We start from the raw sequence: 288358 nt of genomic DNA, 5'->3' as shown, positions 1-288358 counted from the left end.
AGGCCGATGGGGAGACCGAGTCACAGCCCTCAAGGGGGAGGCCCAGTGTCCGAGGGGAGACTGCACGGTCACACCCCCACGGCTCCCTTTAGACCGTTGCACGGGGGGGGGGGGGGGGGGGTGAGGCCGGCCTCGAGACCTTTAACACTAATTGTGAGTTTCTGCCGCTTTAAACTATTATTCAGCTTCACGACTTTTAAGTTTTAACGTCCCACATGTTTATCTTAGAACCTTAAATTTTACTGGTTGGAATACTGGTGGTGTGTACTGATGTTTAAAGTGTTCATATCACTCTCTATTTTTAATGTCCATAATTTTTTTGTTTAAACAGCATTTATACACCGCATTATGAATCACAGAATCCTAATGCGCATAGGCACTATAAACAAAAAAATTAAATACATTTTTAATTTTAAACAAAATCAATTTGGGGGCAGAAGTTTGAACGCATGGAAGACTTACTGCTTAATATAGTAGCGAATCAGTGTTGGAGCCAGTACCTCCCCGTCAGTGACTGAGACGCAACACTTTAGTCCGAGGGATTAATGAACACGGGGTGTCCGTGTTGAGATCCACCGGTCATCTGGGTCGCGAGAAAATAGTTTTAAAAAACTGATTAAGCCTTTGTCCAGCTTGGATTTCAAAAAGGCTACCATTTTGAACCTGTTTGTTAAACAAGTCCTGAACTAACAGATACCGAGACAGTTGAAATGCCAACTTTTTTAAGGAGTGTAGGGAAGGTAGCTTGGTGACATTAATGTTTCAAAAATATATGTGGCAGCCATCTTGGAATGCGCTGAAATCCAGAGCAACCAGGAAGAATAATCCCTGGTAAGATTGAATACATAATCTTTAGAAGCTTTACGGTGGTAAAGCTCCTTATATTTAAACATTTTGGGACAAAAAGTGTTTTTCAATAACCGCATGTACTTCGAAGTGAAATGTCTCTCAAATAAAGCTGATGCACTTAAAACCATTGGACCCTTTCGGTAAAGAGTATTGTCCAAGGCCCACACTTCGTGTATCACAACTTCTATATCAAATAACAAACCTGTGAAAACTTAGGCTCAATCGGTCATCGGAGTCGGGAGAAAATAACGGGTAAACCCTCCCTTGTATCCGCGCGTTTCGCCGTGTCATGACATGTGTTTAAGATAAATCCGTAATTCTCGCTATCGAGAATTGATATTATTTTACTGTTTTCTCAAAAAGTAAAGCATTTCATGGAATAATATTTCAAGAGAAGTCTTTCACCATTACCTTCTGTAAACCCTGTAAGTTATTTGTAAATCTGTGAACTTTTTACTCTGTACCGAAAAGGTATGTTTTTATTGCCAGTAATTTTCACAGTCACTACTAAACCTATACCTACAGCTGTTTTGACCAAATTATACCTGTTGGTGCAAACTTTCAATTCATTATAAAACTCTCCTATGATTCTTTACATTTTTCCGATAAATTAATCATTTTGGTTTAATTCACAAACTTTGGCCATCTGTTTTGCACTAATGGCTTTCCATTGTTTTCCAAATCTTGGTTTGCAAAGCTCGGGCTGTGTTGTTTCTGCATAAAGTATGTTCATCAGGTGCGAATTTCATGGCTCTGCTTACCGTAAGCACAGAATCGGCGCTTACGGAAGAAGGGAATTTTCTGTGCTTAAGTCAAGCGCATTTCACGGATTAGCGGCCAATTTTGGCTTCTGCGCGTGCGTACTCCACATTATTTTGCATTTTACGCTTACAAAGCGCACATATTCGGCGCTTGGGCGTAAGCGGGAAATCATGATCGCAAGCGCAGAATTCGGCGGTAAGAGCCATTAAAATTGGGCCCCATTTTAATTAGTAGTTCCGATGTTAGAGGGCGGTATCATCATGTTGATGTGCCGCAAGTGCTTGGTCATCATAAGTTCCATCTGTCTTTAGCTTTTTTAGGGATCCACTTTGCATCGTGGACCCCGGGACTGAATATTATTTCAGTTAAACTTATCCATGTTATACCTTTTCACAGTGTTGTTTCTGTTGAAAAATTAATCCTCATTAACATTTTGCAAGGGGGTATTTTTGGTACGTAGCTGAAGTCATAGTGCCAAAGTAGTTTGCAAAAATGGGACGTGAATTAAACGTTTCAAATTAATTATTCACACAACAAAGTGACGTAGACCTAAAATGATTTGCATCAAACGGAATAATTAGTTTAAAACGTTTATTTCACGTCCGATTTGTGCAAACTACTTGCCCACCATGACTCCAACTACGTATTCAAAATACCACCTTGCCAAATTTCGATTAAGTCCAGATGAGTATCACCAAACTACCGATATATTCAGATCCGAGGGCCACGAAGCACAAAGTGGTTCTCTAAAGAAGCTAAAGACAGATTAAAACAACAAGAACCAACTCTAGCCGAATGAAGAATTTTCTCTTGTTCAAACCAATTATGGGACATACTTGATTCAATGGAACAGAATTCCACTGGACACACTGATATCAACGGATAAATGCAGGGACTAAAAGCTACCGTAGGTCTGCGTTTGTTATGAATGGTCTGATGTCACATCGGACGACAATTTAAAGCACAGAATGATATGCAAAGCTTTATTTCGGTCGTCTGCATGCTGCATTGTTTTATAATGCATGTGCATGTATTGGAATTTGACTGCTCCGTATGAAATGAATAAGGAATCAATGGATAAAGGGAATCAACTAGTGGTTAAACCCGCGCCGATAATTACCGAGACGAAGTCGAGGTAAATTATTCGTCTCGGTAAATTATGAAGAACACACTTCGATTTCCATTCACAAATACCTTTTTATGCAAAAATTATAATTGTTCAATGATTTTTTTCAATACAACACCCCTCCAGCTATGAAATGGTTAGGCCCTCGGGTAAACAACTCCTTTTAAGGAGATGCTGTGCGCGTCGCGTGATGGTGCACAACTGTCGACCAATAGGAATGAAGGTGCAAGCTCGTGTGTCACGCCCATGTTTCAACACTTTTTACTGGTGTCTTTATCCTTGCGGTCGAAGTATATATTACAATTAAAAAACAGCAAACTCATGATAGTAACTTTGTTTCACACTTTTAATTATAGATAAGTATTTGGGAAAGTAATTTTGGAGCGACCCGTATATGCATGCTGCATTAAAAGATGGCAGGTAAAAACTGTGGAAGGCCGCGGTTGAGGGAGGGGCATCGTGCCTTCAGATTTGATGAGGTTAACCCCCATAAAAAGCCATTACTTGTATGTGTAGCCTATACTGTAAGTTCCAAATAAACAAATTACCATCCCAGTTCATTGTTTGATCGCTTATTACTCATGATTTGACAGGCATTTTGTGGCGAACATTCGGAATCGTAATCTTCAGTGAATACCATGTTTAAAGGCATGGACACTGTTGGTAATTACTAAAAACAGTTGTTAGCATAAAAACTTACTTGGTAACCAGCAATGGAGAGCTGTTGATAGTATAACAAAAATATGGTACTGAAATGTTTAAATTTGATTTCGAGACCTCAGAATTAGATTTTGAAGTCCCGAAATGAAGCATCTGAAAGCACACAAAATTTCGTGAGACAATATTATGTTTTTTTTCTTCTTCAATTAATATCTCGCAACTTCGAGGACCTATTGAGTTGAAACTTTCACAGGTTTGTTATTTGTGCATAATGTTGAGATACACCAAGTGAGAAGACTGGCCTTTGACAATTACCAGAGCTGTCCAGTGTCCTTAAAAGCGAAGAGTAGTTCCGTTAGACCCACCGGGTCGAAACGAAACAACTCATTTCCCACGCCTTACACCATACTAGTATTGCCGCACGGTTATTTTTTGTAGGAACAGTGTTGATTCTTACACTAACAGTAAATACCGCCCTCTCTGACAAGAATGACTAGTGCCGTTACGTTTTAACTTCTCGATAAAAGCTATGATGTGTGTAGTAAAATACATTCATAAATACCTCAGACAGTCTCGCTATTCCTATTGGTGGAGAGCGCGTCACGTGGGTGTGTATAAACCATAGAGCTATATATGTATAAACCTTTGTTTATGACCGGTAAAAAGTGTTTATTCATGCACGTGACACGCGACCTTGCACCTGTTCTTATAAGACAGTTTCTTCATTCCTATTGGTCGAGAGCAACGGCTGAAACAGTGTTTGTGCCACATCACGCGATACGCGCGACGCCCACAGCATTCCCTTATAAGGAGTTGTTTACCCGAGGGCGGCTGAGGGCTTTACCATTTCATAGCTGGAGGGGTGTTGTGTTGAAAGAAATCATTGAACAATTATATTTTTTGCATTTATTTTACTTTTTGACCAAAAAGTGATGATGTTTTTGACCGAAAAGGTATTTATGAATGGGAATCAAAGTGTGTTGAATCGGATTTCAACTAGTGGTTTGAACCCGCCGAGGCCTGTACCTTTATAATTTACCTCGACTTCGTCTCGGTAAAAATATGAAGAACCAGGCGTCGTTTAAACCACTAGTTGAAAACCTCTTCACCACACATTGATTCGCTTAGTTAGCCTACATCCCATACAGAGACGAATACTTAGATACAATTTTTGTTCTGCCAGTAGGCTTCTTGATATTGCAAACTATTATCTATAAAGAACCAGACTGTAAAGAACACAGGATTACAACTTGTTCGATATGATTTTGTTGAGTTCTCAGCACATTGCAATAAAAAGTATTTAAATTTTTTTTTTTTTAAATACGTAATTTTCTATCGGGCACTTTCTTATGACAGTTCTAATTTTCTAAATTAATTAAGATCACATTAGCATGCTCATGATGAAACAGAACCAATAAGGCGTCGAATAGATCAAACTGTCTGATGGCAGAACAACTATTGAAACAAATGCTTGAACCGAACGAACGAACGGACGAACGATTGAAGTAATATAATTAAACAACAATAACAAAATGTTATGGTATTTAAACTTACAAAACATAAAAGGGACCAATCAGTTGATTCTACTAAAGGGACACAATTTCTCTTGAAGAATGTAATTTAAACTGCAATGAAAAAGGTCAAGTAAATTGATATTTGAAATAACTGCCTTCTCACCGATAAAGAAACCTAATAACACCTTTAAATAAGCCATTATATTTAATTAGCGGGGTAACAATTTTGCATGAAAAAACCCTCATGGGCGTATATTAAAGCCTACTCAAATTGACTATAATTTCTTTATTTTACTTGAGCAGACCATGTCTTCTTGCAGCATGCAAATTTCGGAAATTTTGTCGCGCAAAAGGTGAACGCGCCTGCGCCTTGGGCCTTTGTGTTTTTTACAAGATGGCGTCATCATGCTTTAATTGAAAAGGTAAGAATTTGTTTTTAAAACACAATTTTATGTATAATTATCAGTCAGAACCACGTAAAGAGATGTTAAACTTAATCGTTTGTTATTCAAGTTTTACCTAGTCCATATTTTGGCGGTCCAAGTTGGCTCTGAAAACCAAAAGAATTGCCATTTGCAAGACCGACAGCGCGAGCATGGCCTAAATTTATTTTTATACAATAATAATACTAATAGCGTGCCATGATGTTGTGTATATTGATAAAACTGAAAAGGTGGGTAAGCCATGCGGGTAATAAAACTTTAACAGAAACCCAGTGTAAAATAGCTATCACTAGTATTAGGGATGGCAACCAGAATTTCAATGTTTGTTCTATAGCTTTGAAATGTGGCTAGTATGAAAGAATTCAGTAAATGGAGTTATTTGGTGGTTGTTTGAAGAAAATCGGTCAAGGGGTTCCAGAGTTGTGGTTATTTAGTGTCAAGTTCAGAGTCGTGGTCGTTGCCTAGCAACTAAAGTAAACAACAAACAAACAAATAACAATTTTAATAAAATCCTAATTAACAAATTAGACTTTTTAGTTACACAAAACTGAAATATTCTGGTTCCAGGCAAAAAGTGTTATGAGAACTGAAGAAAAAAACCAATTTGATTGCGTGGATTTTGAATTAACAGACCTCAAAAATGGACTCAAAGTCCCCAGGGATTACTCAAAGTGCATATCTTGATCTTTCGTATAAACAAATAAACAATGAATAAACAACAGTTCTCAGAAGAGCATATCTCAAAAAGTAATTGACTGGCCACCTTCATTTTTGGACTAGGGGTAGAAAAGTGGGATGCATTTGAGGTTACTTAATGACAACTAAAAATTCCCATGAACTTAATTATTGTTATTTTTGAAAATATGCAAATTAGGCCTAATTACCCGTGTAATCTGACTCCCCGCTGAGATAAACAAACAGCGAATATACCTTGCATTTTCAAAAGTGCATATCTCTAAAAGGAAATCTCTAACCAGCTTCATATTTGGACAAGGGATAGAAAAGGGAGATGCCATTAAGGTTTTTAAACAACAATAACAAAATTCCCTTATCTAAATAATTTTTTTTCTTGTTCAAAATATGCAAATCATGCTAATTATCTGTATTTTGACACCTGCCAGATATAATGAATTAACTCGTGTTTTCAAAAGCGCATAGCTCAAAAAGTAAATATCTGATCACCTTCATTTTTGGACAAGGATTAGAAAAGTAAGATGCCTTTAAGGTTATTAAACAACAAAAACATAATTCTCATTATCTTAATTATTGTTATTTTTCAAAATATGCAAATTGAGCCTAATTGCCCGTAATTTGACACCTGCTGTGTAAAACTAATAAATAATGTCGCATTTTCAAAAGTGCATATCTCAAAAAGTAAACATCTCACCCCCTTCATTTTTGGACAAGGAATAGAAAAGTGAGATGCCTTCAAGGTTATTGCACAGCAAGAACAAAATTCCCATAACCCCAACTATTGTTGTTTTTCAAAATTTGCAAATTATGCCTAATTGTTTGAAATTTGACACCTGCATGTCTAGATAAACTATGAAGCAATGATGCAACCTTTGGGAAAATATGTAGTAAATTTTAAGATCTTAATGAAATAAAAGTGAAATAAATTCAAAGACTGAACTAGTTTCTGCACATTCAACTTTTTCTTCATCTCACACTGTAACTTAGCTACTGCTACACCTACACTCACTTTACACCTACATTGAAGTTCTCTCCTCAGATTCTTTTCTTTCAACTGATATTCTCTCTTTGTCTTACATTTCTCCCGCTCTACCTTTTCCTTCATCCTTACATCAGCTTCCGCCAAACGACGCTCAATTTCTCTGAACCTCTTCAATCTCTTTCTACTCTTTGTTCTTACCTTCTCCATGATGACGCTTGAGTGTTTCTCTCTTCTCTTCATCATCTTTACTTGCATACGTGTCACTTTCTTTTCTGCTTTCAACTTTTCTACTTCCATTACAAGCTCATCTACTCTCTTTTTCTCAACCTCTGATTTCTCCACCAACATCTTCTTTTCCTCACTGACTTCATGAATTGCATCTTTGAGGGCCAAATTTTCCTCACACTTTCTTTCAAACTCTTGAACTTTCATTCTCAGTTTCTGAACTTCATCCCTTTCCCTCATCTCACTTGAAGTACTGGCTTCATCAACATTTCCTTCTACATTCTCAGTATGCTCACTCTCACAAAAGCACATCTCCATCAAGTTCACAAACCGTTCCTTACTTGCCTTATCCTTGTAACTACGTTTCCATGCAGCAATCATGCGTAACACCTTGCACTCAAACGCTTTCCCACTTTTCTCATACACAAAATACTTACACACGATCTCTCTCATTTTCTCAAACACATCTTTCCGAGAACTCACCTTCCTCTCCTCAGCCATCAGTTCATTCCACAAACCAAACACAAATCCATTTCTCAAACTCTCCAATCCTCTTTTCACAATTACAACCTCATCTACTTCACCAGCTTTCATACGGTTCAAATCACTCACACCAATGCTCACCTCATCACAAAAGTACTGCAAACTAGCCATTAGTAATTATCACAAAGGTAACACAACAGAACTTCTCAATAGGAATGCTCAAAAATGATAACACCTGTTAGTATGTGCCGAGTAATATTAAAATGAACAATAACAATAAAAGTTATCAAAAAGTCAATATTTAATTGTCAAAACTGCCAAATAAAAAAGCTAAGTAACACACCTAGACTAGAGTAAATGTTAAGTTGAACAATACTTAAATACTTAACTGAGTAGGACTAAATGTTAAATTAACTTCTCAAAAGTCAAATATTTAATTGTGAAAAATGTCAAGAAGAGGTAAATAACACAACAAAGTTAATGTTAAATTCAACTTCTCAAAAGGTCAATATTTAAAATAATGTGAAAATTTCAAAAACACAGCTATATCAACATCATACATGAACACAACAGAGTAAATGTTAAAATGAACAACTTCTCAAAATGTAAAAAATGTCAAACAACAAAGATAAATAACAGAGTAAATGTTTAATTGAAAGATAACAATAAAACTTAATAATATTTAGTCAAAAATCAAGTAACAAAGCTAAGTTGCAGAATAAAATGTGTGAAATTGGAGATTAGAAAGTTTGCAATTTAAACTGCTGAATATGGATCACCGAAATCCGAAGAAAAAAAAACAATTTTGACGGACGAAAAACAAGTTCAATTTCTTTTTTACGAAAATAATGTGAATATTCTTTGTCAACAAACAAAAGTTCTCTCTAAAAAGTTCAAATTTCCCGCAAATATTCTGCACTTTGATCAATAAACACTTGCAATTCTCAATACACGTCCGCTCTTCACGAATGAATAATGGAGTGTAAACAAATATAAGACCCACGCGGCGCAGTAACTGCCATTTTGCAGCTTCATTGCGCAAGTCTGGTTTCGGCGCGATGACGTCACCATGTACACTGCGCTGTAGTGGGATTTATGAATGACTCTTTACGAGAGGTCAAAACTAGACATCTAGCTCTGTACACAACCTTGCAACCGAATAGCTACAGATTCTTGAGCGACCCCTCATGGAAAAGGCGCTGTAGCTGAAAACCGCCTCGTTCCTCAACTTAGCTACGGCCACCATTTTGTAGAATAGAACACGGTCTTTCGTTTGGTATGCGTCGCGATGGTGAGCTAAGTCGCGATCGTTAAAATCCCCTTCAACAAACATTTTAACATTGTTTCAATAGTTTAAGATTAATTATGGCAAAGTGGACTTAGCCATAATTAAAAAGCCTAACATCTAAGCTTCATTTTAAGGGGTATTTCGATATTTTTGGACGTATTTACGGCCGTACGACAGCCCAAAGAAAAACTTCATCACGCATGGCAATTCAGGGACAAGAAATGAACTGCGCGCTGACGGGGTGCGAATTAACGAAAAGTACGGATTTTTTCTTCTCTTTTCTCGGAAAGTAAATTTCTAATTATTCTAACATTTTGTCAAGTACTAGAAAACGAATTTCTCAAAAGTTTTACATTATTAACATACTTTTATTCTACACCATTTCGTAAAAAAAAATTTTTGGAACTGAAATATGACACCGTCGCAAATTAAAACTTCGTCAAATTGTTCGCCAGTCACGTGACCGGGCGACGTCCCTACTAGTATCAAAGGAGGTTGGTCATGGGTGGGCACGGGGGGCACCTCTCCCCCGTCCCTTCATGCCCCGCCCCTTTATGCCCCGCCCCTTTCATCCCCCCGCCCCTTTCATCCCCCCACCCCTTCACTCCCTGCCACTTTCATCCCCAACCCTTTCATCATCCCCAGCCCTTTCATCCCCAGCCCCTTTTCATTCATCCCTGACCACTTAATTTTCATGCCCCCGGCCCCTTCATGCCCTCTCCCCTTCATGCCCCTTCTTCATGCCTGTTCATGTCCCCGGCCACTTCATGCCCTCACCCACTCAACACCACCCCTGGATGCCCCATCCCTTGTTATTAGTTTATCACTCCCTGTGTACATATATCCAACCCCTTATCATTGAGATGATAATTTACTGTCTCAATGTTTTACTTGCGTCTTCTGAATTTCATTCTGCTGTCCTCTCAGATTCACAAATTTTGATTTGTTGGTTTTAAGTTCTCAATTTGTTCCACTTCTAATCCATCAGGGTTAACAAAATAGTATTTACCTTTGCCCAATTTCATGAGCTGCTTAAACACAAAATTTTGCTTAAGCAAAAAAAATCCATGCGTAGTAAAACCAGATTACCGGCCAAGACTCCACTCGATTGTTATGCTAAGTAAACAAAAGCTATTATATCAGTCACAAGCAATGTATATGGCATGAAATTTGGCCGTAACATGTGTAAAATAAATAAGCTATATTCTGGCTTAAAGGCAGTGGACACTATTGGTAAATACTCAAAATAATTATTAGCATAAAACCTTACTTGGTAATGAGTAATAGGGAGAGGTTGGTAGTATAAAACATTGTAAGATACGACTCCCTCTGAAGTGATGTAGTTTTTGAGAAAGAAGTAATTTTCCACGAATTTGATTTCGAGACCTCAGATTTAGAATTTGAGGCCTCGAAATCAGGCATCTGAAAGCCCACAACTTCTTGTGACAAGGGTGTTTTTTTCTTTCATTATTATCTTGCAACTTCAATGACCAATTGAGCTCAAATTTTCACAGGTTTGTTATTTTATGCATTTGTTGAGATACACCAAGTGAGAAGACTGGTCTTTGACAATTATCAATATTGTACGGTGTCTTTAAGCAAAATTTTGTTTAGTTGGTTGTGCATAACCATTGTGTCAACTATATTACTATATAAAAAAAGTTTGAGACTATTAAAGGCAGTGGACACTATTGGTAATCACTCAAAATAATTATTAGCATAAAACCTTTCTTGGTGACCAGTAATGGGGAGAGGTTGATGGTATAAAACATCGTGAGAAATGGCTCCCTCTGAAGTGCCATAGTTTTCGAAAGAGAATTAATTTTCCACGAATTTGATTTTGAGACCTCAAGTTTAGAACTTGAGGTCTCGAAATCAACTATCTAAACGCACACAACTTCGTGTGACAAGGGTATTTTTGCTTTCATTATTATCTCGGAAGTTCGATGACCGATTGACCTCAAATTTTCACAGGTTAATTTAATGCATATGTTGAGATTAGTGCTGGGCAAATAGTGAAATTTTGTTATTCGGATACCGCTGGCCAACTATCCGAAATTAACCGGATATTCGAATAGTTTTTCCACCTTGGTCCTCCTATTAAAAAACAAATTTAAAAAAAATTGCCGCTAGAGGGCGCTGTTCGTTTGTGAATGGGATCTTATGGGCGGATTGATATTAGTTTTAGACAGTGTCACTCGGTTCATTCATAAAAATGACCGGATCTAATTTAAAGATGACGATTTGCTTTTTCTTCTGATCGTGATTGACTCTACGTGAAGGAAAACTTTTGTAATCTTTGCACAAAATACGTCGGAAATGTCATTGTGTTAACTCTTCACGGAGGTGAGCATAGTTAAATACTATAGAAGTTTCATAAGGATTCAGACAAAACATTCATATCAGTTGTCGCCCGACGCCCGCGGATATTCGGATATTAAAGAATATCCGGTTACTTGGTTGTAATTACAGAACTATCCGGTTTATAAATAGGTATTCGCGCCCTATGCGGATATCTGGTTAAGAAAAAAAAAGCATTTGCGGTTACGGATAGGAAAACCTATTCGCCATTAACCGGATATTCGAATGATTCGCCTAGGCCTAGTTGAGATACAACAAGTGAAAAGACTGGTCTTTGACAATTACCAATAGTGTCCAGTGTCTTTAAGCAAAATTTTGCTTGGTTGGTTGTCCATATCCATGTGTCAACTATATTACTATATAAAAAAAGTTTGAGATTATTAAGCCCGTTTGACTTTAGCCTACTTTCATCACATACTTATATCTGAGACTTGCTCTTACTCCTCAATGCATCTTCTTCAGCTGCATTGATTTGACCATAGATTTAACATGCAACAATACACAATTTTCAACACATTAGCTTGAGTCAAACTTTGTCATCTATGGTGGTCAGCACTGTCAAATCATTTTAGTTAATTGAACTTCGTCTTTGGATTATTTGATTGCAGTGAGCCTGATGAGCCATTGGAACAGAACCTCTTCACTACTCTTACTCAATGATGGTCATTCATTCAGTTAATGCGGAGCATCGGATGATGATGGCCCTCCAAACACCTTGGTCCTCCATTGCTGTATGAAGCTTGTTACAGTAGCCTGGATATTCTGCAACAGCCCTGGATGATGAGTGTGCAGTTCTTGTGATAATGGGCGAGTTGAAATGAGCAGGAAACCAGGACAGTGAGCAATTTCATCATCGGAATGTACGCCCTGTACGATGACATTAAAGACCTCTTCAGCCTAAATCTCAAAAGGGTAAGTTTACATTGTTCAGTTTTCTCCACAGTGATAACACAGTTGGGATCTAGTATTGGAAACTATATCTTAGAAAGAACTGAAGAAGTCAGAAAAGCATACATTTTAAACTGAGGGCACTCCATTTATTGGTATAAAACATGATTTTCAAGTGAAAGATATCAATTGAATCCAGTGATTGTACGAGTTCAGATCATCATAGCACAATTCTATATTGCTGGTGTTTGGGTAGGATAAAGTACATATTGTACATTGCAAATAAAACCAAAATACATTATTGCATTCTAGGAAAAGTACTAATATGTGCAAGCCTTTATTGGTCACTGAAAATCTGAATCTGAAAAAAGATCAAGAATGGTTTGAAGATTTTAAGTACTACAATCCAAACAAGCCATATTATGTTAGTGAGCATTAATATCTCTTGTTCATATAATGGTTGACATTCATTTTGTATTGTATTCACATATGGTGTTTTGCTCATATTATGTAGTCATTATAAAACCAATCAGACTACAACTGTGAATATGCACTCTACTTTAAAGGACTCCTTAGCCCATCGCTAAAAGAGATTACCAAAATGTGTTCCACTTTATGTCTAAATAACTTGATTATTATTGCAGCTATCTTTCTACCATAATGGGTGAGTTTTTACAAGTAACGAGTGTACATTGTCCAGTATAGTGAACAAAATATGTTAGCATAGGAAAACTGTCCTTGCAGTTGAATCAAAAGCGGTGTCTATTTTGTAAATTCTATGCTGACAAGGCAACCCTTTATAATTTTGGTCGATAGGCAGAATAATGTGTCTATAACTGATTTTAAGAGTGGTCTAAGTTAGTTTGAGTCTACTGCTAAGTTACATTAGTCATGTAGCACCACTTAGGAAAGCATACCAAAAAGCTGAAGTACAATACACATGGATTAATACAGATGGAAAATCTTGGTATCATAGATCTATGTTGAGGCAGACCATTTGAAGTTATGCAATAACAAAATAAGTACAAACTAATGCCTTTGCTACATGTACGTATTCAGTATGAGCCCACTGAGAATTACAGTAAGCTATTTTAAGTGTGGCAAAGATTTTGTTTTGTTGGAATTAAGGATGGATTTAATTTTTTTAGCTCACAATGCATCAAGTACCCACTCAATAGAAATGGTGTCAGTTAAAGTCATGTTATTATTTTTTTTACATGTAGAAGCTATAAATGAATAGAAATTGCAGGAATGGTGAAACTTTGGGGAAAATTACAAAGCTTGAATTTGGTGGTTCATGGTTCAGAATCTTTACTACACCAGAACTCTTTTAACTAGACCATAATCTAAACAAGTAAAAGGTTTTTAACCTAGTTTAAAATGCATTCAAGTGAACTGTTTTTAGTTGAGAAGCTGTAAAACATGTAATGGATGATTTACTTTCGAAGTAACATAGTTTTTGAGAAAGAGGTAATTTCTCACTAAAATAATAGAAGACTTCTAGCTAGAAAGCACTCAAATTCGTCCAACAAGGGTGTTTTTTCTTTCATCATTTTCTCTCAACTTATATAAACCAGACTATACGTTGTAAACCATACCACTGGACATGTCTGTTCCAATATTTACTGGCCCCTCACAGGCACTACTGGCCTGGGGCCTGTGGGCTAGTGTAAAATTGGCCAATTTCATTTGAACCAGAACCAATCGACTTGAAAAATGTTCATTCAGAGAATAGCATTTTGTTGGATCCGACATATCAATGTTGCTTTATTTGATTTCAGCATTTGAAATAAGCATACTATGAAAGCAAACAAAGATTCGTTCTTCTTCTTATTATTGGTTTTTTTTTTTTTTTAGAAAGTGATAAAAAACAAATTGTCACATGTCTTCACCTCTTTTCACGAGTAGGCAATTCTTGAAAAAAAATACCTTTGGGCAAATTGATGTTTTTACTAATTCGCGATGTTATCATTTTCCACAAGTTTCAAGTGAAAAAGTATGATAGTTTATACAATTACACTGATTATCACAAAGACAGTTTTACCGAAATTACAATTTTTTGCATTTCATGAAGAGCCACATTTGCCGGTTTTCACAATTAAATACAATGTGCAAAAGTGGAATACTCTGTGCTTTGAGTTTTCAGGAAGAGACACTTTCTCTGACCTAGATAAATTTATGTTTATAATGCATCGGCTTATTATACATACAGTGCTGCACACAGACCTCGTTTGCACAGTTTTCACAAAGAGGCACTTGTGGTAATTGGTTAATTTATTATTAAGTTAATATTAAGAATAGCAAATGCTTGGTAAAATGTCAAAGTGTAAACCTTTTGGCAAACAGTTTTCAAAAATAATTATTTCAAAATGTTTTCTCCTTCCATGAACATTGGGCTGGGCTGCAGGGGGTGGAATCGTACTTTTTAAAAAGCAAGAAATACCAATTATTTTATTTGATAACTAGTTAGGTACATGTCTTGACACCACACATTGTCTTCAATCTATCATCATCATCTCGACTCTCTGTAGTAGTTAACACATCAGTGGCATTTGTCTAAGAGATCACTCGCTAACTGAGTTCATTTGCAATAGCCAGTGATACAAATCACCTGATGCCGTCCCTTCTATTGTACACCAGCTACAGACCCATGTCCTCGCTAGATCTATCTTCTCATATTGGATCTTGCTGGAGCACAACTCAAGTCCCCATGTCTGAAATTCATAGATGTCTTAAATTTTATTCTTTTTATGGGAACACTAAGTTCTTTCCAACCTAAAGTAAAACAAATAATCATGACCTCCTTAAAATGACACAGCCATTGATCCATCTGACACAGTGGTGTTCCATTTGAAACTAAGTTGCATGCCATTTTACACACAGCTGTCTATCCATTTGAGAAGATGAAGAACATAGTCATGTGACACTGAACAGCGAACAGACAATTTGGTATTGTCCTTAAAGTAGTTATCAACATGATCAAATGGTCAGCGAATGATTGGAAGACAAATTTTCTATAACTGTGCACATTGAATTATGTATGTAATATGACTTTTCAAAACACTGAAGAGATGCAAGAACAGCAGCTTCTCTGAAAATATCTTCCTTAAATCTTCTGAAAATTTCTTCATTAATTCAACCTTCATCGCCACCTGTACTTCTTTCTTCTAGATATTGTGCGTGTGGAACGGTTAGGCACAACTTTGCCCTCAACCGTCACCACCACCAATACTTATTTATTCTAGATTTCATAGAATGGTGAGGAACTACTTTGCCTTCAACCATCACTACCACCAATACTTATTCATGCTAGATCTCATAGAATGGTGAGGCACTTCTTTGCCCTCAACCATCCCCACCACCAATACTTATTCATTCTACATCTCATAGAATGGTGAGGCACTTCTTTGCCCTCAACCATCACCACCACCAATACTTATTCATTCTATATCTCATAGAATGGTGAGGCACTTCTTTGCCCTCAACCATCACCACCACCAATACTTATTCATTCTACATCTCATAGATTGGTGAGGCACTACTTTGCCCTCAACCGTCACCACCACCAATACTTATTCATTCTATATCTCATAGAATGGTGAGGAACTTCTTTGCCCTCAACCATCACCACCACCAATACTTATTCATGCTAGATCTCATAGAATGATGAGGCACTACTTTGCCCTCAACCATCACCACTGCCCTTCCTAGTCCTTCTAGATCTTATAAGTGGTGAGGAACTACTTTGCCTTCACCATCACCACCACCAATACTTATTCATTCTACATCTCATAGAATGCTCAACCATCACCACCACCAATACTTATTCATTCTACATCTCATAGAATGGTGAGGCACTACTTTGCTCTCAACCGTCACCACCACCAATACTTATTCATTCTACATCTCATAGAATGGTGAGGCACCTACCGTCACCACCACCCGTCAAAGTCCTTCTCGATCTCATAGAATGGCGAGGAACTACTTTGCCCTCAACCGTCACCACCACCAATACTTTTTCTAGATTTCATAGAATGGTGAGGCACTACTTTGCCCTAAACCGTCACCACCACCAATACTTTTTCTAGATTTCATAGAATGGTGAGGAACTACTTTGCCTTCAACCGTCACCACAACCAATACTTTTTCATTCTAGATCTCATAGAATGGTGAGGCACTACTTTGCCCTCAACCGTCACCACCACCGAACCTTATTTTAGGTTTCATAGAATGGTGAGGCACTACTTTGCCCTCAACCGTCACCACCACCAAACCTTATTTTAGATTTCATAGAATGGTGAGGCACTACTTTGCCCTCAACCGTCACCACCACCAAACCTTATTTTAGATTTCATAGAATGGTGAGGCACTACTTTGCCCTAAACCGTCACCACCACCAATACTTTTTCTAGATTTCATAGAATGGTGAGGAACTACTTTGCCTTCAACCGTCACCACAACCAATACTTTTTCATTCTAGATCTCATAGAATGGTGAGGCACTACTTTGCCCTCAACCGTCACCACCACCAAACCTTATTTTAGATCTCATAGAATGGTGAGGCACTACTTTGCCCTCAACCGTCACCACCACCAAACCTTATTTTAGATTTCATAGAATGGTGAGGCACTACTTTGCCCTCACCATCACCACCACCAATACCACCAATACTTATTTATTCTACATCTCATAGAATGGTGAGGCACTACTTTGCCCTCAACCGTCACCACCACCAATACTTATTCTAGATTTCATAGAATCGTGAGTCACTACTTTGCCCTCAACCGTCACCACTGCCCTTCCTAATCCTTCTAGATCTTATAGAATGGTGAGGAACTACTTTACCTTCACCATCACCACCACCAATACTTATTCATTCTACATCTCATAGAATGCTCAACCATCACCACCACCAATACTTATTCATTCTACATCTCATAGAATGGTGAGGCACTACTTTGCTCTCAACCGTCACCACCACCAATACTTATTCATTCTACATCTCATAGAATGGTGAGGCACCTACCGTCACCGCCACCCGTCAAAGTCCTTCTCGATCTCATAGAATGGCGAGGAACTACTTTGCCCTCAACCGTCACCACCACCAATACTTTTTCTAGATTTCATAGAATGGTGAGGAACTACTTTGCTTTCAACCGTCACCACAACCAATACTTTTTCATTCTAGATCTCATAGAATGGTGAGGCACTACTTTGCCCTCAACCGTCACCACCACCAAACCTTATTTTAGATTTCATAGAATGGTGAGGCACTACTTTGTCCTCAACCGTCACCACCACCAAACCTTATTTTAGATTTCATAGAATGGTGAGGCACTACTTTGCCCTCAACCGTCACCACCACCAAACCTTATTTTAGATCTCCTAGAATGGTGAGGCACTACTTTGCCCTCAACCGTCACCACCACCAAACCTTATTTTAGATTTCATAGAATGGTGAGGCACTACTTTGCCCTCAACCGTCACCACCACCAAACCTTATTTTAGATCTCCTAGAATGGTGAGGCACTACTTTGCCCTCAACCGTCACCACCACCAAACCTTATTTTAGATTTCATAGAAAGGTGAGGCACTACTTTGCCCCTTAACCGTCACCACCACCAATACTTACTTTAGATTTCATAGAATGGTGAGGCACTACTTTGCCCTCAACCATCACCACCACCAATACCACCAATACTTACTTATTCTACATCTCATAGAATGGTGAGGCACTTGCCCTCAACCGTCACCACCACCTCCAATACTTATTCTAGATCTCATAGAACATGGACATCTTCAAATTCTTGTATGGATCTTATTCAGAAGTTCTCAAGAGCGTTCAGCGGATTTGATCAAAACTAAAACTATATTATGCTTCATCTAAAAAAAAATCTTGTAAGGCTTTTGGTCAAGCACTTACTCCATTTAGCATCCAGCGCCAATCCTTAGATTTGCATTTTCTTTTATACATGTTTCTACATGTTTACATAGTTTTTGACATTGATTTTATTTGTCTAGTCTACAAATATTCAGTCTACCTGTGTTCCAGTAATGTTTTTTTAGAAATATGTTAAGGACATGGTAGTTCTAGTGCATTAATAAAAAGCGTTTCATATCTTCAACTATAAACCTTGTTGCTAAAAGATTAGTATCAGTTGTTATCCAAACTGATTTAAAGGTAGTGGACACTATTGGTAATTACTCAAAATAATTATCAGCATAAAACCTCACTTGGTAACGAGTAATGGGGAGAGGTTGATAGTGTAAAACATTGGGAGAAACAGCTCCCTCTGAAGTGACATAGTTTTCGAGAAAGAAGTAATTTTCCACAAATTTGTTTTCGAGACCTCAAGTTTAGAGTTTGAGGTCTCAAAATCAAGCATCTGAAAGCACACAACTTCGTGGGACAAGGGTGTTTTTTTCTTTCATAGTTATCTCGCAACTCCAACGACCAATCGAGCTCAAATTTTCATAGGTTTGTTATTTTATGAATATGTTGAGATACACAAAGTGAGAAGACTGGTCTTTGACAATTGTTACCAATAGTGTCCACTGGCTTTAAGTTTAAAAGAAACATGAAAAGGCTGAAAAGGATGGTGATCAATTTAATCTTGATTACAGAAGTAAAACAAATACTTAGTAAATGTCCTTTGTGACAAATGTTAGACATTCATTTCAACCTTTGCGTTTTGGGTTTTTTTTTTGAGGGGGGGGGGGGTTAGAGGGTTGTAAGGAATAGTCTCTACCTTAAGCCAATTACTTGCCGTGTCTTTAGTATATTTGTCAATTTTAGTTTATTGTTCATATAGTTTCATGTGGTTTCATTACCCTACCAAAAACTCAGCAGCCACAAGGCTAGTGTTAATGCAGTATCTCTGCTCAAGTTAAATTATGCAGCAAAAGCTACATGAAATGTTATTTTATTCGAAAGGACTATTACCAGCAAACTCATTTCACCATAAATTTCCTATAATTGTTCACTGTTACTGGCTGCATTTTTCCAAGAATCATGACATGCCAACAACGATTCAAGATTTGTTAAAAGGATGGATTTTTCTCTTCTTCTAACCATTGTTAAAGGAAATGCACTCAAACTTAAACAGAGGTGTAACCACACTTTTAAATTGGAGGAAGGGGCTGGTAAGGGATTTTCAAACAAAGCATTATTTTATGCTTGGTTTTATCTCGGGTGGGGCAAGGCCATTGTTACTTGATGTGTATACAAAAACTGAATCAGTAAATTTAGGCTGAGATAAAAAGATAACTAATTTGTGAGTACCAAAACATAAACAAATCAAGAACTTTAAAGCCGAGACGGAACGGTGTTCACTTTTGAAGAAGGATCTGTTGTCAATACTGTATCACTAGATGAACATTTGAAATGACTCACTCAAATAACTGTATTATGGCATCATCTTTCGTGGTGTTAAGACTGCAGACAAGCACTAGTTGTATTTCCAAACGAGATATCCCACTATTAGGTGTGTTTGATATAACACAATTTGATTTGTTTGTGTGATGGCATTCTCCTTACATCATCTAAAAGGAAACGTACACTTTGGGAAATTTTAATTGATATTTAAAATACATTAATCTGCACTTAAAATATCTTTTAGTGTATGCATCTACACAGTGCGTACATGTTACAATTTAGTTCTGTGTGAATGCCATGTTGTTGCCGTCAAGTGAGTTATTCTAAAAGTTGGCGTTAGAAATAACTTTGATGTTTAGGACTAACAGACCTTGTCATACACAAACTGATAGTTTACCCAAAGTGTAAGTTTCCTGTTAGTCATTTCATGGCATGCCTGGTACAGTGTAAACAAACTATTATCAACTATCCATTATAAGACAAAAGCATCTTCAGAAACGTTAACCCATGAGGCAGTAGTTGTATGTACACAAACCATATTAGGATGAAGTTCCTTGCTACAAAAGTAAACTTTTTGTGTGAAAGAACATCGCATCAAAACATTTTATCAACACATGGAGTTGTAAGCGGGCAAAAAGAAATAAACATATGGAGAGAAATGAACATGAGGGAGATAAAAGGAGAGTTTGAGAAACTCGACTACTTGATGAAAGTTGTGTACATTATATGGAGAAGTAAAGGAGCAGGCAGTAACTGGATTTGTTACCTTGCGGCGAAGGTCGTTGGAGAAATGAGTCCAACCCTGACTGTGAATAGTCAAAATAAACAAAGGAGGTACATGTAGTGTACATTATATGGAGAAGTAGAAGGAGCAGGCAATAACTGGATTTGTTACCTTGCGGCGAGGGTCGTTGGAGAAATGAGTCCAACCCTGACTGCGAATAGTCAAAATAAACAAAGGAGGTACATGTACAAAGATTGCCATAGTCTGATTAACTAGACTCATGGATGAAAATAGTTCAGATTGTGAAGAAGATATACTATGTGTGGCAGTAACTGGGTTAGGATTCTTGCGGCGAAGGTTGTAAGAATGATTAATTCGACTTCTGGCTGCAAGTTGTCTAAACAAAATTGAGAAACACAGAAAGGTCACTAACTGGGCTTAGTTTGCCCTGACTGCAAAAGATCTACATGAAAAGGGGATAAGTTTATAGTGTGGAAACTAACTGGACTTGGATTCTTTGGTGGTGGCCATATGAATAATTGGTCCGACCTGCTTCACTCTATGTCTAAAACCTGTATGCGCAGCATTTATCCAGCCTTTGACTTACTGTTTGATGACTAAGTGCCTTAAATGAAATGAATGTACAAGAAAATGGTTTCTAACCAGGCTTGCTATAAAAGTTCGAATAGAGACTTTAGAAATACAGTTTTACTGAAGGAGAGGGGCACATGAAGGTGCTACGTCTAAAATACTCCACTTTTCTCAGACAATTAGGGGGGGGGGAGTTTCAGAGATTTCCAAAGGAATGAATAATTTGAATGCATGGGGGATAACAAATACTAATTTAGTTGTCTTAACTAACTGTTTACACTGTACTGTACATGCCATGAAAAATGTTCTCAATCAAGGGTTATTTTTTTTTTGTATAAATAATTATTAAAGGCCTATTCCAATAATTTTGGAAATACGTTTACATTTTTAACCTAGAAGAACTGCGTGGTTAATGTTCTACATGTCCTTTTTTAAATTGTTAGAAAAATTAAATCTAAACAAATAACGTTAAAAAATAATTCCACATTCTCAAAAAGATAATACAATTAAGTTTCCTGTGTGGAATGTAAAAGTTAACCCACAGCGAATTCCCAAATATGTTTTAGTGCTATCCTGGTCACATGCTGCTTTAGGGACTTTGTAAGGGTAGCGGGTAGCAGGAGCTACTTCAGGATTGACACTCCTGCCCACGCAATGTTACAGGTCCACTTTCCCTCAGTGGTTCCACCTGGTTGGGCCCTTCACCCGGGGTAAAGGGTATGCTGAGAAACTCATGACTGAGCAGTAAAGACTTCATTGCTGTACTTATTGAAAGGCCGATAAACATTTGCTAAATCAAGGAACAGAGACAGCTTGGAGAAAAGGATCAACATTTAACCATTATCTGCTTCGACGACTCAGATGGGATATGGATCAACTTCAAATCAGAAAACTGACTCTACTGCCAATACAGTAACACTCTTACAAGATCAGTTTGTCTAAGTAAAGAAGTGTTCTTATTTACTCGAGAAAGAATTGCCAATGATGCTGCAATATCTACAGGAAGCTCCGATGCAGGGAAAGATGGAGGATTTCCATGTATGTATCCATTGCTAACTGTCGATTGATGCCATCAAGATTGTGACAACATATTCATCAATCCTTTCCTGCACCCAAATAACCAGAGGAGACATTATCGGATGGGATCACAACAAACCATTACCAAACTGTTATCAATAACCACAGCTCTTCAGATTGTAAGACTTGATGATTTCAAGGAGTGGATATACATGTAGAGTCAACCAAATGAAAACAACTGGAATGTAAATGGAGGATTGTTCCACTTCACATCTGAGACTGCATTCCACCGATTCCTAAAGTACATGTAATGTAAACATTATGAAGGCATGTGACCGGATGGCTGTTCATATTTTGTTTTTCCCACTTTATTTCAAACTGTTTGAATTTAAAAAAAATCTTTCTTCTAAAGGGGAAGTACGTAAGCACACAGCATAGTTCAAAATTCTACAAAATAATAAAAATGATTAAAACGGAGAAGTCTTTGATTTTTCCAAATGAAACTTTTTAATAAAAAACCCATCTGGATTAACATCTTGTGCAGAATTTAGGGGAAATACACCCTCTGCAATTTGTAAATCCCCCTTAGAAGAAAAGTGAATTTGTAAGAAGACAATTCATTTTAGACTCTTGTATTGGACTTACAGGTAGACTGAATAATAATGTAGACAGACAAAGTGTATCTTGTATGATTTCTTGTGTTTTTCAATGATAATTTTATCATCCACATCTAATTAGTTTATCTGGATTGGTTCTGTTTGTCTATGGTTTACTTGCACTCCGAAAAATTTGATTTCAAACGGATATCTAAATTAAAGTAATTTGTTTAATCATCTCCATGAATTATATGCATTTAGGAGAGTCGTAACAAAAGTTCAATCTTAAAAAAGGACAATGACCAATAATTAAAAAAACAAGATCATAACAAACATTCCATTCAGACACTGTTATTTTTGCAATCCTTATTTCTGTTGTTAATTTTCTGCGGTGGTTCATTCCTTGCCTTTCATAAAGCCAATAACCAACTTTCTTATCTTAAACATTGACATGGATTTGATTTCCATCCCTTTCAAAATATCCCAGTTTTCTTTTTCTCTTTCAATTTACAAGGTTCCTATTTCATCTGAACTCATTGACTGAATGACCATATTCAATTTCCAGTCCTTTTTTTTTGCATGTTCTTGTGTTCTTCTCTTTCAACTTAAAAGGTTTCTTTCTTTTCTGGACTCACTGACCTCATATGCAAGTTAGTTCTCAAGTCACTGACCGTTGATCATGTTGTATCAGCTTTCACAAAAGCCAAGTGTTTCAAAACCTGTGATTAAGATTTACATTTGACAACATGCTAGCTTTTATAGTGTAAATTAAACTACAAATCTGCAATACATAAGATTTGATGTGGGGTGCAGTTTAACCCTGAAAGCCGAGATTGACCCCCCCACCCCCCCCCCCCCCCCAAAAAAAAAAAAATAATAATAATAATAATAATAATAATAATATTTAAAAAATAGAAAATAGAAAAAGCATGACAGACAACTTATGCCTCATCGGAAGGCACTTTTAATTATATGGCAAGCAATTATTTTTTAGGTCACAAAGTGACCCCAATGCTAGAAAGACTTTTTAGTAGCCTGATGATAGATAGATTACATTATGGTGGCTTTGTGTTGCATTTAATTTTACCAGTTTTGATCGAAAGGTTCTTACATTTTTGATAGAATCACAAAAATGTGCCTACCACTGTCGCCCCAGTCAAAATGCAGTGGTTTAAATAAAGACCTCTCATATGATTCTGTTAATGTTTAGTACAGTTCCATTGACCAACTTATTTCTGTAAACATATTGGCTTATTGCCACAGTAATTTGAAAAAGACATTTGTCTCTTCGTGAAACCTCAGAAGCGAGATGACCCAACTAATAAGAAAGCGGTGCGTTTTTCAAGTGATCACGCGCACGCTCACAATAGTGGCTCCTCCTGAATCTTGAAAACCAAAATTGACGTACATTTACTCTCTTCTGTTGCTCTGTGTTACATATGCACCTTTGGCTCTTCATAAAAAAATAAAAAATGCTATGATTGCGATTAGGGCTCCATCCTGTTTTAATCAATAATGTGTCACTAAAGATTTGTGGCTCTTCATCGAAACGGTGACGATGATGATGTGTGGATACTATTTCTCAAGTCACTGAGATTTCATTAATTCATTCAGTGCAAACAATAAGAAGCAGAGCTTTGATCATGTGTGGATGCAAGTTTGGTTCATTTTAGGATATCCATGTAGAACATTTGAAGATATGCTTATACATGCATTTTATAAACTTTCAATCTCAACATCAAAACGGTTGGCTTTAAATACACCCTTGACTAAGAAACAAAAGTTCAAAATTGTTGACGTCGTGATAGAAATTGTTTTGGGTAAACTTGTTTAGACAGTTCCGTCCATCCTTAATTCCAGTCCACTTATACTCAGCTCCTAAAGATCGAGTTTTCTAGAACATCCAAACCATAATGAACTGCCTCAACTTGGTCAAAGGTTGAATAATCTGGACAATGTATGTTTGTTATGATGTTAGAATTTAGGCTTAGAAAGCTAGCTGTACAATTGAGTGTTACCATTTATTGATTCGAATCGGCCAAGGCAGGGTACAGGAAATACATATTTGAGTTAACCTTTATTTGGATTTTGATCAATACAGTCTATAAACACCATTTGATTGCTGAAAGAGCATCTTGAAAATAACGCCATATATTGTATCAAAGACGTCACGCTTTCATGTAAACGGAAAGGTACAACATTTGTGTCACAACTGACAAAAGATAATTCCTTTTACAAGAGAGAACACAATCTACTGCTGGTGATCTTTGTAACAAACAATGGCTGCTTATAAGTGTTGCATAAAACTTGTAAACTTTGCTCTCAAGTTTGTTGTTTACTTTCTTGTTAAAGTTCATCTTTGAAGCAAGACGACAAAGATAAAAAGAACTGTCGCGACTCGCAACCTGTACCCTGCCTTTCAAAACTTTGATCAACATGAAAGTCTAATTCATTTTTCTTATTTTTGTTTTCATTGAGCTTGTGGTGTAGAGGAGATGGATGTGGATGGAACAAATCTTGATGTCTCAACTCACTTGTCTGGACCTTCAGTGAGGTCTGCAACACAGCCTCCTCTAGTCTACACTAAAACATCAAGGCAACGGGAACTTGATGCAGAATGGTAGTAAACAAATAGCAAATCCATGTCAATGGGAGGAGACTTTTTTGTGACCTCTTTTTTTTTGCACAACTTCAAATGCTATTGTAGTAAGCTCTGTGCAACGGGATTCCTTGTACAAAACAATTAGAGGTTCTTGATTCAATCACAATCACACACTTATAATAGACAGCAACGCTTGAATCAAAGTTTGCCAGCAAGGAATGTTATTGCCTGCATTCTTATTGTCTCTCATACTCTCATTGACATGGATTTGCTTAAAGTTAGTTCTGTTTCTCAGGAAAAATCTTAAAAAAGAAGGGAATTTATGTTGAATCTGAATGCCAGGCACATGGCAGGAAAGGCCTTTGGGTAAAGTAGAATGGTTTTGCCTAAGCTCAGATGCACGGTTAAAACAATATTGAAAGAACCTTCCTGCAAAACACATCATTTTACGAGAAGTTAACTTTTTGATGTTATAATCATGTAACAAATTGCTTAGCCTCTTGCGACAAACGCTTTTAATCTTGTAATTTCTGTTCTGGCCAAACAGAAATTATATACAAAATGGTTTTCCTTTTACTGGAAATGCAATCAGTGTGTAGCAGAGCAAAGGGCATCTGAACAACCAACATTTTAAAGTTGATCATGTGTTGATAGTCCAATGTGAACTTGGTGTAAAAAGGCTTCAATAAGTTTCTCCAATGCCTGGTTATATATCATGTAAAGCCAAAGCGCAGCATTCATTATTATTTCTCACAAAGAAAAAGTTTTAAGTGTCATGACAAGTCCAAGTGTAGACTGTCTTGAAGAAACACGCATCAGTGTGAAGATCTGCTTGTTTGAAATTCAAGGGTAGGAATAACCCTTCAACGACGCATGAAGGATTAAAAACAAATCATTCAGGTACATGTTTATTCATGCTGTCTGATTTTTGCAACAAAGTTTTTAGAAAATTGTCCTTGCATACAATTAGTATGGTCTTAATAGTTTCAATGCATTTACAAAACACTTACTCAGGAATGCAGACATGAATTAAGAATATCTGACCCAGTCAGTTGTTAAACTCGATATTGGTGAAGTGTAGTACAAAGGGCTCTCGATTTCAAAGTAAGGATGCTGTGCTTTGGCTTTATATGAAAATCAAAGTATTAAGAAATGTGTAGGGATTTTAAGATTGATGCTTTTATCAAAATATGAATAATGGTTTGCATGATTGAATATTGAATAGTATGTAAAGCAATGTTAATGTTTGGTATAGAAATGTACACTGGCACATCATATGTAGGCTGATTACCTATAATTACTTGATTCTGATGAGTATGTAAAGATGCGGTCTGGTATAGCAATAACTCAATTACTTTTCAGACACTCTGGGTCATAAGGATTCCAAAAGCACGCTGCAGTTGTGAATGAATTCCAAGTGTTGTGCATTTATACTGTCACCAGCGCATGAACCACAAGAGCATATCAGCTAAAAAGTATGGAACCAAACTTGAAACAGTTGTTCCTAAATCTCAAGCAGGGAGCAACAGTTAGTGCGTCCATTGGATGCAGAGTACCACATCAGTCTAAAACTCAAGTCCAAAGCACTAACAAAAATAAATGTGCACAGATAGAACACACTACAGCTGTGCTGAGTGAAGGACCTGAGGTCATAGTGCATTACAGGACCGGACCACCCTTGCCCAAAACAAGCCTCAACTAGGACATTGTGCTTAGCCAATTGCTTACAATACAAGACGCCATGATGAAGTCCTGCTATCGAACTCTCTACTCTAAGGAGTAAATGCATTCTTCAAAAGATGCATCCCTCTGAATGTCTGTTTGAAGAATTATAAAGATGTTACAAGACAAAGCAGATTGATACAATTTTACTGCAATAGCTCCATTGACTGCAATATTCTTCCTTCCTGTCATTGAGCAAAATCAATGATGACACTGACGCTATCCTAAATAATTGAGTTTTATAAATTGAAGGTACGCACACTTCCAATTCACTATATACCTTTGGTAATTGTCACAAAACAATGCGTATGAAAACTGTTTATGCAAAACAGAAAGAAAGATAAGTCTGGAACCTTGACTTTAAAATATGCAGAGTATCTCATTCATAGTTAACTTTCTAGTTAGACAATCACTGCGGAACCAATGGGGGTGTGTATACCTTTATATAGGCCTATAAGGAATATGATGTGCCAGTGTACATAGTGTTGATAATTTATTAAAAAAGAATTCTATTGTTGTGTTTATTTTGTTGCCTGTTATGTGTTGGGAAGCATCTGCTTTCTATTTCAATCTTGTTGCAGCACTGGACTTTTATCACGCAAACGCCATCTTGTTTTTTACTATTGAATTTTTTTCTTTATTCATGTAAACAAACCGTGGCTAGAAAACAGTCAGCCATTTTAATACTTGTTGGTTGATCTGCCATGAAGGAAACATGAACAATATGCGATAGCATTGAAATGTTGCCTGTGCTGTTACAGCGATATTGCTATCAATACTTACATCTGTGGCAAATCAAAATTATTAGCTGTTTCTAATCACAAATGTGATAGACAGAGCAGAATTGCCCATGGCATGTAAAAACTGCTCTCGCTGTTGATAAAATCAACCTTTTTGAGACCAAGTTGTTTCAAATACAACGCACAATTAAACAGTGTAATCTGTTTGTACACAGATGATGAAATATTGCCACATCAGATCACCTGAGCATTGAACAGAAAGTTCAATATCATACCCAAAAAAATAACAAAGTAATTTTCTTAAGGGCAACGCAACTTCAATACAGATTTGAAGCAGATCGTTACAGTGTTCAATCTATGCACTGATAATGAAACAATGCCAAATCAGTTCACTCGAGCAATGACTTGACAGTTTAATATCAATCAGTCAGTTGTTTCAGTTACGAGGCATCACCATTGTCCCTCCAATGGACACAACATACTGTCCGATATGTTGAGTCAATCGGTTCCATCAGAACCGCACATACTCAAAAAAAGAGATTTTTACCACTCGGTGATATCGCAAGTATCCTTACTTTTCACCAATACCTGTTTGTACACAGATGAGCAAAGAATACATGCCAAGTTAAAGCATCATTTATAGTATAATTTTTGTTACCAAAACAAGTTGCTTTGCTCAACAAGATGGTGTGATAAAAGTCTGAAACACTTCTGGTATATGTGGATGGTAAGTGCAAGGGAAGGTACAATGTGAGCAAACTACGACCAAAAAGGTCACAAAATTTAGTAACCTTAATTAAAGGAAACATTTGCTGCTTAAACTACAAAGAGTTGTTCGACGACATCTTTTTGTGACACATGAAAAACCAGCATGTGTCTTTTCGCACAAAAACTAAAAAATACTAGTTTTTTCATCTCAAAAGTTGTCTAACAGTTTCAACCAAGTTTGTTATGCTTTTTGAGCATTTTGGCGCAAGAAAAACTTGTGCTTTTCATCTCTAAAAGAGTTGCACAGTTTCTACCAAATTTCAAACTGTTTGAGCATTTAAAATGCAAGAAAAACTTGTGTTTTTTATCTCTAAAAGTTGTCTAACAGAAACCTGAAAACTTTTTTCTTTTTTTGTTGTCTGTTGTATTGCATGCATGTTAAAAGATCAGTTTAGAATAAGTCATGTAAATATATTGATTAACAACCCTCATGAATATTCAAACCAGATAATCAATATATAATTTAGCTACATTATTAAATTGTTTTTAAAAGTTTGTTGACCAGCTGACAAAAAATGAGCCATATGCTTTTGCATGTTAACCCCTTATCCTGCCAAGTTTTTTTTGCATGCCGTAAAACTGCCCCAGAAGTGGCATACCCTAAAAGGTGACCCCTCTCCTGTCCCTCCCCATGTTATCGACGTATACTTGGGTGTGATCTCTAGCTTTAATAGAGCTACAGGCTGAATGGCTTCTGACTAGTTTTTGAGAAATGAATATTATAACAAGTCACAAAAACTATTTTAGCATGTAAAACATATTTTCGCGACAATTGTTTGTATTTCATTTCTCTAGAACGACAGCTTCTCAGCAAGTAATATTTTAAGGGAAGCCTTCAATTATCATTATTCAAACTGAAGCGCTGGTTGAGGGAATCACAAAGGTAAATGGGAACCAGTTGAGGTTACAGTGCTCCCTTATTGTACAATTATGAGGGTACCAGGGCCCAATTTCATGGCTCTGCTTACCGTAAGCACAGAATCGGCGCTTACAAAAGCAGGAATTCTGTGCTTAAGGCAAGCGTATTTCACGGGTTAGCGGCGAATTTGAACTTCTGCGCGTGCGTACTTCACGTTATTAGGCATTCTACGCTTACAATGCTAGCGCAGATATTCAGCGCTTGCACGTAAGCGGGGAATCACGGTGTTAAGCGCAGAATTCGGCGGTAATTAAGCAGAGCCATCAAATTGGGCCCAGGTTATCTTTGTGAGCTACTTGGCTACAGATCAACTACTGCACTCTGCACTCGAAATCCTCTGGTTTTGTATATGTACAGCAACAACTTGGCAAAACAAAACAGTATGGCAATCGCTCGTTTAAAATATTTGCCCCTCTGCTTGTGGAGTGGGCTGCCAATAGCTATTTGGTCTGCTAATACCCTGGAATTGATGTTAACCTTGAAATTTAACCCACCTTTTTTTAGAATCACTTTGTTATCAATTAGTTATTGATATTTTTGTTGTTAATAATCAATCTGTATTTCTTAATAACTGATACATTTTTATTGTACAATGCTTATTGATGTCTATGTGACATGAAATAGTTTTTAAGTAATACATATTATTATTATTCTTGTTTAATAATAATAATAAATCACTCTTGTAGAGCGCATTCCGTCAAAGACAGACCCCAATGCGCTGTTTAGGGTCGTGGTGGCAAGGGCTCCATCTACACCTGGGCCTCGGGTAACGGCGGTAATAACGGAGACGACTGCGGAGCGGACGGCTACGTCGGTAGCATCCACACCATCTCAGTTGGTTCCATTAATGACATGGGGGAGTCGGTTTACTTCATGGAGAAGTGCGCCTCAACGATGGCCGTCATTCTAGCTAGCTGTCTGGAGGAATCAGTGACATCAAGGCCAAAGGGGATTACAGTAAACCTCAATATCTGGTGGTAAGTAGACGATGCATTTGCTTCTTGGTATTAATAATAAATAAAAGAAGACTTGCGCATGAAACTAAATACAGAAAAAGGAAAGATTTATCCCCCAAGAATTACATGTAGGTGTGAGAGGGACGACTAATATTGAAGTATTGGATTTAAGTGAAGACATGTAGTGGGCTTGCATTCAACAATTATTAAAGGGAGTGTCTGAAAAGTTGAGACAGTGGGAATGGTCATATTGGATCAGTTAAGTATTCCAGCATGTGCTCGACTACCGTTCTCTTGGAATTTTAACAATACTATGGTGTTGCATTGGTGAATAGTTTTGATTACCATTCTCTTGTTTTGATTTCGTCCATCACAGATCACAACGGACATCCGTGATGGTTGCATTGATAATTTCATCGGGACATCCAGTGCAGCCCCACTAGCAGCAGGTCTCTTTGCACTGGTTCTCCAAGCTAAGTAAGTTGACATCAGATTTTCTTTCAGATATACTCAATGATTACCAAGCTCTGTGGCATGTCGTGGGCCTGAGCCAATACAAGTGCACTGAATTCAGGAAGTTTGAATCCTCTATTTTAATGACGGGTACATGTATAACACAATGGTTTATAGGGAAGGTACACATTTGGTAATTGTCAAAGACCAGTGTTCTCACATGGTGTATCCCATCATAAGCATAAAATAACAAACCTGTGAAAATTTTGGCTCAATCGGTCATCAAAGTTGCGAGAAAATGATGAAAGAAAAAACACCCTTGTTGGACGAATTTGTGTGCTTCAGTTTCAGATAGGAATAAAAGACTTCTTTTCTAGCTAAGAAGTATTTTATTATTTTAGTGAGAAATTACCTCTTTCTCAAAATCTACGTTACTTTAGAGGGAGGCGTTTCCCACAATGTTTTATACTATCAACAGCTCCTCAATGCTCATTGTCAAGTCAGTTTTTAAGTTAATACTTGTTTTGAGTATTAACCAAACGTGTACCTTCCCATTAATAGATGTTAATTTTGCATTGGGAATTATTAAATAAACCCAAAACACTAATTGATGTTTCCCACCAAAGAACATCATTATACCAAAAGAGTTCAGTTCGACATGGCTTTAGGTTTTGGAATGGTCCATTTAACTCAATTAAAACCAATTTTGTAAGATACAAGGAAAACAATAAACATGATAAATGTTAACCCTGGTCCCTGAGCCAGACACTTCACTATAATTACTTCTCTCCACCCAGGTGTAAATGGGTACCTGTTAGGGCAGAGATGGTTCTTGTGATTGATTAAGCCTAGTAGCGCATTGTTGCACAGGCTGCATACTCCCCACCAGGGAGCTGAGATGGTTTAAGGAGTGAGTTAAGGCCCAGTGACCAGGGGTTATAATGTGAAGCGCTTTGGGACGCCCTCCGGGTGTGAAAAGTGCTATATAGCATGTATAAAAACGGGTTATTATTATTATTATTATTATTATTATTATTATTATTATTATTATTATTATTATTATTATTATTATTATTATTATTATTATTATTATTATTATTATTATTATTATTGTTATTATTATTATTATTATTATTATTATTATTATTATTATTATTATTATTATTATTATTATTATTATTATTATTATTATTATTATTATTATTATTATTATTATTATTATTATTTCATTTTATCACAGCATGCAAAAGAAAGATCTCATTTTCCTTTGTGCCGGTAACTCCTCGAGCCGGGCTACGTCCCGTAGCCTAAGATCTCAAGGGTCTTTCTCAGGATCCTCGCTGTTCCCAAAAGCGCTGCCTTCTGTAATAGATCTACCCTCACATTTGTCCCTATTTCATCTAGATGTTTCCCCAGTGCTTTGGGAATGGTGCCAAGTGCTCCAACCACCACGGGGACTACTTTTACCTTTACCTGCCAAATCTTACGAAGTTCCCTGGCCAGGTCCTGGTACTTCTCGATCTTTTCCATCTCCTTCGAAGCTACCCTTATATCACCTGGCACCGCTATGTCAATGAGATGACACATCTTCTTCGTCTTATCTAACAGCACAACATCCGGACGCCTATGTTGTATAACATGATCGGTCTGAATGTTAAAGTCCCATAGGATCTTGACTAACACCAATCAGCACAAATTTTCTATCTGTTCATTTACGAAGAAAGGACAGATGGCAAGTCTACTGCAGTTGAGCTACAGACATTGAGGGCGCTATCTTGTGGAGCCAGAAGTCTTTCCTGGTGTCACATTGGTAACCGCCTCTGTGTATTGATAAAGTATTCACGGATTACTTAATCAGAGTACCAGTCACACTGAGTTGTGGCTCGTTGTTTACTTACAATAATAATGATAGAGATTATTAGGCTTATAAGATATGATTTAAGTGAACTTTTGAACAGATCTATGTTGAAGTAACTCTTATAATAATAATAATAATAATAGGTTCTTATGTAGCGCTTTATCACGTTCTTAGGGACGCATCAAAGCGCTCAGTATTTTGTTCCTGCAAGGTATGTGGAGCTACGTTTTGAAGTATGTGACCTCATCTCTTACATAGCACCATCAATTCCCTTACATAGAACTGTGTAGTGGATTACAAGGTGAAAATTGTCTCAAAGAAAAGAGTGTTTCATGTACCTGGATTTTGTCATTTGTTTAAATTTGATTTGCAATTTTTGTCTTTTTAGGTCTTGGATGAAGACAAAAGTTTTTGTGAAAACTGTGTTATTCGCCATCTTTCTTTAATAGGATACATTGCTCTTAGGAATTAAACTTTGATTTTTTTTTCCTTACCAGGAATTCAAAGTGCACGGATGCAATGGTCGTCTACAAAAAACAGACGGGGGCGATGGACGCAGACGAACTAGTCAAGATTGAAGATACCTCCTCAAGTGAGGATGAAGACCGACCGGCAACGAGTAGAAAGCGGACAGCGGTAAGTTTTGGTTGGAATGAAACAAAATCATGTATCCTATATTTATCCATACAGGACTCCTATATTAAATCTTGAGTGTCGCACATCATAGCAGTAAGTACATGGCATCATAAATTATGACATGTGACACGTGTTCCACCAATCAAATGACAAGGATTGATGACTGTGGTGTCAGGGATGAAAAAATTCAGACTATTATCTGAATTTTGGTTTTTTACCCATACACCAATGTGTGTTAGCACTGTATACTCAGTAGTTTCCCGAATCCTGTGAAAAAATATCACAGGCATATTTACTCATGTGGGATTCAAACCCACGACCCTTGCAATTCTAGAGCAGTGTCTTACCAAGTAGACTACCGAGAATGCCTGGTAGCTACAGGCAGGTCAAATCCTATGTTTACCGCAATGATATAATAGATATTAAATTTGCATCGGGGATAAAAGAATATTAATTTTTTTTTTTACCCATACAGTGTGTATTTTGAATTCCGATGCTTTAAAGGCAGTGGACAATTACCAATAGTGTCAACTGTCTTTAACTATATCATTCTACTTTCTATAGGAGTTTGGTTCACCTCCTGCTAAGCGGATTCGAAGCCTCGCTAGCTACGACACCAAAGCTTGGATCAATCAATGTAAAGAACTTACTCAAATGCTGTGGAATTGTCAAGACTCTGAGCCCTTCCGTTACTCAGTCGATGAAATGCTTTATCCGGTAAGTAATTATTATTTTTATTTTATTGTTTATTATTTTATTTTATTTACCTTTTTACCATGTCAGTTCCCTTGTGGTTTCCATTGATCAATTGATATTATTTGAATTAAAAGATGCATCCACTAAAAAAAGGGGGATCACTGCTGTTTCCCAGGTTGTATTCTTTATCTTTAGTGTGATCTGCATTATGCAGCAGTTGCAGGCTGAATGGATTCAGATTGTACAATCTCGATGGTACACGTGGTCTAGTAGTAAACACATCAGCTCTAGAATTACAAAGGTTATGGGTTGAGATCCCAACCGAGTAATATGTAAGCTTGAGCGGTACCACGATTTTATCGAATATCGCGATACTAATTTGGAAACGATTTCGAAATCGGATCGATTTGGTTTTAATCGAAAAATCGATATATCGCGATATGGATTAAGTATCGCAATATCGCGATGTATTTCCTAGCTGAAACATCTTGCATCCCATAGGTTTGGAGTAAAACCAGAAGAATAGATCATTAGAACACCTCTCTTATGCTTTGACTGTCTCTTCTACAACTTTCACTGGGAGTTTGAAGACGGATAATGTCAAATTTAATTAATCGCGATTATATCGAATATCGCGATATATTGTCCGCGATATAACGTGAATAAAATAAATCAATATCGTGGAAAATTACTTCTTTCTCGACAACTATGTCACTTCAGAGGGAGCTGTCTCTCACAATGTTTTATACTGTCAACCTCTCCCCGTTACTCGTTACCAAGTAAGGTTTTATGCTAAAAATTATTTTGAGTAATTACCAATAGTGTCCACTGCCTTTAAAGTAGAAACCAAACAATTATGGGTCTCTCTTTGTAATCTTATTCCTTGTAGGATTATCGCACCATCATAGACACCCCTATGGACTTGAACACAGTCCGAGAGCAACTTGAAGGAATGATCTACCAAGACCCCATGGAATTCTGTAAAGACGTACGCCTCGTCTTCACCAACTCAAAAAGCTACACCCCAAACAAAAAATCTAAGGTAAATGTTTCCCCTAAAGCTGTTTTGACATGCTACTTAATAAATTGAACTCCTGAGGAGTATGCAGCATAAGGCTCAAAATGGGCGTACTTATTAACAATCAATCACACACACCACGTAGATAAGCAGCAGTACCTGCTGAAACATATGATTGGAACTGCCTCTAGCTATCGGGCAATCTCGGTGGTCTAGTTAGAATGACACTGCTCTAGAATTGCAATGGTCGTGGGTTTGAATCCCACCCGAGTAATATGCCTGTGTTTTTTTTTCACAGAGCTCAAGAAAGTACTGAGTATATACAGTGCTTACACACATCGGTGTATATGGGTAAAAACCAAAATAAATAATGTTATATTAATGTTACCACTCTCGTATGAGCTGTGGTAGTTCTGAGAAAAATCAATGATTAAACATCTTAACTTTTGATCAGTATGCTCCGATCATCTTCAGAAGAAGGCGATTCAAGCATGTTGATGGAGCATACTGATAGAAATGTCTCAGTTGTTATACCATTATTGGTTATCTCAGAACCACCATAGCCCTACATGGTGTTTCCGCAAACCTTACTTGATTGTATCTTCACCATGCAAAATGTTTTAAAATTATTACCGCTAAATAAGTTTAGAAAATCTTTAATAAGTGACCTTACCTTTTCATTCTTTCTAACCATTTCAGATCTATTCCATGACGTTACGTTTATCAGCACTCTTCGAGGAGCAATTCAGACCTATTCTAAGCGACTACAAATCAGCTCTAAAGTATGAGAAGCAAGTCCGTTCAAGACTCAAGAGGTAAACCCTAAAAAACATAAAGGCTTTTACTTAGGTTTGGACACAATATGGGTGCGCCCCCACAGCTACACAGCGCAGGGCATGCTAGCTTTCTAGTCAATCACGCTATTGTGTTTTCCCTGTACAGTTGTTCTCTGACAAAAAGCCAGCATAAGCAGCGATGGTTTTAATAAGTTCTCTACAATGAAGACAAGTGAACTAGATTGTTATATTGGTTTGCACTTGTCCTCTCATAAATTGATGCATGCTGCAATTGTTTGCTGTTGTCGTAAACTTGTATTCCTTTGTTTTGAATCTGCACTTTTGTCTTGATCTTCTACAATAATAACAGAAGTAGCATTATGTTTAAATGATTAGACGTTTTATCCATTGGCATGCCAGTCACTCTGGGTTTGCACTGTTTTCATCATTTATTGATAAATATTTAAGCTTTTCATTTGGGTGTTTTCATTGCTTGATTCTATATGTTTGTATACTATTGATTGTTTTTGTGTCTTAACAAGTCTTTTATGTGTGTCTTGATACTGGCAATGATTATGCTTTTAATTGTTTTTCAGTTTTCAAAAAAATTAATATCCATGACTTTTTACTATTATGTACATTTCCTTTCCAGTTATACATCTGTTGTACTGGAAGCTTTCAGATTGTTTTTATGTGCACACATTCAGGACTCATCTATTTTATATTGCTTGCTGTTTTCTAGTTTGTGTAATAATTGATTTTATTTCTTTATTACTTTTTGTAAAAAACTAGTCCAAAACTAATTGGGTAAAAATGTTATATTTTGGGTTGAACAAAGATTTCCAAAGCATGGCAAACAGGGTTCTCAGTTATTTCTTGAGTCAAAAATTACATTAGGTCTAAATAGCTGTGTTGGCGGTCTCCCTATGTATGTAGACCGCAAACATTAGGTCTAGATAGCTTGGTTGGTAGAGGGCCAGCACGTTAATCGGGAGGTCGCACATTGAAGTCCCGCTCTAGTAAATTCTTCTTTGCTTATTCCAAAATTTAAATAAAACTAGTTTTGACATACTTGCCAAGAAAGTTAGGTTAACACTGATCTAGCGCATTGCTGGCTTGAAATGTTTCTACAATTTTCAATTTTTATTTTAAGTTATGAATATCTTACCTCAATTAATATTTCCAAATGTTATTGAATAGTTCTAATAAGAATTTATTTTTAAGTTTGAGTGGAGGTCAAATAGCGACAGGCATGACATTTTTCCAAATTTTGTTTTGCCCTTGGGAAAATTGTAAAAACTTATCATTAGATAGCCTGAAAAATTCAATTAAAGCCAACACCATGTATGCATGGATGTTAGCCCTTGCACTTTATAATAAATATTCCTACTTTTTTCCGAGGACCAAATATCCAATTTTTAACGAGTTCCTTTTGAAAATTACAGAAATAAAAGCTTGAAATCGCGCAGGAAATCACGTCGCCCATCCACCCAAGCCTCGTCCTCTAACAGCAAAGCCTCGTCATCTCACAGCGAAGAAGACGAGGAGACAGAGATCCCTACTCGTGCGGGGCCATCCAGGGTGGGGCCATCCAGGGCGGGGCCATCCAGGGCAGGGTCATCCAGGGCGGGGTCATCTAGGGCGGGGCCATCCATAGAGAACTCAGCCAGCGTCGCCAGACCTAGTACTAAGACAGTTAAATGCCAAAGAAAGTCCAACCAGTACCAGACTAAGTGCCAAGAACATTCCGTCCAAGAGTAAAAACTCAGGTCAGTATAAGAGAGGTAAAGACACTGGAAGACCAGTCTTCTCACTTGCTGTATCTCAACATATGCATAAAATAAACCTGTGAAAATTTGAGCTCAATTGGTCGTCGAAGTTGCGAGATAATAACGGAAGAAAAAAACACCCTTGTCACAAAAATTTGTGTGCTTTCAGATGCTTGATTTCGAGACCTCAAAATCTAATTCTGAGGCCTCGAAATCAAATTCGTGGAAAATTACTTCTTTCTCGATACTGCTTCACTTCAGAGGGAGCCGTTTCTCACAATGTTTTATATTATCAACCTCTCCCCATTACTCGTTACCAAGTAAGGTTTTATGCTAACAGTTATTTTGAGTAATTACCAATACTGTCCAGTGCCTTTAAGGAGGGACAAGTTGTACAAGATCCCTATGCTTGATATTGACACTTAACCACTGGTCTGAGGCCAGTGTTATTAGCGATGGGCCAGTAAACTCAGGACCAGATTTGACTTGTCTTTTTCGATTTAATAATAATACCTCACGGTGTTGAAAACTTACTTAAGAAATAAAACCAAGATGGCTCAGGTCAAAGGCCCAAGTCTGTCTTTTGTAGATTTGTCTTTGTTCAACCCCAATTGTGTAACAACTTTAACATAAAATATAATGGCACCCCTGAACAAAGATATTGACAAAATAGGGACACCGCCAACATAGGGCTAGACAGCTCAGTTGGTAGAGCGCCGGCATGTTAATCCGTAGGTCGTTGGTTTTAATCCCACTCAAGTAAATTCTTTGTTCAACCCCAAAAATCATAAAATATAATAATGATCAAATGTTGACATTGTTGAGTGACAACTTCAGGTATAATAAAACAAGTAATTGGATAAATTTTGCGAATCCCAGGGTGCATTGTTAAAAGCAGAAATAAACACTCGGCAGTTCATTGATGTCGCCAAGAATGTCTCATTCACAAACCCATCGTTTAAATTCATTTCAGGAAATCAACGACATTTACAAAAAGCGTTGCAGAAAGAGTGAAGAGGCAGACGAAATCCAGCAACACGAGGAAAGATGATTCGGGAGAAGAAAGTGAAGACCAAGACGAGAACAGTGAAGAAGAGGAGGAGGAGGAGGAAGAAGAAAATGAGGAGGATGAGGGGAAGGAAACAGACGTGGAGCAAGAAAAGAAAGATGAAGATGATGAAGATGATGAAGAAAATGAAGAAGAAGAAGAAGAAGAAATTAAACCATTAAGACCAAAACGAAACGGGATGAGAAGAAACGTTGCTACAAGAAATTCTGGTAAGGGAAAGTTAATTATTTGTTTGGGAAGATTGACTAACATGCCTGTGATTTGTTTTCACAGAGTTCGGGAAAGTACTGAGTATACAGTGCTAACATGCATTGGTGTATATGAACAAAATTAATAAGATTGGGCTTAGTGTTCTTCTCTTAGTCTTCAATAAGGAATTCAGGTAAATGGTTATCAAAGGGAAATTAAACCTATGTTTTTTATCCATTACATTGTATTATTTTTCATTTAATTTTTATTGTATCTTTTTCTTGTCCAGCCCTTGACTGCTTCGATTTAAATAATTATCCTCCTCTTTTTCACCAATATGTATTAATGTTGATTGAGTTGATTTGAAAACTGTAAATGTGAATTTGACTCCGCAGGTTCTAACTGGAGCAACGGTCACATGAAGCGGTACTCCAAAAGAAATCAACCAGTAGTAAGCGACAACGAAGAAGATGAAAATGAGGAGGAAGAGGGTTCGGACAGCGAAAATGGCAGCGAGAAGAACTCCGACTCGAGCAACGATTCGTTCTCAGCCACCGAAGACGTCTCAACCTCAGACAATAGCTCCGATGAGAAGTCGAGGGATAGTGACACGGACAATAACATGTCAGACGATGCGCGTAACCATCGAACGCGGTCTGACCGATCAAGAGCGAGGTCCACATCAAAGCGGAAGAACAGGAGGAGTACAACAAGTCCGGAGGCGATAAGTCGAAGATCTAACCGAGTAAACACGAGAACGAGAGGACGCTTCAACTCCAGTGATTCTGAAACGGAGACTGTCGCGGTGACGAGCTCGAGCCGCAAGCCTAAGACTCGTAATCAGGGAAAGCAGACTGTGATTTATAGGGACCTGGACGAGGAGAGCGAGAATCAGTCGTACGACAGCGAGGAGGTCTCAGACGATGCGGAGGAGGATGTCGCGAAGACGGTGTCCAGTCGAGGGAGAGTGCGACGGTTGACTCAACGAGCGAGATTAAGCATTATGGGAGAATAGATCTTCAATCCACACCAAAACAGAACGCTTTGATAATAACCGTCACCCTCTGCGTCACTTCTCACTCCTTCCCGCCCTCACTCAAATGCAGGCCTGTATGCTTCGCTTTTGAAAGGGCACCAAGGCATTTTCACCTTGGTAAAGGGCGCCCTTTGAGGAAATTGTAAATTTCTACTGAAGCAGTTGAAGGGCACCAAGGCATTTTCTCCTTGTTAAAGGGCACCCCGTGAGGAATATGTTAATTTCTACTGGAGCATTTCAAGGGCACCAAGGCAATGACCAGGGGGCATGGAGGCCATCACATTTGGTACCTCCTTGAAGTACCAGGCTTGCAAATGATGTTGATATCTCATGTTGAAACAAAAACTGAGATCCAATATTCAAGTGGGACGGTTTGGCTTAGTGGTATCTTTCCTCCCCTTCCACCTCAAGGACCCTTGTTGGAGTCCCATCGGGGGCACTACCTAGATTGGGTTTCTGTCCCAACGTGACCGCGGAGGTAGAGCAACATTTTGGTCGGGATTGTAGGTCATTATTCAGGTTGGTTCAATTTCAAATATGCGTCCTTAAAAAGGCTATTTTTGGTGATGAAGTGTTTTGCACTGATTTGGCAAATGCAAACCATTTATCAGATACTGAGATAACGTTTCTACTTGAGTACTTTTCCACACAATTCAATGCCGGGTTTCACTCCACGTTTACCGTTGGTTCCCTTTTGGTGCTGACATATTTTCATTTTACTTTTCTAAGTTTCATTCCATAAAAGTGTTTTTTTTTTTTTTCATAAAATTCTTCTGGAGTCTGTGATTTTTCTACGAAGCAGTTTTCCATTTCATTTTGATAGTTAGGAATTGTTGGACATTGAAGTTGCTGGAAATGTCAGTGGGTATGATCTTACTTTTGATAATTGGATGAAATCACGGAATAAAATCTGAATAAATCCCAAAGGAAAGAGAGCCTTCAAAGTTTCTTCAAAGAAGGAAAGCCTTCTCCAAAGGGAGAAATAAGTAGTCCACAATGTGACTCAAACTCAACTCAACCTAAGAGCCCTCTTTTATTGAGACAGTTGGAGAACATTTGTATGGACTTTGGGGCAGATAACAAAATTATAAAAACCAGACACAATTTGTGCTTATCTTGCCATCAGATGACTCAAGTTCCTCAAACCGGGTTACATATCCTGTTTAAAGACACTGGACACTATTGGTAATTGTCAAAGACCATTCTTTTCACTTGGTGTAACTCAACATTATGCATAAAATAAAAAAACCTGTGACAATTTGAGTTCAATTGGTCGTTGAAGTTGCGAGATAACTATAAAAGAAAAAACACCCTTGTCACACGAAGTTGTGTGCTTTCAGATGCTTTATTTGAGACCTCAAATTCTAAACTCAAAATCAAATTCATGGAAAAATACTTCTTTCTCGGAAACTACTTCACTTCAGTGGGAGCCGTTTCTCACAATGTTTTATACTATCAACCTCTCCCATTACTTGTTACCAAGTAAGGTTTTATGCTAATGATTATTTTGAGTAATTACCAACAGTGTCCACTGCCTTTAAAATAACAATAACAAGGGTCAATTCCTTTTGTTGGATAAAAGGCCCAGATAATTGTATGCCAATTTAGCTAAAATAAACAACTTTCATTGAAATTAAAGGCGCTGGACACATTTGGCAATTGTCAAAGATCAGTATTCTCACTTGGTGTATCCCAACATATGCATACAATAAAATAATTGTACAAAGTTTGTCTCAATTGGTCATCGAAGTAGCAAGAAAGTAATAGGAACACCTTTGTTGAACAGACTCGTTGCACAAATGAAATTGTTGCTTTCAGATGTCTGAGGAAGGCTTCATCAGGCCTGAAGTCTTTCTCAGATTCAAATACATAAGTGACAAATAACCTCTTTCTCAAAAACTACTTTACTTCAGATGGAGTCGTTTCTCACAAAGTGTCATACTATCAACATCTATCCATTGCTCATAATCAAATAAGTTTAGCTAATATATAATCTGATTACCAAATGTGTCCAGTGCCTTTAAGCATTCGTTTCCTCAAAGCAAGTCATTGATTCAGGAACTTTCACAAAATGTTTTGTTATCTTTCTTGATACAAAGTTGCCAAAAAAATCAGCATGACTCTGACAATAATCAATATATGACACTGCTCTTACAAACAACAATAACATCTATCGTTTTTCCTTTGTTTAAAGCATGGAGAATGTACTTGACACTATTGGTAATTACTCAACATAATTGTTGGCATACAACTTACTTGGTGTCGAGCAATAGAGAGTTGTTGACAGTATAAAACATTGAGAAACTGCTCCCTCTGAAGTAACGTATTTGAGAAAGAAGTAACATCTCACTAACATATTTGAATTGAATTCGAGACCTCATCTGAGGTCTCAAATTCAAGGCATCTAAAAGTACACAACTTGTGCGACAAGGGTGTTTGTTTCTTCCATTATTCTCTCGCAACTTTGACAACCAATTGAGTCGAAGTTTTCTCAGGTTTGTTATTGTATGCATGTTGAGATACACTAAGTGAGAATACTCAAAGACTTAAGATCATTTAAATTCTAATTGTTTATTGTCTGATAAGCAGCATGGTTTTGTTCCTTACAAATCTTGTGTCACCCAACTTATGAATGTGTATCATTCATGGGCTACAACTTTAGATAAGCGTAGTCCCCCAAGGATTGATGCAGTTTTCTTGGATATGAGCAAAGCCTTTGATCGTATGCCCCACCATATACTTGTTCGTAAACTTGCCAGTAACTTTAACATCCGTGGATCTCTCTGGAGCTGGATAAAAGATTTTCTGGTTGATCGTCAACAAAGAGTCACATTTGTTGGTATGAACTCCTCATGGTCCGTAGTTAGCTCTGGTGTTCCTCAAGTAAGTGTTCTTGGGCCTCTGTTATTCAATTTATTCATCAATGATATATCTTACAACCTCAGTTCTAACTGTGTTCTTTTCGCTGATGATGTATTAATTTATCGTCCAATCCGTTCCTGTTTAGATGTAAGTTCCCTCCAGCATGACCTCGATGAGCTAAGCACTTGGAGTGTTTCCAATGGTATGACGTTCAACCCTACAAAGTCCAAAATCATGCATATTTCCCGTAAACACTCTCTCGACCCCCCTGTTTACACTCTTTCAGGTTTTCCTGTGCAACCCACATCCTCTGTCAAATACCTTGGAGTCACTCTGAATGCTCGGCTTTCTTGGAATAACCATGTAAAAAATGTTGTTTCAAGTGCCAATAGAACATTGGGCCTCATTAAGACCATTGCTTTCAATTCTTCTGTTTCAGCTAAGTTCTGTCTTTATAAATCCCTAGTTCTCCCAATGCCAGCTTGGCTCCCTCATACATCTCTCCAGACTCAGGCCCTCGAACGGGTACAAAAATGTGCTACTCGGTTTATTCTTGGGCAGAGGATGGGTGAGATGTCCTACCCCGATAGACTTAAGTCCCTCAACTGGTCGTCTCTGTCAATTCATCATAATTTTTCTGTTTTGTATTTTATCATTAAGTGTAAGTTTAACCTTATTCACTGCGATGTGGCAGACATCATTTCTGTCAACCATAGATATCCTAATGTTCTCACCTTCAAACACCTGTATGCTAGAACCGATGCTCTGCACTTATCTGCTCCTCATCTTTTTCCCAGACTTTGGTCTAGTTTGCCAGAAAACATTCGTAATTCACTACTGCTCTTGCCCTTCCACAGCTTTCTCAAATCACTTAGATTTTCTGTCTGTCAACCTCATGAATCTACTGAATAGTAGCTTTAGCCCTATCACTTGTGCAATATTTTAAGTCGTTTTAATTTATCTACAAGTTTATGTTTTATTTATTTATTTATTTCCCTTTATTGTTTATCCCTACCCCATCTGTTATTTTTACTTATTTATTTATTTTTAATTTAATTTATTTTTTATTCTTAATATATATTTAGCATTTTCTATTGACTTTTAATTTTCTGCTTTTATTATTGCTTTGTGTACTATATTATGTTAAATCTATATTAATTTTATTGTGTACCCCAAGTGTGGGGCAACAGATCTACGGATCATAGTACGTATTTGCTTTTGTTGTCCCTTGCCCATCTTGGGGTATAATGTTGTCAATGTATTTTGTTTTGTACTGTTATGGCGAATAAAAAATAATAATAATAATATTAACTGGACTTTGACAATTATTGAATGTGTCCAGTGCCTTTAACAAACATGGAGGAAGGAAACTAAATTTATGGAGTTCTGATCGTAGACAAAGGTGTGTGAACAAACTATTTTAGCTTCCCTTTTAAACATCAAGATAATTTAGTATATCAAAAGATCTCTTGAACATTTTCCAACGTGCATTCTTTGTCTCCTGACAAAGGCCACAGAAAATTCTTCCGCAAATCCTCAGTTTTGTTAGTTCAGCTAAAATATTCAAATATCACTTCCTTATTCAAAACTAAAAACACCGTTTCCTCAACTTAAGTAATTGCTCCTGCTTAGGATTTAAAAAGTAATTGGTCTGCACTTCAAGTGAAATAATATGGGTTTTTAGCTGTTCCGACCTACCGTCGGAACAGGTATTGTTTTCGTCGAGATTTTTATTGTTTTTATTATTATTCTTTGTTTCCGCCTAAAACCCCATTGCATTTGTACACGTTTTTTGTTTATTCCTAATCTCCCAAACCACAAGGTCAAAAGAGTTAAATCATATATCAAATTGAAGCTTAGAACTTGAGCTTAATTCTAAATGTCAGAAATGTTAAAATTCTTAATTAATTAACCACGTGACCCTCATTTGCATATTTAATTGGGAAATCTTTGTAGAAGCATTTCTCAAGAAGTTCACGGCAGATTCTTACCCTGTTTGTTGGTATAGACTCCTTGGGGACTGGAGATTAACCGTGACCTCGAGTTGACCTCTACTTCCGGGTTAACCGGAAGTGGGACTATATCTCAAGTACTATACAACCGATTTTAAAACTTTTTTCAGTTTTAGACCCCTTGGGCGTTAAAAAGAAACTTTGAAAAACCGTGACCTCAAGTTGACCTCAACTTCCGGGTCAACCGGAAGTGGGACCATATCTCAAGTACTACATAACTGATTTTCAAACTTTCCTTAGTTTTAGACCCCTTAGGCGTTATAAATAAACTTTGAAAAAACCGTGACCTCAAGTTGACCTCTACTTCCGGTTCAACCGGAAGTGGGACCATATCTCAAGTACTTTACAACCGATTTTCAAACTTTTTTCAGCTTTAGAACCCTTAGGCGGCAAAAATAAACTTTAAAAAACCGTGACCTCAAGTTGACCTCTACTTCCGGGTTGACCAGAAGTGGCACCATAACTTAAGACACTGTTCAACATTTCAAACTTTTTTTCAGTTATAGACTCCTTGGTAATTTTATCACATAATCCGAGCCAAAGAACACGGAACAGCTTTGTGTTTGTTCACAAACACCTAATGTCTAGTTGTTGTATTGTTTTTTAATCCTGATTTGAATTCGAACCATTCATGGAAATTAAAAACACAGACTCAATCACAAATCCTCAATGCAAAATTGTCATTTATCTGTTTTTGTACTGTTGTGCTATTTATCAAAACTCTAAATCACAATCAATTTAATTTATTAAAATTATTTGTCCTTTTACCCTTTAGATAAATCAATCAATGTTTAGTGTTATGCTGACAGGAACTGTAAGACCTTGCCCACTTCTGAAGAGTTGAAGAGAATAATTATACTTTTGAAATAAAGTTGAGATTGGTAATTGATAATTTTGTGTGTTCGTGTCTTTGTGTACTAATTAAGAATAAACTATTGGTAATTACTCAAAATATTTGTTAGCATAACAACTTACTTGGCAACGAGCAATGGAGAGCTATTGGATGTCAATATTTAAACCTTTGAGACTCAGCATAGGGTAGCCACGCCCCTTCAAGGGTTTTGAAAGACCAACCACCAAATGGAGGTTAAAAATGAAATAAAAGGAAATCGTTTAACTTGCCCCATTACTGCATAGGGCGTCAGCAAAGGGTTGCCACGCCCTTTAAACGGTTTTAACAGACCAACCACCAAACAAAGAGGTTAAAAACAAAAAAGGAAATCGTTTAACATGCCCCGAGACTGCAAAAGATTTATTGCCGAGTTGTGGCTGATTTTACCCGAGTGTTTGGAATTAAATTTAAAATAATATACTTAGATTCGAGAAAAAATTATAAAATTTTAATAATAGTATTACACGAAAAAGAAGAAAAAACTGCCACAAATAACGAGTAGGGTTACAAAACTAAACATGAGTTATTTATAATGGAGCACTACATACCGCACGTACATTAGTGGCCAGACAACATGCTGCCTCATTTTGTGCATTGCCCGTTTGCCAAACGCTCACGACTGTATGTTTTTTATTTCACAGTGAAAATAAAACCCATTAAATATAATTCTTTTTAGGAACAATCTGCCAGCGATTAGCGATTGTGTTCAAACACTAATGCATGTTACATGTATGTTGTGCAATGCCCATGGTCTACCTGAACTTCATGTACGTTTTTCGTTAGTAAAGAGAAAATAACATTCATTGAATATAATCACTTTTGCAAAAACTGGACCATGTTATTTTCATTTAAGAGGAGGTCGGAAATATTAATCAGACATAAATATTATTAAATGCAGCGTCCCATTACGGGATAACAATCTTTACAACGAGGGTCCATATTTATAAAGATTAATTTGCTAAACAAAAACTGAGTGGGGCACCAGTCCCTACAATGTAAACTTAATGTAGTTGTGGCTGGTAACCTGTTTCTGTTAAGCAATATATTTCCGTGCTTAGCGAGTTGTTGTGCTTACACAAAACTGTATGAAATTTTTCCCATCAGAACACTTTGGCTCTCCTGGTAAGCGGACGTCGTTGTCATGAGGTAGAAGACAGTAACTTTTATTCTAACATCTGTCCGGCATTTAAATCTATATTTCGTTGTGTGCTGTTTTCATCCATCGTGCAAAGATGTATCCAGTTGTTGTGGTTGTTCTTGTTTTGTGTTCTGGATGCAGAGCGTGTGTCATCACGGGACATCCGGAGGATACCGTAGCCGAGGTAGGAGAGACTGCCACGCTTACGTGTACCACTGACTTTACTATATACGAACATAATAAGTGTTTCCATCATTGGCAAAATGTTTTTAATAACAAATTTAAAGCTTTCTCTACATGTAAGACTGCTACTCCTGGATGTCCAAATAGATTTTCAATTCTGGTCCTGACTGGTCTTTGACGATTACAGACGTTCAGCCAAGTGATATGAGGCGATATCGATGTGGCATTTACCCGTTCTCAAACAAAACACACCCGTGGGCATGTTCTCTCTCTGCAAGCCTCATCATACCATCACTAATCAACATCCGTGTCCAGCCTCCTCCTCCTCCTCCAATAACAACGGGAGATAATGCTATATTTCACTGTAACATTCAGTCACAGCGTAGAGCTCTACCAACCCTCAACGTGAAATGGATTGTGAATAGAACCGACATCGGAACCTTTCATGATCAATCAGTTTACCATTTGGATATTATCCAGTAAATCGTGTTGCGATATCGGCGACTACGCCAACAAAATGAACGCCTCGAATCGAGACTAATTCACATGCACTGCCCTTGTTCACCGGTTTTCATATGCTTGCAATTAAGCTCAAATTAAAGGAATCTTTGGATTTATTACAAGCCAGGTAATTACAACGGGATGCATCGTTGAGTCAGCCATGACCTTTGGAACACAACAAGGCACAAAAGAAGTATTAAAGTCACCAACCTGTTATTTAAAGACACTGGACACTAGTTTGGTAAAATGTCAAAGACCAGTCTTCTCACCTGGTGTATCTGCATATTATGCATAAAATAACAAACCTGTATTATGTTTAACTCAATTGGTCAGCCGAGTTGCGAGATAATAATGAACGAAAAAATGCCCTTGTCACACGAAGTTGTGTGCTTTCAGATGCTTGATTTCGAGACCTCAAATTCTAAATCTGAGGTCTCGAAATCAAATTCGTCGAAAATTACTTCTTTCTCGAAAACTACGTCACTTCAGAGGGTGCTGTTTCTCACGATGTTTTATACTATCAACCTCTCCCCATTACTTGTATTCAAGAAAGTTTTTATGCTTATAACTATTTGAGTAATTACCAATAGTGTCCACTGCCTTTAAGGCAGTGGACACCATTGGTAATTACTCCAAATAATTTTCGTCATAAAACCTTTCTTGATCAGGCAATTACAATTATTTGTGACTGGTATTTCTTCTTATAGCAGTTTGGTAATTATACTCAAAATAATTGTAATCATAAAACCTACTTGTTAAACTGCACAAAACACATGGTAAGTGCGGATTTTTCTTGAGAAAATTTTTATGTCTGGAGAAAGGTAATACGTTTGTTGCTTTGGCTGTTAAAGGCAGTGGACACTATTGGTGATTGTCAAAGACCAGTCTGCTCACTTGGGTGTATCTCAACATTATGCATAAATAATAACAAACCTGTGAAAATTTGAAGTCAATCGGTCATCGAAGTTGCGAGATAATAATGACAGAAAAAACACCCCTGTCACACGCAGTTGTGTGCTTTCAGATGCTTGATTTCAAGAACTCAAGTTCTTTAAATCCGAGGTCTCGAAATCTACTTCGTGGAAAATTACTTCTTTCTTGAAAACTACGTCGTCAGAGGGGAGCCGTTTCTCACAATGTTTTAAGCTATCAACAGCTCCCTATTACTCGTTACCAAGTAAGGTTTTATGTTAATAATTATTTTGAGTATGTACCAATAGTGTCGACTGCCTTTCAAATTTGGGGAAAATTTGCTACACACAATCATGAGTCGGTGAAATTCAAGAGGCGCAGGCAGGATGGAAGTTTGTGACAAAACGTTATTGCTTTATTTTAGGCGTATTTGCAACGGTCTCCTTCACTTGTCTGCTCTCGCCGAATGCCAGTTAAAAGAATTGCAAGCGAATCTAGAATTGGAAACTTCAAACCAAAAAACAATTCGCTAATCCCCCAGCAGCAACTTACTAAAATAACTGTTTTTTATTGTTATGTAAAATTACCCGAGTGGTTAAAAATAACAAAATGCATTTGAGGACACACATGGTAAGACAACTTCAACATAAACATATTTTTCCAGCATTATCATGGTTAAACAAAATCATATAATAATATTATTTCTTTGTTTTTTTTGCATCTTTGTGAGTGACAACTTTTGTAACGGTTCTATAATGATTATTAGTAGTATTTGGAAGGGATTTCTCGGTGTGTGGTTCGTATTTGGGGATATTGTTTGTTTAATTTCATTTGTTTATCCTGTTGCGCTTGGTATTTTCATAGAGTGGTAATTTTAACCAGAATCAAAATCATTTAATCAAAATCATCCAGCAAGTGCATCAATTAACCATCTAATGCAGGCTCATTAACTTTACGCGGGACTCTACATCTGCCGACAGAGGGCGCGATTCCTATTTAAATACTTAGGCCGTGTCCGAAACGACGACTTCGGCTACAGTTACGTCTAGATCAGCGCGTCTACCAGTGTTGAAGAATAGGCAGACGCGCGCGATCTAGCCGTAGCTGTAGCCGAAGTCGCCGTTTCGGACACGGCCATGGTCAGATACCCTAAACCAAATTCAACGCTGAACGTATAGATGAAGTCGAGCTTGATAAATCACGTGTGTCCCATTCAGAAACGCATGCGGTATCAGAATTTCTCAAAAACATGGACGGAGAGGAGTGACTTGCTCCTTCGAGAGAATTTTGCCCGCATTTGGCTCCATTTTACCGTTTCCTGAAAAAGAAACAGTAGTTATGAAGTGCAAGACATGTGCTCACAAAGTAAATGCAAAAAGTAAGTTTGGAATATATATATTTATTGTGGAAACCGGAGCTTGTAAAGTTGTGTGTGATAACCCCCTTGACTTGTGCGTTATTTATAAAAGGAGTAGGCGGGGTCGGGACGTGGTCAAGGAGGCGGTGGGAAGGAGGCTGATGCATGATCGCAACACTCAGACTTTGAATATTAAACACATTAATGCAAATTCAGCTCAATGACTTTGAGTCTGATGATGTAAATGACCTGTGACTGATAATTTGTAGTTGACAAAAAATGTTGACTATTTGTTTTGGATAACTTTCCGTATGGCGCCACCACTTTTTCACTAATTTTTACAAAAAGGGATATATCAATCAGGTAAATTAGATACTATATTATTTTATTTCGAATGAAAAAGTGGTGGCGCCATACGGAATCTTTTCCCTTGTTTTTTAGGATATAAAAATTACATTCCTTTCACAGATTTTCAACAAAATGTAACACTTGTGTAAAGTTGTTTTTATTAATATTATCAGTGATTTTTTTTTCTTTGTATATCACTACCAATTAATAGCACAGACAGCATTTTTTGAATGAATGAAAAGTCACTTATTGTCTTCCTTCTCATTACAGCTGCATTACATACATGGTGTGGTCTATCATTCATACCTGCGTCTCAACTCTCACAAGAATGTTGAAGGTCGTCAGGAGGTCGTCGACCAGAAAGACCTAGGACCACTGGTGAGTGGAACACTGGAGTTTTATCTTACATGTCTTAGGAATTGTCAAAATTGTTTAGGTTTATATCTTGATGTTTACATACAGAAATGTTGGTACATTATTGTTGTTTAGTTGCGCCACCACTTTTTCATTCGATATGAAATAATATAGTATCTTATTTACCTCAATGAGATATCCCTTTTTGTAAAAATGAGTGAAAAAGTGGTGGCGCCATACGGAAAGTTATCCTTTATATTACTCTGAATTTTTAAAATTGGTTTATGAAAAAAAAGATGCACAATAGATGAAATTTATTAGGTGATTTATTGCATATGGTTTCTTTTGAAGAATATAACTCCCAAAATATTTAGGTACACCCTTTTGTTTTTCTTCAGGAAAGACACAAAAACGAATCAGTGTAATGGGTTTGCCACCTGTAGGGGGACCTCTGGTCAATTATGAAATGGTCTGAAAGAAAAAGGCACAATTTCGTTTTGAATAAAAGGTGGTTTATCATTTTGTAAATTTGGAAAAATAGCAACCCCAAAGTTCTTTGTTGGTACTTGTTTATTTTATTTCAGAGGTTTTATCCCTCTGAAAACAGCAAAATTCAGTGATAAAGGTTCGCCAACCATAAGGAAACCTCTGGCCAATGTTTTAACTGTTTTAGTTGAAAAATGTACCACTTTGTTTTAACCCTTTCAATACCATTGTCGAGTTTACTCGACCGCGCAGTGCAAGCGCTTCCTTACCATTGTTCGAGAAAACTCGACCGTGCGTTGTGTAGTCGCTCCGTCCCAATGTCGAGAAAACTCGACAGAAAAAAGCCTTGCCTTTGAGAGATTGTATTTATTTTGTTTGGCGCCCTCTGTTGTTAGGTTTTATATAGACGGGTTGCTTGTTTACCAAGCATTGCAATGGTATGTATTGTATAGGGGGTCGCCATGATTTTCTGAGAAAAGTACGTTTGAAGATTTCACGCTTCTGTTTTTTTGGGACAAAAATCACCATCATGTCTCCTCATTGCACAAAGGTTTTGGCTTATATGTTTGCCTATAGTGACTCTATAAAAAGACTTGGGAAGTTCTGAGAGAGAATCTAGTGAACATTTGGCAGCCAATCGTGGTATTTCGTCACCAAACATGCAGTCAGATGATGACAAAACCGGACTATATAACAACGGTAGCTAACTGGACCGAGCACGTCACCCGTTCAACGCCGTGGGCTTGGGCGTGCATGGCGGGCGGGCCCCGACCGACTCGTGCTGGTCAAAGTGACCGTGGTAGCTGAACACTTTCAAAACAGATTTTTCAGCAAAATAGGTTCCGATTTTGGTACAAATGGAAATAGAAGCTTATAATAAAAACGATTATATTTTCTGAGTAGTTTTTACTTGAGTAACTTTTCTTGAGGAAAATTAGGTTGAAAATCTTGTCGTTTTTCTTGAGACAGAAATCCTGAATAAAAATAGAAGTAATTCGTTTAGCCAGAAATCTTGCAAACAAAATTAAGATAATAATATACAAATTTGACATCGTAGGAAAGGTTATTTCATATGCTACAAATTGCATGCACAAGATTTTCCAAATAATAATGTCTTCCCACAGAAATTCAAGATTGAAAACAGTACACACTGCAAACACTACTGCGTTATATTTTTTAGTGTGAAAAAATACGGTACACAGCATTGTGACCTTTGTCAACAATGCGGTATCCGGTTCGGCGCTTGCAATAAACAATGTGGTATTGAAAGGGTTAAAAGGCTTGGTAATTTGGTAATTTTTGAAAATTACCCTCCCCCTCCCCAAATATTTGGTCAGAAATAGTTTTGTTTTTTTATATTTAACTCGTAAGAAGAGCAACATTCAGTGATATGGGTTCGCCACCCGTAGGGAAACTTCTGGCAAATTTTTTAACTGTGTTTAGTACCACTTCATTTTAAAAGGCGATTTTTTTTTATAATTTGGTAGGTTTAGAAATTACCCTCTTCCCTCCCCAAATATTTGGTTAGAAATATTTGTTTTATTTCAGAAGGTTTATATTTAACCTTTAAGAAGAGCAACAATCAGTGATATGGGTTCGCCTCCCATAGGGAAACCGCTGGTAATTTTTTTAACTGTGTTTAATTGAAAAAAGTACCACTTCATTTTAAACGGTAATTTTTTTTATAATATGGTAATTTGGGAAAATTACCCCCCCCCCCCAAATATTTGGTTAGAAACAGTTTTATATCGGAGGTTTTTTATTTAACTCTTTAGAAGAGCAAACTTAAGTGATATGGGTTCGCCACCCATAGTGAAACCTCTAGCCAATTTTAATGCTGTGTATTAATTAAAAATTTGCCACTTCATATTAGGTGATTTATTTGGCAAGTCTTGAAAAATAAGCCCCACAATATTTGGTTTTATATTTTTAACTCTGAAACCAGAAGAGCAGAAATTCAGTAACAAAGGGTTCGCCACCCGTAAGGACAGCCCTAGCCAATATTTTGGAAAAGTTTGGAAAAAAAGCAAACCTTATATGTTGATGTATCGAAATCTTTACCTCTTATTGATTGATCGCTACTGTGCCAGGGTTTTGCTTCTTTCTGTTTTCTCAGCAAGTAGAACCAGTAGATCTGTTTTGCTGAAACTTTCACAGTTTTACTTCATCTTTCTATGTTTTGTCCATTAATCATTGAGAAACAAAACAAAAAAACTTATGGCCCTACCTTTTAGGCGTATTATCAATGCTTGGTTATTTTTCATCACTTCTTAATTTCATTTTTGTATCTGGTCTGGTTTCAGATTGACAGGGCATGTGCCAAGTGCCGTCACAATGGACTTCATTGCCACACCAGGCAAACACGATCAGCTGATGAAGGACAAACCGTCATCTATTTCTGCCCATCATGCAAGTAAGTTAATCACTACTTAAAGTCACCTGGAAATAGAATTTGTTTTCTTTCAAACATAAGAGTATATGCTTACGAACAATAAAACAATTTTTTTTAGTAATTGTTTATCACGATTTATATGTTTAAAAAATATATAAAGTTGTTTGGATGGCTGACTCCGCCTACCCCTTTTGTGACGTCAATCGAGGCAGACTTTGCCTGCAATGCGTATAGTAAACACACGTGTAAACACAAGTACATGTACGTCCAAGTCAAAAGTTGGTACATTTCAAAAAGTGTTTTTCTGCATTCATCAGCAATACACCTGGTCGGTGTTTTGTTTTGAATCGTACAAACTCACGACTTGGTCCGTAGATGTACTTTGCAATTGTGTTTACTCTACGCATTACAGGCAAAGTCTGCCTCGATTGACGTCACGAACAGCGCCCTCTCGGGTCGGGTCTACTCTTAAATTTGTAAATAACATAAGAACTGATTTTTTAAAACCTTAGTTAACTGTTTATTCACATTCCACTCATCAAAACACATATGTGTGACAAAAGCTTTATTTTGAAAAAATACCACTTCCAGGTGACTTTAAACCTGGTTCATACTTCCTGCAAATGCAAAGTGAATTGTGGCGACCCAGCCTTGTTTAGTTAACGAATGAATGTTTCAAAGAGGTTGAACACAGTTCAACTGTTGCGAGTGATTCATTGCGAGTTTGTGACAACAAAATTTGTTCGCATTTGCAGGAAGTATGAACTGGGCTTTAGGCTTGTAGATCCTTTTAGGTTTATCATACAGTTTCCATAGATTGCACAGGGGTAAGTAGGTACCTGTGAGGGCAGAGATGGTTCTTGTGATTTATTTATCACTACATATTTGGCTGCACAGGCAATTTCTGAGTTGGTTTGATGAATGAAATAAATGGTCCAATGATCAGGGGTAACATTGTTGAAGAGCCACAAGCGTCACTGAATGACGGATTTCAGTGCTACATGCGGATTAGTACAAGCAGAAATTCACTGTTCATATTATGACATGTGTGTAAACCCTTGTCGGAAGTGTCATGGCCGAGCGGTTAAGAGCATCAAGTTCAAACTCTGGTGTTTCTGATCAGCAGAGTGTGGGTTCGAATCCCCAGCCATGACACTTTTGTCCTTAAGCGAGACACTTAACCATTGCTTCGCCCTTCGGATTGGATGTAAAGCCGCAGGTCCCATTTAAAAGAGCGCAGTGCATGCACTTATCGAAAAAGAGAAGGGGTTCGCCCTGGTGTTCCTGGCTTTGGCTGCTGTATGCGCCGTAGCACCATGCCATTACATGGTGTGCTAAGGATTAGGTCTCATAATTTCAAAATCTTCATCCCACTCACCTTGCAGTAAAAATATTTGGCGCTTTGTATCCTTTGGAAAAGGTGCGTTATAAATACGTTTATTATTATAATTTTTAATATTGTTATTATTAAAGCACAATATGGTTACAAGTGCATCCATCAGCAAAACAGAAACCAACAAAACATGCAATTGGATCTTGCGAAGGATCTGCGGTGAACTTTACAAAGAGTTAAGAGTAGTCTTATCTTGTTAGGACAAGTTACTCGTCTAACTTACGACTAGCCTTAAGTTAGGACCAGTCCTAACTCTTTGTGAAATCGACCCCAGGATGGTTAAGTAATTTTTTTATATTTTTTTTTATATTTACAGGCATCAAGAGATTGAGTACTCCTGAAGAGAATCAACATCTTCGGATCAGTCTACACTGAGAGGAACTCAAGGCAAGAGCTCACTGGAACAAGGAGATGAAATCACCACCGGCGACGACGACGACCCGTTGCCACAGAGATGTCTTACTGATGAGGAGGCAATTTTTTGGCTGTGTTTATTCATTGAAAAATGCACCATTACATAAAAGGTGATTTAAAAGTTTTTAAAAACAAGCCCCCAAATATTTGAATATTTTTATATTTTGAACTCTGAAAACAGAAGAGCAAAAATTCAGTGACAAAGGGTTCGCTACCCGTAAGGAAACCCCTGGCCGAATTTTTAACTGTGTTTGATTGAAAATTGCGCCACTTCAAATTGAAAGTTGACATTTGGTAAATTTTGAAAAATAACAGGAGATCCCTCCAAATATTTTGATATACAAATAGGTTCGTTTTATTTCAGAGGTTTTATATTTTACCTGTGAATAAAGAGAGCAAAAATCAGTGACAGTTTGTAAGGAAATCCCTGGCCAATTATTTTTAAATGTTTGGGAAGAAAGCAAACATAGTTTGTTGATGTATCAAAATCTTTACCTTGGATGGATTCATCGCTACTGTGACAGGGTTTGCTACTTTCTGTTTTCCAAGCAAGTAGAACCAATAAACCTATTTTGCTGAAACTTTCACTGTTTTATTTCATCTTTCTAACCATTTGTGAAATCGACCCCAGGATGGTTAGGGTCAAAGGTTCATTTTTTAATGTAAAAGTAATTTTTTTATATTTACAGGCATCAAGAGATTGAGTACTCCTGAAAAGAATCAACATCTTCGGATCAGTCTACACTTATAGATCTCAAGACAAGAGCTCACTGGAACAAGGAGATGAAATCACCACCGGCGACGAGGACAACGATGACGACCTGATGCCACAGAGATGTCTTACTGATGAGGAGGCCGATTTTTGGACTGGTTTATTCATTGAAAAATGCGCCACTTCATATAAGGTGATTTATAAGTTTTGAAAAACAAGCCCCCTACTATTTGGTTTTATATCTTGAACTCTGAAAACAAAAGAGCAAAAATTCAGTGACAAAGGGTTCGCCACCCGTAAGGAAACCCCTGGCCGATTTTTTAACTGTGTGTGATTGAAAATTGCACCACTTCAAATTGAAAGTTGACATTTGGTAAATTTTGAAAAATAACAGGAAACCCCTCCAAATATTTTGATATACAAATAGGTTCGTTTTATTTCAGAGGTTTTATAATTTACCTGTGAAAACAGAGAGCAAAAAACTGTGACAGTCTGTAAGAAAACCCCTGGCCAATTATTTTTTAAATGTTTGGGGAAAAAGCAAACATAGTTTGTTGATGTATCGAAATCTTTACCTTGGATGGATTCATCGCTACTGTGACGGGGTTTTGCTTCTTTCTGTTTTCTAAGCAAGTAGAACCAATTAACCTATTTTGCTGAACTTTTCACTGTTTTATTTCATCTTTCTAACCATTTGTGAAATCGACCCCAGGATGGTTAGGGTCAAAGGTTCATTTTTTAATGTAAAAGTAATTTTTTTATATTTACAGGCATCAAGAGATTGAGTACTCCTGAAGAGAATCAACATCTTCGGATCAGTCTACACTTATAGATCTCAAGACAAGAGCTCACTGGAACAAGGAGATGAAATCACCACCGGCGACGAGGACAACGATGACGACCTGATTCCACAGAGATGTCTTACTGATGAGGAGGCCGATTTTTGGACTGGTTTATTCATTGAAAAATGCGCCACTTCATATAAGGTGATTTATAAGTTTTGAAAAACAAGCCCCCTACTATTTGGTTTTATATCTTGAACTCTGAAAACAAAAGAGCAAAAATTCAGTGACAAAGGGTTCGCCACCCGTAAGGAAACCCCTGGCCGATTTTTTAACTGTGTGTGATTGAAAATTGCACCACTTCAAATTGAAAGTTGACATTTGGTAAATTTTGAAAAATAACAGGAAACCCCTCCAAATATTTTGATATACAAATAGGTTCGTTTTATTTCAGAGGTTTTATATTTTACCTGTGAAAACAGAGAGCAAAAAACAGTGACAGTCTGTAAGAAAACCCCTGGCCAATTATTTTTTAAATGTTTGGGGAAAAAGCAAACATAGTTTGTTGATGTATCGAAATCTTTACCTTGGATGGATTCATCGCTACTGTGACGGGGTTTTGCTTCTTTCTGTTTTCTAAGCAAGTAGAACCAATTAACCTATTTTGCTGAACTTTTCACTGTTTTATTTCATCTTTCTAGCCATTTGTGAAATCGACCCCAGGATGGTTAGGGTCAAAGGTTCATTTTTTAATGTAAAAGTAATTTTTTTATATTTACAGGCATCAAGAGATTGAGTACTCCTGAAGAGAATCAACATCTTCGGATCAGTCTACACTTATAGATCTCAAGACAAGAGCTCACTGGAACAAGGAGATGAAATCACCACCGGCGACGAGGACAACGATGACGACCTGATTCCACAGAGATGTCTTACTGATGAGGAGGCCGATTTTTGGATTGGTTTATTCATTGAAAAATGCGCCACTTCATATAAGGTGATTTATAAGTTTTGAAAAACAAGCCCCCTACTATTTGGTTTTATATCTTGAACTCTGAAAACAGAAGAGCAAAAATTCAGTGACAAAGGGTTCGCCACCCGTAAGGAAACCCCTGGCCGATTTTTTAACTGTGTTTGGTTGAAAATTGCACCACTTCAAATTGAAAGTTGACATTTGGTAAATTTTGAAAAATAACAGGAAACCCCTCCAAATATTTTGATATACAAATAGGTTCGTTTTATTTCAGAGGTTTTATATTTTACCTGTGAAAACAGAGAGCAAAAAACAGTGACAGTCTGTAAGAAAACCCCTGGCCAATTATTTTTTTATAAATGTTTGGGGGAAAAAGCAAACATAGTTTGTTGATGTATCGAAATCTTTACCTTGGATGGATTCATCGCTACTGTGACAGGGTTTTGCTTCTTTCTGTTTTCTAAGCAAGTAGAACCAATTAACCTATTTTGCTGAACTTTTCACTGTTTTATTTCATCTTTCTAACCATTTGTGAAATCGACCCCAGGATGGTTAGGGTCAAAGGTTCATTTTTTAATGTAAAAGTAATTTTTTTATATTTACAGGCATCAAGAGATTGAGTACTCCTGAAGAGAATCAACATCTTCGGATCAGTCTACACTTATAGATCTCAAGACAAGAGCTCACTGGAACAAGGAGATGAAATCACCACCGGCGACGAGGACAACGATGACGACCTGATTCCACAGAGATGTCTTACTGATGAGGAGGCCGATTTTTGGACTGGTTTATTCATTGAAAAATGCGCCACTTCATATAAGGTGATTTATAAGTTTTGAAAAACAAGCCCCCTACTATTTGGTTTTATATTTTGAACTCTGAAAACAGAAGAGCAAAAATTCAGTGACAAAGGGTTCGCCACCCGTAAGGAAACCCCTGGCCGATTTTTTAACTGTGTTTGATTGAAAATTGCACCACTTCAAATTGAAAGTTGACACTTGGTAAATTTTGAAAAATAACAGGAAACCCCTCCAAATATTTTGATATACAAATAGGTTCATTTTATTTCAGAGGTTTTATATTTTACCTGTGAAAACAGAGAGCAAAAAACAGTGACAGTCTGTAAGAAAACCCCTGGCCAATTATTTTTTAAATGTTTGGGGAAAAAGCAAACATAGTTTGTTGATGTATCGAAATCTTTACCTTGGATGGATTCATCGCTACTGTGACGGGGTTTTGCTTCTTTCTGTTTTCTAAGCAAGTAGAACCAATTAACCTATTTTGCTGAACTTTTCACTGTTTTATTTCATCTTTCTAACCATTTGTGAAATCGACCCCAGGATGGTTAGGGTCAAAGGTTCATTTTTTAATGTAAAAGTAATTTTTTTATATTTACAGGCATCAAGAGATTGAGTACTCCTGAAGAGAATCAACATCTTCGGATCAGTCTACACTTATAGATCTCAAGACAAGAGCTCACTGGAACAAGGAGATGAAATCACCACCGGCGACGAGGACAACGATGACGACCTGATTCCACAGAGATGTCTTACTGATGAGGAGGCCGATTTTTGGATTGGTTTATTCATTGAAAAATGCGCCACTTCATATAAGGTGATTTATAAGTTTTGAAAAACAAGCCCCCTACTATTTGGTTTTATATCTTGAACTCTGAAAACAGAAGAGCAAAAATTCAGTGACAAAGGGTTCGCCACCCGTAAGGAAACCCCTGGCCGATTTTTTAACTGTGTTTGGTTGAAAATTGCACCACTTCAAATTGAAAGTTGACATTTGGTAAATTTTGAAAAATAACAGGAAACCCCTCCAAATATTTTGATATACAAATAGGTTCGTTTTATTTTAGAGGTTTTATATTTTACCTGTGAAAACAGAGCAAAAAACAGTGACAGTCTGTAAGAAAACCCCTGGCCAATTATTTTTTTATAAATGTTTGGGGGAAAAAGCAAACATAGTTTGTTGATGTATCGAAATCTTTACCTTGGATGGATTCATCGCTACTGTGAGGGGGTTTTGCTTCTTTCTGTTTTCTAAGCAAGTAGAACCAATTAACCTATTTTGCTGAACTTTTCACTGTTTTATTTCATCTTTCTAACCATTTGTGAAATCGACCCCAGGATGGTTAGGGTCAAAGGTTCATTTTTTAATGTAAAAGTAATTTTTGTATGTTTACAGGCATCAAGAGATTGAGTACTCCTGAAGAGAATCAACATCTTCGGATCAGTCTACACTTATAGATCTCAAGACAAGAGCTCACTGGAACAAGGAGATGAAATCACCACCGGCGACGAGGACAACGATGACGACCTGATTCCACAGAGATGTCTTACTGATGAGGAGGCCGATTTTTGGACTGGTTTATTCATTGAAAAATGCGCCACTTCATATAAGGTGATTTATAAGTTTTGAAAAACAAGCCCCCTACTATTTGGTTTTATATCTTGAACTCTGAAAACAGAAGAGCAAAAATTCAGTGACAAAGGGTTCGCCACCCGTAAGGAAACCCCTGGCCGATTTTTTAACTGTGTTTGATTGAAAATTGCACCACTTCAAATTGAAAGTTGACATTTGGTAAATTTTGAAAAATAACAGGAAACCCCTCCAAATATTTTGATATACAAATAGGTTCGTTTTATTTCAGAGGTTTTATATTTTACCTGTGAAAACAGAGAGCAAAAAACAGTGACAGTCTGTAAGAAAACCCCTGGCCAATTATTTTTTAAATGTTTGGGGAAAAAGCAAACATAGTTTGTTGATGTATCGAAATCTTTACCTTGGATGGATTCATCGCTACTGTGACAGGGGTTTTGCTTCTTTCTGTTTTCTAAGCAAGTAGAACCAATTAACCTATTTTGCTGAACTTTTCACTGTTTTATTTCATCTTTCTAACCATTTGTGAAATCGACCCCAGGATGGTTAGGGTCAAAGGTTCATTTTTTAATGTAAAAGTAATTTTTTTATATTTACAGGCATCAAGAGATTGAGTACTCCTGAAGAGAATCAACATCTTCGGATCAGTCTACACTTATAGATCTCAAGACAAGAGCTCACTGGAACAAGGAGATGAAATCACCACCGGCAACGAGGACAACGATGACGACCTGATTCCACAGAGATGTCTTACTGATGAGGAGGCCGATTTTTGGACTGGTTTATTCATTGAAAAATGCGCCACTTCATATAAGGTGATTTATAAGTTTTGAAAAACAAGCCCCCTACTATTTGGTTTTATATCTTGAACTCTGAAAACAGAAGAGCAAAAATTCAGTGACAAAGGGTTCGCCACCCGTAAGGAAACCCCTGGCCGATTTTTTAACTGTGTTTGATTGAAAATTGCACCACTTCAAATTGAAAGTTGACATTTGGTAAATTTTGAAAAATAACAGGAAACCCCTCCAAATATTTTGATATACAAATAGGTTCGTTTTATTTCAGAGGTTTTATATTTTACCTGTGAAAACAGAGCAAAAAACAGTGACAGTCTGTAAGAAAACCCCTGGCCAATTATTTTTTAAATGTTTGGAGAAAAAGCAAACATAGTTTGTCGATGTATCAAAATCTTTACCTTGGATGGATTCATCGCTACTGTGACGGGGTTTTGCTTCTTTCTGTTTTCTAAGCAAGTAGAACCAATTAACCTATTTTGCTGAACTTTTCACTGTTTTATTTCATCTTTCTAACCATTTGTGAAATCGACCCCAGGATGGTTAGGGTCAAAGGTTCATTTTTTAATGTAAAAGTAATTTTTTTATATTTACAGGCATCAAGAGATTGAGTACTCCTGAAGAGAATCAACATCTTCGGATCAGTCTACACTTATAGATCTCAAGACAAGAGCTCACTGGAACAAGGAGATGAAATCACCACCGGCGACGAGGACAACGATGACGACCTGATTCCACAGAGATGTCTTACTGATGAGGAGGCCGATTTTTGGACTGGTTTATTCATTGAAAAATGCGCCACTTCATATAAGGTGATTTATAAGTTTTGAAAAACAAGCCCCCTACTATTTGGTTTTATATCTTGAACTCTGAAAACAGAAGAGCAAAAATTCAGTGACAAAGGGTTCGCCACCCGTAAGGAAACCCCTGGCCGATTTTTTAACTGTGTTTGATTGAAAATTGCACCACTTCAAATTGAAAGTTGACATTTGGTAAATTTTGAAAAATAACAGGAAACCCCTCCAAATATTTTGATATACAAATAGGTTCGTTTTATTTCAGAGGTTTTATATTTTACCTGTGAAAACAGAGAGCAAAAAACAGTGACAGTCTGTAAGAAAACCCCTGGCCAATTATTTTTTAAATGTTTGGGGAAAAAGCAAACATAGTTTGTTGATGTATCGAAATCTTTACCTTGGATGGATTCATCGCTACTGTGACGGGGTTTTGCTTCTTTCTGTTTTCTAAGCAAGTAGAACCAATTAACCTATTTTGCTGAACTTTTCACTGTTTTATTTCATCTTTCTAACCATTTGTGAAATCGACCCCAGGATGGTTAGGGTCAAAGGTTCATTTTTTAATGTAAAAGTAATTTTTTTATATTTACAGGCATCAAGAGATTGAGTACTCCTGAAGAGAATCAACATCTTCGGATCAGTCTACACTTATAGATCTCAAGACAAGAGCTCACTGGAACAAGGAGATGAAATCACCACCGGCGACGAGGACAACGATGACGACCTGATTCCACAGAGATGTCTTACTGATGAGGCGGCCGATTTTTGGACTGGTTTATTCATTGAAAAATGCGCCACTTCATATAAGGTGATTTATAAGTTTTGAAAAACAAGCCCCCTACTATTTGGTTTTATATCTTGAACTCTGAAAACAGAAGAGCAAAAATTCAGTGACAAAGGGTTCGCCACCCGTAAGGAAACCCCTGGCCGATTTTTTTAACTGTTTGGTTGAAAATTGCACCACTTCAAATTGAAAGTTGACATTTGGTAAATTTTGAAAAATAACAGGAAACCCCTCCAAATATTTTGATATACAAATAGGTTCGTTTTATTTTAGAGGTTTTATATTTTACCTGTGAAAACAGAGCAAAAAACAGTGACAGTCTGTAAGAAAACCCCTGGCCAATTATTTTTTTATAAATGTTTGGGGGAAAAAGCAAACATAGTTTGTTGATGTATCGAAATCTTTACCTTGGATGGATTCATCGCTACTGTGAGGGGGTTTTGCTTCTTTCTGTTTTCTAAGCAAGTAGAACCAATTAACCTATTTTGCTGAACTTTTCACTGTTTTATTTCATCTTTCTAACCATTTGTGAAATCGACCCCAGGATGGTTAGGGTCAAAGGTTCATTTTTTAATGTAAAAGTAATTTTTGTATGTTTACAGGCATCAAGAGATTGAGTACTCCTGAAGAGAATCAACATCTTCGGATCAGTCTACACTTATAGATCTCAAGACAAGAGCTCACTGGAACAAGGAGATGAAATCACCACCGGCGACGAGGACAACGATGACGACCTGATTCCACAGAGATGTCTTACTGATGAGGAGGCCGATTTTTGGACTGGTTTATTTATTGAAAAATGCGCCACTTCATATAAGGTGATTTATAAGTTTTGAAAAACAAGCCCCCTACTATTTGGTTTTATATCTTGAACTCTGAAAACAGAAGAGCAAAAATTCAGTGACAAAGGGTTCGCCACCCGTAAGGAAACCCCTGGCCGATTTTTTAACTGTGTTTGATTGAAAATTGCACCACTTCAAATTGAAAGTTGACATTTGGTAAATTTTGAAAAATAACAGGAAACCCCTCCAAATATTTTGATATACAAATAGGTTCGTTTTATTTCAGAGGTTTTATATTTTACCTGTGAAAACAGAGAGCAAAAAACAGTGACAGTCTGTAAGAAAACCCCTGGCCAATTATTTTTTAAATGTTTGGGGAAAAAGCAAACATAGTTTGTTGATGTATCGAAATCTTTACCTTGGATGGATTCATCGCTACTGTGACGGGGTTTTGCTTCTTTCTGTTTTCTAAGCAAGTAGAACCAATTAACCTATTTTGCTGAACTTTTCACTGTTTTATTTCATCTTTCTAACCATTTGTGAAATCGACCCCAGGATGGTTAGGGTCAAAGGTTCATTTTTTAATGTAAAAGTAATTTTTTTATATTTACAGGCATCAAGAGATTGAGTACTCCTGAAGAGAATCAACATCTTCGGATCAGTCTACACTTATAGATCTCAAGACAAGAGCTCACTGGAACAAGGAGATGAAATCACCACCGGCGACGAGGACAACGATGACGACCTGATGCCACAGAGATGTCTTACTGATGAGGAGGCCGATTTTTGGACTGGTTTATTCATTGAAAAATGTGCCACTTCATATAAGGTGATTTATAAGTTTTGAAAAACAAGCCCCCAACTATTTGGTTTTATATTTGAACTCTGAAAACAGAAGAGCAAAAATTCAGTGACAAAGGGTTCGCCACCCGTAAGGAAACCCCTGGCCGATTTTTTAACTGTGTTTGATTGAAAATTGCACCACTTCAAATTGAAAGTTGACATTTGGTAAATTTTGAAAAATAACAGGAAACCCCTCCAAATATTTTGATATACAAATAGGTTCGTTTTATTTCAGAGGTTTTATATTTTACCTGTGAAAACAGAGAGCAAAAAACAGTGACAGTCTGTAAGAAAACCCCTGGCCCATTATTTTTTAAATGTTTGGGGAAAAAGCAAACATAGTTTGTTGATGTATCGAAATCTTTACCTTGGATGGATTCATCGCTACTGTGAGGGGTTTTGCTTCTTTCTGTTTTCTAAGCAAGTAGAACCAATTAACCTATTTTGCTGAACTTTTCACTGTTTTATTTCATCTTTCTAACCATTTGTGAAATCGACCCCAGGATGGTTAGGGTCAAAGGTTCATTTTTTAATGTAAAAGTAATTTTTGTATGTTTACAGGCATCAAGAGATTGAGTACTCCTGAAGAGAATCAACATCTTCGGATCAGTCTACACTTATAGATCTCAAGACAAGAGCTCACTGGAACAAGGAGATGAAATCACCACCGGCGACGAGGACAACGATGACGACCTGATTCCACAGAGATGTCTTACTGATGAGGAGGCCGATTTTTGGACTGGTTTATTATTGAAAAATGCGCCACTTCATATAAGGTGATTTATAAGTTTTGAAAAACAAGCCCCCTACTATTTGGTTTTATATTTGAACTCTGAAAACAGAAGAGCAAAAATTCAGTGACAAAGGGTTCGCCACCCGTAAGGAAACCCCTGGCCGATTTTTTAACTGTGTTTGATTGAAAATTGCACCACTTCAAATTGAAAGTTGACATTTGGTAAATTTTGAAAAATAACAGGAAACCCCTCCAAATATTTTGATATACAAATAGGTTCGTTTTATTTCAGAGGTTTTATATTTTACCTGTGAAAACAGAGCAAAAAACAGTGACAGTCTGTAAGAAAACCCCTGGCCAATTATTTTTTAAATGTTTGGGGAAAAAGCAAACATAGTTTGTTGATGTATCGAAATCTTTACCTTGGATGGATTCATCGCTACTGTGACAGGGTTTTGCTTCTTTCTGTTTTCTAAGCAAGTAGAACCAATTAACCTATTTTGCTGAACTTTTCACTGTTTTATTTCATCTTTCTAACCATTTGTGAAATCGACCCCAGGATGGTTAGGGTCAAAGGTTCATTTTTTAATGTAAAAGTAATTTTTTTATATTTACAGGCATCAAGAGATTGAGTACTCCTGAAGAGAATCAACATCTTCGGATCAGTCTACACTTATAGATCTCAAGACAAGAGCTCACTGGAACAAGGAGATGAAATCACCACCGGCGACGAGGACAACGATGACGACCTGATTCCACAGAGATGTCTTACTGATGAGGAGGCCGATTTTTGGACTGGTTTATTTATTGAAAAATGCGCCACTTCATATAAGGTGATTTATAAGTTTTGAAAAACAAGCCCCCTACTATTTGGTTTTATATTTTGAACTCTGAAAACAGAAGAGCAAAAATTCAGTGACAAAGGGTTCGCCACCCGTAAGGAAACCCCTGGCCGATTTTTTAACTGTGTTTGATTGAAAATTGCACCACTTCAAATTGAAAGTTGACATTTGGTAAATTTTGAAAAATAACAGGAAACCCCTCCAAATATTTTGATATACAAATAGGTTCGTTTTATTTCAGAGGTTTTATATTTTACCTGTGAAAACAGAGAGCAAAAAACAGTGACAGTCTGTAAGAAAACCCCTGGCCCATTATTTTTTAAATGTTTGGGGAAAAAGCAAACATAGTTTGTTGATGTATCGAAATCTTTACCTTGGATGGATTCATCGCTACTGTGACAGGGTTTTGCTTCTTTCTGTTTTCTAAGCAAGTAGAACCAATTAACCTATTTTGCTGAACTTTTCACTGTTTTATTTCATCTTTCTAACCATTTGTGAAATCGACCCCAGGATGGTTAGGGTCAAAGGTTCATTTTTTAATGTAAAAGTAATTTTTTTATATTTACAGGCATCAAGAGATTGAGTACTCCTGAAGAGAATCAACATCTTCGGATCAGTCTACACTTATAGATCTCAAGACAAGAGCTCACTGGAACAAGGAGATGAAATCACCACCGGCGACAAGGACAACGATGACGACCTGATTCCATAGAGATGTCTTACTGATGAGGAGGCCGATTTTTGGACTGGTTTATTCATTGAAAAATGCGCCACTTCATATAAGGTGATTTATAAGTTTTGAAAAACAAGCCCCCTACTATTTGGTTTTATATCTTGAACTCTGAAAACAGAAGAGCAAAAATTCAGTGACAAAGGGTTCGCCACCCGTAAGGAAACCCCTGGCCGATTTTTTAACTGTGTTTGGTTGAAAATTGCACCACTTCAAATTGAAAGTTGACATTTGGTAAATTTTGAAAAATAGCAGGAAACCCCTCCAAATATTTTGATATACAAATAGGTTCGTTTTATTTTAGAGGTTTTATATTTTACCTGTGAAAACAGAGCAAAAAACAGTGACAGTCTGTAAGAAAACCCCTGGCCAATTATTTTTTTATAAATGTTTGGGGGAAAAAGCAAACATAGTTTGTTGATGTATCAAAATCTTTACCTTGGATGGATTCATCGCTACTGTGAGGGGGTTTTGCTTCTTTCTGTTTTCTAAGCAAGTAGAACCAATTAACCTATTTTGCTGAACTTTTCACTGTTTTATTTCATCTTTCTAACCATTTGTGAAATCGACCCCAGGATGGTTAGGGTCAAAGGTTCATTTTTTAATGTAAAAGTAATTTTTGTATGTTTACAGGCATCAAGAGATTGAGTACTCCTGAAGAGAATCAACATCTTCGGATCAGTCTACACTTATAGATCTCAAGACAAGAGCTCACTGGAACAAGGAGATGAAATCACCACCGGCGACGAGGACAACGATGACGACCTGATTCCACAGAGATGTCTTACTGATGAGGAGGCCGATTTTTGGACTGGTTTATTTATTGAAAAATGCGCCACTTCATATAAGGTGATTTATAAGTTTTGAAAAACAAGCCCCCTACTATTTGGTTTTATATTTTGAACTCTGAAAACAGAAGAGCAAAAATTCAGTGACAAAGGGTTCGCCACCCGTAAGGAAACCCCTGGCCGATTTTTTAACTGTGTTTGATTGAAAATTGCACCACTTCAAATTGAAAGTTGACATTTGGTAAATTTTGAAAAATAACAGGAAACCCCTCCAAATATTTTGATATACAAATAGGTTCGTTTTATTTCAGAGGTTTTATATTTTACCTGTGAAAACAGAGAGCAAAAAACAGTGACAGTCTGTAAGAAAACCCCTGGCCCATTATTTTTTAAATGTTTGGGGAAAAAGCAAACATAGTTTGTTGATGTATCGAAATCTTTACCTTGGATGGATTCATCGCTACTGTGACAGGGTTTTGCTTCTTTCTGTTTTCTAAGCAAGTAGAACCAATTAACCTATTTTGCTGAACTTTTCACTGTTTTATTTCATCTTTCTAACCATTTGTGAAATCGACCCCAGGATGGTTAGGGTCAAAGGTTCATTTTTTAATGTAAAAGTAATTTTTTTATATTTACAGGCATCAAGAGATTGAGTACTCCTGAAGAGAATCAACATCTTCGGATCAGTCTACACTTATAGATCTCAAGACAAGAGCTCACTGGAACAAGGAGATGAAATCACCACCGGCGACGAGGACAACGATGACGACCTGATTCCACAGAGATGTCTTACTGATGAGGCGGCCGATTTTTGGACTGGTTTATTCATTGAAAAATGCGCCACTTCATATAAGGTGATTTATAAGTTTTGAAAAACAAGCCCCCTACTATTTGGTTTTATATTTTGAACTCTGAAAACAGAAGAGCAGAAATTCAGTGACAAAGGGTTCGCCACCCGTAAGGAAACCCCTGGCCGATTTTTTAACTGTGTTTGATTGAAAATTGCACCACTTCAAATTGAAAGTTGACATTTAAATTTTGAAAAATAACGTAAACCCCTCCAAATATTTTGATATACAAATAGGTTCGTTTTATTTCAGAGGTTTTATATTTTACCTGTGAAAACAGAGGAGCAAAAATCAGTGACAAAGGGTTTGTTTCCGTATGGAAACCCTTGGCAAATTCTTTTTTTAAATGTTTGGGGAAAAAAGCAAACATAATTTGTTGATGTATCAAATTCTTTACCTCGGCTGAATTCATCGCTACTGTGGCAGGGTTTGCTTCTTTCTGTTTTCTCAGCAAGTAGAACCAATTAACCTACTTTGCTGAAACTTTCACTGTTTTATTTCATCTTTCTAACCATTTGTGAAATCGACCCCAAGATGGTTAGGGTCAAAGGTTCATTTTTTATGTAAAAGTAATTTTTTTATTTATTTATTTTTTTATTTACAGGCATCAAGAGATTGAGTACTCCTGAAGAGAATCAACATCTTCGGATCGGTCTACACTGAGAGGAACTCGAGGCAAGAGCGCACTGGAACAAGGAGATGAAATCACTACCGACGACAACGACGACCACCACCTGATGCCAGAGAGATGTCTTACTGATGAGGAGGCCGAGCATCCATCCCAGTATGGGTACTTAAATAAGATAAGGATTCTTTATCACTGACAGTGCCATCAGGATTGTCTCAAGAAACAAAATGAGGCTTGACAACAAAATTAAGTCTGGTTCCTATTTGTTAAACTTTGAGCGTTTCGAGCGGGTTTTGATCGGTACACGGGAACCAGACAAAATGGCCGAACTGTGGTAAAGGTGTTTTTAAACTGTCAGTGTTGCTTACATTAGTTTGCGATAACTCGTGCTTTATAGCTTGTTTCAAAAAATGAGTATATGAAATTGAATTGTTTACCATCATCAATTGTTGTTTTGATCGATCCTCCCCTAACCCCTGGGGTGGGTTAATCGATTGAAAGATTGAACAAGAAACTTGAGTGCACACCTTTTATGATAAAAGCCTTCTAGCTCTGGTTAGGATTATGGCATACTTAGTAACTTATGGGTCATGACAAGACTAAAACTCCCTTTCTCCTGAGAGTTGGTCATTGCCATATGTCATCCTCGATACTGTTACTACGACACGCCTGATGCATTACGGAGGCAACGTTGCCACTGGTCATTGCCTGGGTGCCCCTTGAAATGTTCTTGCAATTATTCCATAGAGGTGCCCTTTACCAAGAAAAACCACCTTGGTGCACTTGCCCTGTTTAAATGACTGAGCTGTCCTTTTCTGCTAGGGGTTTGCGTCATAGCAAACTAGGAACCTATCAACGTGTTCTCTAGCAGTGGCTTACTGTTGTACCACTACCATCACACATGACTTTCATCCCTTTCTGCAAGGGATTGGGTCACAGCAAACTTAACCATCACACATGACTTTCATCCCTTTCTGCAAGGGATTGGGTCACAGCAAACTTAGTAACGTTTTACATTATTGGCTTACTGTTGTACCACTACCATCACACATGACTTTCATCCCTTTCTGCTAGGGATTGGGTCACAGCAAACTTAAACAAGTTTTACATTAGTGGCTTACTGTTGTACCACTACCATCACACATGACTTTCATCCCGTTCTGCTAGGGATTGGGTCGCAGCAAACTTAGTAACGTTTTACATTAGTGGCTTACTGTTGTACCACTACCATCACACATGACTTTCATCCCTTTCTGCTAGGGATTGGGTCACAGCAAACTTAAACAAGTTTTACATTGGTGGCTTAATGTTGTACCATTACCATCGTACATGACTTTCATCCCTTTCTGCTAGGGATTGGGTCACAGCAAACTTAGTAACGTTTTACATTAGTGGCTTACTGTTGTACCACTACCATCACACATGACTTTCATCCCTTTCTGCTAGGGATTGGGTCACAGCAAACTTAGTAACGTTTTACATTAGTGGCTTACTGTTGTACCACTACCATCACAAATGACTTTCATCCCTTTCTGCTAGGGATTGGGTCACAGCAAACTTAGTAACGTTTTACATTAGTGGCTTACTGTTGTACCACTACCATCACACATGACTTTCATCCCTTTCTGCTAGGGATTGGGTCACAGCAAACTTAAACAGTTTTACATTAGTGGCTTACTGTTGTACCACTACCATCACACATGACTTTCATCCCTTTCTGCTAGGGATTGGGTCACAGCAAACTTAGTAACGTTTTACATTAGTGGCTTACTGTTGTACCACTACCATCACACATGACTTTCATCCCTTTCTGCTAGGGATTGGGTCACAGCAAACTTAAACAAGTTTTACATTAGTGGCTTACTGTTGTATCACTACCATCACACATGACTTTCATCCCTTTCTGCTAGGGATTGGGTCACAGCAAACTTAGTAACGTTTTACATTAGTGGCTTACTGTTGTACCACTACCATCACACATGACTTGCATCCGTTTCTGCTAGGGATTGTATCGCAGCAAACTTAGTAACGTTTAACATCAGTGGCTTACTGTTGTACCACTACCATCACACGTGACTTTCATCCCTTTCTGCTAGGGATTGTGTCGCAGCAAACTTAGTAACGTTTTATATTAGTGGCTTACTGTTGTACCACTACCATCACACGTGACTTTCATCCCTTTCTGCTAGGGATTGTGTCGCAGCAAACTTAGTAACGTTTTATATTAGTGGCTTACTGTTGTACCACTACCACCACACGTGACTTTCATCCCTTTCTGCTAGGGATTGGGTCATAGCAAACAAAATGTTGAGGTTCATATGTACATACATGACCTTTTCCCCTTCCTACCTGGGGGAAATGATTGGTACTTTCTATTAATCCACCTGCCGTGTGACCACTGACCCTTCCTCTGTGGGGTAAGATTACTGTAAACCTTTGCGGCTGTATGTCAGAAATGGCCACTTGCCATATTACCTGTGCCCCCCCTTCCCACCTGGGCTATTTGTTGCAATAACACAATGATAAATCTTGAATCATGTGTTGTGAATTGTTTCTATAGACCAACAGGCCTGTATGCTTCTTTTTTGAAAAGGCAAGGGCACCAGAGCATTTTCTCCTTGGTAAAACGCACCCTATGAGGAAATTGTAAATCTGTACTGGATCATTTCAAGGGCACCAAGGCAATGACCAGGGGCATCGAGGCTATCGCCTTTGTTGCCTCCGTGAAGTATCAGGCCTGGATTTATTCATGATTGTGCATTTGACTGCATCTGTGATCCAACTTCACAAAAAGAAGAAGACAAATCATTACGTGTAACATTTCGCTTATCATTCTTTGTGTTGGCCACACACGCAAAAATAAATTACTGTCAAAGCTATTCTTAATTTTGGCTTTAAACTTAATTTTGGGACAAGAAATACGACAACGTGAAAAGATTTGTCCTTTATGGTAATTTGGGTCACAACTGCAAAATATTTGTGTATTTTACATAAATTATCTTTATTGAGACATTCCCACGAAATGAGTTCACATTACTTTATATACAAAATGCGTACATTTTTCATATAGAACGCTCGACTTTACTTCCCAAAATACAAAATTCTAAATTCTTATTTTGTTTTTTTACTCTCTTGGCAAATTTTTTTCCCGCTACTACTTTTAAAACTTTGCTCACTTTAAAAACTCTTCTTTTCTAGATTTTTCCCAGAGTTGGAATATCTTAGCAAATTTTACAGAAATTTTTGTTTTCTGTAAAATTTGCTTGTGACTCAAATTGTGGGAGTGTCTCTGGTCCTATATTGATACTTTGATGATTGTGAAGCCAAGTACAACTTGCACTCAATACAATTAATGCAAGCGGAACACATCCTAAAGTTGTATTCTTGGGACCAATCTTCATGACATACAAGTACGCCATCATTTTAACTAAATTTATTCCTTTTTGGCACGACATGTTTGGATAAGTGTGATGCACACCTGTCCAAACTCAAAATGAAATACGAGTACGTCATCAATTTAACCAAATTTATTCATTTTAGGCATGACATGTTTGGACGAGTGTGATTTACACCTGTCCAAATTCAAAATTAAAAAGTACAATATTTTTTACGAAACAGTCACAAACTTCATTTGAAAATGTTTTTTTTTTCTTCTTTGCATTGCTGCGACAGTAATAGTTAACAGTTCTAAATTTTATTGAGTTTTTTTTTGCATCAGCTGATACAAAAAAAATCTAATCTCAGAGATAACTTTATTTCAACTCAAGGATTGTAAATGTTGTACTTGGCTGTTTGTATAATTTGAAAAATGATGTAGTAAATTAATTGGTTACCATTCATTAAATGCTGTAGAAAGCACCACTGAACTGTAGAAGCAGCAGAGTTGTGCAAACGTGTGTGCCGGTCGGTGTGGCTAACTACTATCTGGAAAGTGTGACGACCTAATGATCCAAGAGTTAATGGTTGGGTAAGCATTTTATTAAGTGAAATCTTGTTAATGTGGCGCTGGTATTCTGTCTTACCGGTGTCCTACCTTACATGATTGACAAACTATTTCAACTTTCTCGATCTCCGACAAAAAAACGAAACCTAAGAAAGAAAGGATTTGGTTGCCTGTTGAAGTCTTTGGGGGCCTGTATCAAAAGTGTCAAGGACTGAGGACCATTGCACTTTTTTGCACATTTTTTACCTGATCATTTTGTTATCCTAAGTTGGTACCCGTCTCTCTATACTGTTCCTGTGTAAACGGGTCTACTTTTTGAGCAACTTCTCTACACTGGACATCCTCTTCTGATCTGAGGGAGCCTCTGAACTTGACGGATGACGGAGACTTCTACCCAGATGTTGGTGCGAGGGTCGGAGAAACGAGATTCTGAACATGGCTATTCACATTTCAATCAGGTACTCAGGCTTTTACATTGGTTTCACTTGTGTTAAGAAGTTTTTACTGTATCAAAAGGAGATATCAAAGATGACATTGGGATTGTGTAGGAAGTTAACAGGGTCCTTTATAGAAGAAACATCGTCGCTTAGATAGATGCCGTTGTGCATTAGGTAATTGTAACCGGTTCAATTCTCAGCCACAGTAGGTTGTATGTACACTCCTTCGTCAGTTAGAATAGTGTTTAGATTTTAGATTGAGTTAAAACCCCTGTTGAACTGGTTGACAATATTCAGTCTATGACGTTAACTATTGGTCTGTTTCAGTGACCAATTAACTAGGTTGTCCATTGTACGTTTTGAGTGGTCAGCTTTATGACAGATTCTACAGTAGGTATGTTAACGACAATCAGTTGAGGAAATGATTTACAAAATGATGTTGACCAATAGACATTGCTTTTTTAACAAATACTGCCACTGTGGTGTGCATGATTTGTATACATTTTTCATAAACATAGTAATTTAGCTGCACTAGGTGTTTTCAATCCTTCAGGGTATTAATTATTGATAATTGTAAACAGTTTTTACAACTGGTTAACCCTTTTCCAGCTGAATATGGTGACGACACTCGGGCGGTTTACAAACACTCATAAAATTTGTTCAGCCGCAATGTTTGAATCTTGTTTCTCTAGTTATTTAGGATGTTAAAGTGACAAAGACACTTGGTCATTAATATTTTGACAGGTTCTAAAAAGAGTTGGCAAGTTTAAGATATGTAACCCGTAGAACTGTTGGGAACAAATGCAACCTACTAGTTTTTTGTCAGTACAACAATTGTATTTTATTTTATTTTTAAGATCTCTTTGAAACGAGACAAATTTTGTGCGATGTCCATCAATAATTTAATTCTTTTATGGTTAACATGAGAACGTCTCAACATGTACAACAGCGAAGTGTACAATGTATCAAACTAGGTGTTTATTAGCGTATTAGTGTAGACTTATTCAGTTAAACCTCGGAACAAACATAGTAATTTGTCACATGGCTAGGTAGTTATACGAAGCATAAACACTAGTCCAGTATTAGTGTAGAATTATTAAACAAATAACTAAATTAGTTATTTCTCAATTTGCTTGTTAGATTGATTTTGTTATGAATATTATGCCAAAAAGACACAGCAGGAATAGGGCGATCTTATCGTCACTGATAAAACCTTAATTTTCCGACATCGATGTCGGACTCATTTTTACGCAAAAACATTGTAATTTAAAATTGGTGCGAAAATCACTAGCATGCAGTTGTTGGTTTGCAGGCTTACATGAAGTTAATCAGTAGGAGTAGTTGTTGATCCTAGATGTTCAATACTTTATTGGGACTTCATTAGCAATTTGTAGTTCCGTAGGATTTGAAACTTTGTTGTACTTAAGAGTTTAGAATTTGTTTAGAGATAGGTTAGTTGTTTTTTTCTCAGTCTAGATATCCTCCATAAACCCAATGTCATCTACAATATCTCCTATAATGATACTCAATGCAATGAAGATGCAAATCTGATGTTTGTGTATAACCTCATTTTTGACTTTGAAATTTGACTTCATTTGAACGTGTAATCACACACACTGTTAAAATGTTGCAATGTTTTAACAAATCCAAAACTTATGATTGATTTGAAACAAATTTATGAAAAATTGTAGTACTTCTAATGCAAGTGAAACCAATACATTCCTGAGTATGCTGTTCTGTTTTTTTGTGCTATTCACAAAATTTTTCAAGTTCAGCCGCCATGTTGGAATCTTGTTTCTCTGATCAGCGCATCATCATCTGGGTTGAAGTCTTCGTTATTCTGATGGTACAGGACTCAATCGGTGACGGAGTGGGAGCGTCCTTTTACACTTCAACCAAAATTCAAACTTGAAACTTTACTCCAAGAACTTAGCGACGTGTTTGCCCGAACAGGGGGAGACGTCCGATGGTACACTTGATACAGATTCATCAAACATTTTAACGGGCAACAGAATCCTTTCTGACTTGTGTTTTGGACTTTGAAAAAAAATTATCTTAAGTTTGTTTTTGGCTTCGGACTTTTAAAAAACAATCTTTTTAGTTTGTCAATCATGTAAGGCAGGACATTGGTAAAACAGACTATCAATGAAACATTAACTTGATTTAACTTAATAAAATGCTTTCCTTCCATTAATACTTAGATCATTAAGTCGCTTCACTTTCTAGATAGTAGTTGGCCACACCGACCGGCACACACGTTTGCGCAACTCTGCTGCTTCTACAGTTCAGTGGTGCTTAAAAAAATCAAAAAAATCCCTTAAAAAACGCCTTTTTTATATAGACTAAGTCAGCCAAAAATATTTCTCGTGCCGTTGTACGGTTCGAAATTAACTGCGTAAAAAGTTTGGCCCTACCCCCCCTATTATTAAAATATTGATCAACCAAGTGCACCCCCTATAGGGGTGCAGAAGAGACTGTATCCCAAAGTAATGTACACCAACAATGTAATCAACTAGAAATTTGCACATGACACTTATACAAGACGTCAAATTCAAATTACCATTAGATTATATAGCTAGGTACATCAAAATGGAATACAGCCCCTTATTAAAGGTATCGTCTTATAGCTTGTTGTGACTTTAAATAACAATAAAATGGAGTCCCATTGTGGACTTAGTCATTTTTTGACCAAATCACTAGCCATTGTTTGTACTTAGTAATTTTTTGAGCAGAAACTCATTGTCAATGTTTGGACTTAGTCTTTTTTTGGACTTAGTAATTTTTTTGACAAAAACACTTAGTAATTATTGACTTTCTGTGTCCTATTGTGGACTTAGTCATTTTTTTGACCAAAAAACTAGCCATTGTTTGTACTTAGTAATTTTTTGAGCAGAAACTCTTAGTCAATGTTTGTACTTAGTCTTTTTTTGGACTTAGTCATTTTTTTTACAAAAACACTTGGTAATTATTGACTTTCTGTGTCCTGTTGTGGACTTCAAAAACTTTCCAAGATTGAGATTATAAAGTCACAGAACAAGCTATAAGATGCGGCCTTTACAGAAGATACAACATTGGTAGTTACGCTATTGTGAATGGAACTTATAAATTTATTGCGGGAATTTAGTGAACATGCATTACCTTCAATTTTGGTAAGCATGCAAGTAAACATTCATCTAAATGTCCACTTGATGTAAAAACTGTATTGAGTTAAACAATAAATAAAGAAATGTGTTATGAAAACGCTGCAAGTTTGAGATAACGTTTTTTGTGTCAAAATTTGTGCAGTATATGAATACCAATGTTGTACCTTCTTTATAAGTAAGAAATGCAACCTGTAAACCATAAAGGAGTCAAATTTAATTAGATTTGTTTGAAAAGAAACAAAAAACGCTTTGATTCTGTAAATATTCTGAGTTCTTGTAAGGTGAAGAAAAAGCACAAAAAAATATTTTGCAAGTTTGCAGAAACCAAAAAGTTAATTCATGAAACTAGTTTTTTTGTTAGCCATGTAGACTCCTTTTGGATAAAACAGGTTACATTTCTTCCTTGGTTGATCATTTATATTTCTTAGCTATGGTTGTCATTTGCCAGCTGATATTTCTTCTCGGATATTTTGGGGGTTTAAGTTGAATTTTGAAACTACACATTTTCAATAATTTTAATAAAAAATAGTATGAATTGAAAGCTGTATTTGATTTTACAAATACAATTTTTGAATTGTGGCACTTGACAAGTGCATTACAAAAAAAAAAACATTTTGAAATAATTTCAATGAGGTTTTCAAACAGTAATAATACATCAACTGGCATAATTTCCGACCATCAATTTAAGCAACTATCAAAATGAATAGTAAGGAAGCAATAGGAGTGCCAAAGCACCCACAAAAACAAAATTTGTTTTAATTAAAACATTAAGGAAACATAACATACAACACAGTCATAATCAAGTTCTTGAGGTTGGGGTGGGTGGGGGTAATGTCTAACAGTGTGGATGCACTAATTGAGTGTTATTGTTTTCTTTCTTTGGAAGACATTTAAAGTTTGTTCAAATAAAGTCTTGAAAATTCAAATAAACAATCTAGTCTGGTTTGCTTATTATTTTCTGATGAATCCTAATATTTTGACAATTATTGGTTCTATGAATAGCTTATAACTCTGATGCCTTCTTGGTGTTGATTTAATTTTAATTAAAAATAACTTTTAGAAAATAATTAAGGTTTGGGATAATTTTGGTATTATCAAACAACAGTCTCCTCACTTGGTGTGCCTTAATAAATGCATGAATAACAAACCAATGGAAGTTTTGGCTAAAATGGTCATCAGAGTTGAAAACAAATTATGAAAGAAAACCCAATATTCCATGCAAGAAATTGTGTGCTTTTAGATGCATGAGAAAAGCTTTATGCCTGAAGCCTTCCTCAGAATCAAACTTTTGGGTGTGAAAAAATTTTACCACTTTCCCTAAAACTACATTTTAGTTTAAAAGGTGTTTTTCCAACAACATTTTTGTAATATGACCAGTGCTCTAACGTTTTCATGGTAATTAGTTTTTGGAGTAACTACCATGTATCAGATAAACTGTACTGCTATTTAATAGAATGCTTTATTATCAAACTAATTTTTTTCTCTCAAAATCCTTGGGGGCTGACCTAAATGAAAGTTTGTAATAGAAATTTAACTGATTCTTCGGAGGCCCCACAAAAAAAGAAGTCCTAAATAATTTGGGTCTTAGGAGAAAAAAAAGTATGAGAGAAAGTTTGGCAAATGTGTAAATTATTCTGGCACTACAGCTAGTAATAGAAAATGATACATTTTGGTTGCCTTACAGAATGGTTGAGGCTTTGTACCTCATTGACTGCTGTTGTGGCTGTAAAGACTGCTAAGATGCAGGGAGAGGCAGCATACACTTGATGAAAGGGAAACATCAGATTCCACGAACTCTGAAAAAGAACAAAATTATATTTAGAGTATGGATGTAAATTAGTGTTCATACAAATGAGGGGATATAGAAAGCATAAGGCATTGGGAAAATTACTTCAGGACAGCATGTTCAGGGGCCTTTAAATTGTCTCCACATACACATGACATGTACATAGCCCAGATTGGACTCCTCCGATGCAGGCAACGCGACGGAGTCCAGGGTATAAAGGTCCCGTACCAATGCGAAACATTTTACAGTGGCACTGACTGACGTCCTACCAGGGCTAGACATGTACAGTACTTCATGTCGTCAAATCTAATTCCCAACACACAAGAAAACAATTTGAAGAAAAATATGTGCACCCTGTGATTTTACTCTTTTAGTCTTAAAACTTGCATTGAAGGAGTTGAAGAAACAAAAAACGTATAGTGTAAAGCGTCAGAATTCATCAGCAAAATCGATGTGGGTCTATCCGTCCCTAACAATATTTTCCTCACTTGTATTGAGCGAGAATTCAGTGGTTTAATAAACATTTTAACACAATCTATGTTTCTTCGAATTTGTCTTGGGTATCATAAGCTGACAATGATTTGACTGTTACATATTGCCAAGACAATCTTGTCTTAGAAAACCCCTCAAATTTCCTCTTTTGCATTAACGCATGAATCATTTACCTGATTAAGAAGATTCTATGAACATCCGTGCAGTTCTCATCGTGGAGGTTGTTGAGTTTTGATGTCGGTTTTCGATGTAAATAGTTGCAGAAAATGTGTTTTTTCTCCACACACACGTGGAACACACGATGCCCGCGCTAAGAAAGAAAATGGCCGCGGGGAGTAAAGGGGTTCATCAACCTCGTTCCCAGGGGTGATCGATCTCGTCGCACCATTTTGTCCTTCTCTCGGCCCCATACCCAGCGGCCAGTCTAAAGCAAGGCGCTGGGGACGAGGTAACATTTTTTCCCAGCATGCCTTGCCCGATGTGCATGCGCGTGATGTAGTACAAACGGCATTATTTTATTGGCTGAAATTTGAAAGAATCATAGGGGGTGAGGCCAGCACTTTTCTCAACTTTTGCCTCAGATTTTTTTCAGGTGCAATGTTGTGCTCTTTATGATGCAGTAAGGCTTTTCTGAAGCCTTTGTTATGAAACAGAAACCAATAATAATATTTGAAGCAATAATTAGGAAGTTGTTATTTTTTATTTTTACTTGAAAGTTGGGGTGAAACTTTAAAAACTATAAGGGGTAAAGTCCAGCATTTTTATCATTAAGCCTTATGATTTTTTTCAAGGGAAAAGTTCACAAGGCTATTTTTTTGAGCAAAAAGTTCACAAGGCCTTACGATTTTTTTTGAGCGAAAAGTTCACAAGGCCATTTTTTTTTCGAGCAAAAAGTTAAAAGGCTAAAATAACCTTATGATTTTTTTTGAGCGGAAAGTTCACAAGCCTTGTGATTTTTTTTTAGCAAAAAGTTAAAAGGCTATATGATTTTTTTGGAGCTAAGTTTACAAGGCTTTAGCCCGTGATTTTTTCAGAGCGAAAAGTTCACAAGGCCTTAGGATTTTATGTAGCAAAAAGTTCACAAGGTGGAAGTTGTTGAGTTTTGATGTCGGTTGTCGGTTGTCAGTTTACATGTGATTTTTTTAGAGCGAAAAGTTCACAAGGCCTAATGATATTTCTTGAGCAAAAAGTTAAAAGGCGATAGATATAGCCTTATGATTTTTTTTTCGAGCAAAAAGTTCACAAGGCCTTGTGATTTTTTTCGAGCGAAAAGTTCACAAGGCCTTATGAATTTTGTCGAGTGCTAAGATCACAAGGCCTTATGATTTTGTTTCGAGCGAAAAGTTCACAATTATTTTTTTCGAGCGAAAAGTACACATTGGAGCGAAAAGGCCTTATGATTTTTTTAAAGGCACTGGACACTATTGGTAATTGTCAAAGACTAGCCTTCACAGTTGGTGTGTCTCAACGTATACATAAAATAACAAACCTGTGAAAATTTGAGCTCAATCGGTCGTCGAAGTCGCGAGATAATAATGAAAGAAAAAAACACCCTTGTCACGAAGTTGTGTGCATTTAGATGGTTGATTTCGAGACCTCCAGTTTTAAACTTGAGGTCTCAAAATCAAATTCGTGGAAAATAACTTCTTTCTCGAAAACTATGGCACTTCATAGGGAGCCGTTTCTCACAATGTTTTTAACCATCAACCTCTCCCCATTACTTGTCACCAAGAAAGGTTTTATGCTAATAATTATTTTGAGTGATTACCAATAGTGTCCACTGCCTTTAAAGCAAAAAGTTTAAAGACTCATGATTTTTTCGAGCAAGAAGTTCACTAGGCCTTATGATTTTTTTCGCGCAAAAAGTTCACAAGGCCTTATGATTTTTTTAGAGCGAAAAGTTCACAAGGCTATAGCTTATGACTTTTTAAGAGCAAAAATATTAAAGGGCTATAATAGCCTTATGATTTTTTTCGAGCAAAAAGTCCACAAGGCCTTATGATTTTTTTTTTTCGAGCGAAAAGTTCACAAGGCCTTATGATTTTTTTTAAGCGAAAAGTTCACAAAGCCTTGTGATTTTTTTTCAAGAGAAAAGTTCACAAGGCCTTATGATTTTTTTAGAGCGAAAATTTCACAAGGCTACAATCGCTCACAATTCTTATGATTTTTTTCGAGCAAAAAGTTCACAAGGCCTTAAGATTTTTTTCGAGCAAAAAGCTCACAAGGCCTGGTGATTTTTTTTAGAGCGAAAAGTTCACAAGCGAAAAGTTCACAAGGCTATAGATTTATGATTTTTGTCGAGCGAAAGTTTTTTTCGGGCGAAAAGTTCACAAGGCCTTATGATTTTTTTCGAGCGAAAAGTTTACAAGGCTATATATAACCTTTTGATTTTTTTGAGCGAAAAGTTCACAATGTTAATAATAGCCTGGTGATTTTGTTTAGAGCGAAAGGTTCACAAGCGAAAAGTTATGGATTTTTTTGAGCAAAAAGTTCACAAGGGTTAGTTTGTGACTTTTTTTAGAGCGAAAAGTTCACAAGGCCTTATGTTTCTTTCGAGCAAAAAGTTCACAAGGCCTTAAGATTTTTTTCGAGCGAAAAGCTCACAAGGCCTGGTGATTTTTTTTTCAAGCGAAGAGTTCACAAGGCCTTGTGATTTTTTTAGAGCGAAAGTTCACAAGGCCTTATGATTTAACAAGGTTAAAGTTAACAAGGTTAATAATAGCCCGGTGATTTCGTTTGGAGCGAAAGGTTCACAAGCAAAAAGTTCACAAGGGTAAGGTTACAAGGCTTTAGCCTTGTGATTTTTAAAGAGCGAAAAGTTCACAAGGCCTTATGATTTTTTTTTTGCATAAAGTTTAAAGGCTATATATAGCCTTATGATATTTTTCGAGCAAAAAGTTCACAAGGCCTTATGATTTTTTTCAAACGAAAAGTTAACAAAGCTATAGCCTTATGATTTTTTTAAAGTCCCGTTGGACTGATCGACACGAGAGCTAAGAATCATACCACAACGACGAAGACTGGTGGGCAACGGACTGCCGCATGGCCAGGCCGCAGGATGCTGCCCAGCCACCGGTCACGCCCAACTGGTTTATTGCGTAACAATAATAGACAAATAACAACAATCACAACATTCTTCCACGTTATGTTTTTTTTACTTATTATTTTTAGTTGGCCGAATTATAGTAATTTAGCCTTCGAGAAAGACTCTGCTCTTTTTTGCAAGGCTATATATATATAGCTTTGTTATTTTTTTTGAGCGAAGAGATTACAAGGCCTTATGATTTTTTTAGAGCGAAAAATTTACAAGGCTATAGTCTTGTGATTTTATTTCGAGCGCAAAGTTCACAAGGCTAAGTTATCAAGATAAAACAACAGGACTTTACCCCTTGTTTTTTTTTTTAATGTTTGGCTAAAATTTGATAAAACAACTGGACTTATGACCCCTTGTGATTTGTTTTCCTTCAATTTTTAGCCCAAAATTGATAAATATGTTTGAGATTTTGGCAATTTTTGCCCTCAATAAACATAGACTTACACTTTGGAAAAAAATCTGCCATGGGGGAACCCTTTGTAAATTTCTGAGGTTTTAATAATACAACCTGAAAATTCAGTGTTACTTTTCGACAAGTGTTTTCCTTTATCAAATATTGTCAAATTGTGGCCTCTATTGAGTCCTACTTCTTTGCCTTACTACGGAAGAAAAACAAAGCTTGTGCTATAGAGTCCGCACTAACTACCTTAGCTCCGATCCCTCCATGGTAGACTGGGCCCCTGTCTTATCTGCAAGGATAAAGACAGGTCGCTGCCGCTAGATCCAGTGATTCCCATTGGATACAATTCACATGCAGTGACATAATGTCCAAATAGTCACTGCTCTCAAGTCCGCAATGTAATTTGACTGCGTATCTATATGTGAAACGACAGAGGTCAGAGGTCAACTACATGCCAGTTTTTGGCCGCTCTCTGGTGTTATTCACGAGCCTTGAAGAATGACGTCAGATGATCAGGCTACCTCCACGGCAGAAATCTTCTCCAGTTCTTTGCGGTTCTTGGTTCAATTCCCCAGCCTGCTGCCTTGATCCTTAGATTTCTTGGCCTCTAACGAAGTACTTGCAGACAAACCCTGTCTCATGTTCCACTTTGCAGAATTACTAGGAGGAGCGAACTCCTGCGGCTGTTTTGACGTGTTAAGCGTGTCGTCGCAACTTTCTGTGGACGCAAACTTGCTCTTCTTCTTTGGAGTTTGTCTCATCGATGGCATCATCCAGTTGTACTGCTGTGGAGGAGCAAACTCTTGAGGGCGCTCTTCATGTACTTGCTTCTTCACCCTGTCCCATTGCGACTCTTCTGTTTATAAATAAGAATTGTATACAAATTGTTAGTTTAAATGACAGCTACCTGATTATAAAAGTTTAACAAAGTCTTCAATATCTTCAGTTGACATCAGGGGTGCGTTTTGGCGATTGCAACTGATACCTGATTTGTGTTGCGAGTACTTATGAAGCCATTTTGCTAAAAACAAAAACATGTGCGCACACACGGTGCCAGATTGAACTGAGAAGTCTCCCGATCAATCTACTCCACGGAAGTAGAATTAAGCAAGACAGTTCTCTAAGAACAAACTCTAACCGGCAAGCAGATACACACATGGTGTTACCGCAAACCTATTTGTACTAGTAATTTGCAGCCATTTTAAAGACACTGGACACTATTGATAACTGTCAAAGACTAGTCTTCACAGTTGGTGTATCTCAACATTATAATGCATAAAATAACAAACCTGTGAAAATTTCAGCTCAATCTATCGTCAAAGTTGCGAGATATTAATGAGAGAAAAACACACCCTTGTCGCACCATGGTCACACGAAGTTGTGTGCTTTCAGATGCTTGATTTCGAGACCGCAAATTCTAAATCTGAGGTCCCGAAATCAAACTCGCGGAAAATTACTTCTTTCTCGAAAACTACGTCACTTCAGAGGGAGCTGTTTCTCACAATGTTTTATACTATCAACCTCTCCCCATTACTCGTAATCAAGTAAGGTTTTATGATAGTAATTATTTTGAGTAATTGCCAATAGTGTCCACTGCCTTTAAAAACAAAAACATGTGCGCACACGCGGTGCCAGATTGAACTGCGCATTGATATGTGCTACATTTGGACTAACAATTTGGTTCAGCATGCAACGTGACCAAGAAGACGAGACGTCCCTCCATGCAACGTTCTCAAAACACAGCCCTGGTACAATATTGTTATTGCGGTTGAAAGTCCTTCTGAATCCTTTATTTCAGCAAAGAGGATGTAGAAGGTTTTAGGAAGGTTAGGTTCCAAGGGGCTGTGTTATACTCAACAGGCCTGTAGCTTTAAACGGATTCATGAATTACTGTACATATATGTGACCTGTCACAACGAAATGAGCTATAAGTCGCATTGTGCCATTTCCCATTACAGACGGTCAAAGTCAAATCTTTCTCATTAGATAAGTTAGAACTCTCATGTTTCCACAAGCTCTGTCGACTTGGAGGATTATTGTCACCCCAAGTGTTGTATACCATTGGAAAGCTCTTGATCTGCAGAATTCAGAAATGTGAATAGCTAATTTATTTTAAATTCCGACTTTTAGCTCATTTTGTTGTGACAGGTCACACATGTGCCCTCCCTCGGTATCATATCTAAGGCGAGTACACGCAAACATGCAGGTGAGAGTTCATGATACTATGAACAGCCACAGATCTGCTTTGATCATGAAACAGCCCCTTTAATCACAACAAGACTCTGAAATCCTAACTCTCCACAAGGTTTAGTGCATATTCTTCTTTTACCATGTTTACAAGGTTTATCAACATACAATACATAATAATAATATCGAAGTCTTATATAGTGCACGTATCTACCTAACGAGGTACTCAAGGCGCTGAGTATATACAAACTTTCAGAAAGATAGGCTATTGCAGTGTTGAATGTTGAGACCCAATTAGTTAGCACATTATAAGGGTTTACAAGGTGCTACGGCGCATTAAGCAACCACAGCCAGGAACATCGGGGCGAACCCCTTCTCTTTTTGATAAGTGCACTAGGTTCTTTCACATGCGTTACACAACACATGGGACCAACGGCTTTACGTCCCATCCGAAGGACGAAGCAATGGTTAAGTGTCTTGCTTAAGGACACAAGTGTCACGGCTGGGGATTCGAACCCACACTCTGCTGATCAGAAACACCAGAGTTTGAATTCATTGAATTCGATGACATGGTTTCATCGGAAGAGAGGGGACAGTAGAACAAAGGAACTCAAAACGAGCAATGCTGTCCTCGCACTGGACTCCTTTGTATTTTTACATCCTCACATTTTCTCATGCTCTTATGGAGAGTGTTTAGTTAGAGGGACAAAGGAAAGTCCTCACAAAGATAGCGAAAATTTGATGTATGTTTACAAAAACGTGTTCCCAAATGGATTGTTTTTGGTTTAAGTACCGCAACTTCTCTGTAGAATGACAATACAATCCAAGGGGACGCATGGTAAACTGACCCTGTCAATTTACCGCAACTGTGATGTAAAACTAACAAGCGGAAAGAGGGTGCAGAAGACTTCCGCACAGCCACTGTAACTTATCTAGAAAGTGCAACGGGAACAGCTCCTTGCTGTAAACCTACCGCGACCACGCTGTAAAAAACTTTGCAAACGCTGCGAAATATAAGTCTAGGTGGGAACGCACTGTAGAATTACGCAAAAGCCAGTCACGGTAAATTTCCACGTGACAGCTGAAGGAAAAGTCCAATGGGAACATGGCTTTAATGTACTTGGAGTCTAATACTTTGCTAGAGCCTTCCGCATCAAGAAAACGACACAAACGCCCTAAAAAGAACAAGAAGATGAAGAAGGGTACCCTACCTTTTCCAATATCCCAAGGTCTTGCCGGCGCCGTCTTGCTCAGCCTCTCTGCTAATCTCTTCTCATCCTCCTCCTTCTGTCTCCGTCTCGCTGACTCTGACTCCTCCTTCATCCTCGCATCTTCCTCCTCCTCCTGATGGTCCTTATCGCCCTCCTCCTCAACTATCTCCCCCTTGGCTCGGTTACGCTGCTTCACTTTATCTAGTCGGGCCTTGAGGGTGAGGGCCGCTTTGCGTTTCCCTTTAAGCTGGTCACTCTTTGTTCTCTGACCAAGCGTCTGAAAAAAGAAACGATCGCACAAAACGATATTCCAACTGTATTCTTGAAAAACATCTGTATCAATGTGCATTTGGAACTTTACAGCTTGATTTCTCAAACCAAGGCCAACTGGGTCAATTTCACAAAGGGTTAGGACTATTCCTAACTTAGGACTATAGTCCTAGAAGATATTACAAACTGACGAGTAACTCGTCCTAACTCGAGGTAAGACAAGTCTTAACTCTTTGTGAAATCCACCCTTGGTCCTACCATGGAGGTAGAGGTAGATACGAAAGAGTGGAGTGTCCCCTTAAATTTCATGTATATAAATTAACTCAGAAATGAATACTTTCATCACCTTGTGATGGGTTTAGATCGCATCACAATTTTTATTCCATGAGGGGAGGCTTGTGTCAATCTCACTGAGAGTAGTAGTTTTGAAAAGAACTGGTGGTTGACAATCGTTGAGTTGTCAACCAACGGTTCTTCTCAGAACCAACTCTACTCAAAAAGAGATTCATAAATACCTCAGACAGTTTTGCTATTCCTATTGGTGGAGAGCGCATCACGTGGGTGTGTATAAACCTTTGTTTATGACCGGTAAAAAGTATTAATTCATGGGCGTGACACGCGACCTTGCACCTGTTCTTATAAGGCAGTTTCTTCACTCCTATTGGTAGAGAACAATGGCTGAAACAGATGTGCTACATCACGCGATACGCGCACAACATTCCCTTATAAAGAGTTGTTTACCCGAGGGGGGCGGAGGGCTTTACCATTTCATAGCTAGAGGGGTGTTGTGTTGAAAGAAATCTTTTAAAAATTAAATTTTTGCATTTATTTAACTTTTTGACAAAAAAGTGATGATGTTTTTGACCGAAAAGGTATTTATGAATGGGAATCAAAGTGTGTTGAATAGGTTTTCAACTAGTGGTTTAAACCCGCCGAGGCCTGGTTCTCTATAATTTACCTCGACTTCGTCTCGGTAAAATTATCAAGAACCAAGCCTCGTTGGGATTAAACCACTAGTTGGAAACCTCTTCACCACACATTGATTCCCTTATTTAAACATGGTGCTATCGCAAAACTAACCATGGTACTGGACACTATTGGTAATTGTCAAAGACCCGTCTTCTCACTTGGTGTATACCAACATATGCATAAAATAACAAGTCTGTGAATGTTTGGACTCAATTACTCATCGAAGTTGCAAGAGAAAGGTGTGGGTTCTGAGGTGTTGGTAGTGAGTTGTACTTTGGTATTTTGTTGCTGTAGGTTGTGGGGTTGTCGAGGTGGGTTATGGGTTGTGATATACATGTATGGGTGTCATGGCCGAGCGGATAAGAGCTCTGATGCTTCTGTTCAGCAGAGTGTGGGTCGAATCCCGGTCGTGACACTTGTGTCCCTGAGCAAGACACTTAACTAAAATTGCTTCTCTCCACCCAGGGGTAAATGGGTACCTGTGAGGGCAGAGATGGTTCTTGTGATTGATTTAGCCGAGTAGCGCATATTGATGTTGCACAGGCTGCATACTCCCCACCAGGGAGCTGAGATGGTTTAAGGAGTGATTTAAGGCCCAGTGACCATGGTAATAATGTGAAGCGGTTTGGGATGCCCTCCGAGTGTGAGAAGCGATATATAAAAACGGGTTATTATTATTATTATTATTATTATTATGCGGGTTGTGGGGTGAGGGCTGGTTGTGATGCCTATCCTAGACTGGGGGTCTGTCTTCCAGGTCCATGCCGCTAGATCCAGTGATTCCATTGGATACAATATTGGATAATTGTGCACCCATTATGCCCAAACAGTACACTACTGTCAAGTCCGCAATGGAATTTGACTGCGTATCTCTATGTGAAATTAATGAGTACAAAAGTCAAAACACACGCCAGTTTTTGATGCCGGTCTCTGGTGTTATTTGCGAGCCACGAAGTGTGGCATCAGATGTTCAGGCTTTGCTTATCCAAGTGCTAAACTACAAGTACCGTAAAAACTAGTAAGGTTGCAGAGAAAACATCTCCTTAACTGTTTTCCCATAGTTTTCCTCTGAAGTAACGTAATTTTTGAGAAAGAGGTTATGCAACTGAAAGCACACAAAGTTGTGCAACAAGAGTGTTTTTTCTTTCATTATTTTCTTGTAACTTCGAAGACCAACTGAGCCCAAATTTTCACAGGTTTGTTATTGTATGCAAATGTTGGGATACACCAAGTGAGAATGCTGGTCTTTAAAGGCAGTGGACACTATTGGTGTCAACATAATTGTTAGCATAAAACCTTTCTTGGTGACAAGTAATAGGGAGAGGTTGATGGTATAAATCATTGTGAGAAACGGCACCCTCTGAAGTGCCATATGCTCCGATAGTCTTCAGGAGAAAGCCATCGGTTCTTCTCAGCACTACTCATAAAGAGATATTCACATGGTTTTACCGCAAGCCTCTCTTAGAAATACTTCCACCATGCAAAGTTTCAAATCCTACTTAATACCTACCTCATACAGCCAGATCTTTCCATACCAGCTTGAACAGGTTCTGATGAATACTCTGATAGTTTCTTTGATTGTTAGTCGAAGTCTGCAGAAAAAAGGGAAACAAAGGTCCAATAAAAAAAGCAAGGACCGTCTTGAACTAACTTTGTTTGTAAATATTTATGCTAAGAAAAGTGAACACAGTTGAAGGTCAATATTTAACCTGGGCATTAGTAAATGTTGACTGTGATACCAAAACAGTAAAAATATCAAACTCTCAAGATCGATAACACTAGGACTCAAACCGACTCTCTGCCGATCAGAGACTTTAAAATGGTGTCTTTTTACACGGTCAGTGCCTTGCTATAAAAGAACGTGTCGAGTTTATCACACAGCCAGTACGACCCTGCATGTTTCAAAATGAAGTTTAAGACCTCTTCCCCACTCTTTTGTTTTCCTAAAAAATCATTTTGCTACCACAGCTCCAATCAAATACTTAATTACAACATTAATAAGACAACTAATGGACGCAGGTGTCACTTTTGAGGCGATAGTGGCCGAGTGGTCAAGTGCACTGGACTCAAGCTATGGTGTTTCTGGTTAGCAAGGTGTGGGTACAAGTCCTGGTCATGACATTTCGTTGACCCGGAATCCAGGTTGGTACATGGCAAGTCCTTTTGAATGTTCAAATGTTTTGACCCGGATTCCGTGTCAAAAATGTTCTGACCCGGTGTGGCGGTTTCAGTCTTCCGCCGTGTTCAGTTTTCCGAATGACGTAATGGACATATCAGCAGGTTGTTCGAACGGTTTTAGCTTTCCGGCGTGTTCAGTATTCCAGGTGACCTGTCAGATACCGCCGCGAGTACCCTGGCGAGTACTGTAGTTCTCTCATCAGTGACCCCAAATTGTTTATATTACGATTCTTTTCTGTGTAGTGACATACTCTCTACCCCATCTTAAAATGTATTCATGGGTACAACTTTAGGCAGGTCACACTCTGCTTGCATATAAAAAAACTCATACGATCCACGCGTTTGCCGCTAGTTGTACTCGACTCGTGGACGCCGCCATGACAGCTACTGGAGGGTAATGGACCACTCAATACGGCACTAAAAATGGACTACTTTCGCTTGCTGTGCGCAGGCATCGCATGACATAATGCTACCGTATTTGGTCATTCGGAAAACTGAACACAGCGGAAAGTTGAAATCGCCACACCGGATTCCGGGTCAATTCAAATGTTTTGACCCGTATTCCGTGTCAAACTGTTCTGACCCGGATTCCGGGTCAAGTAAATGACCCGGATTCTGGGTCAATTCAAATGACCCGGATTCCAGGTCAATGCAAATGACCCGGATTCCGGGTCAATTCAAATGACCCGGATTCCGGGTCAATGCAAATGACCCGGATTCCGAGTCAATGCAAATGACCCGGATTCCGGGTCAATTCAAATGACCCGGATTCCGGGTCAATGCAAATGACCCGGATTCCGGGTCAATGCAAATGACCCGGATTCCGGGTAAAATATTTTGACCCGGATTCCGGGTCAATGCAAATGACCCGGATTCCGGGTAAAATATTTTGACCCGGATTCCGGGTCAATGCAAATGACCCGGATTCCGGGTCAATTCAAATGACCCGGATTCCGGGTCAATGCAAATGACCCGGATTCCGGGTCAAAACATTTGAACATTCAAAAGGACCCAGCTTGTACCCACCTTGATTCTGGGTCAATGAAATGTCATGACCTGGACTTGAACCCACAGCTTGCTAACCAGAAACACCAGAGCTTGAGTCTGGTGCACTTGACCACTCGGCCACGATCACATCAAAAGTGACACTTGCGTCTATTAGTTGTCTTATTAATTGTGTAAGTTATTTTTTGATTTTCCTCTTTTACTTTCCTACAAAAAACAGAATGCTAACACACCTCCAATCAAATAGTAAACTACACAATTAATAAGACAACTAATGGACACAGGTGTCACCATTGCGGTGATCGTTCAAGTGCGACGGACTCAAGCTCTGGTGTTTCTGGTCAGCCGGGTGTGGGTACAAGTCCTAATCATGACATTTGTATCTTTAAGTAAGACATTTAACCAGTATTGATTCTTCCTTCGGATTGAACTTCAAGTCGTTGGTCTTGTGTGTTCCTAGTAATGCATGTAAAAGAACCCAGTACACATATCAGTAAGAGAAGGTTATTGGCAATGGTGTCAAGTTTGCCGCAGCAACTTGTAAACTCTTACTAAAGGCACTGGACACTATTGGTAATTACTCAAAATAATTGTAAGCATATCTGATGAATACTCTGATAGTTTTTTTTATTGTTAAGCCGATGTCTGCAGAAAAAAAGGAATCAGCCTCATAAAATCACAAATTACTTCGGGCCCAGACCCTTAGGCGGGCCCAGACCACAGGCCATTAAAGGCTTCGCGTCCCCCTGAAGAGCAGGCTTCATCTTTAGTAGATGTGCCGCACCCACCAACCATCCCCCACCCTCCCCTAAAACTTTTTTTCTTGATCCACCCTTGATGAAGCTGGTGATGATGGGGATAAAATGCCGCCTGAGCATTATAATGCAGAAACAATATGGATATTACGAAGCTACAGTTTATTATTTTTTTTAGGTACATTAACCATGAGAGCAAAAATAGGTGCATCAAAGCTCGAAATAGGCATTAAATTCAAACATCTGAGGGGGGGGGGGGGCACACCACCCCTCAGACTCCCTAGATTACACCAGAGCATCTACGGCCTAAACATTTTCCTAGGGCATAATGCGGGCCCTGGACCCCAAAACATTTTGACCCGGAATCCGAGTCAAAACATTTGAACATTCAAAAGGACCCAGCTTGTACCCACCTGGATTCTGGGTCAATGAAATGTCATGACCTGGACTTGAACCCACACCTTGCTAACCAGAAACACCAGAGCTTGAGTCCGGTGCACTTGACCCGTTCAATAGAAAATAGGACCAGTAGACCCACAGTCAAATAAGTAATCTTATAACATCAAACATAGAAAACCTATTTTTACCTTGAACTTTGAAAATCCAATTGCTTTTAATCAGAAGAAGCATGAGGGTAATTTTGAAAAGATAATTAATTGATTAATTAAAAACTGGATGCACTGCACATGTACAAAATGGCCGCCTGCTGCACTGAGAAAACAATGCAAATTGGGGGTGCTGTTTACTTTTGATTTCTTTTACAAATTAAAAGATTTTTTTATTTTCTATCTGAGCAAATAAAAAAGAATGATTCAGGAAAATTTTAAGCAATGATTTAAGCAGACATTGGAACTATTTACCTATTTAGAATATTTAATAATTATTGATAACCTGGTTCCATTCTACTGCAGTGCATGCCATGGCATAGTCAGTGAGAAGTCAGGGTACCTCTGCATGTCAACACTGCCACACACTGGACATGCTGGAAGGAGCACATGGTTTTTGTTATGACTGGAAGTGAGTAAGCTCAGCTCAACAACAATCCAGTTCTTCAAGGTAAATACTTATTTTATTCATGATTAATGACTAAAACTAAGGTGAGTAATTAAATGACAGTCTTCATTTTGGATGAATTAGATATTCTCATTTGTTTTTGAATATTTTGTTGTTATTAAAAGTAAGTTATTTTTGCTTTGACAGTAGGGGAGGGGCTTGATGAATGTTTAATTTCAATCAATTATGTATTTTGTCATATCTTAATAATGTTTTATGAGAATGAATAAAGTACCACATTTTGTAAGAAAATTGGTTTCATTTTCATAAATAATTATGTTTTATACAAAAAAATATGGCTGTCACTTTGATTAAGTTAGTGTGATCATTTTATAAATGGGAATCCTGCAAGTTTTACAGTTTTTTTGGACACATAATTTTTAGTGTAAGATCAAAAAGCAATTGATGTTTTAGACTTCTTCCAATGTAAGGTGCAGTCATTCTGCAAAATTTTGTCAAGATCAGACCCAAGATTAAAAAAAGACAAGATGGATTCCTTCTTAAGTAAAGAAATTATTATAAAATGTATCCATTTCTCGTTTTGGTAATTCATACACGATTACAAAACTTGATGCACTTATTATTACATGCTAAACACAACATTTTATTGAGAAACAAAAATAATTAAATCAAAAATATTTCTTATTTTAATTTATAAGAATTACTATCAGAATCCAGAGTACACAGCTGAAAACACCTACCAATTTAATTCACACAGTCCAATCTTAAAATTCCCCAAATGAAATATTTTGTGTTAAGTATTGTTTTGGATACCGTTTTTACAAACAAAAGTTTGCAGACAGTTTCATTGATTTGCTGGTGCATACAAACAATGTTTTTGTCATTAATTTTATTTTCTACATTTCTGCACTTTTGCTGCTCGTAAAAGGTCCTGCCTTTCAAGCTATACACATAAAGGTGTTAAATCTTGAACATCAAGGGGCAATTGGTTTTAATCAATTTGCACAATACTCCGCTAAATCAACAAGATCTCCTATGATTAACGAATTTCTACAACCAATGTTACAAAATTCAAATTAATTTTTTATATGTTTGTAATTTATAACAGTGCAAACTATTGTCAATGTTGTTTTTGTTATTTACAGCCATGTACAGTGACAGAAGTCTAACCATGTTCTGCACAATATGATGTCAACCATGGATATGAACAATCTATGCAAGCAGTGATTTACATGTATGTACTGAGGTTTCTAGAAGTATTGAACTGGCTGGCTAGGCCATCTTGTTTGTCGCTCATTCAAATCAACATAATCAAAACGAGGCTTGGAGGCTGAATAGTCTGGTGCCTTTAAGTGACAATGAGTGTTTGTGTATTTATGTTTGCTATTGTAGACGGGGAACATGACAAATTAGCATTGTGACCGCATATATCTGGTCTATAGGATAGAATTTCAACCAGGGGTAAATTTCATAGAGCTGCTTAAGTTAAACAAAATTGCTTAACCGTTTTGCTTTTCCTGTATAGCAAAACCAAGCATGAAACCTGTTACAAACAGTACACATGACATGGTATTTTGGCTGGTAACCTTATTCTAGCAAGGAAGAAGAACTAATTTGTGCCTAGCTACTTTGTTTGTGCTTAACCCTTTAAAGGCAGTGGTATACTATTGGTAATTACTCAAAATAATTATCAGCATAAAACCTCACTTGGTAACGAGTAATGGGGAGAGGTTGATGGTATAAAACATTGTGAGAAACGGCTCCCTCTGAAGTGACGTAGTTTTTGAGAAAGAAGTAATTCAGAGACCGAGACCTCAGATTTGAGGTCTCGAAATCAAGCATCTGAAAGCACACAACTTCTTGTGACAAGGGTGTTTTTTTCTTTCATAGTTATCTTGCAACTCCGACGACCGATCAAGCTCAAATTTTCACAGGTTTGTTATTTTATACATTATTTTGAGATACACCAAGTGAGAAGACTGGTCTGTGACAATAACCAATAGTGTCCAGCATCTTTAAAGATCATAGCAACCACAGGCAGCTTCAGCTCGTACCAAAAATGATAAAAGCAGCAACAAACAATGCTAGATTTGACCTTCTTCTACTCACACAAGAGGGTAATAGAAAAAGCAGGCCGAATGGACATTCCTATGATTCCAAAGTAAACATTGAATATGAAACATTCTAAAAAAAAACCAAGTGTTTCTGTTTATTAATTACCTGACATTTTTCAGGAGAATAACAGGAAAGCTCTATAAAGTTGAGTCATGCTCTTAGTCACTGTACATTTAGCAGCAGATTCATGTTGACTGATCATACTGCTTTTCTGGGTTTTTTTTATCAAACATATTTATGATATTATTTTAAATTTTTCTGTCTGACAAGTCTAAAAAATAAATCAGTTTAGAATTACATTCTCTTTTTAAGTAAACTGTTTGTTTAAAGTTTGAAATAAGATTTGTATTGCTATTAATTGTGTATTCGAAATGGAGTGAAATATTCTCTTGTGCTATTTTCACACATTGCAAGATTCAAGGGGAATTTGTTGACCTTGTTACACATCTAGCTAAAAACGGCCAAGAAATAACAATTTCCTGCAAATATAGCTACCTTGGGAGTAGAGTTAAGCAAGGTTACCCAGGGTTAGTGTATTTTCCCCTGGAAACTTGCATCATTGTCTTATTTTTGCTAGGTCTTGAGACCTCAGCGCGCTATACTTGCAGCAAACAAGACACTTAACCCATAGCAACCTATGTACTATCCCATGACAACCGATGTACTATCACACGGTAACCAGTGTACTATACCCATAGCAACAGCTGAGCTTCTTTGTTCCTTTATGTCTAGGCACAACATTTTAAGAATTGTGTGTTATGAAAGAAATATTGACTGCTTTTACTCATGTATGGAGGACTCCCTCGGAGAGATCCCCTGAGCAGTTAATTTTACCTTCTTTCGCCTTGGCTAAAAAAACGCGCCAAGGATCACCTCAGACGTTTTAACCTCAACACTCTTAGCAGTCAGTATTTGTGTACTATAGACTTCTTAATTGTTTAGAAGCTTTGAAAGACATTAATTTTTCAAATATGAGGCTTAGGCCATGTCCGAAACGATGACTTTGGCTACAGCTACGGCTGGATTGTGCACTTCTGCCTATTCTTCAACACTGAGAGACGGGTTGATCTAGCCATAGCTGAAGCCGAAGTCGCCATTTCAGACACTACCGTAGACTCTGATGATTATGATTATTGTTTTAAAATCTACCCAATATGGTCATTCTGTTACTCCGCAAACCTTTATTGATCTAACTATGGAATTAATTTGAGCAACAATATGGTTATTCTGTTACTCAGCAAACCTTTATTGGTCGAACTATGGAATTAATTTGAGCAACAATATGGTTATTCTGTTACTCCGCAAACCTTTATTGATCTAACTATGGAATTAGTTTGAGCTACAATATGGTTATTCTGTTACTCTGCAAACCTTTATTGGTCTAACTATGGAATTAATTTGAGCAACAAATATGGTTATTCTGTTACTCCGCAAACCTTTATTGATCTAACTATGGAATTAATTTGAGCTACAATATGGTTATTCTGTTACTCCGCAAACCTTTATTGATCTAACTATGGAATTAATTTGAGCTACAATATGGTTATTCTGTTACTCCGCAAACCTTTATTGGTCTAAGTATGGAATGAATTTGAGCAACTGTAAATTGCCTGTGCTTCCCCTCAGTACATTTTAGTGCTTTTTATAGATAAAACAAGTTATTTTCAAATTCTTTTTTTCTACTTTATCTATAAATGGCAACAGGGACAGTGATTGTTTGTATGGGGGTGTCTTTAAATACTTGTTTATGTTGACAGATCACCACACTATTATCTTTGGAATATTTGTTCTGGTGGTATGTTTCAAATAAATTAAAAGTTCTAATCAATATTTTAAAATAATTGCTGATCCTGTAATGTTTTCTTTGATCTGGGCAATTAAATTTGATAACTTTCCGTATGGCGCCACGACTTTTTCACTAATTTTTACAAAAAGGGATATCTCATTTAGGTAAATTAGATACTATATTATTTCATATCAGATGAAAAGTGGTGGCGCCATACGGAAAATTTCCCATTAAATTTGTTGTTTATTCGATCAGTGTGTACTGTTTTTATATGTTTTAATAAATTACTTTTGACAGCTAAAATCAATTACATGTACTGGTTTGTTTATTCAATTCGTCTGATATCCCCCCCAACCCCCCCCCCCCCTACCCCAGCGGTGGTGTTATCTGCCAAATAAAATAAGTTAATCAATAACAATATTTTTAATATTATTATCATTATTAATACAAACACTTAATAAATACTAATTAATAATAAAAAAAATTAAAAAAAATTAAAAAAAACAGTGATTGGAGAATGAATGGTTATTTCCATTTATTCATAAAACTGACAAATTGTCCATTGATATCAAGTTTGGTGCTGTACGCTGTGTGGTACATCTATACGGCCCGTACTACTGTACTTGCATACATTACATGCATGTACACACGAGTGCTGTATTTGTAAGCTTGTTCAAATTGTTTCAAACTAAAAGATCATCACTTCTACGTAATTTACTGATTATAAAATCACCAATATGACCCTTACCTGTTTATGCTTTCATTGCATGGTTCTAAAATACCTTTCACCATCGAAAAACCGAAGAAATTGACAAATCCAAAATTCCGCTGAGAAAATGTTTAAAGTCACACGCTCTTTTGAAATAGACTGGTTAACTCTCACCATTTTCTTACAGACCAGTATCATTTCTGTGCATTTTTACCGAAATTACTTTGGGGTCCATACATTTTTAGTATCGCTGATAGCGCCCTCTATAGAAAGTTAACTTTTCCTCGTAACCCCCCCCCCCCCCCCCCCCCTCCACCAAAACAAAAAATTACAAAACAGTCCAAAGTTACATTTTGGCCCCAAAACGCCGATAATTTCAGGGGCTACCACTGAACGGCTTAACTTTGGTAACCAATCAGTATAAAATAATTTGTATGAATAAAACGGTAATTCAGAAGAATTAACTTTCCTTGTAACCTTCTCCCTCCACAAAACACACCAACCCAAAAGTTACATTAGAACCCAAAAGGGCTGCCGCTGACCGGCAAAACTTTTATTATTATATTCAATCCCTAAATTTTATTCATTTTTGTATAAAAATGAAACGCTGGTGTTTCCATTGGGGCTACCGCTAACCGACTAACTTCTATTTTCAATCCCCGATTATGTTAATTTTGAATTAAACCGCAATGAACAACATGTAACTTTTCCCCGTAACCCCCTCTACAAAACTCAACAAGCCGAAATTAATTTTGGCCCTATATTTCCACAGGGGGGGGGGGGGGGGGGGGGGGGGGGTGTATAGGATTCAGAAATGCGCAACATTACACAGCTGGGTGGCTTGTAACTTTTATAATCAACCCGTAATTAAGGTTCATTTTAATCGTATAGATAGATAAGATAGTAACTTTTCCCTGTAACCCTCTCTAGAAAACAGACCAATCCCAAAGTTTTTTTTCCGCAGGGGTTATGAGATTAAGACATGAAAACTAATATCATTCCTCCACCCATGACCGGATAAAGCCCAACTGGTACTTCCAAAGTTACATAAAGTCCCCCAAACACAGTAATGCCACAGGGTCCATTCGATTTGTTAACCATTAAAGATTTTACCGCTAACCGCCTAAATATTCACATTCAATTGCTATTAATTTGGATAGTTTACACTCAGCAATTCTCATTAACGGTGTGTCCTTCATTTTATTATCACCCGTAAAGCAGCTAAATCTTTACAGCCAATCAATAATTTGAAATACTCAGACACCATTGACACCGCAAACTATTATCGAGAAAGAAAGGTATATTTGTTCTTTGTCTTAGAAGGAAATCTACCTTTTTCTCGTAACCGTCTCCACAGAACCCTATCAATCCCACCTGGGCCCAATTTCATAAAGCTGCTTAGCACACAAATTTGCTTAGCATGAAATTTCTGCCTCAATAAAAACAGGATTACCAACCAAATGTCCACGTGATTTTGGGGATAAGGGAACAACAGCTAAATACCAGTAACAAACAAATGCAACAAATGAAAATCTGGTTGGTAATCTTGTTGTTATCAAGGAAGAAATGTCTAACTAAGCAAATTTTTGTGCTTAGCAGCTCTATGAAATTGGGCCCTGGGCTCTATGAAATTGGGCCCTGGGCCCGATTTCCTAGATTTCCTAGAGCTGCTAAGCACAACAAGTAGCTAAGCATATCAGTATTGTGCTTTATTCAGACTAAGGTTACCAGCCATACTACAATATCACAGGTACCCTGCTCACTTCTGCTTAGAAGAAAATCTATCAGCATTATTCTCTGCTGAAGTAGCTCAATGAAATTAGCCCCTGCAGGATACCGTAAAAAATGTCCCAATCGGCAAATATTTCAAGAAGTACTCCGATTGAGAAAAATTGCGTAAAAGCATGATTTGATACAAGTATGTAATTAAATGCTGGCTTCTGCTTGCCCCCCCCCCCCCCAACAATGAAAATGTCTAGTTACGCCTTTATGTAGTCAATTTGCTATTGTAATATTTTATTATGTAATTTATGTAAAATTGTTGTAATTCAGCCTTTGTGCTGCGAGGACAGTTTTTCAATAAACCATTTTTATCTATCTATCTGTCTATCTGTAATATAGGTTTTCTCGGTCAATTTCGGAAAATGAGCAGCCAATTTAAACATCAAGCTAATCTATTTCGCTCGAAATCGAATGCTACTGAAAAGGGTCATTCGATTTCATTTTATGATTAGTCAAATGTAATGTTGCGTCATTCGATTAAAAAAAAAACAATCATTCAATTTACCAATTCGTCAAAGCAGCATTCAAATTCGCAGACGCTTCTTGAGGCGTGTGTGACACATAAAAAAAAATGTTGATCTAAATTGAACAGAGTGCTAAAGGAACTTGTCTTGACTCAAAACGAAACTGAATGGCCGATTTCTGAATTTGAAACGCAGTAACAACAGGAGAGACAAAACAGCTTTAAATCGAACGCATGAAAACGAAATTGACTGTTAAAATTGCCGAATTTGACCGAGAAAACCTATATAGTATGTGTATATTATACACAATCATCACAATATTGTTATTGTCCCATTTTGCTTTCATTCGCCAGATTATATAAGTAGAAAATAAAATCCAAATTTGCCAACAATTCCGCGGATTCAAAAGTACACTTGATACATCAGAAACACACAAGTACAACATTGGCTTGTTTTTATTCACAGCGTTGTCATTTATTTTCCAATATATATTTCTGTAACCTTATTGCACAAAAAGCTAAGATATTTGATTGAATAATAATAACTCTGATGTATACAAACACAGGTACATGTACCTACGGCACAAACAAAACTATACTTGGCGGGCAGCAGTAAAGCCCCGTAAGCATTATTATTCTATTTCATGAATTACAACCATGCTAATCTGACACTTCTTGGGCATTTTGTTTGTCTAAGAAGTGATGGAAAAGAAACGAAATGGGATTACAACAGAATCCACAAATCCACACATTTTGCCCTCGATGTCCTCTATAAAAAATACTCGTGACCAAAATAGGGTTGTGACCAAGAATAGCTTACAGGTTCCCTGTGGTGTAAACCAAAGAATATCAACATAGATAACCCAATGAACAAGTTGTGAACCTTCTTAATTTAACAATCTAAAATAATGTTTGACCATAAATATTACTACAACCATAGTGTGTAATCCGGACGTACAGAAAGCCCTCCTGCAACTAAAAGAAACCACACATAACTTAAACTGGAATACACAATTTGATTCAGTACAAAGTCAAGTAGGGCCCAACTTCATAAAGCTTGTTAAGCACAAAAACTTGCTAAGATAACAGGTTACCAGCCAACATTCCATAAAGTTTACATTGTTTGGCTGGTAGCCCCACTCATTTTGTGCTTAGCAAAATTTAAACAGCTTTAAATTTGGACCATGCTATTGACACATCTTTTAAAACAGTACAATTATAAACAGAGAATTAACCACCAAAATCCTATAACATCCACATTTGCAACCATCATCAACATTATTTGCTAGTAACATTTTGGGTCTCACACTTTAACTCTGTAACAAGATTGCACTTTTCTAGAGTGACTTTTTACACTTAATGAAAACAAGTGGTGCATCATTATGAAAAATCACTTTTTTGTGCAAAAAGTCAAAGAGATACATGTACCTGATATTTCAAATCGATGGGATGATATTCTAAAAAAACAAAAATGAGAAGAAAAAAAAATGTAAAAAAAGGACAACAGTTGGTGGAAATGGCCAATTACTAATTATGTGTTCATAACCTCAATTCTCAACATCCAGCCTTAGGCTGAAGGTTGTCTCAGATTCATTGGTGTCACTGTTGCTCTCTTTCTTATAATTTATCAAAGTTTATGTTGTGTGTGGCTACAATATACTTTAACTATTTGTCTAAAACCGTCAAAAGTTATTGTAAACCGTTATTTAAAACCGTCAAAAGTAAAACCGTGACCAAATTCAGACAGTAATGACGCTAGCAATAAAACAATCTTGATGTGCAATTGTTAAAATAAGTAATAATGCTAATAAAAGTACTGGATTGATAGTTCCACCATGAAAACAATATAGAATTGTTTCTGTTGCAATTTTTAAGAAAGACCAAATTAAAATGCAAGGCGATGCTGACCGACAACTTAATTGTAATAGTTAAATTAAAATGTAAAAACACTTGGCATCAATATACAAGCAAACACTTTAACTGACCCTCAAAAAGCGTTATTTAATAAAAGCGTTATGAAATAAAAAGTAATTATCAGTAAAATGACATGAGGCAACAATAACAAATTAAAACATGCGGCAGTGGACTATTCATCAGATGTGTGTGCGCACTAAGATAAAATATTATAATCTATCAAGTTAGTTCGGTCTTACTTAAAAGGATCCATAAATAATTTTTTTAAATTGAAACATCAAAGTGCTTAAATGACCACATGCAGCATTAAACAAACAAATAAACTGTAAGCGTTAACTAAAATAAAAACAAGAATAGTTAGTGCCATTATACAAGCTAACACCAGTACCGACTTTAAAGCATTAGTTAATAATGCTAATAATGAATATGGGGTGCAGGTGTATACATAAAAAGAAATTAAAATATTCTGGAAATATTTCGAAACATAATTCAGAAAGTATATGCGGTATTAATTGGAACTATAGTCCAAATATTTGTATATCTTGTTATAATGAGTAGTGTAGATTGCCTTAGCTTTCGATCCAAACTGGACCTTCTTCAGGGCATGCTCAGAGATATCACAATAATGATATAACTTTTTATAACAGTTGTCATGGTAACGAAATAATAGTTTCAGTTTAAAGTTCATTATTATTAATTTTTGGTTTTACCCATATACACCATTATTCTTATGAACTGTTAGTAATCAAACAGTTGCTTGACTGATTAAAGGAACCATCAAATGGATATTTAGGAATGTAATAGAGTTTAATAAAATCAATATTAGTATTCTTTGAGAAACTATAGTAGAACTATTTTAATAGAACTAAAAATTGTACATGGTTGTGTGCCTCTTGTTCTAAGTACTGACTGACACTGGCAGTTCAAATTCCATGTTGTACTTAAACCATTTTCTAGAACCGAGTTATACTTTATAATTGAGACAGTTTGACTATCAACAGAGCAGTCATCAAGTATTTATGAAATATTGATATAGCATACATAACATACTTTGGTGGATATATATAATTACTATAGTACTTGCTGTTGTTCACATCTTGAGTAATAGAACCAATTCCTATTTCACAATATATTTTAACATAATATATTCCTTAGAGTAATTACCTTACCAAGAAAGCGCAGTACATTATGGGTGCGTTCGTTTAGCTTCCCTGGGTCAACCCAGGTCTGCCCCGGTAGGTTTGAATAGCTTTAACGGGGCTGACCCGGGTGAGCCCTCAGTGCCCTGCTTGTGGAGTGGGTCACTTGGGGGTGATCTGAGGTGCATGCCGACACCACGAGAGGACGAGTGGGCACTGCGGGGTCGACCCGGGGAAGCTAAACGAACGCACCCTATGGAAATTGTTAAACTTCAGGAATGTGCTGTACATAGACATGTTAACCTTCACTGTCACTTTCTTTCCAGAGACATAAATTTCAGATAGTTCTTAATAGAGAAAATAATATAAGTTGTACTTTAAGCTAAAGTAACAAAACCATATTCGGATATACTCCTGTCAAAATATTCCAATTGTCGTTGTCTGTTTAGCATTCACTTCAGTAGGGCTATTTAAATCGTGGTATAATTTATTAACAGCTCAATGATTAATAGTAAACTTGCGGATGAGTGTTGGCTCTATAATTGAAACATAATTTGCCAAACTCCAAACTTGTGGTTGTTTAACATTGTTATCAGGCATTATACCTCACAGTTTGGTACCGATGCCTCACAGAGGCAATTGGGCAATTGCCTCCATGCACTTTGTGCATTGCCTTGTTGCCCCTTGAAAAATTCCGGTAGAAATTGACAATCATCTCATACGGGCGCCCACTACCCCAGAAAAATTTAGAACTACTTGATAATCATCAAAACAAAATCTTCGTACAAATCACATCATTACATTTTTGCCAAACACTAAGTTACTCAATCGAGAGGACAGTTTTCGGTGAACTCTTACAAAAAGTTTCAACAATAATTTCATTCATGATATTGTTATACACATTGCATCTCCATTCTGCTATTACAAAGCCAGGGCCCAATTTCATAGAGCTGCTAAGCACAAAAATTTGCTTAGCATGAAATTTCTTTTTTGATAAAAATAGGATTACCAACAAAATTTCTATTTGTTGCATATTGCTTGTTACTAGTAATCAGCTGTTGTTTGCTTATCCTGAAAATCACATGGAAATTCGATTGATAATCCTGTTGTTATTAAGGAAGAAATTTCATGCTAAGCAAATTTTCGTGCTTAGCAGCTATGAAATTGGGCCAAGGATAGCCAGAGCTTTGTAGCTCATTAAACTACCTTCATAGTTCTCACATTTTCCTTGCGATCATATAATTACATCTAATTGTTAGTATTTATTTAATCCATTAAAACCAATGATAGAACTTCCTCTGTCTTCACCTATAAAATGATTTACACTTTTGCTGAACATATTATTGTACACGGAATTCCCAGAGATGACTTGATATCATGATCCAATTGTTGGCCAGGGCCCAATTTCATAGAGCTGCTAAGCACAAAAATTTGCTAAGCATGAAATTTCTTCCATGATAAAAACAGAATAACCAGCCAAATTTCCACGTGATTTTCAGGATAAGCAAACAACAGCTGAATACCAGTAACAAGCAATATGAAACAAATGGAAATTTAGTCGATGATCCTGTTTTTATGAAGGAAGAAATTTCATGCTAAGCAAATTTTGGTGGTTAGCAGCTCTATGAAATTGGGCCCAGATTGTACAAGCAGTTGGCCGTATTGTACTATTCACAAGCCACATAAATGTATGGCTGGCTTGCAGCGTTGGATAAGATGGGCTTTAGTGAATACATATCGATTACAAATGCCCTAACAATTAAAACATACTGGGTATTATCAACACAAATATTTGACAAACCCTTGCGTTAACTCAATCCATCAATATTACATCTCCACTGTTTTCTCTCAGCTCATTCTAAACAGTTGGGACCCAACCCTTTTTAACTCTACACATATCTTATATCGTTGTCCTACTTTCATCTCAAATATTAAACGTGACTTACAAAGTAGCATGCATGAAACTTTATACACAGGTCAAGAGTCGACCTCAGACAAGTCTGCCTGGTATTTATACTGTAGTGTATGAAACAATGACTTTTCATAATAACCGTAGTAAGCAACCACAGCCCAGGATGCCATTAAGACAAAGTCTACATGTATACCATCAAAACAATCTATTTCTGTACATTTGGTGGACGTGAACAAGGAAGGGTCATTGTGTATTTGATATGCGTATGTGCAGTACCATCCACAGTTTGTCCACCAACTCCATACTACATGTATATGTACTCTATTATATATTTCTTTACCATGTTTACATGAGCGAGTGCTGCTAGAGCGGATCCCGGTAACAGCTCCAGCCCTTCTCTGTTCTTGAAATTAGTTGTCTTCAGTTTTACTTTCTTTGTCCTTTTGTTTACCATAAACTTGCACCATCACCTGTAGCCCTAATCTCGCTGCAGGTGTAAGTTCCAAATCAACCCTCAATGGTCTTTAGATAACCCACCCACGCTTAAACGTTGATACTTGCCATTTGGAATATCGTAGCAGGCATTACATGTCATCAAGTGTTTGCCATACTGTGCGACCACTTCTGAATGAAAGCAACATTTCCTAAATGTACTGCTGTGTCATACCCATCTTTATCGTGACACTCAAGTAACTTTTGACAACAATTTCCCTACCCATGCCTATTTTTTTTCTTCTGAATCCAAAGTTTCGTCACTGACTGCATCTGATACTGTGGACAACAAAATAAAACTTAACTTACAAACTTTACCGGACAAAGAAGATCTGCTGAATGGCTTAACTGACTGCGAGGGGTCCATTACAGAAACATCCTGCCTCGTCCATTTACACAGGGCTACCTGTACATTCTACTGCTAGCATCACTTCTCCATCAGGACTAGGTTGCTCTAGCCTGGTTGTTGGGATCACTGATTCATTGCTGAGAGGAACGAGTCCGCTGCGGGGCTGCCCAGGCTAGCCAGAGAAAGAGCTTCCTCGAATCGATTCATAACCCACTGAAGAACAAAATAAAAATAAATATCAAGCAATGACAATGAATGGGGAGATGTCAAAACAAAAACAGATAAAGTTAGCTTTAAAAAAACAAAATAATTTGTTGCTCCTACCTGGCAAGTCTCTTCATCATCACACTTGATCTCTCGATCGATGACTGATGATCCGTCCTGGAATGATAAAAATAAAAGTGGAAATATAATAATAATAATATAATAATAATAGTATCAAAGTCTTGTATAGCGCACGTATCTACCAAACAAGGTACTCAAGGCGCTGAGTATATACAAACTTTCAGAAAGATAGGTTATTGCAGTAATGAATTCTGAGACCCAATTATTTAGCAACTTATAAGGTTTTACAAGGTGCTACGGTGCATTAAGCAGCCACAGCCAGGAACACCGGGGCGAACCCCTTCTCTTTTCTAAATGTGCACTGGGTTCTTTTACATGCATTACACAACACATGGGACCTTCAGGTTAACGTCCCATCTGAAGGACGAAGCAAATGGTGAAGTGTCTTGCTTAAGGACACAAAGTGCCACGGCTGGGGATTCGAACCCACACTCTGCTGATCAGAAACACCAGAGTGTTGTGAGTATACTGTGAGGTTTAGTGTAGCGCCAGTTTTACACTGTGCCAGGATCCAATTTCATGGCTCTCTGGTTAGTGTGGAGTTTTGCGCTTACCAATCCCTGTGAAGCACAACATTCTTTGGGACCTACATGTAAGTGCAGAATTCCAAAACAAGCAAAACCTAACTATGCTTACAAGAACATGGTTAAGCGGTCGAGGTCGAGCAATCTATTTCAAAGGACTCAAGCTCTGGTGTTGTCAGCAGCAGAGTGTTGGTTCGAGTCCCAGTCATGACACTTGTGCCCTTGAGCAAGGCACTGATTCATAATTGCTTTGTATAGTTGGTAAGGTAGTGCATTCTGCTGTACCAGCCAGGCTCCTAGTGGATGATACTCATGCCTACATCCTTCTGGACTGTGAAGGGGGAAACCCTGTATCAGCCCCAGGAGTAGGCGGCACTGTGCCCCTAGTGACAGATGATTTGGCTTGACAGCCCATATGAGGTGAGTGTAGCACCCACCTTGAAGGGGCCGTCTGTGGCCTTGCCAGGTGAGGCAAGATCTCACTAAAACAAGACTTAAAACAATGGTCAGCCTACCTGTATTTTGTAGAGAATCTTGTCTTGTCCGAGGGTAGGGTCTCCAATGACGAGATTGAAAGCATCACACTGTTCCAAGTCCCATCCTCCCCACCATCGACATCTCTCTAACACTAAAATTCTCCTGAAATACATCAATCATAGATCAATCAATCAATCAATCAATCAATCAATCAATCAATCAATCAATCAATCAATACAAATGAGCAAGCAAGTGTCATGATGACTCAATAAAGAATCAAACAAAGTCATGGACTTGAGGAGTTGAACAGTTAATATTTGTTGGAAAAAGATTCAAATTAAATGGGCATTACCAGTACAAAGCTCAACCCTTAAGAGACCATAGTGCCAACAAACTCAAACGCCAAAAGCGGCTGTGATTGGCCGCAAGATTAGACCTTACTTTCATTCACGCATAAATAGGTCAAAGTAAAGCTCATGTCTGGATATGAAATTTTAAAACGTTTCCTAGGTTAACATAGCACCCCAACTTCAAAAATGAAAACAAACTTTCTGATTCATGTTGTTTCTGTTAACATTTGTTACAGACAATGAATTGACTAACGAAATTAACATGAGCAAAGTCTGGTCATTTTGTGATAGTTCAGCCTGGTTCGTACTTCGAATGCGACTGCGATACAAATTTTGACGTCACAGCCTCGTTTTCGCTGCGAATGTTTCAACTCTTCTGAATTATTGCTGCGAATTTGGAAGTATGAACCTGGCTTTATACCGAAATGAGTAGTCTCTAAAGTGTTCAAGAACTTCTATAGACACATGTACCAGAGCCCCTCACTACTACATACTTGTTTGTGAGTAGAACTACATCCGGTGTACTGTCTGAAGTCACCACAGCATGAAAGAAATAGATGTCTGTCTCATACAAGTCACTACGACGAATCTTATGCAGAATGGAATTCCCTTTAGCTTCGTACAAAGAATAAGGCTCCAAGCCCTATAGGAATAAAGAAGAGATAACTTTTATGAAAGAAATAACAGGATTTTGGTTACAATATAAACAAGAACAGTGCGATGACAGACACCAATAGACACTTCCCATGAAATATGTAAATTGCACATAGCGCGTACGCACTAACGTTTTGGTTGGCAAAATGAGGGAACATTGGCTGTTTTCGTACACGGCTAATGGGTGCATGACGCAGATGCGATTGCGCGTCTGCTTAGTGCACAACTCTATGGCGTTTGCCAACCAACAGGGTCTGTACGCATGCATGAATCTAATTAGCATATTTCACGGGAAGGGTCCATTACCTGTTGAGAATAACCTCATCGTTCTTGAGTTAACACTTGGACAATATTTCTATCATTTCAGCCATTACATGACCTGACATTTAACATACATGTAGGGGAGTCCAAAAACAAAAGGCTTCTTGGGGATCCCAAGATCAATCCACACACCAAGTTTTGGAATTGGTATGCCAAGTCATCTCCAATCTTCATTCTTCAATGTTGAAATCCTTATTCAGCTATATATAGCTATACATGTACTTAAGTTGTGGTTTGAACAACATTTCCTTAATTGTTTTAAAGCCATTGGACACTTTCTGAACAGATCAAAAAGTAAAAGTTTACAGATTTACAAATAACTTACAGGGTTTACAGAAGGTAATGGTGAAAGACTTCCCTTGAAATATTGTTTCATGAAAGGCTTTACTTTTTGAGAAAACATTAAAACAATTATCAATTCTCGATATCGAGATTAACAGATTTAGTTTAAACACATGTCATGACACGGCAAAACGTGCGGAAACAATGTTGGGTTTTCCCGATATTTTCTCCCAACTCCGATGACCGATTGAGCCTAAATTTTTACAGGTTGTTGTTTTATATACAAGTTGTGATACACTAAGTGTGGGCCTTTGGACAATACTGTTTAATCAATTCAATTCAATTCAATTGTTTATTGTCACACATATAAATACATATACAGTAAAATTCACTTCGGCTTGCGAGTCTAAAAATATTAAAAATTACAAAAATTACAAAAATTTCAAAAAATACAGAAAACCCTTACAGATGTTGTGCGATTGCTTTAGCCATGCTTTGACAATATTGGTATTTTCAAGTGGCGGGCTGGTTTAAATGTGCTTTGAAGCTAAGGTTATTGATCAAAACCCAATTTCATGGCTTGGCTCACTTTAAACACAGAATTTGCAATTTCAAAAGCAGAAACATCCACGCTTATTGTAAAAAAAGGCTTGGCAAGGAATCAGGGCCCAATTTCATGGCTCTGCTTACCGCCGAATTCTGCGCTTACGATGACAATTCCCCGCTTACTTGCAAGCGCCGAATTTCTGCGCTAGCCTTGTAAGCGTAGAATCCCTAGTAACGCGGAGTACGCACACGCAGAAGCCAAAATTCGCCCCTAGTCCGTGAAATACGCTTGCCGTAAATACATTATTCCCTGCTTCCGTAAGCGCTGATTCTGTGCTTACGGTAAGCAGAGCCATGAAATTGGGCCCTGTTCATTGTGCCTACATGCTACACACTATTTTAATAGTGAGTGACGTACTCTTCACTTTCACAGCTAGCACAGAGTTTTGGTGCTTAGAGGTAAAGGGAGAACGGTGACAGAAAATCGACAGAGAAGAAAATTTGACCCATGGAATGTTCCGTGATGAAAGTCACCACGTTACAAACTCACCACATTAGGGTCGATAAACCTTGGAATCCGCATCCTGATGACGATGTTCTCTCCCATCTCAGTAGCCCTCTCGATCCCATCTAGGATGACAGTCACCCCGTCCACTACACCACCAGTGGGCTTAGTGATGATACCCAGTAGACCCTTGCCGATACCCTTGAAGAACCCCTTCAAGCCCCCTTCATGAGCACCCTTGATTGGGCTCGTAAACACACCGGAGAGACCCATCACAATACCCTGAAAAGACAACCAGAAAACTTGAAACTATACTTGAAGCATGGGTACACAGTGCTAACACACATCGGTGCAAAGGCAGAGCCAAAATTAATATTCTTTATCCCGATGCAATTTTAACATCTATTAAAGTGTTGCGGTACACGCTGCTAAAAGAACTGCCTCTAGCTACTGGTCAATCTCAGTAAACTAGTCAGTAAGACACTGCTCAAGAATTGCAAAGGTGGGTTCGAATCCCACTGGAAGAATATGCCCGTGTTTTTATTGACAGAACTTGTTGGGAAAGTACATATATATACAGTGCTAACACACATCAGTGTAAGGGTAAAACAAAAATTAATATCCTTGAGGCATGTTATCAAAGTGACTTACTTCAACTAAAAATGCTCTTCGTCTTGTGAAAATAGCAACCGGTATTGCAAGGAGTATGATGTGATTTCATTGTAAGCCATGCCCACTGCCAAAACTGGCTCCACTGATTACCAGAAACACACAATAATAATAATAATAATAATAATAATAATAATAATAAAAATAATAATAATAATAATAGTGGCTTTTTATATAGCGCTCAGGTCCATCACGCAGTGACGCTCATGGCGCTTCAACATTATAACCCCTGGTCACTGGGCCTTAAATCATTCCTTAAACCATCTCAGCTCCCTGGGGAGTATACAGCCTGTGCCGCCAAATATGTAGCGCAATCAAGGCTAATCAATCACAAAAACCAACTCTGCCCTCGCAGGTACCCATTTACCCCTGGGTGGAGAGAACCAATTATAGTGAAATGTCTTGCTCAAGGACACAAGTGTCACGACCGGGATTCGAACCACACTCCGCTTAACAGAAGCATCAGAGCTTGAATTCGGTGCTCTTATCCGCTCGGCCACGACACCCCACGACACATATGAGTTGCACTGAGCTAGTTTTTCCATGATGATTTAGACCAATTTAATAGTTTGACTTGGCTTTTACATACAATCTCAGAATTAAAGGTTTCTGTAATAAAGCTTTTAAACGATGAAATGGGTTACCATGACAAATCCTTGGCCTGCATACAGGAAGGACCTCGGTAGGCTGTCTGGATGACGCTGCATTCGCTGTAATCTCCTCTGCAAAGAAAAAAACAACAACGATGTACCTGTCATAAATGATTCTTTACAGACTCATTGAACGTGATCATAATAATAATAATAATAATAATAATAATAATAATAATAATAATAATATCGAAGTCTTATATAGCGCACGTATCTACCAAACAAAGTACTCAAGGCGCTGAGTATATACAAACTTTCAGAAAGATAGGTTATTGCAGTGAGGAATTCTGAGACCCAATTAATTAGCACCTTATAAGGTTTTACAAGGTGCTACAGCGCAGACAGCAGCCACAGCCAGGAACACCGGGGCGAACCCCTTCTCGTTTTGATAAGTGCACTGGGTTATTTTACATGCGTTAAACAACTCGGTACCAATGGCTTTATAGTCCATACGAAGGACGAAGCAAGGGTTTAGTGTCTTGCTTAAGGACATAAGTGTCACGGCTGGGGATTGGAACCCACACTCTGCTGATCAGAAACACCTGAGTTTGAATTCGGTGCTTTGAATCGCTCGGCCGCGACACTTCCACATGTTATTTATTGTTGTTTATTTTACAAAGAAAAAAACACACTGCATTTTGCATCAGAATTTTTACTTCAAGCAGGCTTGAATATTCAATTCTGATTGGTTGATCCACAGCAACAAGAAGTGTGATATTAAACAAATATTGAGTGGCTCAGAGAGGAATGGGAGGAATATTATCGCAAGGTAAAATTTGGACTGTTCCATTTCACTCGGCTTCGCCTCGTGAAATTGAAAAGTCCAAATTTTACCGAGCGATAATATTCCTTCCATTCCACGAATTAAAGCCACTCAATATTTGTTTTATATAACTGACATATAGATCCTTGTCATTTGATGTATTTTAAAAGTATAACATGATGAAAAATCACACAAATTACTGGTTCGGAACCGCCGCTACGCGGCAACAATGCACAAATTTAATATAGCAATCGGACCACAACCTTTTGCACAGGTGCTTCTTTGTTTTAGCAGCGGCGCTGTACAGCTCAAAAACATTGGGAACAAGGATGATCCTAACTGTTGAATGGGAAATGCTATTCCCCATGGGCGAATAGGTCTTTTTGATCGCCGGTGCGGATGGGAGTAATAGTGAATGTCACGTGAAGTAAGTTCCACCAATCAAATGACAAGGATCTGTATGTCAGTTATATAAAAACTTCTATCGCATTCCCAGGTTTAGCAGCTAAGATCGGGGCATTGAGAAAGTTATCTTCGCGCTTTGTGCAATTTATTGCTAACTGATTGTACCTACCCTCTGATAGTCATCATCAAATGATAAGGCAGCAAGGGCTCTGCCCAGAGTGCCTGAGAATCCAGCCAGGGTATCAGCAACACCACCTATAATAAATAAAACAATGAGAACATTGATTTAATACTCCCACCAAATGGCTACACTATCCCAACCTGATTCAATCAATCAATCGACAGGATACCAAAACCAGAATGCTGTTCATGGCAGACAAGAAAGAGCGGATTATTTTCTCACATGATTGCACTGCGAAGTATTTTCTGGTGCCGTTGATCTTCTGTAGATAGAAATATATCATCATCCAATATTTTTGGCTGAGTCGTCATTCAAAACATAACTTAATTCAAATAAATGCAAGTAGACCTGTAACAAATCAAAGACAGTTTTCAAATCCACGAGTCTTTCTGGAGGACAAAAAAAGGAATCTGGGCTAGGGTAATCTTTCCTCACCGTCCACCTCTAAGACTGAGGTTCGTATCTCTCCCAAGGGTACTAAATGGAGCCGGTTTTTAGTCCCTACCCGATTATGTGGGTTTTCCCTGAGATAAGTATCTGGGGTTTCCCTCCCATATATAAAAATGAAACTTCCTTCTTTGTATTCTCTGGTTCTTACAGTGATTAAGTTCACTTTTCTGAGAGTCCTTGACTTTGAGAGTCCTTGACTTCACAATCAAAATAAACGAAGTGATATTAAAAAAGTGACATGACCTGCAGTCATCCAAAGACGTTAGGACGCATTGAACCCATCCTAAGTTACATGTAGGATAAATTACTTGTCCTAAATCCAGATAGGATTAATCCTAGCGTTTCATGAAATCGGCTGCTGATCCCTAACCAAAGCTCTAACACCACCACAACACAACAACCACACTACCCCCAGGTCATAATGAAGGGTTGATTGTTTGACTTACCCACAGTGTGCCCTAGAAGGCTCTGTAATCCCCTAGCCAGGCTCTCAGCAAACTCCCCTGGTCCCCTAACCCACACTCTAACAACACCACAACACAGCAACCACACTACCCCCAGGTCATAATGAAGGGTTGATTGTTTGACTTACCCACAGTGTGCCCTAGAAGGCTCTGTACTCCCCTAGCCAGCCCCTCAGCAAACTCCCCTGGTCCCCTAACCCACACTCTAACAACACCACAACACAGCAACCACACTACCCCCAGGTCATAATGAAGGGTTGATTGTTTGACTTACCCACAGTGTGCCCTAGAAGGCTCTGTACTCCCCTAGCCAGCCCCTCAGCAAACTCCCCTGGTCCCCTAACCCACACTCTAACAACACCACAACACAGCAACCACACTACCCCCAGGTCATAATGAAGGGTTGATTGTTTGACTTACCCACAGTGTGCCCTAGAAGGCTCTGTACTCCCCTAGCCAGCCCCTCAGCAAACTCCCCTGGTCCCTGTATGGCACCCTGGAACAAAAACAAAATCAAGATCATCATTATAACATTCATTTCGAATGAAGCTATATGCAGTCATGCATACTGCTTCTGCGGACGACCAAAAGAGCAGCTGCAAAACATCACCTCCAACCAACTCAAACACAGATATGGAAACTTAGGTCACTGCCTGTTTATCCAATGAAATCACTGGTTCTGTAAAGCCAATACCTGACTTAAAGGCAGTGGACACTATTGGTAATTGTCAAAGACTAGCCTTCACAGTTGGTGTATCTCAACATATGCATAAAATAACTAACCTGTGAAAATTTGAGCTCAATCGGTCATCGAACTTGCGAGATAATAATGAAAGAAAAAACACCCTTGTCACACAAAGTTGTGTGCGTTTAGATGGTTGATTTCGAGACCTCAAGTTCTAAATCTGAGGTCTCAAAATCAAATTCATGGAAAATTACTTCTTTCTCGAAAACTATGGCACTTCAGAGGGAGCCGTTTCTCACAATGTTTTATACCATCAACCTCTCCCCATTACTCGTCACCAAGAAAGGTTTTATGCTAATAATTATGTTGAGTAATTTTCAATAGTGTCCACTGCCTTTAAAGCACAAGGATAAAGACAGGAGGGGACCAGTGTTTCCCCAATTGATCAATCCCACATCCATTGTGTACCTACCAGATAAGGCTCATAGAAGAAGTCACTGATGCCCTCCTTCACATCTCTGAAGAGTCCATAAGGATTGCCCAAGACATCCAGACCCATGATGAAGACATATGCCTGCTTGATACCCTGGGATATATAATGACCTTTGACGTCCTCAAGAAGCTGGTCAGAGGTCAACAGGGTGTTGGTTCTCTCAAAGAAGGCGAGTCTGGTGTAAGAAAGAGTAAAGTTTTCTTTAGGAGCAATGGAACTTCCTGCATGATGGAATAATGATGATTGTTTTGAAACTTGACCTTTTTCATCCTAAATTCTTGCTTTAATGCTTACCTACAGTGTATGGCTTTCTCAAAGTGCTTACATTTTATCGGCAGGTAAGCTCAGTTTGAAACATGGGACCTATTTATAAGAGATGTTATATTTGCAACAGGGATAAAGAATATTAATTTTGTTTTTTTACCCATACAGCGATGTGTGTTAGCACTGTATACTCCTATGAAAAAATATCACAGGCATGTTACTCGGATGGGATTCGAACCCACGACCCTTGCAATTCTAGAGCAGTGTCTTACCAACTAGACTACCGAGGTTGCCCGGTAGCTAGAGGCAGTTAGAATCCTATGTTTTTGCAGCGGGTACCGCAATGATATAACAGATGTTAAATTTGTATCGGGGATAAAGAATAATTTTTTGCTTAATTAAAGCAGCTCCATGAAATTTGACCCAGGACTCAAACCCACTCTCTGGTAATCAGAAACACCAGGTCCCAGTTTCACACAGCTGCTTAAGCAGTTATTATTGCTTAACAATTCTCTGCTAAGCAAAAATGAGCAGGGTACCAGCCACAAATTGTACATGTGACATGGTAGTTTGGCTGGTAACCTGATGCTGGTAAGCATAATTTGATTTTGCTTAGCATCTTTTCGTGCTTAAGCAGCTCTATTAAATTGTGGCTCAGGATTTGAATCTAGTGCTCTTGACCTCTCGGCTATGACACGCCCATTACCATAGCAAGTCAACATGGTCCTGACTTCAAACTTACTTTAATTCAACCTCAGTGACCTCTGTAAGAGTTGATCCCACTGACTCCACAAAGAAGCGTACCAAGTCTTTTTTGAAGCTGGTTGGTCTGTCAGTAACGTGGGGTTCTCCACTCAGCGATAGACTCACTCGGATCTGTAATAAGCGGACATCAATTAATAGAACCAAACAACCACAGATTACAGAATCATAAACATGAGATTTGAAAACTTTGAGTGGTGTAGGAAGTGAAAGACAACCATGGAAAAATCTCTTTCTATAAAAAGTGGTGGTTCTGATGAGTGATAAGATGAACCAGCGGGCCCCATTTCATAGAGCTGCTTAAGCACAAATTGTAGCTAAGCACAAACAAATTATGCTCACCAGAATAAGGTAACCACCCGAGATACAACATCACATGTTCAATGACTGGTACAAGTGGAAAAGTATTAAGCATTTTTTTCTGCTTAAGCAGTTCTATGAAATGAAATTGAGCAGAGATAAATCTTGATAACTGGAAGCAGTGCGCTCTTTTTCTTCTTTCTCTTGAAGATGAAAAGCTATTCCAAGAAGTGGTCCAGGTTGGAGTATTAAAATTGGAGTGAAAGATCCTTCTATTTATTTATAAGTCCTGAGAAAGCATGCCTTTATCTTAAAATTACAGAAGCTGACTTCTACTTTACAGATTTGGGGGGGGGGAGGGGGGGGCTGAACACACAAGAGATGTTTTTAGTATATTTGGTTGTAAAATGAAACACTTACTTTGAGTGGTGACAGGTGGAAATATTCAAAGTACATCGGTGATTTACCGTCAGCAACCACTGATGATGATGCACGCAGTGACCGTTCAATGTAGGCTAGATCAGCTTTCAATGATACAACCTGTGAAGATTATATAAGAGAGAGAACATGCTGATGTGGTAACAATGCAACTCCAAAGAGGTCAACAAATGCTGATTCAAAAGCAGTCACAATCTTCAAGGTGGTCTACAGAATGTAGTTCAAAATTCCGGCTGGCCGTTCCAAGAATATTTGCATGGGTGGGGTCAGGTGTCAAACAATTTCTAAATGGCAGTCTTAGGCTTGTTTGTGTACGAGTCTATGAGAAGTTTTCAGAGAGACAGCAGACCAGTCTATGTTGTACAAACTCCAGTGGGTAAACAACCTTGCTCTTGCCATTCAAACTCCAAATTATGTTTCTCAAGCGCAATCTGTTTGAAGTCAGGGAATGCGCCATATTTTTGGTCACCATGAGGGCGCCCTCAAGAGTATTTTTATCCGGGGGTATATGCGATTTGTCGTGCACAGGTTCAATAGGCGTTCTGTCACTTTTGTTGCACCGTAGTTTTAAGTTGCTTTAGAGGTGGGTTGTATAGGCTCCTTCAAATGTCTTATTGTCCGTGATTGATTAGATGTCTGTGTTGTTAATGTGTTCCGGTCTTTCATATCTGTTTTGGGTAAGAATGAATATACCCCCGGAAGTGATTGAGAGCGCCCTCACGCGGTCAAAAATATGGCCCATTAACTTAAATAATGAGCTGAGTCATTTGAAAAAAGTGAGCTGATTTAGCCAGTTGCTAACTGGCGGTGTAACAAACCGAGGACTTGATGGGTTAAATTGCCATCGTGTTAAAATACTCTTTTTGATCTTGTGACTGTGTATCAATCTTAGTTGCTAAGTTAAGTGTGGTGTCACAATATAATTCACTATGGTAATAAGCTGACAATCTAATAACCTAATGAAATCAATCCCTGGAAATGTACAGAGGTCTTTACTTTTGCATGAAAAAGCTTATTTACCCAAAAATACGAGGGACGAGCTACGCATACATGTAGGTTCTCTTTTTGAGTTCTCATCCAGAAAAAGAAATTCTGTTTTATCGCAAAAAATTATACACGTACATGTACATACATTGTAGTTTGCAATTGACTTCCCTCATTGCACAATGTGAACTGGCGTACATATGTAACTTTGGGCTTTAGAGCTGCTTTAACAGAAAATATTGCTTAAAAAGCTTCTGCTAAGCAAAATACGAGCAGGACACCAGTCACAAATTGTACATAAGAGATGACATTATTGCTGGTAACCACATTTTGGTAACCATAATTTTTTTTGTGCTTAGCGTCTTTTTGTGCTTAAGCAGCTCTATGAAATTGGGCCCTGATGGTCAATCTCTCATGAATTAAAACGTCTATCATGTCTGCAAACCAAGATGTCAATCTCAATCACAAAGTGTACTCGTAATGATCAAGACTGAAGTCCCGTACTGAGTACGATTAGACCCTGTCTGTGACAGAAATGATAATGAACTAGTTCAGACAAAATATAAATAACTGATAATATTGTACTTAGTTTTTAAAGCACAAACTTAAAAAGCCCCCCCCCCCTAATAATGCCATAATCTTACTCTCAGATAGTGAGAAGCGAACTTCGAGTGCAACAGCTGTGCAATTCACAACGGTTCTAGGCTGTGATCATTATTACTTTAGTTTTTTTTAAAGAAAAGTGACAGACATAAGGAGTTCAATAACAATTAATAAAACCAAATCTTAACTTGTGACCCATATCATAGTAGACCAGCCAAACTTTAAAAAGTGCTCTAGAAAAAAAAACCACGGCATAGTTTGTTAATGGCTAGCATCCATGGTAGATGTATGGATCATGGGCTCGGGAAGACGATTAGGGTGGATGCCCAGCTTGATTTTGAATTTTAAGGTCATTTTGGGGTAAAAAGGTCAAAAAAGGTCAAAAATCAATATTTTCAAAATTTATGTCAAATTTATTCACATTTGATAGATCTATCCATGAAATGTGTTTTTAACTTTATGTTGATACTAGAAACCTATGTAATTAACGTATAAACTTTGACCTTGTGCACAAATGTATAGCAAAATGAAGTGTAAAAGTGTGATTATCTTGAAAAGGGTACATTTTGAGTACACCAATTGTTTTTGTACTCCCCATCCTCATTGGTGCATTTATTGGTTTCAAATAACTTTTTTTGAAAGGTAAATATACCCAGGCAGTTTTTGAGAAAAAAAAATAATTCAAATACCACCTTCATGTGGGTCTTACCGACTTATTTTAAGGTCAAAGTTTCAAATAAAGCAAAAAATTAGCATTTTTGAAATTTTCACAAAATTTGATTCCAAGTGATAGATCTATCCATAAAATGTATTTTTACGTTAATGTTGATATGCCAAACGTATGTAATTAACGAATAAACTTTGACCTTGTACACAAACGTATAGCAAAGCAAAACGTGAAAGTGTGATTATCTTGAAAGTGTAAATTTTTAGTATACCAGCTTTTTTTGCACTCAATGGTGCAGTTATGTGTTTCAAACAACTATTTTTTTTGAAAGGTTAATGTACCCAGGCAGTTTTTGAAAAAAGAAATTACTCAAATACCACCTTCGTGTAAGGTCATATTGAGGTCAAAAAGTGCCAAAAATGTCAAAATTTAATTTTTAAAAAAATTTTCACCAAATTTTACCCCAGGCGGCAGATCTATCCATAAAAAATAGTTTCATCATCAAAATGACATGCCAAGTCTGTGAAATTATGAGTTAATCCTTTGTCTTGTACACAACGTATAGGAAAATTAAATCTTCAATTGCAATTTTCTCAAAAAGTGCGTATCTTGAGCAGTGTTTTTGCACTTTCTATCCCAGCAATGCATATAAATGTTTGAAAACAACTTTTTTTTGTGAAAGGTCAATATACCAAGGCAGTTTTAGTTTAAACTAAATTCATATTACACCTTCCTCATTGGTAAATTGAAACAAGAAATGCGTATGCTGATTCATGCAATTAGTTTGATATAGTAGTTGTATAGTTTGACGTGCTCAAAAAATGCATGTTTGTATCAAAGTTATTTCAACACTCCCAATCTTTCCAAGTACATGTATGCAGTTAAATACACAACTTTTATTAGTGAATTAACAAAGTTGAACATTCTTTTTGCAGTAAAATTTTGTTTTTTCCTAGGTAGGCCTATACATTGTAGCTACGATGGGGGGTATGGGGTATCGTGCAGTGGAACATTGTATACTTTCTTATCTGGAGTGCCATTAGTCAAAGCTAACTCCAGAGCTACATGTAACCAGGCACACCAAAACCAATACAGCCTGACATACTTTTATGCCAAGTTTCTTTGATGAAAGAATTCTCACTACTCTTCAGACACTAGCAGACAGCAATGACACTCTCATCACTTTGATCAATCACTTTGTGGACATAACACAGGTCAGAAACATTCCATCATCACAGTTGCCCGGCCACTATACACTTCAGGAAGAAATGAACTTAAACGGGCAAGTCCAAAGTTTGAGATTTAAATCTTTTTCAAGGAAGGACTACGTCTGCTTAAACAAATTCAACAAGCACTCTAGAAATCCAAACTCCCGACTGTGGTCTCATTACATTGTGATGGTGGAGATTGAGATCCAGGACTCGGAAAGACAGATACTTGATCACCAATCTGGAAGCTTTTTCCGTAATGCTGCCGTCCCCATCATCTATGACCACAGTAACTTTGATCGATATGGATGTGTTCATCTGGCAGATATGAAACTCCTCAAGAAGACAGAGATGTTGATGATGTTTAGAAGCTTTCATAACAAACAGTAAGATTTGATGTGTTCCGACTAAACCCAACCTTGGCGAAGAAGATGACACAGACTCTGATATTGTTAGAGAGATACCACTGGTATCTTTGACAACAAAAGACATTGCACCAGTTGCTGTGGTAAAGTGATCTTCTAACAACTCCAAATCATGAAACGCAGTATATAATAACCATCTGGAAGCACCGTCTGCTTCAAGAAACTGATGGTTTTAGTGACGCCCTGAAGAAAACATTGCGCAAAAACTTTCTCTGATCTGTACAATGCAAATGTTTCAAACAAACGAATTATGTACGGTACAAAAGGCTATCAAAACGGACAGAAAGTTACTGCAACAATTGCTCAATGCTGCCACTGGAACCTACAACCTGGTCTTGATCGCTAGATTGGAGAGGGCTCCACCAAGGCAGTGACACAGTCGAAGAGAATGGGAAAGAAAAAGCCAATTCGAAAGTTCATCGATAGACCGGGGTTCCACACCTATACACGTCAGGTATGGGCTATTGAACAAACCTGATCTCAAGTTCTTGTCAGACGTTTTTGTAGAAAGGGCAAGGGTCTACTGGAAAGATGAGGAATAGTACAGGCGGGGGTTCCTTTATGTTACGGAAGCCATGGTCCTTTAGGAGAGATGACGTTTTGAGGACACCTTAGCAGGCTGACACCCGGTTGATGCTCCATGCATAGAGGCAGTCAATGAAGGATAAGAGTGATTTGCAGGTGGAGAAATGTCACATTTGTGTGTTCAAAAGCGTCAGAAACTTGGAAATAAATGCACATTAGTTACCCGATAGGTGCAGTAACTGAGAGACTTGCCAAGCAAGTCTCCGAAAAGCAAAGTTAATATGTGTCAAGGGAATCGGCCGTTAAGGAGAACTTGCTCTCATTGAGCAGTTTGGTAACACTTGTGCACCTTGGTATAAAATCATCAACCTTGTCAGGCTCCAACTCTTTGATAAATAAGGCGAAGAAGTGTCTGGAGATGTTACCGCCAACAAGAGATGCACTGAAACTTCACACAGCATAAACTAGGAATACATGGACGTCTCATCTCTCACACTGACACAGACACACATGAGCTTAAAAGAAAGAGTGGGGTTACCTGGAAGACTACCCCTATCTCAGATGCTTGATTTGAGCTAGTTTTATTAAGGTGCAAATCAAAGGGCACCAAGTCAAACTGTAAAACTATGTCAAACTGTTCTGCGTGAATAGCATACAAGTACCTTTTTGTTTCATTTTACCACATAAGAAAGTCTGATATGATTTTTTTTAATGCCTTGGTATACTGACCTTTCAAAAAAAAAGTTGTTTTCAAACAATTATATGCATTGCTGGGATAGGAAGTGCAAAACACCGTATTGTGCTCAAGATACGCACTTTTTGAGAAAATTGCAATTTAAGATTAAATTTTCCTACACGTTTGTGTACAAGACAAAAGATTACCTCATAATTTCACAGACTTGGCATGAAACTATATTAAATGGATAGATCTGCCGCCTGGGGTAAAATTAGGCGCAGAAAGTCAAAAAAATTAAATTTTGACATTTTTGGCACTTTTTGACCTCAAAATGACCTTACACGAAGGTGGTATTTGATTTTTTTTTTTTTTTTAAACTGCCTGGGTACATTAACCTTTCCCAAAAAATTTGTTTGAAACATATATATGCACCAATGAGCTGGGGAGTGCCAAAAAATGCTGGTATACTAAAAATGTACACTTTTCAAGATAATCACACTTTTACGTTTTGCTTTTGTATACGTTTGTGTACAAGGTCAAAGTTTATCCGTTAATTACATACGTTTGTCATATCAACATGAACGTAAAAATACATGTTATTGATAGATCTATCACTTGGGGTCAAATTTTGTGAAAATTTAAAAAAATGCAAAATTTTTGCCTTATTTGAAATTTTGACCTTAAAATGAGTCGGTAAGACCCCCACATGAAGGTGGTATTTGAATTAATTATTTTTCTCAAAAACTGCCTGGGTATATTTACCTTTCAAAAAAAGTTGTTTGAAACCAATATATGCACCAATGAGGATGGGGAGTGCAAAAACAATTGGTGTACTCAAAATGTACCCTTTTCAAGATAATCACACTTTTACACTTCGTTTTGCTATACATTTGTGCACAAGGTCAAAGTTTATACGTTAATTACATAGGTTTGTAGTATCAACATAAAGTTTAAAATACATTTTATGGATAAATCTATCAAATGTGAATAAATTTGACACAAATTTTGAAAATATTGATTTTTGACCTTTTTTTACCTTTTTACCCCAAAATGACCTTAAAATTCAAAATCAAGCTGGGCATCCACCCTAATCGTCTTCCCGAGCCCATGATCCATACATCTAGCATGGATGCCAGCCATTAACAAACTATGCCGTCCAAAGTGTAATTTCACACTTTGGCTGGCCTACTATCATCAATCTAGTTAGATTGACAGACCTACCAAGAGCTTGTATTTATTCAACCCAGTCAACTTGTGATAAGCTAACAGCTGGCGTCTCATTAAAAAAACTATAAATTCTCATCAAACCCTGTTGAAAATTCATTCCGATTTGACCGAAGCTGAATTTCGACTACTGAACTCAATCGCAGCACCTTGCCTGACAAATAGTAAAAATGGCCGGCCGAGTATCATCCGTGTTCCTCCTCATTGGAGCCTTGTTTTTGGCTGTCTCCGTACAAGGTAAAAAATATCCAGTTGAAATTTAACTTTTATTTCTGCAAAAGTTGCTTTTTATTGGTTTCCAGTTAGTGATACTTAGTGATAAAAAGCTGCGTATAGAATAGAATGAGCTGTTGCAAACAATTTACAAACCAAAAGGACCCATGGTATAAATGCAAAAAATAGTTTCAAGACCTGACGATTCGACCCTAGCAGAGTCTTCCATCTAGCCTTTAAATTATCATATAGGAAAGTTTTTATTTTCAGGATGTATTGCTCACCAATTCTGTCAGTGATTTTCTTGCAATTTTGATGATCAATGAGCACAAATTTTGGACAAATTCTTTATTTCATTCATATGTTGGGATACACCAAGTGGTAATACTAGTCTTTGACCAATTACCAAAGGTGTCTAGCGCAAGAACTCCATTTTCTTGGATGGTAGCCTTGTACTCATTATATAATTTGTCCATTTGTCCTGGCTTTCCAGAGATCTATGGAGGAGAAGCAGGAGGTTTGACTGACCCCATGACAGCCACTCCGAAGATCCAGAGATACATTGACATGGTAAATATTACATGAAAACTCATCCCAGTGTTTCATTGCATTATTAGTTCCTCTCAATGTTTTATCAAATTTGAATTCCTTTATATGTGGTCATCTTTTATAAAATGTATTTCTAGGACGTATTTTATTTTTACCTTTTAATGCTGAAGTGCGTTGACGAGGACCAGCATATAGGTAGATAGCTAGAAATTCAGCTTTGTGCTGCCATTTTTTTTTTTTTTTATAAAAAAATGAATGGATGATTTATAAGGAAAAAAAAAAAACCAAGATATGTTAGCCTGGTAGTTGGAACTACGAAGCAGCAAGGTTCGCTGGCCAAGTGCCAGGTAGTTTGGGACTGCTTGTGCGACACAAAACACAATCGTCCACAGTTTCACATTAAACTTACAAGGTTTAAAAAATAATGATGGTAAAAAGCTTCCCTTAAAATATTACCAGCTGAAGTGTTGTAGTTTTTGAGAAATGAGTAAAACAATTTCAAGAAAACAATTGTTGGTCTCGGTTAGATGAAAATCATTTTTTGAGTGGATTTACGCGACTCTACTGAAACATTGCTCTGTGATTTACACTTTTTTTTCTCAAAAACTTGATGACTAATGAAGCTGAAACTTGAGACATTATTTTGAAATGCGCTATTATTATTATTGTTATTATTAATATTATATTCATAAATACCCCAGACAGTTTCTCTACTCCTATTGGTGGAGAGCGCGTCAGGTGGGTGTGCATAACCCTTTTGTTAATGCACACTGGAGCTCTGTTTATGCACACTGAGCTGCTTCCACGTGTCGGGCGCGCAAGATTATCACGCGGAACGCGCAAATCATACCTATCAGCGCGTAATCTAAGCGCGCGGGCGTACACACAACCCACGCGCCTCAAAAAGATTCTTCACAAAGTTTCGGGAAAAAGAATTTCAAACCTCGAATTTTCACATGTTAAAGTGTGTATAACTGTATTTGTTTACATTTTTTAACAAAAGGGCATTTATGAATGGGAATAAAAGAGTAGTGACTTGTTCTTCAACGTCCGATTAAAACCTTGCAGGGTCGTTGCCGTGCGATAAAGGCCATCGCCTTCGGCTCGAGCATTTATCACATGGCCGCCGACCCTGCCGGCTTTAAACGTATGTTGAAGAACTCATCGCTACCCTTTTATTCCCTCAATAATAAGCATGATTTAAGATAGGCTCAAAACAAAAGTCTGTCCTTCTTTTTTAGGTGAGACCTGACGTGGAGAGTGATGTCAACAGGGTACTCCAAGGGTACAAAGCACTGATCTACAGAACACAGCTGGTCAACGGAATCAACTATTTCATCAAGGTATTTATAAGACATCGCAGAGGGGGTCACTGCCATTTTAAAGCCATTGGACACTTTCGGAATGGAATTTTTTTTTAAGTTCACAGATTAACAAATAACTTACAGGAGTTTACAGAAGGTAATGGTGAAAGACTTCTCTTGAAATATTAGTCCATGAAATGCTTTACTTTTTGAGAAAACATTAAAACAATATCAATTCTCGATATCGAGAATTACAGATTTATTCTAAAACATATGTCATGACAAGGCGAAACATGCAGAAACAAGGGTGGGTTTCCCGTTATTTTCTCCCAACTCCGATGACAAATTGAGCCTAAATTTTCACAGGTTTGTTATTTTATATATAAGTTGTGATACACAAAGTGTGGGCCTTCGACAATACCGAAAGTGTCCAATGGCTTTAAAGGCAGTGGACACTCATGGTAATTATTCAAAATTACTAAAATAATTATTAGCATAAAACCAAGTACTTGGTGACGAGTAATGGGGAGAGGTTGACAGTAAAAAACATTGTGAGAAACGGCTCCCTCTGAAGTGACATAGTTGTCGAGAAAGAAGTAATTTTCCACAAATTTGATTTTGAGCCCTCAAGTTTAGAACTTGAGGTCTTGAAATCAACTATCTAAAAGCACACAACTTCGTGTGACAAGGGTGCTTTTTTCTTTCGTTATTATCTCGCAACTTCGACGACCAATTGAGCTAAAATTGTACAGGTTTTTTATTTTATGCATATATGCTGAGATACACCAAGTGAGAAGACTGGTCTTTGACAATTACCAATAGTGTCCAGTGTCTTTAAAGGCACTGGACACTATTGAAAATTACTCAAAATAATTGTTAGTATAAAGCCTTACTTGGAAATGAGCAATAGACAGCTGTTGATAGTATAGTACATTATGAGGAACGGCTCCCTCTGAAGTAATGTAGTTTTTGAGAAAGAGGTACGTTCTCACTCCAATATTAAAAGCTCTCAGGCTTGCAGCGTTTTATACGGCACACAAACTTGTACAAGGGTGTTTCTTCTTTCATCATTCTCTTGCAACTTCGATGACCAATTGACCCCATACATTCACAGATTTGTTATTTTTTTCATTTTTTTGTACATGTATGGATACACCAGGTGAGGATACAATTACACAATCACACATGTCCAATGCCTTTGACAGATCGCTCTAGGGAGGGTATTCCTTTGGTCAAACATTTAGGACCATAAAAACTTATTTGGTTAGAAGTATTGCAGCTAAGCATTGCCCTCCATTGTTTTATGTGCACACATTAATTTGTCTCATGTAGATACATTTCAGTCATAGGACTAAGTTTTGTTGTGTCTGTTTTTCTTTGTTTTGTTTTTGTTTTGTTTTGTTTGTTGTTGGTTTTTACTGTGCCTTGAACACCCAGCAGGGAGGATACCTGCGCATTACAAGTCTTATTATTATTATTATTATTATTATTAGTCATTCTGTTTCATTTATAGACGTTCAATACTACGCTTTGACCATTCTCTAGTTGAATGTCAATTTCATAGTTTTCACTTGATGAAATTGAATGGTTGACCAGCTCCTGCAGCTGACTTTTACGAAATTAAATGAGTCTTCAGACCTTATGGAAATGAAATCTTAGTCATTTTGACTGGTGAGTTCTAATGCGATAGAGCGATCATTTTCCAACAAAAATGAAATGAGTCAGGTGTTTAAAACTGCATATTGATCTTTGTTGAAATTGGCTGGGAAAACCTACTATTGTTTTAAGATACTACAAAAAAAGGTTTCAATTATGTTTTGATAACCGCATTTCTTTGTTTTTTTTGTGGCAGGTTCGAGATGGTGACACATACATCCACCTTCGTCTTTACAAGTCATTCGGTGGAGCAGTTAGATTCGTTAGCGCTAAGGATGGAATGAGTTACGACGACGAACTCGCTTACTTTTAGAATAACCACTGGGGACATTTGAGTCCAATATACTTTGAGGGAAATGTAATTTCAATTCTCTGGTTCACTGAGTTTGAATGGAAACTTGTTGGTGACTCTTGAATCTACTGAAGTTGTCATTTATGTTCAGAAACCGTTGTGAGTGTATTTCAGAAGCTTTATCAAACCTAATTATCCCCATGATACATTGTAATATCTACATACATTACATGTAACAGTTACCAATAAAACAACAAAACAGTGAAAGGGTTACAAAACACAATGCCACAATAACTTTCAGTATGAATTATAACGAAAAAGAAAAGCAATGAGCCCTATGTTGGTCAATTTAGTCGACGGAACTAGTCTCAACATTGAAAAGCTGTTACCTTTAACAAGAGTTCGGTAGTTATAGTAGTTGCTAAAAATAAAAGGTGAACAATGAAACCCGTATAGACGATAAGCAGTTTCTGTGTGGCTTAATTATAGGTGTTCGTTATTTGTGTTGACTCCTTGCACGGTGCGCGCAGTGCACTTACAATTTTGCTTACCCTGTCCCCCATTATGGAAGTCAAAACGTACAGAAATTGGTCCCCCTAAGTAGTGAAAATGTTAGACGCTCATTTTGCGAAGATACTTTCCTGATACTCGTCTTCAAGGGGTCCGTCTATAAGGAGTTACTCTCTAATATTCCCCAACCCCAGAACTTTCGACTCTATTAAAATGCATATACTATTAACCAGCATGACCTGTGCAAACCACTTTGAACAGATATTCATCAATACCTAAGACAGTTTATCCATTCTGATTGGTCAAGAGGGCATCACGAGGGGTTGTTTGAACGGATGATATAACACCAGTAAAAAGTGTTGAAACATGGGCATGGCACGCGACCTCGCATCTGTGCTTATAAGACAGTTTCTTCATTCCTATTGGTCGAGAGCAACAGCTGAAACAGTTGTGCAACATCACGCGATACAAGCGACGCGCACAGCATCTCCTTATAAGGAGTTGTTTACCCGAGGGCCTTACCATTTCATAGCTGGAGGGGTGATGTGTTAAAAGAAATCATTTAACTATAATTAGTTCATTTATTTTACCTTTTGACCAAAAAGTTTTGGTGTTTTTTGACCGAAAGGGTTTTTATGAATGGGAATCAAAGTGTGTTGAATCGGTTTTCAACTAGTGGTTTAAACCCGCCCAGGCCTGGTTCTTGTTAATTTACCTCGACTTTGTCTCGGTAAAATTATCAAGTGTAGGCCCCGGCGGGGGTTTAAACCACTAGTTGAAAACCTCTTCACCACACATTGATTCCATTATTATGGATTCAGGTGTCTACGTGAGTAGGTATACACATTCAAACCGAGGTAACAATTGAGGACAATAGGGTCCGTGGTTCGGGAAAGGTCCACAGTTGGAAAAGGTGTACAAAACCAATGTGAGCTGTTTCAAAAATAGTAGGGTCTAAACAAAAGAGGGACAATAGGAGGTCCACGGTTGCAGGCATATATACAAGCTTGTAATAATATAATAATTTGGGGGGCTAGTCATCCTCGCAGCTAAGAGCTGAGTTGCGAAGGACGCGGCTACAACGTGTTCGAGAAGCAGGCATGCAAGGGCGCCTTGGGGTTCCCAGCCACATCAACCCATTATGACCACGGAGCACAGCCAAGATCGAAAGTGTTTGATTTTTTCCCGAGGGAGGAAAACCGGATGGTCTGGAAAACCCTCGTGGCAGAGAACAAACGCACAACACAACTCACATGTGGCCCCGACCGGAAAATCGAACCGGGGTCACCTTGGTGAGAGGCGTGCGCTTTACGCACACGCCAACCATGCCACCCTGTGTGTCCTAATGGAAATTCTAGCCGCAAAGTTTTGTTGATGGTTTATGTTGCAATTCACTAACTCTGTGAAGAAATGCTAGTACCTTTGCTTGTTATACAAGTAATCAAATGGGAATGTTTGAAATGATAACAAGAGCAACAATGTGTTATGTGAACAACAATAGATGTTATTGTTACCTCATCCACTTCCTCTTGTACTCCAGTCACGATATCCAGAACTGACAGCAAGAATCCATTGTCGATCTTCACACTTGCCTCTTGAACGAGCACCTTGAAATATCTGCACAAAACATGATAAAGAAAGTGTTATTTCTGATGATAGTAATAGCAGCATACAGAAAGTAAGCTAGTCGAAATGTTGAGACCAACGGGAGACTTTTGGGACGCTTGGTGGCAGCAGACTTACCAGGTAAAATCCATTGTTCTTGGTAATATACGCGCGCTCAGAACTACGAAACAATGGAAATTTACCTGGTAAGTCTGCTGCCACCTAGCGTCCCAAAGTCTCCCATTAAGAACTCACTCCGCGTTGGTGAAGTTAACAAAAAAGTCCTCTCAATCCACTAAAGCAAAAGTATTAGTCGTCCGGGCCGATTTCCTACCTTCCGCCCAGGTAGCAGTTAAAAAGCAGGACAATTCTTTTAAGAACTGAGAAGTCTCCAGAATTCCGAAATCAACCCGCGATCGTAGAATAAATAGCTCGACAAGTTCTGAAAGAGAACTGCACTGGTCTTCTCATCCCCTTTGAAACTACTCACTTGACAGTGTCAACATCATTCTCTGGTACCTGACGTCGAAGGAATGACATCTCAATGAATGGTCGAGGCCCAGTCTTCTTGAGAATATCTTTTGGGATGGGAAGAACGTTTAGAACGGTCGGGAAGTACGCATCAAACAGCTGGTTGTCAATCTATGCATGAAAAACAAAAAATTTGACATGACTTTCAGAGATTTGACAAAAATTCAGACACTGGTTGCTGAGTGGTTTAGAGCATCAAATTCAAGTTCTAGTGGTTAAGTCATCGGGGTGTGGGTTTTTAAAACATGTGTCTTTGAGCAAGATGCTTTACTATTGTTGATCCTCTTTACCTAGGGGTATAAATAGGTAACTGCGAGGTTGATATTGTGGTTGAAAAAGTATTTGGAGCACCATGGCAGCCCAGGGCTGTATACTCCCAAGGAAGCTGAGAAGGATTACAGGAGTGCTATTGGCACAATGACAAGGCGGGCACTAATGTAAAGCATATTGATAAGTTTTGTAAAATGTGCTTTAAAAGAACTAGTAGTATCACAATAACAGACTGATCCCACCAACCACAGAAACTGTCAGTCAAGGGCATAATGCTCTAAATGAACACCAGCTTTCTGTTGCAGGGGAATATGTGCTTCACATTTGAGCGGTCAAACAAATGTGGGTACCAAAATTTGGTAAGAAGAGGTTTAAATGGCATTGGCTCTATTAAAGGGACATGTTGCCTTGGATCGGACGAGTTGGTCTTTGAAAAGCGTTTGTAACCGTTTGCTATAAAATGAATATGGTTAGAAAGATGTTTTTAAAGTAGAATACAATGATCCACACATATTTGCCTCGAAATTGCGTGGTTTTTCCTTTTACTTAGCGAACTAAACACGGTCGGCAATTTACGGGAGTAAAAAATTTGACTCCCATAAATGGCCGACCGTGTTAGTGGATGAGGTAAAAGGAAAACCGCGCAATTTCGAGGCATGTTTATGTAAATCATTGTATTCTACTTTTACAACATCTTTCTACCCAATGCATTTTACAACAAACGGTTACAAACGCTTTTCAAAGACCAACTCGACCGATCCAAGGCAATGTGTCCCTTTAAGAATGAGACAGTTACTTGGCTGACTTAACATATCAGGCCAGGATTCCATAAAAAAAACACTTACTTGTACTTTCTGGACTTTGACATGAAGACCTGTGTGATGATCGGACTGCCTGTAATGAACCCATAGGGCTGGGTTGAACAGACGGCGTAGACGTCCCTCTACTGGCTTACTGATGGTCTTGTTGACTAAATCAGCCTGGATTAGTAAACAAACAACAAACAAATCAATGCAATAACAAGTAAATCAATGCATAAATCAAGGGTTAAAATACTATAAAGTAAAAGTAATAGTAGTGGCTTCTTAAACGGTTATATACAACGTATGAATCCTGAATCCAGTCTGAATCCTGCACCCAAAGCTGAAAGTACTTCGTGTTCATTCTTCCGTGCAGGACTCCTTTCGCCCGCTTTGAACGCCAATACAACATAATGCTGATATCTGTCATTCAGTGACGCTCTAGGCGCTTAGTGGAACTATGTTTGAATTATAAGAACTACTTCTTTCACACAGCACCATGTAAGGGTTTCCAAGGTGCTGTGGCGCAATATGCCGCCAATCAAACCAGGAACAACGAGGCAAACCCCTTCTCTTTTCAATAAGTGCACTGGGTTCATTTTTTTCGTGCTTTACACAACTCACAAGACCAACAGCTTAATGCCCCATTCGAAGGACAAAGTATCATGGTTAAGTGTCTTGCTTAAGGACACAAGTGTTACGACTGGGACTCGAACCCACACAGTGCCAATCAGAAACACCAGAGTTTGAATCCGGTGCTCTTAATCGCTAGGCCATGAGACGTCATTGTTCATCAAGAATACGCCTCTCTTAATATTCATGCATGACGTCATAATTCTTGCCCAAAATGAGGCTAGATGCACAAGTCCGCCACCACTTGCAGTGGCTGCGCCTATAGCCTCAATTTGGGTTATAATTGTGACGTAGTAACTCATGCTCTCAAAACACACTTATTTAAATTCATCTAATTTGTTCAGTTTCTGCTATTTCATTCCACTTTAAATTGTTGTTTCTTTGTTATCGTACACTTCTTGTTGCAGCGCGTAGAAACCTGGTATTAAGCGCTATATAAATGCATATTGTTACTATTATTAGGCATAAATATTAAGAGAGGTGTTTGGAAAGGGCTTACCTCAACAGACTCCTCGATGGTGACTATACTCTGTCCGATCCTGTGTTTATCTTCTAAGATAGAGGAGAGCTCCATGTTGAGAGATTTCCACCTGTCTGGCTTGGTCTCCACCTCCCACTTGGCCGGACGGCAGTACAGACTGACGTACGCTACCTCCTCGTACTGGGTGTTGATTAGAGAGAGACCCACACCCTCCAGGGAGACGAAGAGCTCTAGGCTGGCGAGCTCTGAGATGTTAGCCTGAGGGGGTAAACATCACATAAGTACAGGATAAAAACAAGTCATTTTATGAAACCCTGCTTAATAAAGAATAGTAACATCAGGTAATGAGTTTCAGAGTATAGGAGCAGTGCATGAGAAAGAACGGTCGACAGAAAATCCAGGGTAGTCCGGAATGATTAACGCAGATTGTATAGGCAGATTGGTGGATATGGAGTAACTCAGTGAGCAGAGCCTTATTTTGAAGAGACCAGATGAAATACTTGATAATAAATAATAAGCCAACATTTATAAAGTCAGTGGATGCAAAGCGCTATTATGTATCAAACGTGGGTCAAAAATCTAAATCAAAGACGACTCAAGATAAAAATCACTGTTATTGAAACAAGTGGGTCTTCAGCAATTGATTGAGTGATTCAAGTGAGTTTGCTTTTCTGCAGCTATCACAAAGTAAATTCAACAGGGCCGAGCCTGCATCGGAGAAGGCATGGTCTCCTGCTTTAGTGTTCTATTTGTACATAAATCAGTCTACATTTTGTCTGTCTGTCTGTCTGTACCTGAGATGCAGCTCTAGCTATCCTTGGACTCTGGGTGAACATAAGGACCCTCTGTAGACCGTCCATGTAAGACACCCAGAAGATGGTTGTCTTCTCCTTCTTGTGCATCAATGGATGCTCCATGATGCTGTCCACTGCATCTTCTGTAAAATCCAAATCATGAAATGATGCTGGTAAATCGTTACCTCACATAATCACATCGGGCCCAATTTCATGGGTCTGCTTACAGAAAGCATGAAATCGGTGCTTGCAAAAGCAAGAAATTCTATCTCTCTCCCCCCCCCCCCCCACAAAAAAAGAAGAAAAAAAAGAAAAAGAAAAAAAGAGAAACAATTTGAAAAGCTGCCAGCCTAAGTTCAGCTTGACGAGTGAGAAGATGAAGAGGACAGTTATTTACCTTCATCTGAGCTGTAGACGCTGGCATCATCACCTTCTACGTACAGACCATCTCCTGGCATCATGCTACGCTTGATACTATCCACACTAATTGTAACTTTGCCCCATCCATCCTGAAATCAACAATCAACTAAATATTAACCAGTATCACTAGTCTAGTACTATCCACACTGACTGTAACTTTGCCCCATCCATCCTGAAATCAACAATCAACTAAAACATCAACCAACTTTTTTCTAGTCTAAGCAGTAGGATTTGAAACTGTGCAAGGTGGCAGTATACAGTAGTCAGGTGAAGTTTGCTGTAACACCCTGTGACTCCTGAAGAAGATGATCATTTTATACTGATCGAAACATTGAGTTGTGAACCATCGCTTAACTCTAGAATTAAAACCATTCAAAAAGGATTTACTAATAGGGCCCACTAACCACAAACCTCACCTCTAGCAATGCAAAGGTGAGCAGACTAGCAGAAAGTTTGGTTAACTAGTCTGGGGAGAGAGAACTCATTCCTTCCTTACCCTATCAATGACACACTCAAACGACTTCTTGTTTCTATTGTAGAGATTCCACAGGAAGATTCTTTCTGCTGTGGGGTCATCCCAGGTCAACAGCATCGTCTTGTGAGGTTGCAGGAGTAGTCTACCGCCGATGTTCCTGATGAGAAAAAGTAAACAAGTAATAACAATAATTATCACAAAGAAACAATAGTACTTGGTGTAGAATTATTAAAATGTTCTTTGCTGCATGGCTACACAAAATATTAATAATTAGTGCTAAGGGGTTAATCCTGCACAATAATAAAAATAATAGTAGTCGGTTTTTATACGGCACTTTTCATACCCGAAGGGCTTCTCAAAGCGCTGCAACATCATTACCCCTGTTCACTGGGCCATTTCAACACTCTCGACTCTTGCAGGTTTCTACTTTTACACAGGGGTTAGGAGAAGTAAATCCCCAGAAGATACCTTAATGTGTTCACTATACAGGTAAATAGTTTACAGACGCACAAACTGAAGTCAGATAATATAACCTGTTTTTTAAAAGAATGTCAAGGGATTCACGAAGGCAACTAAGGTGATTGCCTCCATGCCCATGGTCGTTGCCTTGGTGCCATTGAAATGCTCCAATACTAATTAAATTTCCTCATAGGGTGCCCTTAACCAGAGAGAAAATCCCATGGTGCCCTTAGCCTTTCAAAAACGAAACGTACAGGCCTGCATTCGGTTTGTCCCACAACAAAGAGGGACAACGGGGACTGGAATTCACACTCTTTTTTGGTGATTACATCCACCTGTGTTTCGACTTACTTTTGATTGAATCGTAGATTGATGTCGTCACATAGATTGTCTAGTCTGACTGGAGCATGACCCATGGAGTAAGGCATGAAGGTCACTGTGGTGGGTCCCCTCACACCACCCTCGGCTTCAACAGTTAAAGCAGTCTAAAAACAGGAATATATGGAAAACAGGTGTAATGTGACTGACAAGTACAAGATGAATGGTACATTAGCACAATATCATAAAGCTGTTTAGCAAAGAATTCTGCTATGCAAATTCCTTTGCTAAGCAAGAAAGGAGCAGGGCACCAGTCACAGCAGTGTTAAATGTTCTGGTAACCTATTTTTTACTAAGCAAGAGTTCAATGTGCTAAGCAAGGTTTTGTGCCTGAAGGCTTTACGAAATTAGACCCTGGTTTGTTTGTTTTATCCCTCCCAAACCTTGGCTAAAACATGCAGAGCTGATGAAGCAGAAAATAATGATTAACTTTGTTTTGCTTAGCAGAAATGAGCAGGCTACTGCTCACAAGTAACATGGTACATGTGTAGTTTGGCTGGTAAGGTAACCTTATTCTGGTAAGCATAATTTTGTTGTGCTTAGCTACCATTTGTGCTTAAGCAGCTGTACGAAATTGGGCTTTATCAAAGACCTTGAATGATTTGTTGGTGAACTACTTGGCTGTGTCGGAAAACTAGATGCTTTAAATAGCTCAAAGCCGAAACCCAAGTTGCCCAAAAAGATGGCGTACAGTATATCGGAAAAAACTCTCTACACACAGTACTTACCCCTCGTTCCATTCTGAGCACAGTTGAGTGAGTGCTGTCAATGTTGAAATGTCGAGATGATAGTTGGTCTGGTGTCTCAGCTTTCTTACATATCAACTTCATAGTCTCGCTACCGGGCCAAAACGGCAAGACCTGCAGTTCATTCGGGACCCAAGAAAAGAAAACTGAATAGCTGAACAATAGTGTTCCAACACAACTAAAGCATTGAATGGGAGTTGCAAGTGCAGAGCACTGTGAAAATAGATGCAGTTGCTTTATAATAACCTGTACAAGTCTTTACAATCATCTTAACAGTCATTGCCAACCACAGCTACAAGAGCTTCTTCCAAGATCATTCTCTTACGCCGCACCATTTCTTTGGAATAGTCTTCCTGTGCGTACTCGCCAGGCTAGTTCTTACAACTGTTTTAAGTCTCTCTGTTGAAAACTCTTTTGTTTGAAATTGCTTATTTATAATCTGCTTACTCTCACTCATTGTTCACTTAAATTTGAGTGTATTTACAGAAAAACATGAAGGCTCTACACCAAGTTTTTTTTTCTTACCTCGGCTTGTTTGATGTTAACCCAGATACCGGCCCTGACTCCTTCCTCCATGTAGGACAGGACTTGATCAGTTTTATTCCTGATCAGGAAGTAGGGCGTCAACGTGATGATCTTGGTCAGGGTCAGCTTAGACAAAGAGATCTCCAACCAAAACTAAAAACGAATTGAGATCAAATGGTAAATAAACTGATTTGGGCTAACGACCCAGATCAACTGCCACCAGGGGCGCATTGCCACCTACTCCTAGGGCTGAAACAGGGTTACCCCTTCGCTCAGCCCCAGCGGCCAGTCTATCCAGGACCGCTGGGATGGGCTAATCAGCTTGCACAGATTCTTGTTCAGGAAGTACGTCATGCATGCAGTGCATAGAAATATGGTGCAGTGTGAGTGTGATGCATGATGGGACTGCGCATTATCAAACCAATGAGCGTGCATGATACGTTTGCCCATCCCAGCGATTTTGGTTAAAGCAAGGTGCTGGGGACGAGCGAAGGTTACCCCCTTCACAGTCCGTAAGGATGTAGGCATGGGTCTGGTGAACTCAACCGCTTCGTAACACGAGCAACATCACTCTTCATTGTGGAAAGGCACAAGAGGAAACTAAATTGCCAAAGTATGTACATGTATGGGAACATTTGGAGGGGGGCAATCCCTCTGCCACAAATTAGTATTGGGTTTAGTTCCCTTGATGATAGTACATGTACAGCTTACTGCTTACCTGGTAAGTTCGATCGTGGTCTTCATCTTTGCATATGACGACTCCAGAGCTTCCTACAGTATCCAATGAGAATGAGGACGACCACACGGAATCAAAGACTCTCAGCTTGGCCTGAAAGCAAAGAGAAGAAACATGAATAAAGGAAAGACGAATTTCTCTCTCCTTAATAACACTACATTAACCCACAATAGTAACCCACAATACCAATAAATTACTGACATAGCGCATACCACTGAGAGGAGAGGTTCCGTAGAGTCAATCGCGCAAGAGTAAAATGTTTCTGCAATTCGGCACGCCATGGAAAAGTAGATTATTCTGTGGGTCTACTAGATTATGGGCGTCCGCCTAGAGACATATTTTTGTTGCGCTGAGACCGCGCCACTGTTGAGATGCTCAGTCATAGTGCATCAGCGTACATGGCGTAGGGTAAAACCAAATCATACTAACCTTCAATTAGGTTGATTTATAACATCAGCTTAACTGAATTTTGAAGCTGGACATAATAATAATTTGGGGGGCTAATCATCCTTAAGAGCTGAATTGCGAATGACGCGGCTACAATGTGTTCGAGAAGCAGGCATGCAAGGGCGCTCCCTGGTCGGGAATCGAACCGAGGTCACCTTGGTGAGAGGCGAGCGCTTTACGCACAAGCCAACCGTGCCACCCCTATGTGGGAGAAACTGAGCAAACGTATTTACCTTTTTCCTCTTGGTGTTGGTGAAGCTGAAGAGGATTGGCTCACTCAGTGAATGATTGTTGTACACTTTCCTGGATCGAGACGCCTATCCGCAAAAAAACAACAACGATAAACGGTTTAGATTCACCAACTGTGAAGACTAGTCTTTGACAATTACCAATAGTGTCCACTGCCTTTAACTCGGATCACTTAGCAAGAATGAGAACTAAGTTCCCCTTTGTGAGAAAATGCTCTTCTAAATATAACTGACTGATAATTTCCACCACTCTCAGTATGTCTAAATTATCCCCTTCAAACGTAAATGTCCCATACCCTGATCTCAACAGGCAGTTCTGATTTGTTGACAATCCAGTACGGTGAATACAGAAAGATGTCCCAGGTTCCGCCGTCTGTCGTGCTGTGTGCCCACAGGGTCAGGTACTTCTTCTGATCCCCTTCAACATCTTTGGTCTCCATGGCGATGGATTCATGGGCTTTCATCTCCCTGGAGACGAGGAGTTTTCCCTCCCAGTTGGCTGCTAGGTAGTTCTTGACCTGGATGAAAGTACAAGTTGGAAACAAATGGATGAGAAATGGGATTGACACAAGCGGCAATGTAATTTTCTGTGTATAAAAAAAAAAAAAAAAAAAAAAAAAAAGATGCAGCAAATGTTGCTGTCGTTCTTATTTTGATGATCCTCTCCTGTGGCTTTCCAGGTTGTATCCTAAACTTGAGTGTGATCCCTGGCGATACAGCAGTTACAGGCCAAACAGCTTCTGGCAGCCCCAAACAATGGCCTTGTTGGACATGTTGGAATGGAAAGCAATGGCGCCATACATGTATGTTTCCAGAACCCACGAGCATGCATGTGTTTGATAGCTAATAATGACTATTTTATTTTCTAATTTTCAATGTTTCTCTTCATGCTTCTTCTGCCTGTGCTCTGCTTCTCTCTTTTCCCTTCCTTCTTTGCATTTACACCGTTGGTCATTTTGGTAGGTTATAAGCGGTTGGTAACTGCCTAGTGTCTTTTCTGTCATTTCCATTTCATTTACCTGCATTTTCATCTTCTGTGCTTCGCTGAGGTCAGTGGAATAGATGGGCATCTTGTCACCCTTCAACAGAAACTTCAGACCGTTCTCCTGAGAATCAGATATCAGTTACATTAATAAAAAGTAACAAAATCCATAATTTAATTGTGATGTACTTGCGAATACATTACAACTTGGGAAAGAACTGCAGGTCAAATTGTAACTAGATCAACATATTACAAACAGGAAAAAACAAAATAGCAACAATAATAAGCTTTTGTCTGGCACTTCATCTTTGGGCATTTTAAAGGCAGTGGACACTATTGGTAATTACTCAAAATAATTATTAGCATAAAACCTTACTTGGCATCGAGTAATAGAGAGAGGTCGGTAGTATAAAACATTGTGAGAAACGGAGTAGTTTTCGAGAAAGAAGTAATTTTCAACGAATTTGATTTCGAGACCTCAAGTTTAGAATTTGAGGTCTCGAAATCAAGCATCTGAAAGCACACAACTTCGTGTGACAAGGGTGTTTTTTTCTTTCATAGTTATCTCGCAACTCCGACGACCAATCAAGCTAAAGGTTTGTTATTTTATGCATATGATGAGATACACTAAGTGAGAAGACTGGTCTTTGACAATTACCAATAGTGTCAACTGCCTTTAAAGCCCTTATTGTCAGGTTTGCTGTATTAGGATTTTTTTTTACCTCTGCAACCAACTTTCATTGCACCTGCTAATTAGAGGTGCTGTGGCACAATCCGCAGCCGACCATACCAAGTACACCGGAGCAAACGTTCTGTTAACGAAGTGCACTGTGTTCTTGTACGTGCAGTAAAACACAACACAGAGGACTACTGGGCCCAATTTCATGGCTCTGCTTACCGTAAGCACATAATCGGCGCTTACAAAAGCAGGGAATTATGCGCTTACGGCAAGCGTATTTCACGGGTTAGCGGCGAATTTTGGCTTCTGAGCGTGCGTACTCCGCATTACTAGGGATTCTAGGCTTACAAGGCTAGCGCAGAAATTCAGGGCTTGAATGTAAGCGGGGATTTGTGATCGTAAGCGCAGAATTCGGCGGTAAGCAGAGCTATGAAATTGGGCCCTGGTGGGGTTCAAAAACATTGAGCGGGTGGTGAGCAGGAGAGGGTATGTTTATTATCACGTGGCCCAAGATCTTTTGCCCAGGATTGTTGTCTCAGTCAGAGAAAGCTGCATGTTTTTTATTGTGGTTACAATTGAATTGATCTACCACAACCAAACACTAGAGGGCACTGTTCTGCTGCCACATCTGACATGCGCTTACCTTCATAGAGTAGACAACGTCATATGGGAGGTAGTTGTGTATGGTGATTGGAGGGAAGAGGTCAAGAATGTAGGAAGGCACGTCATCGGACGAGGGTTTGAGCCCACTGGCTGGCTGAAGCTCCTTGCGTATAACCTGAAGTATTCAATCAAAGAACGTCATCACTAAAATCTCCTCAATGACAGCACTAAAACAACACAGTGCCTTTAATGTTTTATTTGATTAAAGGAACATTACAGAATTGGTTTTTGCGAACCAAACAGTTGCTGGCAGTGTAAGCACTGTATGTAATCCACCATATACATAAACTGACAAATCTGTAGAAGTTTGAGATCGATCGGCCATCTGGGTCACAAGAGAATAGTGGAAAACCGATTGCAAATTTTACATTGCATCGATGCCAAAATAAAAATGAATAAAACCCTCACTGAGCGATAAACTCCAAACGCGAAGTTTGATTATTTTTTTTCTCATCAGATATGACATTTTAGACAGAAATATTTCAAGGGATGTTTTCAACTATCATCATTATTAGACTGTGAAGTTTTATGTAAATCTGTGATCTTCACTGTTTTTGTTTCTTACCAATTCTGTAACGTTCCTTTAAACATCCAACAGCAAAACTAGCGCCAATATAACAGGATGAACGCGAAACAAGCAGTAATGTTCAGTTTCAGATCAGGGAGGAAAACCCCAAAATTGAAAAAACCCAAACAATCAGGTAGCGACTGAAAACTCAATCCACATGCAAGGCTCCGGTCTGAGGTGGGATTAGAAACGAGGTCCTCAGAGGTGAAAGGCAGCAAAAGAAACCACTGAGCCAACCTGATCTCCAGAAACAGGTAAACACAGTTGTTGTCATTTTGTATAACATCAATCATAAACAATGAACGGTAGCTACCCTTTCTGTTTTGGTTGATATCAGACAATAAGAAGTGTGGATGTTGTGTGGATAATTAGTGTGTGTATTTAGTGGATGTCGTTTTGTATAATATTCCCATTACCTTGAAGTGGAACGGCAGCTCTCCTTTCTGTTTTGACATGCATCTGACAGTAAGCTCGGTTGGGGACATGAGCTCCTGCCACTTGATTGGTTTTTCACTGATGCTATAACTGTGAGAAAGGAAAATGGCAAACAAAATATTAAACAAAATTCCAATTAATAGCAAAAGCCACTTCAACAGAAAATATTTGTGGCGGGAGGAGACTCACCAAGTAAGGCTACTGCTCTCCAATATGTGCACATGCTCAGACCTACATAAACCATTGGACATATCAGCCGATAAATCAGCTGCAACCTAGAGTTGCAAAGTCTCATTGAAATAAAGTGTGAATTCATCAAGGGAATAAAAGGGTTCCAATGAGTTCTTAAACTGCCATTCATAAATACCTCAGACAGTTGCGCTATTCCTATTGGTGGAGAGCGCGTCATGTGGGGGTGTTTAAACCATTGATAATGACCAGTGTTTATAACCGGTTGTCTGCGCTAGTCTTGATGCAAGACGATTCTTGTTACGTGCGATGCAGGCGCTGTCGGTGATTTGGCCGCGCTGTGTGTGAAAGGAAAACCAGCGAATATGCACCAAGACTATACGCGCATGCGCACGAACGGAACCGGAAAACACACGCGTACGGACATCGTACATGTACCACAACATGTATACTGAACATACCATGGAGGTGGAAACATACAGAGCTCAAGCACTCGGAAACGGATAAGTTTTACAGAGTTTCGGTAAAATTATCAAGAACCAGGCCTCGTTGGGATTAAACAACTAGCTGAAAACCTCTTCACTACACATTGATTCCCTTATTTAAAACTGGCAGGGTCGTGGCAGTGTAATAAAAACCCTCGTATTCGGCTCGGGCCTTTATCACACGGCCAAAACCCAGCAAGGTTAAATGAACTCACCAATCCTAAAACCAATACAAATAATTTATAACGCTGATAAAAGTTTACCCTTGATCAGCCGGGCATGCGTAGATTCCAGCGTTGTACGTGACCACCACCGGGACATCAAACGTCTCCTTAGGAGCTACACTACCCATGGAGACGTACTCCTCATGGCCCTGGCCGGGTATGGCAGGACCTCTCAGGGCCTGCAGGTCTAGGGATTTGTAGTACAACTGCATTGTCACTGGACAATTGTTAACAATCTAAAGAAAGAGATGGGAGTATTTGTTTGGTTTGTTTAGACAAATGAGTAGACACATGTGGCATTAAAGATAAATGTTTGTGTTCATTCTTTTAACAAAGTATGCAGCTAACCATCTTATCTTTAGGTTTACACAATTTCAAATACACTGATGCCATTCTGCATATATCTGCTGCACGCGCCAAGCATACGCACACGCATGTCAGACTTTATAGTGTCATACTTTTGTTTGTGCAATGGGTTGTGATTGGTCAATACGCAATGGGGCGGAGCTTAACGGATGGGTCTATTGTCTCTCTTGTTAGTACGTGTATGACCAAACAGTTACATATATCTCCAAGATTGTACAATAGGCTACGTAAGGCTACGATAGAGATTACAAAACTGTTACGAAAGGAAAGCAAAGTTTAGGAGAAGTTAAATTTGAATCAGGATGAAGAAAACTATTTGGTTTTTACCCAGAAGTTGATGTGTGTAAAGCATTTTATATTCAGTATACAATGTACTTGGAAAAACAACTGCCTCTAGCTACCTGGCAATCTTGGTGGTCTAGTGGTTAGCTATCTGGGCTAGAAGGCAAAGGTTGTGGGTTTGAACCAAAGATTGAACCAAATATTGAACCAAAGATTGTGCAAGATGCGGAACTGAAGCTTTATCTATTGGTAAACGTGGAATAAGCATGGGCACCATTTCAGCAAGTGAATGTTTTGTTTTCCCTTGATAGGAATGGTCATGGTCCATCTGCACTGATCTATTGTTGTATTAAAAGAACTACTTGCTGAAATGGCGTCCAGTGGGTTTTCACATTTCAGCCTGAGTTCTGCATCTTGCGCCTTTGGTGCTCTAAAATCTCCGGTTTGAGCCCCTTTGGATTTATACCTCAGAGGATATTTTCATAGGACTTGGAAAAGTAATCAGTGCTTTACACACATTGGGAAAAACAATTAAGGATAAAAACAAAGTTGTTAGAGTAAAAGTTTTACCTGTATCGGTGAGCGCACTTTAATAGATTTTCTGCCGTGGGAAATATCGACTTCCCGTACGACAGTATACTTTTGTCCGCCCTGCAAAATCAAAGCGTCATCTTTAGCAAAACAAATTGCAAGCATGCTAAGATGACAATGTTATATTGTAATATGAAAATAAAATGCAACCAAAATAAACCTGCCATCTTCAAATTTTTGTTTTTAGAAAGAAGCTGAAATTTGGTTGTTCAATAGGAAACAAACTTTATGTTTATTTTAATACGTTACTTTTGAATGCAAGTCGGGAGAATTTTTTCATGTTACTCTATTCTCCAAGGTGTCCCCCCCCCCCCAGGAATGAAGGTCTGCCTTTTCACAGTATGATCTCTTTACCATTAGCTGGAACTGACATCCATCTTCCCCAGCAAATGTGCCTACCCCACGGAAAAGCCACTTCCGCTCCGGGATAAGCGGTGAAACCATGAGGTTTTCTTGAACGTCCAAATTGTAAGTATGGAACTATTAGTGACTGAAAAAGTGTTTTCTCCCCTTTTTGCTTTTGCTTCTCCGTCTTTCAAAAGCAAGCAGTTAGATTTGATGTGGTTTACTGTCCATCAAAATTTGGCTTTAAACAGCGTTCCAGCCTAAATGCACTCATTAGAACATTTTGTCGTACTTTGAAAGATCAGTGAGTAAAGTCTGCTACCATACATGTAAGTAGAAGAGGATTGATGAGTTAATTGAAAAATATCTACTAATAACACACAGCAAGAGCCAGTCATGAATGAATCCACTCTAAGTGGTGTTTGAAGCTTCGCATGGTGTGAAAAAAAAGAAAAAAAGAATTAACTATAATCCATTCTACGTGTATACATTTATGTAGTTCACATTTGAGTGTAAAGTCGGCTATGTTACAAACAATGGTTTTTTGTAAGTTCGATTATAAGACATGTGTGAGTTTCATCAACTTTCTTCAATTTGATTGGTCAATGAACCTCCTGGCTGTGTAGAATATTTAGAGCGCTTAACGCAGCTCAAATTCGTAACCCCAAGTTTCCCGTAAACAAGCAGACAGGGAACTATCCATTAACACAAGCAATTGCCCCAAATGATGTACCTGCCCCCCTTTTCATTCTGTGCAATGTCAGGTTCTGATTAAATTGGCCCAATTTATTATTTGTATTATAAACAACACACCATGTGGTCTGAAATAGACCCTTTGTGGGGAAGTTGTGGCCAAAGTAAAGTTAAAGAAGTCAGTTTTAAAATAATGTTAATGCTCCATGGCAGTCATTGCTTCTAGAATGTTCGTTTTCATTCTCTCAAAACAAAGCAAGAAGTATTAATTTTTAATAGCATAAGGGCCAAAGTTTAACAGTTTTAGCAGAGTATAAAATTAAGTACTGTATATGGATTAAGCATTAGTAAAACCAAGTAATCCAATCAAATAGTTTTCGCTTTTATGCAAATTATTAGAGTTGGAAAGGAAATACACATTTGAAAAACCTCTGTAGCTAACAGAGGGAAAGAATCATTTTGAAACAATATCATATATGCATCCTCACTAGTAGGCTAGTTGCGAGTTAGATCTGAATAATGAGTCGCTTAGTCACAATGAATCCCTAACTTTTGAACTCCTCAGACTATAGAGACAGGAGCTTTGTCAAATTGTTCGGGGCAAGCTTTTGCGTAGCAACCTCCAGATAAGCAAACTCTGATACCATTGTGCCATACACATTCATTTAGAGAGTGCGTTCGATTAGCTTCCCTGTGTTGACCCCACAGGGCTCATTCGTGTGAGCCCCTGACAAGAGCTAATCGAACGATCACTCGCCCTCTCATGGTGACGTCATGCACCTCTGGCCAGCCCCAAGTGACCCGTTCCACAAGCAGGGCAGTTGGGGCTGACCTGAGTGAGCCCCTGGAATATCGTCAAAGCTCTTCAAGCGTACCGGGGGCAGATCGGGTCAGCCTGGGGAAGCTAATCGAACGCACCCTATATTGTCTATAGGTTTTCACCATGTCTTATACACAACTACGCAAAAGCTTGCCCGAATCATATGATATAGCAACTGACTCTATAATCTGATGAATTCAAATTTAAGTGGTAACTTGTGATCAAACGTGGCACTGTACCAGACAATATTCAAATCTAACACACAAATGCCTTATTGAAAATCTATGAAAAGAAGCTTGCCTGTAAAGGTGATAAGAGAAATGGTGTTTGAGCAACCTTAGAAGCAGCAAAATGGGTTATAGGCGTCATGCCCTCCACCTACATGTACATGGGGAGGAAAAAACAAACACCCAAAAGGCAATCATTAGGCATGTACGTAAACCCAGTGCATCTGCACACTTTGAATGCACTGGACACCGTTGGCATTTACTCACAATATTTGTTAGCATAAAAACTAACTTGGTAACGAGCAATGGAGACCTATTGACAGTGTAAAACATTGTGAGCAATGGCTCCCTCTGAAGGAACGTAGTTTTTGAGGAAGAAGTAATTTCTCATTCAAATTTAAAAAAAAAACTCTGTGGACCCCGGTTCGAATCCCACTGCAGACCCAGAGCCTTGCATGTGGATTGGGTTTTCAGTCCATACAGTACCCGATTGCATGGGTTTTCCCCGTTCCTATTCATCAATCTTCATGTAGTTAGTGCTAATTGTGCGTATAAATCTACACAGCAGCCACAATCACTTATCACTGCAGTGTGTTAACACTTAAAGACACTGGACACTATTGGTAATTGTCAAAGAGTAGTCTTCACAGTTGGTGTGTCTCAACATATGCATAAAATAACTTGAGCTCAATCGATTGTCGAAGTTGCGAGATATTAATGAAAGAGAAAAAAAACACCCCTGTTGCACCACGGTCACACGAAGTTGTGTGCTTTCAGATGCTTGATTTTGAGACCTCAAATTCTAAATCTGAGGTCTCAAAATTTAAATTCGTGGAAAATTACTTCTTTCTCAAAAACTATGTCACTTCATCAGAGGGAGCTGTTTCTCACAATGTTTTATACTATCAACCTCTCCCCATCACTCGTAATCAAGAAAGGTTTTTTGATAATAGTTATTTTGAGTAATTACCAATAGTGTCCACTGCCTTTAAGGCCTGATTTAAATTATGACCTAGATCGTTTGTATCTATAATGTTTATGAAATAAAGCATGCAATGTTTGCCAGAAAGGTTGCTGTAAGTGTGCATAGGAGGAGGCAAAGAAAGTCGACACTACATGATGATTAAAAACGAAAAACCGACACACTCATAAAAAAACAAACAAAGGCAGTCCCACAAGCTCACGCTCCGTGGTGCTCCTTTGTTCTGAATTCTTAAGGAAAATTCTCAAATCTTGCAGGTCAAATCTTGCAGCAGCTATGTTATGGGCATTTTTGTACAGGCCCCTCTGTTGCACCCCCTTTTGTATTTGTAAATTTGTGTACAAAAAAATTGGCACATTAATCCGGAGGTAAAGGTTCAATTCACATTCTAGTAAAGATGTTGTTTGCTTCAAGCATGCAACTGCCTGTTGAAAAAAAAAGAGGAAAATTTTCAAAGGCTCAACGCAAGTGCGGAGCGAGGCAGCCGAAACGCCATGGGACATGATACCCACAATGCTACCATATAAAATGTTGAGGTTTATTAAGCTCTTAGGTGCATTGTTAGCATGTACTAGGCTTATTTTACATGATTGTAGTTGTACACTGTTGTTGCCAGGCATACATGTATATTAGGCTAAAATAAAAATAAAATCTTTGGGTTTTCCAGTTTATTGATGACCTCAACTGGATCACCATTATTGAGTCATTCCTTAGCATCTTGGCCTTACCTCAAAGATGAACTGTCCTATTTTGGAGTCTTTGAGTTTGGGTGTAGGTGGTCCGTCGGTGGTATCCGTACTGACTGGTGTCGTTGTGGCTTCAGGCATATCGCTGTATCTAGAAGGTTTGATTGACTTCGCTAGGAGCTCAAAGGGATCATCACTGAGAGGGGGGAGGGGAAGTAAATCAAAGTACACCATTTCAATAATTTTTAAAATTCTTGAAGACTTAAAGACTGTGGACACTATTGGTAATTGCCAAAGACCAGTCTTCTCACTTGGTGTATCTCAATATAGGCATAACATAACAAACATGTGAAAATTTTAGCTTGATTGGTCGTCAGAGTTGCGAGATAACTATGAAAAAAAAAACACCCTTGTCACACGTGTGCTTCAGATGCTTGATTTCGAGACATCAAATTCTAAATCTGAGGTCTCAAAATCAAATTCGTGGAAAATTACTTCTTTCTCGAAAACTACGTCACTTCTGAGGGAGCCATTTCTCAGAATGTATTATACTATCAACCTCTCCCCAGTACTCGTTACCAAGAAAGGTTTTATGCTAATAATTATTTTGAGTAACTACCAATAGTGTCCACTGCCTTTAAAGGATTTGGGTACTTTTTGTAACACAAAACACAATGTCCACAGATTCATGTTAAATTTACACAGTTTGAATATAATGATAGTAGAAAGCGTACCATAAAATATTAGCTGCTGAAGTGCTGTAGTTTTGGGGAAATGAGTAAAACAATGCCATGAAAGTACATTTTTACATGTACATGCTAAAATAATTTTCGTCTCATGATCACTGGGACAAAAATTATTTTCAAGACATTGTTTTACTCATATCTCAAAAAACTACAGCACCTCAGTAAGTAATATTTTCAGGGAAGCTTTCTACCATCATTATCTTCAAACTGTGCAAGTTTAATGTAAAATCTGTGGCCATTGTGTTTTTTTGTCCTACAAAAGTACCCAGACCCTTTAACATATTTAATTGAGTCAATCTCCTTCTTCACTTAACTTGGACTTACAGTTTGATAAAGCTTTACTTTTGATTAGGGACCTTTTCAAAATAAGTCCAGGACAACCAGCGTATAGGACCGTACATAGGACAATTTTTTTTAACCTGCTGTTAATTCACCTTGTTTGAAATTGGCAGGACTGTGTTTTGAGCCATGGCAAGCCAGATTTGCGACAACAACAATGGCAGCCATTCGATCTATCGCAATCCCGGTATGTAATAATAAGTGGCTTCTTAATAGCCCTCATATTTGTCACCCAGTAGCACTTCAACGTTCAGTTCTTTTCCTATTTTATTTTTCATGCAAGTCCCCAGACACACAAGGCCTGAAGGCTACTTCAAGGTGTGGGCTACATGTACATGTACAGTACATCTATTTTTTTCCAGAGGCTGTTGCCCTCTACTCCTAGGGCTGAACAAGGGTTAAGCCCGGTTCATACTTCCTGCGAATGCGAATGCGAAGCGAATTTGACGTCACAACCCTCCTTTCGCAGCGATATTCGCAAGTGAGTTGAACAAAGTTGAACTGCTGCGAATTATTCATTGTGAATTTGTGACGTCATCATTCGTATCGCATTCGCATTCGCAGGAAGTACATGTATGAACCGGGCTTTACCCCTTCTTACAGTCCATACGGAGGTAGGCTTGGGTGTCATCAATCCGAAGCCTGGCCAGTAGAGGTAGAGGGAATAGGCTTGGGTGTCATCAATCCGAAGCCTGGCCAGTAGAGGTAGAGGGAATAGGCTTGGGTGTCATCAATCCGAAGCCTGGCCAGTAGAGGTAGAGGGAATAGGCTTGGGTGTCATCAATCCGAAGCCTGGCCAGTAGAGGTAGAGGGAATAGGCTTGGGTGTCATCAATCCGAAGCCTGGCCAGTAGAGGTAGAGGGAATATATTTGATTTATGAGACCTTCTCCTTTTACATAGCACCATGTAATGGTTTACAATGTGCTATGGCGCAATATGCAGCCAATCAAACCAGAAACACTGGGGCGAACCCCTTCTCTTTATAATAAGTGCACCTAGTTCTTTTACATGCATTACACACAACACACGGGACCATCGGCTTTACATCCCATCCAAAGGACGAAGCATCATGGTTAAGTGTTTGCTTAAGGACACAGGTGTCACGATCGGGACTCGTACCCGCACTCTACTGAGCAGAAACACCAGAGTGCGAGTCTGGTGTCTTAACCTAGGCCCAGACATTCAAATTTAATGGATAACAAAATTAACACATTATTCTCTCTTACCTCTCGTCCAATGTCCCGATTGCCCCTCCAGAATGATCAGGTTGGTCTTCACCGACAGGTTCTAGGGTAACTCCAACAGCATCTGTAGAGCTCTGTCAAACAAAACGGTTTCAATTACTACAAGGAATAGTCATTTTTTATTCAATTGCTTTGTGCGCCATTAGGGGTGGATTTCACAAAGAGTAAAGACTAGTCTTATCTCGAGTTAGGAAGATTAAAGCCCGGTAAAGACTTCCTGCAAATGTGAATGCAAAGCAAATTTTGCAGTTACCTGTAGAGCCCTGTTTTCGCTGTGAATGTTTTGCAAGAGCGAATTATTCGCTTCGAATTTGTGATTTCAAAATTCGTATCGCATTCGCATTCACATGAACCCGGCTTCACTTGTCTTAACTTAGGACTAGCCTTAGGTTTTTAATAACTCCTTTAAATCATAGGACTAGTCCTAAGTTGGAACTATCTTCGTTAAATCGACCCCAGCAAAGAAATCCGTGGCAAGCGGCACCATGATTATGGAAACAAAGAGACTTACTCTATTCAACTCAATCAGACGTTTATTCCATACTGTTGTTGGAAAATAGTACAATATGACAATAGACCCTTCCCATGAAATATGTTGGCAAAATGAGGGAACATCGCGCTGTTTTGTACACGACTAATGGCTGCATGACGCAGACGCGATTGCACGTCTGCTCAGTGCACAACTCTATGGCGTTTGCCAACCAACATGGTCTGTACGCATGCGTGAATGTAATAAGCATATTTCATGGGAAGGGTACATTGACCAATACATAGAAAGCTAACAGAACTTACTATGAGCTCAGCTGGTATGAGCATCTTTGCCTTGAGTCCTGTGGTGTTGATAATCTTCAAGTCGGACATCTCCTGCGCCATGAGTCTTATCTTAGGCTCTGGCTTGGTGGTGAAGGCTCCGGTGAGGTCAGTCAGGACGCTGATGGTGACCGGGGTAGCAGAGATCTCCATACGGTCTACTGAGTTGATGATGACGTAAGTGGCTTGAGATTCAGGTTCTAGAGAGGTCAGGTCCGAGTCTGTTTCATCTACCAGGGAAAAATGGATAGTACAATGTAGTAATTTAGGAGCTGTTGGCCAAATCATATGTTAAAACAACCAGAACATGTCAAAATATTCTCCAAAATATTCTCCGGATGGCTAGTTGAGTGTCGAAAATCACCATTATAGGAATCTTTATTTTTTTGTTTTACCCTTTCACCGATGTTAAACCAAAATTCATAAATACCTCAGACAGTTTCGCTATTCCTATTGGTGGAGAGCGCGTCACGTGGGTGTGTATAAACCTTTGTTTATGACCAGTAAAAAGTGTTGAAACATGGGCGTGACACGCGACCTTGCACCTGTTCTTATAAGACAGTTTCTTCATTCCTATTGGTCGAGAGCAACGGCCGAGACAGTTGTGCCACATCACGCGATATGCGCGACGCAGACAGCATTCCCTTTAAAGGAGTTGTTTACCCGAGGGCCTTGACTGGGCCTTACCATTTCATAGCTGGAGGGGTGTTGTGTTGAAAGAGATCATTGAAAAATTAAAATTGTTGCATTTATTTTACTTTTTGACCATAAGTGTTGATGTTTTTTGACCGAAAAGGTATTTATGAATGGGAATCAAAGTGTGTTGAATCGGTTTTCAACTAGTGGTTTAAACCCGCCGAGGCCTGGTTCTTGTTAATTTACCTCGACTTCGTCTCGGTAAAATTATCAAGAACCAGGCCTCGTTGGGATTAAACCACTAGTTGAAAACCTCTTCACCACACATTGATTCCCTTATTAACATTCTATATCCCCAATGCAAATTTAACATCTATTTTTTAGGAATAGTTTGAAAAAGTGTGCCTGTTCCTGGTGTGTTTGAACATTCCGGTAGGTATTAGCCCCACAATCGCCAGTGATAAGGTAACCAACCACAAAGACCCATCTTTGACTGGTTTTCCTGTTTAACTTTGCTTAGCTGAAAATTACGAAAGTTTTGCGGTATAAAACCATGTCAATATCTATTTTTGAGTAACTATAATAATAACGTCAGGCTATTAACTATTTTTTGCATTTATACTCTCGGTCCATTTGGTTGGTAAGTTGTTTGCAACAGCTAATTCTATTTTCTCAACTATAATAATAATGTATTTTTATAGCGCATTTTCCATATACATGTTCAAATGCGCTTGACAGAGATGTTGTTAACAGAACAGGTGAGTTTCGAGCAGTGTTTTGAACATATTGACAGATTGTTGATTACGAAGAGCTATTGGGAGTTTATTCCACAGTTTGGGAGCGGCAGTAGTGAAGGCTCTATCACCAAGTGTGGGTAGCATCTTGGGAGTAGTATTGGTTCTAAGAAGAACTGTTGGGTAACGACTCATTGTTTTGATCAGTATGCTCTGGTCATCTTCAAGAGATACTGATCTAAACGTTGAGTCATTAACCACTGGTCCTTTTCAGAACCAACACAACTCAAAGAGAGATACATGTATCAACAAGGCGTTCCTGCAAACCACTCCTAGTTATACTTCCACCATGCAAAGCTTCAAATCATGCTTAGCTGAAAATTGTATAGGATTTGAGGCATTGCATGGTGAGGTATCAATGTATATTTGGTTTGCGGTAACACCATGTGTGTATCTACTTGCCAGGTAGAGTTGTTCTTAGAGAACTGTCTTGCTTTATTCTACTGCCGCGGAGTAGATAATGGGAGGTTCGGGAGACATCTCAGTTCTGAAAAGAACTGTCCTGCTTTTTAACTATTACCAGGGCGGATGGTATAGAAAATATACTCGACTACTACTTTAGCTGTACTGCCGCGGAGTCAGTTCTGAATTGGTCTCAACGTTTCGACTAGCTTGCTCTAGTCATCGTCAGGAGAAAATTGTTAGACCAAATTGTTTTGCTCGAGCAGCTCTATAAGCCATTTTGAGATATGGCGGACACAAAACTACAACACTATTTGGTTTGGGCAAATTTGTCTGTTAACACCCAAACCAAACAGTAGACTCCTATCTTGGCCGCAATACCTCAAAAAGGCTTATGCGATTGGGCCCAGCCGATTCAAAAAGTTACCTCTGCTTGCATTGCTACTGCCTGCTACCGAAGAAGCTGCAGTCGGCCGAGCCAAGGAGGCTATTCCACTATCTGTCCTCCCTCCCTCCAGGGAAGAGTTTCTCCTGAGGTCGTTGTCTTTCTTGGCACCTTCCTCCTCCTCGTCGGTGTCGCTGGAGAAGATGTCGTGGAAGAAATCCTTGGCTTTATCAAAGAATCCCTCCGAGTCGCTCTCGTCGATATCTTCCTCTTCTGATTTGGTCTCTGACTGAAATTGTTTCTCGCCTTCCATCGGACTGCCGATGTCTACAACGGAAAATAAAACCACAATCAAAGAATCTGAATTATATAAGCCAGTAAAGCATCCTTATGTAACAGGTGTGATATTTGGTCAATGGGAAAAAAAAGTAGGAAGCTTTGTTTCACCACAAAAGCTGAACTACTAGTTCCTATGGACATGTATGGTGTAAGAATCTATAAACATTTCTGGCTATTTAAAGGCAGTGGACACTATTGGTAATTACTCAAAATAACTATTAACATAAAACCTTTCTTGATTACGAGTAATGGGGAGAGGTTGACAGTATAAAACATTGTGAGAAACAGCTCTCTCTGAAGTGACGTAGTTTTCGAGAAAGAAGTATTTTCCACAAATTTGATTTTGAGACCTCAGATTTAGATTTTGAGGTCTTGAAATCAAGGATCTGAAAGCACACAACTTCGTGTGACCATGGTGTTTTTTCTTTCATATTTCTTTTCTTTCTGGCGAGTCGAGTGTTACCACTTACCACTACTTAGGAAGCTGCTGCTGTAATGTCCGTCCCATTCCAGCTCATTCTCATCCTGAGAGTCACTCTCTGTGTCACTCTCGGTGGCCGGGTACGCCCCGAACGGTTTGATCAGGGGTAGCGCCCCATCAATACTGTCCCGTTGACTGCAGGGGTTGGTGTCATACAGGCTGGTGCAGATGATTGGGTGGCCCTCTGCTCTGGTCACCTGTGGGTGAGAAATAGAGAACCATGTAGAGCAAAGTTTTAAAGGATTTGGGTACTTTTTCAAAATGTCCATAGATTTAAATTAAACTTACAGGGTTTGAAGATAATGATAGTGGAAAGCTTCCCTTTAAATATTACTTACTGAGGTGCTGTAGTTTTTGAGAAATGAGTACAACAATGTCATAAAAATACATTTGTAAATGATTAAAATAATTTTCATGACATTGTTTTCATGACATTGTTTTACTCATTTCCCCAAAACTGCAGCACCTCAGCAAGTTATATTTTCAGGGAAGCTTTCTACTATCATTATCTTCAAACTGTGTAATAATAATAATAATAATAATAATAATACTAATAATAATAACCGTATTTATAACGCGCCTTTTGCCAAAGGATACAAAGCGCCAGGTATTATTACTGCAAGGAGTGGGGTTTTTTTGAGATATAAGACCTAATCCTTAAGCGCCATGTAATGGTTTACAAGGTGCTGTGGCGCAATATGCTGCCAATCCAGCCAGGAACACCGGGGCGAACCCCTTCTCTTTTCGATAAGTGCACTGGGTTCTTTTACATGCGTTTTACACAACACACGGGACCAACGGCTTTACGTCCCATCCGAAGGACGAAGCAATGGTTATGTGTCTGGCTTAAGGACACAAGTGTCACGGCTGGGGAATCGAACCCACACTCTGCTGATCAGAAACACCAGAGTTTGAATTCGGTGCTCTTAACCGCTCGGCCACGACACTCCCAAGTGTAAGTTTAGTGTAAATCTGTGGACATTGTGTTTTTTGTCCTAGAAAAGTTACATAGACCCTTTAAAAAGCTGCTTATTACAGTAGTTATATAAGCAGCCAACACTTTTTAAGACTCTCTGAAATTTCAAGAAGATTAAATGTTTAATACACCAATGATTTTAAGAAATGCAGCAAGACTTGAACCTTCGTCCTCCTCTACCAACTTATCTACCTAGCCCTTACGTTGGTGGTCTCCAGGAAATCATTGTTTGGGGTGCCAGCATAAGCCATACAACCTGTAACTGCCATATAGCCAGAGCTCACACCCAAGTTTACCTGGGAAGCGGCAGGTTAAAGGTCATCTTAAGGGGATGCAACTTTTTTATTTCAAATATCAAGTAATAAACCACGAGGGAAACTGATCGGGTAAGTTTCAAATAAATTTGGGTTGAACAAACAAACAAAATTACTAAAACTGGTTTTGAACCTTAATTGATATTTGAAAATAAAAAATATGTTTCATTTTGTAAAAGATTTCTTTATGTATGGATTCAGATTAATTCAAATTGGATTTAATTTACCTTGACCATGAGTTCCCAGGGCCTGTAGACTTTCTCCTGCTCCATGACTGGCTCAACTAGAGGTTCCCACAAGCTGACTTTCTCATTGTAGACAAGAACCTCTAGAGAAACCTCTGACGTTACCTTCAGCTAGAAACAAATACAAATAGCAACACAAATTCAATAACAAAATCTGCTTTTGCACTCCTTCTCATTAAAGGATTTGGGTACTTTTTCAAAATGTCCATAGATTAACATTACACTTACAGGGTTTGAAGAGAATGATAGGGGAAGGCTTTCCTTCAAATATTACTTACTGAGGTGCAGTAGTTTTTCAGAAATGAGTAAAACAATGTCATGAAAATACATTTGTAAATGCTTAAAATAATTTTGGTCTCACGAGACCAAAATTATTTTCATGACATTACTCATTTCCCAAAACTACAGCACCTCAGACGTAATATTTTCAGGGAAGCTTTCTACTATCATCATCTTCAAACTGTGTGAGTTTAGTGTAAATCTGTGGACATTGTGTTTTTTTGTCCTACAAAAAGTACATACACCCTTTAAAGAGGTGTTAAGAGAAAATTTAACATCTATTAAATCGTGTGGCACCCACTACTACATAATGATTCAAACTGCTTCTAGCCATTGGGCTAGCTCAGTGGTTTAGTGGTATGATATCTATTCTAGAACTGTAAAGGTCGAGGGTTTGAATTCCAAATGAAAAAATATGTGCATGATTTTTTTTCACAAATTTTTTGAAAGTACAGTGCTAACACCAATGTTAATCTTCTTTATCCCCCGATGCAAATATAAATTCTATTCAATGGGAGACTTTTTGGACGCTTGGTGGCAGCAGACTTACCAGGTAAAATCCATTGTTCTCGGAAATGTGCGCATGCTCAGAACTATGTAAACAATGGAAATTGACCTGGTAAGTCTGCTGCCACCTAGTGTTCAAAAGTCCCCCATTCTTGTACTTACACTTTGGTTCCAGTCGCATACGGTAGCCTGGAGTCCACTGCGTACACACAGCATGGCTACATGTTCCTTGATCTCCTCTAGCTCCAACATGATCTGGACTCTAGGCAACTGGATAATCAGCTTCTGCTGGGCGCTGGACGGGTCTGGTGCGGGGGCAAAGTCCACCATGTTCTTCATGCTACCTAGAAAAAAATTGTACACAAGTCTATACAGGTGAACAGAATTGTATATGCCACTACAAGCTTATAAAAAACAAATTGCTCTCAGGAATTCAAAAGCACAACTTTACACAAATGCAAGAAATTTAAAACTGTTTTTCGCTATTATTTTTTGCAGCTATACCTTTTCGTTTGTGGAAGCCATGGGAGAAGATTGGTTTAGGTGTCCACATGTCCTCTGGCTCGTAGTCTATCAGATGACGACTTGCTGTGGGCTTCTGTCGGGGAAACATACAAAAAGACGGGTTGTCAACTAGAGTGAGTAATCTTACTCATGTCTGCCCCCAGTGTCAGTCATCACAGCCCCAGCATGCGAGCAGGGCCCAATTTCATAGAGCTGCTAAGCACAAAAATTTGCTTAGCATGAAATTTCTTCCTTGATAAAAACAGGACTACCAACCAAATTTCCATGTGATACTCAGGATAAGCAAACAACAGCTGAATACCAGTAACAAGCAATATGCAACGAATAGAAATTTGGTTGGTAATCCTGTTTTTTTTTCAAAGAAGAAATTTCATGCTAAGCAAATGTTTGTGCTTAGCAGCTCTATGAAATTGGGCCCAGGTCTCTGATGGATGCCCAGTTGTAATGATGTTATGGCAGGGGACAAGTTGATTTCAACGGGAGTACAAAAACTACAAACTAATACACAGATTTATCATTTATGAAACATTTCAGGCAACCAGAAAAGAAATTTTGTCCTGAAAAACAACTTGGCGTAAAATATTTAAATAGTGCCTACACAAACACGTACACTCCAATTCAGCAGACAACAATGCTGTCTGTGTACACACCGCTCCGCAACAGCCTTTGACGTTAAGAGTGCGAGCGAAAAACACAGCAGCGTTCCTTGTTTTGTGGCTACCATGAGTTGAACCCCCCGGAACACATGGGGAAACAAATCAAATTCACCCAAAATAGTACCTACCTGTCGGACAGAGTTGAGTGCCTCAATGACTCCATGTAGAATGTAAACAATCCTTGGTGAGACATGAAGCTTGACATCCGTCATGTCTACTGCCATCGCTTCCTCTCTGGTAGCACTCACTGATCTTGTAAATGTCAATGCACAAGGATCCAATACCTGCAGATTCAATAGTTCGGTTTAGAACAAGGTAACAAAATAGTGGTGTGTCGTGTCCGAGCGGTTTTAAACACTGGTTTCAAAGCCTGGTGTTTCTGCAGAGCGAGTTTGAGTCCTGGTCTTAACACTTGTGTCCTTGAGCAAGATAATGGATTGGACTTGCCTCCCAGTTAACGGATTTGGGTACTTTTTCAAAATGTCCATAGATTTATATTAAGCTTACAGGGTTTGAGGATAATGAGAGTGGAAAGCTTCCCTTCAAATATTACTTACTGAGCTGCTGTAGTTTTTGAGAAATGAGTAAAACAATGTAACGAACATACGTTTGTAAATGCTTAAAATAATTTTGGTCTCATGAGACCAACATTATTTTCATGACATTGTTCCAAAAACTACAGCACCTCAGCACGTAATATTTTCAGGGAAGCTTTCTACTTTCATTATCTTAATAAATCTTAGTAAATTTGTCTTTGTTGAAACCCGAAACTAAGAACAACAACCGTCCCTTACCCTGTATGCTGTCTGTAGGAGGCGGGAGTACACACCCGAGTAGATCTCAATATCAGTAATATTAGCTACAGCATTCTCTTCAGCTATGTCTGCATGGTAGGCCAACGAAGCACCAAGCTGGAAACAAAACAGACACAGAAGAACCACAAATTAAAGGCAAAGGACACTGTTGGTAACAACTAAAAAACAATTACTAGCATCAAGACTTTCTTGGTAACAAACAATGGAGAGCTGCTGATAGTATGAGAAGTTATTATTATTATTTATTATTGTTATTATTATTTATTATTATTACTATTAATAATAATTTGATCATTAGATTTATCACACAAGCGCGCGTGTTATAACAAATTTATCTTCCAGGCTTACATGCATTGTGCAAAGTTTAAACTTTAAGAACATTGTTTCGCGATGAACAGCATGCACGCGTACAAAGTTTAGAATGTAATTTTGCACTGTCCGTATACGGAGCGTAACGCATTGACACTCACAATATGCACTGTGCAATAAAAAACCTGGAAGTAGCATGTAGGTTTTTATACCACCTATCGAGCATCTGATTGGTGGATTATCGCGTACTGGAAGATAAAAAACATTGTGAGAAACAGCTCCCTCTGATGTAACGTAGCTTTTGAGAAAGAGGTAATTTCTCACTGAAATACAATTTGCTTGAGTCAGCGCATGGAAGACTGAACGAATTGTAATTGTTATTCGTTGTCTCAATGCAAATGCATAGACTCTTTAGGGACCATTGCCTACAATCTCTGATTCTTAAATCCCTCTGCAGTGTCATACTTGTTATCATCTAGTTCTCACCGCAAACCTTTCTATATCACCTGGTTCTTGATGTATTCTTTACCGTAAAGTTCTCTTCAAAATACATATGCTACATGTACCTGTACCTGTTTGCTCAAGGCAGTGGACACTATTGGTGATTACTCAAAATAATTATTAGCATAAAACCTTACTTGGTAACAAGCAATGGGGAGAGAATGATGGTATAAAACATTGTGAGAAACGGCTCCCTCTGAAGTGACATAGTTTTCGAGAAAGAAATAATTTTCCAAGAATTTGATTTCAAGACCTCAGATTTAGAATTTGAGGTCTCTAAATCAAGCATCTGAAAGCGCACAGCTATGTGTGACAAGGGTGTTTTTTCTTTCATTATTATCTCGCAACTTCAATTCAATTCAATTCAATTCAATTCAATTCAATTCAATTCAATTCAATTCAATTCAATTCAATTCAATTCAATTCAATAAAACGTTTATTCCGCACTGTTATAAAAAAAAACAATTGTGAGAATTAAACAGTACATAGAAACAGTACATAGAAACTTTGACGACCAATTGAGCTCAAATTTTCACAGGTTTGTTATTTTATGCATATGTTGAGATACACCAAGTGAGAAGACTGGTCTTTGACAATTACCAATAGTGTCCAGTGTCTTTAATTGTTAAGGTTATTTGTAGATTACCCATTACACATGTATTGTGTTATTTCATATTGTTTGTATAGACGATGTGACCTCTGACGTCACACGAAAACCATAACATGATTCGCGTGCATACCGCCGGGCAAAACCTTTGTGTTTTGGCAGCCAGCTAGAAAGTGTATGCAATCTTACCATGACTACGCATCTTTTTGGCCGGCGAAACATGACGTATACAGTGTTTTTTTCAACAGAGGGCGGTTTGAATGTAATCATAGGTCACATCGTCTATAGCGCACTGAGAGTTCTCCCAGAACTGAAATTCACTCTATAAGAACGTCTTATCATTGTTATTGTCTATGTATTTTAAGAGTTTGATACAGCGTGGGTTAACATACCTTCATTACCAACACCTGGCTGTTCTCACTGGTGGGGTCATCAAACAATACGACCTCGGGCTTCCTGATATAACCTGTGACCCTTAGTGTACCCTTCCTGAGCTCTGGGGGTGTTGAACTTTGACCTGGTACACTTGCAGACCTACATAAGAATAGAAAAGAACACCAGTATAACTGAAAAAAAATCTACCCTGTGGTAGTAGAATATAAAGCAAGACAAGTTCTCACAAGAACATAATCTACCTGGCAAGTAGAAACACATATTGCCACCAAAGAAGCTCAAGCCCCTGTGACAACGGAAGAGAAAACAAAAAGGGGAAGGGACCAAAACGTAAATTATTCAGAGGAGCTAAATGTTCATGACATGAAGTTTGTTTTGAGAGACTTTTTGAATGAGTGATTATTGTTTGAGGTTTTAACACAAAGGGGTACAGTAGCAGATGCCAGAGAAATGCTGCTGAAGCGGAAAATTATGTTAATAAATATCATCCCAATAAACGTTGTACAGGTCGTATGATCTTTCTTTACCTTGATGCCTCTCTGGCGGTGGCCCCTGGGAAGGAGCTTGTTGGTGACATGATCCTAGGCTTAGCCCTGGCACTACTGAAGAAATGCTGGACGGCCAGAAGGTAATGTACAAAGATGTTGATTCTCACACCATCAATGGTGAATTCCACTGTAGAGTCAAGTCACAGGATCAATGCATTATAAATCTCCCAAACAGCTGTTTGTTTCATGTCTGTGTAAACATATACATGCTTTTTACTAATGGCTTCTTATACAGTGCTCATGACAGGCACTTACATGAAGTGACACTCAAGGTGCCTCAACATTTAGTATTCCCTACAAGGTATGTGGGGATTTTGCTTGTATGAGACCTACCCCTTTCATGGTTTACAAGGTGCTGAGGTCCAATATGCAGCCAATCAAACCAGGGCCCAATTTCAAAAAGCTGCTAAGCACAAAAATTTGCTTAGCATGAAATTTCTTCCTCGATAAAATCAGGGATTACCAGCCAAATTTATCAAGGAAGAAATTTCATGCTAAGCAAATTTTTGTGCTTAGCAGCTCTATGAAATTGGGCCCAGGAACACCGGGGCGAACCCCTTCTCTTTTCGATAAGTGCACGAGGTTCTTATACTTGCATTACACAATACACAAGACCAACAGCTTTTACATGTAGGTCCCATCCGAAGGACAAAGCAACTACGGTCTTGCCCAAATGTGGTCTGTTGATTTGAGACTGTGACAACTGGGTGAAACAGGTTTTTTTTTCTTCTAATCCATGAAAGTGTGTTGACAACCACTCCTTTTACAGATGGGCTCAATGTTCCAAATGAAATCAGTACAACACCGATGAAACCAGCCATGTAATAATGAATCATAATCTTACCTTGTTGGTCGCTGAGTTCATTGCGAGAGTACGTGATGGAGATCATTGGGGACTGCTGTGCATCTCCATTGCTTGGCCTCTTGTTTCCTTTCCTTCCAGACTTCAGAAGCATACTGCAAAATAATCGCATACATTGGATAGTCACAAACTACATGTACTCTTCTATTGTCATGGACAGGGGAACTACACAGTAACACAAATGCAATGATTAAACAGCACCCGAAGAAGCTAGAGGAGTCACTGGAGTTCTGTGGAAAACATATTTTCAGCAGCAAATACTTTGCTAATGTATATCATTAATATCAAAAGTCATTGTTCACTGATCTGTTATCAGCATTTTTGGTTCAAGAACTTTTTGATAATTATATTTAGGAAATTTCCATTAAAGAGTATTTCAAAGAGTATCACCCGCTCTAATGAAAAAAGTTCAACTTTTAATGGTAAGGAACCATGATAAAAATTTAAAGCGTTTCTTATAAAACACATACACCCCTAGTCACGCGATATGTTGTCAGGATCCCGAAAATTTTGAGCACTTTATTTCACTGCTACTAATAATTGGCGGACTTTTTTGAGCAATGGCTCAAATGAAAGCTTGTAACTTTCTCGACCCCCATCAAAATACCTATTGAATTTTAAATCAAAATTTTTGGGTCAAATCGGCCAAAAATCTGACGTAGCATCTTTCATCAGTTCATAACCAATTAGTTCCTAGCAGGCAATTTACAGCTTTGGTTTGAGGACATGCAGATATATTTCCACTTTCTTAAAACACATTGCAACTTCACCTTTTAATAGCAAGAGGGCTCTTGGGTCTGATGTCATCCAGTGTGACGCTCAGCATTGAGGCTCGTACCTCCACCGACCCGCCGGTGAACATGGATGCCGACGCTTTCACCTCCTGTAGCTGGAAACTGGACAGACCGAAGCGTAGATCACGTTGGTCTAATCCCTGACCTCCCATTGGCTGTCAAGTAACAACAACGAGTAAAGTAAAGTGTTACTCTTAAGTGTAACTCATATCAAAATATATTTATAAATGTGGAGAATATACATGTACATGTATATGCACTTGATTGGTACATGTAGATGTCACTATGTGGTAGTTTTTCATTGGTTTTAAATCGCTGTTTAAGACCACTTGGTAAACAAGCCTTCGGCGCTCATAGCCACTTGGGTGTTGGCAGGAAAGCTTACGCAGGTGGTAACAAGTAAAACATAATCAATTTGGTATGCGTCACAAGCATCTTGACCCCTGGTGAACTAAAGACACTGAAGACAGTACAAACAAACACCCTAACAAACAAACAGACAGACAGAGAGATAGCAAGCAGAACCGTACCAGCCGTGGCTCGTTAGTGAACAGCGTTATATGAACCCCGTGTAGTACAAACTCAGCATGACAAACAAACAAACAACCCAACAAACAGACAGAGATAGACGAGCAGAACCTTACCAGCCGTGGCTCGCTAGTGAACAGCGTTATATGAACCCCGTGTAGTACAAACTCAGCATGGACGGACACTTTCCTGGTTGCATCTACTACCGTAGTACTCTTGCCCGGCGTTGGGGTCATGGGGTCATCAAAGAACATCTTAGTTCCTGGTGGGAGTGGAGAGTGGACCTCAGCAATAGCGATCCCTGATTCTGAGTTACATAAATGGAGACAAAAGTGTTAAGGGTGTTCAGGATGTTTTATAATAACATAAACCAGTCCTTATTTTAAAGACCCTGGACACTATTGGTAATTGTCAAAGACCAGTCTTCTCACTTGGTGTATCTCATTATATACATAAAATAACAAACCTGTGAAAATTTGAGCTCAATCGGTCGTCGAAGTTGTGAGATAATAATGAAAGAAAAAACACCCTTGTCACACAAAGTTGTGTGCTTTCAAATGCTTGATTTTGAAACCTCAAGTTCTAAATCTGAGGTCTCGATATCAAATTCGTGGAAAATTACTTCTTTCTCAAAAACAACTCCACTCTAGAGGGAGCCATTTCTCACAATGTTTTATACTACCAACCTCTCCCCATTACTCGTTACCAAGTAGGGTTTTGTGCTAATAATTATTTTGAGTAATTACCAATAGTGTCCACTGCCTTTAAGAACCAGAAATATAAGAACACCTCCTTCTAGCTACATGTACATGTACATGTACATGTATATTCTAGCAGTTAGAACGAGGCAATTTACAACATCATTATCCCTGTTCATAAGGTGCAACTAAATCGCTCAGTTACGACACAACAAATTTGTTTATCAGAACATGGAAAAGATTGGTACATTTTCAGGGAACTTTATGCATTTTAAAGTTTTGGTTCTGACTTATCAATGTATCCACGGTATTGCCCCTGTTTATCTTCAAAGCTTAGTTCAGGAGTACAAAACAACCAGAAATCTGCGATCTTCAAAACCAAGTCGTACGGTCCCGCTCTTTCCAATATGCATCAGTTCAGTTATGGAATAGTCTTCCAGAGGTTTTCAAACAGGCTGAGACATCAGAACAATTCAAAACCCGGTTAAAAACACATCTGTTTACTTTGTACAATAATTGTTGATTTCCTTTTACAACACATAGGGACCTCACGGTGATATGCGCTATATAAGAATGGTTTTATTATTATTATTATTATTATTATTTGGCAGCTTTGATGAGGGAGGAATTCCGTAGCAAGGAAAAATACCATCTAGATTGTATGGGAGGTTCATGATTACCTTCTTCAGCCTGATCTGACTGACTGTACAGCAAGTTATCATTGATGACGGCCAGAATCAACATCAGGTCTTGCTCTCCGATATTCACCTACAAGAGAATCAAATCTAAATCATAACCCGTTGTATCGCCTATTGAGGGCGTGCGCGATGCGGGGCAAAGTTCATTGATCATTGAATCTCGATTATTTTATTACAACCGAAGTTCTTAACGACGGAACCGCTAATCACTAATTCATGGAAATGGTTTTGGATGGAAAAAGTATTATTTAGGGCCATAATTTGGGGATAAGATTGTCAAAAAATGTGGGTTTTGATCTTTTTTCCGTTTTGAAAATTGCACACGAAGACCGTCTGATCATGGTCTGATCACCCGCACAAAGCAAAATGTATAACAAATTGTAGTTTTGATTTAGTTTTTAAAATAAGGTTGCTTCAACCGAAATCGATGCCCATCAATAGGTAGGTAGCGTCATCAGGCCCAAGGGTTAATACATTATTTTAAGAAAATGGTTTTCTCAAGCATTTGTTGCTTTCACGTCCGCTGACGTCATATCAAAATGGGCGCCATTTTGATTACGTCATATTGACGGGCGCCATTTTGATTACATCATGCCGCCCTCCTAAAAAAAAAGTCTGTTGAGAACACTGGGAGATCACTAGTTCTTTGGCAACCCCGGTAAAACGAGACAAAAAAAAGAAACACTGACAAGTGATGAATTCTACCTCAATGTGTTCGAGTATAACGCTAATGTCCATGGGTATCGTAGACTCGTGGTGAGGAGGTACAGCCTGCTTGAGGTTCATACGTAAACTCATTGGCTCTATCAACAGACGGTGGGTTCCTAACGTTTGGTTCGGTTGGACAATCCCTCTGTCAAATATAGAAATTAAACATCATTGATAATAGTTCTGTCGGTAGATGAATAATGATTGCATGGTCAGTACTTGGATTTGTTTAATCTGTTTATATCCACCACAACCCATACAGTGCACTCATTTAGTGTCAACCATAATCGCACAAAGCCTGAATTGTAATCATCGCTACAAGCTACGTCATGGAAAGGCTTGCAGTAACACCATGTAATGACTATCTGGGGTGGTTCTGAAAAGAACCGTTAGTTTCAACTCGAAGTTTCAATCAGTATGCTCTGATCGTCTTCTGGAGAAAGAACCACCCCAACTCATAGTCATTGTACATGGTGTTACCGCAAATCTTTCCATATAGTATTTCCACCATGCAAAGTTTCAAATCCTACATCCATGCTATGTCAATGCAGGATAGCTCCTTTAGAGAAGTGGCTATAATAACACATCCTTTTCATCTGACAACTCAAACCTGTTATCTCCATGTAGTTTCTCTTCAAAACAGTGGACTCAAATGGATCATGCACAACCCAGTAGGGCTGCTGACTGCCACAGGGAAATTAACTGCTCATCCATTAATTTTGACGAGCCAAGTTATTCAGTTTATACACACTCGCTCACTGCAAAGGATGTAAACGCTCCGCGTCTTTGCGACCATGTTGCGACAAAACTCGGAAATTCTTGAATGGAGCATAATGTCTTCATGGGGGTGGGGCTTCAAAGAGGGGGGATGGGTATCTCACCTTGATAACTCAATAGAGTTGAGTTGTAATGACATGTGATCAATGAGTCCCTTTGAGTCTGCACCGTCCACATCGATCTCCTCATAGTGATTACTCAGCATTAAGTCACCGAGGTGAGCGACGAGGCAGCTCGTTGATTGAGGGGTCTGAGGAATGAAGATGACCGGGGCTCGGATGTTGATGTACCAACTGATCTTAATGCCGTCCTCACTGAGGTCTTGCATCTGTTGGAAGAGCAGATAGATGAGTAATAAAGACACTGGACACTATTGGTAAGTGGCAAAGACCAGTGTTCTCACTTGGTGTATCTCAACATATGCATAAAATAACAAACCTGTGAAAATTTGAGCTCAATTGGTCATCAAAGTTGCGAGAGAATAATGGAAGAAAAAACACCCTCGTTGCACAAGTTGTGTGCTTTCAGATGCTTGATTTCGAGACCTCAAATTCTAATTCTGAGGTCTCGAAATCAAATTCAAATATTTTAGTGAGAAATTACCTTTTCTCAAAAACTACATTACTTCAGAGGGAGCTGTTTCTCACAATGTTTTATAATATCAACAGCTCTCCATTACTCATTACCAAGTAAGGTTTTATACTAATAATTATTTTGAGTAATTACCAATAGTGTCCAGTGCCCTTTAACACAATAGTTTAACTTATTTATACTATAGATATTGGGGTGTGATTGCACAGAACATAGCGTGTAGTGGCCTGTAGTAGGAATTTTCAAGTTCACAATGAAAGGAATGTTGGTTAATATACAAACCTTTTTCTGCACTGCAACTCTTGAAGTTTCTCTTGCTTGAATAATGCCTTCCTGATTAATAAACGGCTCAAAGAAAGTCTGGAAAGGAAATTGTAAAAGTTATTTATACCTTCAACAAGTTGCAATAGTTCAAATCTATTTGCCAAATATATTATTAAAATAAGCACAACAAATATTAAATCCTAAGGTCGGAAATCCATGTGTCTGTCAAGGGATGTGCCAAATGCGTAAAAATGAAAGGTGAGATGAGTCTTAAGCTGGCCGTTGAACATCGGTAAGTTGTCAATTTCTTAGATTATTTTGTTTAGCTACTTACAGTAATTATCTGAATATAAAATTTAGACACAATCTAAAGTCTTTCAAAGTTTGTACTTACTGTTACATTCTTAATGAACTGCCCCATGAGGACTGCCTGGATTCGGCCTCCTCTGAATCGTACACTGTAGTCAATGTGTACTGGGTCTGGTGCCGGAACATGTCTGGAAGAAGGACCTGTTGGGGACGACGTCACTCCATCCGACTCGGAGAAGCTGCTGGCAGCTTTAGGCGGGCTCTTGCGTTTGGTCTCTGGAACCCTCTTGAAAATTCCAAACTGTATGAAAGCGCAAAAATTACAATTAATTACACGTGAAAATAGTTCATCTGTAAGTAAACCTTCCTACCGTCTGCTTACCAAATACTTAAAAAATATAGTAACTCATTACAGGTAAGCTCCATTAACAAAAGAGGTTGGAATAAAACACTCTTTTCACCTGCACAACTCACACCTTTTATTTCCATGTTATTCCTTTTCCAAACATGCCAAACTTTGACAGAACAAAACAAAAGAAACAGTCAAGACAAGACAAGAGAAAATAATTCCTTCGAGAAAGTCATAACTCAGTTTGGGCAAATTTCCAGAGTGCTCTCAACAAGGATAGTTTTTAGTTTGATTAGACTTTACACTGGCACAAAAATATAAATATACAAATCGATACTTAAAGAAACAAAGAAGAAACAAAGAAAATGTAAGAAGAGGAATAAGTTGGAGAACAAAAACTAACTAGAACATGCACTGCTTACCTTGACATCAAAGGCAGTCTGGTCTTGAAGACAGAGGATCTTGGAATACACACTGCTGTCTACAGGATCCTCGATAGAGAAATCTCGCAATCTGTAATCATACAATTACAAATACTCACATAACCTTTAAAGGCACTGGACACTCTTAATAGTTACTCAAAATGATTGCTAGCACAAAACCTTATTTGGTTACAAGCCATGGAGAGCTGTTGACAGTATAACACATTGTGAGAAACGGCTCCCTCGTAAGTAATGTAGTTTTTGAGAAAGAGGTATTTTCTCACTCAAATAATCTGAAGCCTTTTACTAGGCATCAGAAAGCAGACAAAGTTGTGCAAAAAGGGTGCTTTTTCTTTCACAATATTCTCTTGCAAATATTCTCGTCCCCGCAGCCGGTCAAGCAGCACCTTCATTTGACACTTGTAAATCTTTCCTTAAAACCCATCTGTTTTGTCAATCTGGCTATAGCACTTAGAAACTAATGCATTTAGCGCTCTCTATAAATGTTGCAATTATTTTTAGTATTACTGGACCGCTCAAAATGAAACTAATTTCTCACCTTGCCCTCAGCGTGGTCCTGCTGTGTCTATCATTGACGGACACCTCAAGGTCTCGGACGAACACGTTGGCTAAGAGGTCTGACACATCACAGAATGACAGGCACAGGTAGTCCAGCTTGGCCAACCCAAAGAACTTGGTCGTACCTCTCGGCTCTGGAGATTTAGGAGCTATTGGATGAAGAAGAACACAGGATAAGCACAAATGTGTGTTGGCATGGTGCACGAGCAGTACTTTGCCCGAGTTCTGTATACAAAAAATCACAGGCAAACTTGTGTGGGATTCGAACCCATGACCTGAGCAGTGTCTTACCAAGTAGACCACCGAGATAGCCTGTTACATGTACTGTACATTGTATGTAGATAGAGGCAGTACGAATCCCATATTTTAGCAGTGGGTACTGCAACGCTTTAAAAGATGTTGAACTTGCATCGGGGAAAAAGAATACTGATTTGGTTTTACCGTTACACCAATGTGTGTTAGCACACTCAGTACTTTCCAAAGTTCGGCAAGAAAACAACCCATACTCTGATAGGATTTACACTCACAACCTTTGCAATTCTCGAGCAGATGTCTAACCAACTACCACTGAGGTACATGTAGTAAGATATACATGTACATGCTCCCATTTGCTAGTATTCCCCCCGTGCATATTTGGAACAGCCTCCGAAATTATATTCAAAACGGAAACTTCACCATGCACAACAATCATGTACAAGAGGCAACTGAAGATAGAGCCACCACAATACCTGGACTCGCTGGGAACAAAACAGCAGATTTAGGACGTTGTGAGTCAGCAGGAGCCTCAGATGGGCCGGTTTGTGGAATGTGACTTGAGTCTACAGTAGTACCATCCAGTTGAGTCGTAGTTGGTCTGCCAAGGTCAGAGTTCATGAAGCTGTGTATGAAGTGAATAGTCAGGGCTGTAATTTCATAGAGAATCTGGAAATATTGCTTAAAAAGTGTTTGCTTAGCAGAATTGAGTAGGGTAACAGTTACAAATTGTACTTTGACATGGTAGGTTGGCTGGTAACCTTAGTCTGGTAAGCATCATTTTGTTTTGCTTAGCTACTTTTTGTGTGCTTAAAGGCAGTGAACACTATTGGTAATTACTCAAAATAATTATTAGCATAAAACCTTTCTTGGTGACGAGTAATGGGGAGAGGTTGATGGTATAAAACATTGTGAGAAACAACTCCCTCTGAAGTGCCATAGTTTTCGAGAAAGAAGTAATTTTCCATGAATTTGATTTCGAGACCTCAGATTTAGAACTTGAGGTCTCGAAATCAAGCATCTAAAAGCACACAACTTCGTGTGACAAGGGTGTTTTTTCGTTCATTATTATTCGCAAGTTCGATGACCGATTGAGCTCAAATGTTCACAGGTTTGTTATTTTATGTTTATGTTGAGATACACCAACTGTGAAGGCTAGTCTTTGACAATTACCAATAGTGTACACTGCCTTTAAGTAACTCAATGAACTCGGGCCCATATCTGTTGATCTCTGCCTCTGACGGTTAAAATCAAACAGGTTCATCAAGGTTTTCACACATCAGTGTATACAACTTGTACACAACACAATATTGTAATTTAAAAAGACATTTTAGTGTCCCTGGGTAGAAGGGTGTTTTGAGGTGTGGAAATCTGTAGGGATCAAAGTCAGGTGTGAAGGGAAACCTCACAAATGGGTTGAATGGGTGAGGATGGGTATGAACAGGTTTACAGGTGTGGAAAGAACATTCACAATTAGGTTTCATGGGTAAAGATGGGTCTGCAGCCGAGTGGTTAAGAGCAACAAATTCAAGTTCTGGTGCTAAGTCACCGGAGTCTGGGTTCGAATCTCGGTCATGACACTTGTGTCCTTGAGCAAGATACTTTACTATGATTGCTTCTCTTCACCCAGTGGTATACATGTAAATGGGTACCTGCGAGGGTAGAGGTTGATATTGTGAATGAAAAGCTTTCGGAGCGCCACGGCAGCTCGGGGCTGTATACTCCCTAATGGGAGCTGAGAAAGATTAAAGGGATGTTTATTGGCCCAATGACCAGGGGACTAATGTAAAGCGCATTGATACGGTTTATTGTGAAATGCGCTATATAAATTTCTTTTATTATTTTTACCAAAGGGCTTTTAGGTGTGAAGGGAAATTTCACAATCAGGTTTAGGTGGATGGAGATGGGTACAATACGAGGACCCCTCACCTATCTACTAGCTCTTCTATGAATCCTTTGAGGACCAGGGCAGCCGTCCGATGGAACACCACATTCAGAGCAGTCAGCTTAGCGACTACTGCCTGCTCCATGGCGTTGTAGTACGCCACAAAATCTGGACATTTAATGTCAACCTGATAAAAGACAAAAACAAATTCATAAATACCTCAGACAGTTTCGCTATTCCTATTGGTGGAGAGCGCGTCATGTGGGTGTGTATTAACCTTTGTTTATGACCAGTAAAAAGTGTTAATTCATGGGCGTGACACGCGACCTTGCACCTGTTCTTATAAGGCAGTTTCTTCATTCCTATTGGTCGAGAGCAACGGCTGAAACAGTTGTGCCACATCAGGCGTTACGCGCGAGGGCTTTACCATTTCATAGCTGGAGGGGTGTTGTGTTGAAAGAAATCATTTAACAATTATAATTTTTGCATTTATTTTACTTTTTGACCGAAAAGGTATTTTTGAATGGGAATCAAAGTGTGTTGAATCGGTTTTCAACTAGTGGTGTTTAAACCCGCCGAGGCCTGGTTCTTGATAATTTACCTTGACTTCGTCTTGGTAAAATTATCAAGAACCAGGCCTCGTTGGGATTAAACCACTAGTTGAAAACCTCTTCACCACACATTGATTCCCTTAATCAATCATGGTGTCATCTTTAAAGGATTTGGGTACTTTTTGTTGTAACACAAAACACAATGTCACAGATTTACGTTAAATTTACACCGTTTGAAGATAATGAAAGTAGAAAGCGTTCCTTAAAATATTAGTTGCTAAGGTGCTGCAGTTTTTGAGAAATTAGTAAAACAATGTCATGAAAATACGTTTTTACAGACTGAAATAAATTTCGTCTCACGATCATTGTTTTACTCATTTCTTAAAAAATACAGCACCTCAGCAAGTAATATTTTCATGGAAGCTTTCTACTGTCATTATCTTCAAACTGAGTAAGTTTAATGTAAATCTGTGGACATTGTGTTTTTTGTCCTATAAAAAGTATCCAGACCCTTTAAATGTAAGCTCCTCGACAGTTAAAGAACCTCAAGTTACAGTTGTGCACTTTCATCCTCGCATGTAACAAATTTTTGAAACATTTTTGCACTGAAAGACAACAACTTTGCAACCCTTCATAATTATTTGGATCAGGCAAATGCAAGAAACTGCATCAAGTACCTTTCTGTATAGGATGGAAACCAGGTCTGATTTAGATGCAGAGCTCAAGAGATGTAAGTACGTCCCGTCATGACCTGCAGAAACAAAGACATGTTCAGTTTAAGAGAGACAAAGTACAAATGAGGCATTATACATTGGAGCGCTTTCACGATACACACCCAAGTTTGAGGCACTTTGTGGATTGGGTTTTCAGTCCCTACCTGGGCCCAATTTCATAGAGCTGCTAAGCACAAAAATTTGATAGCATGAAATTTCTTCCTTGATAAAAACAGGATTACCAACAAATTTTCCATTTGCTGCATATTTCTTGTTACTGGTATTCAGCTGTTGTTTGCTTATCCTGAAAATCATGTGGATATTTTGTTGGAAGTCCTGTTTTTATCAAGGAAGAAATTCCAGGCTAAGCAAATTTTTGTGCTTAGCAGCTCTATGAAATTGGGCCCTGGTTGCATGGGTTTCCCACCGACATCTAAAACTGAAACTTCCATAAACCATTTTGAGATACGGCGGACATATTAATACATGTATAACACTATTTGGTTTGGGTTAATTTGTCTGTATACACCACAACCAAAAAGTGCACTCCTAAAGTGGCCACCATACCTCAAACAGGCTAATGTGGTTATTGGCTAGTACAATGATTAAGTTCCGAGAATTCTTGGTCTCTGGGAATCCTTCTTCCCACCCATACACTCTTGTTTTTACTGAGATGAAGAACAAAGAGCCATTCCAAAAATGTAACTCCTTGCCTGGTGCATGTTTCCCTCCATCCTACAATCTAGACTGTCTAAAGAGGAATGTCAATTCCTTCCTTCAGCACCTCTCCGAGTTAAAAGTTTTCTCCTTATAGCCCCTTACCAAGAATGGCTTTTAAACTTGTTTGGGAAGAACTTACATAAAAAAAATTAAAAATGAATGAAATAGAAAGTTTTGTGTCGTGTACTCACCCACATGGAATTTATCAATAATACGGATCCCTCGAAGCCCCAGCTGTACGGCCACACCGTAAGTACTAATAGCCACGTCAGTACACATGGAATCAATTCTTAGCGTCAGGTACTCGGTGTCGCTGGTGTCTTGCGTCTCAGGGGAAGAGGCTTCAAGAGGATTGGGAATTGGGCTGTTCCTGTCTGTCTTAGACACTGACAAGACCATCTGAAATGACAACATTAGAGACATGGCATTAAGAAAAATAAAATTATAATAGATGTAAAATTTGCATCGGGGATAAAGAATATTAATTTTGGTTTTTACCAATACACCGATGTGTGTTAGCACTGTATACGTACTCAGTACTTTCCCCCCCCGAGTCCTGTGAAAAAATATCACAGGCATATTACTCGGGTGGGATTCGAACCCACAACCATCGCAATTCTAGAGCAGTGTCTTACCAACTAAGACTACCGAGATTGCCTGGTAGCTAGAGGCAGTTCGAACCCTATGTTTAGGATTCGAACATCAATGCCAAAGTAATAACTATATGAGTTGAATACAGAGAGCCTATCTTTTAAATTGGTTTGTTTGATGAGAGATTGACTAAGATCACAAGGTCCGACGGCCACCTCAATGTGATTGTTACACTGAACTGTTTTGGGCTGCCGACCCAAATCTGCTGTCACCTGGGACACGTTGCCACCTAATTCTCAAGCTGAAACAGGGTTACCCCCTTCACATTTCGCAAAGATAGAGGCTTGGGTATCATCTACTAGAAGCCTGGCTGGTAAAGCAGAATGCAATACCTTCCCAACTTTTTACGAAGCAGTATTGGTTAAGTGTCTTGCCAAGGGCACAAGTGTCATGATGGAGATTCGAAACCACACTCTGCTTCTGAGAACACCAGGGCCCAATTTCATAGAGCTGCTTAAGCACGAAAATGTGCTAAGCACAAAAAATGATGCTTACCACAAAAAAATTATGCTTACCACAATGAGGTTCCCAGCTAAACTACCATGTCACATGTACCATTAGTGATTGGTATCCTGCTCATTTCTGCTTAGCACACACCATGATGTAGTCTACTACATCAATGAAGAGTCTTACCTCTCTAATGGCAAATCTGATCAGGACGCTGGTCCTGTTGGAATGTGAGTCGTTGTCATCAAAACTGGGTACCGGGCTCTCAGTGGACCATTGCTGAAGGGTGGTATCGGAATGGTCAGAGGCTGAGTAGAAATCATCACTATCTGCAAACCATTAACAAAGAAAATATGAATTGACAATCAGAGGGAGTGGGTTGGTAACCCTAATCAGCCTAACTGGGTACCGGGCTCTCAGTCACCCACTACTGAAGGGTGGCATCGGAATGTTTAGAGGCAGAGTAGATATCGTCACTTTATGCAAACCATGAACCCCCAAAACATGAAATTGTTTCAGAAGGTGACTAACCAAGTCACTGTACCAGACACTACTCATATCTAATTCACAAATAACATATTGCCTCCATGCTTGTTGTTCCTTTTGTGCCCCTTTTGTTACAAAGTATTGCCTTGCCCTGACGAGAACAAAGTTTATGTTAAACCTGCATTGGAGATAAAGAATTTTTTTTGTTTGTGAAAAAAATATAACAGGCATATTACTCAGGTGGGATTCGACCCCACGACCTTTGCAATTCTAGAGCAGATGTCTTACCAACTAGACCAGCGAGATTGCCCGGTAGCTAGAGGCAGTTCGAATCCTATATTTTAGCAGCGGATACCGCAACGATTTTAACGATGTTAAATTTGCATGGGAGATAAAGAATAAAGAATACTTGGCTCTTAGAACTTGAACACACTCCCCCTTACCTGGAAGGCTGGAGTCATCATCAGCAATCTCTACGGTAGTAGCCGGTGGAGCTGAGTCAGCCTGGTCCTCAGTACTACTCATGGCTCTACGCAGTCCCTGCCTGAACACAGCCTTCTTCAGTTTCCTCAGAACAAACATGGTGGTCTCTGTCTTGATGTGTCTGGTATCCTAAAAATGATTCCACAACCAAATTGAGAAATGTTTTAATAATTAACACTTAGCCCAGTAAAGCCTGGTTCATACGTCTTGCGAATGCGAAGTGAATTTTAGTGACGCAATAACCGGTACGGGCTCAACTTCCAATTGTGACGCAAGGGAATTTGCTTTGCACGACTCAGCATTCACAGGAAGTACAAACTGAGATTAAGTAAGGTTTGCGGTGACACCATGTTACATATATCTCTTTTGTGAGTAATGGTTGCTATGAGAAGAGGTTGTTTGTTCTGCTCGACGCTTCGTTAAAGGCAGTGGACACTATTGGTAATTACTCAAAATAATTATTAGCATAAAACCTATCTTGGTTACTAGTAATGGGGAGAGGTTGATAGTATAACACATTGTGAGAAACAGCTCCCTCTGAAGTGACGTAGTTTTTCGGGAAAGAAGTAATTTTCCATGAATTTGATTTCGAGACCTCAAGTTTAGAAATTGAGGTCTCGAAATCAAGCATCTGAAAGCACACAACTTGGTGTAACAAGGTTGGTTATTTTCTTTCATTATTATCTCTCAACTCCGACGACCAATCAAGCTCAAATTTCCAGAGCTTTGTTATTTTATGCATATGTTGAGATACACCAAGTGGGAAGACTGGTCTTTGACAATTACCAATAGTGTCCATTGTCATTAACTGTGCTCGGACTGTCTTTTGGAGAATGCCCACTTCTCACAAGAGATTTTATATGGCGTCACTGCAAACCTTACTTATTTTTTTTCCACCATGCATTCAAGCAGAGTTACAAACTAACCTCTAAGTACATGTGCAAGAGATTTAAAATTAGCATCGGGGATAAAGAATATTAATTATTTAACTAAAGTACATGTACTTTCTTTTTATCTGGTTTACATGTTGCTGATATATTTAGCATATTTTGAGTGTACAGTGTACCATAAACAAACACTTCAAAATTCAAAGTGAAAATAAAATAATAGAGTGACTTTCTTACCATTTCCAGGGAGAAGCCACGTGGGGGACCAGTTTCCGTTACTTTACTACTCGGTAGAGGGAGGTTATGAGCAAACTGGAATAAAAGTTGTATAAATAAAAAACATTTCACTTAAAAGCAACAGGGCAAGGGTCAGTATTGTCATCTGTTTTACCCTTCACACCGATGTGTGATAAGCACTTTCCCCCAGATTCTGTGGGAAAATAATCCACAGGCATACTGCTCCAGTGGGATTCGAACCAACGACCCCCCAATGCACTCATTACAAAAAAACTTCAATTCCTCCAACACTAGTCCACAAGCTACCCTTACAGAGAGCACCGACTTTACAGTGCTGATCACACCTCAGTGTAAGCAGGTTTTTAAATTAAAATTGTCTTTATATGCAATGTACTGTATACTCGTAATAGGCCGAGTGTTTTCCATCCAAAGTCCTGCAGAAAAAAAAATCCGTAGATGCTTCTATAGTGGGATGCACACCCACTACCCCAAATGCAACCATAATAATAATTTGATAAAGATTTGGGAGGCTTTTCATCCTTACTCCCAGCTAAGAACTGAATTGCAAAAGACACGGCTACAACATGTTTGAGAAGCAGGCACGCAAGGGCGCCTTTGGCAGCCAGCCACATCAACCCATTATGACCACGGAGCACAGCCAGAGATCAAAAGTTTTTGATTTCTTTTTCTCAGGGAGGAAAACCGTATGGTCTGGAAAACCCTAGTGGCACAGCAGAGAACCACTGCACAACTCAACTCACTTACACTGTACATGTATGACCCTGGCCAGATATCGAAACAGGGTCACCTTGGTGAGAGGCGAGCGCTTTACTCACAAGCCAAACATGCCCCATTACATCAAATAAATTGACATGGCAATCCTAGAAAAACCAGCCACCTGTTAACGCCCTCACCTTGAGTATTGTGTGTAGCTTCTTCTCTGAGACTTTCAGCTTGAGGGACGGCAGGACGGCCTCAATCTTCTGCCTTCAAGGTTAACAAACGGAAAGAACGAACAAGTTAAAAATTATTTATCAAGTCTTTAAAACTCTCTGATAGTGGAGGGGGGGGGGAGGTGTTGTTGATGTCAGATGGGAATGACTTGTATAAAGAAATTGTTGACTTGTCACCATCTGGATTTCTACATGTATGTACCATGATAATCGGAGCAAAATTTCAGGACTCGGATTACACTTTTGGGCCTATAATCACATAAACATATCATATGCATTTTTAGTGTAAGAGTATTTTGCAGGTACATTACAATAATAAGGATTTTTGTGAAGTCAAAAATTTTTAAGTGCATTTTTCGCTTCACCAACAAACTTAGTTGAATTCCTCGCTTACAAATCTAGCGTAGAATTTGTAGACGAAACAAGTTTTCAGGAGTCGGTACAAAAAACTTACTGAGGCAGGGCCTTGAAGTCAGGCTTGACACTGTTGAAGACATTGAGCTGTAATCCCATACTGGGAATCAGATGGTAGTCAGACTCCTTCAAGGTTATCGCTTCCCGCCAGTCATCACCTTCACTCCAATAAAACACAAAGACATTTATTAGTCAGGAAATGATAATAAGGACCAGCCTACATGTCATTCACACATAACGTCAAAACATTTGGTGCTCAATATCTGGTGTACATGAACATGTACATGTATACCCCCCTAACAGGCATGATATTTGGTAAAAAGTAAGACAATTTTATTGAGTGCAAAGGTTGACTTACGTGGTGCAGTCTTTAAAGGGAAGGTACACGTTTGGTAATTGTCAAAGACCAGTCTTCTCACTTGGTGTACATGTATCCCATCACAATAAAATAACAAGCCTGTAAAAATTTCGGCTCAATTGGTCATCGAAGTTGCGAGATAACGATGAAAGAAAAAACACCCTTGTTGGACGAATTTGTGTGCTTTCAGATAAAAATAAAAGAGAGAAGTCTTTCATTATTTTAGTGAGAAATTACCTCTTTCTCAAAAACTACGTTACTTCAGAGGGAGTCGTTTCCCACAATGTTTTATACTTTCAACACCTCTCCAATGCTCCTTACCAAGTCAGTTTTTAAGTTAATATTTGTTTTGAGTAATTACCAAACATGTACCTTCCCTTTAATAGATTTAAAACAATTCTGATTTTCCGAGGGCAAAAGTTGTTCATTGCGTGGTCATTTGATGGTGTTCATGATAAAGTTGATGACTCCGACGGATCTTCATGATCATTGTTCCCACTTGCTCATACATGTATTTGTCAAATCTCTTACCTGAATGAACGAGAAGAACCTGGATGTCATCCAGACGGACCACAAATTTATCGTACAGTCTAGCTTCGATCTCAGTAGGTGTAGCATCCTAAAAATGGAAAAAATAGAAACGCCAGACACATGATTTTACCATGTAGCGTTTCATGGACTTATAGCCATTGGACCCTTTCGGGTAAACAGTATTGTCCAAGGCCCACACTTCATGTATCATAACTTCTATATCAAATAACAAACCTGTGAAAATTTTGGCTCAATCGGTCATCGGAGTCGCGGGAAAATAACGGGAAAACCCACCCTAGTATCCACGCATTTCGCCGTGTCATGACATGTGTTTAAAATAAATCCGTAATTCTCGCTATCGAGAATTTATATTGTTTTACTGTTTTCTCAAAAAGTGAAGCATGTCATGGAATAATATTTCAAGAGAAGTCTTTCACCAATACCTTCTGTAAACCCTGTAAGTTATTTGTAAATCTGTGAACTTTTTGTTTGTTTACTGTACCGAAAGGGTCCAATGGCTTTAAAGGGTTTCGATACATTTTGTAGATCAAGTTTTGGCCCATGACATGAAACCCTACTCACTGTAAATAAAGCTGTATGTAATGAAATTTTAACTGTAAAAGTTTTCAGCCTTAATAATTGTCAAGTTTTTGAGCAACAGAGTGAAAATCACAGAGCAATGTTTTCAAGAGAGTCACGTAAATCCGTTGTACATGCTCAAACCGTTTTCTTCTCACTGAGACAACAAATATTTGTTGTGAAAATCTTTTACTCATTTCCCCAAAACTACCGCACCTCAGCAAGTAATATTTTAAAGGCAGTGGACACTATTGGTAATCACTCAAAATAATTATTAGCATTAAACCTTTATGAGAAATGGCTCCCTCTGAAGTAATGTAGTTTTCGTGAAAGAAGTAATTTTCCCCGAATTTGATTTCGAGACCTCAGATGTAGAACTTGAGGTCTCAAAATCAAGCAACTGAAAGCACACAAGACAAGGGAATTTTGTTCTTTCATTATTATCTCGCAACTTCGACGACCGATTGAGCTGAAATTTTCACAGGTTTGTTATTTTATGCTGATGTTGAGATACAACAAGCGAGCAGACTGGTCTTTGACAATTACCAATAGTGTCCACTGTCTTTAAGAGAAGCCTTCTAATATCATTATCTTTAAACTGTGTGAGTTAAAGACAATGGACACTATTGCTAATTGTCAAAGACCAGTCTTCTCACTTGGTGTATCTCAACATATGCATAAAATAACCAACTTGAGCTTGATTGGTCGTCGAAGTTGCGAGATAACTATGGAAGAAAAGAACACCCATGTCACACGAAGTTGTGTGCTTTCAGATGCTTGATTTCGAGACCTCAAATTCTAAACTTGAGGTCTCGAAATCAAATTCGTGGAAAATTACTTCTTTCTCGAAAACTGGGTCACTTCAGAGGGAGCCAGTGCTCACAATGTTTTATACATGTACTATCAACCTTTCCCCATTACTGGTTACCAAATGAGGTTTTATGATGATAATTATTTTGAGTAATTACCAATAGTGTCCTCTGCTAATAGTGTCTGTGGATGTGTCCCTTTTGTGTTGTACAAAAGGTACCTGCACCCTCTAACAGAAGTTACACCTCACTGAAACTGCTCCTTACCCCTGGGTTGATGGTCACACCCTCTGGTAGGTTACCCTGCAGGTCACTGTTGACCCTCAGGCTACCGAGGTCAACGACCAGTAGATGACCTCCTTGATCCTGGGCACCATACTCTGGGATGATGATGTTTGGTGACTTCATGTCAATGTCAATCTGGATGGTCTGATAGGTCAACCATAATAATAATAAGAAGAACATATTTATACCGCGCTTCATACTTCGTTTCTAAGCGCTGTGGTGCTGGTGACCTTGAAGACTGGTTAGTAGAACCAGGGCAACAACACCAAAATAAAGAGATACAAATTTACAAAAGATTATGCAAATAACAAAAGCAGAAATAAACATGAGAAAGGTAAACAAATTAACATAAATTACAGAGCTGCAGAGAGCGACTTACTATGTAGATTTGAAAGAGTGAGCCTTCAAAAGTTTTAAATGTTTGTAAGGAAGAAGCATGTTACTCCTCAAACTGCCCGGACGTGGACCCTTATAATGATGTTTTCATATAGAGTTATATAAAGAACAAGCGGGCGCACTGGCCTATATACGCAACCCCGCATGCACGCAGGCGGCCACTTTCGAAGTTGACAAAACAGGCATCACACAGCGTGTGTTTGTGCGGCCGTTTGGCAAGTTGACAAAACAGCATCGCGTATCGTTCAATAAAAACAAACTCTCCAATGTGTGTTTCATATTCAACGCGCGTACAGAACAAACACAAACTCCAATGTGTGTTTCATATTCAACGCGAGTGAATGGCACACGCGTGTCTCCTTGCGGTCCCGTCGCGTTTGTGCAAGAAGCATCACCAGTGCCCCCTCTAGTTCTAATATATAACTCGATCCGTTTCAACAGCTCACCAGTGCTCTTTATCAAGTAAGTGTTATGGTCATTAAAAAAAACAACTCCCTGCCTTAAAGAACTGAAATCAAGAATTGTTTCATTCTACTTTTTCCTAACCTTGTGGTTCTCTATAGCATGTAGGAGTCCAGCTTTACCAGCCTTGGCCAGCTCTTGGAGCTGTGTAGCGGCCACCGTCTTCAAGGCCTGAACGTCTAGGTTTGGTACGGTCAGGAAGGACATCAACTCAGACACAGTGTTCTGAAATCACACGAGAATGAAGACCAAGAGAATGAAAGACAAGTTCCAATTGTTAAAAACCACAAATGCTTGAAAGATATGGTCAAATAACCTTCCCAAAAGGAGTCTGATCAGGCAACTAGACATTTTTCATTTGGTGGGGCAGACACTCTTTTTTTCCCTCTTTGTGCACAAACTTTACCAAAGAAACTGTTCATATGAAGACCTTGGCCTGCACTGATGTTTTGAACAAAATGCATTTTTTTAATAGTTTCAAAATTATGCAATAAGGGTGATTTGATTGCCAGAAAAACAAAACTTTTACACTGTATTTTTTCTTAAATCTCATTCGGGGGGGGGGGGGATCCCCTCTGTCATAATGCCATTAGCAAGCATCCTGGTAGAAAAAAGTATCAAGTTATTGTTTTAAATTCACAGTCATAAATGGGAAAGGCAATATCTCAACGCACAACAACTTTCACTATAATTGCTGGTTGAAGCTGCGCATGTAGGAGTACATGTTTCAAACATTACCTTCCTGTCAAGTGGCATAAAAGTGAGCTCAGACAGAAGGTAAACAAGCGGTGGCTGACTGGAGTTAGCCAGGAATGTGAGTTGGGGGTGGACCTTGGGGTGCTACTTAAACGAACCGACTCTAACACCCAAGATTACCTCATGGTATGTGATATCCACTGGCTCAGTGGTTACAGCCACGGCGGTATCGGCTGAGATCCGTTGGGGATTAACCTCAAAGTCCAGAGTGAAGATCTGTGAGATGGTGTCCGTGCGTAGTTTCTCCGTTGTGATGACGGCTACCAGCTGATCATTGACTCTGGCGGGGCCCTCCACTAGCAGTGAATCTGTACTCATTAACAACCTGGTTGATGTAACAAGAAAAGTATTGTTTAACAAAAAAATGTTACCAGCCAAAATTACATTAAGGGTGCGTTCGATAAGATTCCCTGGGTCGACCTTGCGGTGCTTACTCGGGTGAGCCCCTGACAAGAGCTAATCGAACGATCACACTCAAACTCTCGTGGTGACGGCATGCACCTCAGGTCACCCCCAAGTGACCCACTCCACAAGCAGGGCACTGGGGGCTGACCTAGGTGAGCCCCGTCGAAGCTATTCGAACGTACAGGGGCAGACCGGGGTCAACCCAGGGAAGCTAAACGAACGCACCCTAAGTTTACATTGTGGTGACTGGTGCCCCACTCAATTTATGCTTAGCAAAGAAATTTTATCAAGCAGTATTTGCTGCTGAACAGTTTGATGAAATTGGGCCCTTAAAATGATTAAGTAAATTAGTTCCTGACTTACTGGAAACCTTGTGATCCTGGTCGATGAAGGAATCCTGCCTGGACGTTATGGAATGAAGACTGGAGGACTGTCGACCCGCGGTTCTTCAGCACAACGGAACAGGTGTTCAGTTGGAAGTTGAACTTATTCTGGATGTACTGTAGGAAGGACACAAGCCAATGTAAGTTACACCATTCGTAACAATATGCCTTTACAAAATTTTAACGATAATAATAATTTGTGGGGCTAATCATCCTTACTCGCAGCTAAGAGCTGAATTGGGAAGGACGCGGCTACAACGTGTTCGAGAAGCAGGCTGCCATTCACATCAACCCATTATGACCACGGAGCACAGCCAAAGATCGAAAGTGTTTGAGGGAGGAAAACCGGATGGTCTAGAAAACCCTTGTGGCACAGCAGAGAACCAACGCACAACTCAACTCACATATGGCCCTGACCGGGAATCGAACCGGGGTCACCTTGGTGAGAGGCGAGCGCTTTACGCCCAAGCCAACCATGCCACCCGATGCTTATTTTGTATGTTCTCTGGTAGAATATAGTTTGGTAGCTCTCTTGTCATTTTTATTTAGTTTTATTTTGTGTAATGCCTCTTTTGGGGTCTTTTGCAGCAGTATCATTCGTTACAATTTTTTTATTTTTTATTATTTACTTACAACACAAAAAAACAAATCAACTACATCAAATAAGCATGTACAACTGATTTACATTATTGCTTCATGAAGTAATTTTTTTCACACCTTTTCAACAATTTGAGCATCATATTGAAAGAAAATTGACACAATGAGGGTGTCAGAATATGATCTAAAACCCCCCTTTTTCTATAATAGAAGAGTCTGCAAAACTTGGACTGTTCCATTACCTCAGGGGGTAGAGCACCCGATTGCTCTACTGCCTTCACATCATAACCAATCCCCATCTTCACTTTATTCTGTTCCTCATCCGTCAGTTGCGACCAAATATCTGCAAAAACAAATGGATGCAAATTAACAAAGATTCACTTCAAAGAACTACCATGCACAACAGGGGAAAGTTTCTAACAACCAAAACCAAAGGTACTTTGACATCATGGAGAAGTTCTCTTAGCAAATGGTGGAAGTATGCATCCAACTGTATCGTCCAAGAGCCTAGGTTTTGTAAGCCCAAGAGTGTACTTACATGTAGCACAAAAAATACCGATCAGCAGAAATAGGTTACCAGCCAGAACACCACACAGTTTCCATTGTTGCGATGGATACATTGGTCATTTCTTAACTGAGCCAAGAAAATTGCGAAGCAGAGTTCACTAACACAGCTAGCGCAGAAATTTGGTGCTTGCACAAAGCGGAAATTGGTGATCCTAAGCACAGAATTGGGCGTTAAGCAGGAGCCGTGAAATTAGGCCCCGGTCATCAAGCAGCCCAGAAAACACACAGCTGTATCGCCAATACATGGAGCATCACAGTGTTTATAAAGCATTGGTGCATGGTAAAAAGGTATATATTTTGTTTGTATTTCTGTTATGACTGCTTCACCTTCTTCATTTGTGTCGTCTTCCAATTCATCCTCGGAGTCTGAATCCCATCCCAGCATGCCCCAGAACCAGCTCTTCTCGGAGGCGGCTTTCTCCCTGCGCTTCCTCTCCCTCTCTGGGGCGCCTTTGGCTAACTTTGTGATCAAAGGAAATAAACAAGAACATCTCAATCCAGGAGGACTAATGATAGGGTCGTAGCATGGTTTCTGTCATCGTAAAGCTGATTTATAGAAACAATTATCAAGAAATATTTCAAGAAAGTTTCATATGAATCCAATTGTCCAACTGTCAAGGTATTCTCCAGAAGGAGATCAGAGCATACTGATCGAAACGCCACATTGCAACCAACGGTTCTTTTCGGAACCACCCCAACTCATTTAGAGATCATCATTACACGGTACCGCAAACCTTGCTAAATGTCACGGTATTCTAAAGGTATTGTTTAGCAAGGTGACGCCGGGTACCAAAAGCCTCTTGTGCTGCAGTTTGTGTCGCAATCAGACACAACCCCTCAGAAAACTGAGAACAAAAATCATGCATAGATGTACTGTTTCTCAGATTCAAATATTTGCAATGGTTTGGGTTGAAAATTATTCAAACAAATTAAACTTTGTCACTTTTTATGTGTGGATAACTCCCCCAAATATGGAACAAATGTTTTTCTTTGTATTGTTATTCACTTACTTGAACTTTAACCTTTTCTCGACCAATCACAATGCTGGTTACATCTAGTCTCTCCTCCATAGAGGCGAGCTCTTTGTCGATAGCCGTGGTGTCATCTTTATTTTCAGCCAGTAAGTGTTTCTCCTTGTACTTCTCCATGTACTCTCGATACAGCTGGGTGTGTTTCTCTAGGCTGCTTGTTGACCATGGCCTGATGTGCTCCTGGACGATACAGTTGTACGCATACTTCCACCTTTTCCATGAGAAATTCACAATGAAATAAAAGCACATGTCCGTTCAAGCTTTGTTTTAGCTTTTCAGAAGAAAATTGTTTGCAAAATGCTAGAGTTCAAAATCTGGTTAGAGAATTTTAAAATGTACAAAAAGTCCTGGAAAATGGTTTGCAGGACAGACTTGTACATGTAGGTTCCACCTTATTCTAAACCTGACACCTCCAAGATGTTACAGTTCAGCAGGTTTACAGACTATGTGCATCACCAGAAATACAAAACAACAGGTTTGGACACAATGTGGACTATTTCTTTCTCCCTTTGATGACTGTTTTACTTGAGAATTTGAAGTTTCTGGAATGTTATGAAAAAATCCTGAATTCAGAAATAATGCTGATTAGTCACACACCCCCCAAAAAGGCTATCCATCCGAGTACAATTTCATTGAGATTCTAAAGAAGAAAATATAGCTTAACCACTTTCTGCTAAGCAAAAATGAACATGCTACCAGTCACAGATGATACATATGTAGGGACATATTTTTTAGTCTGGAATCCTTCTTTGGTAAGCATGATTTATTTGTGCGTATTAGCTTCTTCATGTGCTTAAGCAGCTTATATCAGTTGGAGCCAGTATTCACTTACCATTCTTTAGCACTCCTTGATGCAGGAACTGTAGGTCTGAACTTTCGGTAGCGTTGATTGACGCCCATCAGCTTAATAGACTCCACTAGGTCCAAGACGTTCAGGTACTGCTGCCGAGATAAGACCACGCTTAGCGTCTCGGTCAGGACATCTAGTGTGAGCATGGGTGACACGTAGTCTGGCGCCGTGGACTTGTCGAATGCGAGATGCGCAGAGGTGGTGGTGGGACTAACCACTGTTAAGCAAATATTATCAAAGTAAGATACAGAATGGGTAGTAATAATAATAACAATAGTGGCTTCTTGTCGCACCAATATCCGTCACTCAGTGACACTCAAGGTGCTTTAACATTCATTCATAAATACCTCAGACAGTTTCGCTATTCCTATTGGTGGAGAGCGCGTCACGTGGGTGTGTATAAACCTTTGTTTATGACCAGTAAAAAGTGTTGAAACACGGGCGTGATACGCAAGCTTGCACCTGTTCTTATAAGACAGTTTCTTCATTCCTATTGGTCGAGAGCAACGGCCGGGACAGTTGTGCCACATCACGCGATACGCGCGGCGCGCACAGGCCTTATTAAACCACTAGTTGAAAACCTCTTCACCACACATTGATTCCCTTAGTATTTTCCTGTAAGGTATGTGGGACTAGGTTTCATTTATGAGACCTACTCCTTTTACATACATGTAGCCCCATGTAATGGTTTACATGATGCTATGGCACATTATATAGCCAATCAAACCACCAACACCGGGGTGTACCCCTTCTCTTTTCTATAAGGATATGACTGGGTTCTTTTATGTGTGTTACACAACACACAGGACCAGTGGCTTTACGTCCCATCCCAAAGCATCATAGTCAAGTGTCTATGTCATGACTGGGACTCCAGCCCACACTCTGCCAGGATCAGAAACACCAGAATTTGAATCCGGTGCTCTTAACCGCTCGGCCATAACAGATTGTTATTGAACAATTATTGCCTGGTGTGTTTGTAAAGTGATAAACATGAAACGAAGAAGTAACGATAACTAACGCTATCATGATTTGTGCAACTCAAATCATAGACGTTAAACCAATGTTTGTATGAGAGAGATTAGCTGTTGCCAGCTTGGCACTTATATCGCCTGGTGTATGTTGAAGAAGTTTGCAGAGTGCCCCTGACAGGAAGATCAATCAGACAGACAGGCATACAGCCAGACAATGTCATACCAAAGTTTAAGTCCTCTCCGTTTATTTGGTGGCTGGACACAGCGCTTCTCATCTGTTCTTTCCAGGCCTTGGACGATAGGTCTCGTCCCATCAGCTGCTTGCAGTCCGAGTTCCAATACACGGCCAAGTCATTCATTTGTGCCAGCTACATGTATAGAAAATATAAATGAAAATCATTGTTTATATAATTAACCCTTAGACCCATAATAAAAATACTAATAACCAGTTTTTATATAGCACTTTTCACACCAAAGGGCATCTCAAAGCGCTTCCGACATTATTACCCCTGATCACTGGGCCTTATTGATCATTCTTGATCACAGCCTGTGCGACAATTATATGCGCTACTGGGCTAAACCATTCACAAGAACCATCTCTACCCTCACAGGTACCCATTTACCCCTGGGTGGAGAGAAGCAATTATAGTTAAGTGTCTTGCACAGGGACACAAGTGTCACGACTGGGATTCGAACCCACACTCTTATCCACTCGGCCACGACGCCCCACCCAGTATAGACAAGTCTAATTTGGCTGATACATGTATGTGATCTTATTTTGAAACCGGTAGATTAGAGGGAAGTTATACGTTTCGTAATCACTCTCAAAATGAATGGTAATAAAAACATTGTCTAGAAGTACAGCAACTTTCGATAGTATAAAGAATTTTGCAAATCATTGCACTTTGACAGAATGTGGTTATGGAAAAATGCATCAGCTTTAATCACCCAAAACGAAAGGTAACGAAAGGGTAAAGTGAGGAAAATAACTGCTACCGTGCAGCATAATCTCACCTTGCGCATTACAGTGGCGTTGGCATCAGCAGTGGACGGATTCCAAGATTCATCAGTCGTCTGTAAGTTGAGAGAAGAAGAGAAAAGATTAAAAAGACAAGAAGTAAAAGGGGGGGGGGGTCAGAAGGGATTAAAGGTGAAGATCGCAGATTTCTATCTGTTTTCTGAAATAAACTTTGAAGAACAACAACAGCAATGCCACGGATACGCTGATAAGTGAGAACCAAAATCTCCAAATCTATTATGGCCAAAAGATAAATGATTGGCGTCTTAAAAAAGGTTAGACACGGACCTCAGCAAAGAGACGTTTCAGAGTCACTCCAACAGCGAATGGTTGATCAGGACGTGACGTGGAGTCCTCATATCGGATGTGGACATTCCTCACATGGAACTGGGTGAACGAAAAGAGAATAGGACAAAAATTTGAATTTACCCATTCAGTTTCACTTGGTGTTTAAAGACACTGACCACTATGGTAATTGTCAAAGACTAGTCTACTCACTTGGGTATCTCATAACATGTGCATAAAATAACAAATCTGTGAAAATTTTGCCTCAATTTTTCATTAATGTTGCAAGCGAGTAATGAAAGACAAAAATGCCCTTGTTGCATTACTTTGTAAGCTTTCAGATGCATAATGAAAGGCTTCAGCTGAAGTATTTTATTATTCGAGTGAAAAACCTCTTTCTCAAAAACTTTATTACTTCAGTGGGAGTCGTTTCTCACAATGTTTTATACTATCAACAGCTCTCCAATGCTCGTTACCAAGTAAGGTTTTGGGCTAACAAATATTTTGAGTATTACCAATAGTGTCCAGAAAATTACGCCTTTCTCAAAAACTATGTTACTTCAGAGGGAGCCGTCAACAGCTATCAAAAGCTTTCCATTGCACATTACCGATTAAGTTTTGATGCAAATAATTATATTTTGAGTAACTACCAATAGTGTCCAGTGCCATTAACACTTGTTACAAAAATTACAAATTAACAAAACTATAAGCCACTGCTTATTGTCTCTAGGATTTCTTACCTGTATATTATTTATAATAGTTGCTGTCAGGCGTTCAGTGAAGGACAAATCTTCAATCTCTTCTTCTTTACCTAAACAGAAAGAACAATATTTAAATACAAATGGGTATGAAAACATTGTATAACTTTGCAAACATTGGAGAGACTCAGAGCGACTCAGAGCAACTCAGGAGACTCAGGAGAGACTCAGAGCGACTCAGAGCAACTTTGCAAACATAGGAGAGACTCAGAGCGACTCAGAGCAACTCAAGAGACTCAGGAGAGACTCAGAGCGACTCAGAGCAACTTTGCAAACATTGGAGAGACTCAGAGCGACTCAGAGCAACTCAGGAGACTCAGGAGAGACTCAGAGCGACTCAGAGCAACTTTGCAAACATAGGAGAGACTCAGAGCGACTCAGAGCAACTCAGGAGACTCAGGAGAGACTCAGAGCGACTCAGAGCAACTTTGCAAACATTGGAGAGACTCAGAGCGACTCAGAGCAACTCAGGAGACTCAGGAGAGACTCAGAGCGACTCAGAGCAACTTTGCAAACATAGGAGAGACTCAGAGCAACTCAAAGCAACTCAGGAGACTCAGGAGAGACTCAGAGCGACTCAGAGCAACTTTGCAAACATAGGAGAGACTCAGAGCGACTCAAAGCAACTCAGGAGACTCAGGAGAGTCTCAGAGCGACTCAGAGCAACTTTGCAAACATAGGAGAGACTCAGAGCGACTCAGAGCGACTCAGGAGACTCAGGAGAGACTCAGAGCGACTCAGAGCAACTTTGCAAACATAGGAGAGACTCAGAGCGAACACAAATTTATAAGTTGTTATCATTGTCATAATATGACTAAGTTATTTCAGTAGTCTATCTAATGGACCGATCCGGCCTGTCAATCAAATTGTGCGCGTTCACCCATTTGACCAATCACAGCAATGATTGTGGTCGGACAAACTCGGTTATGCGTGCGCGTATATTTGGCATGCGCGGCAGAATCGTGCAGAATGTCATTGGGAGTGCTCGTACACGTGTCTTGCTCACGTGTGCGGTGGGCAGAGCGTAGTGGAAAGCCGGAACGGTCCATTGCATGACTACACTACAGAAACATATTACTGGATTCTACAACAGAAAACTTTATTACATGTACATGTACATGTACATGTTGCCTGCCGCACATTGTAATGTGCCTGCCACTGTAGTCTTCAATCCACTGATGTTTTTGTTAGTTGTTGATGTGGAAGTTTAGCACAGACTTAGCTGGCCGAGTGTTTATTCAATGTTTGCTTCAATAAATCAAGACGCTACGGGGTAGATGTTGGATCAATATATCGTGTTTCTACTGCTTCTTAAACTGTGAGATCAACATACATTTTTACCAGGTCTGGAATTACAAGCAGGATCCGAAGGCTCCGTTGTCCCTGGCTTTGGCTTTGGTGCCCTTCAACTGTTTCAAATTGACTTAAAGATTGATCAATAGAGGTGCCCTTCAATTTGTAAGATGAAAATGGCCTTGACAGTTCAAAACGTTCAAAGATGAAATTTCAGGCCTGCATTTAACAAACTGGACTTGCCACTGTTTGAAATTTTGAAAAATGGGACACATAGCAGATTGGGAGGAGTGCATGAGATTGTCCACTCATTGGCAGGGATGGAATTTTGCAATGGACCGGGGCCAGTGATTTAAAAACCTTTGAGGCAATAAACTCAGGACCAAGCAGGGCCATTTGTCTGGTAATATTTATCAATTTAAAGGCAGTGGACACTATTGGTAATTACTCAAAAATAATTATTAGCATAAAACCTTTCTTGGTGAGGTGTAATGGGGAGAGGTTGATGGTATAAAACATTGAGAGAAACGGCTCCCTCTGAAGTGCCATAGTTTTCGAGAAAGAAGTAATTTTCCACGAATTTGATTTCGAGACCTCAGATTTAGAACTTGAGGTCTCGAAATCAACCATCTCAACGCACACACCTTCGTGTGACACGGGTGTTTTTTTCTTTAATTATTATCTCGCAAATTCGATGACCGATTGAGCTCAAATTTTCACAGGTAGGCTTATGTTATTTTATGCATATGTTGAGAAACACCAACTGTGAAGGCTAGTCTTTGACAATTACCAATAGTGTCCACTGCCTTTAAATCACATCTCTGTTTACATGTAATTATCTGTACAAAACAAATTGTCAAAAGTTGACTTTGAGAATGGTAAAAAGATTTTTGCCAACAAATGCCTCTTGAGGGAAACTGACTAGGTAACATCTTAAACAATTTTAGGTTGCACAAAGAAAAATCCGTCCGGAGGTCTTTGGTTCAAACATTTCCCTAGTCAATGTTTCCTTTCCCCAAATTATTAAAAATAATGGTTGATGTGTGCTTTAATACAATTTTGCAATAGTTGTAATAGTATGTAATGTCCTTTAAAAAAGGGTAACCCTGTTATTCAAGATGTGCATGGAAAGGTAGTACATTTTATCAATATCTCATGCAACCATGCATGGATGGAACAACAATATGGCATCACAAGCATGACAAGGTGCCAGACACTACCTGGATTATTTATACTTGATGATTTTATAAATATGGGGGGTTAAACTTGATTCAAGTCCCTTTCTCGTGTGTGGTCCCTAACACAAATGTACTGCGTTCGACTGCATGCAGCCACAGTACAGAATGCATGTATTTACTATTTATACAATGTATTACTGTAAACAATGGTAAAACATGTACCAGTGTGCTCTCACTGATATTGCAGTAGCCGATAACGTTGGGGAACTCAGAGCGCAAACAAATAGGCAATCCTTGATGAGGCAAGGAAGGGCCTTGCATGGGATTGGGACTTGAGTCAAGTCTACGGGGGTGGGGGGAAGGGTAATACATTATTATCACAGTGACAGGTGAAGTGGCTGAAATATATAAACAAGTGCCCAGGAGCAGTGCTCATGTTGTTGCGTATTAACTCGCATCAGTGACTTAATGGATATATTATGGCATGACCTACTTTGTACACTGCACAATGTCCGTGCATGTGCAGCAGTATGGGAACATTATCATCATCAAAAGGTCGTTGAATGAAGTAATGAGTTTAAAAACATTAACACAAAATCAACAAAAATACGACTAATGTATATTTTACTTAGAAAGTGATTCTTTTTGCTTGACAATTTCTCCGACATGTCTGAAAACCTGATCAATAAACCCCCATTCATAAATACCTCAGACAGTTTCACTTTTACTTGGTAACGAGTTTTTGGGGGAGGTTGATAGTATAAAACATTGTGAGAAACGGCTCCCTCTGCAATGAAGTAGTTTTCGAGAAAGAAGTAATTTTCCACGAATAAGATTTTGAGGTCTTGAAATCAAGCATCTGCAAGCACACAACTTCATTAGACAAGGGTATTTTGTCTCTCGTTGTCATCTTGCAACTTCAACAAACAATTGAGCTCAAATTTTCATAGGTTTGTTATTGTATGCATATGTTGAGATACACTATGTGAGAAGGCTAGTCTTTGACAATTACCAATAGTGTCCAGTGTCTTTAATGTACAGGCCTGTTCTTTAACAATAATAATAACTAGTTCTTATTGTATCACATTTTACAATAACAACCAATGTGTTCTGGTCATGGGCCAAGTAATATTTCTCAAAAACTACAGCATCCTCGGCAAACAATATGTGAAGGAAAGCATCAGGTACAATGTATCTTCAAACCGTAACTCTGTGGGCATTATGTTTTGTGTCGTACAAAAAGTACCTAAACCCAAAACATTAAATGAAAACTATATCAGTGGCCAAGTATGCATGCTTGAGAGTTGACTAGGGATCGTCACTGCTTCAGCTGGTGTCAATGGATCAAGGCTTAGAACTCTACTGGACCAGGAATGGCAAAGTGCTTCGAAGACTCAAGGGGACTTACATGTATCAGGTTTATCTCCAAGAATAATCGCGGAGGCAGAAAATAATATGTTTTCTAATGTGCTTGTGTTGTTGGCTCTCTCACCAACACTGAGGAGGGATCCGGTTTCAAATGAGATCCTTTCACATTGACAGAAATCCTGTTTCCTGTTTGCCGGGAAATGAGGGTCGCATGAATTGTAGGACACGTGAACTTGGAGCATGGTGCACATACATGTATTGCACGTAATCAATTTTAACGAGTGATGGTATTTGAATAGTTCATACAGTGTTAATGGTATTTTTACCCACACACCAGGCTTTGAATTTTGTTCTTGAGAGGGCACAGCACTTCATATAGGAAAAATGTAAATTTGCATTGGAACTTTGCAGAGGGCACCACATACAGTAAAGCATGGGACATCAGGCGTGTGTGCGAGGCATGTGATTCAAGCCAATGCGCAGTAGGGGGTAAAAGCGATTTGTCCTGCGCAGTTTTATTCGGTTGGCCTTTTGTCACTTTTGATGCGCTGTAGTTTTAAGTTGCTTTAATGGCTCCTTTAAAGGTCTTATTGCCTGTGTGGATGTCTGTGGTGTTAAAGTACACCAGTCTTTAATAACTGTTTTGGGTATGAATGAATATACATGTATGTACTCCCGTAAGTGATACAAATATGTTTGAGAGCGCCCTCACGCAGTAAAAAAATACGGCGGATTGCTTGGCAAAACCCATTACAATCTATCCAAGTTCAAGAGAAAAAAAAGAAAACAAATCTTTAGAAATCTCAATCTTTTATCCTCTCTACTTACTCTTTGACTTCTTTCTCTTCTTGGATCGTTCCAGATCCTCCAGGAGTTTCTTCTTGATGGCATTCTGCAGCAGCTTCTCCTGGGCCTCATCGTAGGGTCTGTCATAGATCGGTCCCGCAAGAATCAAGACATCTTCGATGTTCACCTCAAGTGGATCGGAGAACAGGGACGTCCAGGATATGTCTGCGATAACACGCCCTATATACAGTGGGGAAAATGTACCATGATAGATGATTTATAAATATACATGGCCCTTAAAAGAGAGTAGGATAATTTATTGAATACGAACGGGTCAACCTAGAGCAAGTCTGCGTGAGTGACTAGACTTGACCAGAAACTGTGACGTAGCTCTTGGATTAACCATATCGACCATGCTCCAGTATGTCAAGTGCAAGAAATCAGATTAAAGCAGGAAGAGGACAAACCATTTTTCGCTTACCAGAATAAAGGTTACCAGCCAAATTACCATCTCATAGTATAATTGTTCTGCTTAAGTTTTGCTTATTTTTTGCTTCTGCAGAATTTTGCTATTAAGTATAAATTTATTCTTTAAAGCTTGTGCGCAGCTCCATTAAACTTCCATTCAATAAACGTTAATTACTCTTAATTATTAGATTCCAAAAAGGGTAATAAAATTGCTTTCATACAGTTAAAAAAATTGAAACATTTTTTAAAACAATAAAAACAGTACTCAGTTTATACCCGGGCCCTGCCACATTAAGCTTAGCCAACCATGTAGTTTTATGGATGGTTTTTATGATAAGTAAATTGTAATACATGTACAGCGTACAAATTTTAACATAATTTAGGGTTGAACAAAGAAAAAATTGACTAGAGCAGGATTTGAACATGCCAGCGCTACACGTACATGTATTTTGGTGGTCTCCTTATTTTGTCATTAACAATAACTTCACTGGGGGGGGGGAGGGGGGATCCGGAAGGGGTTAAGTAGAGGGGGTGCCAGTCAGAAGCCTTGTGGGTTATTTTCATCTGTATATATTGACTAGAGCGCTAACTTACTCTGCGTTTTGAAGCCACCCTGGGCGCAGACATGTTTGATGATGGAACGATTTTAATTTTAAGAGAACATTGCCGCGATTTTGTTTTACATTCGGCGTGTGCGCTAACATAAGCGACTGCCCATTCGCGTACGTCCGCGCTACGAAAACCATAAGTTCGACTTGGTTGACATACTAAAAAAAGTAAACGCGTCTTTTGAACATGACGCACATGACGCTCGCAGTTTGTTCGCTCAACAGCAGATTGTGCGTTCACATTTGCTGCATTTTTTTGGTTCGATGACACATAGAAAAGAACAAACGCATTATCATGCAAATAGCCGTACAATTGCCGTACAAAATTTCAAGCTTTTGTATTGATTTGTACATAAACATGGATGCGCCCACACGGCTTACAAACCTTAGTGCGTGTATAACGGGGTGTTAGCGCTCTAGTCAATATATATACATGTAGCTCTATGGTTATTTTAAAACTTGATACAGGTTGAAATAGAATGACAAACATGCAGTCAGTAATGTGGCCACTAGTCATGCTCATCAGAGTGGTGGGTTTTGACAAAGTGTCATAGAGTATTGGTCAGAACCCAAAGGAACCAGGCAACCGTAGACACTGAAAAAATCCAAGTACATTTGACTAAACTTACCGATATGACCTGCCTTGAGTTCGATAGGTAGATTGAGCTCATGCTGAGGATTGAAAGAAAGGAGAACTTCCTTAAAATTTACTCAAAATAGTTGTTAGCATTAAAGCCATTGGACACTTTCGGAACAGAAACAAAATTAAAAGTTCACAGATTTACAAATAACTTACAGGGTTTACAGAAAGTGATGGTGAAAGACTTCTCTTGAAATGTTATTCCATGAAATGCTTTACTTTTTGAGAAAAAATTAAAACAATATCAATTCTCGATATCGAGAATTATGGATTTATAGTAAACACATGTCATGACACGGCGAAACGTGCGGAAACAAGGGCGGGTTTTTCCGTTATTTTCTCCCGACTCCGATGACCGATTGAGCCTAAATTTTCACAGGTTTGTTATTTTATATATAAGTTGTGATACACAAAGTGTGGGCCTTGGACAATACTGTTTACCGAAAGTGTCCAATGGCTTTAAAAAGCTGTTGATATGTAGTACAAAACATTGTGAGAAACAGCTCTCTCTGAAGTAACCTAGATTTTGAGAAAGGAGAATTTTTCACACGCCGCCACAAGTAATATGCAAGTATGTCCTCACTCTTTCCTTTACACACAGGGGCTATTGATCCCTTGCACGCACTTCACACGCTGCGACTGTGCCACGTTCACCATTTTGGTTGGCAATAAGGTTTATCGCGATTTAGAAACGCAATGCATTGTGGGAAGGAATATGGGGCGGTTTCTGTGCAGTTTATACGACTCGCGCACGCAACGCCTATACCTTTGTGTGGGTTCAACAGCGCCCTCTCTTGATATTTTGCTATTCTCGATAAACCTTATAGGTTTACGTGTAAACGCTGCGTCGCCTAGAATGCGCACTTTATAAGGCACAAAGACATTGCCCACCAATATGGCGCATGCAAGATTTTCTCTGATGATGACGTCAGGTGAAATGGGTCAATTGGTCCAGTGCCAAACTTGAGCCCGGATGAAAAACAGACCATGACAAAAAAAGACATGTTGCTTTCTGATAAAACCCACTAATGTTTGAAGACTAATCTAATGAAATAAAGCCAGATGGTTCCCCCGTCATTGATTGATCTTCACATTGTATCTAGAAACATAGTTAATCAAATTAATCAAACTATTCATGAATATTTCAAATCCAGGGTGAACAACAAATAATCACTGAGGAGAAAGTTATTGGATAACCTCAAATGTAGCTCATGTATACTTCTTTGCATTCAAAGCACGCAGACATTGTAGTCAAAGATCTGCTTTTTGTAATCCCCAACAACTCGTTAAAAAAAAAACGTCGAGCAAGCTTAATAATTGCTGAGTGGTCTAGTGCCTTGGACCCACCTCTGTTCTTGTCAACAACAGAGTGTGGGTTTTAATCCCGGTCATGGTAGTAGTGCCCTTGAAGAAGGCACTTAACCATAATTGCTCTGTAAAAAGTTGGGAAAGTATGAATGAGGTACATGTAGGAAAGGACCATTATTTTTTCCTTACCAGGGCTTCTGGTTTGAGTTGAAGATCCTGCAGCTCCAAACGTCCTGTAAACAAACAAATTAAAAATAAAGATTGTTAAGCTGACATGGGATAAGTGTTTTAATCGATTTCGTCATTCAAAACCTAACTTAAAAACTCCCCCTGTTTCCAGTTGCCCTTCAAAAATAATTTCTTTAGATTTAAGGGCAGTGTTCGATTAAAGGCACATGTGCACTTAACCCATCATTTTGTTACCAATTCGTTGCCATTTAACTATGTTTATTCTTTATAAAGACAATAAAAGAGTGGTGACGAGGTTTAGAACGAATGTTTAAAACCAACATGGTCATTTGCTGTGTCGCGATCACCATTTCCTTAATGACTGAGCACTGTCTAATTGAGATAAACAAAAGAAAGGGCCGCTTCTTTTATTTTGTTTTTTTTTCGTTTTAAAAATGTTGTCCATGTCCGAGCACCTTGAGTAACTTACACCAATTTGGTGGATATCTGCACTACAAGACTCCACCAAGTTGTGATTATTATTTAAAATGGAAAGTTAATGCATTCTGCTCTATAAATACTAGCCTGGCTCCTAGTGGATCAAACCAGTGCCTAAAATCAGTATGGACTTTGAATGCAAAATGTAGTGGGCAACATGCCCACTGGTGGCAGTTGATTTGGGTCGAAAGCCCAAATCAGTTAAAAGTGAAGCCCTCACATTGGAGTAGCCATCTGGCCTTGTTATATGTTAGGTGATTTCTCTAAATTTTTATTTTACAAAAATTATCATGATTACTAAGGGAATCAATGTGCGGTGAAGAGGTTTTCAACTAGTGGTTAATCCCAACGAGGCCTGGTTCTTGATAATTTTACCGAGACGAAGTCGAGGTAAATTATAAAGAACTGTTTCAGCCATTGCTCTCGACCAATAGGAATGAAGAAACTGTCTTATAAGAACAGGTGCAAGGTCGCGTGTCACGCCCATGAATTATGTAACACTTTTTACTGGTCATAAACAAAGGTTTATACACACCCACGTGACGCGCTCTCTACCATAAGGAATAGAGAAACTGTCTGAGGTATTTATGAATGGTAAGTAATGTGCACTAGATTAATACATGTAGCACTTGACTTTGGGGCTTATGTTAATTTCTACAGAAACATGTCAAGGGGGCACCAAGGCTATGACTCTGAGGGCATTAAGGCAATTGCCTCAGTCGCCTCTGCAAAACATCAGGCCTGCCTGCAGTAGTTGCAAGCCCGAGTAATAGCGGTAGTGTCTTCTGCACATACATGTACATTGTACTATGATATGTACTTGTACTCGCCCTGAATTGATGCCTTTTCATAATATCGTACATCCAGGGTTGTAGAAATCACACTTTGTGATGCGACAACGTGCAAGGCAGACTGATTTCTCATGATATCAAGTCGTCTCCGTCATGCCTTGAATGGACACACAACAATGCTTATGGGAGATAATTCCACTGAGTGCGACAATCAATTAGTGAGAGAGGACAATCTACAATGATTGATGTTTACGTACAATTCAGAAAGAAGCTATTATATTGCAATTTGATCATGGGCTGTTACTACAAAACATATGGCAGGAAGTGCAATCGTTTGTTGAACCAGGGTCCAATTTTGTAGAGCTGCTGTTTTTGCAGACAATAAAGTAGGGCCTAGTGCTTTTAAGATTCTCTGCTAGTGCTAAGCAAGAGAATAATCAGTCACATTGACATGTTTGGCGCACTGTGTGCATTTATGTGACTTAAGTTCGCTGGTATCTTATTCTGGTGTGGTAAGCATATTTTTTCTGTGCCTACTACATGGCTTTGTAGCTCTACTTTTTGACATGTTTGACTGTTAAAAGCAGAATGCAAACACACAAATAGGCCGTATTCAAAATTGCTTACAAAGTGACAAAATAAATATTTTGGAGCTCCTGGTCAATGGAGTTTATTAATCAAGAGTGAAATCCAAAGTAATTGTTTGACAAAAATAAAGGTTGATTTTCTGAGTAAAACATAAATTGAATTACTGTAGTTGATTTTTACATTGTTTTTTTTTAATTTATACGCATTTTCCATTTATTGACCTTTTGATCATTATGATTATGAAACTGATATTGTTGACCTTATCACTCAGCACTGAGCAAACAGACCGACAATTTTGTGAGAAAATTGAAACTGTTTTAAAAATAATATCAAAAATAAAGCCGTCAGCCCGAGGGGTTTGTGTCGTCCTGTGAGATAGCAGATGCATCATGGTTTCATCATTTCACACTCTGAGCACACACCTACAGAGAGCATCCAGGTTTGTCTCATTATGACAACACAGCCTCTGCAGATGGGGGCGGGGGGGGGGTGGTGGTCGGTCTAACCTTAACGCAATTAAGTGGGCATGATAACTTACTGAAAACCTACTATCTTAAAGGTGATACGTTAGGTGTACATGTATCTTCAACAACAAAAAGATATTGGAATCATGAATTTGTTATCCAAATAGATGATGCAAGAGTTAATTTGAGATTCAGGGATATCATGCGACTTGTATCAACCACAACCACCATTCAATGAGATGATTCAAATGACTGATGATGTCTACAAAAGAGTCAAAGAGCCTCAGACTTGCTGTGACAGGCATAAAAGTGCAAGCAGACTTGAAATCTGTCTTTTTACTTTGAAATCTGTCTTTTTACTTTGAAATCTGTCTTTTTACTTTGAAATCTGTCTTTTTACTTTGAAATCTGTCTTTTTACTTTGAAATCTGTCTTTTTACTGAAATGTCATGTAACAATACATTGTGCAGCTCAGTGTGCCAAACGCATAAGACAGATTCCCCCCCCCCCCCCCCCCACCCTACCCCTCCACCCAAGATATACCGTTTTTAATCTGGTACATGTAGATCAAAGATTTGAAAATAGAAAACTCTAGGGTTACTCACAAACTGAACAACCTCAAACAGATAACTTTGTTACATTCGGGATGTTCAAACAATATTACTTGGTTTCTGCCCTTTAAATTAGATGCAAAGTTTAGCTACCAAGCATTAGAAGCATCTTAAAATTATATCAATAAAAAAATGTAATATAATTATAAATAAATAACATTTCTACAGCGCTTTCCACAGGTTAGCACTCCTTACATGAAATTTTGGAGTGTCGAAACAGAATACATCATGGGGGAGATAGAGTATGCCCTTTAAGACACTTACTCCACCAATCAAATGTCAAAGAGGTGTGCCCATATGCATTACTTTGTAACTTCACAATCCAGAGAACAAATGTATGGGAAGTGTACACATTATGTGTAACACCTTACCCAGTCTACATGATCGCATCAATATCTCGGCAGGCACAGCTCTCCACTTGATTAAAGGAAAAACCAAACGTATAGTCATTGTCTTCTATTGATTTGAACCGGTTAAGCAACGCAACCAACCCCCTCAACCCAGTCCCTCACACACCGTGGCCTCAATATTGCTACTGTGTGTGCGTGTGTATTTCTTGCATATTATCAACTGATGCGAAATGGCAGAGAGTAAATTGTATCAAACACTCTACGGAAAAATAGGTCTGTCATTATCGTCTGCTTGAGTGTACTACGTAGATGGTACACTGTTTAACGGGTATTTTCAAGCCAAGGTGGAAATGACTCAATAAAATTAAATTGTGCCTCTTAACACTTTCATTATTCCAAACACTTTACTGTGGAATTGCCTTTTATGGGGATTTTAACTCACATGACTTTCATTATTAAATCTAATGCATGCCAGCTTTTATCATTTTAAAGCCATTGGACACTTTCGGTAAACAGTATTGTCCAAAGGCCCACACTTGGTGTATCACAACTTAAAATAACAAACCTGTGAAAATTTAGGCTCAATCGGTCATCGGAGTCGGGAGAAAATAACGAGAAAACCCACTCTTGTTTTTGCACGTTTCGCCGTATCATGACATGTGTTTACTACATGTATAAATCAAGAATTAATAATGGTTTCAATGTTTTCTCAAAAAGTAAAGCATTTCATGGAATAATATTTCAAGAGAAGTCTTTTACCATTACCTTCTGTAAACCCTGGAAGTTATTTGTAAATCTGTGAACTTTTATTTTTGTTCAGTTCCGAAAGTGTGATAATGGCTTTAAGCATGATTTCGGTACAGTCAGTGTGCATTTTTTAACTTTTTTTTCTGACTAAAGCTAGACCACACCACTCGCATCATCATACAAAGTGCACAGTACATGTACTAACTCATCAAATGGATGGTAAAATCAAAGATCTGCCTGGATGTTCAAAGGAAATATACAAAACATATAAAGATGTTTTGGCTTTGGCGCAATCGCAACAACTTTCTTTACTTGAAAGATGGACCGTTCTTTCCATTCAACGTACAGTGTACACAATGTAATGTATGTAGGCATAAAAAAAACAAGACTACGGACATTAATATGGAATAAAGAAAACGCTAGCGGATTAGTGAAATGACAAACTGTAACTGGTCTTGCTGGCTAGTTGACCGCTAAGAACGCTAAGGGCAAACCCTGTTGTCCCTTTAGGTGTTAGTTCCTTAGTTTGAATGTCAAGTCACCCCCATACTCCCACGCACACGCACACAAACATCAACAGATAATGTCTTGAAAGCTGATGATGCCTGCACATGCAAGCAGATGAACAGAGAGCTGTCTGTATAATCTTACTACAGTCTTTGCTCCATGGTTTTGGGGTCTGCTGACCATGAATGGTCTTGATATCAAGTCTTGAGTTCAAGACTACAGTGAAAGCCGATCGATGATGCCTGCACTATGCAAGCAGATGAAATGAGAGCTGTCTGAACAAACACAGTTTTTGCTCCATGGTTTTTGGGTCTGCTGACCATGAATGGTCTTGATATCAAAGACTTGAATTCAAGACTACACACCTCACTTATGCATCATGAGGTATGTCACAATACCAACCAAAAACAAGGCTATACATGTAGTCTAGGCCAAGCCACTGCAAGTGGTAGTCTGCCCATAGCCTCATTTTGGGTAAGAATTATGAAGTCATGCATGAATATTAAGAGAGGCGTATGCAGTGAAAGTCGATGATGTCTACACTTTGCAAGCAGATGAAAAGAGCTTAAATCATAACACAGTCTTTGCTCCATGGTTTAAGACTTTGGATCTGACCATGGATGGTCTTGTATTCAACATCTTGAATTCAAGACTATACAATAAAAGCCAATGATGCCTGCACTATCCAAGCAGCTATGAAAAGAGAGCTGTCTGTACAATCATAACACAGTCTTTGCTCCATGGTTTGAGACTGTGGGTCTGACCACGGTCTTGAATTCAACGTCTTGAGTTCAAGACTAATGTAGTGAAAGCTGATGATGCCTGCACTATCCAAGCTGTCTGTGCAATCATAACACAGTCTTTGTTCCATGAGTTAACTTATTAAGACCTTGGGTCTGACCATGAATGGTCTGACACGGTTCAACAATTGTAAGCCAACCCCACCACCTGCTCTCACACAGTGTTTCTAATGAAACGACGGCTTCATGGAGTGGCTATGATAGGCCTTGGACATTGCATCCACTAGCCACTAATTACACTTACATGTACACTTTAAATGTGTACAACGGTAATGAATTATAAATTGTGAGTCAATCTATATTTTAACACCGCAATGGCCCAATAAAGGTTACAAACTGTTGACAAAATAATTAGCTTCCAAGCTAATTATTTTGTAGGGCTGAGATTATGGCTACATTGTACAGTGTACAAGGAGAATATTTATGATGAGAAAAATAGATATAGCAGTTGCAAACAATGAAACAAAATAAATAATTTTGGACTGACATTTTCTTGATCTTCTTCGTGAGGTGATGATTTTGGCAAAAAATCAGCGAGGTTGTCAAGGGAGTCGGGGCAGGAGAAAATATTAGAGGGATGGAAGTGTCGTGGCCGAGCGGTTAAGAGCACCGAATTCAAACTCTGGTGTTTCTGATCAGCAGAGTGTGGGTTCGAATCCCTAGCCGTGACACTTGGGTCCTAAAAGCAAGACACTTAACCATTGCTTCATCCTTCGGAACATTAAGCAGTTGGTCCCATGTGTTATGTATCGCATGTAGAAGAACCCAGTGCACTTATCGAAAAGAGAAGACGTTTGCCCCAGTGTTCCTGGTCCGATCGGCAGCAAATTGCGCCATACCTTTTAAATCATGGTACTATCAGAATTAGGTCTCATGATAAATAGAGTCCCACATCTTACAGGAAGTACTGTACGTTTCAGCGCCAGGAGCGTCAGTGAGTGACGGCTCGCTAAGAACATGAAGAAGCCACAATTATTATTATTATGTTTCAGTTTCTAAACTTTCTACCTGTCAAGGGGCACCAAGGCGAATGGAGCTTGGTAATTGCCTCCGTGGAAAGTCAGACATTCTACAAGTACAAGCAAAACTCAGCAATCTAGAAGGGAAGTGCCGGAGTAAAACCTCAAACTTAAAAAGGTCTAGATCTTTAAAATAAAAGTGTTTAACAGTCTTCATTTTTAATTATGTTAGCACTGCATGCATCGATCAATTTTTATACTCATATTTTTTGAAAATAGTACTTGACAATTTGGACAATAAATATTCACATACACACTGACTCAAATACAAAAGCAAGCATTAAAATTACCGCTGAATATGCCGAGGTTGAGGTTATGGCTGTCCAGATTCTGCACATATTTGCCCAGGTACTTGTTCAGTAGACCGGCAACAATGGATTCGAGCACCATCGTTACTACTCGATGTCCTCCGCTCTGTCACAACTCGCTGATATCGGGAATCGTCGTCCTCAACTCTAAAGTGACTCTCTTGTCACACTCCAACGAGGAGCAAGTGCATTGATGACCTACGCAACACTCATCTGCGCTCGGGTTGTGCGTACTCAAGGGGTCCCCAGGTCATCTTCTCTAGGTAAAGGGGGTTCAGAGGTCACAGGGTTAGGGCTTGATCATCCCAGTGTTCTGCCTTCTTCTTTCTGGCCTGTTCAGCATCTGGAAAAGATGAAATGAAATTAAATAGATTAAAGTCTGATGATTGATCGGTGAGCACACATGTTCATGTTTCGGGTTTTGAGTGATGGCAAATTATCACAGTGTTAATTTCATCAATTTATACATTGTACATGTACTATGTGTATCAAGTTCATGATGAATGGCTTGGCACAAGGCATCCATACATACAGATGAGATGGTTGCATGCAAATCGCTCCAAAGGTTTTGCTAATAAGGGAATCAATGTGTGGTGAAGAGGTTTTCAACTCGTGGTTTAATCCCAACGAGGCCTGGTTCTTGATAATTTTACCGAGACGAAGTCGAGGTAAATTACAAAGAACCAGGCCTCGGCAGGTTTAAACCACGAGTTGAAAACCGATTCAACACACTTTGATTCCCATTCATAAATACCTTTTCGGTCAAAAACATCATCACTTTTTGGTCAAAAGTAAAATAAATGCAAAAATTTTAGTTGTTAAATGATTTCTTTCAACACAACACCCCTCCAGCTATGAAATGGTAAAGCCCTCCGCCGCCCTCGGGTTAACAACTCCTTATAAGGGAATGCTGTGCACGTCGCGCGTATCACGTGATGTGGCACAACTGTTTTCAGCCGTTGCTCTCGACCAATAGGAATGAAGAAACTGTCTTATAAGAACAGCTGCAAGGTCGCGTGTCACACCCATGAATTAACACTTTTTACCGGTCATAAACAAAGGTTTATACACACCCACGTGACGCGCTCTCCACCAATAGGAATAGCGAAACTGTCTGAGGTGTTTATGAATAGTGTTTAAAACATTTGTGTCTTTTTTTTCAAATGGACTCGCCTCAGTGCCTGGCATACATACATGTAGATTTTATTATTATTATTATAATTAAAAAGACTTATATAGCGCATTTCCAAAATAGACCAATGCGCTTTACAATAAAAATTGAAATTAAATACAATAGAAAGCAAATTAAATACAATAGAAAGCAAATTTATGCACACACATAAAAATCACAAGAAACAGCACATTAGAAGAATATTAAAAATTTGCAACATATAAAAACTTACGGGAAAAGCTTTGCAAAGTAAAAATAAAATAAACCAGCAACATTAAAATTCTTTTGGAAAGAGGAAAGTTTTTAAAAACTTCTTAAACATTTTTACACTAGGGGCATTACGAAGGTTTACAGGGAGACTGTTCCAAAGTCTGGACCCTGAAACAGAAAAAGACTTGACCCCGAAAGATATTTTGGTTCATGCGTTACCGTTGAGCCGCAATGTGCTTCAATGTGTATGATAGGCCTATGTAGGGCTCAACGAATCATGGAGGAAGGGGAATTAATCAACACACAAAGTAACAATCAATAGTATAGAAAAAGTGCAGTTCTTATAAAGTGGTTAGGGTGGAGCTGTAAATAGGAGCTAAATAACAGACCCTAAATTGGGCTAAACTGGCCAAAAACAAAATGGGCTGTAACCATGGCAACGGGCTAGTATTTAAAATTGAACATGCAATTTTGTTGACTTGCACACCAAGAACCTTCAACCCCCCCCCCCCAAACAAAAATCATAACCAAGAGCACATTATAGTGTACGCATATCAAATATTTACCTGAACTGACTCTGAATTAGTAAAATATAATGATCTACAATACACGCCTCAAAATTTCTTAGTTTTCCTTATACGTCATGAACTACGTACATAATAACGAGGGACGCAATTTTTTTAGTCAATTTTTTGTATAATCTCTTTCCACCTGGAAGTTTGAATATGTGTGAAACCTCGCACACTGTCAATGTAACACAAAAATAATCAGCACTCCTGTGTTAATGATCTCTGACAATTCATGCAATTCAGGCCCTGGGCTGCAGAATGGAAAAAGCCATGAATAATGATGATGGCATGATGGGAAACATTAGAGCTGTAGTCCTCATACATGTACATAAAACCCAGCATTCTTACTTAAAGGAACACGTTGCCTTGGATCGGTCGAGTTGGTCTTTGAAAAGCATTCTGTAACCGTTTGTTGTAAAATGCATATGGGTAGAAAGATCTTGTAAAAGTAGAATACAATGATCTACACAAATATGCCTCGAAAGTGCGTGGTTTTCTTTTTACCTCGTCGACTAATACGGTCGGCCATTTATGGGAGTCAAATTTTTGACTCCCATAAATGGTCGACGGTGTTAGTTCGCGACGTAAAAGGAAAACCGTGCAATTTTGAGTGATACTTGTGTGGATCATTATATTCTACTTTTAAAACATCTTTCTAACCATATGCATTTCATAAAAAGCGTTTTCAAACGCTTTTTATTGACCAACTCGTCCGATCCAAGGCAATGTGTTCCTTTGCCCTCTCTACTGAAGCAAAGCTCAAATATGGCGTTCCTCAGGGCTCCGTCATTGGACCTCAGATGTTCACTTATTACTCCCACACCATTGGTCAACTTATTCGACGTCACTCAATCCAGTACCACATGTATGCTGATGATGTACAGTTGTTCTTAACATTCAACCCCTCCCGCCCTGGAGATGCTGCTTGTGCTTTGTTTCGTTTGTCTCGGTGTGTCAACGAACTTCAATCCTGGTTGGTCACCAATAAGCTCAAGATGAACCCGGATAAGACGGAATTCTTCATTGCAGCCTCTCCCACTCACCTCAAAAATCTGGATTACCTCACCTTTAATCTCAATGGCACTCAAATTCATCCTTCTCCATCTGTCAGAAACTTGGGTGTTGTTTTCGATCGCAACATGTCCATGTCTGCTCACATTACTCAGCTCTGTCGCTCTCTTAACTGGCATATACGCAACCTAAGCCGGATCAGGAGGTTTCTTGATTTCAGCGCCTGCCATAATGCTGTCCGTGCCTTAATTCTGTCCAAGCTGGACTATGGCTGCTGCCTCCTGAATGGTGTTTCACAGAAAGATGTTTCCCGCCTTCAACGGCTCCAAAACCGCTGTGCCAGACTTATCTTTCAGCTGCCCAAATTCACTCACTCATCTCCACTTCTCAAGCAATTACACTGGCTTCCAGTTGCCCAACGCATTCAATTCCGTACAATGGTCCACACATATAAATCCCTCAATCACTGTGCCCCGGATTATCTCTCCTCTCTCCTTTCACTCCAGACATCTTCTTACTCTCTTCGCTCTACTACTGGTAAATCCCTTTCAGTTCACAAAACCCATAAACTTGCAGGTGATAGGGCATTTTCAATTGCTGCTCCCCGACTATGGAATTCTCTACCTACCCTTACCAGAAGCTCCAACAGTGTCCCAGCCTTCAAACGTGCTCTCAAAACCCACCTTTTTGCCTCTTCGTAGCTGGTCATCTTTATCTTTGTTCTGTCTTTTTCCCTCTTCATTCCTTCTCAGCGCCTTGTATCCTTTGGCAATTTGGCGCTTTATAAATACTGTTATTATTTAACCCATGGCTAGCTTAAATTGCTCCATAATTAACCAGTGGTCCGCTCGCCAGATGCCAATTTCAAGACCAGTCATGAATACACTCTGAACAAGTGGTCCGCTGATCACTTGCAGTGTTGAAAATATACCCTTCAAATAAAATTATGGACAAATAAAAAAAAACTGACAGACCAGTGAGAAATGACAAGCTACCTGGTCCTGCTGCTCAGTCACTAAAAAAGTGCAGGTTAACTGGTATTACAGGCAGTGGACACTATTGGTAATTACTCAAAATAATTATTGGCAAAAAGCCTTTCTTGTGGCGAGTAATGGGGAGAGGTTGGTGGTATAACACATTGTGAGAAATGGCTCCCTCTAAAGTGCCATAGTTTTCGAGAAAGAAGTAATTTTCCACGAATTTGATTTGGAGACCTCAGATTTAGAACTTGAGGTCTCGAAATCAACCATCTAAACGCACACAATTTGGTGTTACAAGGGTGTTTTTTCTTTCAGTATTATCTCGCAAGTTCGATAAACGATTGAGCTCAAATTTTCACAGGTTTGTTATTTTATGCACATGTTGAGATACACCAACTGTGAAGGCTAGTCTTTGACAATTACCAATAGTGTCCACTGCCTTTAAACACACTCAATTTAAACCAGACTAACCACTAAACATCTAGTGACTGTCTTGAGCAGTTAGAGCAAGGACATTCTTCACTCATGTAAAGGCCCGGTCTCACTGCAGCGATACAAGAACGATAATGACGCAAAGAGAAGGCATTCTATTGGTTGAATGAGTGTGTGCGTATTCTGAGTGAAGACAGTCACTAGATGTTTAGTGGTTCGTCTGGTTTAAAGGGTCTATGTAACTTTTGTAGGACAAAAAACACAATGTCCACAGATTTACACTAAACTTACACAGTTTAAAGATAATGAAAGTAGAAAGCTTCCCTGAAAATATTACGAGTTGAGGTGCTGTAGGTTTTGGGAAATGAGTAAAACAATGTCATGAAAATAATGTTCATGTCATGAGACGAAAATTATTTTAATTATTTATCCAAATGTATTTTCATGACATTGTTTTACTCATTTCTCAAAAACTACAGCACCTCAGTAAGTAACATTCGAAGGGAAGCTTTCCAATATCATTATCTTCAAACCCTGTAAGTTTAATGTAAATCTATGGACATTTAGAAAAAGTACCCAAATCCTTTAAGACTGTGGTTTAGGCCTACCAGTTATCCTTTTACTTTTTTAGTAACTGATGAGCAGCAGAACCATTTACATGTAGCAAGTCACTTTTCACTGGTCCATCAGTTTTTTATTATTCCACAATTTTATTACAAGGCTGTATTTTCAACACTGCAAGTACTCAGCTACCTTAAGGTTTTGCACTTCCAAAGTTTAAAAAAAAAGTGGCCCAACATTTTGTGCATTTCACTTGGCCAAAGTTTTATCAGCCAAAATTTCAAATAAATATAGTGTTTCAAAACCTTCTGCTGTAGGTATGAATGGTACGTTGTAGTGATCACAACCAGTTTATTTGTCACTTTTTAAAACTGAAAAAATACGAGCAATTCCCTCTGTTCAGAGCCAACAGAGCAAGTTGGGATGACGTGTGTATTCAACATAGCCAAAGATGATAGAGCGCCGAAGGCGCAAGATGCGGACCTGAAGCTTTATCTATTGTTGGAATGTGAAAAACGCATGAGCGCCATTTCAGCAAGTGAATGTTTTGTTTCCCATTGATAGGAATGGTCATTGTCTGAACTGATCTACTGATCTGCACCGATCTATTGTGTTATCAATAGTACTTGCCGAAATGGCGTCCAGTGGGATTTCACATTTCAGTCCGAGTTCCACATCATGCGCCTTCGGCGCTCTATAACCTTTGGTGTTAGCTGATAGCAATTTTTACCATAGACAAATGTACGGCAAGAAAGGTAGAGCCCTGCACAGAATTAAACATATGTACTTTTACGTACATACATGTACACTAGTGTCCGTGTAACATTTCCGGTTAAGTTCATCTGTCATGCCTGTGTGAACATGAATATAGGCCAGATCCAGTAATTTGGTTTGCCACGTCTGCAGGCTGCATTTATGTACAGTAAATTTACGGCGCGCTCACATCTCAGTGGACAATGCAAACTAGCCACAGATTATTTAATTGACATTGTTCAGATGGTACATGGTTTCCAATGTAACCATCCTTGACCAGGCTCTTCAGTATCTTAATTAGGGCTCCCACTGAGCATATGGAAGCAGTACACTGATATTACTAGCTTTACTGCACTACATGTGTACACTGTCCATGAAGCCACTACAACACAGGGCCTGTGGGCTATTATTAGGCCCTATAGGTTTTCTCTTCTTGTAAAATTTTATACTCCACTTAAGCTTGGCAACGGAATTAAAGGTTTAAATCTTCTCTCCCGCGTAGCAGATGTCTCCAGGAAATGAATAATCCAGAGCTGAACAAATTCTTATCTTTGAAGGATTGCCAGTGCTTGCCAGTGCTAATTTATGGAGTTACATTACGTACATGTACATGTACACAATGTACCATACACTGTACACATTCAATCAACTTCGCAATGGATCAAACTAAAGTTGTACATTTTGTACAATATAGTACAATTCAGTCTCCTGACCATGACTAGAGCAAGCTAGTCGAAACGTTGAGACCAATTCAGAACTGACTCCGCGGCAGTACAGTTAATTACAATCCTATAAAAGTAGTAGTCCAGTCTATTTCTATACCATCCGCCCTGGTAATAGTTAAAAAGCAGGACAGTTCTTTTCAGAACCTCCGATTATCTACTCCGCGGCAGTAGAATAAAGCAATTGACAGTTCTCTAAGAACAACTCTACCTGGCAAGTAGTACACACATGGTGTTACCGCGAACCAAATATACAATACCTTACAAGGTTTGACCGTCTCAATGGCTTGAAGGCAAAACCGAGTGCATTTCCCTTTTTTCAAGTAAAATTAATTGGTTTTCAAACTCAACAACTTCACGGTGGATGTTGTGTTTGTTCACGCAAAATGTTTTTGGATAGAAATGGTTGACGTTTAAATGCACCGCCGGAACACCTATTGGAGTGGATCCTCTTTTTGGCTGATGGTCAGCAAACGGGCTTCGGTGATACGCCCAGACAATACATTGTGTACATGTAGCGTGGACTTACAATGTAGGCAATGAACAATGTATGCTCAAAATCTCCCTTTTTCAAGCCCTGGGTTACATTATCAGCCATCAGCCTATTGTTTTACATTAAAGGCAGTGGACACTATTGGTAATTGTCAAAGACTAGCCTTCACAGCTGGTGTATCTCAACATTATGCATAAAATAACGAACCTATGAAAATTTGAGCTCAATCGGTCATCCAACTTGCGAGATAATAATGAAAGAAAAAAACACCCTTGTCACACGAAGTTGTGTGCGTTTAGATGGTTGATTTCAAGACCTCAAGTTCTAAATCTGAGGTCCCGAAATCAAATTCGTGGAAAATTACTTCTACCTCGAAAACTATGGCACTTCAGAGGGAGCCGTTTCTCACAATGTTTTATACCACTAACCTCTCCCCGTTAGTCGTCACCAAGAAAGGTTTAATGCTAATAATTACTTTGAGTAATTACCAATAGTGTCCACTGCCTTTAAGAGAGATCAAAAGACTGCCACAATTGTTTTTCATTGATTCTCTTTTTGCTTCCTGGCTGAAGTTGTGGACGGGTAACGATCCCCAAAAGCACTGAAAATAGAAGAGGGGCTTTGCTTTTTGCAAACCTCTCCTCCATCTTTGACGCTCTTTAAAACACATTGTAACAGTAATTAGCCATTGTAATAGTCAGGAGACTGTTCTAAAAGATCATCAAATATTTTTGTTTAAAGATGTCGGAGATGCAATTTGATATATTTTGACTTTCACTTGTGAACTGTGGATGCACTATGCAAAACTGTTGCTCACTTACATAATATATACTGTACTAGCCATAACAACATAACAAATATGTTGTACAAAACTATATCAAGGGGAGACCTAAGTAATAAAACAAAAGGCAGAATAGGGCTAGCAAGCAGGACATTGATGTATGGGGACAGACAGCCACAGACCATTGTCATTTTTAATTAGGGCCTATCAACTGATGACTAATTTACATAATTGGTATTTTTTGTTTCCGTGTATCCATTTCTCTATAATATGCTTGATGATTTTGATGATCAATTATGTTGTTTCAGTTGATAGAATATAAATTATGCAGACTTGAGTGCATGCATTATCAGGGAGGCTGGCAAAGCAGTTGGGTTACAAAGGAGGTAGTTTTTTTCTTAGTCTGTGACATACAATGTTTATGAGGGAAGTTCTGAATGTGTAAAACATTTTAAGTGGCTTAAGAGGCAAAGGCTAGGGGTAAAGGCAAATTGCCTCCAGGAGGAGTAGGGCCTCAAAGACATTTATGACCCACGTTCTTTGCAAATCGTAACTACTGTAAGTAGATTTTTGTTCAAATTTCATTTACATTTTCATTTAGGTTGAATAAAGAAAGTTTGCCAAGAGCAGGACTTGACAAGTAAAACCACAAGGGAAAAGTACAGGTTACAATAAGTTTAAATAAAGAAACAGTTCACTATAGAGCAGGATTTGAACATGCTACCTCTTGATGAATGTGAAGGCGCTTTATAAACCAACTTAGCTAGCCCTACACATGTGCAAACGAATACTGAACCCAAGTGAGACTTTCAAAACATTTCTTGTAAGAGTCTATAATTGTTTTGTTGGTACTTTTATGTTACTTTTTAGACTGACTACTGTGTATACCACTAATGATTGATAATTATAATGTTTTGTTCCAGGCCACAACAGGGACTTTTCGTTTTTGACGATGGATGGTTCTGCGACGGTAAAGATGACATTTGGCGTCATCTGCGCATGCGTCGGCTTTGAGTACGATCGTCCCTCAATTTGGGATGAGTCTTGGGATGAATCTTCGTTGTGCTGAAAACGACAACGTTTAGCTGAACAACCGTCGCAGAACCATCCGTCGTCGAAAACGAAAAGTCCCTAATACATACAGATAAAACACACTAGATCAGACAAATACACATTAGGCCTCTGGTTCATTGTAGTTAGACAATAATAGTACGAGAATAATAAACTCATGCGTATCGTTCAAGATACAATATACATGTACGTAATACCAGGTGTCGTCTTTCATGCTTCACTGCTCATTAGCTCTCAAATTAGGATGCAGTGAAAGATTTCCCCTGTATAGCAGAGCAAAATGCTACACAAAATAGTTCAATTGCTATACAAAAATCACCATTTCCTATTCATTATCAGCATTCAATGTGCACAAAGTAAGTGCAGTCTAAATTTCAAAATGCGAAATTGTTGGACGATATCGTTCCCTGGGATATTGCTCGCCATGTACTTTTGTATATAAATGTCTATTATAAATTGTCGGTTGCAGGCCTGATACTTCACGGAGGCAACGGAGGCGATTGCCTCCGTTGCCCCTTGCCATTGCCTTGGTGCCCTTGAAATGCTCCAGTAGAAATTTACAATTTCCTCATAGGGTGCCCTTTGCTTAAGAGAAACAGCCTTGGTGCCCTTGCCTTTTCAAAAACGAAGCATACAGGCCTGCTGTTGTATATTTAGTTTCTTCTTGAGAAGAAACTATAAATAAAAAACAATCGATTCACATCCAAATTAAAAATAAATTATTTTACATAGTACATGTACGCAGGCCTACATGTAGAATGATTCTGTTGCCGAGGGCCCAATTTCATAGTCAAAGCAAAAACTAGCTGCGCATAACAACAATGCCTTTTAAGCATGCAGCATTCACATGAAATTGTGCCCTGGTATTGGCCTTGGTGCCCCCCCTTCAAAACTCTCCTGATGGAAGTGGCATTTGCAAAATGAATGGCCTTGCTCTCTCACAATAACAAATTTCTAGCCCTAGATTTGTTCCGCTTGGACAGTTTTTACTTTTAATTTTTAATAAAAATAATAGACCCCTCAGCAATCGTTACACTATGTTTGCCAGTTAAACATTGGGATTTATGGAATTAGCAATGGCAGGGCCTTTATGCTTTGTTTTTGAAAAGGCAAGGGCACCAAGGCATTTTTTCCTTGGTTAAAGGCAACCTGAGGAAATCCTAACATACATTGTAGAACTCCAAAGTGCACTGCACGGGCACCAAGGCATGACAAGGGGGCATGGAGGCAATCGCCTTTGTTGCCTCCACGAAGTATCAGGCCTGCAATGGTAACATGAGACAGACTGTGTTGTACAATAGTACATGTAGTTCCCAAGTGATAGTAGTTTCTCAATCAAGATCCAAAGACAGTTAAGGCAGTTCTATTGTTTAAAAGACAATACAGCTTTGAGCTGTTTAAGACCCAGTGGCTATTCTGCCCCCACGTGATAGCCAGTGTGTTGACATGCTACACATGTTCACATGCTTAGGGCCTATTGTTACGCTTTAGCAATCAATACCAATCAAGGGCCTACTCAATGTGAAATCCATTTAAACACAACCATTATGTATCACTTGTACGCAATTTGACCCCTCCCTTAAACAGCGGCTACAGGATAATCTCAATATTTTAACAACAAGTATTACCTTTTATTTGCCAAACAGACATCGTAGATACCGATTTATAACCATTTTACACTTAAAATTTGCATTTGGTAATAAAAAATTCAAGTCAAAAATGCACCTCTCCGCTCAGCTTAATCAGCCGAGAGTCAAAAACGGCTTAAATCTATTATAATGACCCTTTGACGTCAGTGGCGATTTTCCCCTAACTGGGTTTGAACATAGTTCTCCAGCTTTGGCAAACTGAGGGCGCTATTTTCCACATCAAAAAGCCACCGATTCCTTTGATGCGCGGGTTTGTTTGACCTCACGTTTTTCAGAATTTTGGCTTGGAGTGTTTTAGGGAAAAACCATCACGAGACTCGTTATATGTTTTTTTTCTGTTTCCCATTTTTACAAAAATGTAACAAACATATATTTCTGAGCATTCTGTAGCCCCACTTTAACAGTTATTTGAACTAGGTTTATCGCGAATAGCAAAATATCAAGAGATGGTGCTGTTGAACCCACACAAACATGACAAAGGTATAGGCGTTGCATGCGCGAGTCGTAAAAAACTGCATTAGAAACTGCCCCACATTCCTTCCCACAATGCATTGCGTTTCTGAATCGCGATAAACCTTATGTCCAAGAGTAAAAGTATAACTCATTATCATTATATTTTTGGATGGAAACAAAACTCAACTCATGCAATTTGACCCATCACTACAGTACATGTATATCGTCATTTATAAGTAAGGCCATGAGAATGAAAGTTTTAGATTTGCGTCCGGGCATTTTTGAAATGACGTGAGGCTATTTTTCACTATTCATTATTTTGCACACAAAGATGCGCAATCTTCAAATTTCGCAAACTGGAGCTCAATACACAAATTTGCCTAAAATTGCGCAGAATATTTGTGCGCAAATTCGTTGATTGCGCTCGACAGATGAATGACAGCAGATGCGTGTTTTACTGCAGATAAAAACGATCGTGATCGCAATCACGATCGCGGCAGAATGTCTGCCTTGTATACGTGTAGTTTACTGCTAAAGTGCGTAAATAAAACCTTTTACCCTTGTTCAATGATTTGAACTTGAAAATTTGTGATGCACAGTCTTTTTTGTGAAAATAATGAAATTTTGTGAAAATAATGAAATTTTTCGGCGGTAGCTTTCAGAGCATGCGGGCGGTGGACGCAAATCTATCATTTTCATTCTCATGGCCTAATAAAGAAATGTAAAATAAAAAATACACCAAAACAGAGTCAGGGCTAGGATTTGAATGTGGAGTGTCAATTGGTCAGCAGTAGCCAAATATCCCTACAATTTTATAGCCCATCATTAATTGTATTAATAATACAAAATGTTATTATTAATAACATTTTGTTGGCTGCTCGTTTCTGCTTCATGGAGGGGGCTTAATACGATTAAACATATTATAATGTGGACTGGAAGGCCTTTATTAAACCACAGAGTAAGATAAGAACTCTATGATATTTATAAATATAATAATTATAAATAAAATATAACTTGTGTGTTTTAGTTCAGTTAGTTCAGATAGTGATACAATTTCTTGTATCAATCAGCTAAACTGAACGCAAGTCAAATGTGTCTGACCATAGAGCAAGGTCTGACTCTGAGCCTTCGGCATGTCAAGTCGTAGAGCAAGGATCGTGTAGGGTGGTGGATCGATGGTGGTGGTCTTTCTACCTCCATGGTCATGATGGTATAGCATGTATTGTAGGATGTATAGTGCATGTATAGTGGACATGGTCATGATCGTCATGGTGGTGTAATTTGTAAACAATCTGTCCAAAACACCAGACTCACACCCTCAATTCCACGCCCTAAATTGAGCAAATTCTCTACAACTGCATTATTAAAACAAGCAATATATCACTCTAAACTTAGAAATAAAACATATCAGATTTATTCTTACCCCTTACGACATCAGAATAATCCAAAAATGTTCACAAATCGGGAAGAATAGCAGCTGTCAAAATTTTCCAGGGCTGGAGAAATAATTTATTTTCATGAATGACCTCACTACACCTCTCAAAGGTCAATGGATCACTTTACTTTTTACAAGGGGTGTATATGCATTGTCACAATTATATTGTATTTATTTTCTAACTATTAAAACAATTCAAGACTTGAATGTTTAATTTAAAACAGTTATAGTCAAAAATTAAAAAAATAACTTGATAAAACTAAGGTCATTTGGATTTAGAATATAAATACTTTGTAGGGTAGTTGATTTGCTCTTACCTTTTATAAAAATGGCGTTAAGCATCGAGTTGGACGACTTGCTTGGTGGCGCTCTTTAATCTTTCCGTCGACAAACATTTATTTTATTTTATTATTTTGAACACTTAAATGATTGTTTTCGCTTTCAGTTTTTGTTTCATCAAAAATAATGAACTCCACTAGCACTATCAAAAACTTTGGGCACGTTTGCTCCATGCCTTGATGGTTGAAGGGCTATTGCCCTTTTCGAAACCACGGCTCAGCGTTGGATTGCCCCGTGCTCAGGCAGTTAGGCTTCAGACGAGAGGACGGAGCCTGAGGCCGAATCCAAAGTTTAAATTTTAATGTTTCGAAAAGGGCCTAGGTCAAGTTAATAAAGAACGGTTGGTGGCGCTGTGTTAAGTTCCCGGTATTTTTTTCAGAAACTTGAAAATGTTAAGTTTTGGTAAACATCGTAAAGTCTTCAATTCCAGGTCTGTTCGTAACAATGATGATCGTGATAAATGCTTCATTTCTATGAGATTTCACACCTCGTTTCCTTCGTCCACAGTGTTCGCAGGAACACGTCCTTACTGAGGTAAGCAGTCCAAAGGCACTTTACTTTACATGCTTTTATTTTAGAGAGGACGTTTAAACTTTCGACCAATCAAATTCAAACAGACACAAAATGAGCTAGTGAAGTTCTGCAGTCGCGTAAGCTGACAAACGTTACAATTTGTTGGTTGAGGTGCATTTACAAATCAACGAGGCATATAAGACACAGATGATTATGTGCCAGCAAGTAAAATAACAGCTTTTACTTGTTTTTGGTTTTATTTTTATTTTATTTTATTTTAGTATTAATTTTTTAGTAGACAATGAATATCCAGGCCTAATGTAATATTTTAATAATTTATGTCAACATTTCATAAGAATAAGATGAGTAGGCCTACACTTACAGACAGTATTAAATTTAAAACAGAGCCCCAGTTACTGGGTCTGGATTGATATAATGAATTCTAATAAACATTTAGCTAACTTGTTTTTGCTTGTTTTTGTATAACTTAAGTGTATAACTTGCATCACTCACAACTGCCACACTGCAGTTCTCCTAAAGGAACAGTAATGTAACCCCCCCCCCCCCCTCATAATGTTCTGCACCCCCCTTTCTTATTTTTCTTCCCTCAGGTGAAGGTGCTAACTGGTTGGAGAACAGAGCTATTTTATCATGGCTGACCAACCTTCGCCGTCAGCAGCAGCTGTGCATAGAATCTCTAGACTGAAGGTGGCTGTTGCATGCACCGTCATCCGTACTAAGCCAAGTCACTTGACGGCCAAACAGTTTGCAGAGAGCTTGGGGCAGAAGGAAAGGTCAGGGTTTTATCAAGAAGGATATCTGGCTAAGTGCAAATTCACTTTATTTATGAGACAAAAACATTTTAGTATAATTTTGAATTTTTTTAATAATAGTTGACACAAGACAATACAACAGTTCTTCTTGCAAAACACTTTTTTTATGTTCATGACATGTATACTAAATATCATACAGCATCTTGATGGGCTTTATAATCTACAGAACACTTTGAGACAAACCTTTTTTTCGTCTTAATGTGCTGTCGTCCAAAAACCTGGGCCAAATTTCAAAGAGCTGCTTAAGCGGACAATTTCTGAGCAGAGAAATGAGCAGGATACCAGGTACAATTGTATATATGTGTCAGAATAGTTTGGCTGGTAATTTGTTAGGCATAGTTTCGTTGTGCTATGCGATTGTTTGTGCTTTAAAGGCAGTGGACACTATTGGTAATTACTCAAAATAATTATTAGCATAAAACCTGACTTCCTAACAAAAGGGGAGAGGTTGATTGATAGTATAAAACATTATGAGAAATGGCTCCCTCTGAAGTGCCATAGAAATAATTTTCCACGAATTTGATTTCGAGACCTCAGATTTTCACAGGTTTGTTATTTCATGCATATGTTGGAATACACCAAGTGAGAAGACTGGTCTTTAACAATTACCAATAGTGTCCACTGTCTTAAAAAGCAGCTCTTGACTTAATGAATTGTTGATGCAATTCACCCACTACCGTAAATGTCTCTCTCATTTATTAATTTTGTTCCCTTTCTCAGGAAGACACAATCTGATTGGAAGAGCAGAGCAACGGAACTGGAGGCAGAGCTACTGAGGACAAGACAGCAGTTAGCCATGACGAGGCTGAGGGAGGAAGGACACTTCCAAGAACAGCATTCCATGGACTGGGACGCTGATGAGATTGGTAATATTTAGTGAAAATGTTTCAATTTTTCACTAATATCTAATGATGAAAACAAAGGGTCTACTTACTGTCTACTTAGATTTTGATGTTTTTATTGTGAAAATTGTCAACTGCAATTTGACCTTTTGAGCGACATCTATGGAAAGCTACTTATGCAAATGATGAGAAAACGAAATATTTCATTATGAGTGAAAAGTTTTAAAGGTACTTCATTGCAAATCTGTTATGGGTCATTCCACCAAGTTGAGAAACAGTGTTTGATTTTTGTGCAATATTTGTACATAAAAAAATATCAAAAGAAATCAGTTATTTGACTCAATTATCACATGTAACATTCTCCTTTGAGTGAAAATGTTTGATGAAGTATGAATTTGTTTTAATGCATTTTAATGGAAATGTTTATGAAAAATGTGTGATTTGGATGTAGCACATTTGAGATTTGAATAAATTTGAGGTATAGGAAACTTGTTTGTTGTCTGGCAAAATAAACAATCCAGCTACAAATCAATCACTTGTGCTGTACATACACCTCAGGGCTCATATGTTTCTTATTTATTTTAATGATATCTGTAATTAATGATATCTGTAAAAGATTCATCAATGTCTTATTTATTTCCTTGTCTCAAGATACCTCTCAAGATCCCGAACTCATCCCGATTACCTCCTCAGCCTGCCCTGACAGAATCACCTTCCCAACCCCTCCGTCCTCCATGCCAACAGAGCCTCCGCCCAAACCCTCCCTCCATGACCACATCAGGGCCAACTCCCAATTCATCCATGCCATGACGAGACTTCACTCATTACCAGACTCCGCCCGACTCGCACATCGAGACGTCTCCCTCACTCTGAGGGATTCATTCTCGAGCGGCGTTAAACATCTCCTTGGATATCTCGGCAGTCGTTTGGATTCTAACGATGCGTTGCCATGGAAACTGCTGCAGGATGCAATTAGAGGGATTGTGAGGACGCTGGATTGTTGCAGGATGATGGAGGCTAGACGGGAACTGATCAAGGATGGGGAGAGGCTGGCGCAGGAGGTGCTGAGATTAATCATGTATGATGATCATTTGAATAAGGTGAGTAGTGTTTGGTTTAAAGGCACTTGACACCTTTGGTAATAGACCGATCCAGTAGGCTCCGCCCACGACACACGTGTGAGCAAGAACACGTGGGGCTCTCCAATGCCTTTCTGCACAACTCTGATGCGCGCACCAAGCATACGCGCACACATGTCGGACCTTAGTGTCGGACCTTCGTTGCGTTGTGATTGGTCAATACGCAATAGGGCGGAGATTAATGGATCGGTCTATTGTCAAAGACCAGTATTCTCAATTGGTGTATTCCAACATATGCATTAAATAACATATCTGTGAACATTTTTACTCAATTGGTCATTGAAGTTGCACGAAAACAATAATAGAAAAAACACCCATGTTACACAAATTTGTGTGCTTTCACATGCCTAATAAAGGGCTTCAGGCCTGAACTCTTTTTTTTTACATTTGAGTAAGAAGTTACCTCTTTCTCAAAAACTACGTTACTTTACAGGGAGCCGTTTCTCACAATGTTTTATACTATCATCAGCTCCCCCTTACTCGTTACAAAATAAGTATCTATGCTCACAATTATTTTTAGTATTTACAAATGGTGTTCAATGTCTTTAAGTTCAAAATGCAGTTTTATGATGCATTAATTTTCCAATAGATTCTAAAAAGTCTCTTACCTCACTTTACGATGAAAATTTTCATTTTATCTTAAATTACTCTTTCATAGCAAAATTTGAAAAATTACGGCATAGGACATAAAAAACAAAACTGTTCTGTACTAATTAAAAAGAGGAAATTTTCGCACCAATTTGGCTTTTGGTTGAAAATTGATCAAAATTTAGGAATAAAATGAAAATTCTCTGTTCATAAATGTACAAGTTACATTCCATATATTTTAGGCTGAAAATCATCAAAAGTTTTTGGATTTTTTAGTTTTGTGCTTAGTTTTAACCTGAGGTTAATGACTTGCATTTGTTCTTCAAATTCGTGGATTACAAAACTGCATTTGACCTTGGAGCCAAATTTCAACATGAAAGATTCCTGATAGCAAAGTTCACTGCTGTATTTAAAAAGAATTTGTGCATTTGTTTTTTATTTGGTTTTATATCTCTTTCAACAGTGTTTCAGGAAGCAGCAGCTTTGCTCACTACTTGTCAGCCTGTCATCATCCCAAGAACTCATTCCTGTAATTTTGAATTCCGCCATCACCCACATCGAAACTGTAGCCCTCATGTTACGCCAGTCCCTCTCACATGGAAGCTTCGAACCACTCCTCTCTGAGAATAGCTCCTACCTACTGTCAGTGATGGAAGATGTTCTGCTGTCTCCACGGACTGGTTCATCCACATGCAAGGGGGTGGACGGATTGAGGAGGGGCAAAATAGCTGGATGGATAGAGAGACTTGAAGAAAGTTTGTTGCATATCTCGGAGGATTTCCCGCTATTTGCTCAACATGTGTGGAAGGTCGTCAGTATTCTAGAGTGGATCAGAACTTTACAAACTGAAATTGAAATTCAATAAAGGACATGAGATTGAGCTGTTACTCATATTGTAGACATGCATCTTTTAAAGCCATTGGACACTTTCGGTAAACAGTATTGTCCAAAGGCCCACACTTCGTGTATCACAACTTATATATAAAATAACAAACCTGTGAAAATTTTGGCTCAATCGGACATCGAAGTTGGGAGAAAATATCGGGAAAAACCCACCCTTGTTTCCGCACGTTTTGCCTTGTCATGACATGTGTTTAAAATAAATCCGTAATTCTCGCTATCGAGAATTGATAATTGTTTTAATGTTTTCTTAAAAAGTAAAGCATTTCATGGAATTATATTTCAGGAGAAGTCTTTCACCATTACCTTCTGTAAACCCTGTAAGTTATTTGTAAATCTGTGAACTTTTTGTTTTGTTTTCTGTACCGAAAGTGTCCAATGTCTTTAAACTGTACTCTTTGGAGGGGACAGGAATCAGGGAGGGGGATTTTAGGGGGTGGAGATTTGAAAAGGGGGGAGATAGAATCTTGGTAGAGTCTTTTATTGCCCTGTTGCCCTAGTCTTACCTCTCTGCCTTGAGTCATATTCATATGGTGAAAAACCATTACTTTTATGTAAGCATTCATGAAGGAATGAGTTGTCTATGGATTGGGTCCTTTTTTCGAGCTATACAAAGCGTTTGTTGTAAAAGTAATATTTAGTGATCAACAACACTATCCCTTTGCATGTGTGTGGTCTTCGTATTTTCTTTGTGAATGAACTAACATGCTCTGGCTTTTTGTGGATCAAGTTTGTTGACTCAACATCTTGGTTGACTATTAACCAAGTAAAAGGAAAACCACATAAATTCGAGCCATTTATTGATTTCGTAACAAAAGCTTTTATAGGTCGAAGCCAGCGAACCAAGGGCAGTGTGTCCCTTTAATGTTAATATATAATGTCAACACTATGTCAGATTTTTGGCCCCAAACATTAAAAAATTGATTTTTTTGAGTGAATGGTATTTCAAAGAGTATCAACTTGCTCTATTAACAAAAAAAGTTTAACTTTTTCTTTTAATGGTCAGGAACCATGATTTTTTTTTAACGTTTCTTATAAAACACATAAGAATTGGTCACGTGATATTGTCGAGATCCCGACAGAAACTAATTTTGAGCACTTTATTTCACTGCTACTAATAATTGGCGGACGTTTTCGAGCAATGGCTCAAATGAAAGCTTGTAACTTTCTTGACCCCCATCAAAACACCTATTGAATTTTAAATCAAAATTTTTGGGTCAAATCGGCCAAAAATCTGACATAGCATCTTTAATGGCATGATTGTCCCGTCCCTTCAGTTTACTGTCTGAGTTACCCTAAGTAATGATAATGAAAAAAAAAATTCTGTAGTAAATCATACATTGCGTAAAGGACTTGCCACTTAAAAAAATTGTTTTAATTAAAGGACTCGGTATAATATGCTTGGTAATCACTCCTAAAATTAATGAAAATAAAAACATTTGGTTAGAAGTCAACATCAGTGTTTGAAAGTACCGAGCATTTTTGAGAATCATTTCACTTTGAAGCAATGCGGTTCGAAAAAAATAGGGCAAAAGTTTGAATCTGATAAGTGTTTGTGTATTCCTATTATTAGTGTAGGGATAATTCTCCTGTTTGGACATTTTTGCACCGGATTTTTTTTTTACGATATCTAAAAAACGGAACCACCTTCCGAAACGAAGTTTTCACAAGTTTTTGTTTTGTTTCATTTTGTATACATTTACAATTGACATTGATATAGGATTAAAGGGAAGGTACACGTTTGGTAATTTCTCAAAACAAATATTAACTTAAAAACTGACTTGGTAACCAGTTATGGAGAGCTGATGACAGTATAAAACATTGTGGGAAACGACTCCCTCTGAAGTAATGTAGTTTTTGAGAAAGAGGTGATTTCTCCCTAAAATAATAAAAGACTTCTAGCTAGAAGTCTTTTATTTCTATCTGAAAGCACACAAATTCGTCCAACAAGGGTGTTTTTCGTTCATCATTTTCTTCCAACTCCGATGACAAATTGTTTTAAAATTTTCACATGTTTTTTATTTTATGCATATGTTGAGATACATTAAGTGAGAACACTGGTCTTTGACAATTACCAACAGTGTACCTTCCCTTTAACCCTCGAACAAGTCACCACAGTTAGAGCTCTCACTGACCAATTATTTTGGTTTTTCATCTGCCACATCTGGGGGAAAAAAACCACTGGACCTGCTATTTCAGTGTATCCTGTACTGGGGCATCTGTCAACACCTCGAAGTGGAATCGCATACTTTGGCGCCCAGTTTAGCCTGGGGTTGGGAAAATAAAGCTAGTTAGTCCATAAGTGCATGTCTTGGAGGTTGCTGTCACTATACAGTTTTTGTATGGTAAAAACAAAAAAATATTTCTGAACTAAATCTATATTATAAAAGCGCTTAAATCGCATGGGCACCGCCATGTTGTTTTCACGTTAAGTGGTGCCCGTACCCTGCTAAAATGATGCGTCCTGGGGTCAATTTCGGGGTACCCGTGGGTTGGGGATATGCGTTGTTTGTGACGTCACAGTCAAAGCGCGAGCGTGTATAACTTTGTGATTGAGTGCAGGCGTCCTCTGTGATGTCACAGTCACAGCGCGACCGTCCAGTAACTTCGCGCGCACATACAGTAAAGAACAATGCATGGGATCGAGCTAGGCACGGCGACAGGACGAAGGCTGGTGGGGGTTATTAGAGCACGTTGTGGATGGGACAGGGAGGAGGAAGGGGCACGCAGTGTGGTACGTCTGTTGGAAGGGGCGGGGAACGGCAAAAAAATAAGGGAATATATAAAAGGGCTGGGAAAAATAATAATGCAAGGAGAAAAAGAAAAAGGGACTAATGATGACATTAGACAGGGAAAAATAAACTGGACAGAGAAAAATACACGAAACGGAGAACCACCTGGGCCGGGGAAAAAGTGCACAGAACAATTCACGGGCGGGATGTAGGGAAGGAAGAACGGGTTAGATTTAGGATGGGTACAAGAGAAAGGGGCACAAAGTGGTACGTCTGTGTAATGGGGGACGGGCGGGGGAACGGCAAAAATAAAATGACGGGGAAAATTAACAGGGCTGGGGTAGGGATTGAAAAAATGAAAAGGGACTATCATGATATGGGCCATGGAACAGGAAAATATTAAACCACACTGAATCAAGCCCATAAAACGGGAAAGAACCACAAACGGGACCCGCGCGAAACTGGAAAATATGAGTTACGGGCAAACAGTTACAAGCAAAGAACAATGCCAATGCACGAGGCGTGGTGCTAGATATGGGACGGGATAGGGAAGGGGCACACAGTTGGACAGGGAATTGGGGGAAAATGAACGGGGCTGGTGAGGGGAAAAAAAAGAAAGGGGACTTGAAAACGATACAGGACAGGAAAATAATCAACTGAACGGGAACAAAATAAATGAAACGGGATATAAACCGGACTGGGAAAGAACCACTATCGGAACCCGCTGGAAACTGGAAAACACTGGATGGGATTGACAAATAATTGCCGAAACGGAAAAAAAAGATGGACAAGGGTTAGTGTACGATTTCACAAAGTACTAAGGTTCGTCTTAACTTTGGATGGGTGGTTTGCCACAGTGATTTGTATTGTGACCCTGCCCAGCCACTTTAACCCTGCCCTGTACACAACGCTACACGTGCAGCATTTTATACGTAGAGTTTTCTAGCGGGGTTGCCGCGCTTCGCGCGGCATCCCGCTAGTTATTATTATTATGCGCAAAACCCCATAGTGACTGAGCCACGATTGCACGTTCAAAAACTATACGGGCGCTTTCCATGCAGGGATAAAACAAACGAACGGTACGCTTTGCCTTTAACAAAGAGGATAAACAAAAGAAAGAAAGAAGAACAAAGGGGGAAATAAACAAGACAATATGTTTGTGGATTTTTTTTTAAACAATAAAGCCACATGTATCACTACACAATAAAATGCAAAGTATTCACAAAAGAAAACGCACAATGTGTAATTCCAAGAAATGGGTTGAAAGAAACGAAAACACATACAACAATCGTCTTCTCTGTAGGTTGTGCATGTTTTCAGTAAATTCTGTTCATTTTGGTTCAAGATCATTTTAATTAGCTATTGGGAGAAGTTCTCTAGAGAAATTTGGGCTGTCCAAAGTGCTGTCAAAGGCTATAGGGAACGGCATTCAAGACGGGGGCAAACAATTTACACCCAAGTCGTATGACCTGAACTTCCGGACGTACCGGAAGATCGAAGTTTGCACTAGTTTGTCTTCTGCAAAAAACAAAAACCGCCCCACTTTTTCAGCCAAGGCACTACAAGTCAGAAAATGGAATAAGCCCTTAAAAATGGTTTATTGATAAGTGGTTTGAACCACAATTCCCCTTACGTCACCATCAGGATAATCTGCACACAAGTGATATTTCTTCAGACATTTTGTTTTGTTTTGCCGAAGAATGTTCAAATTTTCACAGGTTTGTTATTTTGTGCGTTGAGATGCACCAAGTGAGAAGACTGGTCTTTGACAATTATTACCAAAGGTGTCAAGTGTCTTTATGCTACTCTCACACTTGGGAGAATATGCTGGCGAATGTGCTTACGAACGGAAATATTTAACAATCGCTCAAACTTCGCAACATTCGCCACAAATTCACTACGTTCACAAGTCATTCTCCACCTCCTTACGAAGATCGGTCACTATATTCTGCTCTCACACGGCGAATATGCTGGCGAATATGCTATCGGAAGGAAATATTTGACAATCGCTAAAACTTCGCAACATTCGTCGTGTCTTCGTAAGCGTTGGTAACAAATTCGGAAAGTTCACAAATTATTCCCCATCCCCTCCTTACGAAGATCGCTCAATTTACAAACCGGTTTGTAAATTTCAGCGAATGTTGCGAAGACGGTCATTCGGCGTGCCTTTCGTAAGCATTGGTAATGTTGGTAAAGCGTGCGTAAGCGTTTGCAACGTTCGTAAAGGCATTGGCAAGCGTTGGTAAGCATTCGTAAGATATTGGTAAGGAGAGGGCCGACCGAGGACGATCGAGGGGTGAGACCGAGATGAAAATATTCACTATCCAACCGACATTTTGGACGAAATCAACGCGAAATTCAAATATTCGTGTTCGCAAGAACATTCGCCAGTCTGTGAGAGGGGCAATACGAAGCGCTTCCGTACATTCAGCGAATGTTGTGAAGACGGTAATTCGCCATCGATTTGCGTAAGCATTTGGTAAGCCATTGGTAAGCCATTGGTAAGCCATTGGTACTGTTGGTAAAGCGTGCGTATTATGCGTATAATATAAGATATTGGTAGAAAAAACACCCTTGTCACACGAAGTTGTGTGCGTTTAGATGGTTGATTTCGAGACCTCAAATTCTAAATCTGAGGTCTCGAAATCAAATTCGTGGAAAATAACTTCTTTCTCGAAAACTATGGCTCTTTAGAGGGAGCCGTTTCTCACCATGTTTTTAATATACTATCAACCTCTCCCATTTACTCATACCAAGTAAGGTTTTATGCTAATAATTATGTTGAGTAATTACCAATAGTGTCCACTGCCTTTAAGTAGTTTCGGCTGGAACACATCTTTTTTCTTTCATGGGTCATAACTACTTTTTGTTGGGGGGGGGGGGGCTTTGCATCATTGTCTGTAAACAACAAAGATTGTGCTCAGTGTCAAATGTGAAATTGCACACAAAATTATACAGCTCGGTTTTTTGTTGTTTTAATTTTAAACAAGTTCCCTTGTATTTTCATTATGGGTATTTTCTTAATCGAAAATAATTTTACCACAGGACGAAAAGGCTAAGACACTGGTTCAAATTTGACGTGAAGTTTATTTATACACAGTCCAATAGCTCTTTACTTCATAAATATTTATCATCGCAATATAATAATTACACTATCCATACTTGTTTTAAATTCATAGAATCTGACGTTATAATTTGTACACCATTAATTACGTTCATAGATAAATTCTCCACAATATTTACATCTGTACATGGCAATAATTGACAACACTGATCGAAAGGAGAATTCTGTTTTCACTTCGAGGCACGAAACAAAACATCATTCCAACTCATTGATTGTTCCTTTGATGATTTAAGCGAATAGTTTGGAACACAGCCATGTAATGGCAGGAGAAAGGTATTAACCCAGATTGAAGTTCCAGTTTGAACCCGGTTCAACTGGTGATAACTGGTCCCAACTGGTCCAGTTGAACTGGGAATTGGTAACTGGTTTGAACTGGTTCCTGTTGACGCCACACCACAATAATTACCAGGTGGCAAATATACTTCCTTCGACTGGTTTAAACTGGTTTTCAGTTGATTGTTCAACTGGTTTCAACTTTAACTTTTAACTTTCACCTGCAGAAGCGCACTTAAAAAACAAGTGGTGGCAGCCATTTTGAAATAAATTTGTTTGGTACTCTAATTAATTACAGCCCATTTACATTAGCGGATTATCTTTCTTATGACATGCCAATAATTTCTACGATTGTGGCATCAAAAGCAGCATAAGTACTCCAAATATTTCCCGGTCCGTCTGCTCCATCCACCAAACAATCCCTGTATGTAGGCCCTAACCATTTGATTTCCTTACATTGAATAACAGAGCTTTTAAAACAAAATAGTTGATATGCTTCCTTTTGCAGCCTTTGAATAATTATTTGTTTCGATTCGATTCAAAATGATCTAGGAAAAAACTGATAACTTATAACCTGTAACTTATTACAAATGTCACATCTCTCCGTTATTGGAAACCTTGCGTTTGATCACATAATTGTTTACGGTAGTGAACTCGGTCCCGTATTCAACACTTATTGTGTGCACTGTCTCCTCTTGGAAAATACACACCTTGTGTTAAATATTTTGAAATAGCGTTATCTGACAAAATTAGTTCAAAGATAATATATCAATTCTTGAAACATGTTTTCCTCACGAACATCGTGCCATTGTCTTTAAATTTGATACCGATCCTAATCCTCTTGAGAACTACATCAATCTTTGTGAAAAAGAGTCAACGTTGAGGATAAAGCATTTAGAAAACCTAAAAAATAAGGTCAATATTTAATGTTTAAAAAGATCTAAGCTTTATTTAACCACTTAAAATATATCATCGATTTACAGCACAATATTTCTTTGTTATAGTAACCCAAAAGTATACATCAATTTAAACAAAAACAGTTGCACTGGTTGGTCCAGAGCACCCTCAAGTGCCCTCCTGCAAAACTAAATGAGTTATGACAAGCCAAGTGCATCAACAATTAACTTAGGCCAACTTAGTTTTATAGAAATGTGTTTGAATCTCCATGGAGTTAATAATGGAATGTAAAGTAATTTTTGTTGTATTATTCAGGCAATGTTGTTCATACAAATTGTTTGTCAAACGACTTGCTTTTTTTTTTTTTACAAAAAGAAATTAGTTTAAAATCCTGTTTTCGTTTCGCTACTAAAAGACATTCAAAATGGTCAACGAAGTGAGTGGCTCTACGATTATTACGATTTACCTTATGCACTGACGGCATCAAACTGTTATCTTAGAGGTAAATACTACGTACGTGCGGCGGACAGGATGTGCCAATGCAATGCGCAACCTTCTAGCCGAGGGCGCCCTACTCACTTTTGACGTCATGGTGAGCGTGAAAGCGCGTCCGCTCTGCCTAAAAATGTGCACTTCAGAAAATGTATGAAACGGTAAAATTTGCATCACCTTGCAACAATATTATAATATGGTAAAACGGCGACTAAAACATTAAAAACGAGCAACCATACGATCGAGCGGCACACATGGTAAGCCAACGTGCAATCGTCATTTTGAACTCCAGCTGAGGGCGCCCTACTCAAATGACGTAATGTGCAGAAGGCACTCCCGACAAAAACACAGCACGGGACATCTTAATTTGAGTGTGCAAAAAAAACAGAATCAAATATTATTCCAGAAACTATTAAATATTTCAGACGTTTCAGGGTATTTTTTAAAGGCCTACTATATTAATGGACATTCGTGTTATTCATTGACTGATATAAAAATCACAAAATTTATTTATTTTATTTATTTCCAGGCAAACAGTACATCAAAGAATAGGCAATACATTGACTACACAGAGAACAAGCCTGCGGATAACCAACAAGCGAAAACAATCACTATCAAAAAGCATTAATGTAGAAACATTTACTTTGTATGTAGTTAGTCCACCAAATGCCGTTCTTCTTGTCAGTGTAAATACCGTTTGCATCAAGTATAATGGTTCAGCCAATTCCAAGTTCACGACAGATAAGAAACCCTTACAGTAATTATACTCACTCTGTGCTACTTTCCCCCGTCCTGGCTCCGCGTGACCATGGATAAAAAGAGGCCAATGGTGTAACATTACACCGTGGTCTAAACACTTGAAACCTAGTGTGACCGTTGCTCTAAATCCCGAGAAATAGCTCATTTCTAGAAGGCTGTCCGATCCAAACCTTGTAGCAGTGTTACAATGTATTAGCTCACTCTACTTCAGCCAGTGTGTTGATTAGTAACACCACCATACTATGAGCAAGTTCGATCAGCGACCATTTTGTCTAGTCAATGTTCCATGGTTACTTATTCATGAAATACATCATGGGTATGGGTACCAGGCAAAATCGCCCAAATGGTCGACAATAGTCAACTTTAGTCTCTTGATCGAACTTGCTCTATGTGTCCGAAGGACGTTTTTGTCCCACTTTGTACAAGGAAGGGTTGAGATGTTTCAGGAATGTACAAAAATATTCAAAACGCTCGTTGCACCCATTTTGAGTATTTCTACTTAAACACATTATAATGGAAAGCTACAACTGTAAAACTGAAGAATGTTTATTATCGATCTTTGATCTGCATGCGTGGATATTGGCAATTAATTGAGGTTTGAAGCAGGCTGATGAAACGTATGAAATCACTTCTTTAAAGCATTCTTAACATTCTTACCAATCATTCAATCTGGATGCGACTATTTTCCCTCAAAAGTCCTTTATCTCACTGGGCTACAGATAGCTCTAATCTTTCCTGGTATACACTCACACCAAACCAAGCAGTGCTTGGGCAGACCATGTAACCTTTGTTTACAAAAAGTGCCCTTGTACATTCCAGTGCGTTTCACGGCAGGCAAGATACTGCATTGATCATATAAAAATAGGACATACATGCCATACATTCCACATCAAGAGTTGTAAAAGAAACAGCTAAAGCAATTCTGAGATGTGCTCCCTTTCATCATATCAAAAGTTGATACAAATCAGACAGTGCAATCTCCATAAAACAATAAATGTTTTATTTTATCGAGCTGTGTACAAAATCATGCCTGCAGGAAGTCCAGGGCTCTGTGGCTCTTCTGCAAACATTGTGATGTCACAAGTCACATGGTCTATGACTCCTGAATATTCATAATCGTAGCAGCATGCAGGGAAACCGGACCCAAAATAGTCACAGTTCCCCCTCCCCACCAACTCCAGCTTTTTAGTCAGCATTGTCGTCATCAGTTACACATCTGCAAGGCGACTTTGGGAGCATCGGATCAGAAGTGGGTAGTTCTTGGTAGTTGTTTTTCTTTGAGTACGATTGGCCCACCGAACCATTGAAAGAGTCCTCGGAGTTCCTCAACTTCTGATTAGGAAAAAAGAAGAAAGATAGTAAATTAAAGAGGCCCAATGCCTTCAAACATCTCACAATTATACTGATTGAAATTGCTTCTTTTATAGCTATTCATCATGCACAGAAACACATAAGCCCGACCTTCTCTTCGAATGCGATACAAATGTTGACGTCAGAAATTCGCAACGAATAGTTTGCATCAGTTGAGATGTGCTGAACTTTGATGAAACCTTCGCGGCGAAAACAGGGCTATGACGTCACAATTCGTATCACATTTGTTTGCATTCACAGGGAAGTATGAACCGGGCTTATCAATGTGATGAATTGAATTAAAGGCAGTGGACACTATTGTTAATTACTCAAAATAATTATTAGCATAAAACCTTGCGTGGTTACTAGTATTGGGGAGAGGTTGATGGTATAAAACATTTTAAGAACGGGCTCCCTCTGAAGTGGAGTAGTTTTCGAGAAAGAAGTAATTTTCCACGAATTTGATTTCGAGACCTCAAGTTTAGAATTTGAGGTCTCGAAATCAAGCATCTGAAAGCACACAACTTCATGTGACAAGGGTGTGTTTTTCTCTCATAGTTATCTTGCAACTCTGATGAGCAATCGAGCTAAAATTTTCACAGGTTTGTTATGTTATGCTGGCTGGATAACAAGTATCACATGAACGTTATATCAAATCAAATTAAATAATCACAATTTAAAGTCACCTGGAAGTGGTTTTTTTTTGTCAAAATAAAGCTTTTGTCACTAAAATATGTGTTTTGATGAGTGGAATATGAATAAACATCTAACTAAGGTTTACAAAAAAATTAGTTTCCATGTTATGTACAAATTTGAAAATAAGCCCGACCCGAGAGGGCGCTGTTCGTGACGTCAATCGAGGCACGATGATTCGCATGCAGTGCCAACACAAGATAGTGACGCTTGGCGCAAGCTAAAAACATGCTCTCAAATATCTGATTATTTTCACGTTAGGCAAATGCTCCTTTAGGTTCGTTACGTCTTTCAAGTACCTTCTTTGACTTCCCCACTAGCTGAAAAAAATTGTTGGGATGGCGTCATGTTTTAGAAAAGAACTTTTCTCTTCATGTCAAAATGTGTAGGGTATTCCTTGTTTTCGAACAAGACGGCTCGAGGTGTTTGCTGCACAGCGCTGGAAAAGACGTCGGACCGGACCACTTTGCAAACTGACCTCATCTTTAGTTGTTTTGCTGCATCCAGCAGCAATACACCTGGTCGACATTGCCGGAAAAATGCAAGGAAAAAACTTTTTCGAAACGTACAAACTCACGACTAGGACTTGAATGTACGTGTGTTCGATGTTCGATCGAGGCAAAGTCTGCCTCGATTGACGTCACAAAAGGGATAGGCGGAGTCACCCCACACAACCTTTCTTTGTTTTTTAAACATATAAATCGTTAAAAACAATTACTCAACAAATTATTTTATTATTCAGAAACATATACTCTAATGTTTGAAGGAAAAACAAATAATATTTCCAGGTGACTTTAAAGATGCATCGCCCGATCTGGTGGTTCAATTTCAGTGATTCGGCATTTAACAGAAGAAAAAAAAACCTCAAACTTGTTTGCATGCTACTTACCGCTTTACCGATTGTGCCTGTGACAAAAGTGTGTAATAAACACGGTGAGCAAGGTGTGTTGGTGTTTAAATACCATACAGTTGGTGCATGTGGGATGCAGGATGGTGATTCGTGGTGTGTTATAAAGAGAGAAAGAATGAGAGAGAAGTGTAAAAAATGATTAAAAACTCAAGCCGTACCCATTAAAGTCAAACATGCATTTAGAATCATATGTCGGTCAGAACATATGGGGTATTGGGTACGCCCTCTTTTTTGGGTAATAACACGTTGGTAATGTTGCCGTTCGCTCGGCGGCCCCAGCGCCTTGGGATGAGCAAACGTATCAAGCACGCTCATTGGTCTATCCAGAAATTGCCCAGTTTCATCATGTATCACACTCACATTGCTATGCACTGCATATCATGACATACTTCCTGGTCAAGAATCTGCCCAAGCTGGTTAGCCCATCCCAACGGTCCTGGATAGACCTGGCCGCTGGGGCCGAGCAAAATGTTGCTGATTCGTTCATATAATCCCAGATGTAGGGACTACCATGGTCAAATAAAGATGACCACGTCTTGTAACATTGTTATATAAATACAACAAAGTGGATTGAGCCCTGGGATCGATTTCGCGACGCACTATACAAGATCGATCTTCTAATCAATCTCAAAATACTGAGCGAAGTGTGACGTCACAGTACAACTTATTACAGCGAGACTGATAACTCGTATAAAAGGGACACGTTGGCTTGGATCTGACGAGTTGGTCTTTGAAAAGCGTTTGTAACCGTATGTTATAATAATGCATCTGGTTAGAAAGATGTTGTAAAAGTAGAGTACAATGATCTAAACAAATTTGCCTCGAATTCGTGGTTTTCGTTTTACTTTGCGAACACGGTCGGCCATTTTATGGGAGTCAAAAATTTGACTCCCTTAAATGGCCGACCGTGTTTGTCGACGAGGTAAAAGGAAAACCACGCAGTTTCGAGGCATATTTGTGTGGATCATTGTATTCTACTTTTACAACATCTTTCTAACCATATGCATTTTATAACAAAGGTTAAACGCTTTATATAAACCAACTCGTCCGATCCAAGGCAACGTGTTCCTTTAAGACGAATCTTGTCACTTTGTGATATCCAGCCCTGATTGAGAAACTCTGCCCCCGTACTTCACCATGCAGTCATTCATATAAAGGTATAAGACGAGCACAGAGATAAATGCTGTACACATTAAAGTCGGACAAATATATAATTACTGTGATAAGTATTATTTTTAAAGATTAACTAAGAAAGCTTAATAGTATAGTTATACGAGTGTCATCAAAATAACGAAAGAGTCTCCCTATACATTGAGGAAGGGAAAAAACACACTAATTAATATTCACCAAAGAAAGAACGAAAGTAATACAACGAAGAGTACTACCCTAAATAAAATAACGGAAAAAAGGACCACCTTGTCACAAATTAGCAACACACTAATACAACAAAAATTCATCAGAAGGGAACTCAAAGATCCCCTCTCCAACCCCAAACCACACGTTTTTAACTTAAACTAATTACATTTTCATCACTACACAAAACAAGCACAGTCAAGCAAACACCATACAGACACCGTCATGACACCGTTCCACAAACAGCATGCACATAAATAGTATACACGCCACTTTATGTGAATTCGCAGTGCACTATCCAACAACGTCATGCAGTACTTATTCACTCATCAGACTTTCTGGACGCTAGATGGCAGCAGACTTACCAGGTGAACACATTAATTTTGGAAATTTTGCACAAACTCAGGTACAAAATTAATGGAAATAATATACCTGGTTAAGTATCTGCTGCCACCTAGTACTTCAAAGTCTCCAATCGTTGAGGTTAAACAAGCGAGGGAGAGCTGAGAAAGAGGTAAATTCTCAACATTGGGTGCGTTCGTTTAGCTTCCCTGGGTCGACCCCGGTGTGTGGCTTTTTTTTCCCCAGGACGAACGTGGGTAATTATCTGCACACGTTCGTCCTGGAAAAAGAAAACGCCACACACCGGGGTCAAACCGGGGAAGCTAATCCAACGCACCCAATAACATATACTTCAGGCCCGAGGCCTCTCATAAGGCATCTAAAAGCACACATTGTGCAAAAGGGTGCTTTTTTTCTTTCATTATTCTCTTGCAACTTCGATGACCAATAAGATAAAAAAAATCACAGATTTGTTATTATTTGTATGTTGGAAACTATCAAGTGAGGATACTGGTCTTTGACAATGCCAATTACCAATGTGTACAGTGCCTTTATTCGGCACAAAAGCGCGAGACTTGCACAGTCTATTAGAGTATGAACAGGGTTTATAATCAAACCCAAATAAAACTTATACCAACCTTGTGTGAGCTCAGCCTCCCGTTCCAGGACCCACCACGAGATTTGGTCGAGATGATCGACAACCTCGTCCCCGAGGTCTTAGACACACCGGAAGATGTTTCATCGACGGACGTGCCGGTGATGTATCCCTTCTTCCGTTGCGTTCTGACAATACCCAGAGGTGCCAGGACTTTCTGTTTGAAGAGGACCGTCGTCATGGTATAGAGAATGGGGTTTAGGGCGGAGTTGATTGGGAGTACAAAGATGGCGAACCACGCGTATACACTCTGTGATACAAGCACACCTACAAAGGAAGATAATAGTAGAATGGTGATTGTTATTGCCGATGGGTATTTAAACTTAAAGGCAGTGGAAACTATTGGTAATTACTCAAATTAATTATTAGCATAAAACCTTTCTTGTTGACGGGGAGAGGTTGATGGTATGAAACACTGTGAGAAAAGGCTCCCTCTGAAGTGCCATAGTTTTCGAGAAAGAAGTAATTTTCCACGAATTTGATTTCGAGACCTCAGATTTAGAACTTGAGGTCCCGAAATCAACCATCTAAACGCACACAACTTCGTGTGACAAGTTTTTTTTTTTCTTTCATTATTATCTCGCAACTTCGATGACCGATTGAGCTCAAATTGTCACAGGTTAGTTATTTTATGCATATGTTGAGATACACCAACTGTGAAGGCTAGTCTTTGGCAATTACCAATAGTGCCTTTAAGGCTTTATTTTGGTAGGCCTACATTTTTTTTTAATCTTTAGACATACACAATAATTACAAGTTGGGCAGGGACTGTCAAGGTTAAAACAAAAGTATAAAACCTGTCATCAAAAGATGTGTAAAACCAGACCCCTGCCAACGATAAAAATATAATTATACAATACAGTCTAGTCTGGTACCTTGTGTGCCCACATGGAATGAGTGACTGTCCGAAAATGCTTTCTGATGCTTCTACGCTTACATGATGGTGACTCCCAAAACTGTGGGCGTGGCACAGTCACCTCGAGTGACGTGAGTACACAATTCGGGACCAGAATAATACACAGCGCCCTCTTTCGGGGCTATTCCACTTTGTTTGGTTTCAACAAGACAAAACAGGCTTCATCGGTCAAACGTGAATACTTTCAACATGCATACTTACCACCGAGGGCAATGAATTTGACGACTATGATCGGCATCCAGCACAGCAAGTCTGTTGCCACAATGAGAGTAAACCTCTTCACCAGGGCCCAGTCTTGGTTCTTCTTGGTCGATCTCATGGCCAGATTGGACTTTCGAATGGTCACGAACATCATGAGGTACGCGTATGAGATGAACATGAAGGCTACGAGGTTGAACACAACGAAGATGACGAGTGAGAACTCCCAACCGTTCGAGAACGGCTGGTCGATCTGTAAGGGTAAGCAGACACCATTGCCTCCATAGTATAAGTCCCCGAAGTATGTCAAGTGCACAAGAGGTAGCGTTCCCAGAGCGATACCAAGCAGCCATAAGAACGCCATAAGGAGACGCGCATGAAGCAGACTTCGATTCTTAAACCGAAAAGGGTGGACGATACTCAGGAATCGATCCATTGTGATGACCGCTAGCGTCATGATTGACACCTCGCTTGAGAGGAGACTAAGGAACCCGCCAAGTTTGCAGATCACACTGGTCCTCCAGGCAAGGTCGTGAAGGATGTACGTCCCTCTGAAGATGACGTCATGGGTGCCGATAATGAGGAGATATAGCCCCATCAAGAGGTCAGCCACAGCCAGGTTCATGATGAAGAATGAGTGCGTCTTCTTGTCCTCTTTGACGAAGCAGCGGGCGAAGAGGACGAAGGCGTTGCCCACGGAGGCAAGGAGAGCCACAAACCAGACCCCGAAGCGGAGAAGGTGATTGGCCAGGAGATTCTCGGCTGTTGAGATGCCGTCACTCTTCGGCATACAGAGCCGGACGTGAGGGGCGTATCCACACAGCGAGAAATGATCGAAGTAGCTGATTGGAGAAAACAAAATAAAGTCACATTAAAATCAGAGCACTGATAGTTTGGCACGAGGGGTTGTAGACATGGGTTTGGGGTAAAAAAAAAACACAAACTGTTTGCAAATTTCCCTGACCTTCCCCTCAACTCCGCCCAAAACTATATAGCTACCCTGATTTTTTCTGTACCAATACGAGAAAAACAAATAATTTCGCGATGGCATTTCAACAAGGTCACTTTGTCCCAATTTTCTATAAATGAAAAAATACCAACAACCTTGGAACGAATGTTACAATTATTTATAAATTAGTGTTCCTTCAAATAAAGTTGTCGGAATAAAATTCTCGTTGGAGTTGCAGGCCCCTATATCAACATTGTTGGTGTCTTGTATCGCAATAATTACAATGACTTCATTCACTGTGACAGTTCAATCCCAGCAGGTTGGACATGCATGTTCTTTTTGTTTTATAAAGACTCACATTTTCTGTAATCTCGTCAACCTGTCAAATATGCGAAGTGGAAGCGATGTGAACGGATTCGTAGTCAGTTTGCTGCAGGTAGAGATAGCAACAGAAGAACAAAACGGAATCATAATCTTAGTTTGAGGGCAATCTCTTGAATAGATTATCAGATTTAAAGTGTACCTCTACAGTTTACTGTAAAGTGCATTTCTACAGTAACTGTTAAGTGTACTTCTACAGTTGTTTGACTAGCAGATACTAAAAAAAAGAAAACATCCACAAAAAACTTACTTCTGAATCTTGATATATTGTATTCTCAACGCTCTTGTTAGAGCCAAACGAGAAGAAAGAAGACAATGAATAAACTTTCAGTTGAAGATAATGGGAGGAAAACCCCTGAAAATTATTTCAGGGAAAACCCCACGCATGTCAGTCAAGGAACTGAAAACCCAAATCAAAGAGCTACTCCAGTAGCTTTTTTCCCTCGTATTGCATCTCTCATCTGGTGCATGTTTCCCTTCATCCTATGATCTTCCATCTTTTAAGAGGAATGTCAATTCCTACCTTCAGCTCCACTGAGTTTCTGCATATCTACGTTTTCTTCCTCTTAGCCCTTAACCTAGAGTGGCTTTTAGTCTTGTTTTGGGCGACTTGCTTTAAAAAATAATAAAAAAATCCACATAGTGCCCCCGGTGGGATTCGAATCGGGGTCCCAGAGTTGAAAGGCGAGGTGCTCTGCTTTAGCTAGAGGCACTTTCTGTTGAAGGAGCACAAATTGTTTTTCAATGATAAGTTTTTAACCCAAACTATTTGAATCTGAGAACTATTGATTCTTACTAAGTCTGAGGTATGGTGTCCTTTTGCAAATGTTGCGGCAAGAGATGCGGTTTGTACCTGAGTCCTGTCACCTCACTATTATACAAGACTGGTGAAATATTGTGTTGTCGTTCAGCTAGTTTGTTAGCTAGGAGAAACTGTATTCAGCTAAAACTTTCACTGTCAATTTTCGTTTAATATTTGTGAATATAAATCGGCGTTATGTTCACACATGACCTACCTTTAAACTTAATCAATTGTATTAAGCCCCGCTTGGCAAAGGTAAATACTATCAATTTTGTTCCTAGAAAACACTGTTGTTTTGTTATTAATCTTGCTTATAATATAAGCCAATTTCTGTTATTTAGTTCATATTCTGTCAGTTCCCTTATAATTATTCCGTTTAGGGAAAAGCCTGAAGTAATGTTGCGTCAACCCCTTGATATTTGATTATTGTATTGTTAATCTCAAGCAACGCACCACGAGGGAGCTGACAACGAGGTAATAACAAATCAATTTTATAAATCTATTTTGTCATTAAGTTTGTTCGGGATCGTCAAGTAGAAGTCATACAAACTATTTTGTTAATCTGCCGTATTGCCTTTATGGAGTTGTATATTTTGTTTGTACAAGTGACTCAACATCGGGACTCGTTATGGGGGCAAGTGTGTTTTCTTCACGCGTATACCTTTGGGTTTTGAACCGTTTGATTGTTGTACTCTTATAAAAATGTAATTGTTTACATTATTCAATTAACATGTGGTCTTCTGAGATATGGGGGCGAATTTGTCAACGCAGGAAGAATAAATAGGAAAACACAATCTGAGAAGCACTACCGCGGTAATGCTTCTAATATTATATGAAATATTAGGATAAAAAGTGACATTTCCCCCCAAAACCGTGTACTTTATAGAAGTGAAATAATTACGCCTAATTGATGCTGGGCTATCTTACCACGTAATTTGTTAAATGCGTTTAATTTTCAAAATCATTTTCTAAACGTTTACAGACCCTTAATAAAAGCTGTACGTTTGACCAAAATGGTCCCAAAATAAACAAATACGAACGAGACAGGCATGCATGATCTCTGATGAGATACATAGAGACAATTGATTATTACTGGTAAAACAAAATGCATTTAAAACATCTGCATCTCCTCCACGGAATACGTGTTCCTTACAGACGGGTACTCTTTGACACTGGACACTATTGGTAATTGTCAAAGACCAGCCTTCACAGTTGGTGTATCTCAACATATGCATAAAATAACAAACCTGTGAAAATTTGAGCTCAATCGGTCGTAGAAGTTGCGAGATAATAATGAAAGAAAAAACACCCTTGTCACACGAAGTTGTGTGCTTTCTGATGCTTGATTTCGAGACCTCAAACTCTAAACTTGAGGTCTCGAAATCGTATTCGTGGAAAATTACTTCTTTCTCGAAAACTACATCACTTCAACTTGTTTCTCACAATGTTTTATACTATCAACCTCTCCCCATAACTCGCATTCAAGAAAGGTTTTACGATGATAATTGTTTTGAGTAATTACCAATAGTGTCCACTGCCTTTAAAGGTATAGTAACGTGTAAACTTTTGATTTGTTGAATGCAACTTACAGTGTTTGAAGCTTTGTCATTCCGTCGAATGCTCCTTCTTCAAAACGTCGTATACTGTTGTTCCGTAAGGTCCTGTAAGTTAGACAAATAGTTTTTGAATCAAACTCTATAGACTCTTCTCATGCTTCCGCCATCTTGGTCATGTTCCTCGTATCGGATAATAATAATGAATGCTTATAATCATTTAGAAAAATGGAACCAGACAATGTTGTTCTTCCAGCCTCGGTTTGGTAACATTGCTATCAATAGGGGGAAACTCAAGTTAGCTACACCATGTAAAGGTCTATTACACAGTATCTTTTAATTTTGAACGCACAATTTAAATTTCGTGTTCTCTTTAGTTATTTATAATTATGTGCAGTTTGCGGTATCGCCATGTATACATCTCTGTTAAAGGAACACGTTGCCTTGGATCGGTCGAGTTGGTCTTTGAAAAGCGTTTGTAACCGTTTGTTATGAAATGCATATGATTAGAAAGATATTTTGAAAGTAGAATATAGTGATCCACACAAGTATCGCTCGAAATTGCGTGGTTTTCCTTTTACCTCTTCGACAAACACGGTCGGCCATTTATGGGAGTCAAATTTTTGACTCCCATCACTGGCCGACCGTGTTAGTTCGCAAAGTAAAAGGAAAACCACGCAATTTCGAGGCAAATTGGTGTGGATCATTGTATTCCACTTTTAAATCATCTTTCTAATCATATGCATTTAATAGCAAACGGTTACAAACGCTTTTCAAAGACCAACTCGACCGATCCAAAGCAACGTGTTCCTTTAAGTAGTATTGGTTCTGGATAGAGCCGGTGGTTGACAATTCAACGTTTCGTTCAGTATACTATGATCGTCTTCAGGAGGAACCGCTGGGTTGGCAACCAACGGTTCATTTAGGAATCAACACACAAACTTAAACTAGTTTCAAATCCAACTTATTTAATACTTGTAGTTTATTTAATAATAGTTTTTTTCCACAGCGTCATGACGTCAATGCCCGAGGGCTTGATAAAATTAACCAAAACCATAGAATAATTTTTCCCAGCTAAAAGGAACAATATTGACAACTTTACTTTAATTCCGAGTCATCCGGGTTGCTTTAAGGGGAAAGTCCATAAGTGTTTGTTGTGAAGATTATTATAAACTCCCTATTGACTTGTCAATAAAATTACCTCACTTTTCATAATGAACAATAGCCCCACGAAGAAAGATATAATGTTACCTTTGTCAGAGATTTTGTGTAGGTTAGTATCAGGCTTATTTCAGTTGCGGAGATCAAGTACTCTCAAGTGCCATTTTCCCAACTTCGACAGCTTTTCAGACGGAACTGTTGATCCGAAGGAGCTGTAGATAGCAGCTTCGTAACTATTTAGCTTTAAGATTATAGTGTGTTTAGCTTATTTGTTTGTCTTTTCTGCTATAATTTTTTTTTTATTGTGATAATCCATACAGTTGAACCACATAACGCCATCTTGATCTGATCCCTTTTCGATACTACATGTAAAAATGTTGTTGTGTGGTTTTTGAATACTTGTTCTGTATTTTGTTTTCTTTTCTTTCATACCTACATATACGAAGATTAATAGTTAACTAACTTTTTAAATACATGTATGCCATTTGTCGGCGGGGTCTGTGAGGCATTTCGCTTTGACGATTTTTTTTTCTTCTTTTTCATTTTGCATTTGCTTTACCCTGCCAAAAAATAAAATTGTTTTGAAAGTTGCTTATAAGGTGAAGGATGACCTCAAAATGGTCGCCAATCCACAGCATTTTGTTATCCCTGTTTTATTGTTTCAAGGGGGTTATTAAAGAGACCGGACACATTTGGTAATTGTCAGGGACAAGTCTTCTCACTTGGTGTATCTCAACACATGCATAAAATGACAAACCTGCGAAAAATCGAGCTCAATTGGTCAAGTTGCGAGAGAATGGAAGAAAAAAAATACCCTTATCGCACGAGTTGTGTGCTTTCAGATGCCTTGAATTCGAGACCTCAGCTGGGGTCTCGAATTCAATTGAAATATTTAGTGAGAAATTAACTTCTTTCTCAAGAACTACGTCACTTCAGAAGGAGCCGTTTCTCACAATGTTTTATACTATCAACAGCTCTCCATTGCTCGTTACCAAGTGTCAGTTTTTATTTTTTCAATTATAACCAATAGTGTCCAGTGGCTTAAAAAGAAAGTACACGTTTGGTAATTGTCAAATATCAGTGTTCTCACTTGGTGTATCCAATCATAACCATAACATTACAAGCCTGCGAAAATTGGGGCTCAATCGGTCATCGAAGTTGCGAGAAAATGATGAAAGAAAAAAACACCCTTGTTGGACGAATTTGTGTGCTTTCAGATAGGAATAAAAGACTTCTAGCTAGAAGTCTTTTATTATTTGAGTAAGAAATTACCTCTTTCTCAAAAACTATATTACTTCAGAGGGAGTCGTTTCCCACAATGTTTTATACTATCAACAGCTCTCCAATGCTCATTACCAAGTCAGTTTTTAAGTTAATATTTGTTTTGAGTAATTACCAAACGTGTACCTTCCCTTTAAAGAAAAAAGGAATACAATTCAAGAGAAAAACACCCGTTGGCTACCACTTACTCTGTTAATCTCAGAACGTGGCTATACTACTGAGTCCCCGATATCTTTTAATGAGATTTAGCGTATTATCAGCTTCTAAACCCACGCCAAATCATCTTGATTCAAGGACTCTCACAAAAAAAAATATATAAATAATATAAAATGATGACTTGTACGTGTAGCAGAGAAGGTTGAGTTTAGCCGTAGGAAATAATCTGTTTACTATTAAGTAAAAATGGTGAGAGAAATATGTTGAATCTTTTGAGTTTGAACAGTAAGACCTTAATTTTTCCCCCTGTTTTTTCCTGTTTTTTAAAAGTTTATTTGTATTATGCTCAAGCAGGTATAAAGTATTAAGTATAAAGCATGGTAATTTAGGTTTTCACTCAGTTACACCGATGTGTGTTAGCACTGTATACTCAGCTAGCACTTTCCCTGAGTTATGTGGAAAAAAAAATCCACAAGCATATTACTCGGGTGAGATTTGAACCCAAGACCATTGCAATTCTAGAGCAGATGTCTTACCACCGAGACTACCGAGACTGCCCGGTAGCATAGGGGCAGTTCGAATCCTATATTTTACCAGCGGGTTTTTAAGCAGTTGAGTTAACACTGCTAACACACATCGCTTTAAGGGTAGAAACCAACATTAATAAGCGCTGGGTATTGCTTCCACGTTCAACTGCTCACGAATATGTAAGTCAGAGCGATGACTAGCTTACATGTTTGAATTTATATACATGTATTATGTAGATTATGTGATAAGTTGGTGGGGTAGTGCTTTCTGCTCTACCAGCCAGGTATCTGATTGATGATACCAAAGCCTACATTCGTATGGACTGTAAAGGGGGTAACCCTGTTCCAGCTCCCAGGAGTGGGTGGCAACAGCCCCTGGAAACAAAATAAATTGTAGCCCACAACTTGAAGTGGCCTTCTTGGTGAATACATTTAAAGGCAGTGGACACTATTGGTAATTACTCAAAATAATTATTAGCATAAAACCTTTCTTGGTGACTAGTAGTGGGGAGATATTGATGGTACAAAACATTGTGAGAAACGGCTCCCTCAGAAGTGCCATAGTTTTCGAGAAAGAAGTCATTTTCCACGAATTTGATTTCGAGACCTCAAGTTTAGAACTTGAGGTCTCGAAATCAACCATCTAAACGCACAGAACTTCGTGTGACAAGGGTGTTTTTTCTTTCATTATTATCTCGCAAGTTCGATGACCGATTGAGCTCAAATTTTCACAGGTTTGTTATTTTATGCATATGTTGAGATACACCAACTGCGAAGGCTAGTCTTTGACAATTACCGATAGTGTCCACTGCCTTTAAGCCAACAACACTGTTTTGTTTATACTGTACATGTTGATGATTTGGTATTGAATCAGTACTTACAGCAACACCAGGTTGGTCAAGTTGTGAAACACACCTCGTGTGACAGCAGTCAGCTTGTTATCGGCCAACATTCTGCAAATGAAAAATGAAGTATAAATACAAATGTTGGCAACAAATTATATATACATTTTTTTTTCTATATGAAACGAACGATGGTAGATTCTTTTAAGGCCCAAAATGTTGCCCAAACTGATAACAAATCACAAACAATTGATATACTGGGTGCGTTCGTTTAGCTTCCCTGGGTCAACCCCGGTGTGTGGCGGTTGTTTTTTCGTGGGTAATTATCTGCACACGTTCGTCTTGTAAAAAAAAAAACGCCACACACCGGGGTCGACCCAGGGAAGCTAAACGAACGCACCAACTGAATTCTATCGCACGATAACATTTAAAGTCACCTGGAAGTGGTATAAACAGCTAACTAAGGTTTTAAAAAATCAGTTCTTATGTTATTTACAAATTTAAGAGTACACCCCGACCCGAGAGGGCGCTGTTCGTGACGTCAATCGAGGCAGACTTTGCCTGTAATGCGTAGAGTAAACACAATTGCAAAGTACAGGTACGAACCAAGTCGTGAGTTTGTAAGTTTCAAAAACAAAAAAAAAATCCGGCAATGCCGACCAGGTGTATTGCTGCTGAATGCAGAAAAACACTTTTTGAAATGTACCAACTCACGACTTGGACGTACATGTACTTTGCACGTGTGTTTACTATACGCATTGCAGGCAAAGTCTGACTCGATTGACGTCACAAAACGGGTAGGCGGAGTCAGCCCCCCAAACAACTTTATATATTTGTTTAAACATATAAATCGTGACAAACAATTACTAAAAAAATGTTTTATTGTACGTAAGCATATACTCTTATGTTTGAAAGAAAGGAAAAAATAATTATATTTCCAGGTGACTTTAATTTAAACTGTGAGAATAATATAGCGATTCGGGGTCAATTTCGAACTAATTAATTTAAATAATGTTAATGCTAAACTGTTGACGTTCAATTATTCTGATGGTACTTGAATCATTAATACAACAAAGCGTTCCAATTCAATTTAACGAGCAGAGTGCGTTGAATTCAATGAGTTTTTGTTGGAGTTGTCCGGGGGAACCTTTACTTACAAAGTAGTTAGCATCTCATTTGTAGAGAAGGCGCCTTTTTCTATATTGCTGATATCGTTTCTTTGGAAAGATCTAGAAAAAAAGGAGAAAAAAAGTGTGACAGAAATTGCATTAACAATGCACGGAAATCAGTATATCGCAATCCAATAATAATTTCAATTGGTCCAAATATCAAGTGTCAATATCAAAGATAATTAGATGAGAACGGAGGGGAAGTTAAGATAAAAATCTATTCCAATTCCAAAATTTTCTTACATCCAGTTGAGATTCCACAGTGGCCTCAGGAGGGATGCTGGAATCGAAGACAGTCTATTTTCAGAAAAATGTCTATGAAGGAGAGAGGAAAGAGATTATTTTAGATATAGAATCATTGTTCAAGTGACTCGTTACATATACAGCAACAACATCAATAACGACTAGACAAGCGCACAACTACAATTACGAGAACAACAACTACAACAACAACAACAACAACAACAACAACAACAACAACAACAACAACAACAACAACAACAACAACAACAACAACAACAACAACTGCTACTATAATAAGAAGCAACAATTACAACAAAAAGAACAGCAACTTCTATAATAAAAACACAAACTAGACGACGACGACGACGACGACGACGAATAGCAGCAACCTTAACAGCAAAGCAACTTTAACAACAACAAAAGCAGCAGCAGCAACAACAGCAGCTGCAACAATCGCAGCAGCACATCAACGTCAACAGCAGCAACAACGACAACAAAAACGCACACAAACAACCAACTGCAACAACAACAGCACCAAAAGTAACAGCAACAGTGTCTAGATCACAGAGTGAAACCCCGCATATTATTTCCAATTTCCCTTTCAGCATGCTTTTATATATAAAAACCATAGCAATACTTACATGGTGAAGAGTCGAGGAGTATGTTCAAACACTCCGACCTCCAAATCAGAAATCTGGTTACCGCGAACATCACTTTAACATAAATCGAAAGAATATTTGTTTACCTTCGGTCCCTGTTTATGATGACTGAATCAAAAATGTTACGTACAGTAAAACACGTAGAAAACCAGGTGTTTTACCTTCAAAGGATTCGGGTACTTTTACGAAAATGGCCACAGATTTACATTAAACTTTCAAGGTTTGAAGATAATGATAGTAGCAAGCTTCCCTTCAAATATAACATACTGAGGTGCTGTATTTTTGAGAAATGAATAAAACAAGTCACAAAATAATAATCGCCTCAAATTATTTTAGCATGTAAAAACGTATTAACTAGTTATGATATTACACAATATCATACGATAACTGGTTAATACGTTTTTACATGCTAGAACTAAGAAGAAAGTTATTTTTGTGACATTGTTTTACTCATTTCTCAAAAACTACAGCACCTAAAGTAAGTAATATTTAAGAGAAGCTTTCTAATATCATTATCTTCAAACTGTGTAAGTTTAACGTAAATCTGTAGGCCTCGACATGGTGTTTTGTGTTAGAAAAGAGTACATAGACACTTTGAGCAAGATCCTTGACGCCAACAACATTTGAGAACAAAAATAAGCAACAGTTGCAATACTTTACAATACAACTCATTATCTTTTTACAATAATGTTGACCGTGCTCATCAACTTTATTTTAAGATAATTGCAAAAAAAAACAGTTGCCCATCTTTGTTAATACAAAAAGTACCTTCGACCTTGCTAACACAAACAACACAGGGACACTTTGACAATTTGAAGGAAAAACCCCATTATGCTTGGAAGTCAAAGTGTGTAATTGCTTTACTGAAGTGAAAGTATATGTGCAACGAGTTCACAACAGAAACGTAAAAGATCTGAACAAGAACTGAAAAGGACTGTCTATTTATACTTACAGGTCAACCAGAGAATCCAGCCCAATTAGGCTCATCCGAGCGAGGGTTTTCAGATTGTTGTGAGCTAATTTTCTTTAGAAACAAAAGGAGAGGGATAAACAGGGGAAATTTGAATCATATGGAAGTGTATGGTTTGTCGTTCATGAATATTCAGGTCCTTTGTTGGGGATTATTAGTATTATAATGTACGCAGTCCCCAACCCCTAACCCCCACCCCCCCCCCCCCCAAAAAAAAAAAAAAAACGTTAAAAAACGCCAAACCTAAATAACACATAACCACCTCGAGATGGCTGGGAAAATGTCGCCTGCAGTTTATATCTTGCATTGATAAGGAAACATTTTGTTTGGATTGTCCATGTCCAACTGCTTCGAACAAAGGCTTCATAGAGACATCACAGACCAAAACATAATATGACAACTCTGCCCCAAGTTGACAATATTGACGTAAACTTCTAATTCAAATTCCGCGGTTTTAGCCCCGAGTCACAAATTTATTGGGGCGTGAGTTCTGCCAATCGACAACAACTGTAATATCAAGAAGATGTTGAAAAGACTGTAGGAATTCTCTCCCAGATAAATCTGTGAATATTTTTTTTTCTAAAAATGACAATGTAAAGCATTTTAACAGTTAAAACTAATTATAACATTCCCTAAAGTAAACCTCAAATTTGATTCCCTACTCTAAATAAATAGATGTTAAATTGCCATCGGGATAAAAAGAAATATTCATTTTGGTTTCACCCTTACACCGATGTCCTTTCATGACTTCTGTAAAAAAAAAAATTCACTCGGGTGGTAACGCACATGATTCGAACTGCCTCTTATAGCTACCGGGCAATCATTCTCGGTGGTCTAGTTGGTTAGATACTACTCTAGAATTGCAAAGGTCTTCGGTTCGAATCCCATCCGAGTAAATATGCATGTGATATTTGTTCACAGAACTCGGGAAAGTACTGAGTATAACACACATGGTGTATATGGGTAAAACTAAAACGGATCACTCGATGATCTTTACAAAAAAATGGGTTAACATGTTTTAATTAGAATTTTCTGCCCGGTTTATAATTGTCTGATGTTAAGATGTGTAGTTGGTACTTTCTAGTCCTCGGTCTTTTTGTTGTATTTTTTTGTTTGTCTTCTGTCCATGGCTTTCGTGTTAACTGCCCTTTAGGCATTTTTGTTTAATTCTGTCCGTTACTTTTTTTGTGATTTGCTGTGTTTGTATGTTTTTTGTTGCTAATGAAAAAAAACAATGAAAAAAAACACACAAAAAACTTGAATGAATACTGTGAACCACTTACAGGTATTTCAGTCTACTTTGTGAGGCGAAGAATCTTGCAGGTATTTCGTCCAAACCACACGCAATCATATCTCTGTACAAAATAAAGAATCACACCTGACATGAACTACAACCAACCATGTGTCACCTCAATCCCCTCCAAATTTACTCTAACTTCGAATAAGTTGAGCATATCGTACTTTGGCGAGGATGCACTTGGGTTAGTAGAGTTGTGAGACATTACCGGTCCCTAAGTGTAGCCCGTGGCTGAGTGTAAAGCTTCAACCTCGTACCTAGATGTATACGGTAAGAATATGGTTCGGGCTACATTTAGATCTGGAGCTGCATTTGGGTACAAGGTTTGGGATACATTTGGACACAGTACATTATTTGTGTACAGATGGCTACATTTGGACATAGGGTTACATTTATCTACAGGGTTTGTGGCTATCTCAGATCCCAGGTTACGTTCTTATTTTGGTTCAGTGTTTTAGGCTAAAGTTAGATCTGGGGTTCTACATGGTGTTGGACTACATCTAAATCCCGCATAATAATTTAGAAGGTCTTGGGTCTTGGATTTAAAGTTTGAAGACGTGAAATAAAATGGGGGCAGATATTGAACAACAAAATGATTACATATTATAGCAAATAGTCCGTCTTAAAGTCTGGAAAGCCTCAACTATGATGTTGTGCTGTGCAATTCTCGTGCGTTTTAAATAAATAATAGTAACCTCGTGGGTACAACCGTGTAATAAATCTCTGTTGAGGAGTGGTGCTCTGATGAAAAAAAGCCTGCTGAGTTTAATTTCGACGTTTCGACAGTACATTCTGTCCGTCTTCAGGAGAAAGCTGAATACTCCCTACTCAACAGAGATTTATTACATGACTGTACCCGCAAATGTACTGACTTCTTAAGGTATGTGGACAGTATCGTCATTGTGGTATATTGCCTGCCAGAAAGGCTCTGGAATGTACAAGGTCCCTCTTTTTTGAAACTCCATAAATGAGTCAGTTGTTATTTGAAGTTTATTCTTAGCTTCCAAAATGTACCAATTAAAGTGAGACTTTCATGGTCTATATAACATCCAAAACCAATCAAATTTAATGACACAGTATTGCACTTTTGAATCATTTCGTTCCACTCAGTTAAGCAAACCTCAAATTAATGTTGTTCCAGGCTATACGTTAATACTATTAACTAAATGAGTGCATCCTTCAAATTATTCCCAATCACAGAAAAGAGACTGAAGACACATTTGGGAGGAATTAATTGAGCTGCAGTACCCCCTCCCTGCGTTATGAGATATGACGATGTATAAATCAGATGATATATTAATAACATCCAGAGGGTGTAGGACGGGCAGACAGAGCAGCATGAAGTTGATTCGATGGCTAAATGGCAGTAGTGTATTGCAACACTAGGCGTCAGAACAGACGATGCGTAACCTACGCTTTTCTTTTTTAAAATCACAAGAGCAGTCCTAAGCGAACTTGTTGGGTACGTGCGCTGTCTGTCATCAAAGAAGGTACCACAGGCCTTAAAAAACCCACGGCATTCACAGCGATTGCTGCGGTGTCCTGTGCTTTTGCGTTTTCCTCAGAGAGTGCCCCGTACTAGAGGAAAATTGCCGTGCCCCTTTAAGAGCGAAGTTCAATGTCAACCTTTGTTTCACAAAAACCTTGTACAGTCCAGAGCTTTTCTGGCAGGCAAGTGCCACTTCAACGGTGATACGTTCTACATACAATAAGAACCCAGTTGTAGAAGTGTACAAGTTCTTGTCTCCTTTCTAATTGAAAATTGAATAAAAACCAGACACTCTCCACATAAAGTAGAGGATTTCTTCTCCCATTGAGCTGTGTACAAATCGTGACTGCAGGAAGAGGTTCTGGTTCTAGCTATGGCTCTTTTGTAAATATGGTTATGGGGTCACAGGTTGCATGTTACATTAGTGCAAACAAACTTTTAAATAATGCTCTGATCCTTAAGCACCACGATGTACTTGCTGTCAGGGACCACAGTGATTTACAACAAGCAAAGAACATTTCGTCACTTAAAGGAACACGTTGCCTTGGATCGGTCGAGTTGGTCTTTGAAAAGCGTTTGTAACCGTTTGTTATAAAATGCATAATGATTAGAAAGATATTTTCAGAGTAGAATATAATGATTCACAAAAGCATCACTCGAGATTGCGTGGTTTTCCTTTTACCTCGTCGACAAACACGATCGGCCATATAAAAATGGCCGACCGTGTTCAAAGTTCGCAAAGTAAACGAAAAACCACGCAGTTTCGACGCAAAGAAAAAGGAAAACCATGCAATTTCGCGGCAAATGTGTGTGGATCATTGTATTCTACCTTTAAAACATCTTAGTCTAACCATATGCATTTTATAACAAACGGTTACAGACGCTTTTTGCAAAGACCAATGCGACCGATCCAAGGCATCGTGTTTCTTTAATGCAGCAGATAAGTATACAACGAAGTAATATTCCAGCAATTTAATTGTCATGATTTTTTTCCAAAAGCTATTATGAGAGAGTAAAGCATAGTTACATTAAAACTAATATCGAAGTCTTATATATAGCGCAAGATATATACAAAACAAGGTAGGTCTACTCAAGGCGCTTAGTATATACAATAATTATGCAGACAAATTTGTTATTGGAGTTAAGAATTCTGAGACCCAGTTATGTAGCACCTTATAATGGTTTACAAGGTGCTACAGCGCATACAGCAGCTACAGCCAGAAACAACGGGGCGAACCAGAAACACCAGAGTTTTGAATTCGGTTCTATGATAACTATAGTTGCATAAATATATGGCGAAACGACGTTGGCATCTATACTAACTGAGACACGAAAATGTACTCACAATCTTTCCAATTCTGTAAGTGGATTAAAGACTTCATCGTCGATGTGACGCAGTTTGTTCCTTGACAACGATCTGGAATTATGTAAGGCAATGAAAATAGCGTCATTGAAGCTGCTGCTCCTGGACATCCCCAATTATGAACCTTGGTGGCTTGAAGAAGACAACAAATAACGATTACCTCGTTGTCTTAAACATTAAACTTTCAGATTTGTAATCGATTTTGCAGTGCAAAAACTTGGACGTTGAAATTGACACTATAGGTGTTGTCATATACCGATACAAAAAGGGAATCAAACAATTAATACAATTGCTGCTCCTAATTAAAGACACTGGACATCTTTGGTTAGTGTCAAGAGCAGTGATTTCACAAAATTAAAAAAAAACTGTGAATTGGCAGTCTAAGGTGCGAGATAACGTTAATGGAAGAAAAATCACCCTTGTCACACAAAGTTGTGTGCTTTCTGTGATGCTTGATTTCGAGACATCAAACGTGGGGGTCTTAAAATAAATTCAAATATTTTGCTGAAAAATGACTTGCTTAAAAACTACGTTATTTCAGAGGGAGCCGTTTCTCATAATGTTGTACTATCAACAGCTCTCCATCGGCCGTTACCAAGTAAGTTTTTATGCTAACAGTTATTTTTTAGTAATTACCAATAGTGTCCAGTTCCTTCAACAATTATATGGGTTTTTTGACACAGAAAAAGAACACTAACTATACATTGAGTGTTTGTCATTTGAACGAGCAAACCTTCTATATATGGGTGGCTAGTATGGAAGTAACTTTTGGTAAATTAATCTAGTTTCGAGCATTTGACACCAAGGATCTGACCTCATTTCTTATAGAGTCATAAATATGGGTTTGCATTTATAGCGTTTAATTCCAGCATTGATAACAAAGTATCCGGCACTTGGACAACTTCTTAAAAGGTCTTTTGACAATGCCACTTTGCTACTGAATGGACGAGAAATCGGAGGGTGTCCAATGTCACTTGTTCTTGCAGTGATATTGATATGAATTAGCACTTGGGGATGAATTCACCGGGAGCAGGACCCCGTGAATGCGACAAATAGCACCCCGGGGATTGTTCAGAAAAGCCCGCCTAACCGGGGTGTGCTTGTTAAGGTCGGGCAAAACATGCCCAATACAATGTACTGCGAACTATTGAGTTTCCAGAGAGGTTTTTTCTCGTTCAGAACTCGCAGACAAAAACACATCCCCGGTTGGTCCAGGGATTTATTGTCGGCAAAAATATCACATTTCGATGTTTGCTCACGATATGTTTTGGAATAACGCATGGGGCTGCTAAATGTTGCAGTGAAGTATATCATGCTGTGCTGAATAAAGTTGATGCGATGGGAGGCGCGAGAAAAGTATTGAGTAAAGTAAAGTGGACACTTAATCGGGGGGAAACCGTCTAGCCAAAAGATGCAACTTAATTCAAAAAGGATTTTGATACCTGTTGTAGATCAAGTTTGTGGCCATAATTTGAATTCCTACTCACGGTCAATGAAGATGTAAACAATAATATCATAAACATATGGAAGCTTCAGCCTCATTAGTAGTTCAGCTTTGAGAACAAAAGTAAAAACACCAAGCAATCTGTTCAGGAGAGTCGCGTAGTGCTGTTGTACATGCTAAAAACCATTTCTGTCTCACTAAAGGCGAAATTATTTCGTGAGTATTTTTTTTAATAATTTCTCAAAAACTACAGCACCTCAGCAAGTAATATCTTAGTGCACCTGTGTGGACGAAAAGGTAAAGTTCACATACTCAAATAAGTTGTCTTGCAGACGAGCAAAATAAGATAACAAAACACGAATTAATACGCAAATGTGGTAAAATGACTTCTAAAGACTTGTAACGACTTTACTATTCAACTTACAATATTCGCAACTGGGTTAGATTTGCAAAGTCGTCTCTTGCCAGCTCGGTTATCTTGTTGTCGGAAACGTCTCTGTTGGAAAGAAATGGAAGGACGTGTAACACCTTTAGGGAGAGTATGTGTATGACTGGGCAGCCTTAGTGCAGTCACAACCGACAATTCGGACTAGAATGAACTCTTTGGAATTCCACGCTGGACATCTCCACCAAACACCTCGTCTATTATTAGAGTTCAGTTTTCGTTACGTCACACAATAATTAACGTATAACGGAAACTGCCCAAAGCAATCTTTGACTAATTACGATGACGTCTTATCAATATGCAGCTTCCACGAAACCGTGCAGAATAATTGATTCACACAGCTGAGAAAGTAGTTTACCTTGGCGTATATCAAACCAATCCTTTGACCTCAAAACGAATTACCTATACTGGACTTCGGCCCATCTATTACCTATACTGGACTTCGGCCCATCTATTTAAAAGGGTCCGTATGTATACGTTTGGTAATAACTCTGAAATGTAATGCAATGACAACCAGCGTTGTAAACACTAAGCAGCTGTATTTGACAGTATAATGAACTTTGAGAAACACTTCACTTCGGAGTGCTATAGACCTTTGTCACGGTGTGGTCATCTTGATTTCACACATCGAGCTATAGCTCTATGGTTTCACTCCATTCCAACTCGTTGTAATAAAACCGAGGTTGGACGAAATAATAGTCTGGTGCCATGCGAAATGAATGTTATCATTCATTACTATTATACCAAACAGGGGGCATGACCAAGATGGTGACAGCTTAATAAAGGTCTACACGGATACTTTTTATCCCCAAAAGCGATCTATAGAAAGCATTACCGCGGTAACGCTTATCAGATTGGTGTATTCCTATGGGGATTATCTTTCTACTTATTCGCAAAAGAGTTTGGGCGATATCTCAAAAACGCGATCACCTTTTGAAATGAAATTTGCACACGTTGATTTGTATTGTATACCTCTATTCATTTGTATAGGATTAAACCAATCAAAAATGTTTCAAATCCAAAGGTATAAAAAAGACTGCCTTTATGTAAGCACTAAACTCTGTGTAGTTGTTTGTTTTTCAGTAAAAAAAAACCTCACATAAATAGTGTGTTCTCTGGGAGGTTTCTTGGGAACGACGTGAGTCCACTGGCTCTGCAGTCAATCTTAACACCAATGACTGTCCCTTCAACGACCGGTGACTGCGTGCCTGTTCCTGTAGTAGAGGTTGAACGGTATGAAGGTGTTTCCGATGTGTCGTCCGGACCTGTTGGAGATTCAGCGGGCAGAGTTGAGAATCTCACCGGGCGGTGAGCCGCTGAGGGCTTCTCTAGTTCGACGATGCACTCGCAAGTCTCGGGGAATGTTCCGTTCTCTGTGAAAGAATATAATAATCCTTGCTTTTATTTTCTGTATATTTGTAACATGTATGTTTTTTTAATTATGTCCGAAGATTTAAAATAAATAAAATAAAATAAATAAAATACCCATTCGACTATAATACACTTCATGTGCAGTCGCAAATCATATACATATGTGTCAGTATATACACCATGGTGCAGGGAAGCACATTATGATCAAAACTTATTGCTTAAGGACACAGGTATCATGATTATCATTGACCTCGGGGAGCTACGCGAGTTCGTCTGTTTGTGACACCTCTCGCCAATGGTTCGCATGTGGTTTTATTCACATGACATCTTATAAATGTATTAACACAGGATTGGTGTTGCTGACACTATGGTCGCATGGTCGCAGACAGTGTTCATGTTGTCTTTGATTAACGTTACTTTAAACGTTCACTTACTCTTCTTTGGGAATCGTAAGACATAAGACGACATAAGACATAAGAAAACTTTATTGATCTTCAAAAGAAGAAATTGCATTGCTCACACAAGTTTTTAAAAAAAAACTGGTGTGTAACAACAGGCAGATACAAAAATAGCACAATGTACACGCACAAGGATTTAAGAATAAAAAACATATATACGCCGACAGGCCATGTCTACACAACAATTTAAAAATATAGAGAATACCCTACTTAAGTGCTACCTGTAACAATACGCACTGATGTTGGTTGGCTCAAAGTTGCCTTTAGAAATTGCCTTGTGTGACAAAGCCTTGATGCACACTCATTTCTTTCATAGAGCTGCTTACCACAACAAAATTATGCTAACCAGAATATGGTTACCAGCCAAAGTACATGACACATGTACAATTGGTCACTGGTTTCCTGCTTATTTTTGCTAAGCAGAAAGGGGTCGAGCATTTTTTGCTCGCTTAAGCATGGAATGAGAATGATCTATTAAAATATGTCTCGTTATTTGTATTGTATTAATATTTATTTTATAAAAGGAAAAAAAAAGAACAGACCCCATAACTTGGGGAAGGATTACACAACAACAACAACATTATTTTTAGTTTTTTTTTACGATTTATAACAAAGAACTGAATTGATTTCAAGTTTACCGCATGGAGCCTCGATTAGAAAGTTGCCAGCCTCGTTTTGATAACTGGCTGAGTCATCATCATCGCAATCATCGTCATCATCTTCTTCTGAATCATCGCAATCATCTTTCTCACCAAACATTGCGTCCCACAACTGATTCGTGTGGAAATCATCTTTAAACAAAATGTGGAGAACAAAAAAATTGTTAATGACCTGATGACGTCTGTGACCCCAGCAGACTTGTTCTCGAATGACAACACAACAATTAAGAACAAGTAGCCTAGTGTAACATAAGCGGCCTTTTCACATGGGGTGCGTTCGTTTAGCTTCCCTGGGTCGACCCCGGTGTGTGGCGGGGTGTTTTTCCAGGACGAACGTGGGTAATGGGAGACTTTCTGGGACGATAGAGGGCAGCAGACTTACCGGGTAAATCCATTGTTCTCAGAATTATGCGCATGTTCAGAACTACGTAAACAATGGAAATTTACCCGGTATGTCTGCTGCCGCCTAGCGTTGGAAAGTCTCCTATTATCTGCACACGTTCGTCCTGGGAAAAAAAACCCGCCACACACCGGGGTCGACCCGGGGAAGGTTAACGAACGCAACCAATGTGACCTTTTTTAGGAAGTGAATGTGAGATAATAATGATACAATTTTAAGTTATCCGTGTTTCTGTTGGTACTTTTTCCCAGTAACTTTTTTATTTTGTGTGAGCACCCTTTACTGAGGAGGTAGTGTCCTCTACAGTGATCAAACAATTAAAGGCAGTGGACACTATTGGTAATTACTCAAAATAGTTATAAGCCTAAAACCTTTCTTGGTAATGAGTAATGGGGAGCTATTGATGGTATAAAGCATTGTGAGAAACGGCTCCCTCTGTAGGAACGTAGTTTTCGAAAAAGAAGTAATTTTCCACGAGTTTGATTTCGATACCTCAGATTTAGAAATTGAGGTCTCGAAATCAAGCACATGAATGCACACAACTTCGTGTGACAGGGGTGTTTTTACTTTCATTATTATCTCGCAACTTCGACGACCGATTGAGCTCAAATTTTCACAGGTTTGTTATTTTATGCATATGTTGAGATACACCAAGTGAGAAGACTGGTCTTTGAAAGTTACCAATAGTGCCCAGTGGCTTTAAAATACCTAAACAAATCTTGAAAACTACGAGAAACTCACTACATTCCTCCTTTTCCCATTCATCAGACCCGTTGTCGCAGTCCGGCGTCCCGTCACAGATAGCGTCCTGAGGCACGCACTGCGTCGAATTCAAACACGGAAACTCTTCACCGCAATGCCTGTGAACATCTATGGAACGTCGTTGTAGGTTCCTCAGCACTATGCCAATAGTATATAAAAAACACAAAAAGACCTAATAAAAACAGAGCAGATTATTTGTTTATTGATCAAACTCATACATTCATAGTGCCCAGGGAGCAATTGGTCGTTTATGTGTCGTTTGTGGTTCACACTGCAAATCCACAGTAACCGAAAACTTTCCCCGCGAGGCTTAACAAAAAAGGCAGCTTGCTTTCTTGAAAACGATACTCAAATAGCTCCTGATATATATTTTTTCTAGTTATGATAATTTCCAGTAAATCAGTTCAAGAGGGAATCTAATACTGAGTGGAAACGGATCATTTCGATGCCTGAAAACATTTGAAGATTAGTCGCGTAATAAAAGTTAGCCCCGGATCCAAAATTGTGCCACATCAAAATATTATTACAGTTTAAATGCACGAAAGCACACATACACACAGCCTGAAATTAAAATGTTTTTATAATAATTCCGTAGTTCGCATTATAGCCGTTGGATACTTTCTGAACAGAACGACAAATAAAAGTTCACAAATTTACACATAACTTTCAGGGTTTAAAGAAGGTAATAGTGAAAGACTTCCCTTGAAATATTAATCCACGATATGCTTTACTTTTTGAGAAAGCATTGAAACAATATCAATTCTCGAGAATAACGGATTTATTTGAAACACATGTCACGACACGGCGAAACGTGTGGGTTTTCCCGTTATTTTCTCCCGACTCCGATGACCGATTGAGCCTTAAATTTCACAGATTTGTTATTAAATTTGTATATAAGTTGTGATACACGAAGTGTGGGCCTTTGGACAATACTGTTTACCGATGTTGTGCGACTGCTTTAAATCCGTAATAAGTAAGGTTACTTATTACGGATTGTTAACTTGTTTCAACGGATTACCAACTCGTCTGTTTATGTTGGCTAGGGGCCTATTTAGTTCGCATTGACTTATTATGAATTCGCTATTGTAAAGTATTAATTCGTTATAACGAAAATTGATACGTTTAAACGATAAATTGATTACAAAAATATCATTCATTATAATCAAAATCGATATGTTATAACTTACGAGACAAAAAATACGATAAATTGATACATGATTACGGAAAAAAAAACACAAAAAGAAAACTGTCTCTCAGTCAATTTTTGACAGTATTTCAGATGATTTTTTTTTCTTCTATAGAATCGGATCATTGTAAGTTAGTTGACATGTACATGTAAACTGTCTTGTATTTTTCTCCGTTTATATTATTGACTGTTTTTAATTGCGGGCACCTTTGAAAACAAATTCACTCAAAGGATTCCCCATGATAAACAAGAAATCAATATTGATATTAAGTACATATATAGATAAACAACGGCCAGTGAGCTTTCCGATTGAAAATATTACATATTCCCAACCACGAATCATGTACTTCAAAACAATTGTTTTTTTTCTTTTCATGACATCCCCCCCCCCCTAAAAAACAAAATCCCGCACCCTACTATTTTGTTTAAAATCCAATAAAACTACATCACTCTAGTCAACGAACAACAGTGTGCTCAACACACATTTTCTTCAGTTCTCTGCCAAGCCTTTCGAAGCGATAGATAACATACGACTCCCCCTCCCTTGTTGTTGACAAGAAGAGAAAAGTTGAAGAATGTTTTTCCTCTGAAGGTCTTCCTCAGGAAGAGGCAAGGAATCAAACCCGGTCTAGGAAACATCTCCAATCAGCCAGGGTAATGTTTACTCTCAAATACTGCCGTTTAAGAAAAATGAGGTCACATTCAATGGCTACCCGGATACCCTTTCTTCATTGGATCGCAGACGTCGAGTCTGTGGATCGACAAACGTTTTGATTGTTACAAAAGCAACGCGGATAAGCCATGTGTATTTCTGCTTTCTGCAAATAATTTCACGAAGAGATGCTCTTTTTAGACATCGCTGAATGAGAATCAATACTCCCTTAAACTTAGTTACTTGAGGCTTGATCCCCTACTCGAAAAACAACATGTGGTATCGACACCAAAATGTTGGATACGGACAAAAAAAACAGTTTGTTCATTTGATGTTTGTGCTTGTTTCTGCTTTTTTATAACCTTAGTAAATTGTTATTTCCTTATGTGCATTGATGTTTTTTTTACCAACTGTAACCACTGTACAATTTAGCCAGCGGACTGCTCTGGTGTGAATTATCCATAATTAACACTAAATAACTCACTGCAGACTCTTTAAAAACACGAGTAAACAAATTACCAGGATCCCATGGGGCCTGACCCAATTCCAGTCAGCTGGGGAGCAAAGTAAATTTGACCTCAAATACTGCGTCAATTTGACAATTTTCTGAATAATTTTGACACAGATTTCAAGTCGTACTGACACATAGATCACATGTAAAATTCCTGCTTTATAGTAAATGTTGACCACCACAAAATAGAAACGATTGTATTTTTCCTCGGTATCCAACTGGTGTAATTAATGTTTTTGTAATCATTCATGTGTTACAATTATTAGACAGATATAAAAACCACACTTTTGATACACTCACCGGCTTCATGTTTCAATCTCATTCCACAGCAGACATGCGTAAGGATGAACACCAACAGAATTACGTGTAGTGACGTCATGATGACGGCCTAGAAGTAATATCAATGACAAGGTAAAGATTAGACAAACGGGATTTATAATTGTTTGCGTAAAGACAGGGTTTTCCCAAGTATAAAACATACTGTTCCAATGTAGGAACATGAAGACTTCACTGCTCAGTCACCAAAATAACAACAATTTGTTTCTCCTTTCCGCATGAATTTTGACAGATGAAGCTGATTCAAAACAAACAAGCATTTAAACATTTAAAATGGCAACAGTAAAAATAAAAATGAAAAAAAGGAACAAATATTTTTAATCGAGATTGGTTAACATTAATAGCTTTCATTTAGTACAAATGTACAAACTCACAGTACTTTTCTCACAGATGACAAGAAGCTTTAAGATGATTGAATAACTCATAATTAACGTGTCTGGTTATCCCAAATTGTTACTAGAAGAAATTGTACCGGTTTTGACGATATCAAAAATCACACACGAACCCATTTGCACTTCCTTCTTACAAAGTTTGCTAGTATTTCAAGTGTCTAGATCGATTCCATCTTGAGCTATTAACACAAGGTCAAGGGTCATTCTCACATTTTCAGACAAGGATGTTTTCAATCATGTCACATCTTCAATTAAAGTAACTTGAGATGAGCTCTTCTTCACCCAGGAGGGGAATACAAAGCACCCTTGACCTAGAAACCTGATTTAGAGTTTATTTTTATTTTTTATAAAATACAAAATTAACTTGAATCGAGGGTGAATCGTGAACTGTTATACGTGACCGAGTCGGACTGGACGGAAACATTACCATTTTGTTTCACCTGTATCTTATTGGTGATGTACCTCATACGAAATACCTTATTAAGGAATTGTAGCGACTAGTTCTTCACGGCCGTTTAAAACAGGCATGGTCGTTGCCGTGTGATATAGGCCCGTGCCGAAGGCGAGGGCTTTTATCACAAGGCAACGACCTCGTCATCGAGGGGCGAGGTACCGAGCGCAAACGCATAGTCGGATATCGCAGCGCCGCGGGTAGGAAGTTGGTCTCTACTTTATTATATAGATACCAACACATTTTAAAGTAACTACTTGATAAAAATGTCTCTATTTTATTTTTAATAAAGTGTCGACTCCCTACACTTTTATAATTCATTTGTTTACAACGTAAAGTCCCACCTCAATATTGCCCTTGGCGCCTTGCAAGATTTAAAAACTGAAACAGTAAAAACGGGACCACGGAAAAATTGAAAGCTGCACTGTATAACGTTTTCAAATTAAGTGCAGCTTCTGTAACTAATCTTTTCATTAAAATTTTCATCTAAATCTGAGCTCACAAACTGCAATAAAGTTTCTACAATTTCCTTTTCAGCAAATGAATTTTGAATAATAAACAGTCTAAATTGCGGGTCCTTGCCACCCAAAACAATTAGTCCTTTAAATCGCTGTAGATGCATGAGCGAACTTGGGCACTGTTCACCACTGAGAATACTATTTTTAAAGGATAGCTCAAAAGAGCTGCACAATTTCACAGGTATCCGATCGTATCATTCAATCTTGATTAAGTCTAACCGCACACAATTGAGTCTTTAAGAAAAAGAAATAGCGTCGTCCCCGCCACATCTAACTGTGTCATTTACTCTGCTGAAAGGGAAGTCAAACACTTCACCAAAAATATCTGTCTGACCGCCCGTGACAAATTACCGTCTGCATTGACGCGCGCGCGGGAAAAGGATCTTCACAAGAAACGATTGAAAACAGGAGAAAGAGAAGAAAAAAAAGATGTGAGTTACCAAGTTTCAAGCACTTCTCATTCCAAAGCAAACGTGGAAATTAACCTTACCCGAGCATCAGAGCGATATTCCTCACTTTGAGAATTTAGCGGTGACGCCATTAGATCAACATGGAAGAGGCAGTGCACTGCCATTCCGTCAATAGTACAATTTTACAGAGGTTGTCAACTTTGACAGAGTGTGTTTATTTGGGGGCTGGGTGGGAGAGGGCAGTTCGCGAATTTTGAAATATTAAGGGGAGATATTTCTACACTTAAAGGTGTATGTGTTGGCCAATAGAGGACCCTGGACGTAAAATAGCCTAGGCTTATCATCTATATCCCGTATCAAACAAATAACGTCAACTATATAAGCTTTACGGTAATTACACGAAGTGGAAAGAAAAAAACGAACATTCCTTATCAATAATTTATCTTTTTAATCCCAAAGATTCCCGCAAGATTTTTCCGTGCGAGATTTTATAACTTTCACAATCGAGAAGACGGTCCTTGAAAGCTCCGGTCTCAAAATTAAAATTGCAACCTAGGCAAGCGTGTTTGCGTCAATTGCTGTTTGCAGAAACTAGCCATGTACCATCTACAATATTGGTATACAGTGCATGACGTTTATAGCTGGTTATATAACTTTTTCTTGTTTATCTTTTTTATTTTTTATTATTGATATCCAACAGCGGATAGCCGCCACTTGCCGGAATCATTTAAAACTATGTATAAATATAAATATAATTATATATTTTGCGTTAAAATAGTTTTCTAACTAGAGAAGCACATGTTTTGGCGTGAAAGCCCCCTATAATTTACTTTGAAGGTCCTACATTGAAAAGTTAGTTAAATTGAAATATTATATGAATACTTTTCAACAACACGTCTATGCAGAAAGATCAAAAAACAAATAGTTGACATTAATATAATAACCGATGTTTACCTTTTTTAAAGGCAGTGTATATGACAAAGACCAGTGTTGTGTATCCCAACATGGATAAAAAAAACACCGTGACAATTATGGCTCATTTGTCATAGAAGTTGCAAGAAAAATTAACAGAAAACACCATTGGGAATTGTGTGTTTTCAAATGCCTGTCTGAGAATGTCTTTATGCCTGAAGTATACAAGCTACACATTTTGGAGTGAAAAATTAGCAATTTAAGTCAAAAAGGGTCGTTTCTAACAATGGTGTATAATATCAACATGATTTATAACAAAGAAATGTGTTAAGGTCATAACATGTAGAAGTATATAGTTACTAAAAAAACCAATAGCATTCTGCGATACTATCAATATTGTGGCTGACTGCACTGATTGCAAAATGAAAAGATTTGAAAGACTGCAAGGGCTGGTTCCATGTTCATATGTTTTTGAAATGTATTTTTGATTTTTTATTTTTTTTACATAAAATGTTCACACCAGGAAAATGAATTTCATGTACTTTTTTACATGACTAACCAAATATTGAGTTGAATTGAGTTGTCTCATGTTCCGGCTCCGGGCTCCGTTTGATGTTTTAAGACCAACACTGCTCCGGCATCAATTAATATTTCTGATCCAGAGCCCGACCCCGAGTCGGAACCCGAGCTAAGGGTTGATCGAACAGTCGACAAGTCTACCTTCCAAAGCCATTGTGCGAAATATATCTTTGAGACTACTTGTACTTTTCATGCCACAGACTTGACTTAATCGATTTCTCAAACATGGTCAATGTACTTAAAGAATCTCAGTAGTACCGGTGACTTTTCTTCGAAGGAAAAATTTAGCAAATATTTAGTTGCCGGGAAAGATACTTGTCATGGTCGTTATGATGTGACAGTTTTTGTATGGATTTTGTGAAGTGCAAATAAGTGGCAATCTTATCTTTGAAAACACGTGTGTCTGGAAAAGGGAGTTAGGCACACATAGTACTTTTATAGCAATAAAACGCCTCATGATTTGCAAAAAAATCGTGACACTCTGTCAGATTTTTGCTTCAAGAAGTACCGCTAAAGACGTTTTGTTCCCATTTCCATGCAGAATGTAATTTTAAAATACTGACTTGAGACTGGAAGAAAAAACAGACAATTCTCACAATGTTTCATACTACCAACAGCTTGTTTATACATTTTTAGCGATTACGCAAAGGTGTCCAGCGCATTTTTTAAGGCATAGTTATCATGAGTGAGAAGACTGGATTGAGGGTCTAAAGCATCAATATATATATATATATTTTTGTTTACAAAATATCTTGTTAATTTAACCGCACTCACCCGTAGCAGCCCTTTACCACACCCGGTATACAAATCCAACAAGACTTCGATCATACGGAATTAAATCCAACTAATTTTGAAGAAACAAGACTTGAACAGCCAAATGCGCAAAGAAGACCCTCATAAAAACAGTGCATATAGAATCGGCAAGTATAAAACCAAATGCCCGACCCTCATCAATCGGACAATCCAGACCGGTAATCCAATGAACACAATCAAGTTCGCCGCCAGATGATCATAGCTTAATTTCATGGCCCTGCTTAAGGCCGAAGTCTGCGCTAACGGTCACCATTCGCCACTTACTTTGCAAGCGACGGCTGCGCACCGTAAGCGAAGAAAGCCTAGTTACGCATACACATGCAAAGCCGTGAACGACGCTTGACGTAAGCGCCGATTCTATACTTACGATGAGCAGAGCAATGCAATTGGGTCGATACAGGCGTAGGGTCGCGCATGAGAGAGCATATTTTTTATAATACCCATTTAAAGAAAAAAAATCTCAATGCCAATCTAGAGTCCACCCAATCTCACCTATACCTATTAATCCGTACAAGAGAGCTAGGGGTGTTTTATCGCATAATTCCCTATTACCTTGATATCTTATTCAGTCATCGGCTGAAAAGGGAAAATGAATTAAATCTTTAGATTTGGGGGCGATGGTGTTTCAAATTGGAGAATTGTACGCCCCTAGCGTGGCGGCGTTCCAAGCCGTTAGGTTGTGGCCATCAATAGTGCATTTCGAGGGGTGATCCCATTACTGCACATATAGTTAAGTATTGAGGGTTTTTTTCATCTCCGAATGCAGATAGAATTTTTTATGACTTCAACAATTAGGTCCATCCGTTCTGACCAGACCATGTTGAGGGCGCGCTGATTTAAATGAACAACCGTCGATTTCACCAAAAACAAACTTGGGTTTAATCTGAGGACTTATGACAAGTTAAAGGTCTGGAACAACCATCGATTTCACCCAAAAACAAACTAGGGTTTAATCTTAGGACTTACGACGAGTTAAGTTTGGTAACCGTAGAAGTTAGGACGCATTGAACCCTTCATTAGTTATAGGACGGGCTACTCGTCCCAACTCGAGATAGGATTAATCCCAGCATTCGTGAAATCGCTTGCTGCTCAGGTTCGGTAATTACTCAAAATATACATCAGCATAAAATCTTATTTGGTAACGAGCAAAGGAGAGATGTTGATAGTATAAAACATTGTGAGAAACGGCTCCCTCTGAAGTAAGGTAGTTTATAAGAAAGATAGGCATCTGAAAGCACACAAAATTGTGCAACAATGGTGTTTTTTCTTTAATTGTTTTCAAGCAACTTTGATGACAAACTGAGTCCAAGTTGTCACAAATGTTTTATATGCATATAATTAATGGGATACACCAAGTGAGGCTACTGGGCTTCGACATTTTACCAAATGTGTCGAGTTGTATTAGGGATTCAGTTGGAGGGGTTGTTAAAGGCAGTGGACACTATTGGTAATTACTCAAAATAATTATTAACGCAAAACCTTTTTTGGTGACGAGTAATGGGGAGAGGCAGACATGGTATAAAACATCGTGAGAAACGGCTCCTTCTAAAGTGACGTAGTTCTCGAGAAAGAAGTAATTTTCCACGATTTTGATTTCGAGACCTCAAGTTTAGAATTTGAGGTCTCGAAATCAAGCATTCTGAAAGCACACAACTTCGTGTGACAATGGTGTTTTTTTCTTTAATAGTTATCTCGCAACTCCGACGACCAATCACGCTCAAATGTTCACAGGTTTGTTATTGTATGCATATGTTGAGATACACCAAGTAAGAAGACTGGTCTTTAACAATTACAAATAGTGTCCATTGTCTTTAATAACAATCGATATCAAATCCCAAAGTCGATATTATGTGCCAACCTTTTTTTTCTAGAACTGCAAAATATTTGTCTCTTAAACTTTGCAAAAAGTACAAACATGTAAAAAAAAAAAAAAAAAGATAGGCCTACCTGCACTTTTGAAACAACTCAAGTATGTTACACCTTTTTTTACCAAACCATGATGAGGTTTAAAGCGTAAACCCCGCAAACAGAGCAGATTCCCACCGGGGGCTTTGCTCAAACTTCACCAAGGGATCCACCCTCCAAACGGGGGTTCAAAATCAGACAGCCGTAACATCCCATGGTATCCAGTGTCCATTTAAAACCTCTTAAAACCTTCCTCTACGGGGTGCTGCAACGCAACAAGTTGCCTCTCGCACCACTTAAAGCCATTGAACCTACACGACGTGGTGATAACTAGGTGCCTTTAGATAAGAACTTAGCCCAAACGAGGCCTATACTCTTAATGCGTTTTACCAGCCCTCCTGAGGACATGCGGGGCATAGATGGTGGCCCAAGGACCTCATGGGTTACCCCCCCCCCCCAGTATTCTCCGGATTAAAATAGTGACTCAAACCAAGTAGAAAACATGCTCATTTTTTTATTCATAATAATGAATGTTAAAATATTTAAGTTCTACATAATATTGTTTTATACTTCTAGTTGAATATTATTTTAATATTTAAGTTATGCAAAAAAGTTGTTTTAGAAAATGTTCTGTCACCCATTCACCAATACACATCAACCTTTGAATAATAACCCACTATTCCAATTATCCAAAACACCGTAGAACAAAGCAGTGCCTATGACACTGCAGGTGTTTTAGACCAATGCTTTCCCAGCTCAGTAGTTTTTAACGTCCTTTGGCAGCTTTGTAGTTTATGACCAGGGGAAATTATCAAACAAACAGAACATAACAAATAGAAACAACTAAAACTGAATGTCGATTTCAGTTATATATTTTCGACCTTTTTTCTTATTCATTTTTTTTTTTAATTTTGCCTTACATTTTACATAATAATAGATAACAAGAAATTGTGACTGACAAACGGTCACACACAATTTGCATAACAAGGTTTGTAGTTTTTGCTGCTAATCCAGAATTATCCTGCTTAACAGCTTAGATAAATTTGGCCTTAGGGCTTTTGTGCTGTTAAGTGTTGGATGTTGTTTCTGCCTAATAAGTGTGTTCCAGGAAATTGTGCCGCCATTCAAGTCGAGTGACTCTCCAGTGTAGCCAGTTAGGGTAGACAGTTTATCCTGAACGTATGAACAGCATGCTGATTAGTGAGGGAAGTGTGGGAGGGGAGGGGCAAAGGAAGATAAAAGGGGGAATTTTCAGGGAGGTAGAGTTTCAAGGATTATTTCGGGTAAGCGTCTATAATGAGTAGCCTTGTTAGCTTGCTCCTTGGTGAGCAAATCTCCAGGTTTCATAAAGTGTACCTAATGAGGCTCTATTATCAATGCGTTACAAATTGAACAATTTCAGACAGCATTGACACCGGGTATTTGTGGGAAATTGTTCACACTGCAAAACAATGGGCGTGTTAAAATTTACACCATGTGTGGTGTCATAAAAATACCCAAGCGGTGAACAACAATATCAGCATTATATGGTGTTAAAAGAACACCAGTGTTGGCAGAAATAAGAGTTATTTAAATACCCTCGGTGTAATTTTGTATTATTTTGGTAGGTATCTGTAAATATGACAACAAATTTGGTATCAATTTTAACCGCCCAGTTTGCAGTGCACTCCATGCAGTTTCTCATAATAAACGGTATGTATGGCAATAAAACTAACCTGATCATAAAAAAAACATGACTTGTTTCTATCTCGAGCATTACAACTATGTGAATTGTGCCCCGTCTTTAATGTACGCATAGGTCAACAATAATTCATGGACATGTTCACTAAACGCACCCCCTAGTCATGCAATAAAACAAAGTTTCATTTCCACTCAGAGAACATGTTTTCCCCCTCCGAGATGTATTCGGCGCATGACTTCTCCTCAATTACCCATATTATTGTCACATTAGGGGCTTGTGGAAAATGAGCACGCTTAATTTTGTTCCAAGATCATTTCAGTTTCGAACTGTTTTCTTACAGATTAGGCATTGCTCTCTGTTTGGCTTCGGGTGTTAGCGTAGAAAAAGCAATTTCACAGGACTGGAAATAAAAGAGGGCATCTTATGAATTTTTATATTATTAATATTTTTATTTTATTTTTTTTTTTTTTTTGGGGGGGGGGGGGGGTTTGCGGTAAGACAATGCTTGTGTGTAACTTCTTGCCGGGTAGAGTGTGTTCTTTTGAGAACTGTCTTGCTAATGTTACTACCGCGGAGTAGATGTTTTCGCTTTGATCGGAAGATTTCTCAGTTCCGAAAAGAACTGTCATGCGTTTTGTATTACTACCCGGGCGAAATGTATAGAAAATTAACTGGGAATACTACTTTAGCTTATAGGATCGTTACTGCACTTGCGCGGAGTCAGTTCTTAAAGGAACACGTTGCCTTGGATCGGACGAGTTGGTCTTTAAAAAGCGTTTATAACTGTTTGTTATAAAATGCATATGGTTGGAAAGATGTTTTAAAAGTAGAATACAATGATCCACACAAATTTGCCTCGAAATTTCGTGGTTTTCATTTTACTTTGCGAACTAAGACGGTCGGCCATACTCGCAAAAATGGCCGACCGTGTTCGTCGACGAGGTAAAAGGAAAACCGTGCAAATTCGAGGCGTGTTTGTGTGGATCATTGTATTCTACTTTAAAACATCTGTCCAACCATATGCATTTTATAACAAACGGTTACAAACGCTTTTCAAAGACCAACTCGACCGATCCAAGGCAACGTGTTCCTTTAAATTGGTCTCAACGTTTCGACTAGCTTGCTCTAGAAGTCGTCAGGAGAAATTTTATATTGTAACCAAACATTGCTGTTATGGTACACACTGATCTCTATAACAATAATAAACAGCAGTTTATGCAAAACAAAAGGTTTGTGCCCGCGGTGTGTTAAAAATTCGCAGATCATGGCTCGGTTTGTTTGGGGCTACATTTAGGTCCGGGCTGCATTTAGTTACATGTTTGGGCTACATTTAGGTCCGGGCTACATTTAGGTACATGTTTGGGGCTACATTTAGGTCAGGCTACATTTAGGGCTCGGGCTACATTTAGGTGCCGCACACTCGGTCTATAATCAAGTTGCATACATCATTACGTGTATGCATTGTTCCTTTACCTTTTCAATCAGTGGGATAGGTAAACCAAGTCCAATATTTGTACTGTGTCACCAGAGCGACACCTAGCCGTGGATCCATTCATATTGACGATGATTTTATTGTTTTTACGAAAAGAGGAGAAGTAAAGAAGACTGGAAGAAGAAAGGGGGAAGTCTGAAGAATGAAAGAAAGCTATAAAGGGACTGTGATTAATGTCATTCAGAGACTCAACAACATAAACAAGGGAAGTCACGTAATGGTGGCAGCACATGTTTAAACGAAGTTGTGAGATAAGAATGAAAGAAGAAGAAAAAATTGTCACACGAAGTTGTGTGCTTTCAGATGGTTGATTTCGAGACCTCAAGTTCTAAACTTGAGGTCTCGAAATCAAATTTGTGGACAATTACTTCTTTCTCGACAACCATATCACTTCAGAGGGAACCGTTTATCCCAATGTTTTATACTATCAACCTCTCCCCATTACTCGTAACCAAGTAAGGATTTATGCTTAAAATTATTTTGAGAATAGCGTCCACTGCCTTTAATAAATGTGTCAACGGTTACATTTTTAATGTAATGTTTACGAATTAGTATAAATAATTATCAGACAAACGACCCACTCAAACAAAAATCAACCATTTCTATCTAAAAGACTTTTAAAGTTGAGCAAATAGCACCTTAAGAAACCTGCGCAACAACCTTACTTTTAAATTGACATCACAATCGAAACACTAATATTGTTGAAAACACGTTATTTTTGTTTAGTTTTCAAATTATTCACACACATTATTTGATGGTATTTGAGTATTTAGTTTGAGCCGGCCATGATTTAAACAGCGCACCTTAACACTGTGGCTACAAAATTAATGATACCTTTTGTATTCTATTTGTTTTCGAAATTTACTCAAAAGAAGATTTTGTTACAAATGCAAAAGAAAATTAAATTGACTGACGTTTCGACCTTAGGAAGTGAGTCATTTTTAAAGGCCACGTTAATTATCTCCAGTTTGTATAATATTTGTCTGTACTAGTATGTTCTTGCAAAGTGAACTAAAAAATAAAGTCACACGTCGGGGAAACATTGTCTAGGAAACTGTGGTTACCAAGGTAGCGCTGTAGTATACCAAACGTGCAAACAGCAATGACAGCATTTTGCACAGTCAATTAGTTGAGTATTGACAGCGGCCAGTTACTATGCCCTGGTTTCCTTGGTAATTGATTGTGTTAACATCAATCAGGTTTTGAGAGAGAGATAGAGGATTCGAGCTACGATGACGTCTGTCATAATGCCATTTGATATTTTACCCAAAAGTTTGTTTTATTGCGTGGGAGGTTTCTCATAGTGTATCTATAGAAAAATTACCTTCGAATTTGGCACCTTTGGCTTCGATAATCGATTTAACAAAATGAAATAGACACGGCTGGACAGATGTAAGAAAGTAAACTTTGCGAGTTCACATATCCCTCGAAATTGTGTAGCGTTTCCTTTTATTTCGCAGACGAACACTGTCCGCCATTTTGGTTCTCAAGATTTAACGACACAAAGAAATGCCTTACAAAATGATTAGATTATTATTTTTTTGTTTAAAGACACTGGTCACTATTGGTTATTGGCAAAGTCTATTCTTCTTACTTGGTGTATCTCAACATAATATGCATACAACAACAAACTTGTGAAAATTGGAGCTCAACTGGTGGTCAAAGTTGCGAGTTTAATAATTAAAGAAAAAACACCCTTGTCACACGAAGTTGTGTGCGAGTAATGGGGAGAGGTTGGTAGTAACAGCTCCCTCTGAAGGAACGTAGTTTTTTCGAGAAAGAAGTAATTTTCCATGAATTTGATTTCGAGACCTCAGGTTTAGAATTTGAGGTCTCGAAATCAGGCATCTGAAAGTTACCAAGTAAGGTTTTATGCTAATAATTATTTTGAAAAATTACCCATAGTGTCCACTGCCATTAAATGAATTAAGAGAGAGGGGGAGATGGGGACAGGGTTGTAGAACTTCTTTAAAAAAAGATAAATTTCAGATTAAAAAAAAAACTTTCAACATAAATTAGTTTTATAAAATGATCTGTATACGTTTGGTAATGACCATGCAAATTATAACGTGATAAGAAGTACAACAACTCTGTATAGATATAATACCTTTTGAGAAAAGTGTCATTTCGATGTTCTGCAATTATGGGAAAAGATTTCACTTGTTTTTGCTTCATCACATTTTTGAGTACCGCACGCGGTAAGGCACCACTTAGATTGTGTATTCGTATAAGAGGGATAATTCTCCCTGCGTGGACATATTATTTGTTGACAATTATATCATTATTTCCAAGGTTTTGTTCCTCGACGTAAAAACCTTAACCGCGGATTTGGGAAAAAAATTACGATGTAGTCTTAATAGGCATCTTGGGAGAACTTGTTTAATGATGAAGGAAACGGATGATAACAAGGGTCGCGTCAAATACGTCTGGAATGAAGACTGCTATTGTAAGGCCAATGTTCGTAATAGTTTATATAAAATAAAATAAAATTCTTATAAGATGTTTATTATTTACAGATGGTTGTATAATTATCTGCTTTTATTATTGCTTTGTGTACTATATTATGTTAAATCTATATTAATTTTTATTGTGTACCCCAGATGTGGGGCAACAGATCTACGGATCATAGTATGTATTTGCTTTTGTTTTCCCTTGCCCATCTCGGGGTTTAATTATTGTCAATGTATTTTGTTTTGTACTGTTATGGCAAATAAAATAAAATAATAATAATAAAAAAATAAAAAAATAAACATACATTTTTGGCGGCAATAACAATTTTATCCAGCCCTAAAATCTATCACAAATCCAATAATGGCGCTGATACACAGAGAATCGGGGGTCGATTTCACAAAGAGTTAAGACTAGTTCCTAACTTAGGACTAGTCGTAAGAGATACTAAAAACTTACTAAACAATTAGGACGAGTGACTCGTCTGAACTCGGAATAAAACTGGTCCTAACTCTCTGTGAAATCCACCCCAGGTGACTTAAAAACAAAACACGGCAGAAAACACCAAATACATTACACAAATACTTCACTTTACAATAAGAATATACAACTTAAGGTTTTCCAATTTTTTCTCTACCAGTTTGGAATAAGGAAGCCAGTGACTTGACATGTGGTGGCAGTGTTTATTCTTAGCCGCGGTGTAGAATGAGAGAGGAAGAAACAAGAAGAAGAAACACAAGCAGAATAGCTGCTTTGCAAAATAAGAGCCTTAAAGCCATTGGACACTTTCGGTAAACAGTATTGTCCAAGGCCCACACTTCGTGTTTCACAACTTATGTATAAAAATTACAAACCTGTGAAAATTTAGGCTATACACAATTATTTCAAGATAAGTCTTTCACCATTACCTTCTGTAAACCCTGTAAATTATTTGTAAATCTGTGAACTTAAAAAAGAAATTCTGTACCGAAAGTGTATAATGGCTTTAACAAATATAATTACAGACATTTTACACACACCTACAGCTAACCGAATACAAAGTCACACTAAGTGATTTATGTATTTCACTTATTTGTAAAACAAAGCCCTGGAGCATTTGTTTTTTTAAATAGAGAAGGTTACACTCTTAAAACAAAACAAACAGAGAAAGCAACAAAATTTATAAAGAGTGAATAAAGAAGGAGACCCAAAACCCAATAACAACTATACGATTTCGTTTAGCACAAAAACCTAAAACGAACAAAGGAATATAAGTCGATTTCAAGAAAGAAGGAAAACCCTGAGATACAAGTTTTGCATCGAGTGGACAAACCTCATTTAAACGGAAGGACAGTCGCTAATTTGCTCATCTGTGGCTCAATCAGACAGAGAGGTCTTCCTCTTGCCTGAACATCGGACGTCACGATCCGAGGCTATAATGACGAGAAGATACCGGCCTGAACAGATGCTGCCAGATGTAACCTTTGACCTTGGATTCATTTCACATAGAGATTCGCAATCAATTCACTCATACATTACTCATAGTGAATAAAACAAATGTTTTGATGTACAGACATTATGCACACGTTGCATTGCATGCATCCAAACGAAACTGCAAAGTACATCACATTGGACCAATCGTAACACAGATATGAAAAGTTTATGTCACTTCAGAGGGAGCGGCTGTTTCTCACAATGTTTGTTTGTTTGTACGTTTGTTTGTTTTTTTTGTTTGTTTGTTTAGATAATCTTCCCATCAAGGGAACCCAGCAAACTCTCACAAGGGGATATAAACGCCAAGCTGGCAACAGCCAATCTCTCTAACTTGTACAAACATTGGTTAACGTCTATAATATAAATTGCACAAATCAAGAAATTGTGGTTCAGTAACTAGACGACAATATATATTCTAGTCATTGTGAAATCAGTGGTTAGCTGGGGGATTCGAACCAACAACCTTGTGATTGCAAGTCCTGCAGTCTAACAACTGTCACCGACAGCTCTCCATTGCTCATTACCAAATAAGTTTGTACGCTTACAATTATTTTGATTAATTACCATTGGTAGTTTACCAATAGTGTCCGGTGCCTTTAACTACCTCCGTTATTTCCCTGGTACTCTTACCATTTGATTTTGGTTTGTATTCTGTAAGGGCTGTCGTTGAAATATGACTATGAAATAGCGCAGCCAACGGCGGGTAAAACTCACTCACTCAAAATTTCAAAGAAGAGGGTTTGGGATAAAACAAAAATCAATCGGCATTCTACGACAATCTGCAAATGAAATAATAAATCAAAACAAAACGCGAGAAAACAACTAGATAGTTTAGTTAACAATTCCATTTTAATATTGGTCCAAAATTAAAGTCTAATTTACCTTACAAAATCGCCACGACTGTCACAACACACTAAACGAAGTGGTCTTTTCCATAATTATTGGCGTTGATGAGCAAAATACTTCACGAAATCCTCAAAAGGTTGGGAAGTCTAAGGCCAAAGTACACATCGAGGAATCCTTAAACTAATGTTATAAAAAAAAATAGAAGAAAAACCACACACACCTGCGGTCATCTGAATGAATGTGGTAACGAATGTAATTTATCTTTGACGGCCATGTGAGGGCTGAAGTAAATTAAAAATAACCCTTTAAAACATCCAATAATTGGCGTTGTCCTTTACATTAATGAGCAACGTTCTTCACGAAATCCTTATAGGGTTACAAAGTCTATATGGCTTAAGTACATCAAGGGCGACTTAAAATAATATTGGGTAAAAAAAACAAAATATCCACGCGCGGACATCTGCTTCACGTCCTCATTGAGTTTTCGCTTCTTCCGATTTCACGAAACGCAAGGATTAATCCTAGCTCGGGTTAGGACGAATAACTAGTCCTAACTTAAGATTAATTTAGGGTTTGCATGTGACAGTGCAAGACTGGCACTCGTCCACAGTTCTAAAGATAAATCTTAAGTTAGGAAGAGTTTGGTGAAATCGACGGCTGGTCTACTTATATAAATAAAATAAAAAACACGAGACCTTATTTTTTACTATAGGTTTTCTTGGTAAAATTCGGCAAATGAGCAGTCAATTTAATTTTCATGCGTTCGAATTAAAACTGTTTTGCCTCTCCAGTTGTTACTGCGTTTCAAATTCAGAATTCGGCCGTTCAATTTCGTTTTGAGTCGAGTCAAATTCCTTAAGCACTCTGTTCAATTTAGCGTACCGTCATTCTTTTTCGTGACACACACACCTCAAGAAGCGTCTGTGTATTTGAATGCTGTTTCGATGAATTGTTAAATTGAATGATTATTTTGTTAAATCGAATAACGTAAAAGTACATTTTTGACTAGTCTTAAAACGAAATAGAATGACCCTTTTCAGCTGGCATTCAATTTTGTGCCAAATAGAATAAGCTGGTGGTTAAATTGGCTGCTAATTTTCTGAAATTGACCGAGAAAACCTATATTATTATTATTATTATTATTGTTTAATTCTTTTTAATTTTTTTGAACATATTTATACATGATACCAAATCAGCTCAGATGCTGTTTACACCATGGTCTTGTTAAGAGCAATTGGCAAAACAAAAGCGATGAGTACAGTTATAACCAACACGATGCTTCAAAGAAAACAGACTTGTACTCTTTTTGGTAGCTTAAGAATCACCGTTCAGTTATTAATGTACACATGAAACGCGAAAATAAGTGCATACAAAGCGACGGAGTCCAGTGTTTAAAGGTACGTACCATTGCAAACAAATTTATCTATTTTTGTTTTCATATTTTTACCCTAGTTTGAAAATAATGTCATCCATGGATTCTTAGTTGTAGATTCATCAAGAGTGTAGTAAGGGTGTGTAAGAATGTGAAATTTCAACTTCTCAAATCGGGTAAAACAATTTTAGTAAAATTTTTGTCAATAATTTGTTCGCATTGTAAAGAGCTTTATACACAGGGACCAAATAGAGCTGCTTAATCACAAAAATGAGGTAAGCACAACACAGTTATGCTTACCAGAGTTAGGTTACCAGCCACACTACCATGTCGCATGTACAATTTGTGACTCAGGGGTATCATGCTCTGCTAAGCATACAGGTTGTTTAGCAGTATTTTCCGCTTTAGTAGCCCTATGAAATTGGGACGTCAGTTACAGGGGCTAGTTGAATACCCTTTTGCTCTTAATAGTTGAACTATTGCCCAACTATTTAATGCAACGAAGTAACCTGCAAACAGGCATCACCAGTTAACGATACCCTTTCAATAAACACAATTCAACCCCATTTAAAAAAAACTCAATACTCCTCTACGAATGGTGTTTGCCGTGCCGTGTGGTTTTTGAACGCCCATACTCCATGTACGGTCACGACCATTTCGAATCTCACCCCACTCACGGCCTGCAATCTGACTGAAGTAGAGCTACTCACCACGATCTTGAGTCATAATTTTGCAACTTGAGATTCCAGTAATGCCTCCTTCGTCCTTCCACTAGATCGATGAGAATCTGAGGATCTTTTTTACTGCTCCATTTTCTTGGGAAACAGAACAGTTAGCAGACTCTGATCGTCTCTTATTTCAATATTGAGTGATTTTTGTTTTTGTATGTGACAGGTTCACGGAAAGATCGTATGGATACCAGAGATTGATTGGTCTGGTGACAACCTTTCTCCCTTACGTCATTGTTTTGTATATAAGGCAGGTCCACGGAAGGATCGTCTGGATACCATGGATTGATTAGTCTGGTGACACCCATTCTCTCTCCCGTCATTGTTCATTTGCTCAACATTCCTTGAATATTTTCCCTATGTGTTTGTTAGAATGAGGTATCGATACTGAATGCATTGGTTTTTATTTACTATATAACACTATTCAGCTGAACCAGTTTTACAAACAGAGTGTTAATGACAAAGTAACCACATTGGTTCGATTGTTCGGTGCGTTCGTTGAGCTTCCCTGGGTCGACCGCGGTGTGTGGCGGTTTTTTTTTCCCAGGACGAACGTGTGCATATAATTACCCACGTTCGTCCTGGAGAAAAAAAAACCGCCACACACCGGGGTTGACCCAGGGAAGCTAAACGAACGCACCTGTAATAAGTTTGCGAGTCTCAAATTACAAGTTTATTCTCTCTAGAGAACTTGGGTATACATTGGGTATTACAGAAGGCTTTAACATCCCTCCTGAAGCACACATTTTTTTACTTTTGTTTATACATTTTCGTGCAGTGCAATGATCTTTTCTGCGCGCGAACGCAAATTTAATGCGTGTCTATTTTTAAAATATTAAAGAACCGAGTGAAAGAAAGAACTGAACGGAACTATTGGAAATTACTCAAAATAATAAAAATTGAAATAATTTGAGCATAATAACTTACTTTGTAACGAGCAATGGAGAGCTGTTGATAGTAGTAACGGTGTAACACGTCGTGAAGTAACGTAGTTCCTACCCGTTTAAAGACTTCAGGCCTGAAGCATTTTTAGGTATCTGAGAGCAGACAACTTTTTTTCAATTTTTTTTTTCGTTCACTATTCTCTTGCAACTTCGATGACCAATGGAGCCCAAATTTTCAAAGATTTGTTATGCTATGCATATGATGGGATACACCGAGTGAGAAGACTGGTCTTTGACAATGGATGAGTGCGCGCTTAGGCAGAAGCTGTGAGTCTGCTTTTAGTTGTCACACTTTAAGTTCAACCGTAAAGTCTCAGTTCACCGGCGTAGGGGTGAGATATGTATACACATTAAAACCGGGAACCTATAAAACAAAAGAGGACAATAGGGTCCATGGTTCGGGAAAGGTGCATAGTTGGAAAACGTGTTACAAAACCAAAGGGAGCTGTTGCCAATGAAAAGTTACGAGTATAAACAACAGAGGGACAAAAGGAGATCCACGGTTGCAGGCGTAATACAAACGTGTGTGGGTGGACCCTTCATTTCACTCCAGTCTCAAACACGCGTCCGCATGAAGCATTTTCTCGAATCGAGACACTGCATAAACACACTTCACGCGTTTCCTCTCATCTCATTTACGTCAAAACAGATCGCAAATTTGCTCAAGAAATCAAATGAAACACACAATGGGTTCCTCGATTCAACAGAAACGTGAGCTTGCTTTCAATCTAACCATTGGAAGGCAGCACTGAGGTCACACTTTGATTATTAAAATCAGCGCATTGCTATTCCAACCACGAACTGATCGCCGTGTTTGGCACCGATCAAAACGCCGTCAAGTCGGCGGTTTGGACCCTACCCCGATTCAACCCCAAGCTCGGCCCTCAATTAGCCCAAGTGACTTCTCCGCAATGCGTAGGAAGGAAGCTCATGGTAATGATGACGATGATGTCAATCAATCAAAAAACGAGCCTTGACTTATTTCCTTTTTTTAACAGAGATCTTACTTTTTAGAGTTTGGTTTCATGCTTTCTTTTTATCGATCCAGTAGCGAACCCCAAAACAACTTGTTTTCCTCAAAACTACCAGGCTGTGTGTAAAAAAAAAGCCAGCGTTCAATTTCTTTTTGTAGTAAGAGATCTGACTTTTCATATGATTTTTGTTTTTATCTTATTCAGCTACCTAATTTTTTGTTAAAGTTTGTTAAGTGTTCTGGAATGATTCGTATACCGTATCGGAATTGGTGGATACATTACGACTATAATGAGTGTTGCTAAGGTTTTTAAAGAGTGTCCCGATGACGCGATGATGACATCTAACCGTGGCCGCATCTGTAACCATGGAGGACCTCCATGCTGTAACCGCCACTTCAGCCACGACCTTTTTTCGAAAGACGCGCCTTGCAGCCCCGTACTTAGTATTCAAAATATCCATGCGCCACGCATATAAAATTAGATCCAATACAGGGGCTTTTTCATTGCAAACTGCGTTAGCATGGTACTTTTTATTAGGCCTATATGCACGTTGAAATGACACAATATTCAAAGTAGATCTTTCACATCGTGTTAGCCAAAAAGCGTAAGCATCAGCTTCATTTGGCATGTTTTCGCAGACAAGGTATCAACATTCGCAGTCATTGAGAGTGTGTCTATAAAAAAAGACACACGGTATATAGCTTATGGGTGAACAACTTACAAGCACGAAGTAATAACAAAACGACTGACTATGTCCCCCCCCCCCCCCACCACGAGTGTGGCCTTTATACACCCAACGATGCACACGTACTACCCCACAGGATCTGTAGGAAGGGAGGCGGGGGTGGGGGGTGAAGACACATCGTCCGTGAAGGCTTTCTAATAGAATACCCCGCATCTCCCCCTCTCCTCTATACATTGATTTCTCTTTCGGGGCCCAATCTCAGTAGCTGCTTGAAACATAAACGCGTTTAGCCCTCGGCCAGTGCACGTATCTGGATCACAAGGACATATAAATTGGGACAGGGGACTGCCAACAACCCCCACCCCTCCACCCCCGAAGCAGTGAGAGATTTAGTGCGATGTGTAAGGGTGTATAGCAGACACAATTGTTACGAATTAAGTCCTATGAAGACACAGCTGCCACACTGACTCCGGGCGTATAGCTCCTTGATGACGGGACAAGTGGCTGTGTAGTTATGACGAGTGGGGAATATACGCTGCTTTTTAAGGTCAATCAGTCCGAATGTTGCCCGCTCCCTTATGAGATGAATTGTTTACACACTTGAGAGAAATCACAAGATTGTTTATTTGTTTCATTCTGAATTGGCAGGGTGTATCGTAGACATTAATTAGGCTATTGCTAATTGTATCAATTGTGAGTCATGAATATAGTGCCAGACTAAAAATTATAATTGCCAGGCCTGTATGTTTTATTTTTGAAATGGGAAATGACACCAAGGGATTTTCTCCTTGGTAAAGGGCACCCTGTGAGGAAATTGTAAGTTTCTAAGGGTCTTTTTTAAGGACGTTTTATATACTTCATACCATTTCTCCGTTATGCCTTTTCGAGACCACGGGCTATGCTCGGGCCTAGGCTCCGTTGAAAACGCGCAATTTCATTAAAGTGATTAAGACAGTATGAACGTGTGTCCCATTAAGCCAGAGCCCAAGGCTGAAGCCATTGTTTCGAAAGGGGCCCGTTAGCTTTAGCCAAAGGGGGGGGGGGGAGGGGGTGCACATCTGTAATAATAGAATGTTAACGTATAGGCCCTATAAGGGTAATAACATACGTCCGTAGTAAAGCATTAGCTGAAACTGTGACACTATATGCAATCCACGATCCATGAAACACAAGGCGAGAAATATATTTTAGCCCTAGGCCCCTAGGGGAACACGTTGCTTTGAATCGATCGAGTTGGTCTTTGACAAGCACTTGAAACCGTATGTGTATGAAATGCATTTGGTTAGATAGATAATCTAAAAAGTAGAATATAATGATCCACACAAACATGCCTCGAAATTGCAAGGTTCTCCTTTTACGTCGCGAACTAAACACGGTCGGCCATTTTATGGAGCTAGGAGTCAACATTAATAATTGACGACCAGAATGGCATATCCGACGCCACATCCGCATTGGTGGCTACACATGGCTACGGCTAGAGCTGTTTTAATTCCACGGATGTCCTCAACGCATGATGACGCGCACATAGCGGTAGCCGCAGCTGTAGTCGCAAACTCAGACACAGTCCCGTATTTTCAAATGTTGGGCAGAAATATTTCCCACTATTTTTTTTGGAGTATTTTGGAGCATCAGCGAAAGGCATGTTAAGTGGGGAATGAAGAACTAGCCTTGAAGTAAATCTGGTTATTACCTCCTCTTAAGGTATGTGTTTTATATAAAGATGGTCAGAAAGGTCCATGAGATAAAATATTTATGCACTCCTCTTAAGGCATAAATAGATTGTGTTTTCGCAGAAATAATCTTAGTGGAAACAAAAATAGTGATTTACGACTTTAATTCCACGGGGTCTTCCAAATCCCTTGAAGGCAAATTGCGCATTGCTTTTAAAGGTTGCGGGTATTGTCTCTGTAGTTTGTATTAAACAAAAATACTCATCAATAGCGTTATCACGTGGCGAGGCCAGCGGTCGCAAATCCAGCTTGTAATTGCCGAGAGGGTACCGGCTCTAAGCTCGAGTTAGGCCCTATCATCTCGTGTCTGTATTACGTCTGTCAACATCGTCCTCATCATCTTCCTCGCACTCGCTTATAAAGGTTTCTCCTATACCCACACCCCGTCCCAGACACAAAATGTTATCGGAATCAGGTCGAGGGGTTGAAGGAAAGGTCGTTGTATGGGAGTGACTTGGTTGTCAATATTGAAGAGAGTTTGAGGAGCGTGTCTGCTTTCAGAAAAGTTAAATTTAGTTAGGTTTTTTTTCAGCGAGTGTACAGTTAAATTCAATTATCGACTACGGCAAAGGTGATTATGTGAAGCTAACATGATTGAGAAACGACATTTCAACTGCACTGATCCATACTCGCTGTAAGGTTTGTAAACCGCCAGTGCAAATGTGTAGGGTTTTGCAAAGTGTGTAAAGTTTGTAAAATTGTGTTTAGTTTTGTACAAACTGTTTAGGGTTTGTAACAAAGGTTTCATTGCATGTTGCCTAATGATACCACTGTGTTTTTTGTATCTTGAGTTTATTTGTCAGTATACTACTTCACTCCACACCAATCTCAGAGCTCAACTATTGAAAAAATTACAAGTTTGTTTTCTATGTACATAAAAACATAAAAATTGTGTATCTATGCAGCAATTGAACGGTCTGATTTGTCAAATTTTCAAATGAAGAAAGAGGAACATCTTTAAATTGTTAGTTAACACTTCAACTTATGTAGAAACTTCAACACAAAATGTAAATATTTCCCATAATGTGGCTAAGTATAATATTTTTGCCTGCCAGCACTGCCCTAGAAGGTCGAGGTGACTTTTTGATTAACGTATGCTACATGGCCTAACTACTCCACACTTCAAAGCTCCCCAATATCAGCAAGATACGAGTACATTGCTTTTCAATCAGCCACAGGTCAGTCTAGACACCGTACCAGTGGCAATTCTCTTTTCAAAGTATATAGACACTGGAACCAAAAGACATGTACTGCATATTTCAAAGCTCCACACGTATCAGTTTCGTTTCGACATCCACAGGCCAGCCAAGACCCCAAACCATAGTGGCAAATCTCTTTCCAATGAAACGACGCCGGGATGTACTCCACAATTTCATAATAATAACCTCGGACATACACTGTGTTTATTTGCCTTTTGAAACGCAATATCTCGCTTAGTATTGTTAAACATAATTTATGAATAAATATTTAGGAAAATAAAATTAATATAGTTTTTAATTTGTGGACCGCTGTTAAATGGTACGATGACAAAATAAGCTAAAATGCAGTATACACTGTATCTGTAATTAAGCCTGCGCGTGGATGTATGTTCTTAGCACAGCTCGCTGATGTGACGCGGACAAAAGCGACTGTAACACGGAAGTTTACGTTCTAAGGGCTGGGCAAGGAAACATACTGCCAGAGAAACTCCGTGAGTGGCACGCCGTGTAATCGCATCTCCCCCAGGCGGGATGTATTCTCCTCCGAAGTCCCCCGAGCTTCATCCGATCACGGCGAGATTTGCTTCCCAAACAATACACGGGGAAATATAATTGTATCAGCGTCCCGGTATATGGAAGGGAATCACGAACGGGGTGAAAATGATGACTCAAGAATCGATTTAGAACTGTTAATAAAACGCACGCCGAGCACAAACCAATGTCTGGATATAGAGTTGAACTACGGGAGGTAAGGTGTGCTTAGACCGGTGTCACAGGTGTTCCTTGCACCTCACAACGGCCTCGGGCCTGGCTGAGAAGCGTACGCGACTGGATCGAACGCGCCTACTCCGGCGAGCTTTCGACGGTATACCTTTACTTTATGATACACCTCTACAGAGAAAGGACGGGTCGATAGTGGGTCTATATGGCACGTGTACGAATCATAACCACATTTATGTTCTAAAAAGCACAGGTCAACCCTGCATGATAATGATAGAGATCGGTTTCAAGCTCACTGGCTACGGAGATCAGGAAGTGACATCTGACATAATGGGGATTCTGAGATAATTTATCGCAGGATGAAGATATTTTGTCTAGATTCTTCTACACCCTGAAGTAAAATTCCGCCTTCTCCTTTATCCAGATGGTCGACACCTTTAAAGTATATAAGATGTCGGCATCTCGAGACAAATAGTCTCAAGGTGTCGACATCATGGACGAAGAAAGTCGATTTTCTGAGATAATCCATCTTGGGTCGTCACCTTGAAGTAAACCATCTCAGGATGTCGTCATCTTACGTTTATGATGTCATCATCTTGCAGTAATCTACCTCGGGATCTCAACAAGTTGCATGGCACTTCCCGAGTTCCGTACCTTTTAAAATCATTATCATCTCTGAATCTATTAGCAGTGGCTACGACTAGTCACTTTGAAAGCTCTCCTACATGTAGAAACATCATGCAAGAATCGCAGCCGTATAGCCGAATTCTAAATTGATTCTGTCCTCTTTCCAGCTTCTGATGATTTTCCCAGGCTGTAAGAAACTATTGGTTCTAAACATGACTGATCAGTCCAACTGGGACAGAAGTGCAGCCCTGGGTCGCTAGGGATATAGAATCCAGGGGATGAAAGTCAATGTCCGGACCAGCTGAAATACAGCACTGTGACTCACAGTGGGTCTCTGTCTCGTACCCCGAGTCCGTCTTTCTCCTTAGAGCGTAAACATGGTGATTTTCCTTGAGAAGCTCAATACACGTATATTTAAAGACACTATGCACTATTGGTAATTGTCAAAGACTAGTCTTCACAGTTGGTGTATCTCAACATTTGCATAAAATAACAAACCTGTGTAAATTTGAGCTCAATCGGTCGTCGAAGTTGCGTGATATTAATGAAAGAAAAAACACCTTGTCGCACCCTGGTCACACGATGTTGTGTGCTTTCAGACGCTTGATTTCGATACCTCACTAACTCTTAAATATGAGGTATAAAAATCAAATTCTTGGAAAATTACTTCTTCACTTTAGAGGGAGCCGTTTCTCCGGTGTTTTATATTATCAACCTCTCCCCATTACTCGTCACCAAGTCAGGTTGTATGCTAATAATTATTTTGAGTAATTACCAATAGTGTTCATAAACAACCCGCTCATTTTTGTATCAACAAACTAACGCCCCTGAACTTAAAGGTTCAGAGACAAAGTGTGCATGTCTTAGGTAACGACCTCAATCACAATTAAGGTGTCACGAAGTCTTTGGGTTGGGATTTCAATTAAAGCCACACACGGGCTACTTTCAGGTGCAAAGTACAGGTGTAAAATTAGCTGTTAGTTTTAAGTGCACGATACGCCTAACAAAAGTACAATATATCTTTCGTAAATGAGGTACAGATAGTAGGCTGTTGTCACTAAGCCTTATATGAGGCTTTATATATAATTTCCAGGCCATCTTCCCTGAGGGACCCTCGGAGCGTGGTCCGATGGGGCCCATCTCCCACCAGACCTGTAAAACCTCTTGAACTAATAAAAACAAAATAAGAACCAAGCCTCTCAACCTCATTCGATGCCTCGAGGAATTGTGTTATGAATAACGTTCACACCCATTGGAAAATCTCGCCAGGTGGGCTTACTATTGTTAATGGTTGCAGAATGATGCCGTTTAGATCTCTTGCAGTACAGAACCAGTCCCATCTAAGCCTATCCATCCATAACCAAAACAAAATGGCGTTTACTGGTTGATGTAGAATGAACTGTGAGAACTCTTACAGCACAGTACATGTCCCATGGCCGATACAAATTGGCCTTATGTTTGTTAACGTATGAGCCGTTTATGAAATCTCTTATACAGACCGTAAGAGTACGATTTGACTTTGATACAAGTTCACTTGGGATACGAGCTCATGCTGTTATGAGTTTACCTTGGGACGAGTTGACTTGGGTACGACTTGATTTGGGTACGAGTTTACATGTTTACGAGTTCACCTGGGGACGAGCTGACTTGGGTACGGATTAAATTGAGTACGAGTTCACCAGGTACGAGTTGACTTGGGTACGAGTTCACCTGTGAACGATTTGACTTGGGTACGATTTCACTTGGGCACGATTTCACTTTGACTTGGGTACGATTTCACTTGGTAGCGAGTTTACATTGTTAAGATTTCATCTGGGGACGAGTTGACTTGAGTACGAATCGACGTGGGTACGAGTTGACTTGGGTACGATTTTACCTGGGTGGGTACGAGTTGACTCGGGTACGACTGACCTGGGTACGATTTGACTCAGGTATGAGTTCGCATTGTTACGAGTCAGTTCAACTGGGGAGCAAACTGGATTATAATTATCAATACGGTTTATTTCTTCAAATTAGTGTTTCGGAACATTGTTTTTATGTTTCATTTAGAGCAGAATGTGGTTGCGAGTTCATTTATGTTTGGAATATTACCATTTCAAATAGTCCATAATCTGATGTATGAAACGCAAATGTATATATTTCTATGGTACTTTTTTTCTGCTTAAAGGGTTCCTCAAAATTAAACACAGTCTGCAGATGGAAAGTCGACAGGAAAACGCAACTATATTAAACTAAAATATTTATAAAACCCCAAGCTGCGCGGTTGAACATTGGCTGGCGTTTACGAAAGCTTTGTAATGAAAACAAAAACCCCGAGATTGAAATAAATGAAGCTAATGATTGATTTCAGAATGTACTCTGGTGTCAATAATGCTCCGATCTACATCCCGTCCTCATAAGAGTTCCTTCCCGAGTTCATTGATACAGGGTTTCATCTGCTCTCTTCCGCTACACACATTCAACTAAACAGTCACCCGGTTTTTTGCTATTTGCAGCGTTGCCGGTTTTCAAGCGTGTCTACGCAACCGTGAGGATCTGCTCGGAGTTCTCCGTGGTCATCGAGAAATTAATCGCAAAGAGAGGGAATTACGTCTGGTTGATGTCCCATGTAAGGAGGATACTATTCAGAGTCATCACTTGCTTGAATTCACCATTTTGGTGTTTAGGATTGATGCGGTTGCCACGAGCAACGCATCTTCTAGCTTTCCGCGAGACGGTTGCGGAGAGTTTTTTTGTTTGTTTGTGTGTTGACGGACGTTTTGAAGGCGTGCGGAAGCAAGCTTCGACTTGTTTTAACGGACCGTAGAGCTGCTTAGATGGTGCACGCCTCCTTGGACCAATTTCATAGCGCTGCTTATCGGTAAGCAGATTTTCGTCCTTACCATAGCAGAAAAATTTGCGAGCGTATTTCACAGGAATAACAGAAAAAATAGGCGGCCATATTGCGCGTTCACCATGAATTTGCAATGTGACATCATTTTATTTTCGTGCGGTAAGTAAGCACCGGAAGGTTATCATGCCTTTTCATGTGCAACGGTTAGCAGCGCTAATAAAATTGAGCTCGCACAGTAAGCACCAAAAATCGGCCGCTAAGCAGCGCTATGAAATTGGGCACTGGTCTTGAGGGGGGGGGGGGGGGGAGGGACGGTACGCCTTCAAGCCCCCCATACCTGGTGCCTATCATCAAATTGAATATCATGAGGTAAGTTAGACCCTTCAATGTATGCTCTTCACATGTGTCGGAATACAACGAGGTAGTAGCCCCGAAATACCCCTGGATGGTCAAAAGGGAATCTTAAGGTGCTTTCGAAGTCTATAGTTAAAACCAAAGTCTTCAAAAGCACCAAAGCGATTTCGAGGTAAAACACCTTAATGTTTGCACAGTTTTACACTGAAGACTTTTTAAGTCATGTGTCAGGCAGCCTGAGGCTGACAGTAACATTGCAAGAAAAATAGACCGCTGAACCATCTGCCGAATGTAAGTATGTTACAAACATGACAAGCTCCGGGGAATAAAAAGAAGAAGATTAGATGAAATAACACGAAGGGAAAGCTTTTGGGATTACACTGTCAATATGACAGAGAAAGATTGGCCAGGCTGAGGACATTGATCCACCGGACCCCGTGTGTTTGCTGTTTAATTCATACACCCTAGGTTTTCATAGAAAACTACATACTTTCATCCCATCTAGCTTTCAATGAATACACAATACAAACAAGCTGTAAAAATACTCATCAAACTAGGTGGTCACGTTCAAAGTACAAACAGCGAAAAATAGTTATCCATGTGATCGTTCTGAACCCATCCGACCTCAGCTTTGTGTGTGTGCTGTTTGATTTGTACGCCCTAGGTTTAAAAGAATAACATACTTCCATCCTCGTCTAGCTTTCAATGAGTAGACGACACGAGCAAGCTGTAAAAATACTCATCAAACTAGGTGGTCACGTTTAGAGTACAACAGCGAAAAATAGTTTTCCATGTGATCGTTCTGAACCCATCCGACCTCGACTTTTGGTGTTTGCTGTTTAATTCATACACCCTAGGTTTTTAAAGAACTTGCATACTTCCTTCCCATTATTTTTTAAAGAGTACACGACACGTGCAAACTGCAAAAATACTTATCAATCTAGGTGGTCACGTTTAAAGTGCAAATAGCGAAACATATTTTCCGTGTAAACGTTCTGAATCCATCCGGCCTCAGCTTTGAGTGTTTGCTGTTTGATTCGAACATCCTAGGTTTAAAAGAATAACATACTTCCTTCCCCTGTCTAGCTTTCAATGAGTACACGACACGAGCAAGCTGTAAAAATACTCATCAAATTAGGTGGTCACTATTAAAGTGCAAACAGCGGGACAAAGTTTTACATCTGAACGTTCTGAACCCACTCAACACTTATACGGCTTTGTATGTTTGCTGTTCAATTCATACACCCTAGGTTTTAAAAGAATAGTATACTTCCTTCCCATTATTTGGTTTTCAATAAGTACACCACATAGCAAGCTGTAAAAAACTCATCAAACTACTACTAACGTTTGTCTTTTTCACTTTTGTATAAAGAGAAATATCATTCTTGCCTATTTTTCATTGAGAAATGAGGACAGGCCTTCCTCCGTTACAGCGGCACGTTTACAATAACAATAAAACTTTCATTTCATCAACATCGAGTACCATGTAAGTCTTTAAAAATTATCTCATAATCTTGTACGAAAAAAAAGTTTTTGGATCGACTGTTTCTTCCCTTTTCATTTTAGACGGCAACTGTTCCGGTTCGTGCTCGGTGCCGTTTAGCACACTATTGGCTGACTCCCACTCCTATTATGTTACCCGTGCACTTCCGTTTGTTTTTTTTACAGCTGTCTTTTTATATCTAAATTGAAAAACACTGTTTGGGCATACTTTGTCGTATCACGTCTTCGACTCGCATTGGCCGACTCCCCCTCTTATTATGTTACATAAAACTTCCGTACTTTCATTTTTTTGTAATTGTCCTATACATTTGTGCATATTTTGTCGTATCACGTCTTTGACTCGCATACACATTAATAAGGTTTTACATTTGAGACTAGTAGGATAGGCCTTCCTCCGTTACAGCAGCACGTTGACAGTAACAATAAAACCTTCATTTCATCAACATGGAGTATTATGTAAGTCTCTAAAGGTAGTGGACACTATTGGTAATTACTCAAAATAATTATTGACATAAAACCTTATTTGGTGTAACAAGAAATGGGGAGAGGTTGGTAGTATAAAACATTGTGAGAAACAGCTCCCTCTGAAGTGACGTAGTTTTCGAGAAAGAAGTAATTTTCCACGAATTTGATTTCGAGACCTCAGATTTAGAATTTGAGGTTTCGAAATCAAGCATCTGAAAGCATGTTTTTTCTTTCATAGTTATCTCACAACTCCGACGACCAATCAAACTCAAATTTTCACAGGTTTGTTATTTTATGCATATATTGAGATACACCAATCGAGAAGACTGGTCTTTGACAATTACCAATAGTGTCCAGTGTCTTAACAAATTATCTCATAATCTTGTACGAAAAAAAAGAAGTTTTTATCGACTGTTTCTTCCCTTTTCTTTTTAGACGGCAACTGTTCCGGTTCGTACACTAATGGCTGACTCCCACTCCTATTCTGTTAGCACTTCCATTTTAAGATTTATTTTGCAGTTGCCATTTAAAATAAAAAACTGTTTGGGCATGTTTTGTCGTATCACATGTTTGACTCGCATTGGCCGACTCCCCTCTAATTATGTTACATACAACTTCCGTACTTTCATTTTTTTTTGCAATTGTCTTTATACAAATTGAAACACCCTATGTGCATATTTTGTCTTATCATGTCTTTGACTCGCATACACATTAATAAAGGTTTACATTAGAGATTTTAACACCCCTTACCAATATTCTCCCTTTTCGTTGGTTTAGAGCGCGTCACATGATATGTCTTAGTTTTACTAGACGACAGCCGTGTGATAGTGCATCGGTTTGCCGTGTGATAGTGCATCGGTTTGCCGTACGCTAGTCCGAAGACTATCACACGGCGTGCAGTACCCAGACGTCCGTTGCGTGTACGAGGATGATAAATTAATAGTCTGTAACCATTTCGGTTTACATGACACTACATGCAGCACAGTGAAAGTTTTCGCAATCTGTATTCGCGTCGTCTGTGGATTGTAGCATTCAGGTCCCAACTTAATAATACAGTATTTAGAAATGTTTGGGGTGTTAAAAAACAAATATTGACTGCTTTTACTCGTGCAATGGTTAACACTCTGACTCCCGAGGTGATCCCCGGAGCGTTCTATTTTCCCGAGGCCTCGGGAAAATAGAACGCTCCGGGGATCACCTCGGGAGTCCCTCGGGAAAATAGAACGCTCCGGGGATCACCTCGGGAGTCATAGTTTTAACCATAGCACTCGAAGCAGTCAATATTTGTATACTAGCAGCTGAAGTTACCACGGTGTTGCGTATATTATACGTGAGCTTATGTTACTTTCCGTTTCACGGGACGGGGAGCATTGATTTTTCATAAAAGGATTCGTGTAAGGAAAATTTAAATTTCTGAAGTAAAAACAACTTTTGTTCGAACCCACTTTCATTTTCGCTTCTTTTAACCCGCGAGGTATATCGATTCACTGTGTAAGAAGCGAGATATGAACATATCCCATTTCTTTCATTTTGAATAAAGGTTATAATATTTAGAAACGTGTGTATTGTACCTCAACTAGGGAACAACACACTAGTTGTGTAAGCTGAAATCAGCTTATCCCCAAAAAGTATACAGGTTTTAATTAGAAGTGTTTTGAAATGTTAACCCATTTTGTCTTTCAGTTGAACTGGTGACATTTAACTTAAATAAGATTTCTCACGACAGTTTGCTTCTTTAATACAAAAAAGTATTTTGAACGTCATGTTGAAGTTCCACTGTTACAAATACTGCACAACCCCTTCATCAAGCGTAACCAGGATCAGCAAATTAGGAGCAATCCCACTGCTGACACCAGTGCTAAACTTTGCAGACTGTTTTTCGCTGGTTCAATCGAGTGGAATAGCGAGCCATCGACGAAACGACCCTTAATAGCAGATAGGCACATGACTGTGTTATAAAGCTGGCATAATGCCACTAACAATGTCCTAGACTAACAAGAGTTGAAAGACAACGCTAAATTGGAGCAAATGTACTCACTCTTTCCCCAATAATAACCCCGTCTGTTTGCTCCACGTTTCGGTGCTTTAAATTTGTACTCAACCAAAAAACCCACCCACCCACATCACGGTCGTCCCGTGTGTTTCTAACTTCATTTAATATGGCTAGACTGTAGAGTGATAAATGGTATGGTATTTGTTCAGTGGAACAGTCAGCAGCGGTTTATGAGATCTCGTCCCCATCGTCGAGAGATCGATTTAGCTGATTAATGATATTTGTAGAAGAAGCTAAACCGAAGTAAATCGCCCGGGGAAATAGAAGCAAAACTTGGATGTAAAGGTCGAGTGAGTTTATGGGATATATGCTTCTGTATAAGACCACAACAAACACTGAGAGTTTAGACTCGTGTCTTTGAAGATTTCCTTAATTAAAGATAAAGTGCGGTATTTTGGTAAATGTTTGCAAAAAGTTTCCTGCGAAAGTAAGTCAAGTCTACTTGAGCCCGTTTAATACAACGCGTGTGGTGTTATAGGTTAACTTAGAGAAAATATCCTTGGACACTTTGAGACAATAACAGATCAATTATTTTTTAAGATGGACTCTTGACCCTCAATTAAATAATTAATTTCTCTTTTGAATGGCTACGAGCACTGATTCGGTGTACCGCTGAGAACTTCTGTGCCTTAAAGGCATTGGGAAACCTTTGGTAATTGTTAAAGACTTTTCTTCTCACTTGGTTTATCTCAACATATGCATATAACAAAACTGTGTAAATTTGGACTCAATTGGTCATCGAAGTTGCAAGAGAATAATGAAAGACAAAACACCCATCTGGCACAAATATGTGCCTAAGATGCCTCATAAAGGCTTCAGGCATGTAGTATTTTAATATTTGAGTGAGAAGTTACAATTACCAATAATGTCTATAGCCTTTAAAGGGAATCGTTTGGTTTTAGAGTGTGGAATACAGGAAAAGGGTTTGGATTTGTACTCGTTTCTTCCGTCGGGTGTATCCTATTCAAACCGGACGCTAAATCTATCCGTTCTGGGAAAAGAAGGAAACAAAACACAAGAACAGTCGGCGATCTAGCCTCAACATACATGCTTCAACGCAAAGATCTGATTAAGTTCATCACTCCTTCCTCCCAAATGTTCCATGCTCGTCGTCTTAACTCATTTACCACAGCCCACGAAAGACAAATTAGTAGCACACATTAAAGAAACCTATCACACTGATTGAATAAGGATCGAGTTCTGATTTATAATCAACGCATGGACGTAGCATAATATTATATCAATGATTAGGTTGGATTATGTGGAATGAACATCCAGTATTATGTAAAAGTGGCCACATGAGAATAGTACTCACTTATCAGTCTGTAGGAAAAGAAACTGCGAGTGCGGACTTTTTTTTCGTGGCTCATGCTTGCATCAAAGGCTTGGTTCCATCACCAGGGGTCGATTTCACAAAGAGTTAGGACTAGTCCTAACTTAGGACTAGTCCTATAGGTGATATACAAATTGCATGGATAGTCCTAAGTTAGGACGAGTAACTGGTCCTAACTCGAGATAAGACTAGTCCTAAGTCTTTGTGAAATCCACCCCTGGTCATCAAAACATGAAAGGCGAAATAGGGGAAGACCAACAATCAGCTATACATATGAACTTGCCAGGGACATCGGGGTACTTCCAGCTAATCATCCAATACACTGAGTTTAGATATTGAAACATTAAAGGCAGTGGACACTATTGGTAATTGTCAAAGACTAGCCTTCACATTGGGTGTATCTCAACATATGCATAAAATAACAAACCTGTGAAAATTTGAGCTCAATCGGTCATCGAAGTTGCGAGATAATAATGAAAGAAAAATAACCCTTGTCACACAAAGTTGTGTGCGTTTAGATGGTTGATTTCGAGACCTCAAGTTCTAAATCTGAGGTCTCGAAATCAAATTCGTGGAAAATTACTTCTTTCTCGCAAACTATGGCACTTCAGAGGGAGCCGTTTCTCACAATGTTATATACAATCAACCTCTCCCCATTACTCGTCACCAAGAAAGGTTTTATGCCAATAATTATTTTGAGTAGTTACCAATAGTGTCCACTGCCTTTAATTGTTTACTATTTAATTTTTGAGCTTTTTAACGTTAATTATGTTTTTCGTAGATCCAGAAGATTGCTTTTGTACAATCCTTAAGTTCACATTTCTTTTCCCCTTGTTGTTTTCATTGTTATGTTTAGTGTACACTCTTGTTATATTGAAAAGTATGCCATTGTATATTTATATTGGTTCAACTGGGGTATCAGCAGAAAACAGCCATCACGCTGAACTGATTTTAACCCGGTATAGAATAAAGAATAACCCAATGGGATCTATGCAGTACAGTTACAAAAGTCTTTCTTTCAAACGTTTTTTTTTTAAACCCTACTATTTCAGCCACTCTGTTGCAGACTTCATTTGGACATTAATAATAATATTTGTAATGCGCCAAATCAATCTTTATTGTGTTTTTATCATTAAGGCTCTGCAGAGAAACAGCAGAACAAATTACTTCCCACAGAAAAATCTACAAAACACATAAAATAATACTGTAACCGAATCATTCAACAACAATAAATCAGTGTTTCGTGTGAAACGACGGGATAAGTCCACAAAGTTAATGTAATTTGCGTGGGTAAACTTAATTACGCACCCTATGACCCGCGTCAAAGTTACGTTTTTTTATTTTAATTTGAGATTTTTTTATGTTGGGTTTGTTGATAATTTTATTGCATGCTACCACGCTGACGTTTTGCAATTGCCCGGGGAATGAGGACGAAGCACGCAAGGGGAAATTTCTGCGTCGGGAAGAACACGCGAGGAGAGGAATTCCACGAAAATGTTATTATATCATCGATCAACAGATGAAATTATATTATCGTGCAAAACTCTCGCCCGGTGATGATATTATTTTTATATAACTGGGGTGGAAAGGTAATACCTATTGATCAAAAGTAGCGTTTTAAATGTTAACTTGTTTTGTGTCAGTGAGTTTATGATTTGACTGGACTCACCAGGAGGGAGGGGCTGTTTAGCGCGAAAATTCCTTGACAACAGTTTGGCTCATGGAGTGTGGTATTACCGAGCAGTCTTAAACTGCACCGGACTCAAGCTCAGATTGGTAAATCATTCTGAATGTGGGCTCAGCAGCCGATTTCACGAACACTGGGAGTTAGGAGTTTTCTTGAGTAAGGACGAGCATAACTCGTCCTAAACTTAGGATGAGTTCAATGCGTCCTATTGTCTCCGGATACGGAACTTAACTCATCCTAAGTCCAACCTAAGTATGGAAGAGTTTGGTAAAATCCACTGCATGGCAGGTCCCGTTAAACGCACGTCTTGTTCGCGCGTCACTCAGGATGGGCCCTTAAGCAGCCTTTTTTTGTCGACCTCTTGGACGCCCTATCACGTTATAGAGCCTGTGGTCTTGAGGAAGACACTTACAGGGTCTTTTCAAAACCATGGATTGGGATTTAGCTTAGGGCTCGGGCTTGTCAGTTATATAGAAAATGTGTGATTTCCTAACGGGTGTTTAATCAAGCGGACGCAGCCTAAGCATGAGCCAAAGTCGGATCCCAAACCGAACCCAAAGCGGCAGCCCAAACCGGAGCCCAAGCAGGAGCCTAAGCATGATCCAAAGACAGAGCCAAAGTCGGAGCCCAAGTCGGAGCCCAAGCGAGAGCCCAAGCAGGAGCCCAGAACCGGACCGGAGCCCAAGCAGGAGCCTAGGCATGATCCAAAGTCAGAGCCAAAGTCGGAGCCCAAGCGAGAGCTCAAGCAGGAGCTCAAGCAGGAGCCCAAACCGGACCGGAGCCCAAGCACGGGCCAAAGCATGATCCAAAGTCAGAGCCAAAGTCGGAGCCCAAGTCGGAGCCCAAGCAGGAGCCCAAAACAGGAACCCAATCAGGAGCCCAAAAGCATGAGCCCAAGCAGGAGCCCAAACCGGAGCCTAACCGGAGCCCAAGCAGGAGCCTAAGCATGATCCAAAGTCGGAGCCCAAGTCGGAGCCCAAGTCAGAGCCAACTCTCGAGGCCAGGCCAAAGCTGTTGTTTTGTAAAGGATCTTGAATAACCATTTTTAAATGAAAAGACTTTAGTCCCGTGTGTTGTGTTATAATGCACATACAGGAACAAACTTCTTATCGCTAAGAGACGGGGTTCGCACCGCTGTTTCTGGCAGTGGCTGCATATCACTACACATCACATTGTTAACCGTTAACTTCGACGAAATCGGGCCATGTGACTTGAAATCATATACACTTAAAAAGTAAGGCGATTGAGT

The 288358-nt window shown here is 38.7% G+C and overlaps 8 protein-coding genes and 1 long non-coding RNA gene across 13 annotated transcripts; 6 read left to right on the top strand and 3 right to left on the bottom strand.

The window, feature by feature from the left end:
* The first annotated feature begins 29264 nt into the window (after positions 1-29264).
* On the top strand, positions 29265-37482 carry LOC117296677 (PH-interacting protein-like). The gene is made up of 8 exons (XM_033779706.1): positions 29265-29292; positions 30055-30305; positions 30661-30761; positions 33093-33231; positions 33796-33948; positions 34817-34969; positions 35645-35760; positions 37167-37482. Exons 4-8 carry the CDS (start codon positions 33115-33117, stop codon positions 37480-37482), a joined length of 855 nt encoding a protein of 284 aa, XP_033635597.1. The 5' UTR covers positions 29265-29292; positions 30055-30305; positions 30661-30761; positions 33093-33114.
* Positions 37374-39921, top strand: LOC117296916 (dentin sialophosphoprotein-like). The gene is made up of 3 exons (XM_033780023.1): positions 37374-37490; positions 38464-38768; positions 39144-39921. The coding sequence occupies exons 2-3, from the start codon at positions 38738-38740 to the stop codon at positions 39761-39763; spliced, it is 651 nt and encodes a 216-aa protein (XP_033635914.1). The 5' UTR covers positions 37374-37490; positions 38464-38737; the 3' UTR covers positions 39764-39921.
* Positions 39922-82121: 42200 nt separating this feature from the next.
* LOC117297072 (AT-rich interactive domain-containing protein 4A-like) lies at positions 82122-96108 on the bottom strand. The gene is made up of 4 exons (XM_033780201.1): positions 95986-96108; positions 87895-87976; positions 85146-85422; positions 82122-82603 (listed from the first exon to the last, which is right to left on the bottom strand). Exons 1-4 carry the CDS (start codon positions 96027-96029, stop codon positions 82311-82313), a joined length of 696 nt encoding a protein of 231 aa, XP_033636092.1. The 5' UTR covers positions 96030-96108; the 3' UTR covers positions 82122-82310.
* Positions 91160-93255, top strand: LOC117297073. Its single transcript, XR_004519852.1, has 3 exons — positions 91160-91378; positions 92482-92570; positions 93227-93255. It is a non-coding gene; the product is annotated as an uncharacterized LOC117297073 (long non-coding RNA).
* A 6717-nt stretch (positions 96109-102825) lies between the features above and the next one.
* Positions 102826-211140, bottom strand: LOC117296312 (vacuolar protein sorting-associated protein 13A-like). Of its 2 annotated transcripts, XM_033779160.1 has the most exons (79): positions 211057-211140; positions 198760-199120; positions 192116-192159; positions 190608-190650; positions 188945-189142; positions 184260-184330; positions 183523-183621; positions 183231-183290; positions 182440-182584; positions 181228-181462; positions 180375-180606; positions 179692-179824; positions 179040-179140; positions 178181-178317; positions 177533-177737; positions 176741-176881; positions 175781-175942; positions 174126-174213; positions 173277-173394; positions 172784-172856; positions 171870-171944; positions 170706-170874; positions 169963-170105; positions 168870-169077; positions 167923-167996; positions 166739-166881; positions 165286-165434; positions 164538-164706; positions 163979-164069; positions 163293-163508; positions 162917-162994; positions 162148-162371; positions 161264-161411; positions 160541-160628; positions 159279-159469; positions 158611-158789; positions 157823-157935; positions 156958-157105; positions 156430-156571; positions 154600-154716; positions 153934-154089; positions 153129-153222; positions 152787-152968; positions 151821-151949; positions 150293-150500; positions 149526-149810; positions 147249-147496; positions 146439-146530; positions 144169-144322; positions 142532-142609; positions 140353-140433; positions 139174-139370; positions 138218-138326; positions 137214-137348; positions 135929-136015; positions 135206-135427; positions 134895-134978; positions 134197-134307; positions 133479-133631; positions 132936-133067; positions 132181-132314; positions 131392-131527; positions 130873-130984; positions 130476-130618; positions 129700-129939; positions 128613-128747; positions 127457-127608; positions 126876-126978; positions 114508-114627; positions 113768-113901; positions 112741-112936; positions 112004-112079; positions 110658-110743; positions 109315-109392; positions 108047-108283; positions 106188-106336; positions 105382-105505; positions 104322-104378; positions 102826-104210 (listed from the first exon to the last, which is right to left on the bottom strand). In XM_033779160.1, exons 2-79 carry the CDS (start codon positions 198857-198859, stop codon positions 104121-104123), a joined length of 10689 nt encoding a protein of 3562 aa, XP_033635051.1. In that variant the 5' UTR covers positions 198860-199120; positions 211057-211140; the 3' UTR covers positions 102826-104120. The 2 variants fall into 2 exon arrangements, with proteins under 2 accessions (XP_033635051.1, XP_033635052.1); XM_033779161.1 differs by lacking the exon at positions 142532-142609.
* Positions 120858-125311, top strand: LOC117296313 (cystatin-A2-like). The gene is made up of 4 exons (XM_033779162.1): positions 120858-121074; positions 121544-121620; positions 122841-122942; positions 124756-125311. The coding sequence occupies exons 1-4, from the start codon at positions 121008-121010 to the stop codon at positions 124870-124872; spliced, it is 363 nt and encodes a 120-aa protein (XP_033635053.1). The 5' UTR covers positions 120858-121007; the 3' UTR covers positions 124873-125311.
* A 505-nt stretch (positions 211141-211645) lies between the features above and the next one.
* Positions 211646-216303, top strand: LOC117296967 (meiosis-specific protein MEI4-like). Its single transcript, XM_033780069.1, has 5 exons — positions 211646-211941; positions 212532-212714; positions 213474-213619; positions 214247-214695; positions 215786-216303. Exons 2-5 carry the CDS (start codon positions 212572-212574, stop codon positions 216185-216187), a joined length of 1140 nt encoding a protein of 379 aa, XP_033635960.1. The 5' UTR covers positions 211646-211941; positions 212532-212571; the 3' UTR covers positions 216188-216303.
* Positions 216304-224192: 7889 nt separating this feature from the next.
* On the bottom strand, positions 224193-270123 carry LOC117296788 (relaxin receptor 1-like). 4 transcript variants are annotated; one of them, XM_033779840.1, is made up of 19 exons: positions 258019-258099; positions 253947-254034; positions 251277-251435; positions 250115-250267; positions 248747-249020; positions 247627-247698; positions 245741-245812; positions 242893-242964; positions 241592-241663; positions 240622-240693; positions 239981-240052; positions 239726-239797; positions 238608-238679; positions 234638-234709; positions 232224-232295; positions 230920-231758; positions 229786-230069; positions 227432-227448; positions 225745-225831 (listed from the first exon to the last, which is right to left on the bottom strand). In XM_033779840.1, the coding sequence occupies exons 1-19, from the start codon at positions 258070-258072 to the stop codon at positions 225825-225827; spliced, it is 2595 nt and encodes an 864-aa protein (XP_033635731.1). In that variant the 5' UTR covers positions 258073-258099; the 3' UTR covers positions 225745-225824. The 4 variants fall into 4 exon arrangements, with proteins under 4 accessions (XP_033635729.1, XP_033635730.1, XP_033635728.1 ...); XM_033779838.1 differs by lacking the exons at positions 227432-227448; positions 258019-258099 and adding an exon at positions 269985-270123 and having other exon boundaries at positions 224193-225831; XM_033779839.1 differs by lacking the exons at positions 227432-227448; positions 258019-258099 and adding an exon at positions 266896-267004 and having other exon boundaries at positions 224193-225831.
* Positions 270124-282015: 11892 nt separating this feature from the next.
* LOC117296674 (protein TsetseEP-like) lies at positions 282016-288053 on the top strand. Its single transcript, XM_033779704.1, has 2 exons — positions 282016-282027; positions 287619-288053. Exons 1-2 carry the CDS (start codon positions 282016-282018, stop codon positions 288051-288053), a joined length of 447 nt encoding a protein of 148 aa, XP_033635595.1.
* Positions 288054-288358: the final 305 nt, after the last annotated feature.

The sequence above is a fragment of the Asterias rubens genome, chromosome 11, assembly GCF_902459465.1.
Source record: "Asterias rubens chromosome 11, eAstRub1.3, whole genome shotgun sequence".
NCBI classification, from domain to species: Eukaryota; Metazoa; Echinodermata; class Asteroidea; order Forcipulatida; family Asteriidae; genus Asterias; species Asterias rubens.
Note: the sequence above shows the minus strand (reverse complement) of the source record. Positions and strands in the feature narration are given on the sequence as shown.

Coding starts and splice junctions, on each gene's coding strand:
- LOC117296788 (XM_033779837.1), bottom strand. CDS start 258,072: ATGATCGAAGTCTTGTTGGATTTGTATACCGGGTGTGGTAAAGGGCTG. Junction 239,798..239,980: donor CTGTGGAATCTCAACTGGAT/GTAAGAAAATTT, acceptor CTTTTTTTCTAG/ATCTTTCCAAAGAAACGATA. Junction 232,296..234,637: donor ATGACAAAGCTTCAAACACT/GTAAGTTGCATT, acceptor CTCTACCTGCAG/CAAACTGACTACGAATCCGT.
- LOC117297072 (XM_033780201.1), bottom strand. CDS start 96,029: ATGGTGAAAGGTATTTTAGAACCATGCAATGAAAGCATAAACAG. Junction 85,423..87,894: donor GAAAGATCTGGCTGTATGAG/GTAGGTATTAAG, acceptor TTCTTTTTTCAG/ACGCTTGGTCAGAGAACAAA. Junction 82,604..85,145: donor ACCTTGGGATATTGGAAAAG/GTAGGGTACCCT, acceptor ATTTATAAACAG/AAGAGTCGCAATGGGACAGG.
- LOC117296312 (XM_033779160.1), bottom strand. CDS start 198,859: ATGGTGCTCGAATCCATTGTTGCCGGTCTACTGAACAAGTACCTGGGC. Junction 164,070..164,537: donor AGGACCACGCTGAGGGCAAG/GTGAGAAATTAG, acceptor GTATGATTACAG/ATTGCGAGATTTCTCTATCG. Junction 108,284..109,314: donor CAGGCCAAGGATTTGTCATG/GTAACCCATTTC, acceptor TTGTCTTTTCAG/GGTATTGTGATGGGTCTCTC.
- LOC117296967 (XM_033780069.1), top strand. CDS start 212,572: ATGGCTGACCAACCTTCGCCGTCAGCAGCAGCTGTGCATAGAATCTCT. Junction 212,715..213,473: donor AGCTTGGGGCAGAAGGAAAG/GTCAGGGTTTTA, acceptor TCCCTTTCTCAG/GAAGACACAATCTGATTGGA. Junction 214,696..215,785: donor ATGATGATCATTTGAATAAG/GTGAGTAGTGTT, acceptor CTCTTTCAACAG/TGTTTCAGGAAGCAGCAGCT.
- LOC117296916 (XM_033780023.1), top strand. CDS start 38,738: ATGAGAAGAAACGTTGCTACAAGAAATTCTG. Junction 38,769..39,143: donor CGTTGCTACAAGAAATTCTG/GTAAGGGAAAGT, acceptor TTGACTCCGCAG/GTTCTAACTGGAGCAACGGT.
- LOC117296677 (XM_033779706.1), top strand. CDS start 33,115: ATGGTCGTCTACAAAAAACAGACGGGGGCGATGGACGCAGACGAACTA. Junction 34,970..35,644: donor CCCCAAACAAAAAATCTAAG/GTAAATGTTTCC, acceptor TAACCATTTCAG/ATCTATTCCATGACGTTACG. Junction 35,761..37,166: donor GTCCGTTCAAGACTCAAGAG/GTAAACCCTAAA, acceptor TGAAAATTACAG/AAATAAAAGCTTGAAATCGC.
- LOC117296313 (XM_033779162.1), top strand. CDS start 121,008: ATGGCCGGCCGAGTATCATCCGTGTTCCTCCTCATTGGAGCCTTGTTT. Junction 121,621..122,840: donor TCCAGAGATACATTGACATG/GTAAATATTACA, acceptor CTTCTTTTTTAG/GTGAGACCTGACGTGGAGAG. Junction 122,943..124,755: donor GAATCAACTATTTCATCAAG/GTATTTATAAGA, acceptor TTTTTGTGGCAG/GTTCGAGATGGTGACACATA.